Below are 269,035 nucleotides of genomic sequence, written 5' to 3'. Positions count from 1 at the left end.
TTTGTTTATATCAGCCAAATATAGTGTTTACTGAATTTTTGCTGCTCACTCATTAATCAAGACAGTCAAGACAATCAAGATAGTCTCAGAGCAAGAGGATTTTTAAAAAATTATATTCTACTTTTATTTAGCACAATATTTAACACATATTACATCCATGTTCTACATCTTTGACTAGGAAAGAATTTGGTTCTTTTTTCTCCCATTTAAAAAATTTCAATAAACATTTCCCAATTGCATATAAAAGAATTTTTAAAGAATTACTCTTTGATTTTGTTGTTGTTTGCTTGCATTTTGTTTTCTTTCTCACTTCTTTCTCTTTTTGGTGTGACTTTTCTTGTGCAGCATAATTGTGGAAGTATGTATAGAAGAATTGCACATGATTAACATATATTGGATTACTTGCTATCTAAAGGAAGGAAGGGAAGGAGAAAAATTTTGGAACACAAGGTTTTGCAAGGATAAATGCTGAAAACTATTTTTGCATATATTTTGAAAATAAAAAGCTATTTTTTAAAAAAATTAGAATCAGTCTATAGTGAATAGAATAGGGGCAGCTAGGTGGCACAGTGGATAGAATACCAGCTCTGAAGTCAGGTGGACTTGATTTCAAATCTGGCCTCAGATGCTTATACTTCCTAGCTGTGTGACCCTGGGCAAGTCACTTAACCCCAATTGCCTCAGCAAAAAATCACTCTGAAATTTTGAGTTACAAATTCTTTCCTATCTTCCCCAATTTTCCCTACCTAGAGAAAGCAAGCACTCTGATTTCAAATATACATCTGAGATCATGCCATATTTCCATATTAGCTATATTGTTAAACAAAACAATAAAAATTTTAAAAAGTGAAAAGCAGTATGTTTTTTCCCCTTATATAGAAACCTTTTTTTAATTAAAGCTTTTTATTTTCAAAACATAAGCATGGATAATTTTTCAACATTGGCCCTTAAAAAACCTTGTTTCAAATTTTCCTCTCCTTCCCCCCAATTTGCCCCCTAGATTGCAAGTAACCTCATATATGTTAAACAAAAACAGTATGTTTTGATCTGCATTTAGAATCAATCAATTCTTTCTCTGAAGGTGGATATCACTTTTCATCATGACTTCTTTGGAATTGTCTTGGATCACTGTATTGCTGAGAACAGCTAAGTCATTCACAATTGATCATCCACAATGTTGCTGTTACTGTGTACAATGTTCTACTGGTTCTTCTCATTTCACTTTGTATCAGTTCATGTAAGTCTTTCCAGGTTTTTCTGAAATCAGCTCGCTCATCATTTCTTACAGCATAATAGTATTCCATTACAATCATATACCACAACTTGTTCAGCAACTTTCCAATTGATGGCTCAATTTCCAGTTCTCTGCCATCACAAAAAAGAGCCACTATAAATATTTTACTATAAATACTTTCCTTTCCTCAGGGCAAGAGTTCTAAAGCCCAAGGAACTTGCATTCTGCTGAGAAATATAACATGCAGGTAGATAATCATGCAAGTGTCTACTATGTGCCAGACATTGTACTAGATGCTAATTATATAAATATAAGAAATGAGACAATCTCCTCTCAAGAATCTTACATTGTAATGGAGAAGATAAAAGTACATATGCAAATATATACCAAATAAATCTAAAAAGAATAAATACAAAGTATGGAAATGGAAAGTATGGAGGGAAGGCATTGACAATTAGGGAGATCAGAAAAGACTTCACATAGAAAGTAGAATTTAAAGTGTGTTTTGGAGGAAGAAAGGGATTTTGTGAGGCTAAGGTAAGATGGGGATACAATCTAGGCAAGAGGAATCTCCATTGTAAAGGCATGGAGAACAGAGATGGAATGTTGTATATGAGGGACAGAGAGACCACCAGAAGTGAAGAATGTGGGAGAAAGTGGAATATCATGAGGTTGGAAGGTTGAGTTACTACCAGGTTGTAAAGGCCTTTGAATCCTAAGCAGAGGGTCTTTGTCATAGAAGTAATAAGGGATCACTACAGTTTATTGACTATGGCAGTGACATGGTCAGATGTATGCTTAAGGATTTATTCTGACAACAGTGTATATGATGGCCTGGAGTCCAAGTGAGAGTCTTAAGCAGGGGGATCAGTTAAGAGGCTGATGCAATAACGTAGGCAAGAGATAAGGAGGTCATGAAAAAAGGTATGGAAAAAGAGAGAGGGTTGGATGTGAAAGATGTGGGGGAGGTAAAACTGGCAAGATATGGCAAATTATTGAATATTTATAGAGAAAGAAAATAAAAAGCCAAAGATTGTGCTGAGTTTATGAATCTGGGAGACTGGAAATATGGTGAGGTCTTCAATAGAAATAGGGATATTTAGAAAAGTGGAGAATTTTTGGAGAAAAATGAGTTGAGTTTTAGACATACTAACTTTGAAATGTCTCTAGAATATTTGGTTTGAAATATTCAATAGGCAAATAGTAATGTGAGACTGAAGCTCTGGGGATACATACATATGTGTATATGTACATGTAATATGACTATATACTTAGACATAGACATATACACATATCTATATCTCCTGAAGACTTAAATTCAAATCCAACCTCAAATATTTATTAGTTATGTGATGCTGGGCAAGTCATTTTAATCTCTTTCTGCCTCATTTTCATCTGTAAAATGAAGATAATAATAGTACCTACCTCCCAGGGCTATTATGAGGATAAAATGAGATAATTCTTGTAAAATTATTTTGCAAATCTTAAACAGCTTTATAAATGGAGCTATTAGTATCATTATAAAGATTATGTTGATACTGTGTTTAAAGTAGTTTAATAACTTCTGAAAGGAAATGATAGTGAAGATTTATACTTTAGGTCTCTCTCTCTCTCTCTCTCTCTCTCTCTCTCTCTCTCTCTCTCTCTCTCTCTCTTCTTCTTCTTCTTCTTCTTCTTCTTCTTCTTCTCCCTCTTCTCTCTCTCTTCAGGTATAATCAAATGTGTGTATATATGTACACATACATGCATAAATTCATAAACACACACACTCATCTGAAACAATAATTAACCAAGAGGAGCTAATGTAGTTATTAAGAAATAAAGTGTAGAGGGAGAAGAGAAAGGGATTTAGGACAGATTCTTTTTTTTTTCATAAGTAAACACAAAGTATACACATACATACATATACATACACACAGAGGGACACACAATATATGCATACATATATATATATATATATATATATATATATATATATATATATATATATATATATATATATATATATATACATGCATGTATGTGTGGTTGCACACACATACCATTTGAGAGAGAAAAAACTCTCCTAATTAGGAGGATAAAGAAAAATCTTGTTTAGGAAGGAGATGACATCTGAGATTAACCTTAAAGGAAGCCAGGGATTTTATGAGGTAGGAGTAAAGAGGGAGTATTCTAGCCACCAAAGTCAAGAGAAGGAATGTTTTGTCTGGGTAGCAGCAATCAGGGCAGTTTGACTTGTAGAGAGGTCGTGTGAAGGGGGAAATAATAAGAAATAAAACTGGAAAGGTTGGTGGTAGTCATATTGTAGAAGATCAAGATGAAGATTTTGTTTTTTAGCTTACAGTTAAACACAAAAGGCTCCTTAGGTGGATGTCAGACTCCCGGATTGCCTTCCCCAACAATCATCCAGCCTACACCTGGCCAATTTAGGGCAGCTGAATTCTATTCACCTCTTTGATGGCTCAGGGTACAGACTGTGTGCCCCAATCCCAGCCTCAAACTCACACTATAACAGCTGCTCCGGAGGCTTTCCAGCTCCTTTCACACCCACTATATCCCTAGAATGTGAAAATTGACTTGAGGCTCAAGTAAGTCTCAAGATGTTATATATACTAAATACCCACATGCACATTGCACTAGATACTAGAAGGTTAAAAGGGCCAAAGCAGAGAAGAGAAAGGAAGCTGTGAAGGGACTAACTCCAAGAGTCCAAAAATAAGAATTCAACTGGAAAACAAAAATCGAATTACTTGATTATGAGTTTGAGTAGAATAAGACTGGAAATGTTTGAATTGTTCTTTTCAGTCATGTCTGATCTCATTTGGAACTTTCTTGGCAAAGATCTTCTGGTGGTTTGCCATTTTCTTATCCAACTTTACAGATAAGGAAACTGAAGTAAACAGGGTTAAATGACTTTGGATCACATATCTAGTAAGTGTCTGAAGCCAGATTTGAACTCAGGAGGATGAGCCTTACTCCAGATCCAGCCTACTTTCCATAATACCATCTAACTGCCCCAAATATTTGAATGGGAAATTGCTTTTTCATTCCTCAAAAATCAGAGAACATGGAATATATTTAGCCTTTTATTATATACTGGCCTTTATGTTCTCTAATTGCTTCTAGCAAATAAATTTTGCCTTCTCAATTAGAAAGCAATGTTTATAATTTTCCTAATTCTCTCATAACACCCAGCAAAAGTCTTGGAGACACAGTAGTTATATGCTGATGAACATATTTACATTTAGCATCCTAGTCAGACAGAAAATATAAAATGAACAAGGAAGTTATGTCCCACTTTTTCCAGATATCTGGTAAGTCAATCTTCAGAAAACTCTAAGATTCATTAAGCACTTGGACTGCCTTTTCATTTACCCTCCTCAGGAAATTATTTTCTATTCTTAATGAAGCAGGGGAGGTTCCTGCCTGAAATAAAACTCAGCTCTAGCTCTGGGTTATCTCATGTGGTTTTCTAGCTAAGATAGGGGAGAAGACAGAGGGCAGAGACCATTTCTGAAGGGTCTGGGCTCCTGGTTGAGCTTAGAAGTGAGTACGGAGGTCCAGATTTTGTGAGACAATATCTTCAATACTTAAAGAAGTACTCAGTACCACAGATTCCCATTTTCTAGGAGGAGGAGATCAAGGAGAAGCTGCTCCCATTTTGCTTCATTTGCTACTCCTTAAGAAATTTTCTGGGCTACCTTCTCTAATTGGAATAAACAATAGCTTTAAAGCCAAAGTGGAACCAGTAAGGATCAAGAATCTCTCTTTATACTCAACTATTTATTCTGAGTTATAAAACTAGAGACCTATTCTTTAGAAGGCCCAGTATCCCAAAGGGAGTCTTGGATAATCTTAGAAGGCCAAATTTAAACCTGTTAAAAGACCACTGGAATGAAAGGAGGAAACTGTATTCCAGTCTTAACCCTAATACTAACTCTGAAACTTGTTATTTCTGCAAAACAAGAGGGTTGGAAAAATCTTCCAAGACGTATTTGAAAGATTCTTTCTAACATAGCATCTCTGATTTGGGTTCCATTTGGGACAACATTTGGGTTTTATTTGACTGTTTCAACTCAATCTCAATTTCAATGACTATAAAAGGGAATAAACATTTATTAAGTCCTAGTTACTATAAGCCAGGTACGGTGCTAAGCATTTAAAAATATTCAAGTGAAATCCTCACCACAACCCTGTAAGCTGGGCGCTATTATAATTCAAATTTTATAACTGAATAAACTAAAGAGGCAGAATTTAAGTGACTTAGGGACACAAAGCTAAGTGTCAAAGGCTGGATTTGAACTCAGCTCTTCCTGTGATCCTCCAGGTCCAACGCTTTATCCACAGTACTACCTAGATGTCTCAGTAATAAGCTCTGTATTTTGACAAAGTCATTTCCTCTCTGTAGCTCCTCAGCTTGTTTCTCTGTAAAGAAGGCAATTGAACTAAATGATTCCTCTCTAAAATCTAATATTTTGTCATGATACATTAAGAATTTGGGGATTATGTGTGTGTGAATGAATGAATTTATGAAGAAGTATTTACTATATGCTAAGCTCAAGTGGTTAGATGTCAGTAATATGATAAGATATAGTGAGTTCTCACCAATCAGCCTGGCTACCTTTTTTTACACACAGAAGTCCCTTCTTTGTTCTCTTTTGATTTTCACTTTTGAAAGCTCACATTGGACCTTTTGACAAAAGTGAAATACTTCTGACCTGAGTTAGCAATGTAATGATTTATCCTGTTTATAGCTTAAACTAGGAAATTATTTGGGGAATGAGTTATGCCCTTAGTGATCACCAATAAATTAAATTGTTTTGATTAAACAAATCTTGCATTTTAAAGCAAGTATTTTTATAGGCCTTCACCTCTAATGGAAGAGAATACATAAGGTATGACTTAACTCACAAAGATTTAGCTTTTGGGAATGACTATAAATAGAGGGATAATTCATGAGCTTGCTAATGGTTCTTTCAGTTTTCATCTGGTCTTTAGCTATATACTTTAAACCTTCAACAAAGGTTTTTGTCAATGTGGATATTCTGTCTTTTGGTATAGATCGCTACTGATCCATGCATGTCTCATTTTGTGCCATTTCTTTCACAGAATCTCCACAGATTTGTCCAATATATTAGAGACCTTCCTCAATATCTTTGATTATTTCTTGGGAATCAATGGAAAATGTGTCCTGTTCATCTCTTAACTCTTATTCTGACCTTTTCTGATCCACATCTTTCTTCATAGATATATTTTACACCAATGGTGTCAAATTCAGATAGAAATGGGACCACTAGACCATACATCTAGGTCTGTGCAGGTTATGTATTGATTTAGAAAATAATTTTATTTATTTATTATTTATATTTTAATTTAATTTATATTAACATTGCATTATCTATTTATAATATAACTTATATTTATATTATAATATCTATGTTATATATTTGTCAAAAGGTCCAATGTGAGTTTTCAAAAGTGAAAATCAAACATGAACAAAGAAGAGGCTTCTGTGTGTAATAAGAAGTAGCCAGACCTCTTTTCGTAGTGGCTAGAAACTGGAAAATGAATGGATGTCCATCAATTGGAGAATGGTTGGGTAAATTATGGTATATGAATGTTATGGAATATTATTGCTCTGTAAGAAATGACCAGCAGGAGGAATACAGAGAGGCTTGGAGAGACTTACATCAACTGATGCTGAGTGAAATGAGCAGAACCAGAAGATCACTGTACACTTCAACAACAATACTGTATGAAGATGTATTCTGATGGAAGTGGATCTCTTCAACATAGAGAAGATCCAACTCACTTCCAGTTGATCAATGATGGACAGAAACAGCTACACCCAGAGAAGGAACACTGGGAAGTGAATGTAAATTGTTAGCACTACTGTCTACCCAGGTTACTTATACCTTCGGAATCCAATTCTTAACATGCAACAAGAAAATTGGATTTACACACATATATTGTATCTAGGTTATACTGTAACACATGTAAAATGTATGGGATTGCCTGTCATCTAGGGGAGGAGTAGAGGGAAGGAGGAGAAAATTTGGAAAAATGAATATAAGGGATAATGTTATAAAAAAAATTACTCATGCATATATACTGTCAAAAAATTTTTATAATTATAAAATTAATTAAAAAAAAAAAGAAGTAGCCAGGCTGATTGGTGAGAACTCATTGCATTTTAACCTGTTACAGACATCTAACCAAATGAGCTTGGCATATATTAATCTCTATATTAAATATAATCCATTTATTTAATTTGTTAAATATTTCTCAATTACATACATTGAAGTTTCTGCCAGCATATGTAATAACATACACTGAAATATTACATTAGATAACTTTTTTTTAGTTTGATTGTGAATGGGAATATTGTGAGTTGTGTGCAGGCAATAGGTGGTGTGTTTGGTACCTCTGTCTTATGCTACTTCTGGAGCTTAGTTAATTGGAAACACACTTAAGCTCCTTCCATCCCCATTGCATCCCTTTATTGCCCTTTAGGCCGTCTGAAATTTTGATTATTTGAGGATATGGCATTTCAAGATTTGCAGTCATATAGCCGAGAAGTAACATTTGCAGAGGAAACGTGGGTCTTTGTGCCAGAGATCAGCTTGAGCTCATTAGAAGTATTGAGTAATGTGCCACATGTGATCCAACCCACTCTTTCCTCATCCAATTCCAGTGCCAGCTCATTGCCCACTTGTAGGGACTGTCTGAAATATATATATTCATGGTTTCTCTCAGGTACCACATGATTAAACACAATTAAATTAAACTAACTGTGTGTTCTCAGAGATATGACGTTTATTTTTCCTTATTTTTTTTGGGCTGCTCGAGAGGTTTTTGGTATGTAATTGAGCTGAGCCGAAACCTAACACTGACCAAGGGAAGCCCCACAGATGTCATGGACACAGGCAGATGAGTACCAGATTAGAACAAAAAAGATGACACATTTCAAAAGATAGAGGTTACTGGGAAGAAAAAAGTTCTGAGCTTCTATGCTAAAAGAGTACTATTAAGGAGACAGCACGGCAGATTTTTTAAAAAGTCTATCTCCCACATAACCATTTAACTTTCATCATTTTTATGGTCTAGTAAGTGGGATATAAAAGTAAGCTGATTTATTTGGGTTGGCAGATCAGGGCTGATGAAAGGGGTATCATCAATCATTTTGAACGGAGTAGGGGAAAAGGCAGTGAGATCAGTTGTGATCAAAAGTGGAACTGCCAAAGTGTAATTGTTTCGTCTGGTCCCAACTTGCCATTATAACTGCCACCATCCCCTTGCCCCTTAAAAAACAAACAAACAAACAAAGTTCTGGCCAGTCTGTTTGTTTGGGACTAGGACATCACTAAGTCAGCCGGTCCCCTGCTCAGATGCCAAGCTGTTTGTCAGACATAGAAAGATCCCATTCCTCATGCAGTATTCCTTTGTGGTGTTTGATGAGACTTGACATGACATTGGTCTGGCAAATTCATCACACCAGAAACTGAGCTTCCCTATTGAGGTATAAGGCAGTGTGTCAATGCTTACAATGCCTCCAGTTCTTGGCTGCGGGTCTCACTGAGGTCATATTATACAGCTGCTAGCAGAACTCTAAATCTGTCAGTTCCCAGCACTGCTGGCACAAGTTTAACTCTGGTCTTTCCAAGAAGCCCTCCCTAGCTAGATGCAAGTGCCAAGTTGTGAGTTGAGTCACAGTCTTTCTGAGGAGTTCCATAGGCAGTGATAATAAAGAGCCCCGGGAGAAATTTTAACTCTAATCTAATCTTCTTCTCTCCTATACACAGCTCAGGTTCCTAGGGGTTTATCCTGAGAAAATCAGTCTGCTGCCAGTGACACTCAGGCAAGTGTCTGAGAAGCAGGGGAGCAATTAGGAGTCCAACTCCAATTCTCAGGGGTGGTTAACCAAAGCATCTCTGGAAACTGCCTATGATGCTGTGCCCCGGCTGAGTGATTGGCCTTTTGACTCCCACCTTAGGAGGAGAATTGCAATATCATCCCCACACTGCCTTCAGGCTGGTTCAGAAATGTCCTGGGTAAAATGTCATGCAACCAGTTATTTCAGGAAAACTAGTCAGAAGCTCCATTTCTCCTTCCCATCTTCCCTTGGGCTTGCAGCACAATAAAGCATCCATTTGAGAGAGAATGAAAGACTAATTTCCAACAGAATAGACACCAAAGTTAATCAATATATAAGGGCTCAGAGGAAATCCTTGCTCTAGACTGAATATGCATAAGGAGACTCTTATTTAAGGAATGAAATGTATCTAAGAGCCAAGAATGCTTTTTGGTTTGGCAAGCTTTATCTGATCTCTGGGAGAGGTTAATAGCCCAGATGTACAATGTAGAAATTTTGAAACTTTCTCTCCATGTAATCCCTCCTTAAGTGAAGATCTCCTCCCGTCCCTGTTTCCCACCCCCTAAAAAGAAAACTATGTGTTCTGGACTATTTGCAAATAAAGCAAAACTGAAATTACAGTCATGTTAGAATGTACAACATTTTAATTTCCTACAAGTTGTTGTTTTGAAGAACTACATGGTTTTTATCCTGTGTTTAAAGAAGGTATATAAATTCCTGAAGGGAATTTAGAGATTGATTTTTTTTTGGTCTTAAAGACCCTTGTTTTTCTTCTACTTTCATGATTTTTGATCAAAAGAAAGATGCTGCCATTCAAATTGATCACCTCAATAGTTTGGTTAAAGTTCTCTATAACTGGGTTTTTGCAGCTGATGGTTGTTACCCTAGAAACTTGGTGGGCCTGGTAGATGCTACCCAGGATTCCTCAAGTTCTCCTACCCTTGCTTTTGACCATCTAGAGGGAGAGGGAAGAAGGGAGGGAAAGGGAGAAGAGAAAGAAGGGGGAAAGAGAAGAAGAGAAGGAGAGGAAGAGAGAGAGGGAGAGGGAAGGAGGGAGAGAACTTTTCCAACTTTAAGGGGAGAGGGTGACACTAATTAGATATTCCCATGATTCCCCAAAGCCTAGTTGGACCAGAGAATCATAAATTTAAAGGTAGATAGAAACTTAGAAGTCATTTTCTCATTTTACAGAAGAGAAATGAGAAGTTAAATGACTTTACTCAAGTGCACAAAGGTAGTAAATAGTAGATTTGGGATTTGAACCCACTGCCTCGGATTAAATGCATATTTTTCCCACCCACATCATTATCATTCTCTCAGTTTTATATCAGTGAACCATGAGCCAATGTAGTAGAGTGGAAAAACACTGAATTTATAATTAGGGAATCTGGGTTCAAATCTTGCTTCAGTTGCTTACAAGTTTGTGATCATAGGTAAATCATTTATTCTCTGTGGGCCTCAGATTCCTCATCTTTAAAATGAGGGAATTGTACTAGATGATCTGTAACACTTTCAGCCCCAAATCTATATTTCAGAAGCATAGCCTGGTGTTTTCTCCTACTGATTTCTTGATGCCCCTATTTCTCCTAGCCTGGATTTCTGTGAACTAAATTTAGCTGCAGTAAAATATGCATGACTTTGATTTTTCTCTTGGCCTGATTCTTGAAATCAGCTCACAAATCTTATGCTTTTTAAAAAAGTTTTTATTATTAAATACTGCAAGGGATAGTAAAAAGACATAATAAAGATGAAGGTTTATATGTTTACAAAGATTTCAATGAGAGTGGAATGAGTACTGGATTGGGAGCTAGGAGACCTGAGTTTATAGAATCTTTGATTTAGAACTGGACATCAAGGATTTTTAATTTTTTTTAACTTGTGACCCCTTTTTGCCTGAGAAATTTTTATATTACCCCAGATATAGAAGTATATAAAATAGATACAAATCAAACATTTAGTGATAATAAATTATAGTTTCATGACCTCCATATTCAGTTACAGAACCCCAAATGGGGATGCGCCCACAGCTTAAGAAGATTTGAATTCTAGTCTAATATCTTCATTTTAGAAATATGGAACTGAGGTCCAGAACTCCTGTTCAATCATTTATCCAAACTCATTCAGGTAAGAATCAGCAGAACTGGATTCTGAACTCAGGTCCTCTGACTCTAAACCCATCACTTTTTCTTGACTCTGAGCTACACTAAAGCCATGTCGCTTAATCTCCTTGAACCTCAATTTTCTCATCTCTAATGTGGAGGCATAAGTGTTGAACTAGATCATAGTATCATACATATGGAACCTGAAAGGTACAACTTCTGATTTATATGGATTTGTAGGAAATTTTAAAAATCAAACTTTGAAAGAATAATTTATACCCATACTATATAAATTATTCATAAAAACACAGAAAGCTTCTACTACACTTTTTAAATGAGACAAATATAGTCTGAGAATTCAGACTAAATAAGGATGAAATAAAGAAACAGAGCTACAAGTTTTCATTGAAGAATATAATTTTAAAAATTTTAGATAAGATCCTAACAAAAACACTATAGCAACTTATCTAAAAATAATTTGCTATGATCAAATTGGAGTTATACTAGGGACTCAAAGATTATTGAGCATTAGGAAAATAATTAACATAACTATATAAAAAACCTCAAACTACATGATTATTTCAATTGATTTAGAAGAAACTTTGACAAAATACAATATTCTACATGTTAAAACTCTACAAAATATAGGAATAGAAGAGATTTTTTCTTAATATGATAAAAAAAAAGCTATTTAAAACCAAATGCAATGGGAATATAAATGTAATGGGAAAATGTTATGGGCCAGAACTTGAAACCAAGTACTAAGTAGAATTGAGGAGACAATGGTTAAATCTGGTTCATGCTAGTGCTAACATTGATTTAATCCTACAACAAATGATGTAATGATTGGTGTATACTCCTAGCATATAAGCTAGGAGCCTTAGCCAGGATTCATTTGAGAGATTCAAAGGGCAGAGAAGGAGGCAGGAGCTCAACCTCTCAGAACCATGGAGAGAGATAGGCCTCTAAGAAAGCTAACGGGCCCCAGGAAAGGAGACAAGACTTTGAAGGAGACAATAAAGGATTTGGACTTTAACACCTGGCTACTCTTCTGGTGATTACCAAACTGAAACGAAGGCTGCTCCCAGAGACTCCTAGGAAAATCAAAACAGAGAACATTACAGGAAAACACTAGAAACTTTCTCAATAAAAATAGGAATAAAGGAAGGATGTCTCCTTTTTCCACTGTTACTTGACATAATATGAGAAATGTTTGCAATAGCAATAAGACAAGAGAAAGAAATGAAAAAGATACAGATAGGCAAATAGGAGATACATTGTTTTATGAAATTATGGTTTACTGGGAAAATCCTATGAAATCAGCAAAGAAATCATTTCAGATAACAATTTCAATAAAATTGCAGGCTGCAAAGTTAACCCACAAAAATTTATAGCATTTCTGGATATTGATATATAGATTTCAAGGTAATAACTGCCCAAATACCAAACATCTTATTCCTTTCAGAACCTAATTTTTTCTTATTTTTCTTAACCAAGACTAGGATATGGGAGCTCCAGCCTAAAAACGTTTCTAAATTCTTATACCCTCTTCATCTTTTTCATATGAAGTCATGGACAGAAAGAAATCTTGACCTTTTGCCTGTTATCCTATTCAACCTATAAGCATTTATTAATTTTTTATATGTGCCAGGAATTGTGGCAAACTCTGGAAATACAAATATAAGCAAAAATAAAGGTAACACATGCCCTCATGGATCTTATATTCTCACGGGGAGAGGAAAGGTACTTCCATGAGACAAAGTCCAAAGAATGAAGGATGGCTGGTGTGGGCCCTTTTTTTAAGAAGGGTCACAGAACAGAGGGGAAAAGTGGTAAAATATAGTGGCAAAGTCCAGAGAAGAAAACATGACTTCCAGAGAGCCCAAAGATTCCTTCCCTGAGCTTTAAACTGGAGAGGAACTTGTCATGTGTCTTTAATGCTTGGAGAATTTGATAGGTTTAGTGGGTTATATATCCTTGATTTGATCTTTCTGTCCCAATTGGTTTAACTGAAGCAAATTTACTAGCCAGCTGCAATATTGGATTATGCAATTAGTTGGGTAAAGTGTTGTTGACTCTGCAATCCTCTATTTCCTCCCTGAGAAAGGCATCTAAGTACTACTGCAGGGGTACTAGTTCTCAGGACCATGTGCCTGTGCTCCTGACACTTTTCCTTATCTCTCTCTAGAATGAGCCCTGTTGGGTTAACTTATTCTTAGTTGTTTTGAGGATTAAAAAATATATGCAAAGTGCTTTGCAAATCTTACGTTGCTATATGAAGACTAGTTATTATTATTTTAATTATTACTATTCTATTCCATATAATTGATACAGGTGAATTTCCTACCAAGACACCCCTTTTAGGTCTTTCCTGGCTTCCAGTTAGAGGTGTGCTTTTTTAACAAGTTGCTCTCCAGGGGAGAAATGTGTGGGAAGACATATTTTTAAAATTTAATTTGTATTGTTAGCAATTTTTCTCCATCATTTTCTTAAATTTAGACAATCAATGAAACAACAATTCAAATCCTCATTAGTAGAATTTGCTGATTTCCAAGCTGTTAGTGTTCAGAATGAATATTTAAAAACTGGACTCTGAAGAGCAGTTACAAGTTGGCTCCTATATACCCTACTTCCAGTTCTTTGGCAGAGCTAAGATAAATAAGGTGGGATAGTGCGATAATGAACAACGGATGCCTTTTACTAGATCAGCTGACTATTTCCACTTGTTTCTCAATGATAAAACTAAGTTCCTTCCACATGCTTCCATTTCTCGCCAGGGGATTAATGTGCTCAAATTCTTCAATGTAGTATTTTTAAAAATATTTAATATTTTTTGTTTTTCCCAGTTACATGTAAAACTTTTTTTTACATTTGTTTTTAAAACTTTGAGTTTCAGATTCTCTCCTTTCCTTAGGCCCCTTAAGAAGCCACATGGGAAGTTATATAAAATATTTCCATAAAAGTGATGTTGCAAAGGAAAATAGAGATCTTCTCCCCTCCCCCCCAAAATAAAGTAAAAACATGTTTCAATCTGTATTCAGACATAATCAATTCTTTCTCTGGTTATGAATAACATTTTTCATCATTAAGTCTTTCATAGTAGTTATGGATCATTGCTGAGAATAACAAAGTCATTCACAGCTTATCATCCCACAACTCATGTAATATTAAAACAGAAAACATATCTCACCTGTAAACAATAGGCTTTCACAACATACAGGCACATTCTATCAACTCAATGAATTAACAACAGAGAATCACAAATAAATACAATTCAATGTAGTCTGTGATGATTGCTCCATAGTGATACAGCACTTTTAATAGTTTACAAAACCTTAATTTTTATTTATTTTATTTAACCTTTAATTTTTATTTTCTTGTTTGAAATTCAAAACTCTGTGAACTCATACATATAGAGCTGGAAGAGATCTTAGAAGCTTTCTAGACCAACTCCCCCAATCCCTAATTTTTATAGATGAGAAAATTGAAGTCTTTAGTAAGGGATCTGACCAAGGTCCAGCTAGTGACAAGTATGATTTAAAATCAGGTTCTTTGACTCCCAAATCCAATATGCTTTCTGCTATAAATGTCTTGGGTTTGAGTCTCAGCACTATCAACTTGTGTGAATGTAGGCAAGTCACTTTACTTTCTATATTGTCAGTTTGCCTGTGAAATAGAATGAGAGATAGACTAGATGATTTCTTTTTTTGGGGGGAGGGGGGAATAAAATGCTATTTTATTTTATTTATTATTTTTATTTTTTAATTATAGCTTTTTATTTACAAAATATATGCATGAGTAACTAGATGATTTCTGAAGTCTAAGATCAGCTCTATTTCTGGAATCTTTTTATCTGTCTTTTATAGAGGAGGAAATTGAGACAGAATTAAATGACTTGCCCACAGTCACATAAACAAAGTGATCAATACAGATGGGAGTTAAGGAATATCACTCCTCTCTGATGGGGAGTCGGATTTTCCTTTCCTGTATTAAAGAGATGGCCTTAGGTCTTAAACATGGCTTTTCATTTTAATGATTGAGAAATGACCAAGAAAATATATGCATTTGAGTTAATATGCCTTGGGCTCCTTGAAATTTTCTCCGGGAAAAAACAGCTGCTGTAGTTGGTTTGCTTTTACAGGGAAGGTGTTAAATAAATGTAGGCCAGGTGGGTAGAGATTATTTCATTCTTTGTATTTGTGTGCCCAGGGTCCCTGACAAATAGTGGATGCTTAACCAATACTTCTTTTTGACTGATTGAAATTGTTCTAATGACAACTCCCTTTTAGTGAAAGAAGTCCAAGGCTTTCACTTGTAACAGGTGTTTCATCTGTAACAGAATGTTTCCCTAAAGGGAGCAGTGAGAAGTGATATAGGTAGAGAGTTGTAAAGTGATCTTTTAATCCCAGGTGTAGACCCTATTAGGACTTGGTGAGATCATTGAAAAGGGTTATAAAACATGTAGAAATATGATAATACAGGAATCAGACTGGGAGAAACCAGATTTTTCCTCACTGTTAACAGTACAGTTGTTGACTCAAAATTCTTAATACAATAACAGAAGGTGATAGTATTTAGTTTTGTCACCAAGTGCCCTCTGAGGAAGCAGAGGAGGAAGAGAAAGAGATTTGGAAGGAGAAGAAAAAGGAGAAAACAAGGAGAATTAGGAGGAAGAGGAAGATATGGACAATGGGAAGGATGAAAAGGACAAGGAGCAGCAGCAGATGATTAGAAAACTGGATGTTTTCATGGGAAGAGATTTGCCAATAAAAACAGGATGTAAATGGAAGTGCCACGTAGCAAAATTGGAAGAAATTGCTTTGCTCAGTTTTCTCCCCAGCCCTTTCTTTTGTTAGGTAGATAGGAGAAAGAATAAGGAAAGGGATTATAAATCTGGAAGTCACCAAGATCAGCTGGGTAAACAACTGGGTGAAAGCTGGAGGTTGGGATTGGTTCCATATACAGTCTCCGTGGTGATCTCAGCTGCCAGTTCTATTCAGGCCCCTGTACCTTTGCCTATAATTGATAGGTAATTATCTGCCTTGCATCCCCAACCCTAAAGGTCCAAGTCTCTTCCAGATCTCTGCTAAAGCTACCACCGGTCTCCAACATCTGTTCAGCACCAGTTCAGCAATAGGGATATGAACTTTAAGCAGAAAGTTTTAGTAGATTGACCTATTGAAAAGTTGCATGTTCTTTGTTCCCAGACAAATGAAATGATGGGATAGAATTATGGATTGGAAAACTTTTTAATTGCAAGAGAAGAGGAAAAATGATACTGGAAAATGTAAGTCCTGTACATTTCCTAACCTCCTGCCTCATGGACACCTTTCCCCAGTCACTTTTGAGAAGGCATCATGAATACTTATCATATACTAAAAACAGAATTTGTTCCCTATTGTTCAAATAGAAGGACCACTTTGAATTAGAGGAGCTTGCAGGGCCTGGGTTTCCTAAATCCAATGTTTCATTCATTCATTGCTACAACTTCAAGGCCCATGGAAATGATTCTTATATTCTTCACAATCCACAACTAACCTTTTGTCCCCTGGTTCTGAAAAGTTGGAACAGTTAGACAACTTTGAGTTCTTCCTCTATGTAAAACATAGTGAGAAATCACCGAAGAAGTAAAAACAATATCATCCCTACACAAAAAGAACTTATTGCCTTGGGAATAATAGGTCCAGGATAAATCAGGAAACACAAATCAAGACTCATCATGGTAGGTGCCAGAAGTAAAAGATTTAAATTTAAATTCCAAGAACAAATCTATTTATACATTTTCTTTAAAAAGTAGATTAGTGCTGAAAGTGACTTTCAAACATATAAACTTGTTTGAGAAGCAAGCTGGCTCCTTCAAGAGACTTGCTTCCATTATCTTACCCGGTTCATAGAATTGGTTTTGTTGCCAACATCCCATCATGGTTTCCAAAGTTACACTGGGGAGAAAACAAAACTGTATTTCCCTCTGAGTGGAATTTTTAACCCTTGCAGGGATAAGTTCTTTTTCCCCCCTCTATTTTCTTTGATTATATTCAAGAAAATACATTAACAACATTGATCTAAATTGGGCAAATTGGGTGAAGAAATCACCCAATTCTCCTCCAAAGGTTAAGTAAGTCAAATAGAAATCTGATGCCAGACACTATAGGTGAAATTGCTCCTTAAATTTTTTTTTTTAAATTAACAACTTTCAAGTAATTTAGCAGATGATGCAACACTTGGAAATGGATATTTTCTAGCTTCTCTGCCAGAACAAAAGAGTTAAGTGCTGACCTTAGAAAATGAGTAATACAGTACTTTGTAGTTCAAAGTGGTGTGCATGGCTGAAGGAAACTGTCCAAAAGTCAATGGGGCTTGGAAACAACAAGCAGAATAATAGCAAATGGGTTGTCATAGCTAAATCAAAAAACAAAACAAACAACAAAACTCCACAAAAACTGGAAGTCTACCAACATAAATAGGAAAGAAGTGATGACATACAAAGCTGAGAAAGACAATGCAAGATACTTATGAATAGCAATTGTGCATTTAAAAATATATGATAAATATACCAACCTATCCCCTTAGTAACAGTAGCTATCAGTGGGGCAAAAGAAAACAAAATGCCTTTGAATGCAGTGAAATATGTGGAATTTAAGCAAGTACAAAGGGCATTGTTGAGTAGAAATTAGATTTGTTGATATAACGTAAAATCCTTGAGAGTAGGGCTTAATTATTATTATTATTTTTTGGCTTTTACCTCAAGAACCTATTATACTGCTTGGCATATGATAGGTGTTACTGTTTAGTGCACAAAAGTGGAAAGAATCCTGCTTTAGAAGGCAGGAGGTAGGAATTCTTATACCATTTTTTCTATTTATTAGCTATGTGACTTTAGGCAGGTTGAAATTTCTCTAGGGCTCAATTACTTAAACTGTAAAATGGGAATGATAATACCTTACCTTACTGAAGCAAAGTACTGAATCAGAGGGCCTTTTAAGATCCTTCTCACCTCTAAGATTTATAATTCTACTGCTCATGAAAGTAAGTCTAAAAGAATCAAGAAATATGAGACAAGTCCCAAAGCACCTGAATGATGCTATTTTACTTAGGATCATATGGCCTTAAAGCTCATTAGGCCAATGGAATTTTAGAGATGACGAAACTGAAACCTAATGATTTGCCCAAAGTCACAAAGGTAGCAAATAGAAGAACCAGGGTTCCAAATCAGGTCTGACTAGAAAACCAGCTCTTTTTTTCCCACTACAATACTCCGCTGAATAAGAAAGGCTATTCTAGCATTTTGGGAAATGACCTTTAGAATCTATTCCATGGTTCATCCCTCATAAATTACAAGGTACTTCTGCAAGGTCCTCCAGAAGCGAGAATTGTAAAGCAATTCTAGCAAGATGAAAATTAGTGGAGTTAAATTTAAAGACCCACAGATTTATTAGGTTCAATAAATCAATTGTAATGGGTACAGAACAGATGAGGAATGACTAGATAGTTGTTTATGTATAAAAGACATAAGGATTTTAATGGATTATAAGCATAGCAGAGTCAACAGTTTAACATGGAAGCTAAAATAAAAAACTAACACTGTGTTTATTAATACAACACCTTGGGGTATTAATAAAAATAATAAAAATTATTGTGTCCATAATGAGGAAGGTAATGTTTTAATATCTGCATTAGATTCTGGGGTTCCTATTTTAGAAAGGACATTGACCAGTAAACCAAGAGGAGGAGGCCATAATGATAAAGGGACTCACAATTGTATCATAATAAGCAGGCAACTGGAACAGTAGATAAGAGTGCTGAACTTGGAATTAGGAAAACCAGAGAGCAAATACAGCCTCAGACATTAAAATGTATGTGACCTGGGCAAATCACTTAATCTCTATCTGCTTCTGATTCCTCATCAGTAAAATGGGAATAATAATAATACATTTGCCTCAGGGTTGTTGTGAGGACAAAATGAGAAAATATTTGTAAAGTGCTTTGTAAACTAAAAAGCGCTATATAAGTGTTAAGTATTACTATTATCTGTTGTGAATAGACTGCTTTAACTTTTACAAAATGATTTCTCATGATAGCTCTTTGAAACTGAGTACAAATATTTTTCACATGAGGAAATTAATGCTTATAGATATTAACTTTATTGACTAAGCTCATTCTACGAAAAAGAATTACAGCAGGAAGAGGAGCCAACATCTTCAGATTCCAAGTTCAAGGCCCTTTATACTTAGTATATCAACAGTAAGAAACTTTTTCTGTAAGATAGCATTTTAGAGATTGCTGCCAAGAATTACTCATATACATTCTTGATGGTTCTGTCAAATTATAACTGCTCATATGGTTGATATACTCTCGTTTCCTCCTTTCCTACATCCCTCCTCCCCATCTCTTCTGTCTCTTTCCAGTCTCCCTTAAACACACATATACACACAGACATAAAACTCATTCACATACAGAAGCTATTCCTTAAAACAAGACATACTCATCAGTTATCATCATCTTCCTCTCTCCTATTTTTCTGTCCCTTCCTCTATCTCCCCCTGAAGATGTCTTAAGAACCTCAATCCTGACATTGTTAGAACTTTGTATACCTTAATTAAATTACCCCGATTAATAAAAGAATAACTTTATGATTTTCACAATTCATTATTTATTTTAATGGATTGGTCATTTCAGTCCTGTAGGTTTCTTTTATGTTTTAGATAGGGCTGGACAAGATAATAAAAAGAAATGAAGACAAAATTTAGCAGTGTGAAAAGTTAATAGACATCCAATGAAAGGAACTTAAAGATGGTAAAGTGAAAGGACCTAACTAACCAACTTCTCTGAGAAACACCTAATATGAAAAAGCACTGTATTAAGGAAAGATTCAGCAAAACCAAAGAGAAATGCCATTAAGTTATTCAAACTCATGAAAATTTCACAGAATAGTGATTTTTCATATGAACAATATAAGGGACAGGGCCCAAGAGTGAACACAAAGTTGTAATAAACATACCAAGGCTAAATGCCTGACCTTAAGAGAAAGAAAGTACTAATATAGTGGAGACATATTATGAATTAAAACATTCCCCAAGATCAAATCTCAAAGAAAGGAAATAACTGCAATGACTACAATGAGTATTAAAAATAAAAGAGCTTACAAGGGCCCCAAAAACAGATCAAAAAGTGAAGGAAAAGGTGTAATCAAAGATAAAAATGAAATCAGTACTTAGAGGTAAAAGAAGTATAGAGGAAAGTAGAAAACCTTCCTCAAGTAGTTAGCACTTGGAAAAATATAAAGGAGCAAAAAGAACAGTTATTCAGTGAGATAGTATGAACTATTAGAACAAAGTCAAAAGACTAAAAAATTCAGAATGAGGTAGCTATCATCAAAAACATTGACCTATAAAATAAGACTAATAATAGTTATTAATAATAATAATAGTTAATAATAATTATTGGACTCACTGAAAACCATAATAAAACAAAAATTATAGATACTATATTTCAAGAAAAAACACTAAAAATAAAAATTAATTTTTCTTAATTGTCCAAAGCTATTCAGTCTTATGGGTAAAGTAAAAATAGAAAATAACCCACTGGTTCTTTCCTGAAAGAAAATTTAACTTGAACATGGCAATATTTTTCCAGCCAAAATCCAGAGGTTTTAGGTCAAATAAAAAATTCTGCTAACATCCAGGGAAAAAGAAATCATTTATTGTTTTCAGTCAAGGTCGTACAAAACTAAGCAGCAGCCTTAAAGAAAAGGAAATCTTGGAACATCATAAACAAAATGAAAAAGAAAAAAGATTTACAATTACAAATAATTTATAACGAAAAGTTGAACATAATCTTATAGGGGGCAAATGCACATTTTCTAAACTAGTTTTGTAGATTTCCACTGAGAATATCTAATGAGAGTAGTTTTTGAAATGCAAATATAGGTGATGGGAAAAATTAGAATGGTATCTAAAGGGGCTAAATGATGATCAAATATTTACATTAAAAAAAAAAAAAAGCAGCCCAGGTCCCCTCAGAATTCTATATTCTTTAAGAGACTTATGAGGAAGCAGAAAAAGACAGACTTAGGTCCTGGCTGCGATTTAATGTGGTTTCATTTATTTTAAGAGAGTAAAGCAAAAGTAATATATTAGGAAAGAGGAGGAACATAGTACTTCTCTTTAACTGGGGCTTATTGGATGATAAGATTTATTAAGCATGTACTGTGTACTAGGCATTAAACCATTCCGAGTATACAAATACAAACAAGCAAGACAACATTTACCTTCAAAAGGCTTCTACTCTAATGGAGGAAGACAGCAAAAATCGGGAGCTAGGAGATGGGGAGGGGTAGTACATGCTAGTAGTATGTTGTAGATGGCTGGGAAATGAGGGGAACACCTGGATCTAGAAAAAGAAAATGTAAAAGCTCATCTATCAGAGTCCAGGGTGACTAGGTCTAGAGTCCAAGTTTCTAGGTAGGAAGAGGTGGCTGGAGTATAGAAAGTCATTTCAGAAGAATATACAAATATATAGTGGAAGTACTGGTTATCTAATGAATTTCAATCTTTTTTGAATCCGGGAAGATTGAACACAGGCAGAATTTTGTATAGAAATACATTAAAGTCAATAAGAAATAAGCAGTCACACAGAGACTTTAGAAGAAAGTTTCAAGTAAAATCATCATCAACTATGAGACTGATCATAAAGGATTAATATAAAACTAAAACTATTTGAAGATCTGGGTCTGCCAAAAACAGTAAGATTAAATGACTCCAATTATACATAACTGGTGTTGATCCCAGTCTCTTTTGGTTCCCATCTACATTTTTTTGGAAAGAGGTGGATAGAAGGCAAAGAGAACAAACATTAGGATAGGATATGAGAAAAACACTTTTAATAGTTATAAGTGAATATAAGTGGGATGAACTCATCATAAAAAAGGAGAAAGGTAGCAGAATGGATTAGAAAGTGTAATCCAACAATATATTGTTTGCAATAAACATTTGAAACCTAAATATTCAGAGGGGCTGGAGTAAAATCTACTGTGAATCAGGTTAATCTAAAAAAAAACTTAGGTGTCAATTATAATCTCAAATAAGACAATAATTATCATAAAAATGATCAAAAGAGACAAGCAAAAATGTTATAATACAGGCATTATAAATAATACAAATTAAATATGTTTAACAAAGGAGATAAGATGTAAATAAGAAGGAAATCTAATTGAACTTTAGGGATAAATATGACCATAGAACAATAATTTCTGAGCACTTTAATGTGCTACTTTTAGCCAAATCTAACAAAAGATGGAGTTAAAAACTTGGAACATAATTTCTGAGATGTTAGATGTGTTAAATAAACCCTTTGGTCATTACTGAAGAAGAATCCTAATATATATTTCTCTACTTTGAATGACAACTTTATAAAAGTAGACCATGTGCTAGTGTATAAATAAGTCATAGAGATGAAAAAAAAAAAAAAACAAGCATACATATTAAGCATGTTTTTAAATGACCACAGAATAACAAAAAGTATAATTGGGAAGAAAAATTTTAAATAAAGGACCTAGAATTATATGGATATAAATAATATGAAGAATGAATGTTGCATAGAACAAATCAAAGAAACAGACAGCAAAGACATAAATAAAAGTGGCCACAGTATGGGAAACATTATCACTAAAGGGCTTAATTTGATTTAATTGAACATGGTTTACTGATTGCTGATGTAAATATACCATTAGAAATAACCCCCCCAAAAAATGTGAAGAGCTGCTTACTTTTTAAAAGGAGGAAAAATGATAACAAATGAAAAGGTATATTAAAAGACTTTATTCACCATAGAGAAATTTTACAAATATAGCTTTAAAAATTATGTCTTGATCTATTATGTATTTCATATCATTAGAGATTTATATAAATTTGGAAAAAGACTAAATGGATTTATATACAAATCAAAACACAATTGATGCATAGAAATGGCTAACACATGATGAAATCATCACAAATATCATTGGGCATTGTAGATTTGCGAGACAACAGATATATGCAATATTAATTTCACAAGTTGTATCCAAAAAAAAACATCTCATGACAACAAAACCAGGTGTTGTTTAAATTATTCATCTTTAAAAATATCAATGTTGTAAACTTAACTGCATTGTGATGCTGAAGAGGAATGAAAGGCAATGTCTACATAAAGATTTCAGTCATTGAAAACTTTCAAAACTAAGAATTACCGCTAAGTTTCAATAACATGTATTAATCCTTTATCATGTATACATTTTTGGTGTTTGGGGATTTCTAAAAAACCCAAGTTCTAGAATTTACAAAAGGTTAACCTTGCCATCGGCAGAGCAGTATGTGTTACAATCTTCTTGTCTACTTACACCAGGATACAAAAGATACATTATAGTGCAGTTTTTACATACAACCTGAATTTAATACCCTATCTGTTGCAGAAATACAAATCTGCTTTGTGCTTTCAAATCAAAACTTGAAATCAAGAAAATACATTTATTTAATTTCCTCATTCTATGGAAACTAACATGAGAACTTGAATCTAAACACATAAGGCCCAATTTTAGCAACAGTCCTGCCTATGTATCTTAAAGGCTTGGGAAAAAAAAAAAAGAAAATACATGCATTATCTCCTAGCTTCACTTCCCACAATAAATTATGTGTATTTATTTCATTAAAAGAGTTAATTACACTTAAAAGTTATTCCAAGTTTAAGAAACACATTATCATACCAATAATAATTTATTGATATTTCCTATCTGATCCATAAGTAGAAGATATAAAAAGGTAGTAGACTAAAGATGATTCTGACAAAGGAGGTCTTTGGAAACATTTAATATTAAACAACATTAATTGAATCCATTAAGTCTGATTAGACCTGAGAAAATGAGCTGCTTTATTCATTTTCTTTTAAAGCACATGGCTTTGTCCTGGTATATTTGACAAGTTTGAATTGAAAATTTAGCTAAAAACTTTTTAGGGTATGTAGGTATTATCATATTGACCACTGATGTATATGAAATGATACTAAAACACATAGTGAAAACAAAACTATTTTCCTTTGTCTAGAAAAAAAGTGCCATCTATTCAAAATTTAATCTTTTTTTTTTTTTAAATAGAATCATATCATTAATGAAATTAGATCATAGTGTGGCTTGAAGAATGCAATGGAAAGGGAGAAAAAAATGTCCCCTTTTGCAAAAAGGGATCTTTGTTCTAGATCAGAATACATTTGGAAAAATCCATATTCTGGGAAATGTTTTTGTTTTTTTTTTTTAATGACACGTAGAAATTTTAATTACAATAGACCAACAGTATACAAGAGAATTCAATCAGATTCATTTTTATGGAATATCATATACAGTAAACGCTGTTATCTGTCCTTCATTCAGACCTAAATTAGGACTTTTGCCTATCACCAAGATGAAAAAATGATATTCTTAATGAGGTACTTTCTGAATCACCCAAAAAGTTAATTTTTATCACTATTCAAGTCTATTTTAATTTTATTCTAATTGAAAATAGATCTAATCATGTTAATTTTCTTAAGTTCTCTAAGTAAATATTTATTGTATTATCATTTCAAATAACTGATCAACCAGAATATTCTATTACCCAACTAGGGCTGATAACAGTTATTACTGTAAAGGATTCTAATTATTTTAAAAACAGTGTGTGCCTATGCACACATACATATATGAACACACATGATTGCACATATTTGATCTGAGAGAAATCATTCCAGGTCAAAGAAAACACATTACCATCCCAGTGATGTTTCTTTAGTTAAACCCATACAGTAATATTCCAATTATATATCTATATGTGTATATATAGATATAGAATATCTATTGATATCAGTCTTTCTATCCTGTTTAATTCTGAGAAAGGAGCTGATTGACTTCATGTACTTTAGTTACACCCAACTCCTTTACTAGTTCATTGGGAGACTGGACAGAGTAAAACAAAGAAAATATGGACAGGGTTTTTGGCACACACACACACACATTGCTTCAATAAATTCGGGCCTATATGTTGAGATGTTTGAAACACTACATTATAAAGAGTTTGACTCCTTTGGAGTTGATTGTTTAGATTTTCTGTCAGTTGACCAGGAATATTAGAATGAGGATCTTCTTTAATGAGGCTGAAACCTAACACTCACATTATCTACATTAAAATAATTTACTGCATTTGAGTGGAGTCTTATTCACAATCTAGAATAAATGGAAATGTTATGCAAAAAAATAAAAACCACAGAAATTAATTACAAAGAAATCAACAAAAATCACACAAAGCATTTGTTCTGTTTTTTAAATGACCATAATTCTTCATAAAGCCACCAAAAGCAAAAATGAATAGATTTCTATTTCTATTCCCTTTTTTAAAAGAATAATTCCATTACAGCAGACTCTTGCAAAATGGTTTATTTTGCTCATACTAAGCTGTATGATTATAATTGATACTACGGTGTGCTGGGAAATGGAAGGAATGATCCAGTTGGCAACAAATACAGTACATTTAAAAACAAAATTTGAGGAAAATTTACAAATTAAAAACACCAATGCAATTGAGTTACAGTAAAATCTACTGCAACTCTTAAGGAGAATGAGGTCAGCATGGGATGATAATAGCTCTGTTGATTTTTATTTAAATTACAATGTGAGTGAAGTATTTTAAAAGACATTCTACCAAATAATGATAGACCCGCATCAGAGGAGGCTGCCACAGTTACAGGATTCATCTTGGGTGAACAGACAAACTAGATTAACATGAAATTGGAAAGAAAAAAAAAGCTGTTTCAATAATTAATTTATTATGGCTTTTTGCAACATGGCAAAATATTACAGCTTAAAGCAGACATCATCTCCTCATAGAGGAGGAAAAAATTTTGCAGTCAAATTAAAATTATAGTAAACAGGTCACCTTAAACCTTAAGACCTACTTATTCAGTTTGGCAAAAGTGACTCAACAGCCTCATAAATTCCAGAGGTGGCAAATTTCTTTTTTCTTCTTTTTAAGTGACTTGATTAACTGGATGAACTGAAGACATAATGAAGAATTTAAGTCCAATTACAAATATTTCCTATTAAATAAAATGGACTGCAAAACAATTTGTTTAGAACTCAGAAGAACCACACCAATTGTAATCAAAGTTTGCAATGTGCTGGATATAGAAGGGAATTTTCAAGGTGTGTGGGAAAATTAAAGGAATGCGGCAAAACAATGTGTTCAGAATCTTTTTATTTGTGATTTTCTTCCACCTCCTGATTATTCTTGCGGAGAACTGGTAGAAGATGAGCCTCAGTATTAAAGATCCAATGTTCCAGTGGAAGGAGATCATCATCAGAAAACAGCAAATAGAGATATCTGGTGAGAGAAACCCAGTTATATTAGAACTGTATTAAAGGGCTCACATAATATAGCAACTTAATAAATCAAATAATAAGCCTTTACTTGAGACCTCTGATGAGTCAGGCACTGTGCTAGATATTGGATATCAGTTCAAAAATGGAATAATGTCTGTCTTCAAACAGTTTACATTCTATGAAGGGCAAAAAAATACGTTCATATACCACTAAGTACAAAATAAGCAGGAACTGAATCAATTGTACTGTAAAATTTTCACTGCCCTACAAGAGTGCAGATTCTCTACCTAAATAACATAAAAATCATAGCTATCACTAAAATTTTGCATTTGTGATGCAAGGAAATAATGAAATTCATGTAAGTGGGTTATTAGAGTATGAGCAATTTCTACAAAAGACTTAATCATTGCAAAACTCCTAATATATAAATCATTTGTGCAATCAAAAATGAATCAAAAATCCACCCAAATGCTCAAATCTATATGGTTTCCAATTATTAAGATTAATATGTAAATTTTGAAAATATTGTGAAATTTGAGTGCCATGCTTTATTTTCTATGCTCAATAGAATTGAATAAATTGAATAAAATTAATATTGATAATTGAATTAAATAACTGATAAATGAATAATTAAACAAACCCTCTGTAGAAATTACAGGATTCCATTCATGGTTGACATATACTTAAAAAAAAAAAAAAAGTGGATTGACTAGAAGAGAGATTAAAATAAATTTCCTTTTTTCTTTAAGTGTTATATTCAGTGCCATACCAATCAAGCTACCAAAAATGTATGGTAAAGAGTTAGATAAAAAGAAGACAGACATTCATTTGGAAGAATAAAAGAATATCAAGGAATCAATCTTTTTTAAAGAAAACCTCAAATAGGGTTATGAGAGTTGACACCACTGAAAAATAACTCAGAAAGACAATATGGAAAATGTTTTGCATGATTGCACATGTATAGTCTCATGGAAAGACTAGGGGAAGAAGGGAAAAAGAGAATTTGGGACTTGAAGCTTAAACAAAAGTTAAAAGTTGCTTTTACATGTAATTAAAAAAATTTAAAATATTGAAGAATACTTTTCCAGTGTGTGAGGCTTTATGCTTTCTCCTCCTAAAGTCTATAGAAATTCATATGATATACTATTTATTAATTTTTCCTTGTGTTCCTGAGATTTTAAAAAAATGTCATAATCACTGACTTACACAACCAAATAGGTGAAATTTTCATTTATCATTAACAGAATCTAAAATATTATTTTTGATTTTAATAATTCCATTTTGTTTACAAAGTCTTTGGTGTTTGTATATTGTTGTTTGAGTAGTTGTACAACTTAGGATAAAACTAGTAATTTTTTTTTTTAAACACATCAATTAAGACTATCACTTTCTAGAGAATTCACAAGCACTAATTCACCTTAGGAGAAGTCCAAATGATAAATGGATGGATATATTGCTCACACCTTGCCTGTCTCAGATTTCTGCATCTTTTCTTGGGTATTTGAACGGATTCTAAATGAGGAATGAAGAGCCTCCTATTCTACTCTTAGGTTTCTTTTTCAGACTTCTGAGTTCTGCTTGTCCCTTTCTTGGTTCTATGAGTCAGTACAGCATCTCTCTCCCAAGGAACCAGAGATGACAATAGGACTTTGATTAATGACTGGATTTATTTGTCTTGCTGCAAAATAGGATTACTGACATTTCAAATATTATTGTTGTAGTGAATGATTAAAGGATTACAAGATTTAAAATAAGAATCTCAAATCAAGGGACAATATGAAAAAATGAATAATGCTCTCCGGTCAAAAACTGCTTTCTTGCTATCTCAAGAAGCCATATCTCATCTTCCTGGGGTTGAAGTGTACCAATTAGTATGTAAGTGCAAGCTCAGCTAGCACAACAAATCTAACCAGCTTTACCAAGATCATGTCTCTGTCCAGATATATGCCAAAAATTTGGTACCATCAGAGCGTTTTTGTCATCTTCAATCCTGTTTTGTATGTATAGCCATCTTTCCTTTAATCCTCAGTTATTTTGCATTTCTGCTTCGCCAACTATTTGATTACAGTTGCTAAAGCAAAGGATTGACCATCAGATTATACCTTATGGGTCCATTCAATATCTCTCTGATTTCTCAGACCCAAACTCCCTATTTCTCTGTATGTTATATATATATATATTTTTTATTAGAGTGTAAACTCCTTAAGGTCAGGGACTATCCCTAGTGCCCAGTAAGGTGTTTGGCAAATAGGTATTTAATAAATGCTTTTAAACTGATTCTTTTATTCATTCTTGGTACAAACACAAACATGAATTCTCTCTCTATCCTTTCCAGTAATTTAAATCTCTTAGACAAGAACCCACAGGAATTCACATACTTTATACAGGAATAAGTATTGCTGAGTATACTAATAGTGCTGTTGTTACACTCTTAAATCCCTGATCCAAGTTCAGATTATCATTCCTAAATAACACTTAAATAACTGCATTTTGAATCAGCAGAACTATGCAACTAGTAAGATAATTACCAGGGTCAGCATGATTCTGATGCTGTTCCTTATACTCTTAACTACAATCACTATCCTGTGGCTGAAATCTAGGGCAGCTGCCTCTAGGCTACTAGCCAGCATTTTCCTTGTCCTTATGTACTGATTTTCTAGTTGAAGGTTTCTCTGCTTTTGTTGTGGATAAGTTTTTCTCAACTTCCATGAAATGCTATTTATTTTGTATTTTGGGCATAATTTCACAAATAAATAGTAATTCTCCTTTTGAGAAAAGGATGTGCCACTTGGATGGTGTGAGTATTCTGATCTATTTTTCAAGTGAGACTTTTAAAATTACCATTTGCCATTCTAGTTTGTAAATAAATTTCTTATTTGTTGGGTAAACTGAAATCAATTCAATAGAGTACAATCAACCATTCCTTGGTCAAATGATAAACTGGACATGTAGTGACTATTCCACCAAAGCATATACAGCAATCCTAAGAGGACTTTTCAGATGAAATTTCCATTAACCTTGCATTTTCTTATTTTTGAGAATGGTTTGGCTCATGTATGTAGGTATACATGTTGTTCCAAATCACTGAAAAGACTTACTGTGGTCATTCTGAATGGAATTTATCATATTAGGCAGTTCTATAACCCTCCTCTTTCTTCTAGAAACTGAGGAGCTAAATTCCTCTTGGTTGGATTATTAATAACCAGGTTTTTTCAACTTGCCAACTTTTAGCTGGGTGTGCTATAAAACAGGGCTTCTTTTTTCCATTCATGACCTCTTCCCCCCCCCCCAGCATGATTTTTATGTAACCCCAGAATATGTACATAAAATAGGTATACAAATCAAACATTTGCTGACAATAAATCATAATTTTGCAACCTTCTATGAGGTTGTGAACCACAATTTAAGAAGCTGGACTGTAAAATACTAAGTTATACACCCATGATAATAATGACCAGATCTTAGCTCCAAGTTATTGCAGTCCAGCATAAGCATTTATTGTTCATAATGTGTAAAAGCACTGGAAATACATGATGGTGAATAAGAAATGGCACCTGATCTCAAGAAGCTTATAATCTAATAAAGGGATACAGATACAGTTACATGTAAGTTAAAGTGTGATAAATGCCCTAAGGGGGTGAAAAATAGAAACATTATCTAAGCCCTGGGGGTTTTACAGAGGAGCTATCACTTGAGTCACAAAGACTGATGATACTTTTAACAGGTAGATATAGAGAAGAGTACCTTCAATGCCTCAGGAATTGTGTCTGACCAAAGACAAGGAAGCAGGAAAGAGCAGTATGGATTTAGAGAATGATCAGTATAAAAAAAGCAAAATATTGGCTGGAATAATGAGTGAGTGATGGGAAATAGCATAAGATAGTAGAAGAAAATATGATTTTAATAAGTTAATGAGCCTGGATGATAGTTAAAACTTTTTTGAAAATAAGAATGACATTATGTAGATGTAGCAGTTTCTATGTAGATTAGGGTTTCTTTATCTTCTGGAGTCTAGATCAAAAGTAAAGGAGAAAAGAATGGGCAGAGAAGCTGTGGTATTAGCCTTCACAACCTGGATTCCCCAACTGAATCCTCTGGTTTCAGACTCCAGACAAAACTAACAACATATTATTATATCTTTTAAAAGGAATACAAAATTTTCTAAAAATCAATTTAAATTCATTTTTATTAAGTTTAAAAGAGTAATTTAAATTCTTATTATGAATAAAACCCCCAAACTATTACAGTTATACCCTGCTTCGTCTTTCTTAATGATAAATAAGCATATAAAGATGACTTGTCAAGCTATCTTATATTAATAAGTTACATTAACTTTGGAATGTATTTTACTTACTTTAGGGTTTCTGCCAGGAAGAAACTCTGCTGTACATCATCATAACTCTCTCGCTTTAGATAAACGTCCCTGAGGCCAGAATAGCCTCCATCTACCCGGCAGTGTTTTTCCAGTGCCTACATTTGAAAGAGGAAAAAAAAAAAAAAACACACTCAAATTTAAGCAAATGAACCTTCATTAATTTTTATTATTAGCTTGCCAGATCCAAGTCTAATTACAATTCAAGTGGAATGAGAATCTCTTGTCACTAAGTTTTCAGTAAGAATTTAAAAATACAAACCAAAAAAGCTAAGCTGCCTTAGAAGTTTGGCTTAAAATGTGACAATGTGTATCATTCTGAGTAAGAAGTTTACTTAGGGATTGGTCCACAAATTTAAGGAACATTCTCAGGATTAAAAATACCACCACACCATTGGTGTGGATTCATTTTCATAGGTATGCACAACATATATTTTTTATATAAATAAAAGATACCCAACAACAAATATTTTACTTCTTAGAAGAGTGCTTAGGAGAGTGAGTATGGTATATATAGGAGTAGAAAGACTGCTGCACTAGAAATCAGGAGTCCTGAAAAAATCTACCTCTCCCACTTGCTAGCAAGACATTAAGTCATATCATTTAAGGCAAATGGGATTTTAGAGTTCATCCTTTCTTTATTTTCAAAGAGGACCCGTGACATCACCAAGGTGATGTTGACTTGCCTGTGAATTGGATTTGAGTGAAATCAGCCACACTCTCTTTCAAAAAGTGACTGGTGATGGCCCAGCTTGGAGGGGGTAAACTTGGATTTTTATCTTTCCCAGGAGACAATACTTTTTTAAAGACTAAAGTTTAGGTAAGAATTGAGACAAAAGATGGTCCAATTTAGCATCACAAAAATATCAGTCTGGGAGGGGAAAACCCTCAGAGTGTCTGGCTAGAACAGAAAAGAATTACTATTTATACTCATTCTAAGCTATCAAAACCTCAATAATGAGCCACAGAGGATTGGACTGGGACAATGGCTATTATTGGCCAATTCATGAAAATCAGAGAGATTTGGGTTTAAAGGATAGTCAAGTAGCTGCATTTGAAATACAACGGACTTTTTAAAAAGCCTGTTTTTTTCAGAGGTATATTTCAAGAACTCATAAATGAAAACTGCAAAGAACAAAAAGAAATATCCAAGGTTTGCAAAGCTATATAAAATTCCTAAAGCACTATATAAGTTACTATTAAGCTAAATATGCCTTTATTCCCCACATATAAAGTGATTAGCAAGCCAAAAAGAGAAATATAAGAATAGTTACTACTGTTAGTCCCAGTTGGCCCTTTCTACCACATCAACAAGTCTCCATCTCTAGAAAATAGATTATATAAAAACTTGTTCCTCCAAGTTCCAAAATTACATATATGTTTATTTTTTTTCTCTCTACAGAATTTCTTTATTTTTGAATTGGTCACTCAATTCTAAAGCTCCTAATTTGTGACAATGCCTTAATCATTACCAATCTTGACTACCAGCTGGAACTCTGCTCAATCTACATGGGCCTGCCAGTATGGGAGAAGAATAGTAATTGTAAATGAGAGATGAAAAGCTTTATCTTTATGGAGGTAATGAGTCCAGGCTCCCCACGAATATCTTAACTAACAGGATCCATTATATGAACTTGCAAAAAGCTGCAACACTAAAAATCATAAACAGCTATATCCAATACATTCAAAGTGCTCTCTGAAAAGAAAAAAAAAAAAAAAAAAAAAAAAGCAGTAACTTTTTCAATGTAACACTTAATTTTAGGCATGTGGACTGGACTTGTGATTTCCAGGGTGATGAAATTTTCTAGCATTTTAGATTGGCACTTTTTTTTTTTTTTTTTGCAAAATATAGTTTTAGAAGTGCAAAGAGAACTGAGAGATTAAGGAATTTGCTCAGAGCCATATAAATAGGGACAGGAATTGAACTCAGGTCCTCTTGGCTTTGAGGCTAAGTAGTGAGTTCATGATATTACTCTACTTCTCAGTTTAATTTCAGGATAATTTATAATTATTTTCTAATTACTCTTTTCTCTGAGATAATATGCAGATGGCATTTTCAATATGAATAATGGTCAGCATTTTTACAGCATTTACTGTGTGCTAGAGACTGTACTAAGTATGACACTAACACTGAGAGGCAGGTTAAGATTATTTCCATTTTGCAGATGAGGAAGCTGAGACAAATAGAGGTTAAGAAAATTTGCCTATGGTGATATAGCTAGTACACTTCTGAGGTTAGATGTGAACATTAATTATCCATTATTATACAATAAATGGGTAAGCAAGTCCTGGGTAGACCTGAACAGAGAGAAAGTCAATATCCAGAAAAAAGTACTTCAATTTCTGATATGTCTCTGGAACAATGCTTACTGAAGCTGATAACAAAACCGAAAGAAACAAAGGTTTTACTGGACAGTTCAATGAGCATTGTAGTCCTGTGCTCATTATTCAATAGCAATCGCAGATGAATTCATGCATGCTTAAAAGTAGAAGGTGTAGCGTGAGAGATGAGGAGTGTAGCAGCTTATTGGAATGACCTTATTGGCCACTAACTGGAGAGAGATGTTAATATTACAACTACATAGTTATAATGAAGGTTCTGGAAATAGGAGCTTAGAGAATGTAAAATCTGGATGTGAGAATAAAACATATTAAACTTTTTACCTTACTTTATTGTGATACCATGGCTAGTTAAACAGAAATGTTTGTATTTATACAAATGACTTGAATCCAGCAGATCATTTTAATTTCACAGCTGAATAAAAATTTTTACTCTATATAGACTGTGACATCAGTAATCCAGTTTTAATTTTTAAAATATGGCAGAACACTAAAATAACATTTTCAACAAGGAGGCAGAAAACTTCAAAAATCATAAAAAAAAATAAAATTGTCTTTTGATTTGATGGCCTTATGTTTATTTTTCAGTTTGTTTATAATATATATCTTTTATTTCAAATGTGCATGTTTAATCTAATGAGAATAAAGAGTCTAAAGAACTAGTTACAAGGGGAATAAAAAAGTCCTACTATCAAAGATTCGTTTGGGAAAAAACTGTCTCAGGAAAGAAAAGGTGACATACTAAGGCTAGTTACAGTGACCAAACACAAGGTCTTTAAAAAAGAAACAATCAAAAAACCTAATTAAAAACAAAACAAAACAATAACAACCAAAATAAAAAAGCCTAAACGAACAAATCCTAAGAGTGAAAACTCTACCTGAAAAGATCCTGAAAATACTGATTTCTAAAGAAACAACTGTAGCCGTAAATTCTTACTTGGGTTATTCAATGTACTACATAGTGAAAAATCACAGAGCCTAGATGGCATAAAAATAAGGCAGCAAGAATTGTACTTGGAAAGAGTGTGGGATTTGAAGTATTAGGAGCGAGGTTCAAATCCCAGTTCTGAAACTAGCTATATATAGACAAATAACTTCACTTTTCTGTGCCTTAGTTCTTTCATCTGTAAAACAATGGGATTATATTATGACTTCTTAAAGTATAATCTTTTAATCTGTCAGTCAAGTTATTTTTTCATACATGAATGCTGAGAGAAGAAAAATACCATTGGATCTCTCACACAATGAGGTTTATCACTTTAAAAAGAATATATAAAGGAAATCAAAATACGTGCAACTACTGAGGAAGATGACTCAGGCTTAATAGTTTCCTTCTTGAAAATCCTCAGGTGAATTTAAGCTATTGCTTGTATTACTATAAAAATTTGAGATTCAGGAGTCTATCAAGTCTGCATGTCAAAGATCTAAAAGCAGATGTTGAGGAATAACTGGGAGCATAATTTGAAGAAGAACTTCGGTGTTGTTCTTAACTTCGTTGCATATTTTTTTTGGGGAAGAAAGCAGCTCTTCTTGGCTTCAACTCAAGAAACAATATATCTTCCTCTTCAGGATAAGCTGATCACTTGAAATCTCAGAACCATGAAGAATGACTCAGGCTTGGATTTTCTAATCTTCTTAATTCACCCTCAGTTGCTTTTCCCCTCTGATTGAAGGAAAGAACATGAAATTCTTCCCCAAATTTTCCTTTATAAAGAGCTCACAACTTTCCTGGTAACTCCATTTTTTAATAAACAATACTTTGGATTTTGCTTTGATTCCATAGACAACATACCCTATGGTGGACCACCTTACCCCCATCCCACTTTTTAGCATCCTTTTATGTGTTGTCTTCCCCCATTAGACTATGTTCTTTGAGGGCAGGGATTGTCTTTTTTTCTAATTTTTATCTGTACTGTTTAGTGCCTGGAACATAGTATTTATAAAGTATAGCGTGAAAAAACACAAAAGAAATATTAATATATAATAAAGGTTAACAATTTTAAAAATCATTATTTGTTTAGGGGAAGGGGAGAGAAGGACATGAGCCATGTGAAAGTCCCTGAGAAAAAAGGAAGAGGAGTTAGGGTGGACAGTTGGGAGGGACAAGTATTCAGTGTCACTGGCCCCCAGGTCATTTGTCGTATCAGTTAAGTCTCTCAGAATTGAGCAGAGAGAGGGAACCTCAGGTGCAGGATAAGAAATAAGGCCCAAAAGTCAACCCAGGAGACCTTCTAAAAGAGCAGTTTGGGTAGGTCAGGAAGACATGACCAGAAAGGCCTAGTTTTTAAGATTTGGGGTTAAGGCTTGAATATTAGATGGCAGATAAAGCAACATAACCAAGAAAGGCAGAGCTACCCATTATGAATGGTTAAGAGATTTGTCCTAGGCAATCCAATCAGAAATAGAGAGGATGGAGGAAAGAATTTTTAGGGCTTGGATCTCTGAGGCAGCTAGGTAGCTCAGTGCTTGGAGCAGCTCCCCTGAAGTCAGGAAGACTTCAATTCAAATTCAGCTTTAGATACTTATTAGCTATGTGGCCCTGGGCAAAGCACTTAACCCTGTATTATAATCACTGTCCACATCTGCAAAATGAAGTGGGAGAAGGAAACTATTCCAGCATCTTTGCCAAGAAAACTACTCCAGCATCTTTGCCAAGAACACTCCAAATGAGATTACAAAGAGATGGACATGATGGAAGTTAATGAACAACAACAATGAGATCTTTGGATGAGAAGCTGAAGACCTGAAGCACAGAATAAGAAAGCTCGGGAGACCAAATGAGGAAATGTGTTTGTTTATTTAGGGAGTCATAGACAAGGCATTATGTCTGTAGATCCATGGCCTGTGAGTATCTGGAAAGACACACTACCAAAATAGGGCAGCATTAGGTATAAAGTCCTTCAGAAAGGCAGAAGAAGAGTATTTGCACATGCCTGGTAACTAGGTCAGAGGGAAGTAGACACTAGAAGGCTAAGACAGTTTCATTAAATGAATTCCTTACCTAGGAGAGCAAGAACTCAGACAACTAATTGGGATCAATCTGGAAAGAAGACAATAGCTAAGATACCAGGTATAGTTCTCTGTCGTTGGTTTTTAGAACTAGGGTTAACTGCTTATGCAACTATAACTTGTAAACTTTCTTTAATTTACTAAAATCACCTCCATTTCATATATATACAACACTACTAATAGCTAGCAGTTATGTAATACTTAAGATTTGTACATTTGTTATTTCATTTGATCCTTACAACAACTCTGTAAGGTACTACAATTACTTCCATTTTACAGACAAGGAACTTGTGTTGAAAAAGGCCCAAGTCAAAGTTAGATAAATGTCTGAGGTCAAATTTGAACTCAGGTCTTCCTGATTCTCAGTTTCTCTTGCTAATACTATGCTACTTAGGGGCTTAATAATAAATTCTTTGGGAAAAAAAAATCCAACTATCTTATAAATTTGAGAAAATTTGCATGATAATATATTGTGTGTAGATAGTAGCAGTGAAAATTGACAGGTAAAATAAATATGTTAAATCCTTAGATTTATGGATGAAAAAAGAAAGAGTGCCTATGACATGGGATTTTGGGCCACTGGACACTACAGATTAAAAAAAGAAGTTTTGCATTTGTTTATGTGCATGAAAAACCAATTAGCACCTGATCTACAGATTGACCAAAGTTCAAATAATATGGAGCAGAGGTGTTAGACAGGTGATTCATAATGTTCCCAAGTGTGGCTCAACTTAAAATATAATTGGGAAATATTAATAAAATTAAGTGAGGTACAAATATAGCATATATAATATTATTATATGGTTATTTAAATCAATATATAACCTCCAGAGATCTTGATGTATAGTTTAATGGTTCCATGTTTTTATTTAAGTTTGACATCATTGTCATTGAGAATATTTATAAGTGGGATTGGAATTAAAAAGTGGTTAAGGCACCAGATAAGATCCTTAAAGCTCTTTGATATTTCCTGACAAGTTTGTTTTAAAAACAAAAAATACAAAATACAACATAAATATATAGAAATTAAAATGAAGACAGTACCTCTACAGCTTCCCAGGCCCATTTCCTATACTTTGGATCATGGGTTAATCTCCACATATACATATAAGTCTCAACCACTTCGGGTCTTAAGATATAGTATTTTTCACTCTGTCTTGTAGCAATGGCTTCCACACCACCATCAAATCTGAAAGCTTCTGGCCCCAGTTTCATTGCTAAAGAACACAAAATGAAAACAATGATTCCGTATATTGAATTTTAGTTTTTCAACTTAAATGATGTCAGTGATTTTCTAGGCTGCAATCAAGAAAAAGATAGCAAAATAAAAACTCTGAAACTACTTAGATATATATACAATACTTAATATTGACTACCTGTCCTAGCTCAAGTTAGTCATAAGTCTATTTTAGAAAATGGCAAAAAAAAACCTCAATCCCCAAACCCAATTCACTTTCCACACATTAATTCATCAAACATTTACTATCTACTTTCTCTATGCAAGGAACTGTGAAATATCATATTCTAGCTATCTCAACATCAGATTGAAGGATAAGAATTCCAATTTATTGTGACCAAAGCAAATTATTTCTCTAATCTGTGTTTCAATTCCCTTATACCTCAAAAGAAGAGGCTGCTTGGCTTGGTAGGAAAATCAATGAACTTGCAATCAGAAAACCTGAATGAGTTCAAGTTTTGTCATTGACCAACATATGGCTATGGACACAAGACACTTATGCTTTTTAAGGTTCGGTTTCCTCACATGCAAAATAAGTTTAATAATACTTATATTCCCTCCATGGGATTGTAGTGAGAAATGTGCTTTGTTAACTGTAAAAGTAAGATATGAAAGTGAGTTTATGGAGCTGAATGGATGATTGCAATATTTATTAACCCAGTGTAAAATATATACATAAATAAAATAATTTTTAATATTAAAACTTATAAATATAAATATATTTTATATAAAATATAAGAAAGATGGGAAAGTACATAATTAACTACTCGGTTATCTATCTTTTATGCCTAATGAGATCGACACATTTAGGCAGTATAATTTAGAACCTCCAATGAAGTCCTACTTCGATGTTGTGTCATTACTTGCAGGAGATCTGGATTCTTCTCAAAGGTTGTACCTCTCTCTCCCAGTGGAGGAAAAAAAAAAAAAATTATAATCAGGTCCAAAGTTAAGCTAAAAAAGTCTAGGTCCAATATGTCTATTGTTCAAGGACCAAAAGAGCTAAGTCAGAATGTTCATTACCTGGAGTTTACCCTTCAAATAATCTTTCTTTTCTGTCAGAGCAATGCACAAAGATTGCCTACTAAGGCAGAGGGGTTCTGATCTATATCAGTGGAGAGAATGAGTACATAAACCAAAAAATCAAAGTCTTCGAAGCCCTAAAATATGAATTAAAACACTTAAAAGGTCTGTTAGTATACTTTAAATCAGCAATGAAATGGTTAATTTTTCTTATAATTAAGGAAAGCCACATAAGAGGAATTCAAAGAAAGAGAAACATAGTACTTACCAGTGCGGTTGTATGACTCATAACATGTGCGGGCAATTTCAGCGCCAAGTTCAATGTGATGTTGTGTTAACTCTGGAGAAGCACAGGCGGCACCAAGGGCAAACATGCCTCCAGCAAAACAAGTCAGGTGACCCATTTTGTGTTCCAAAAGGCCACCTTTCCACTCTGCAATGTAGGTCAGACCACCACTGGATTTCCGGATTAAATGAGTTTCAATGGCCTGAGAATGAGATTTTATTTTAAAGATGTGTACATTTATTGGTTTTCCAAGTTCACTCATCTCTGTCTCTGTCTCTCTATCTCCCTCAGATTAAAAGTTCTAAATGATTGTTTTTGGCTTTTGTGATTTTTTTGATTCCAACACAATTTTGATATCTGATTTAATCAGCAACTCATCATAGGAAATAGCCCGGGACACAAAGAAATTATGACTTGTCCATGATCCTAGAGCTGGTTTGAGTCAAAAGCAGGATTTGAACCCAAGTTTTCCTAACTATGTTATCTAGTTTATTTATAAAACCAAATCATATGTGTGATACTAACAGAATTTTCAAAACATGATTTGAAATTTGTTATCATTAGTTAACTTTGTTTCTAGTCAATTTTGTTCCTCTCTCATAGATGGACTTTATTCCTGATCTGTGAAATGACCTAATCTCAGTGTCTTTCCAAGGAGAACCTTTTCAAAGAGAACATGGGGGGAGGGTGGAAATGGGCCCCATGAATAATGTCAAGGGAGTAGTACCTCTATCCCCACAGCTAGGGAAAAAACAAAAAGCAACACTCAATGCATTGGTCTTACTGGTCAGTAGCATCTTTGTATGTAAAATACTGTATGATATCATTACAATGTAAAAAAATGGAATTCCATGTATAGTTCTATGTAAGCATAGTTTTATAACATTTGAGTTAAAAATTTTAACAGGAATATTTTTATTTTAAAAGTAATTTATATAAACTGCTATAGCACAGGGCAGGAAATGCTGCTTTTTTTGTCCTATATTCCTAGCACAGTGATTGGCACATAGTAGGTATGCATTTAAATGCCTTTTGAGTGACAGATTTATCCATCCATTTATTTATTTGTTTGTTTGTTCTGAACTTGACAAACACCAAACAAAAGAGAACATTTTATACACGAAAAACAGAAAAAGAGCATTATATATGAATCAATAACCATCTCTTACAAGTGCCTTTTTCATTCCAGACACTATGCTAAGTTCTGAGAATACAGAAGAATGCAATCTAATGGCAGAAACAAGTAAACGCAATGTACAAATATATAGAATAAATAAGAAGAAAATGAGAGGGAAGGCACTAAAATTAAGAGAATTTGGGACAGACTTCCTATAGATAATGGGATTTTAATTGGGGCTTAAAGAAAGCCAGGAAGTCAGTAAGCAGAAATAAAGAGAGAGCATCCCAGTTTGGTGACACAAATCTCATTATGTACAGTTTTTACATAATACTTAAGTATGCACAAATATATACAAGGTACCTTTTTTTGTGGAGGGAAGGGACAAAAATGAGCAGTTGGGAAGATCAGGAAAAACATCACTAGGGGTCAGAAGCTTTCTTTTGTGCTCCCTCCTTGCCATCAATCAATTACTCTCTTTTCAAGTTGCTTTGTATTTATTTTTATCATATAATTCATTGTATTTAACTTTCATATTATATTGTGACAGAATGTAAGATCCTTGAAGGCAAAGAATGTTTGTTTTTGTCTTGATAGCTCTATCCCATGGCAAACTACCTTGAATAGATGACTAGAGATTTGGAGTTAGACAGAATTTTAAAAATCATCTAGTCCAATCCCTTCAATTTACAGAGGACACAGAAGCCTGAAAAGGCTGATGGATCTGCCTAAGATCCATCTTCCAACTCTAGGCTCAGGGTTTTTCCCATTTACATTTTATGGTAACTTTTGTGTGTTTAATTGAAATAGATCCTTAGAGAAAAAGAAAAGAAAGAATCCTTGTTCTCAAGGACAAAATATGGGGGGGAAAGTGTGTGTGTGTGTGTGTGTGTGTGTGTGTGTGTGTGTGTGTAAAATTTTACATGCAAAGAGCTTTGCAAATCAAAAGGGAGAGGGAGAACACTTTAGAAGAGTAAGGTGAAACTAAGAAAGATTTCACCAAGTAGAGGAGATTAGTTTTAAGGGTGGGTAATAAATGGAAAACCAGAGATTGGGATGAGGGATGGAGAGATGACATCTGGAAGAGCATAAGGAAAAGGCAAAGAGGTAGGAATGTATAGAATTGTGCTTCCTGAGTTAGAAATAAAGAATAATGTAATATAAGGATTAAAAAAGTAGGATGGAACTTGGACATGGATAATCCTGAAAGTGAAGCTAAGAAACATCAACATTGTTTGGTAAACAGTGGGGAGTCACTGAGGTAGATGATCATCAGAGCTTTGAGTTAGGGAAGGTAGTCTGGAGGCAGGACTTTGCTCACAGTAATAAGTGATTAATACTTTAAAAAAATGAATTGAATTTTTATTTCTTATCAATCATTAAGCATTTATAAAGGATCAGCTATATTTCAAATATTGCATTAGACTTTGGCAATACAAAGTTCCAAACAAAACAGCTTTGACTCTAGGAAATTTAATTTAATCATAGTAGGCAATATGAACACATATTTTAATGGATCTGAAAAAATATATAATGTAATTTGGAGGCAGAGACATTTAGAGGAGGGGATCAAGAAATACCTCATGTATGAAGCAACATTTGAATTGAGCTTTGAAATAAACCAGGGATTCTACAAGGAGGCAGTGAGGAGGGAAAACATTCTAGGTATGGAAAGGGAAGATGGAATATGTTTTGTAAAAAGATAAATAAGGCTGTTTGTTATGTATTTCTGAGTCTATTTTCTTCATGATGCAATTAAGTTCATTAAAATGGAATTGGAGTTCATAATCAAGCTTATTCTATATTTCCTATTCTCTGACATTTTTATGCATGTGAAATCATAACAAAATCAAAATTACAGTAACTCAATGAACAATGCTTATGTTCATGAACTGTGGTCACTCTAATTTTACAGTGGGATTAGAATTACATTAATATTTCATACTCTCTTGATATAATAGAACATCTTAGCTGTTTATACTACTCATAGCACAAACTGCAATAAAGTCCTTCAAGCAGAGACTTGAAGAAATTATTTTTTCTACATAGCAACAGTAATAGTTTGAGATTGGATAGAAAGTCATTCTTGTCCTGTGATGGATCCTCAATGAAGTCCTATGTTATTTCTGGTATCAATCTGATCAAGTTATAAAATGACACTATAACCTGTTCCACAACTGAATAGTTTTTTTGTGGCTATGGTTTGGATTATTTGACTCATAATATCATGAAATTGATTTTGAGTTCTCCAAGGCAAAGGCAGAAGAACACAGTAATATCTAGGTTGGGTTCACCTAGTTAAAAAGGGTCTAGTCTATATTGCCAAAGGACTAACTTCACTAAATTTGGAAAGGTTCATCACAAGTTAGTTACTAGGTGATTTTTTTGGGGGGGGCATGGCAATAAATGTAACAGGCAGAAATATATATAACATGGTGCTTGGTTCTAGGTGGTTCCTTCCTACTTCTGCAGCAAAGGTGGGAAAATAGTAGAAAATGGGAGTAAGGATCTAGAAATAAAATAAAACCAAAAAGAGAAAAAAATTGTTATTAGTGATTCCTCATATTTTCTGCACAAAAACTCTGGGAATTTATTTCAAGTAAGTATTTTGCAAGAGAATATTATCATTTCCAAAGGTTTTTAACCAAGGGTCCCATATGTCCTGAAATGGGAAAAAAAATTTTATCTTGTATATATCATGCGCATACATAACTGTTATGAGCTTTTTAATGATGGGGACTATTTTTGCCTTTATTTATACCCCAAGTGCTGTTTAACACAGTACATCATAAGTGCTTGCTGTAACAATCAAGTTAGAGACTGACTTCACTAACCATTGATTTCCTTTTTCATTCTGTGTATTTTGTTTCATGCATTTAAAACACTATTCTGTAAAGGGCTAGATAAAGCTTTATCACATTGGCAAAGGACTTCATGACACATAAAAAGGTGAAGAACCCTGCTCTAAGACAAATAGCAAACTCTTCTTTTTAACCATTATTATAAACCAATTAACATATATTAAGCAATATGCCTCCAGTCTATCTTTTAAGGCATCAATGATAACCTTATGATTAAATGCCTACCAAGAGTCTATGCAAAACAGATATTGTGCTTTAACTTCGATCCCCTCACTTCATGAATCTTATGTTTTGATCTTTTCCTTCCCCCTCCCTCCCTTATGGGTAGGCAATTAGGGTTAAGGAACTTGCCTAAGATCACACTGGTAGTAAGTGTTAAGTGTCTGAGGCCAGATTTGAACTCAGGAATCACCAGTTCCCTTCTAAGTTTTGGCTCAAGTGCTCTATATGGGACTTTCCAATCCTACCAGTTATTAACATCTATCTTCCAATTAAATCACATTACTTTTTATTTATTCTGTATGTAATTTAGATTTGTGGATACATCATTTCTCCCCACTAGAATGTAAGTTTGTTTTGGACAATTTATATTTATATTTTTTATTTATTTATAATTACTTTTTGTCTTCATGTTATTCCATCAAATCCTTAATACCTAGCCCAAAAATTCACACAAAAATGCTTAATAAATTATCATTGAATGACTGTCACATTTTAAAATTTCTAAATGTAACGGCTAAGAATGAAGACTTGTATGTTTTTTTATTTCTGAAGCACCATTCAGGAAGTGTTTTCATTAACAAAAACAGAGATATATCATGCTGATAATGCAAGTGAGGTGGCTAGGGAGGACAGTAATTAGAAGACAGTAAATTTAAGGCTGCAAGAAATACATTAAAATAACCAAAACAAAAAACTATATGGGACCAATCAGTTGTCAATTTTATTTTTGAAAATGAGGCTAGTAAAAAATGCTGGAAAACTGATCCAACTTGTTTTTTCTTGCACTATGAACACTAGAAATCTCTAAATATACCTCCCTGAAGGTTAGTTTTTCTATTACAAATTTGTGTCCACCAGAATTTTAGGTGTATGGCATCTTGACAATAACCCATATGCTGTGAGTAAAATTTCTTTTAAGACAACTATTGCTTCTCAAAATTAGGAGTTTAAGGATTAAGAATTTATTTTGACTATTGCTAAAAGAAACAGGAAACATTTTTGTGGGATTTCTTCTTAATGAGTTTTTCCTGTCAATGAGTTCTCTAAAGGGAATCAATTAAAAACTGTGAGGGGGGGGCAGCTAGGTGGATAGAGCACCAGCCCTGAATTCAGGAGGACCCTAGTTCAAATTTGATCTCCGACACTTAACACTTCCTAGCTGTGTGACCCTGGGCAAGTCACTTAACCCCAGCCTCAAAAACAAAAAACAAAAAACAAAAAAACTGTGAGGGTACAATTCTGGTGATTTGGAACAAACTTTCTTCTAAGCTCTCAGGTAGCTGCCTTTCTTGTAACATCAAATCAATTCAATTTAGAACATTCAAATAAACTATTATCGGAATAATTAGAATGTGGCATAAAGCAAACCATAGGAATTGGCAATATGTGAGATTTCGGTATCAATGGTTCCCAAATGTAATTCACTAATAATAAAGTGTTTAATTAATATGGAATGATGGGTTATCTTTTTATTTTTTGCCAATATACAATGGACTTCTTATGTCCTGCTTTCTAGAGCCCCCAAGTTGGGGGTGACAAAAACCCCCACACCTGGGTGATTAAAATATACCTTCCTAGTGGAGAAGTGATGAGGTGGGACTCCTGGGGATGGTGGAAAAATGGAGTTTGTTTATTTCAAGGACTTTCCCCTTTATATTATGTAACAAAAACAACACTGTGTATGTGGGACCACATAAACAACTTGTTATTGTACATAGTTTGCCACCTGGTATCACTCTGCTTCAAACTCAACACAGGTTGTCACTGCCCTCTAACTTCTCAGGAAGGCCAAGAGCCCTTAGGGAAGATGGGGAGCCTAACCAGACATTGTTAGCAGGTTCCCTTTGGGCTGAAGGGTTTCCCCACTGACTGTGACCCTCTACATGGACTAACATTATTATATTAAGAAAGATTCTAGATAGTAGTTTGGGGTCTGACAACTTAAATGGGAAAAACTTACTTTTTTTTTTTTTTTAAACTAAGCTCTAAACTGAAATTAATCATTTCTTTCAATTATTTTAAAAGGCTATTTTGAGAAGGTACTGATGACACAAAAAGATTACAAACCTCTGTTCTAGCTTAAAATCTGGCATCTTATAAGTTTAAAGAAGAGAAGGATCAGGACAGTCCTCGTGGTCATTAATTTAGATCCTTGTATGCATAACGTCTTTGATAAATCTTGCTGAATGACTTCTTTTGGTATAGATTATAACTCTAGTCCTGGAGACTCAAACTTGTACTTGGATCAAAAAGTTGCTTTTTTCAAGTTTATCTAAGAGGAGCTCAATTATTCATTAGGATTGGGATATAATCACAGAACTGGATGGTCTTATTTTTTATTTAAAGTTATGTTGTGCCTGACATATATAGCAGGTACTTATTAAATGTTTATTACCCGACTAACAATTAACCCATGTAATTAACTCATAAAGGCAGGTTTTGATGACCACAAACTGATCACATTTTCCCACTAGGCTGCTTAGATGCAATGCTAAAACAATGGCTATTCAGTCTTGATTAGGCATTCAGTTCTACTACTAATTCTCACTTTGAATTTCTAAAAATATTCAAGGCTTGCAGAATTCATAGTCAATTGATAATTTTTGTAATACCTGAAAGAGGCCTGATACTATTTTTACCATATTAGCAGTGATAAACATATTCAAAATTGTGATAATTACTGACATAACTGCTTCATGATTATAACGTAGGTATAGCTAACATTTTAGTAGAGCTTTGAGTTGGCAAAGTACTTTTTATACATAACTTTATTTGATGTGGGTAATTTTACAAGTTGTAAGGAAAGTCTTACTTTATATAATAGATTCAATCTTTTTTAGTTACATATGAATTTTTTATAAATGAAATCATTTCCTTTTTGACTTTATATTCAAAAACCATTAGATTATTTATTTATTTTTGTATTTCATACAAAGCCAGTTACAGTGCACAGAAAAACTCAATAAATACTCCCTAAATATGTGGATCTTTTTATAAAATAATGCTTTTCTAATGTAATATAAACAACTTGGCCTTATTTATCAATCTGATAAAATGTAGAGTTTTATATACAAATCCTCTTCAAGTGGCAAAGCATGCAATTGTCAGTTTTTAAAGTTGGGCTAGCTACCAGTGTCAAACTTTTAGATGATCATTAGATTAATCTCCAACCTTGGAGTACTTTATCCAGTTAGTGAACATAAGAGCAACACTCAGTCTCTGCTGAATTTTAATTGTGGCTTGGTAATAAAAAACAACAAAAAGTCCTTTTAGTTGTAAAACAAAGATTGTTTCCATATCCAGGTATGCAAATTTGGGTTAAGATTTGAAATATACTAAAAATCTTCACTGCTCTAAGTATTTTAAGAATTATTATTTTTGTTACAAGTATATCAACCAACATTGAGCTGTACTTTACTGACAATATTCTGTTAACTCGCAAGTATATAATTTCACTTTTTAAAAGAGCAGGTTTAGCAGAAACATTAGAGGTCAGAATTATATGACAAGATGATTAAACATTGGGCTTACCTGAACGGCTGCAAAATACATTTTCTTAGCTTCTAAATCTGTCTTGTCTGACATTAGCCATGCCTTTAGCAAATATTCATAAAAGCTATCTCCTAGTCCTCCAACTGATACATGATCTGAAAAGATATGGAAATAAAGAATTATACAGTGATACAAACTTCAATTTAGAAAACATATCACAATTTGTCAGTAACAAGGATACTAAATCCTATAGAAGAATATTTTAAAATGAATAATTAATATAACACATTATTATCAGAACTATAATTCATTATCATGATGATTTTCTAAATGTAAAGTTGGAGCTAGAAGTGGCTTAACTCTAAATAAATAAAAATAATCTTATTCTTGACACTCCATTTATATTTCTTTAAAAAAACAGAATACTCCTTATTTCCTTAGACTTTAACCAAATTATATTTGTACCTGCTTTAAAAATAAAAATCTGAGTCACACTTAAGTCCATAGTCTGGGTGCTCATTGGGAAGGGAATTTCTGCTACCATATCTTAACTCATAGGGGAAAACTCCTAAATATTGTTATCATTTTCTCTACGTAAAAAATATTTCAAATGTATTTAATTGTTATATATATTTTAGCGTTTTTCCTATGTGAATGAATAAGGGTTTTTGCATGAAGAAAAGGCGATTCTGACTAACATACTAGAAAGTTGACAACCCATGTAATTAATTCATAATTAGATAGGTTCTAATTCTAATAGTTCTAATTAATGGTAGGCGGTTCTACTTCCATAGCCAGGTGCCTCAGTTTCCTCCTCTATAAAATGAGTTGGAGAAGGTAATGGCAAACCACTCCAGTATGTCTTCCAAGAAAAGCTCAAATGAAGTCACAAAGAACCATACATAACTGAAAAAGCTGAATAGCAACAACAACATTGCATGTATTCAGTTCAGGATCTTCTGCATAGTATCACAGAAACAATTAATGTATGAAGTTTGATCTCCAGGTTACATACTAGGGTAAACAATTATTTATAAAAACAAATGTTTTAGTTTTTGACTTGAAACTCATCCTTGTACTTTCAGTTTTATCTGCTCCCTCACTATAAAAAATAATTTTTTAAAAGTATCACCCTTGCAATTCATAAATAAACTGATCACCTGGGGGTAACAACTTTGAAATATTAAAACATTTTTTGTAACTTTAGAGTAATTTTATTAAATCTTTCCTATGAAATGCTCTGCTTTTTTACTGTATGGAAGAGCTGGTTAACATCAAATTAAGTAAATGAATATTAAAGTGGAGTTGTCAACACATTTTTCTTTTGGATGCTGCCATTACCCAAGTTATCAAAATTTATAATCAACTTCAAGTAAGTACTATACCCACAAAAATGGAAATATGACCTCTGGGTAAGACTTATATTTTCACTTAGTCAAAAGATAGTTTTGCTCATTGAGAATTCAAAATAATTTTAATTTTTTAGAAGTCTGTTTTTAATACCGTAAGGTTAGTTTTTGAATAATAACTTGAATTGACCTTTAAAGTTTACTAAATTAATCACCATTGAAATCCCTGACATTTGCAAACTAAACAGGCTAAGCACAATCTCATCAATTATAAGACCTATTATTATAAACATTACTGTAATAGACAAATCCGATTGATGCATGCTAAAGCAAATCACTGTCCAGTTACTGTCAAAACAACAGGGCTAAATGAATTTACAGGAACAATGGCAATGGTCCAGCTTTGTCTTTCCTGAGCACAGCAATGGAACTTAAAAACTAGCAAATCTCTCTCTCTCTCTCTCTTTCTCTCTCTCTCTTGCTTGCATGCACGCCACAGACACAGAATATAAATACCTAAAAACATCTTAATATGCAAGAAACAGAAAAAATATTATATATGAAATTTCTATCAAGTGCCATTTTTAAAAAAAAGTACCACAGAACACAATAGTATCAATTATATTCCAGTTATCTGTTTCCTTGTTAAATTTTCTTCTGTTCTTTTCTGTATACTGCTACTGATTTTGATCAAAACTTTTGTTTTTACATCACCTAGATTTTCCCTTTATCTCTCCCTTTGATGCACCCTCCCAGAGAGCTATTTCTTATAATCAAAAACAAAAAAGAATTAGAAAAGAAAAAATTGGTCAGTTAAGCCAACCAATCAATATGTTGAAAGTGCCTATCTCTTGCACTCAGGGATTAAAATAAGAAAAAAAAAAAAAAAAAGAAAAAAAAGAAATGCTTATGATTTGATGAGACAAATTCCTTAAATCATTTTGAAAATTACCACGATTGGCTTCTCTCTCTTCGTCAACCATGAACAATTTTATATTTGGAGAGAATCAATCACAAAGACAGAAATAGGAAGGTAAAAACTATCTTTTTTGTAATTCAGTAAACTATGGAATCTTCCTCCTCTCTGCATTTGGGTGATTGTTTTTGTAGACAGTGTTTCTTTGTAAACATATTAGTGGACCTAGGAGATAACTCACTGATCCTATCAGTGAAAAAAGATTACCTATTTCTAAAAGGAACATCAATTTTCATGCCCAAATTCACTAAATTGGTACTCTAAGAGCGTGAAAGTTAATGTCCTTCACAGAATAGAGTAATTTATTCTTTCCTGATAGGATCAGGCTCCATAAAATTACTCGTAAGCATGGGGGCAAGTACTTGAGGACAGGGGATTCTAATACTTCAGAGAAAAGATCATGATTAAAAAAGATTTTTTAAAAAGAGACAATGAAATATTTTCATATTTTTTACTACTAGATTTCATTTGATTTGTGTCTTAAACATATTTACCAAATGTTTAAACATTGACATCTTTTAAAACATAAAACAAAGAAAACTTTCTAATTTACTGTTACCAATTTAGTAGAAATACAATGTTCTGAAGTTAATATTGTTAATAACTCATCACAAATATCATGTATTTTTAAATTATGAGTGATAGGATAGTCTGTTGCCATGTTTTCAAAAAATTGAGCAAATAAATGTAGCAAGATAGATTTATGTAGAAAAAATGGGAGGAGACCTATGTGTTCCATTTTCAATTCAAATTTTTCTTTATTTATGACAAATTCCCCAATGAAGAGTATTTATTATGTCAAACTAGAGAGTGACAATTATTCTGTTAAAAGGCTTAGAGCCTCACATTGTAGCCATCAAAAGCAACAAATGAATTTAGAGTATCAATGACTAGCACAGAGTAGTATCTCAGAATAATGATAAAAAGGAAGAAAATACTAAAAAAGAGATGTAAAACTCATTAAAAGAGGACAAACCATGGAAACATAATATTGAACAAACTAAGGAATATAGCAAAAGTCAACCTTCTTCACAAACATCTTAAAAATTAAGTTTTTTAAAGAATTAAATTTTAAAAGCCTATTATTACTCCTTTATTTTGTACATGGGAAAAACCAACTTCTCAAGGTTCAGGTAATTTGAATTTTTTAAAATAATAAGGCAAAGGGAAGGGAGCAGAGCTGAAAGCAAGTAAATAATATAAAGGGAAGAGAAAAATTTCCCTCTGATTAACCTCTCCCTTTCTGAAACCTGAAATTTGCATAAAAACATTTACTACTACCACTGATCATTAAACATTAAAAATTCAGGTGGTGGGCAAGTTTTTATAGCCTGGCTTTTCCTTTTTCACAAGGTAAGATGAATTTTAAAAACCCCATTTAGACTAAAACAAGGTTCATAAACATCCAAATATGTGGCTTCTCTACATGCCTCTGAACATTTTAACCATTTACAGGCCTTTTCTATCACCCACGGTTTCCAGAGCTACCCATGTTAGTCATACTAGGAGATATTCATTACAAAAATACATGTTTGTGACTTACGTTGACCCCACTGTCCACTACTGGGATTTAGATAGTTGGGGTAAAGGCCTTGTGGTTTATCCAGTGTGTTCAGAACATTTCGAATTCCAAACACCTAAAACAGAAGATAAAATTTTTTTAGAATGCCTGAGCTTCAGAGCTGGAAGGGATTTTACAGATCATTTTACCTGAGAGGAAACTAAGATTTCAAGAAGTAAAATGACTTGCCCAAGATCATTGGGCTATTAAGCTGACTTCCAATCTGCCTTTTTTCCACTGTCATTTCTGATGACAAAAATTATACAGCAGAACTAGTATACAACTCATAGTTTTATTTAAAAATAAAGTTAATTTTCGCATTTTAGGGGTAAAATTATTTAAGTAGTGTAGTCTGAAATAACAAAAATTAAGCTTAGTTTATTCTTAACACAAAAATAAAAGACATTCATCAATTCAAATGTCTTAATGACAACATCGTTCTCAAGAAAGTTAATTGTCAATTTTGTTTGTATGTGCTTGTTCACATCGCAAAGAAGATTGTTAATTGTGTTGTTACTTAAAAAAATTAGTAATAAGCAATTGGTTTGAAACAATCAGTTTATTTCTCAGCAGTGACAAAGACTGTCACATCATTTAACATTGACTTAGAATCTCCACAAAAGTCAAATGTGAGCTTTATACCTCAAGGTTAACAAATGGCTACATTTTCCATCATATGCCACCTTAATAAAAAAGTCCTTTCATAGACTCACTCAGCACAATCATCTGTATTCTATGAAATTAACAATGCCATTTTATATATAATAAACTGTACTGTGTATAGCTAGTTTCCCCTGTGAAAACACTTTGCACAGTTTGTATTAATTTATCTGGGTACATATTATTTTCTCCCAAAAGAACACAAACTCCTTAAGAGCAAGGGACTATTTTATTTTTCTTTTCACATATTCAGAAACTAGCAAGCAAGAAGATGCTCCATAAATGTTTGGTTAATAAATGTAATCTGTACACAATAAGAAAATCTGTGTGTGTATGTACAACATTGTTGACTCATTCTATATCCACTAAAACTCTCATATCATTTTCTAATATTTCTTTACCCTGTGATTCCTTCATTTTGTACTCACAAAGTCAATTTTTAAAAACTTCAAATGAAAGATTTTAAAATTATTTCTATTAAATTTCATCTTGTAATTGGAAGTAGTTGGTGGTACATGATTTGGAACCAGGAAGAAGTTCAAATCTGGAACACTTAACTAGGTGAATGGCCAAGCCATTTAAACCCTGTCGGCATCAGTTCCCTCAAATGAAACAAGAATAATAACAGCACCTACCTTATTCCAGGATTGTGAGGATCCCAAATAAGATATTTATAAAAGCACTTGGCACAAAGCCTGGCACATAGTAGGTGCTATAGAAATACATATTTTATTCTCTCCTTTCCCTTCTCTTATAAGATTCAGTCCAATATGCTAGGCTCTAAATCTTTCTGCATCTTGATTTTGTGGTCCAGCATATTTTAGCCACCCCCACCTTCGCAGCTTTGTGTCATCTGAAAGTCAAGGTACTGGCCCTTTTCTCAGTTCAAAACAGTGTCTGGCACTGTGCTAAAGACCAGAGGCTTTAAAAAAAAAAAAAAAAAAAGAGGCAGTCATTATTTTCAAAAAGTTTTCATTTGATTGGAGGTTACTGATGCAACACGTCTCCTACCAAGTCTACAAAATCTTTTGGATGTCACTGAGTAGTGGCTCAGAAATCATATCTACTCAATCCTTCAGGAACCAAAGGTATAGATCATGTGGGTCAGATGGCTTGAATTAATGAAGAAAAATTTTCTTACTACCTCTTTATTTAAATAAGGTATCAACTTCCTTTTACCCATTTCTGTTTTGCCCTTTCCAGTTCAAAGGTAATTCTTGTCAGAGAAAACAGAAAATGCCAAGACATTTTGCGGCACAAATGGCAAGTTTAGGGATGGCATAATTATTCTGATTTTGACAAGATGTGTCTTCTTGTATCTCCCCAAGGCTTCAATCTTCCATCTTTACCTTATCAGAAACTAGGCCTCCGTTCTTGGAAGGCTTTGGTAAGTCTTTTGTCAGTCTAGACACAATATTACTACCCAAAATAAAAGTAGCTAGGTGGCACTGGCTTGTGGACCCAGGAGTCAGGAAGACCTAAATTCAAATCCTAACACAGACAATTAATACCTGTGTGATCCTGAGCAAGACAATTAACTTTTCAGCCTCAGTTTCCTTATCTTTGAGATGGAGATAATGATAACAATTATCTCAAATTCAGATAATATGTGTAAAGAATTTTACAACCTTAAAGCCCTATATAAATTTATAAATGTGTGTGTGCATATGCTAATTATTATAATGATGATAGTAATAATGCCAGGAAAAGATACTACCATATTATTTTCCTTTTTCTGATTCTTCCCATCATTCCTTCTTTAAATTCCTTCCACTTTCCAGCGAAATCCTTTTCATATATTTTTTCATATTACAAAGTAAGCTTCTCAAAGAAATGCTACCTATCAACCTATCTATTTTTTTTTTTTAAACTCCATGCATCCATACCTATGGGTAAGGTTTTTTTTTTGTTTGTTTTTGTTTTTTTAATTCTGAGCTTCAATTCCCTTGATGGTAAAATATAACGGGGATAAAAATACACAAACCACACACAATCCACCACACAGAATTGTGAGAAAAACTCTTTGTCAATCAAGTAAAAGTAGTTTATTATTATTTTTCTATACTACATTATTACTTCTCAAATGGTTTTTATGTTCTCCTTTCCATGCATATGTCCTACTTCCACCACCAGTTCCTCATAATAATCTTATGGTATAGCAGAGGAAATTTTATCATTCTCCTTTGACAAATGAGAAAATTGCAGTAGAAAGTCTAAGTGATATGCCTAATTAGTGGCCGATCCAAACCAAAGAGCAACTCTCCTGGTTCTTGGAATAGTGTACTTCCTAGGATTTCGCTATCTAGAAATTATTAATCTTGATTCTAGAAAACACAAAGTCCTAACTGAAATTTAATCCTATAGCAAATGCCTAGGAAGACTAGATATCAATTTGTCCTATCTCATACTCAACAGGTTCAAAATAGAACATAACTTTCTCAGTCCCTTAATCCAAATTCATTTGAGCTTCCTTATTTCTTTTAAAGTTCTTGTATTTATCTTTTACATACATATACATATATATGTGTGTGTGCATTTCCATCTTTCTCCTTCTCTTCTTTGCTTCCTAGATATTCCAAACAACTCTTATAATAAAAAAATTTCCCATTTCTTTTGAGGGTACCATTATACTTTCAGTGACTCACGTTTGCAAATTTCTCTCCCTCATTTTCATCCTGAAAGTCTTGAAGACTTTCAAGAAAGTTTTCCTTAAACTACCTTCACAACTTCTCTTTCATCCAATCCCTTCTCTATATTCACATGACCATTACTATTATTCAAATCCTCAAATCATCACAGCTTACAAAAATTACTTCCAAATTGGTCTCTATGCTTCCAGTCTTTGCTTTTTCCAATCCATCTTCTGCAAAGCTATCAAAATATTTTTCCTAGGACACAGTTCTAACTCCCTCCCTCTCCTTCTCCAAAAACTCCAGTAATTCTTTATTCTACATAGGATAAAATGTAAACTTCTTACTCTGATGTTTGAAATCCTTTGCAATTTAATTCCCAGTCATTTTTCTAGTCTTGTTTCTTATTACTTACCTAGTCATTCATTCTATAACCCAAACAAAATGAGTTACTTGCTATTCTTCAAACTCAACACCATCTCCTATCTGTGCTTTGCATAAGTTGCTTTCCAGGCCTGGGATAGCATCCCTCCTCAACTCTACCTTTTCAAGAGTCTCCTAAGATTCCTTCAAGTTCAGCACAGATATTACCCTAAACACTCAAGTTCTTAATACTCTGTCCTTATTTAAAATCACCATGTATATTATGGTATTTGAACCCAGAGTGCATTATCCTGAAGTCCAGAGTTCAGTTTACTATACATACTGCTTCTTTCAAATTCAAGCTGGGTAACTCTAGTCAAAGTTTTACTGGCAAACCAAGAAGGATTATATGATAGACCGCTAAGTCCACTGATGTTCTCATTTCCTACTTCTCTTAATTCTTCTTGCTCTAGAGGAAGGAGGTCTGATAATCAAATGGACTGTGGACTTATTAAAATAATATTTTAGGCTGAATAAAATAAAACACATAGAATTACAAAGAAAACCAAATGTTAGGAAATTAAGAGATATAATTTTTCCTCATACCAAGTTAAAAAGAATTGCTCCAAAGGGTTTGCCAATATTACTCAAGGGAAACACAAATTCTTGTGCTTCCCAAAGAAATGAAAATAGCTTCTTCTCACAAGAAACTGAGGGCTGATTAACCAAAAATATACCATTGGTAAATGCTATTTAATTAAATTGCTATTTAATTAATTAAATAGCAATACTATTTAATCCCAAAATGTGTCTCTGCTTTATGGAAATCAAATGAATAACAGAATTTCAAAGAGATCTCAGTAGCTACCTAGTCTAAACTGTACCCAAAAAGAATCTTGACTAAAATATACTCAACAACTCGTCCTTCGATTCTGCTCAAAGCCCTTCAAGGAGTGGGGACCTAATAGTTTCCACATCAGATGATCCCACTTTTGGACAGCTCTGAATGTTAGAAAGGTTTTGCTGAAATGAAGCCTAAATTTGTTTCTTTACAATGTTTATCTATTGCTCCTAAGCCTGTCTTTTGAGGCCAAAAAGAACCAGCCTAAAGTAGTTCTTCAACACTGAAGGTAGCTATCATATATTTCCCACTAATCAGTCAGTCAATAGACATTTATTAAATACTTAATCTGTGCAGGCAATGTATTGGGGGAAGTAAACGTCAGGCTCATGATCTAATGGGAAAGGCAAAATGCAAACAACTATGTTCAGGATAAACAGACGATAAGCCTAGGGAAGGAATGAACTACAAAGTAAGAGGGATCAGGAAAAGTTTCCTTTTAAAAATGGAATTTTAGTTGGGACTCAAAGGAAGTCAGGGAAAGCAGTAGGAGAAGATGAGAAGGGAAAACACTATCAGCATAGGGGTTCAGCCAGAGAAAATGCCCAGAGATGAGAGATGAAGTATCTTGTCCATGAAGTAGCCAAGCACTATTACTGGATCAAAGATTGCATGGAGGGCAGTAAGGGATAAGATGAAGTTTGGAGATATGGTGGGGAATGTGGAATCATTTATGAAGGCCTTATTGAACACTAAACAGAAGATTGTGTATTTGATCCTGGAGATGACCAGGAATCTTCTCTTCCCTATATTCGGTATTTCTAGTTTCTTTAACCCATCATCATAGAGCAGCATGTAATTTTAAAGAGCAAGATATTCAGCAATGCCCAAAATTCTAGAAGAAAAAATGTTGCTAGAGTTTGCTGCTTTTGGAATGGAGATTTTGTTGGGTATTCTCACCTTTTCAGCAAAGACTGGATTCCCAGATAAATGGCTCAAATGTACAAACTCCAAATGCAAGGTTCCAAATTCTGCCAGAATACTGCTTCCTCCAGATGCCCAAGGCCAATTTCGACCAATCCCACTATGGAAAGAGAAAGAAGGAAGGGCATTTTAGGAAGCACTAATTCCAGTATTCAAGGTCCTAGAAAAGCTAAAAGAAGATGAATTAATTTATTCAATTTTCTGTAAATGTGCAAATTTTGGATATGCTTTAACATAATTATAGGTAAAGAATGTATGGTGACATTTTTTTTTTTTTTTACTTGTCACCCACAAGTCACAACAGAGATTCATCTCCTACTTTAAAGCTACAACATAGCCAGTGGGCTAATAAAATCAGACAGAAGTTGTCTAATCCTCATTGTTAGTGAGCCAGAAACTCATTTTGAAGGTACAGGTGGTTCTTTTTTTGTGAGGTGACGTCTAAATCCAAGTAAAGTTTTAAAAATTTTAATTAAAATTAGTTTCTTTTTGGATCAAACGTGAAGTGGAACTTTAGAGACAAGACTGAAACAGAGGAAATTTGTGGTTAGCTAAATTTAAAAGCTTTATAATTTAACACAAGCTTTATAACCACAAGAAATGGTATTCATCAGATAAGGAATGTATATTTTCAAATGCTAACTTCTTGTGCTGTTTTGCTTTCAATATTAGCTTTTTTCACTCTCTCTCACTTCTTACCAACCATTTTGGTTCTGTACCTCAGTTCCTGGGTAATTGAATATATTAACAATAATCCAGATATCACCCACATGATTTGTGTGCAAATATGTATGTGTATATGCAGAAATATATACAAATTTAGAGGCAAGCTTTCAAAATTAAAAGCTAAAAAAATAAAAAACACTGGTAATTATGTTACTCATGTTTTACCCCTGAACAGACATTAATAGGGCATAAAAAAAAAAAAAAAACACACACACAGGAAAAATGAACTAATTTTTGTTTTATATTAATCTAAAGGCATACTAATCTCAAAATCTTTTGATAGCTTGAAGGTAACTGTATGACTACTTGCTACAGATAAAGAATGGAGCAGTTTCGGGCCAAATATACACATCTGAATGAATCTTAACAGGATTATATATGTAATTCCTTTGAGTGATTATAAAACAACGGCGTTGGGTTACCATCAAAAAGTTCAAGCAAACAGAAACAAGATTAAAAGGAAAGTAGAAAACTGGGGAAAAAAATCATTCTGATATTTCTGATAAAGATATAATTTCTAAAATATGTAAAGAATTGTATCAAATTTATAAGAATACAAGTCATTCCCCAATTGAAATATATGAACAATTCTTCAGTAAAGAAGAAATCACAAGTATCTGCTTCTCAGAAAGTAATTCATTATTTTGCACTTCCCCCCCCTCCCCAAATCCAAATGAAAATCAAACAAAAAGTAAAGAAGAAAAAAGGGTCCAGATTCTATATATTATATTTTATTTCATTCTGGGTTCATGCCTTAATTTTAATTAGGTTCTGGAAACATGGGTCAATTGTTATTATCATGGCTAACACACAATAGAAGACTTGCAAATTGTATTGACATATGGCAAATGTCACAATATAATTAAGGAGATTATAAAAAGTCATTTGTTGATAATACTCATTATTTCTTATTTACTTTTACTCTCTTTTTTTCCATCAAGCAGGCTGTAGCCCAGCAGGAAGCCCTTTCTAACCAAAATACTTAAATTTCTCCAACCCTAAGAAGCTATTAGATCAGATTCAGCAAGCTTTATAGGAACAAATTTCAGCCTAGAAGCTCATATTAAGAGGTAAAGAATGTTCTAAACAAAAAGGCAGGGTATCTAAGCAGCACACACCTTTTTAAAACTTTATGAATCTGTGTTTCTCCAAGTGACTTCACTAATTTATTTCAAGTACAGAGAATCCCTAGATCATACAGACCCATGAAGGGGATAAAGACAATGATTTATACAGAGGATCTTCTTTGCTAATTGGAGTCTTTGAGAATTGTGTGAGAATTCCGAAGTGGAGGAACGGGAAAAAGACAAGGAAGGGATGCATAGGTAGGAGGAGATTAAGTAGGAGCAAAATTAAAGCAAAGAGTTGCCAGGAATAGGAAAGAGATGTGTATATGTATGTATATGTACATATGTATACATAAATATATCCTTCCAAAAAAATGGTGCTAAAGGGAAATGAAAGAGGAAAAAAAAAGAATCAAGTAAAAAAGGTGTGCAGCAGAGAACAAAAGAAAAATTTACAAGGAAGTAAAGAAAAGATGGACACTCATGAATATAATTTCTTTATATATATGTATATATGTATAGTATATATATACACATATACTTTTTTGAACTTGTAATTTGTTGTTATATAGTTTGAATCTTCCCTGATGTTCTGCTGGACACATAACAATGTTCTCTTTTGTTTTATTTTATTTTGTTTTTCTTTTTTCTTATTCTGTTTTTTAAAAATAAATTAAAAAAAAAGAAAAAAAAAAAATGTTCAGAGGCCCGAGATGTTAATATCTGTCTGAATCCAGAAAGCATGCCTCAGGTGAGCTTGAACTCAGGTCTTCCTACCTATAAAATTGCCTCTATCCACTGCCATGTGGCAAACCAATATAACAATATAATTAATAAAAAATACACTAAAGTCCAACATATGTTTACATTATCCAGGGCATTGATTTTGGTTTCTTTCCCATATTATGACTATTAAATTTTTAAAAATTACTTAATTATTCTAAGAGCCAGGGATTCAGTAGACTTGGATTCAAATCTTGTTTCTAACATATTAGTCATGGGATCCTGTGTAAGTTACAACTTCTCAATGTCCTATACAACTATATTCTCTAAAGACCAGTAGAAGATGAGTTTCCCCAAAAGGAATTTCCTATAACAACGAATTCATGGGTTTAGAGCAGGGGTTGGGAAACTTTTTTTTCTGCCAAGGGCCATTTGAGTATTTAGAGCTTCATTATGGGCCATTAAAAATTATCAACTAACTTAAAGAACTCAAGCAGTGGGAAGTTGTGGACTGCCATTGCTTTGGCAGAACCAGAACAAGTGAATTTGAGGGCCTTATATGGCCAGTTTTTTATTTTATTAAATGCCTGTTTTTTTCATATTTTTCTCCAGGGGACAGCTAAGTGTTGCAGTAGATAGAATGCCAGGTTTGGAGTCATGAAAATTTATCTTTGTAAATTCAAATCTGACTTCAGAGACTTACAAGCTGTATTACCCTGGGCACTCATCCCTATTTACCTCAGTTTCCTTTTCTGTAAAATGAGCTGGAAAAGGAAATGGCAAACCGTTTAGTACTTTTGCCAAGAAAATTTGAAAAAAATCTAATGACCATTTTCTTCAGTAGCATATATAAAATGCTCTGGTTTGGCACCAAAAGCCCTTCACAACCTAGCCTCCCCTACCTTTCCAGTCTTCTTACACTTTACTGACATATACTTTTTGATCCAGAGACACTAAAGTCCTTGCTGTCCCAAGTCAAGACACTCTTATCTCTCAGTTCCAGGCCTTCTCTTTGGCTTTACCCCAGGCCTGGAAGGCTCTCCACCTTCTGATCTGACTACAGACTTCCTTGGCTTCCTTGCCTCAGACTCTCTAAATTCCAGTATTTTCTAGTATCCTATTTGCTTTATATACATTTGTCTGTATGTTGTCTTTCTCATCAGTCTGTAAGCTCCTTGAGAATAGGGGCTTTTTGTTTCATTTTGTAACCCTAGCACTTAGCACTGGGCATATAGGAGGCACTTCATAAATATGTATTGATGGATTATATATCAGGCACAATAGTAATAATTCTGTCTTGGACTATTCAGAACAGAAGAAAAGGTAGGTTTTTCCATTCTTTTTAAAGAGAACTATGGATTAAAGATATTTAAGAGAATTTTAATTAGGAACATGATTCAAAGATATTTCTTACTAACAGCTGCTGCTGAGGAGAGCAGAGCTTTTACTGCTATGATTATAATGATTGGGTTTATCTTACAACCTTATTTTTTACAAACAGGTACAGTACAATCCAGAAGTTAGCTAAAAATCAACATTTTTCCTCCCCAAACAACATAATTGCCTCACCACAAAAAAATGGAAGCAAAGGATAAGGGTGAGTAAGTACTTGAAGATATGCTCCTTGGTCAGAGAAAGAGGCAATAATGATGACTAAGTATGCCCTCCTGGTCTAAATAAGATAAGCATTTTTTCCTAAAGCTGTGAGGGGCTAGTAGACCCTAAGATAAGGATTTATTTCATATCTGTGGTTTTGATTAAAAGGAAGTCAAGTAGGTTTTCCTTCTTCCTGTTATATTAGTAGTGAGATTCATCCCTGGCTTTCTTGGCATCTAGCACCAAGGAAAAAACCTTTCTCATGTATAAACCAAAGGTAATTGGTCTAGATAATCTTCAAGGTCTCCCTTCAGTTCTGAAATTCAAAAGTTCTAAGTATCTATGGATGTAGAAACAAAACAAACCACCAGGTCTACAAATTCTGCCTTTCTTTATTTTTAGGAATTCTATCCAGGGAGATTACAGACAATGAATTGATATTCTGGTATAAAGAGAAATTGCCGTTCTGCTATTTCAGTCATGTCTGGCTCATTATGACCCCATTTGGGGTTTTCTTGGTAAAGACACTGGAGTAGTCAAAGACACTGCCATATCTTTCTTCAGCTCTTTCTACAGATGAGGAAACTGAGGCAAATAGGGCAAAGTCAGTTGCCTGGGAACACATGTTTGAGAACAGACTGGAAGATAAGTTTGGGGATTCTGGGCCTGATACGCTACCCACTACAACAACTAGCTGCTTATAAATAGAAATTACTCCAGGGAAATATTCTGTTTCCTGGGGTTGGGGTTCCTTGGGAGCTTGTCATATCCAAGGCAAGAAGACGCTATGACTATATGGAATTCCAAAATAAAAATGATTTTTTAAAAGGGAACTTTAGAATTATCTAACTATAAATTTTTGTTCATTGTTTCTATTTGTTCTGAAAGATAAAAATTTGATACAGGTAGTTGTGATATATCTAGGATAACTTTTAACATGGGGTGTATCTTATAAACACTAAGAATACTTCTAGAAAATGTTTTTACAAAAGAACAAAGTTTTTATGTGGAGTCCATTTACACATTATTTCCTCTCATGAGCTTTACAAACAAACTAGTTAACTAGTTAATTCCTAGTGGAAGGCATTGGATTCTGGCTGCTTTTCCTGTGCATAGACTGTTCATCCTACCTGGAATGCTTTTACTCTTCACCTTGGCCTATCTCCTTCACTGCCTCAATTGAGGCCTCCTTTCCTGATTTCTCAGTTGTGAATACTTCCTCTCTCAATTCTCAAATTCCTCTGCATTTTTAAATTTATTTTCTTTCCTTTGTATTTTTAAAAATTTAGTTCAACTCCTTTATTTTACATATTCATTTTAAAGCCAGGTTTTCTGATTCCAAATCTAATATTCCTTCCATTATATCATGTTGCCTCCCATGCAGTTGTTCAACCTCACCCCACAGTAAAATGCAATTTCCTTGCATACAGGAACTGTCTTGGTATCCCCAGTGGTTACAAGATGTCTGGTTTAAAGCAGGCCCTTAATGAATATTCTTGAATTTTCATGAATACATACTATTATTATAATTACTCATGTTTTTCACAGATACCTTCTCATGTGACCATAGCATCAACCCTGGGAAGTACAGTACATAGTATGCTATTTCCCTCATTTTAAAAGTGACCAAACTAAAACTATTTATTTAAAGGTGACCTTGAATTCCAGCTCTCTCACTAGGAGATATCCAGGAAATAAAAAGTAACAGAACTAGATAATTTTGATAAAGATTATCTATAATTCCCTATTTCTGTTTAAGGGCAACTAGTTGGTACAGTGGATAGAATGCTGGGCCTGAAGTCAGGAAGACTCGCATGAGCTCTAATCTGGCTTCAGATATCTATTAGATGGGTGACCCTAGATAAGTCACTTAATCCTGTTTGCCTCAATTTCCTCATCTGAAAAATAAGTTGGAGAAGAAAATGGCAAACCACTCCAGTATCTTTGCTAAGAAATTCACAAATAATTGGACATAAGACATATGACTAAATAAGACCAAGAAAATTTCTTTTTAATGGAACTTGATTTTTTACTTTCTCTTACTCCATATAACCCACCATTTGGCTAAATGTTGTTATTTCTACCTCTACAACCTTCTCATATTGGACTGTTTTTATTGCAACAGCTTCATATTGGTCTCCTCTTCTGATCTATTCTTCACTCAGTTGCCAAAGCAATTTTCTTTTGCTTTGGAAAGCAAATGACCAAAGGTCATTTCTCTTTTCAATAAATTTTAGTGGCTCCCTTTTACTTCTAGGATAAAAGATAAATGCTTCTGTTCCAGCCCTTCACAACCTAGCCTCATCCTACATTTCCTCCCTTCCCACACTCTATAATTTAACTAACCAGCCTTTTCAAAGCTCCTCACATATGGCACTCCCTTTTTCATTTCTATGCTCTTGGATTGGATAGATCTCCTTCCTAGAATAATCCATCTCTGCCTGTATACTAATTCACCTCTCCCTCACAGAATACAGTTCTTTTGCTTCAAGGTGTAGTTCAAACACTATCTTCCTCATGAAATCTTTTCTGATTCTCCCAACTGCTAGTGCTAACCCCCTTAAATAACTTTTCTTGATTTTGTATTGATTCTATGTAAATATACATATTGTTTCTTTTGGTAGCAAATAAGATCCTTCTGAGGAAGGTTGTTTACTTTTTTGTATTTATGTCTCCAAAGCCTAGTGCAGTGTCTGGAACATAGGATCTACTTTTTAAATGCTTGTAGATTGATTCCTGAGTTCTTATAAATCCTGAAATAGGAACAGTCTATGTAAAATGTTGCAAGTTTCATAGATGAGAAAGCTGAAGCCTAAAGACACTAAATATCTCATATAAAGCCTTACAAGAAATACATAGCAACCCTGGGATTTGAAAGCAGATCTTATGATAGAACATGCAGGACTAAACTGTGTAACTCCTCAACGCCCCCAAGATTTGTGTTGCAAGACTAAATTTTAATAACATGAGACATTCAAAAAAAGATTCTATTAAATATTGTCATAAGGCATGCATTTTACTTTAAATGAGGTCAGTGTGGGGGTACTTCCATAAACAGCTATTATCATCTAGGTACCTGTCAAGAGTTTTGTTTAAAGAATCTGGAAATAACTCAAAACTTTCATTTAACTCTACATTCATTCACCCACTCTAGTTCTGCTATTTTTCACTGATGTTTTTTTTTTTTTAAATCAGGATCATTTTTATATTTCTTTGGTTTTAAGTATCAGCAAACAGGGCAATGACTAGCTGATGCTGTCAACATATGAGAGGAAATAAAAATAACTTGGCTGTCAGATTTGGACACTAACAAAGATACTGTCTTTAAAAAGAGTGAGCTGGTGAGTCTATTACTAACAGCATGCATACCACTTTGTCTCTTTAATTACAGTATCGGTTGCTTTTCTGTATAATTAGCAAAGTAAAAACTTAGCTTGGGGATGAGGGAGTAGACATATTGTTTGGACTCCTGAAATGGAATTGGAATTAAGAGCAGTGGGTAGAAATTAGAGATAGAAAGACTGGCTTAATGTTAAGAAAAATATCATAATAATAAATAATAAAATATCCTAATAATTAAGAGGTGCCTGAAAATATACTGGGCAGTCTAGTGAGGTACTAAGTTCTTTAATTATTCAAACTAATGCTGGAAGATCAATAGCTGGGTGCCATAGACTAGACTTATTTCAGTAAGATCTCTGAGGTCTCTTTTGACACCAAAAGTCTTTATATACTATTAATAACATATTATTATATATTTATATAATATGTATATATTATATAATATTATATATATAATATTTATATATTTATACTGCACTCGTCAATAAAAGGAAGGGCATGCAACTAGTTGCTGACTTATAAATGTAATATAATCTGGCATTCCATGCTTTTTCTCCAGGAAATGTTGAGTAGATCATGAGGAATCAATTATAGAATTACAGTCATTTTACCAACTTCATAATCCCACATACACTGTTGATTCCTTTCTTTTTAGAGTGACTCATGTACATGAGAGTTGCTCCGAGTTGTTTTAAACATTCTCAACTGACAAATTTTAAACAATGCACCTTACTTTGGTGAAGTTCAAGTTACTAAGTATAAAGATACTTAAAATTCTATAGATAAAAGATTTTATAGAAGAATTTGAATTGAGACATGTATATAAAAACAATCCAATTAATACATAAATACTATTAAAAAGACTTAATTAGTAGACTATTCTCATTTTACTGCTCAGTAATTCTTAAAAAAAAAAAAAAAAAAAAAAAAAAAAGGAAAATTATTTAAAAATGGATTTCCCTCCCTGAATTCTTGCTAAATAACAGATCAATAAATAAACTTCTTTCAGGTTTTGGCTTGTTCTGGAAATCCAAGAAGAAATCTGACTTGAAAGAGAAATATTATACGGTGCATAATACAATAAATGTTTGATTATCTATACAAATGACAGGAAGTACATTTTTTATAATGCAAAAGAGCAGATAAGGCAACTTTTTTGTTTGTTTTGGAATGCAATAGGGAAAAATTAGAAACTTCATGAATGACTTTATTCTACTGATTCTATTCTTAAAGATAACAAAATAAAACGTTTTCTACTTTGCTTATATACATTTAATAAGTTTAATTTTGATTAGTGTTTGTTTTCCCATAACTAAATGATTTCTAACAGCTACTTCTCTAAATCTAAAATTTTATGTCTTAATTTTCTGTAACCTGTATTTCATAAAAGGAGAGGCTCAGCAAGTATTTTTAAAATTAGTGCCTTTAATAAACAAAAACTCCTGTATTAAGCAATTAGCATTTTTAAAAATTTGGAACTAGAAAAATAATTAATTAATAAAATTGTTCCTCTTCATGGTGGGCATTTGTTGAACTTCAGATTTTTGTCATCATCTACATATATATCTAATTTGATCAATATCTTAATTTGATTAAATCTTGTTTATCCATATTGCTGGGAAGAAGAGCTATAATTAAAATAAGCAAATTATGTTAAAAAATTTAAAAACAGAATTGTGCAAAATCAACAAAGAATATTTTCATACATATTTAGTAGCTCCCTATAAATATGTAAATAGTCACTACCTCCAATTTGTTGATAATTAAAACCCCAAAAGTCATGAAAACAGTTGATTATTTAGAATAATCAAATTAAGTTAGGTAGATTAGGTACGTTTTACCTAATATCTGCATTACTCCTACTACTGGGACTTGAATAGTACTGAAGGAAAGGGAACCAAAAATAAACTTATTTATTCTTTTGCCCATTCATTAATTCATCCATTCATCTATCTAATCAATCAATAATTATTCAACTTGTATCCATATCTCATGTGCGTATTGTGAAGCTCAAGTAAGATTGTATATGTATGTAAAATTTTGCTAAATGTAAGGTATTATAAAAATGTCCATTACTTTTGCTGTTATCTTTTTGTGTTAATCTTGTCATTTACTTATTTCCTTCAGCATCATTATTTTTTTAAAAGGAAGGCTGTTCATTACTTGAAGATACCCCTAGGAGAGGAACTAAGACATGTACCCCAATAATCATTTCAAAGGGCACTTGTTTCATACAAAAAGGGAATATAAGAATTAGAGGAAGAGATGACTACTAGCTAAAATAATTATACAAGTTTCATAGAGGATGTGGCATTTGAGTGAAACTTCAAAGAATAGAGCAGGATTTTCACAGGCCAATTCTCCCTTTTCCCCCCATAATAGGCAGCGGGAGGGATTATAAAACAGTAAGAAGAACAACACAAGCCCAGATACAGAGACAGGGATCTGTATATGTTCAGAAAAGAACACTGCAGATTTCTAAGGGGGAAAGTCGCATGAACAAAGATAAGTCAGGCAGTGAATATAGAATAGTCTAGAATAGGCTCTAAGGAAGTCACTATTCTTAAATACTGCTCAAAATTTAATATTGTGAACATAACACTATTTATTATATTCATATAATTTACTAAGAATATTATAATTGAGCATGGTCAAGAAGACTGGCTTCTTACTTATCAGGGTCTATGAATAACCAAGAGCCTTAAAAATGCAGATTTCTCTTTTGGGATTTAATAAGAATCTACCACCCAACCAAAAAAAAACCAGACACGAATTATAATCTTTAGTCTACATTTCAAAATAGTAGATTTTCTGGTTGGGACAGCAACCGATGATATAATTTATGTCTGACAAAAATTAATAGGCTCTGGGATTTTCAACCAACAATGGAGAATAGCCACGACAGCTTTCCTTACTACATTTTCCTTGACATTCTTCTGCTTCCCCTTCCCTCTCCATAATCTGTTGATGGCCGACTATCTAGTGCTGTGAGTATACTGTAAAACTATTTTGTTCTGATCCTAAATCTGAATCACTAGACTGGCTTTACTTAGGCCTAGTACAGCCAAATAATTCACTCAGGAGCACACAGCTAGTAAAGGATGGAGTCACACTTAAATTTCTCAGCAGCATCCTTAAACAGAATAATTTCAAATCTAAAGGAATAAAAATACTTCATAATATGTTGCTTTGTCATGTCTTCCATGTGATTGTTTGAACTTTTTAATAGATTTCCTTGATCTCCTTCAACTGAGTTGTAGACAGTGATCATGGTTAAGTTTCTAATCAATCACCTTCCTCCACACTGTACCTAGTATATTCAATAATAAATATTTAATGCATATAGACATAAAGGGAATCACTTAATATCTGACTCTCAATCTCATACCAAATTATGTTATGTGAAATGCCTAACGAATGTATATCTGACATCTTGGTTTAATAGGGAACACATAAGAGGTTAATAGCTACTTTCCAGCCGTCAAAATGATATCAGACAGGAAAATAGTTAATCATGTATTCTTACAAAACATAATGATCTATGATATTGAGGAGACATCCTAATAACACATTAATATACAGCCAGATAGTTTATTGAAGTTGGTCATAGAAATAATCTGGCTGCTTTTCTTATAACAAGCAATAGTCTTCAATTTGTCAAGATTACTCTTGTTACTGATAATAAATATTCAATTTGTCTCAAAATTAAATTGAACTTTTAACATTTTTCAAAGTATGAACAATCAATATCACGTAATTAATATAAAAACTCTCAGCAGCCTACTAATGCTGACCTTAACAAAAATAATACTTCCAAATCTCATTGTGACCATTCCAACTTTGTTAATAAAATTGTGTATCAAATCTCTTGAGAAAATGCTGAGATTAAGCTACAAACTATTGTAATGGCAAAAATATCATTTGTGATTTCTAATTTAGGTTAATGTTTTAGATCAATACTAATGTTTTACATTAATTCTAATAGTGGAAAGAACAAGTCCATATTTTAAGATGTGACTTGCTTCTGGTCAACAAGGATCCCATCTCCAGCTATACCAGAATCTCTTCAACTGTCACAAAATTATAGAAGATTTACAGATACAATTTATTACCATATTCAGCCTCCTTATTTAACATGTAAGGAATCTGAGGTCCACAGAGGTAAAGTGGATTATATAGATTGTAAAAGGCAGAACCAGTATTCAAAGCTAGGTCTTCTACTATAAATCTATGCTATGCTGAGCCCTTGAATCAGAATTAATTTAATACTGCCAAGGTAGTCAAACAGCCAATATTCTCTTACAGCTTGAAAATCTAAATGTTTCATCAAGAGTCAAAGATTGGGGGTCAGCTAAGTAGTATAGTGGATAAAGCATTGGCCCTGGAGTCAAGAGAACCCGAGTTCAAATCAGGCCCCAGAAACTTGACACTAATTAGATGGGCAAGTAAGGGTATGACCCTGGAACAAGACACTTAATTTCAGCTGCCTTGCAAAAAAGAAGAAAAAAAAAAAAAAAAAAAAAAGTCAAAAATTGGACTTTAGTTGGAATTTTGTGGATTAAAGGTGGCTCATAGAAATGAGGAATTTTGATGTGCTGAGTTACTTGATTATCCAAATAATATCAGAATGAGGGTTAAAGGACATAATCATTCTTCCTGTGGTAGTATCTGTCTCTGGACAGACTCAGAGACACTTGAATTGGGGATAAGATATGCAAGGGAAGAAGACTCTATTATTCCAGAAGTCAGTAATTCCACTCTCAGGATAATCATGAAATGGATTTCGTCTATAAAATGCCAATGTTATCAATTGGTATTTCCCAGTGTTCTCTAATTTGGGAGTCTCTCTAGAGGGCAATGTACTTCTGTAAAGGCTGAATCAGAGGAAAAAAAAAAACTGGATAAGCTTCCAAAAAAGTCAGAAAGTTGGGGTGTAACTGGATCTTATATTCACCTAACAGATGTTTTCTGGACAATGTACTTACTGTCACTTCACTATTAAGACTAACTGTGAGGAGCTATACCTTGTCCATTATCCAGGCTCTTTGTCCTGGACACGCCCAAATTCAGCATCAAAGACAAGGATTTATATCTACAAAAAGTAACTTTGCTTGGATTAGTACTTAGGCAAGTAGACTGCAATGTTTGCTGGTAATTTAAAAAAATCAACATGAGAGCTTTTATAGCATCCAGTGACTTTCTATTTATCCTAAAACTTTCCAAGTTTTAACAGAAATTTATATAGTTGCTTTTGTGATAGTTGCAAGGCTCATTGATTTTAACAGCTTCTGAGACCTCTTGTGTAGTTATTTAGACTTGGACTCATTTATTAACTAACTATAAAGCATTGTAACTCCAGGCTAACAACTCTAAGTTACACACTTATTTCTGCTACAATCATTACTATTTTTAAAAATTTATTTTTGAGTTTTACTGGTGTCTTTTCTTTTTAATATTACAAACATTTCCTGCAAGTCTCTTGTAAAAAAGTAAAGTAAAAAGAATAGTGACAACAAATAAAAATACATGCACTTTCATATATTTTCAAATGGCTTGAGTCTCTTCTTTTAAGAACTGTTCTATATATGGTAGGGACCATAAGTAAAGGCAAGTAGTGGGAGCAATATTCTACCTTGTAAGTTTAGTAAGATTAGTTTCTCCTTAAAAAGTATTAAAACCACCCTCAGATTTGATCAGCCCAGGTGACTAAAGCTCAGTCTACTGGAATCACTTTCTGACATTTGAGCCTAAAACATCCATGAGGAGCTAAATTAATTAGAATTAATTTAGGGTGTATTGGGTGTATATTCTTGTTGAATTCTTCAAATATTCTAATGTTAATTGTTGAAAACTTTTAAGTGTTTCATTTTATTCTACTAACAAATTAGTAGGTACTGGCCTGAGTCACATCCAACCCAGAATAGGGATGGGGATGAGACATCTAAGAGTAGGATGAGAATAAGATTGGTTTTCATTAGAACAGAATATAAAGAAAAAATAGTGGCAGTTAATTCCAATACTATGTAAACTATTTGGAAAAACAGGTAAAGAAAGAGTCCTGGCAAATTCCTTCTATGGTACTGATACCTAAACCAAAACAGAGAAAGAAAATTACAGAATATTGATAAATATTGATGCAAAAATTTTAAATAAAATACCAGCAAAGAGATTACAACAACTTTTCAGTAGGATAATACACTATGATCAAGTGAGATTTATACCAGGAATACAAGGCTGGTTCAATGTCAGGAAAACTATTACCATAATCGACCACATCAATAACAAAGCCAACAGAAATCATATGATAATCTCAAGAGAGGCAGAAAAATTTTGACAAAATACAGTACCAATTCTTATTAAAAACAATAGAGAACAGAGGGATAAAGGGATAAAGGGAATTTTCCTTAACATTATTATTATATTAAGTATTATTTGTAATGGACAAAAGCTGGATGAATTTCCAATAATATCGGGGTGAAACAAGTATCCCCATTATCACCACTATTGTTCAACATTGTACTAGAAATGTTGGTTTTAGCAATAAGGAAAAGAAATGAAAGGAACTGTAATAGGCATTGAAGAACTAAAACTATCACTCTTTGCAGATGATATAGTGATATACTTAGAGAATCCTAGAAAATCATCCAAAACCCTATTAGACACCAACTTATCACTTTAATAAAGTTGAAGGATATAAAATAAACTCACACAAATCATCAGCATTTCTACATATTACTGACAAAGCCCATCAGTAAGATATAGAAAGAGAAATTCCATTTAAAATAACCATAGATAAAATGAAATATCTGAGTGTAAATCTGACAAAACAAACCTAAGAATTTTATGAACACAATTATAAAACATTTCACATACAAATAAAGTCAGATCTAAACAACTAGAAAAATATCAACTGCTCATGGATAGGGCGAGTGAATACAATAAAAATGAAAATTCTGACTAAATTGCTCTACTTGTTCAGTGGTTATATCAATTAAACAACCAAAAATTATTTTATAAAATTAGAAAAAATAATAACAAAATTCATCTGGAATAAAAAGTCAAGAATATCAAGGAAATTAATTTTAAAAAAAAAGTGTGGCTTAGCAGTATCAAACCTAAAACTATATTATAAATCAGCAGTCATCAAAACCATTTGGTACTAGCTAAGAAATAGAGTGGTGGATCAGTGGAATAGATTAAAAACACATGATACAATAATCATGACACTATATAGAAATTTAGCATTTGATAAATCTCCACATTCTACCTTATGGAATAAGAACTCCTGACTTGACAAAAATTGCTGGGAAAAGTGGAAAATAATATGTCAGAAATTTAGCATAGATCTACATCTCATACCCCATACCAAAATAAGGTCAAAATGGGTACATGGTTTGAGTATAAAGGATGACACCACGGACAAATTATTTACCTATCAGATCTTTGGAGAAGGGAAGAATTTATGTCCAAAGAACTAGAGAACATTATGAAAGATAAAATGGACACCAATGCATTGTTGGTGGAATTGTGAATGGGTCCAATCATTCTGGAGAGCAATCTGGAACTATGCCCAAAGGGCCATCAAACTGTGCATACCCTTTTGACCCAGCAAATGACATTACTGGGTCCTCATCCCAAGGAAATCATAAAAGAGGGAAAAGAACCCAGACATGCAAAAATTTTTGTGGTAGCTCTTTTCTTGATAACAAAGAATTGGAAAATGAGTAGATGCCCACCAACTGGAATGACTGAATAAGATGAGGTGCGGCATATGAAGACAATGGAATATTATTATTATTCTACAAAAAATGCTGAGTAACTTGATTTTCAGAAAGGCCTGGAAAGATTTACATGAATTGGTGCTGAGCAAAACAAGCAGAGACAAGAATACATTGTATACAATAACAAAAAGAATATGCAATGATCACCCATAAAAGACTTAATTCTTCTCAGTGGTTCTGTGATCTAAAGCAATCCCAACAGACTTTGGACAGAAAATGCCATCTGTATCCAGAAAAAGAACTAAGGAGATTGAATGTAAATCAACACATGATAAAATTCACTTCTTTTTTTAATCTCTCCCATGGTTTTTCCCATTTGCTCATAAGGGAGTAAGGGAAGAAGGGAGGTAGGGAGGAAGGAAGGAAAGGAAAGAAAAGAAGGAAGGAAAGAAGGAAGGAAGGAAGATGAAAAAAGAAAAAGATTCATTATAAGTGCAAACCTTAATTTCAAAGGGGAAATGTTCCTGTGTGATACTGAAGGGTTAAGACCACCAGGTTGCTAGATAATATTGGCCATTGAACTTTTCTGAATCAGAATTTCTTTACTTGTAAAATGGAAATAATAATAATAATTATACCCTATAGTAGGTACCCTCAGGGCTGCTGTGAAGCTTAAATTGGAACATGTATATAAGGCACTCCATACATGTAATCTATTATTATTGCAGCATTTTCTTCCTTGCCTGGGGTTATGTTCTTGGCTTGCTGGAAAGGTTACTTCCAGGTGTGTAGGCGGCTACTATTCTTATGGGTTAGTTTCTCTTATATCCTAAGGGATCATTTCCTTTTTTTTTTTTTTTTTTCAGTTGATAGGAGAAAAGTACCAGATAGTCTACCATCTCTAATCTGCTTTATACTAGAGAAAAAAGCTATAGTTTATAACTACCTACACCTCAAGTTTGGTTCTACCTTTCGTAGAAATCCCAATATTAATATAAGCTCAGCCATCCTATTTGCTTTTCTTTTCATTATATATAAAAGAAAAACAACAGTGACAAAATCAGAAGCTCTGGACCTGAATTCTAGTTCTAAAATATATTAATTGTGTAATTTTAGACAACTCTCCTAACTTCTCTGAACAGCAATTTCTTCAAATATTTAATATGAATAATACTGGCACTATCAAGAAGGGTAACTGGGCTGGAAGAACTGTAAAATGTTATAAACCAATGTAATCGTTATTATTAGCTAAGTTTGTTAAGTCTTAGCTTTTCTAACAAAGCTAGCTTAATAGTTTGATACATTAACATTGCTCAGGATTATTTGATGAATTAGGCAAATGCTAGGATCTCCCTTTCTTTTATTCTCCCTCTCCCCATTTTACTTTTGGAACTTAAATTTTCTTTTACTAAACATAAGGACTGAATGTTAAATTTTAGCTAAAAACAGAATCTGATCACAAATGACTACCTTAGTCCAATTGGTCTTTATATAACTGTGTGGAATAGAAATTTAATATTAATTTTTGTCATAGTGGAAAGTAAAGTATCATGATAGAAAGAAAACTGGACATTGAAACCAGGAAGTCTTCTTATCGAGTCTTACCTCAACACCTACAAGCTCAGTGTTCTAGGCAAATTGCTGAGAACGGCTGACCAGAATTGGTGGAGGGAATTGAGTTGGAAGTTCTCTAGACCAACATGATCATAAGACCAGTATAAAAACTAAAAGAATGAAATTGGGCATCAGAAGAACTGGATTCAAATCTTAGGTCTTTTACTAACTGGCTGTGACCCTGAGCATTTTCTTTGGATTTTTATTTCTTCATCTATAAAGTGAAAGGATTGAACTGTCTGACTGCTATTCTAGTTCTATATTCTATGACAGTAGGACAGTCTAATAACTGTTTTTCCAGGTGTTCCTAATACTTTTATGCTTTCCATGGTTAATGCTACCCCTACCACTTAATTACATCCATACACAAAATTCTACCTCTACAAATGGAAACGTGGCTTTACAGAAAATTTAAATTAGGGGCAAACTACAGTTACAGTATGATTTTTTTCCAAGGAGGGAAAAAAAACCCCACAATTAACAGAAAATGATGTCTTATTTGAAAGTTTTTATGAAAACATTTAATGCATAAAAACAAAGCATATCTCTAGTCTTCCTCATTGTTTCATAGTTTTCTGAAAATGAAATTTTATTCTACAAAGGTGGTAACATTTGGAGACATCCAGGCAAAAGAGAAAACATACCAGATCTTCATGACCTCTGACATGGATATGTTCTAAGAGAGAGAATTGACTCAAAAAGCTTTTTGCTTACACTGATTTATCACAGCCAAATTCCTTTAGGATATTCTCAATGCTTTAAGCTTTCCTAAGGCCAAAAGCTCCTAGATCATCTTGTCCAGAAATAGGAAGACATGAACAAGCAAAAAAATTTTTTTCTTTCTCATCTCCCTTCCTCCCTAGGCAACTCCCTAGAAAATAATTTTCCACAAAATGGTGCCCGTCCCCCCAAAAAAATCACTTTTGAAAGATCTTGGAATCATTTAATAATGAATATGGTAACTGAGTCCTTCCAGACTCTATCTCACTTTTAAATATTATCTTCTCTTTTCAGCTACAGCAGAATTCCAAAGGAGGCTAAGGATCAAAACATCTAATGCTAAAAGCTTTTTCATTACAAATGTTCAAAGTCCTTCCAGCCCGGGATTTTTAAAGTAACACTGTTTTCTTTCTTAATTAATCAAATGGAAGACAAAACATTTAGCACATTTTAGAAGTTACTTAAGATGTTCACTTTGGTTTCCAAACTCAGCCATTATTATATTCAGCTTACATACATATTAAATAAGTCAAAACTAAATTAAACCTTTTTAGCTACTGATATCAATTCTTAAATTACCTGGAAGATTGTGGTAATTATTTATTGATTTCTCACTGTAATATTAGTACCTTCAAAACCTCAATGAAGAAAATTTTGCTCTTAGTGAGTAGAAGCATAACTAAACAAAATGACTTAGCTAATTTTAATCCTACCAATATTTCATCTGTTTGAGGTTTTTTGAATAAAATGATTATACAATGAAAATGTCACAGGAATATAGAATCTCATATGAGGTCAAATCTGTTAACTCTAATTACAAATAACAAAACCTATCTTCATAGAAGTTTTAGCAAAGTTTGAGGTAACGAGTCTTTCAGTTGGTAGCTAAACATGGATCACCAAAATTCTAAATTTTCTCTATTTCTTGACAAAATAAACAAGTAAATGAGAATGTATAAAGATGTTAGAAACACAGACACACAGAGAACTGGGAGATATTAACAAATACAAAATATGGAGAACAAATTGAAATTTAAAGATTTCTTGAAAAGCTCATTCATAATTCATTTAAATATTTATAAATGCCTACTGTACGCCAAAAATTGTACCAGTTGCTGATATAAGTATGGAAAGAAAATTCTGCCTTCCCTATAACACTGTATTTATATTATAAGCTGCAATACATTAAAATAAGTTGTCATGTATACAGAGTAGGAATTTCTTAAAACCTTAGGAATTAAGATCCAGGCCCAAAGAATCATTCAATTTAATAAAGTTGTAAATGTTTTCATGTGCTTCAATCAAGAATGGGTCAGTTCTTTCATTATGGTTATATATGTATATAACTGAATCTTTACTACTACAGTTAAATGTTGACAAAAATAATGAAACCTTGAACAGAATGAGAAAGAAATAAGATTTTGAGGCATGTGATACTTAATTTGGAAGAAATATTAGAATAACAAGAAAAATACTGCTGAATATTTTCTTTTTTTCTTTCTTTTTTTTTTTTTTTGAGAAGCAATTGGGATGAAGTGATTTACCCAGGGTTCACACAGGTAGTAAGCATTAAGTGTCTGAAGCTGTATTTGAACTGAGGACCTCCTACTATAGGGCCAATGCTATTCACTGCACCATCCAACTGCCTCTAATTGAATATTTTCTAAGTGATATTATGGAAAGTTCTTCTAGAAGACACTCAGCATTTTAATTGACACAAAGCAAGTGGTTTAAGTAAAATTCCTTGCATCATTTATATTTTTTTCGTAATATAATATCACAACATTTAAAAATAAAAATTTTTCTCTGAGTCCATAATTTTCATTCATTCACTTCATCATTAATATAGTAAATGAATTATTCAGTTCTATAGTAGAGCTAAAATATTAGAAGACTAATAGACTACAAAAACATAGAAAATAAAAGAAATAAACAATTTTCCATTGTGTTTAAATATCTAATTACCCTAAAATGAAAAATTAGAAAAATGAAACAAAAAAATGTGTAACTCATTAGATATAGATAATTCAACAGATGGGGTGCTGGTCTGGAATTAGGAAGGCTTAAGGTGAAATCTGGCCTCAGAAATTTATTAGGAGTGAGCATTCCTGCCCAAGTTATTTAATCTCTATTTGCTTCTATAAAATGGGGTTAATGACAGCACCTACCTCCTCAGTGTACCTATAATGTTCAACAAAATATCAATTATAAAATCCTCAGCATTATGACTGGTACATAAATGCTATATAAATTTCAGTGATTGTTACTATTTTTATTATTATAATGTCAATATTTTAAAATATAAAAAGAGAAAAAGCATATAAACCTGCAGACTAATCACATAATAAAAACCTCAGAGAAATCATTTTTTTAATATAAGATTTGCAATGTTTAGCAAGTAAACTTTTTATGTATAGTGACTAGCGCATTTTGATTAAAATTCTTTTAGTTTTGGAAGACAGGAAGAGTCCAAATTTGAAAGAGAAAAGAGACTTGATTGCCTTGGTAAATAAGACACCATCCCAAGCTGTTTCCTGCTTCAAAAGGCCATTAAAAACAAAAACAAAACCAAAAAAACAACAAACATTAGATTTGAACACAAGAAGGAACAAAAAATTTGTATTTGAGAAATGTAATTGGAAAAGGAGATGGATTGGCCACAAAATGAGAGCAAAAGATGACATGAATAGTCTTTGTGCTATCCTTATTGCTACCCTGATATATGTAGGAATGTTTTTTCTTTTAAACCATGCTATGTTAAAAGACCTAAATAAATCTCCCAATACATTATATGAATCTGTTATGAAGGATTTATGAAGGTTATGGTCAGGAATAAAAAAAAAGAGTATATGGCTTATAATCTGTATATTTGGAGGTAATATCCATATTGATGAGCTCAGAGAACATTGAAGTACTAAGTAATTTTACTGGTGATGCCGGATGCTGATTAATCATGGAATACTACCACCCTATAATAAAAATCCCAGGTAACCAAAAGAGCAACGGAAAAACATATGGCAGGTTTAAGTAGAATGACGCATATTGCCACATAAAAGAAGTGTCATAAATGACATCAAATATATGTATAAAAGGAACTGAAGCTGGTGATATATTAAGGAGTTAACAGATGGCAAACCTGAGTGTTAAACTGGTACCCATAAAATATTAAAAGACCTATTGGACAGCCTCCAGCAAGTTAGCTAAGTCAACTGTGGAGATGTTTATAGAAGGATATGGATACAAATCACCACAGGATGAGAAGACAAACATGATTTGAAACCTGAACAAATACAGGTAGAAATGATGTAGGAGCATTAATTGATGACAGCACAGATTTATCAATGCATTGAGTTAGAGTTGTAATAATTTGGCTAACTCATTTTGTAACTAGCTTTATTTTAGGACTTAGACACAATGATTTATATGTAATGTAAAGACACTTGACTGGAAACACATCTAGCTTTTTAAAAAAAACCCACACCTCCATTAATATTTACAGATGGCTTTTAGCCTCATCTTTGAAATAACTAGAGTGAATTCTAATCTCTCCCCCCTAAGTCTACTTCCTTTTTGTGTAATTGTTATTAGTTTTTAAATTTCTTACTCTAGAGAAAGGAACACAGAAGATTAGAATTGGTAAGGATATCTAATCAATCCAAACTATTTATTTTACAAAAAGGCACAGACAGATGAAGTGACTTAACCAAAGTCATTCTGCTAGTTAGGTACAAAACCTGAGTTCCTGATTCCCATTTTTGCTCACTACACATCCCTTAACTTTAACAGCACATAGTCTTATTTACACTTGATTGGGTAGAAAATCAAGAGCATTAAAAGACAAATGACATTATTAGAGCTTGGGACATAAGATAAATGATGGCAAAAGGAGACTAGAAATGAGAAGATTAGAGGAAATGATATTGTTTAGAATAGAAAGGTTCAGTAGCAACTAAATTATTGTATTAATAATACTGTTCTTTCCCCTTCTTCTTGGTACTGACTGATTTAAGATCATTTCAAACTCTCTATAAAGAAGATCTCAAGTTTAAATTTATTTTCTAAGCAATTAAGAGAACTTAAGAAGGATTTGAAAAGGTTATATAAGAAGCTATAGTGTGAGGAACGTATTGGAAATAGTTCTAGAAGTTTGCTCGTTCAAAATAAGCAAGTGCCAATAGGTACATTGCCACAAATGTGAAACAATTTTATAGAAAATATAACCTTCAATGATGAAGAAAGAGCACCAAATAAGGGGTATTTTCTGATTTAAAAAAATATATATTTTTTGTTTCTAAACATTAAGAAAACATAGATCCTCATCAATCAGCACATCATTCATATGTGGAACCATCAGTTACAATAAATGATGAAGTTTTGAACACTCTTACTTTGCCAGTAAGTGTTTGGGAGGCTTGAATGTCTTAGGAAGATCCTGAAGATCACCTAGCAGGATAAAACACCAGACACTGAGGTTCTTTTTCAAAAAAACTGCCAAGCATTCCAACTCTGTTGGGTGGGCCACATTGTTCAAATACCAAAAAGATTATTTTTATGGAGAGCTCACACAAGGCAAAGGCTCACAAGGTGGTCAGGAAAAGAGATACAGGGACACTCTCTCAAGAACTTTAGAATTGATTGTACCAACCTGGGGAGGGGGGTGCTACATAGCTTTTGATGAGGTCTAAATATTTTTAAAAACTGTATTTTTTAAAAACTATGTGTTTTGCTTTATTATATTTGTTTATTTTATATTATGGAAATTGAACATAATAATCATACATAATACAAACACAGTACATCCACTTATAGAACAGTTTTTTCTCCCTCAAAACCACATGAAGAAAAAAAATAGGAGAAAAAAAAAGATTTCTTCATTTCTAAAGTATTTCAGCAGGATATTCAAAATGATAGAATTGGAAATTTATCACATTTCCTATGATTCTGATAAGACAATAAGGGAACTTATAAATTGCCTTAAAGGCTTGCAAAGTACTTTCTTCTTTGATTCTGACAATCTTTGGATGTAGTTTCATTTTATAGGAGAAGAAACTGAATCTTAAGAGAAGTTGGCTGAGTTGCTCCGAATCATACAACCAGTAAGTGTCAGAAGCAGTATTTAAACTAAATGCTTCTTGATTGCAGGTCTAACAAAAGGCACTGTGCCACCCATTATGACGCTTAGAGATTTCATTTCAAAGACTTCCAAAGAATCTAAAAAATTGGGCCATGTTAAGCAGGTCATGCTTGTGTAAGAATAATGATTCTGAATAAGACCTATGTAGTTTAAATCATCCTAAGGTGGGGGAGGGACTCAGGCTGGGTTATATGGATTACCAAGGAGTTTGAATATAATTTTTTTTTTGGGGGGGGGTCTCTGAAATTGAATAGAAAAAAAAATTTATTTTTACTAATCTTTTACTTTTAGTAATCTCCTTCAACTATTTTAAAATAAACATATTCATAAGGGGATGTTTCATAAAGTTCATCAGACTGCTAAATGGGCAGTCTGATATAGAAAAAAGATTATGAATGTCAGAGTAAAATGGTGTAGTGGGAATTATGGTATATTAAACATAGAGGGTTTTGAATTCTAGAATGTAATTCTTGCTCAAATACAATATTAAGAATACATCACTGTAAATACTATAGTTTAATATAGTTATTTAAATACTTTATTCTAAATGGACTTTCAGATCCCAAATAAATTTATTATGCATACAAAAAAAGGTTAAGAACCTCTATGCTTGGGAAAAGTTCCTGAGAAAGTTCTATTACCATATATCTTATTCTTAATGAGAACTGACTTCTTCCTTATACAAATACCATTTTCCAAAAACTCTCCTAATATACTGATACTAAAAAATTATGTCGTGGAATAATTAAGCATGTAAGTGAATAATTTACATCTTAGGTTGATGTAAGTTAAAGTTGTCAGCGTAGGCTTTTTGTTAACTTTTTTATCAGCATCACAAGGAAAATAAATACATTTAATTAAAACAGAATTTTATAATTTAAAAATGAATCCATGATTTAAAATAACTTGCAATTTTAAAAAGCTACTTCTTAATCATATCCCTTACAAAAGTTATAACTGTAAATTTTATTTGGAGAATCTTCTTTCAAATATCAAGTAAATTTAGTAAGAGAGACAGGTAAGAGTGACATTCCTTGAAGATGAAGATTTCTGTTAACCATAGCAATGGCAATATAAGCAGTTTATCCACATCATAGTATCTTGCCTGAAGACCTCAAAACACAACCAAGATCAGACCTTTCAGGATGAGAACTATAGAGATTGAATCTATATGAATGTAGCTTTCTCTTTAAAACAAGCAAAAATATTTTATAAATGCAATTATGACAGCTCAAACCTCTTTTAATTACTTTAGCCCAATCATTCCTTTATTTGATTTAGATCAGGGATCTTAACTTAAAAGTCTGAATATAATTTTTTTAAAAGATTATTTCAGTATAATCGCTTTCCTAATCCTATGTATTTTATGCATTGAAATAAAATAGGACAGGGTGTAGACTGTCCAAAGGGCCTAAGAAATTTTAAAAAGTTAAGAACCTCTAGTATAGAGATAACCACCTCTGTTTTTCCTCTCAATACTTGTAGATATCATTCATCTACCTTCAAAATAAAACCAATAATCTATAGCTGCAAAGCTCAGTATTATACTAACTCATTAACCATAATATCACTAGCGAATTATTTTAAAAGCTACTGGCATAGCAAACTGACACAAGGAAGAATTTCTTTGCAAAGGTTGAAGTAGTAAATCATATTATCTGTATAAAAACCCAATTTAAAATTCTCTTGTAGCACAACTGGAAAAATGTATTACTATTTGAGACCAATCTGAAATGAATAAGAATCTATCTTATATAACTGTATACCATCATTGTAAAGGGGCAGAGGTTAAGATATAAAATGAGGGTTTTTCTCGGAATGTTAGAGATAAATAGCATTTCGAAATTTGTTTTATAATGCATAAAATACACACACACACACACACACACACACACACACACACACACACACACACACACACACATCCCAAGGTCTGAGCTCCTAAACATATGGAGAGGAAGTACTAATAGTACCAAGCATAGTGGTAATAATTATTCTTCTCCACTCAAATTTGAAAACATGAAATTAAATGTCTGGAGTAATAAACAATTTCTGGATGGTTCAGATCTTGTTTTCACTATTTTCCAAAATTCAATTTCTCATTTCAGTACTCATTTTAGGATTTTCCAATAACTTTAAAATAACCCTTCAGCTGTGTTGTTTCATTATGTACTTTCCTCTGGTGTCCCAGATGCTGACAGTTGCTATTAGGATTCTATTACTGTTTCACTTGTTTGCGGCTGACCGTTTATTATAGGGGGAATACACTGACAAGGACTTTGAGAATTACAGACACGTGCATACACACTGTGCAGAACATATAAATATTCTTCACTCCAAAATCTATTATTCCTCAAGGCCAAGGCTAGCTTTATGTGTAGATTAAATAGCTAACTTTCTATTTAGTACCAGTTCAAGGGTACTAAGAAGATACTAGGAACTTCTACCCACTATCTTTTCTACCATTTATTGTGATCCCTAAAATTCCACTATTACAGATAGATTAGACCTACTAAAATGAGGCATGTATAATTTATGGAAACTGTCACAGTCAAGTGAGAAAAGTTTGATTTTCAAATTTTTATATGCTGTGGCTTATGTTTCCCCATATTTTTGATATGTATCTAGCACAGTATCTGGCACACTGAATCATAGGATTGTAGACTTAAAAGCTGAAATGGACCTCAGAAGTCACTAAATTAAAATCCTTCACTGTACATACAATTGAGGAAAATGAGACAGAGGTTACAGTGGTTTTCCCAGAGTCACAGTTGGTAAATACCTGGCACAGAATCTACACCTAAGCCTTTCTGTCCAGTGTCATACATGTTGCCATGTGTTTCTCTAAGCAGTTCAAAAAAATTCTTACTGATTTGTATAATTAGCTATCTAGCATTAAATACTAGAATAATAGAAAGATAAGTATCTTTTAAAAAATGTTGTGATTCCCCCCCTCCTTAAATTTTGATACTTTTCTAAATGGCATTTCCTTTTAATAAGTAGTATGGGTAAGTTAAACAAAACAATATATTGACAAATTTTGACAGCACATAATAAACCATTCTAAACAAATATTTCTTCATTGAAGGGACAGAGATAAATATTATTATGTCCTTTGGAGTCAAATATTGGTCATTGCATTAATCTGAATTCTAATATCTTTTTGTGTGGTTTTTCTTGAAATTATTGTGATCAGTGTGAAATCTCATCTTTTGGTTCTGCTTATTTGACTATCAGTTATAATAGTAGTTTTCAAACTATGGTCTTAGAATCTATTTATACTCTTAAAAGTTAATGAAGACCACTGAGCTTTTGTCTATGTGGTATGTATATATGTATATATATGTGTGTGTGTGTATTTACTATATTGAAAATTAATTCAATAATATATATTAATTAAAATGACAATAAACCTATTACATGTTAACATGAGAAACACAATAGTCACATATTTACAAATATGTAAATATTTCACAAATTTTGCAAATCTCTGTATTAATGCTTAAAAGAAAACACCTGCATTACTCTTATCTACTTCTGCATTCTATATGCTATATTATTTCATTGAGGTATATGAAAAATTGGAAAGCAAAGGAATATTTTGAGTTAAAATAATATCTTAATATTATTATGAAAATAGTTTGGATGTTTTAGGCCAAAGATAAAAGTCTCAGGGACCCATAGGTCTCTTCAGAACACACTTTGAGAACTAAATTGAATAAATCTTGCCATCTTTTTCTAAATTCCTCAAATTCATAATTTTTAATGGCATAAAAATATTCTATTATACTCAAGCACCAATATTCATTTGTTTACGCCAAATGGATGGACCTTGTTTCAACCTTGCCCCTTTTTTTCTTCTTTGCACTAACCTAAAATATTACTCTCAATACTTTGGTATATGTGGAACTTTTCCCTGTCTTTGACTTCTTTGGATACAAGCTTAGTAAACAGGATGGATGGATGAAGGGTATTGGTAAAGAAACTATTCAGTTACCATCATAAGAGAATAAGACAAAGAGAATTATATAGTAAAAAATCTAGTATTCTAAAATTATGTTTTGAATTAATCAAATATAATCATAAGTATTTATGCAGTTTTATGTTCTTTCATCAAGGAAAGCAGAATTTTAAGGAAATAATCTTAAGTATTTTTATAATATACTCAGACTGAATCACACCATTTCCAAAGATGTTTTACCTACCATTTAACCTACTTTTATTTTATATCAGGAAGGCAAAAATAAATTTCTCCTTAAATTATGGAAAAATAGTAGTTGATAAAGCCATTATAGTAATTGCATTCGTTGTGTTTATTAATTTGTCACAATTAAGTCAATAAGAGCTTTACTAATGTCCTAATACTTGATTAGTTTTGAAAGTGATTATCTTAAGAACTCTACTTAATTGGAAGCCTCTCAATTTACAAGGTACATTAAACTCTCAGTAGCATCTTAAGATTATTCAGCATATGCAGGTCAATTACCAGTAATCACTGTTTTGTACAAATGTTCCATAAAAAAACTACAGTATGACACTGACAAAGAGGAAAAGAGAGTTTTAATTAATACTGCTAAACTCCAATTGACATTTTCAGGATAAAAGGGCATCTCTAACGCTTTTACATATGAAGCCTTCCTGAAACTGGTACTGTTGCTAAAAATTGAGCAAAGAGAAGCCAACAGCTCTCCACCTTACAGATGACGATAATTTGTCATGATTGCTAAAGCACCAAATTGTACTGCCTGTACTCATGCCCAGCTGCACATTAATTTCCAGATTAGTAAATTACAATTAATTCTCTTAGCATTGCTCTGTCACTTTTCTTCTAGTTAATAAAAGAGGCCATAATCAATCACTGTTAATTCCATTTTGCAGAAAATATCTATGATAGACATTATTTCCAAATATGAATCATCACCAGCTGGATATTCATTTACACACTGACAAGAGCAATGGCTTTTTTGGCATTGCTTATAATATAAATGAAGTTTATATTACTGTTTGTTTCATATCAACTTCTCAATTCTAATGTTCTGTGAGGCAAGGAGACTACATGTACAAGTTATATTCATAAGGTTACTTAAAGGGGGGGGGGAGGTTAACTATTATTCAGTCACTTATTGCAATAACTTCAGCTGCTTTGTCAACTCTATTAATAAATTTTTACTATAAGAAATATTTGAAAAATTTGCTACATATTTGTAGCTTATTACCTTTTATGGTAATTTTTTTCCAATGGTACTTTCTCTCTCCTTTAACCCTGTACATTATCAAAAATGTTTCCTTTTGGCTTGTATCCCTCCCCAAACTGCTGCCCTTCTATTAGCTCTCTTCACTTCCTTCTTTTATCCCCTTCCTTTCCTACTTTATGTAGATAAATTTCTACATACAACTGAGTGTGTATATTAATAATTTTGAGCCAATTCCAATGAAGGTAAGGTTCATGTACTCCCCTCCCTGCTTCCCCCATTTACTCCTCCACTGTAAAAACCTCAGGCCTTTTTAATGTCAGATATTTTATCCTATACTCCTCTCCTCCCAATGCATTCTTCTTTGTCATTAAAAAAAAAAAAAAAAAAGATAATCTCACTATCAGATTCAACTCATACCTCTTCTGTCCCTATACTCCTAACCACCCTATTAAAAAGAAAGTTTTATTATTTTTTAATGCAGGAATATAATATGTTTAATTTTAAGTTTAATGTCATAAAATTATGATTCCTCTTTATCTTTTTATGCTTCTTTTGCATTTTGTATTTGAAAATCTTATGGTCTCATCAGGAATGCTTTTGAAAGTCTTTCTGTAGGGACTCAGTTTTTCAGAGTAGTTGATTTTTCCCTCTAGAATATCATATTCAAAGCCTTCTGAACCTTTAAGCTAAAAGCTACTAAATCTTCTGATATTCTGACTGTGTTTCCATGATATTTGCTTGCAGTTTTTTGCCCTTAATCTGGGAGGTCTGGAATTTGGCTATAAAATTCCTGGGAATTTTCATTTTGGGGATCTTTTTCAAGAGAAAATCAGTAGCTTCCTTCAATTTCTATTTTACCTTCTGGTTCTAGAATATCAGGTCAGTTTTCTTTGAGAATTTTTTGAAAGATGATTTCTAGGCTCTTTTTTTTTGATCATCAGGCAGTCTAATAATTCTTAAATTATCTCTTCAAGGTAAATTGTTTTTCTAATGAGATATCTTACATTGTTTTTCATTCTTTTGCTTGTGTTTGATAATTTCTTGATATCTCATAAAATCATTACCTGACCCTTATCCAAATAATTCTAAGTTGTACCACTCATTTCTCTTTCCATTTTTTCTCTATCTCTTTTACATGATTTAAAAAAGATTTTTGGTGCTCTTCCATAGTTTGGGATCAAATCATAGTTTTCTTTCAGGCTTTGGATGCAGGAATTTTGACTTTATCATCTTTTTTGATCTTGCTTGTCACAATGGTAACTTCTGTGGTCAGAATCTGTTGTTGGCTCATTTTCCAGCCTACTTTTTTGACTTTTAACTCCAGACTAAAGTGAAATTCTGCTTTCCAAGTGAAGTTGTCCTAAGCTTCAAGTTTTTTGTCAAGCTGTTTTCTTTTTCTACCTTTTTTTTAAAATAGCTTTTTATTTTCAAAATACATGTAAGTTTTCAACATTCACCCTTGCAAAACTTTGTGTTCCAATTTTTTTCTCTCCCTAGAAGCAAATAATCCAACATATCTTAAATATGTGCAATTCTTCTATATCTATTTCCATATTTATCATGTTGCACAAGAAAAATCTGACCAAAGGGGAAAAAAATGAGAAAGGAAAAAAGAAAGCAAGCAAACAACAACAAAAAAATTAAAATACTATGGTGTGATTTACATTTAGTCCCCACAATAGTCCTCTTTCTGGATGCAGATGTCTCTCCCCATCAACATTCTATTAGAATTGACTTGAATCACCTCATTCTTGAAAAGGGTCATTACATAAATTTGTTGTTGCCATGTACAATGATCTCCTGGTTCTAACTTCACTCAGCATCAGTTCATGTAAGTCTCTCCAGGTCTCTATGAAATCATCCTGCTGATTATTTCTTATAGAACAATAATATTCCATAACATTCATATACCATAACTTATCTAGCCATTCCCCAACTGATGGGCATCTACTCAGTTTCCAGTTTCTTGGGCTGGAAAGAAAAAAAAAAAGAAAAGGCTGCCACACTTATGCACACACACACATGTAATCCTTTTCCCTTTTTTATGGTTTCTTTGGGATAAAGACCCAGTAGAGACATTGCTGGATCAAAGAGTTTGATAACCCTTTGGGCATAGTTCCAAATTTTGTGCAGCTATTTTCAAAGGCAATTCTGGAACCTCTAAGTTTTTGGCTCTTCCAAGATGGTATGATCTAGGAATAGATGTGTTTACTATTGTCCAGTACTGTGCACTGGTTTGTGAACATCCATAAGCATTCTTTGTAATTCTGGAACTGCAACCAGGGTTCCTGCTCCCCATGGACAGAAATTCTGCTATGCTAGTGTTCCTCCTTGCACTGGGACTAAGACTCAGGACTGCAACCTAGATTCAAGTAATGGCAATGCAATAGATTCCTATCTTTGCCAGCAAAGGTATCCCTCTAAATCTCCTGTCCTGCTGTTAGTGGACTCACTGCTTACTGTTTGAGGGCTCAGAGCTTTGGAACCTGTTTGTCATTGTTGCCAATGATTCGTCATCTCAAGGCCTGCTCTTGGTTTGCTGGGGTCTGTGCTGGACTATGGTACAATAGAACTTTCCAGCCAACTTGGCTGGAAAAATTGTTCACTACATTTTTCTGAGGGCTCTACCACTCTAAGAATTTGTCTAGAGTCATTATTTAAAGTTAAAGGGGTTTGGGGGAAAACTCACATGAGTCTCTGCCTGTACTGTGCCATTCATTCTAGCTAGCCAGGAAGTTTTGTCTCAATGTCACTTTTTATCTTCTTTTTGATACTCAACTTTTCTGTTTTTAGTACTCAAATCACATCTATTCATTTGATCAGAGCCACTTAGTGGACTCAAATTCCTCTAAAAGAGTCAGATAGATATTCAAATTTCATAAACATTTGGGAGAGGAAAAAAAAGGTAGAAATCATGCAAATATTCAATAAGCAAATACTCATCAAAGTCAATTTATTCTTTTTGGCCATTTTTGCATTTGAAAATGAAATGCCTTAGCTGTATGGTTCATCCAGAAATCTTGGTCGATTGTTTGGACATTTAAACCAATTGGATGGTCAATATAAGTCCATTCATTTCATGCACCTAAGTATGGTCTGACATGTAATCACTGATGAAAAGTGGTGTGTGCAAAGATGATTGCTGGCACATTCAAAGTCTGTAGAAGCCAAATCTCACAAAAGATGACTGTCATTGCTGATCCATGAGGTTGGAGAATACTACATATAGAATATATTGAGTATCCAGTCAAACTGCCAAAATTCATTAGCTGTTCAAAGCTATACTATGAAACAAATTTTAAAGGAAAAAAAAAAAAAACAAAAAAAAACACAACCCTGAATTCTGTTTCTCTTAAAATCCTAAGTGGAAATCTTCCTTAAATTCTTGTTCAGCGGCAGATTTTGAAAGGGCCCTTCCAATTCTCAAATTCCAAAAGTGGAAATGTCACAAATAGCTTACTCCAAATTTCTATTCCAATTCTTTTTGTGACAAAGTATTCCACCTGTGAAACCTGGATTATTTGGAAGCTGGTCTGGATCCAATCCAATAATTAGCAAAGAACTTTCACTTAATAAGCTTTAAGCAATTTTTTAAGTGACTCAGACTCTTGAGATGAAAAAAATTAAAAAATAGAATTAGCTAAACTTCTAGCTCCTGATTTATATACACTACTGCAACTTAAGATAAATAGATTACCCAATTTCAAAGGTGTATAAAAAAGTGTTTTCAAAACACATTTCTTAGCTGCAAATTAAAAATTAAAAATTAAGCCTGCTGTCCACTTTCTTAAACTAAACCTGATAAAGAAAGGTGAAGGTGTCGGGGAATAGTGCAAGGAAACTGGGAAATTATGGCCAGTGAGGCCTAATTCTAGACTTGTTTGGGTAAATATGGTTTTTTTCCACCTATCACCATGGCTTAGACTGCATTGACATGCAGCAGAGTAGAAATATTCCAGGTGCTTTAGCCTCAAGTTCCATACTTTCCATAACATGTGAGTGATTGCAAAGCTCACTTTGGATGGAATTGTTTTTTTCTTTAGGCTTCAAAAAAGGAGGCTATAAAGTGAAGTTTAAGTGCACTCTAGTCTGCCATACTTATTGGCCTACTTAGAACAATTAAGTCCCTTTAGTATATTCTAGTTACTATTTATGCCTGACCATTGACTGTGATCTGAAGCTTCTTGAGGGGATTAAATGATCTCAAATGATGCCTCATTTCCCTCCTATTACTCTACAAGGAATGATAATTACCACCTTTCTTTGTTTCTTCCTTTGCTATATCTTCAGGTATATGACCAGCTCATCAGTTCCTAATGATGAAGCTATTGTGACTGAAACCCCGGTAAGAGTAAGTGTTTCATTTAAAAAGCTCTCCAGTTTAAGAGTTACACTGAAGTGTTCATTAAAAATATACCTGTTTCCCTCTGCATTGAAATGGGCTTCAATTAGTTTCCATTCTTATAGGATGAAAATAAAAGTTAAAGAAAACAAAACACCCAAGAAGTCATAAAATCTTAAGAGGGTAATTAATGGTTGAAATTACTTGCTTGCAAGAGTAGTAGCAGGCTATTTAGTTAAAAATAAGTGGAAACTTTGGGTAATTATTTGGATATCAATAGCAGTAGAGGCTTGACTAAAGTGATTTAGGATTAGGCATACTAGGATAAACAGAACAACAATGATATGGATGTGTGGAATTGTCTTTTTCTGTGCAGCGAGGAGGAGTAGAATTGGACAAGCCTTGGTCTGCTCAGTCAATTTCTAACAGAATTAAGGATTGTTACATTCCCATCCTTTACATGAAAGTATTTCTTCTATAATTAAAGACTGAGAAATCATCAATGCATAGGGAAATATCTTCACAGGCAGCCTAGAAGAAGAAAGCTTCCTAACTACTAAATCTCAAATCCAGAGTAAGCAGAAAATGCACATCGTTGGGATACAGAAGTATTGGTATAGAACCACATAGAGGTTACAGCACATTGTAGTTCTCTGGGAGATCAGGATTACAGGATTTACATTTAAATGATTTCCAGAGGATGCTGACTTACTCCAAATTCAAGAATACATAGGCCAATGTTCTGCTTTTGAAAAAGTTTTAACATTTTGGTTTCTTTCTTTAGGTTGAATAGCCCTAATTTCATTACTAGCAATAATATATCCTTATTAAAAAATCTTTCAAGAACTCCATGAAAAGGATTTAAATCAATGTTAATAATGATGCTGGAATTCTGAATTTAAAATCCATTTATGCTATTATGAAGAATTTTTGTTGGTCATCCTTCATTTTCAAAAAGAACTAATGTTGAGGCAGCTAGGTGGCGCAGTGGACAGAGCACCAGCCCTGAATTCAGGAGGACCCGAGTTCAAATGTGGTCTCAGACACTTAACACTTCCTAGCTGTGTGACCCTGGGCAAGTCACTTAACCCCAGCCTCAGGAAAAAAAAAAAAAAAGAACCAATGTTATCACTAGGTAACATCTTGGCTTAAGAATGAATTGTATATAAGAATTGTAGTGTCACTCTCTCTTCCAAATTCACTGGAGTCTAATGGCAAAACAAAAGTCAAGGATGGCTAGCAATGGCCCAAGATGCCATGGAAAACCTTGGGGTCTTCAATGTCTAAATGTGAATGAAGGGCTCCATAATGCCTGTTATAGCTGCTTTCATGGCTATTGCTCACTCCCCTGGTGGAAGTCTTCACATACTTGGGGTAGACATCCCCATAACTCACCAATGAGTTTGAGGCCTGTCAGTCACTTTCAATCTGGTTTAGCCTATTTGCTGAAATGGTTTATCAGGATGTAGCTACTGTGAATGTTGCAGCTTCTTAGAGCCACCAGTGAAAGTTGGGTGAAGGGGGACACCAAAGGTGGACAAGCATTCCTGAAGAGGGCTCAGTAAAACCTCGTTTGAATAAAAATTACAATAAAGGAAGCATGCTGCGGGGGAAAGAAGGCTGGCAAGGCTTGCCATATGCTACTATTATGATTCTGGGCAAAATTACTTACCTCATCAGTACTCTAGTCTAGGCAACTCTCTAATTATATAGGATAGAAGGAGTTTCTTAATCCTGGTAGTTCTTAATAACAATGTAATCACAGTTCCATTAGAAAGCCAAATACCCCCTCCATAATAGTAAAAAAAAAAAAAAAAAAAAATTCATATTGATATAATGCTTTACAATTCTAGAAGTAGTTGCCTCATAATACCTCCAACTGAAGGTCACTTTAATTCAATTCAAAGTTCCCTTGAATAAAAGAAACAGATGAATAGAGCCAATCCCAAGTGATTCAGGACCTGAATACAAGGCTAATAATAGCAATGGAGAAAAATGGCCAATGTCATTTTTATATTGCAAAAACTTTATTTTTTTTCAATATCAGTTGAAAATAGTAGCACTTACATATTTTGTAAGTTTAAGGAATTTAATATTGATTTAGGTTGGATTGTGTAAGGATAGACATGGCATTCATCATTTTTGGCCCTCAGTTTCCCCATATGCACAATAGAGAAACTATTCTTTGCTAGAGAAGCCAACTTCATTCTAGTAAGTGATCATTCAATAACATTAGGATAGGCAGAAATCTAAGAAACTTTGTTAAAATCTCTTTAACTAAACTAGTTCCCTAGAGAAAATCTTCCCCTTGAATAACAAATGCTAGCTAAGAACATTGCCACTTAAATCCTCATTTCATTTAAAGTAAAGCCCTTTGCACTTTAATTACAATCAGAACCATAATGTCCTGAGCAGAAGTATATTTAATGATACAGTTTAAACTTGGTTGGATGAATAGAGTAGCCAGTAAATAAAGTTACTTTTAAAAGTGGAAGATTAAAACCCAACTGAAGGAGTTGTGCATAATTCATCAGCCTTACAGACTAGCCCACGTTTGAAATGGAAATGAGCCATTTACTAGCACATTCTATAAGCTGGACCAATAGGCAGCAAATATCAGTAAACTATTCAGAAAACTTAATAGAGCCACCAGGCATCTGTCAGTTCAGAATAATCCATAAAGAGAAACAAAGGATAGAATGTTGTATTGCGAAACTCAACCTATTTATCAAGAAAAGACAGAGTAATAATTAGGAAAGTCCAAACACTATACTGCACGATACACATGAATAATGGGAAAGTTAACTATAGTATTTTAAATTGAGGACCCACTTTGGGAAAATCAAAATCTAATAAGTCTACTCTATCTAGGCTTGAATTATGCCAGGAAATAGGGAAATGATGAAATACTTAATTCACAACTCAGGAAGGTGATTTTTCTTCTGTAGGAAGGGGAGAAAAGCCATATTGGGCCTCTCACTGATAGCAATAACAAGATTAAACCTCATATTTTGGCATTCTTACATGTAAAGAAAATGTGTTCTATCAAAAATAAATCTATTAGCAAGTCACTGACTAAAAAGTGATTTAACTAAAAAGAGATTTGTCATTTCTTATTTATCTTTATTTTGTAAATCTTATAAACAATTAATATCATTCTTGCCATGCCTGCCTGCCTGCCTAGTAACTAGGCTACAGATTACTTGTACAAGTCACTGCTGAATAGTAATTAATCTATTAATAAAATCAGATTTCCCAGACAATAATTTATTATAGATGAAGATATAAAGCTAATTTTAGAATATTTTTTTCAAAAACAGATTTGAAGGATTCTCAATATGATCTAAGATATCACTTAAAAGAGTCCTAGAAAGACAAAAACCAAATAAAGACTCTCAATTCTACTGGGGAAAAACATTAAATTCACAGAGAAGTATAAGATAAGGAGAGGATGGAGGGAAGGCTGTAGAGAGAAGCTGGCATCAGAACTGAACCTACCTAGAAAGAAGATAAGACATTTATGAAGGAACAAGAAGAAATAACTTTGAAGAATGAGTCAGTGAAGAAAAAGGCAATATTGACTAAGGGAGCAATAGTTCAGTTTAGAACTGAAAACTCAATTTGGAACAGAAAAAATTATTTTTAAAATAATAAAAAAAAAAAGACTATGACATATTTTGTTTTTGTATTACTGTAATTTTTAAACTTCCCCTCCTCTCAGTACCATAAAAATTATCCCTTGAAATAAAAGATTAAACAAAGAAAATCAGCAATTCAGAAAAATCAATGAATACAACAGCAAGTTATGAAAATGATTTATTCCACATTCCTTCCTTCTCCCTCCAAACAATGAAAGTAGTTATAATTTTCTATTCTTCTCCTAGAACAAATCTGCTTATTATATTTACATATTGTACAACTGAAGATTATTTCATTAAGAATGGCAAAACAAGATGGAGCAATATCATCTTCAAGTTGTACAAATATTGGGATTCATTTTATATTTGAGTCCAGATATCTAACTCTTCATAATTTAGGAGTAAGATTTCTTTCCCAATTATATCACAGGTAAAATGTTCAATTCAATAAACATTTAAGTACCTGCTATGTTTATTTATATTTATTAAGTATTTGCTAAGAAATGGGCAATTAGATGGCACAGTGAACAGTACTGGCCTCAGACACCTGACCCTGGTCAAGCTACTTAACCCTATTTGACTCAGTTTCCTCATCTGTAAAAATGAGTTAGAGAAGGAAATGGCAAACTAATACAGTATCTTTGCCACAAAAATCCAAAATAACATGAAAAATCAGAAATGATTGAAATAACTAAACAACAACAGCCCATAAGAAACTTACAATAAGTAAAGGTTGGTCTAAAAGAGACAAAAACCAAACTAACAAACCATTCCCTGAACTCCAAGAGCTTACAAACTACTTATGGACTACAAACACACACAAATACAAAGTATACATAGAACATTTTTTTTGGAGAGAACACTAAAAACTAAGAGAACAAAGGGGAGAATCAGAAAAGATCTTATGGAGAAGAAGGTGGTAGCTAAGTTGAAGGGAGCAAGATTCCTAATTGGAATTAAGTAAAAAGTACATTTCAGGCAGTTTGCAAAAATATAAGAAGGGGGCAGTTAGGTAGCAAGAGTGTCTGATAGTGCATCTGCCCTGAAGTCAGGAAGACCTGAGTTCAAATCTGGCCTCAGACACTTAATACTTCCTAGTCATCCTGGTCAAGTCACTTAATACACACACACATATATATATATATATATATATATATATATATATATATATATATATATATATATATATATATATATATATATATATATATATATATATATATATATATATAAATGGAGAGAGAGAAAGAGACAGAGAGAGAGAGAGAGACAAACACAGAAGATAAAATAGTCCTGACACTTAATATTTCCTAGTCATCCTGGTCAAGTCACTTAAAATATATATATATATATATATATATATATATATATATATATGGAGAGAGAGAAAGAGACAGAGAGAGAGAGAGACAAACACAGAAGATAAAATAGTCCTGAGGGTCAGATAGGGCAGATCACAAAGTACAGGAGAGGGAAAATTGTGAAACAAATCTCTAAAGATGCACTACATAACTGGGCAGTGAGGGTTCTAACTTTCAGTCAGGGGAGTGATATTTTATCCTAGAGGCAACAGAAAAACCCCTAAAGGTTCTTGGACAGGGGAATGAATGTCAATCTCATGCATTACTCATTTGTGGAAGGTGAACTTGAGAGGGTAATGACCCAAACAAAGCAGGCTAAACAATTCAGATGCCACTACAATAGTTCAATATCATCCAAGAGATTATACAGTTTTGAACTAGGGTAATTCATCTATTATTGAAGAAAAGGGATGGCTATAAGTGATTTTTATAGTAGTAAACTTGATAAGACCTGGTAATGATTGGGAGATAGGTTAGAATGAGGATGTCTCAGGTTGCACACTTAGCTTAATTAGAAGGATGTTAGTGCCATTAACAGAAATAAGTTGGGAAGAGTGAAGACATTTAGAAAAAAGATAATGTTCAATTTTGAACACATCTGAGCTGTTTTTGGTATTTTCAGGTGGAGGTGTCTAGCAGCTTAGTAATTCAGTACTGGTATACAAAACTAGAAGTCATTTAATACTGATTCTATGGAAGGCTTTTTCTAGGAATATGCTTGTAAAATAGGATAAATGCTATCAAACAATTGCTCTGGGGGATGCTATTTTATTTTATTTTAACTGCTAATTTGACACTGCACAAATTATCTTACATTGCTATTTATTTTATGTCTTTGTTGATAGGCAACGTGATACAATAGAAGACTGGCACAGAAGTGAGAAGAAAAGACTTTTTTTTAAAGTTCTGACTATGCTATTAACTATCCATATGGCCTTGAAGAAAACATCTCTCTGGGCCTCAGTTTGTTCATTTGTAAAATGAAGCAAACAGGATAACTGTTTTTGCTTGTATGAGCAAAAATTTAAAAGTATTTTCTTCACAACAAACTAGTGAAGTTATAAATTTTCACCTTCCCAACTATAATGTTCCTTAAAGGCAGGATCTGTGTATTTTACTATCGTATTCATTTGACTCACACCTACTTTACAAGTCACTGTACTAGGAACCTGGGTTGATATAAAGGAAAATATGTTTTTTTGTTCATTATAGTAATCAAAGCTGGTCAACTCATACATGATTTAGGATGACAAATTTAGAGCTGACAGGGCTCTTTGAAATTATCCTATATAATCTACTCATTTTATAGGGGGAAGAACTGAAGCCCAGGGAAATTAAGTGACTCCCCTAATGTCATCTAGGTATTTAGTGACATTGGTGAGATTCAAGTTCAGAGCCCCTGAGTCTAAATTGTTTCCATCCATGCTCCTTCCTTCCTTCCTTCTACTGAAGAACTATTGCCCTCTCAGACCCTTGTCATATCTTTCCCAGATAATTAAGAACAGCTTCTTAACTCATTTTCCAGACTCCAGTATATCCAAATCCATTCATAACACAACTGCCAAAATAAACTTTGTGAGACATAAGTCTGACATAAGCCTATACATTTTTCATATGAAAATCCTTCATGGGATCTTCAATGCCTATAGGACAAAATACATCCCCTTTAAGTATGGTTTTTAAGGCACTCTATAATACAGTTAACTTATACTCAGACTTATTTTACATTACTCTTTTTTACAAAAGGGGAAAATGCTACACTCCTCACTGCACAGTGCTTACTTTTTTTCTTTTTCTTTTCTTTTTTTTTTTTTTGAAAGCTTCCCCTGGTGATTGTGAAAAAAAAAACCCCAAAGGGCTACAATCCTTTATGTGTATGTGTAACAAATCAATTAACCTCTCTGAATACAGGATTTCTGATATGCAAAATGAGTTTCTCCTATATAAAATACCACTGAACAATAGGAATGTTGTGAGACTAGTACTTTATAAACCTTGAAGTGCCCAAGTATAAAGGGAAATGGATAAGATGGCATCTGAAAGACCTTCCAGCTCTAAATCTTTACTTCTATTATTAGCAGAAAATACTTAAAATCATCTTAGATCCTAATTATGAAATTATAATCATACTTATGGATTTTATTGTTAAGAAAAGACACAAAGAATTGTCACAAACAGCCCATATTGACATTATTATTTCTATTCCAGTATCAAGAATCTAGTATTAGGCTAAACCTTTGCCTTCTCTGGGAAAATAAAATGTGCCAAGTATAGACTTTCTGCTTTCAGCATTCATTTTCTCATCTTAACTTTTTTTTTTCTTGCAAAAGACCTATTATTTATCATATTCTCTTTTTAATAAAGTATTTTATTTTCAAAACATATTCAAATACTTATTCATATAGTATTCAGCACTCATCCTTACAAAACCTTATGTTCTAAATTTTTTCTCCCTCCCTTTGCTCTACACCTTCCCCTAGACAGCAAGTAATCCAATATAAGTTAAACACATGCAATTCTTCTACATATATTTCCACAATTATCATATTTTTTTAAAAAGATAAATCAGTTCCATGGCCAGAAGTAGAGTACTCTAAAGAGCTGTCACCTGAGCACTCCCAAATTCCCCCTCTAAAATTTTAAAATAACACTTCAAAATGAATACAGGAGAGTCATATAACAAATGAGTGAGGTGAAATGATTTTTTAGCCCAAAACAATTCCAGGAAAGATCTGTTTCACTGTGGGATTAGGAGTAGTTGGGCCTGGAAAGCCCCAGTAAACTAGTAGCAGACCTTGTGAGCAGTTGCATCAGTTTCAGGAGCTCTCTATTCTCAGGTGGCAATGGATCAGAAAACTGGCCAGAAAGAGATTACAGAGAATCACTTGCTGGCACTGGGTACAGGGCCCTGGTGTCCTGTCCATACACAATTCTAAGTCACAATCACAAAGTGAAGAGGAAGGACCATTGCTTGTGAGAACCCTAGTCACAATTCCAAAGTGAAGTGTTTGTGATCACTCACAGAGAAGTAGGAGACCTGGTCTCAGGTCTAAAGCAGAAAGAAGCATTAACACTTCTGACTGCACAAAATAGGAGCCCAAGTAATAATTCCAGGGTCATAAAAAACAAAAGCATTTACAGTTGCATGGGAGCAGGGATTCTGGTCATAGTTCCAGCAAGGGGAAGAATATTTGTGCTTTAAGTGCTCATAAACCAGTGTTACAGTCCAGGGGAGCAGTGACCATATTTCCCCTTAGATCATACCACCTTAGAAGAAACGAAAACTTACAGATACCTCAGAATTAACTCTGAAATTCATGAAAAACCTGAAACTTGCGATAGTGCCCCCTCAACTTTGTCAGCAGAATGAAACCTTAATATCATAAAGTTAAAAGTTAAGAAATTTAGGCTGGAAAATAAACAAACAACAACAAAAAAAGAATCTGACCAGAGAAAGTGTCTATGGTGTCATAGATCAAAACACAGAAGACAAAAAAAGTAAAAAACTGCCACATCCAAAACCTCAAAGAAATATGTGAATTGGAAAATGGCCCCCCAAAAAATTTCTGGAAGAGTTCAAAAAGGCCTATTAAGAAATCAAATAAGAGAAGTGGAAGAAAAATTGGGGAAAATAAATGACATGCTACAAGATAATTATGAAAAAGGAGTCAACAGCTTAGTAAAGAAAGCACCCAAAACAAACAAAAAAAAAACAACCCTGTACAACACTGAAATAACATTAAAAAAAAAAACCAAAAAAACAAAAAAAAAAAACAAAAAAAAAAAAAAAACAGAACTGGCCAAATGGTAAAAGAGGTACAAGAAGTTCCTTAAAAAATAGAATTGACCAATGGAAACAGAGGTACAAAAGCTCACTGAAGAAAATAATTCCAATTAGTACTGGGCAAAGGAAACCTAATGACTCCATGAGACATCAAGAAATAATAAAATAAAATAAAGCAAAAATGTGAAATATCTCATTGGAAAAACAACATTGGAAAATAGATGGGAGGAAAGATAATTTAAGAATTATTGGACTATCTGAAAGCTATGATTAAAAAAGATCATTTTACAAAACTATCAACAAAAACTAGAACCAGAAGGCCAGAAGGTAAAAAAGAGATGGAAAGAATCCACTGGTCAATTCCTGAAAGAGATCCCAAAATGAAAACTCCTAGAAATAATACAGCCAAATTCTCGAGCTTCTAGATTAAGGGGAAAATACTTCATGTAGCCAGAGGGGGGGGAAAAAAAAAAAGATACTATTGAGCCACAATCAGAATCACACAAGATTTAGTGGATTCCACATTAAAGGAATGGAGGGCTTGAAATATAAATATTCTGTAAGGCAAATGATTACAACTAGGAATAACCTCAGAAAAACTGAGTATAATCCAACAAGGGGGGGGGGGGGGAACCTGACATTTAATGAAATAAAGGTCTTTTAAGAATTCCTGACAAAATGACCAGAACAGAATAGAATTGACTTCCAAATAAAAGATTGAAAGTATAAAGAGGTAAACAGGATAAAGGAAACCATAAGGGAGTCAATAAGGTTAAATGGTTTAAATACCTATATGGGAGGTAGGTCTGTGTGTGTGTATGCGGGGGGAGGGGGGGAGATAGATTGAATTGATTATGATGAAAGTTATTTTTAAAATTAAAATTAAGGGTTAAGAAAGAGGGATACACTGGGAGAAGGGAGAGGGAAAGAGGTAGAATGAGAAAATTATGTCACATAAAAGAGGTATAAAAAGAAGAGGTTGTACAGTGGAGAACATGAGAGGGGAAAAGGGGAAAGTAGATAACACAATGCAGGGTTATTGAGAGAAAGGAGAACAGACTGAGAAAGGTGGTGGTCAGAAGCAAAACAGACTTTTTGAAGGGAAAGAGGAAAAAGAGAGAAAAGAAAAAGAGAAGAGAGGAGAGAAGAGAGAAAAGAGAAAGAGGAGAGGGAGAGGGGAGAAGGGAGAAGTTAAGGGAGAGAAGAAAAAAACAGGATGGAGGGAAATACAGTTAGTGTGAATGTGAATATGAATGAGATGAACTCAGCCATAAAATGGAAGCAGAAAGCAGAATGGATTAAAAACTAGAAACTGACAATATGTTGTTTATAAGAAATATAGTTGGAGCAGAGAGACACAAACAGAATAAAGGTAAAGGACTGGAGCAGAATTTATTATGCTTCAGCTGAAGTGAAAATTAACAGCTGCCAGATGTAATCCAGAACTACTTCTATTGGCAGCCAGATGGTCATATAATCTTACCCATTTTAGTTTGAAAATTTAATTGGGAATCTTACAATATGGTTTAATAATCTTCAGTTTTGCAACTTTCTTTACAAATATTAAAAAACAATATTTTTATCTTAAACACATAAAAGTTTTCATATTAGATAATATAGAAAAACATGAAAATGAGAGTTCAAATGTACTTAGTGATACTGATAGCAAAGATGAAAAATATGAAAAGAGTTCAGATTTAAAATTAACAAGTAATAAGCATTTCTACTTCAACAATGAGTTTTCTTGAATAAGGAGTTGTAGCTGCAACTTCATTTACCTTTTAACAAGTGAGCTTTTAAAAACTTTGGTTCTTCAAAATGAATGAAACTAAACCAAATCAGATCAATTGTCCTGTTGTGCTATTAAGTATACTTGTTCAAAGAAAAGATGGCAATGACTACTATCAGTGTTTTTTTTTTTAAAATGTTTTCCCTTCTAAGAAATAGCTACAATACAGGTTTATAAATATCTTCAGCTTGTTTAATATACTACTCCAATTTCTTGACCCTTTAGAAAACAACACTTAGTACAGTCACAGCTGGAATGGATTAAAGGCAATCTAATCCAAAAGTTCTTAATCTAGGATTTGGGAACTTTAAAAACATTTTTTGGGGGATAACTATTTCAATTTTTATTTTCAAATCTATTTTCTTTGTAATTATTTGTATTTTATATGTTTGCAAATATTGTGGAAGTTTAAAGAATGAGACAGGGATTTGATTATTCAACAAATTATGAAATATTAACTTAGAACTTTAATGTATCTGTTTATTATTCAACATTCTAATAAATATTACTGGATTTTACCTTGGGACAAAATCATGAAGGATGGCATGGGGGAACTATCATACTGCATATTTCTCTAATTCAGAAATAGCATGGTTGTAGATTAATGAAACATGAAATAAAGCTGTTTATGGAAGACTGGAACCAAAACTCTGATTAAGGTATTAGGATTAAAATTTTTTCTTCAACAACACTGTTATGAGAAGAGTCCATAAAGTAATAAGTTATACCAGACTGTTAAAGGGATCCATGACCCAAAAAAGTTAAGAATTCCTTCCTCAGCTTAATCTTCTCATTCTACCAATGGGTTCTAACAATTTTTTTCCCCCTAAAGAAAAAAAAAGGGGGGGGGGATGGGGGAGAGTTAGGTGGGGCAATGGATAGAGCACCAACCCTGAAGTCAAGAGGACCTGAGTTCAAATCTGGCCTTAGACACTTAACACTTCCTACCTATGTGACACTGGGCAAGTCACTTAACCCCAATTGCCTCAGCAAAGTAAAAAAAAAAAGATCTGAAATGTTACAGCTAAATAATAATAGAAGAACTGAAACTAGAAGCTAGGTCTCTTCATATTGAGTCCATGTCCTTTTTATTTAATCTGTTTAATGTTTTTTCCCTTTACTTTCAATTTTAATTATGTCTTCTTTGATTTCAAAGATTTCTATTTTGGTACTTAAACAGATAATTTTAATTCAGTATTTTTCTAAATTTATTTTTAAGTTGTATGCCCAATTCATTTACCTTCTCTTTCTCTTTCACTGATGTAATCATTCAGAGATATAAATTTCTCCTAAGATCCATTTGGCTGCATCTCACAAATTTTGGGATGATGTCTCATAGTCATTGTCATTAATGGAATTATTGATTATATCTATTATTTGTTCCTTGATCCCTCATTCTTTAGGACTAGATTATTTAGTTTGAATTAAATTTCAATTTATGCTTCAAACTGGCCAAATATTGAAAATTCAAAATATTTTTTATTGCATTATGATCTGAAAAGACTGGATTTAATATTTCTGTTCACTACCTCTCTTCTTTAATGAGTAATATATCAATGATAGGAAGGAGAAACAGCAAGCTTTTTCATGAGTCTCTTTCATACTTATATGGTGTAATTTGTTTAATTAGGAGAAAAGGAATGATTCCATTGTTGCTTGCTTTTTTTATTTGTGAGCTTTCTATGCTTTAATATATGGTCAATTTGTGAAGGTGTTATGTACAGCTAAGAAAAAGTATATTCTTTTCTATTTCCATTCAGTTTTCTACAGAGTTCTACAATTGGTAACTTTTCTAAAATTCTATTCATTTCCTAAACTTTTTTCTTGTTTATTTAATGGGTAGATCCTTTCCATTTTATCTGGATTCCTTCCCTTCAAAGTAGTACACACAAGAACAACCAAAATATCTGGCAGGAGCATGTTTATAGGTAGGTGAGCGTTATACTCAAGTGTGGTCAAGATGATATTTGGGACTATTCCATACAGAGAAAAGTCTGGAAACATGGAAGTTAATATTGTATATTTCTATGAAAAAAGCAAGATATCTGAAGAAGTCATTTTATATTCTTGATTTTTGCTTGATTTATGTTGTTGTATGCTTGATTTTTGTTGTTTGTTTTCTTTAAATGAGGGGGTTTATTTGAAGTGGCCGAGAGATAACAGCAAGCTTTTTCATGAGTCTCTTTCATACTTATATGGTGTAACCTCTGAGTATAGAAAAGAGCTCTGGAGAGCTCATTTCAAAGAGCTCTCCAGAATGACTGGACAAATTCAGTAATTTAAGTGTTCTTGTTTTCAGTTTCTCCAACTATTTTAATAGTTTTTTTTCTTTCCCATCTTTGCCATCTTTTGATGGGTAAGAGATGGAACCTTAGAGTTGTTTTAATTTGTAATTTTCTACTAGTGATTTGGAGCATTTTTTTTTCATGAATATATTGAAGTTTAATTTAACAGGACAGAGTACATAGATTTAAAGGTAAAGGGTCATCTAGTCTAACTTCTTCATTTTACAGATGAGCAATCTAAGACTCGGTGAAATTAAGTGACTTGACCTAAGGACAAAGAGGTAGATAACAAAGGTATGTAATAAAATTTTAAAGGTATTGTTCCTTCCCTTATATCATGTAGCCTCTTAGGACCCCTTCCTTGAGATGGAAAGGATTTAGAGAGAGATGCTCCCCAAGTTGGCACAGTAGAAACCTTAGGACATTCCCTTTCAAGAGAAGAACTAGTCTTGATACATCATATTATGAAATTCTTGATACAGTAGCACCTCAGTTAAAGATAATTCAATTGCATGAGCCACATGGCCAATATTATATGTAATCTACAGTATAGCTTTCAATCCATCAGATATATGTAATAATAGATTAAAACAAAGGATATGTGAAATAAAAATTAACTGAATAATAATACCTTTTAGGTTTGAATGAAAACAGGTGCTAGCCTAAAATATTTAGGAAGAAAATTCTGAAGAAACCTATGTTACAATTTAATGTGCATTATTTTTAAAAGTTTTGATTTGGTACTTTTGCATGGACAATACTGATAAAATTGTATATTTTTAGGTGTACACGTGCATTTATTATAAAAGCAAGACCATAAGTATGAGAATAGACATTGCTTTCATATTTTGTTGAGATAGAATTAATTGAGTTAGGCTAAGAGAAAATGGTTAATCCAAGGAATGCTCAAACAACCCAACAGGAACAATGAGAAGGAAGCTCCCTTAAATCTTCCTTCCAGGATTCCTTGTAGCTTGCTTATAGACTGATTAACCAACACCTCCCCCCCTCCACCTTTTTCACAGGCAGAACTGCTCTCCTTTCTACAGTGAGGGAACAGAGCAACTGAGGGAACAGAGCAACCAGAAAAGCTTTATCAACTCAAGAATCTATTCACCTTTGGAGGTTTTCATAGGTTTGTGAACTGATCCTCTCATAGGTTCAGGGGCAACCTGGATGGTCTTATGGGAACCTTCCATCACATAATTACTCTAAGATTGATGCTCATCTACTGGCAAGAATGCTTGTATTGTGTAAAACATTCTGGTATGAAGCTTATATCCATGACAAAATGTTCGAGGTCCCCTGAGAAGTGCTTAATAGAAACAGAATTCTTTCAGTTGAGCAAAACAATGACAATATGATATTTCTTTGTAAATGTAGAAATAATGCCTCTGACTTAATGTTATAATTGACTTTCTCACAGTACTTGGAAAACACTGAGTTCTATTTCCTGGTCTTAATTGTGACCAATGGCAAATATCTGTGAAATGGCTAAGCAGAACAGCAAAGCTAATCAGCCTGTACAAGATTAGAGTACAAAATACTAACAAATTAATCAGCCCTGGACTCAAATAATAACTCATCCTCCTATTAAATTAAGAATTTTACCTCTTCAAATTCAGCAGTGCCCAAGGTATTCCAGAAGGTGTGTGAAATGCAGGAAGTAATTTTTCTCCAAGTTCCACTGCTTTCTTTCGAAATATCTGCAAAGTTAAACAGTTTAATAAACTACAAGTCAAAGTAAAATGATAAAATGTACCATGCTATTCCGTCTTATTTGAAATTTAAAAAAAAAAAAAAAAAGAAAGAAATAGAAATGATTTTGGATATATTTTGTGATCCCCACAAAAAATTCTACTCTGATACAACTTGCTTGATCAAGGTGAAGACTTCATTTCTTGCTGACAGTCAGTGGATCCTAAGTTCTGAAACCCTACAACAGTGAAAGTCTGTATGTTTGACATTCAAAGAATACTCTGAATACCCTAGTTACAGGAGAGGCTCATCATCTAAGAGCTGTCCACCATTTTTATTTCAATCATAACAACTTAGGGAGTTTCTTCACTAGGGCATAGAAACTGTATTGTGGATGGAGCACCATGAGATATAAAAATCCTAGATCTTCAAGATTTATAGAATGGATATATTCAGAAATCTCTTCCATCCACACATCTAGTTTTCCCCTTTACTTAAGGCATGGGAGACTAGGACTGAAGCCTAGAAGATAATTAAAGAGTAAGAACTTGGTCGTTTTTCAAATACTTACCAATGCCCCTAGCAAGACAAGTTTTCAATGTCTTTCTCCTTAAGCAGGGACTACTGGGTTCCTATTGTCTAATCTTATTCTATCTTTTCCTTTTTTCAATCTATTCTGTAGTTACTTCACCTGAACAAAGGTGGCAATGTGGCTTGTAGATTAAAGAACATGATACACTAATAATTCTAGGTCTTTCCGGAATCCCATTCCTGTAGAATCTAGCTTACATTTTATAAGAGGAAGTCAAAAGGACAGAATGGGCTGGGATTCATCTAGATTAAATTCTTTTTACTTTAATCAGAACTAAGCTTTCCAAATTGGGTGGGGTCTGAATAAGACTGAGAAGAATGTTAAAATCCAATCTTAATCCAATGTTAAAATCTACAATACAGGCTTCATTGGCTGATTTGACATAGTAGAGAAAGAAATAGAAAGAAAAAACCTGAATTTCCCTAATATTAACAACTGATTATTTAATAATTTCTCTCTGTATGTATGTCTACCTCCATCCAATAACCCCTTTCACCTTCAACATTTTTTGAGTCTCCAAAGCTAGAAGAGAAAACTATCTGGAAAAATCTATTACCCCCTTTGCTCCCAGGGATCAAGGTTAAGAAACTTGTTCAATAATTGTTTTATTTATCTTTTGCTTCTCTAGCCCTTGATCAAATTAAAGTTCAAGTATTATTTTAAAAATCAGCTAAAATAGGAATACAAATATACATAAATTCAGATTTACACATGACTTTTAACCTCTTCCCCAAAAGAAAAATTTTCCTTAATCTTTGGTAGTCCCCTCTTTAAGAATCTATATCACTCTTTCCATCTATTTCTTTGTGCCCTTTCTACACTTTCCTTCTATTAATGGGCATTTGCCAAGTCATTGGATCACAGGCTAAATCCATAAGACTAAGTACTAAATTGTCTATTCTTTTCTTTCAATTTAGTCTCTCACCCTTAAGAGAAGTGATCTAATTAATTTCACATCTTCAACCATCACCTACTGCAACACTCATAATTTAGTATCCCATCAGTTTAGTAAATTATTACATGCCTACTATGTGTAAAGTGCTAGAGTGATTACTAGGGATACAAGGCCAAAATACACACAGGTTCCATCCTCAAAATGTAATAATACAAAAGAGCCTATAATAAAAGAATTTTAGATTTCTACTACCTTAAAAAAAAACATCTCCACTTGTCTATAGACTGCTGTCACGATTTTTTTTTAACCAAATAATGGTTCTCACAAGTGCTGCTTTCTCTCCCCTGACACTGATACTCCTAAAATCCTTTCTTCTGCAGGAAGCCTTTCCTGATCCCATTTAATTCTACTGCTGTCTGCCCTCTGTTGATGATTTCTAATTTTTATTCTGTATACAGTTTGTACATAGTTGTTGATGTGTTGTCTCCCCTATTAGACTATGATTTCCTTGGGAGCAGGAACTTTTATTTTTCTCTGCATTCCTAGGCTTAGCACAATTCCTGAAATATATTAGGTACTTTATACATCTTTAGTGACTATCTTTCACTCCATATTCTTCCTCTCCAACTTCACTGCCCAATCAAAAACTCTCTCATTCTCTCAGCCAAGCAGGCTTGAAATCTCTGAATCAAATTTCAACTAATCCTTTTCCATCATTCCCTATTTCTAATCACTCATCAAGTACTACTCATTTTTCCTGGAAATATATTACTTCTTTTGAAATTCCATTGTCAATATTTCTACTCAAGTATTCCAAGTCTACACCAAGCCAAACATGGTCTTTCTGTTACTATTTGATTTTACTTCCACCAAGGTGAAAAGCCTCTTTAACCTATTTCAAATATACATTTTTGCCTCTTAAAAAACAGCTCAAGTACCACTTTCTAGAAGAGTCTTTTTCTGCTTCTCATAGATGCAAAAAAACACCTTCCTCTCCTTATCTTATATTTATTTTATTTTTATTTTGACAGAAAAAATATTTTAGAAACATAATGATTGACTAAAATGGCAATTCTTATCTATTTGTTAACTTTACTCTAAGAAGGACTCTAGTCAACCATCTGCCAGACTTTTAGTTTGAGGATGGGTCTTTCATTAGAGACCCAAGGTAAGTTCAGAAATTAGTTTTCTTTTTACCTCAGACCAATACACTATTGATCTACTTAAATGTAACAGAATGCTGCTTGTTGGCTCTGTAATCCAAACCCTGTTCAATTATATCACCATCATCATCACCACTAATATTTATATAATGCTTGCTATGTGCCAAGCTTTATAAATATTATCTTGTTTAATCCTCACAACAACCAGGGGAGCTATTATGTGTGTACTATTATGATCTCCATGTTATGGGTGAGGAAATTAAGGCAGAAATTAAATGACCAGCCCAGGATGTTAGAGGCCAGATTTGAACTCAAGTCTTTCTGATTTCAAGCGTGGCACTCTATTATAAGATATACACAACCAAGTATCATTTCCTGAGGAAGTGGACGTTACTGAAAACAAAACAAGAAGTTACCTTAAGGTATTAATATATCTTTTCTTTGTAGTCTGGTCCCTCAGCTTATTTGACCTGTGGACTTGTTGGAGAAACTCTTGAGAAATCCTCCAACAAAGCACATGTGTAATGCCATTTCCATCCATAGAATACAAATTCCTTGAAGGCAGGAGCCGATTCACTTTTCATCTTTGCATCCCCAACTAGCTCTGTGCTCAGCATTTAATTAGAACTAGTGATAACTTAGTATCTCTCAATTTAACTGACTAAATACTTGTTTTGTGGTACTCAGTCCTCCCCCTCTCCCTTTAGTTTTCTGTATCTTAATAAACTTAAGAGTACTTAATCATTTGCTCAACTGTATGGTATCACTGATTTATCCAGCAAGTCATAAGTGATAGCTTCACATTTTTATCCAAAGATATTTTATCAGTTGTGCTGTCCAGGAGAGAATGAGCTTTTTCACCTTAGCATTATCCACCCCTCTACAACCATAACACGATCATCTTACAAAGAATCATTGTTTCATGAATGTTTATTGATTTATTTCTCACTGGTTTAAGCTTCTTATCTACAGTGGTTACTACTTCTTGTGTCTCCTTGTACAACATAATGGTTATAGTATTTTTGGATGAAAATGTTAAATAACCACTTATTAGATGAATCAACAGATGTGAAATTGGCCCAATTTTGGTCCTTAATTTTTGTTTTGGGACATCACCTGGTGTAAAGGTCACTATTGCATTCTCAGAAACTAGTGAGGATACAGTAGGGACTGAATACTGCTAATAGTCAGAAAGACTATCAATCACATCCTGGTTTTGACAGATATCAACTATGTGACCAAAGGCTTTAACCTTTCAGTGACTCAAAACACTCTACAGGACATTAAGTTGCAAGTTGTTGTTAATATGCATTGGTGGCATGGATTTCTAAACCAGAAAATCCTTACAGATCTGGAGCAATAAAAAAGTTAAATTTATCACTGCTTCAAGATAGCAATATTGTCCCTGTTCTAGCAGAGTGAACAGAGATTTCCCACAGGGAACAACCTATATTCTTTAAGAAAAATGAATATTTTCAACCAAAAATGGAAAATAACCAATATACTCCCAAATTAGTCTACTATGATTAGTGCTACTAAGGTTATCAGGGAGAAGAGAAATATATCATAAATGTGCATAAAAAACAATATAGTCAAGACCAACATACATGTCATAATGAAAGAATTACAAAGTTCAAATTACAAATGCATTAACCTTAACTTGTATGTGGGCCTGTTTTTATTTTTAGCTGGCAGACAAGAGAAACAAATGCTCAAATTCAAATGCCTGGTCTATTAGCCAAACAAATTGAAATTCTTTACAAATATGAGCACAGTTTTGGGAAGCATTATGCATTTTGTTATCCGACTCTCCTTCTGTAGATCTGTGAGGCACAGATGACTATTTCTGGTGGGGGACGAAGGTAGAGATAAGGGCAATCGAGGAAAATGGGAAGGACAAACTTGTGGCAAAAAAAAAATTTAAAAATGATTTTATAATAACTTTTAGATTTCAACAAGACCATTATGTTTGTTATTGTTCTTCTTCAAATTTTAGTTACTATTTTACTTATTATGCTATACCTAAAGTTCTACCAGTCTTCAATTCATTGGGTATGTATCAATGGCTTAGAGGATGAATTCCCCTAAGAATTTTATGTGACATATAAACATTTACAATAAAAGTTTCTTTCATATGCTAAAACGTTAGCACTGGAGAGAAATGATTCATATGTCAACATAAGTTAAGTAATAATAAATGCATCAATTTAAACTAACTCTTAAAGTGTAAATCATAACGATTCTGCAACACGTGGCTCATTGGCTGCCATTAACTTGATTGATGGTATCTTTAAAATTTTCCATTTAAAAATAAGAGGATTTTAAGTATCATGTTATCCAAATGTCACATTACATAACCAACACTGCATCTGTTTTCAAAATTTGAGCTTTTCATTCTTCTAGGGGACCATAAACAGAACTATAAGTGAATTCCTTGTTAAGTATTAGCACTAGATTACTGAAATATTACACAATTACGCACTCTTTTTATTAGGGAAGAATTTTTTTTAAGTATTAATCAAATAAAAATAAATAGATTAAGAAGATTTTCTTTTTTTTTTTTTCTAATCCACATACACACAATGACTAACCAATACTGAAAAGAATCCATCAGTTTCCCTTTTTGAGGGCAATGCTAAAGCTGCTAATTATTTGATAATTTAAATGCTTTCAAAGATATTCTAAAAGCACATTTCAATACAGCTAAAACATATTTTCCAGCAAGAAGTCTTCTCTGGACTTCTGATTTTACTCGTATATCTATCAATGATCATCATTAGCAATTTACCTCAGAATCATAGGACCTTAAATATGATCTAGCTCAACCCCTTAATTTTACAGGTAAGGAAAATTCAGGCATAGAGAGATTAACTGGTTTATTTAAAATAATTTAGGCAGTAAGTGACATTGCCTTGCCTTCCCAGCTTCTTCAAGTAGAATACCTGAAGTGGGAGGGAGGGAGGAAGGAAGGAAGGGAGAAAGGGAAGGAGGAGGGGAGAGAAAGAGAGGAAAGGAAGAAGGGAGGAAGGGGCAGCTAGGTGTTATAGTAAATAGAGCACGAGCTGAGTTTAAATCTGACTTCAGACACTTCATTCACACTTCCTAGCTGTGAGACCCTGGGCAAGTCACTTAATTCCAACTGCCTCAGCAAAAAAAAAAAAAAAAAATTAAAAAAAAATAATAATAATAATAAAGCAAAGAAATTGTACCATTTTACAAATACCTATGAAATAAATGCATGATAACATTCCACACACCATCATTCTATTAAAAAAAAAAAAATAAGTGGGTACATGCTAAGGCACTCTTTTTAGATGCTAGATGGTAAAGGCACTCAACTTATTCATCTGTAAAATGGTAATTATTTCCTAGGGTTGTTGTGAGGATTAGATGAGAAGTTTATAAAATCATTTTGCCAACATATAAATACTATTTCTAATAATAATAATTATCCTATTATCTATACGAATTAAGCAGGCTTAGTTCTTGATTTAAAATTTAAACTCTAAAATGGGAAAAATGTATACATATATAAAAGGCAATTATAGATATAGACATACGTATAAGCGCAGGCATTGGTAAAGATTTCTGAAGTGAGCATAAAGCCTTGGCAAACTTCTCTAGCTTCAAGCTTTACACAAGTCACCTTGTCTAGGAAATTTTGGTTTTCTCATCTGTAAAATGGGAATTATAATCTTGCTTACTTTCAAAGAAATATATTTTAAAGCCTTTAAAACTATTTAAAGTCTTTTCATTTGTTGGAAGGACATCAAATACAAAGAAGTCAGATGAGCCAGTCTTCTGAATTATTATTTAGTACCATTCAAAATCAAATGAAAGGTGGACATCCTTTAAAAAGGGCCTTTATTAAAATTAGAGATTTCCACATAGAAACTTCACTTGTATCTGATTCTTTATGACCCCATTTGGGATTTTCTTGGCAAAAATTCTGGAGTGGTTTTCCATTTCCTCTTCCAACACATTTTACAGATGAGAAAACTGAGGCAAATAGAGTTAAGTGACTTTCACAGGGTCTCACAGCTAATAAATGTCTGAGGTTGGATTTAAATTCAGGTCTTCCTGACCATAGGCCTAGTGTTCCAGCCACTGTACCATTTAGCTGCCCCTAATAGGTTCACATTTTTCATTAATGTCCTATAAAGGCCAGCTACGTGGCTTGGAATCAGGAAGACTTCTCTTCCTGTATTTAAATCTAGTCCCAGACACTTCCTAACCCTGTTAGGGACCTCAGTTCTTTATCTTCACTATCTTTGCCAAGAAAACCTCAAATGGGGTCCTGAAGAGTTATACTTGACTAAAACAACTGAACAAACACTCTATGTTTAACTCAGAAGAGAGTTCCTTGGGTAGCCACATTGACTTCTTTCTTTACATGTTTTTCCCCTTGTCTCTTAAGCTTAAGGGAAGTAATCTGTGATGCAGAATGAAGAATTTCTTTTTTAGAGCCTCAAAGCCATTCTGAGGTCACTGGCTTACAAATAAATCCTCTGAATTTTTTTCTCTACTTTTCTAAGATCTAGGCTATGTTTTATTTGCTACCACAAGCTCTAAACTGCTAGAACTGTTTCCTCCTAAGATCTTTTCTTTTCCATATGCTTTGCCAGTTCTTCCTTTTGGGTCAAAATTAAATCCAGATTAGTAGTTTCTTTCTGAGAAGAAACTGTCAGTAAGGCAAATTACAAATTTATCAGATGGCTCTGCTTTTAGTGGAATGAGACTTTCAGCAGATGGGCAGACATTTGGAAGTCATCCATCATGACTATAGCTTGCCCTGTGCCAGTTTTGTGATCTCCATTAGAAAAGATTCATCCATATCTCCAGGCAGTTTATTCTATATACCCACAACAACAGGATTTCTACTTTTTTATTTTATCTATACCACATTTCTACTTCCAAGCTTGTGAATTATCATTATGTAAAGAGAGACCTTAATGTATGATGCTACTCCTATATTAGATCTTGCTCAATCTAGGTTTTTAAAAACCTAGGTTAAAAAAAAGTAGGCCTGTCTCTCTAATATATTCTTTCCAAATCTTCTTGAGACACAGATACACATTTTACTAACTTGCATAGAACGTTTCAGTGTCTCCCTATGACACCTAGGATAAAATATAAATTGTTTATAAAACAAGTAATTATTGCATCCCAGTCACCAGTTTCCAATCTCAGATATTAAACTCTTTATTTGAAAATTTCATAGCTTCTCGGAGGCAGAGGTGAGAAAGTGGGCTTGGAAAGCTCCCATACCGAAGGTGCTACTCATCACTGAATGACTCATATCAGTATAAATTTGGCATCAGCAGACTTTTATTAAGTGCTTATTATATGCCAGACACTGTGCTAAGAGCTATGGATACAAAGAAAGACAAAAGATAATTTCTGCTCTAAAGGAGCTCAGTTGAATGAAGAAGAAAGCATGCAAATAACTATGTACAAGAAAACTATATAGTAATTATAACTTGCATTATAGTATCTTAAGGATTAAAAATAACATGCTTTGATTTTTTGATCATTTTATGTTCACAACAATCCAGGTAAGTAATTGTTATTATCATTTTATAGATGAAACTGAGACAGAGAATAAGTGACTTACTGGGGGGAGGGGGAGAGAAAGGAGGGGAGAAAGGAGAGGAGAAAGGAGGGGAGTGTGTCACAGATAGTTAACAATCCCCTTACCTAACTACTTGCCTTTCCTTATGTATATGAAAAAAAGTGATAATCAGAGGAAAAGCACTAGAATTCAGTAGAATCAAGAAAGAGTTTCAATAGAAAAGGGGATATTAACTGGGACTTAATATAACACCAAAATTAAGAAAATGAAGAAAAATTAAGAGGCAGGAATAAGGAGAGAGATTAGCAACTAAGTATGAAACCTTCCCTACTATGTTCTATACAATCTAAGTAAATGGTACACTTTTGGGTCAAGTTTTGTCAAAGATTAATGGCTGGTATCCGTCCAAAGGGCAAGTAATATGAACAAAAAAGACATTTAAAACCAATACCCTTCACTCCATGAAAAAGAAAGCTTTTAAAATAAAAGTAAAGTTATTGCCTTTGGAAAGTTCAGATCCTTCTACCAAAAAAAATGTGCTTATTCTTTTAGTGGTGAGTCAGCAACACTTTTTCTCTGAATCCATTGAATGTTGTTTTTTTTTTTTTCTCTGAACCCATTAGCACTGCTAAGAATTAACAGAATTCTACTAGGCCTTTTTTCTTAATGTTAGATCTTAATATCTAAATTACCTTTTAACTAGTTCTTTAAAACCCTATCTAAATTTCATGTTTTTTGTTCTACAAACAATCTTCTCTCAAGAGTGGTTAAAAAAAAAACAAACAAACCCTCAAAATATTCTAAGATTATTGTGCACCCATGTACATTCTGTACTTTGGGTTGTCTTACTGAAGGCTTGTTTTGAATATAACTCTTTGGAATGGAGAAATCCTCTTACTATTAACAGTATGAAGCTTTTTAAACTGCTTTTGATAATCCAAAGTCCATAGAGCTTGATTTGAGAATGCTGAATGGATTTCAGCCCCATCTGTTTTCTTAAGCTCTGTGCCCCCTCATTTGCATATGTGCTGGGAGTAATATTGACTTCCACCTAACATTTAATAGATATAGTGGTAAATAAACAAGCTTTTAAAGGAGAGATCTATAGATAGACCATAATGAAGGAAATTCAATTATCACTAAGTAAGGTAATTTTCTTCATGAAACAGATGTTGAAAAGAAATTTTTTTAAGGTGACTTTGAAGATTTTACAGGCTAGTAAACTACTCCTTTAAATACAATGACTCAAGAGACATCCTCACTCACCTGCTAGTCACTCAGCAACCCAACAAGATTCATGTATACTAAATTCACATACTACTTCTATTATTTAAGAAAAAGACACCTCCCCCAAAAGAAATATTTGATAGGGAAACAATATGGGAATTGAACAGTTTTGAGCTTGGAACTTAAAGTATTTCTATTCAAGAATGTTTAAGTACAGGCACATCCTACCTAATCTTGTTAATTAGTTCTCTCAAGGTTAGAATTCAACAAAGAAGGGTTAGTTTATAAGAAACAAGGGCAGAAATAAGAGAATAAGCTGATTGAATTGAGGTTTTAGGAATTCAGAGGCTAGCTCAGATCATCAATCCCTATCTACTTTGTATCTTAGTCAAGCTACTAGAGGATTACATGATAGGGCAATATTATATAGCGTATACCTGAATTAAAATCTTGATCTGTAAACTCTAATATTACTCAATAAACCGAAAGGAAAAAAGATGGACTAACACTGTGTGTTTTTCCAAAAATGTTGCTAGTCTTTCTACCAATTATACCCACTTTGAGAGGAGAACATCATTCCAGAGATTGCATTTTAAAGTGGACTGCCACGACACAAAAATCATAATTGTATAAAGAGATTAATTATTAGAATGCTGGAACTAAAAGTTACCTCTGAGGTTATCTAGTCCAAGTATATCATTTAACAAATGAAAAAGTAGAGGATGACAGAAATGACTCAAGCTAGATTATATGGTTAGTGGTAGAATCAAGACTTAAATCCCTATGCCTTAACTTCCAAGTTAGAGGCCTAGAAATGATTGTTCCTGTGTCATCTGCCTGGACAGTGAAAGAACCATGAAGAGAATACATAAAATGGCAGGAAGTAAGACATGCCTTTGCTAGGTTCGCAGTGACAGACTGCCAGTAATATACTTATACCAAGTTATCACGATCTGAAATGACACTTTATAGATTCTACAACAGGGGAACAGCACAGTAAGCATAGGTGGACATATCATACTACTGCTACATCTTATTTGTTTAGCTCTATGGAGACAAATAAGGAGCATAAACATTTCCCTCTGTGGGGACTAGAACATGAAATAACTCAAATCAGCACAGGCTGTTAACTTTGAGTCTAAAACTCTGAGTAGTATCCCCTGAGAGTTCAAATGAGGGGAGGGGGATGGGGGAATGGCAAGGAACAAGGACAGGCATGCCTCCCAGCAGCTCAAAACAGTTGCTCTTTCCACACAGATAAGCTCAGGGTTATCTGCCTTTAGCCAGCTTTGTTCATATCCTGTTAACTTTATCTTTACCTTCTTATTTAGACTTTGTGCTCCTTGATGGGACTCTCTGTTAAAGTCTCTTTCTCCCTACTCAGGAGATTGGCTGATTCTGAATATTTTGCCTTCTAGTTCCTAATACTGGAAAGCCTTGTTCCATCATCCCACTAATATAATTGTTATATGTCCTCTTCTCAAACACTTTGGGGTCAGTCAATTTTCAGTAGAGGGAAGTTTGAAGCCAAATGATAGAGCAGGACAGACAGGCATTTAAATAATTAAATAATCCATCATTCATTTCTGATGTTGCTGTTAAGTTTCATGCCATATGGCTAGAACCTAAACTTCCTTCTTTTTCTATTCTAAGTGAAGAACATAGAAAAAATAAATAGTAAGTATCCACATTCCAAATTTTTATTCAAGTCTGCAATAACTTATTAAAGTGCTGTCAACATTTAGTAGATTTATGAGCAATTCCTAAGTGCTTTTTGGATTTCTCTAATTACATAAAAGCATACCAAATCTATTGTTATACCTTCAATTCAGATCTGTTAATATGACTATTATATCTTAGCTTCATTTTGAGTGATGAAGTATCACATTTTTCTTTATATTTGCTGATTGGAAAATATGTTTCAAGAACTGAAAGAATTATCATGCAGAGATTCTACTTTTTTTTTTCATACTGAGCTGGGGGTTTCTATGTTATTTATGCTCATTTAGCACCATTATCCACATTTAATTTAAAACTTGAAAGAGCTGAATGCAGACCTTAGTAAGGGCAATATTCTACCTCAACTGCACATCTGCATAGCACCAAGAACTTTTTACATTGTACTTGACATTAAGATCACTTTAAAATAGAAAGAGATGAAAATTGAAAGGACATCAGGGACTTAATATTCTAATGATTTTACTGTCAGTTGTTCTCATAAAAATAAAAAGCACTGTAGTTAATCTATAAGGAATAAGAAAAAGGGAAGAAGAAAATAGGGAAGTAAGCAACAAAGATAATTCAACAACAACAACAATAAATTATAAAAGGAACTAGCAAAGACCAAAATCAGCTGTTCATAGGAGGTGTATAGGACCCTGTTTGTCTCATGTGTAGAGTTGTTCTCTACAGAAAATGATTTCATATTCTAATATCTTTATCTAGCTACAGAAGGCAGTTATTTTATCAATGGTGCAAAGAACATTAAATAACAAACAGAAGCATGCTAGTATGTATACCAGTATTGTTTCTATCCAGACTCTGATGAGAATAAAATATTAGTAATAATGGTAATTATAATAACACTTCACATTTATATAGCATACCATAGTCACAAAGTTATATGTTATTTTAGTTTCTATGTTTCTTGCAACCTAACAACAGTTTGAGAAAAAAACAGCAATGTCGTTTACACTAAGAGAGGGGTAGGAAAACCAAGTTATGGAAGACAATTTCTTATGTTCCATGACTGAGCCACTCTGTTGGTCAGTTTTATAACTGTTTTTCTTTGTTATATGAAGTATTTAGAGCAGTGTATATAGGGGAATTAAGAAATTATTCTAATGTAAATGTAAAAAACCCCAAAACTCATCAATAAAAGATTAAGAGGAAAAAGTGAAGGACCTGATCACTTTTACATAAAAACAAAACAAAAAACCTACTACACATTTCAATCACAATTTCTAGTTATTAATAAATTCAGAAATACTTTGAAGATTTGAGGAGTTCTGGTTTTTAAACAGAAATTACATTGTTTTGCTTTGTTCTTTGGAACCTAGCAATAAAGGATTATAAATTTGCAAAATTGTTCCTGAATGCATTTGGAATAAGTTGTGAACAGAAATGCAAATAAAACAAAATGGAATAAAATGATGGTCACAATTCTAGTGTATCACTAGCACTAATTCACCCAATAGAGTCCTTTTATATAAAGCCAGTGTTGACTCATGAGGAAACTTTACCAGAGAAGTTACCTGTTGTAGGTTGCCTTAGGAAAAGGAAGCCCTCATTCCCACTTGCAAACTACTCTTATTGGTATTCACATAAAATATAAAAATATAAACAACAACAAAAACAAAACTCAACTAGGATAGAGCTAAGATTATATGGTGAAAGAAACTTTGGATTGGGATTCAAAAGATGTGAGCCATATTCTTGAACCTGAGTAGATATGAGGCCTTAGGCAAGCTATTTATCTTTTCTTTGCAATTTCCATGCTTCCTCTTACCTATTCCCTCAACCAATGTATATAACCCTAACAGAGCCGATGAGAATATAAAGTTGGATTTTATGTGTGTTTATGTTGTGTTAATTAAGTCTAATAATCACTTAAATTTGATTTTCATTTCCTATATTAGAAAAAGATGTTTAAAGTTCAATTTAAATGATTGGTCAACTATCACTTCATTCTATGGCTCAAAACACTTGATAACATTGTTTTTTAAATCAAAATATTGTGTTTGTTGCTCAAATAAATGAATATATGTAATTAAATATTGTGTGATATTTTCTGTTTTTCAGTTCAACTGTAACAAGTACAAACAAGAAAATTAAATTAGGAAGCTACTATCTAATAACTAGCTGTTACATTTAAGTTATAGACCAAAATGAAATTAAAAACATTAATATAGGCTATCTCAAACCATAAGAGTCATGAATATTATTAACTTAGTAGTGTAAATAAATAATTAAGATAAAAATCAGCATAGGCATGTGGCAAATATCTACTTCATATCAAGTAACAATACCCATCTTTCCTCTTAAATCTGAAATTTTCATTTTTTTTTTCTCTTTTCTTTATTCTTGAACTTTTCCCACTGGAAATATAGCTAAAAGAAGAATGTGAAAGACTAAGCTAGAAAAAAAGTGAAATGGGAAAAAACAATTGTTGAATCTGAGGAGGAAAAACCCCAAACAAAACATACCTCTATTTTCTTGGATCTGGTTCATTCAAAGCAAGTATCCCTGAAGTCTAAGAAAGTACTGAAAAGTCTTGTTACTTCCTCGCATATTTTTGACCTGGCCAGCCCCATTATATCCTTAACTTGAGAAGTATGATCTCCCTGATCAATGCCCTAACACCACCAAATAAGATCAAGAAGTGATCAATTATACAAAAGTATAAATGGTTTCAGAATTCTAAGAAGGTCCATTAGAATCTCATTACTAGGAACTGTTGGGATAAAGTTTTCTTACATTTAACAAAATTTTTCAGTAATTTTCCATGCAAGTAAAAATATAGAATCCATGTCTACATGGAGATAAATATAGATCATAAGCCCTGGTTAAGGAATAAGCATGAATTTTGTCATTTTAAATGACTAGAAAGGATAATGATTTTTGTATCAATGAAATACAAGGTATTTTAAAATCTACTCCATGTGTTCCTATATCACTTTTCAATTATGATTAGTTACACTTACGAATAATTATGGAACATCAATATGTTGCAGTTTTAGGTCATTAACCATGGAAATTTAATTCCAAATACCACCAGCATTACTGTTTCCAATCATTATTTTTACCAAACTGAACCTTTTTAAATTAAAATACTAAATACTGAGCACATCATGTTCTCTGCATACAAAAATGACAATAATAAATAGAAAAAACTTTTTGCTAACCCTTATTAAATAGGGTATTTATTTAAAGCATGTATAAGGATAAATCTAAGCTCCAAGAAAATGTAGCAACAGACCTTAATATAAAATACAATAAGAAAATATTTAACATAATTAAGGTTGTGATCTAAATTATACTCTTCCAAATAACCAATTAGCATATATTTGTCATTTAATATGTTTAAAAAGTTTTAGTAAGATTGTTTACCCAAAATGACTATGGGAAAAATAAATTAAATGATATCAATTTTCAAATTTAGTTTTTATATCTTTTCTCATGCAGAGAATTTCACAAGAACTGGAACACTGCATTTGTATACAAATACTATTTTAAAGAATTACAAAATTGGGGCAGCTAGGTGGCGCAGTGGATAGAGCACCAGCCCTGAAGTCAGGAGGACCTGAGTTCAAATCTAGTCTCAAGACACTTAACACTTTCTGGCTGTGTGACCCTGGGCAAGTCACTTAACCCCAATTGCCTTAGCAAAAAATAAATTAATTACAAAGTCTATCAGTTTTGTCTTGATTTAAAATTCTCATAATCTTTTCTTAATATATACCATAAAGATGACAATGTGACAGACTGACAAAATTTAACAAAGCTGACACTAATAATTGCCACAAAAAAGCAATCCATGAAGATTTCTCTAATGGAAAAAAAAAAAAAAAAAATTACTGGATGATCAGAAAGCTATCTTGAAATTTATTTCCTTGTTGCTTAATTGTACTATTAAGTACAAATGTCTCAACTAAACTGTAACAAGTAAAACTAAATTAGTGGTAAGCAAGTACCAAATAAGGACTGGGGGCAGGGAAAAGGAGATGTAGCTGGAAAGGGATCATGTTGGCTTGAATGATGCCCTCACTTATCCTTCAGATAATTGATTTACTTCTAATTTTTATAAATTAGATTAATTAAACTTGTTTCCAGCTAGCTTACTTAATACCTTAACTATTAATTTGCCATTTTTTATCAATAAAGGAAGAGTTCAGGGGCAGTTAGGTGGCGCAGTGGATAGAGTACCAGCCTTGAATTCAGGAGGACCTGAGTTCAAATCCAGTCTCAGACACTTAACACTTCCTAGCTGTGTGACCCTGGGCAAGTCACTTAACCCCAGCCTAAAAAAAATAAAATAAAATAAAATAAAAAAATAAAGGAAGAGTTCATAAGACAAAATTTTAATATAACCAAATGATGCACAAATTAGCTTCATAATGCTGATAAACTTTTCTTACCATGTAAGTATATAAAGATCATCAGCTATATTAGCATACACATAAAATAAATATTTTTCTCTTATGTAACACACACACACACATATAATACATATATGGAATATATATCTCAAAAGAAAAAATGATAAGCAAATAGACAAAGACATTTCTTTTTTTAAACTAGGAGTTTACTGTACAACTTTAAATTACATTCAGAACTTTCTTTCTCCACAAACATAGAACTTGTAATTCCATACAGAAACCATTCCTAGTTTACCCTGCTTATTTTTAGATGTTTGAGAGTTCTCAGACAATCAAACTATATAATTGGTTGAATAGCCAATTGTTTTCTTTTCATTGAAGAACTACTAATTATCTGCACAGGTAAATATAGAATGCTTCTCCCAATCAGGTTTTGGTTATACAAATACAGGCATAATCTAGTTACAAAACTACTGAACATCAGATTTGAGAAAGAGCCCATAAGCCCTCTTAGATCAGTTCATGTCTACAATACCTGACTAGGAGTCATATAATCTTTGCTGAAACCTCAGAAATCACTGAAATCAAGATAAAGAAGCAGCTGGGCAATTGATAATGCTGGACTTGGAGGCAGGAAAACTGAGTTAAAATTCTGTCTCATATACTTATGTGTTGTATGGCCCATTTAATGTTTCTCAGAAACTTCGTTTCCTACTGTAAAATGGAGATGATCACATCAGCTACTCCACAGGGTTGTTATGGGGATCAAATAAAACATGTAAAGCACTTCGCAAACTGTAAAGTACTGTATAAATGTTCTTATTTTGAATAATGATAGTGATATTCATCATTATTTACTATCAGTATCTAATTTCTGACATGTCTAATTATTATAAAGATTCTCCTTATATCAAATCAAAATCTGCCTTTTTAGTCCTAGTTTTGCCCACTAAAGCCATCCATCTCCATCTCCATCTCTCTCTCTCTGTATGTATGTATGTATGTATGTATCACAGAACTTCAGATATTTAAGATTAATGATCATGCCCCCTTAAATTTTTTTAACCATTCTTTATGATATAGTTTTGAACCCCATCATCATTCTGGTTGTCCTCTGGATATGTCGTACAGGACTAAACATAGTACTCTATATGTGGCCTGATCAGTTCAGATGACAAGTCAGACAATCATTTCTATATTGTGTATTTTTTCAAAAGAAAAAGTCTAGTATTGCAACACTTGATTTTCTGGTTGTCCTATCAAAAAGTTAACCTGTTTTCAGTTTTGAGTCAATTAAAATTTTCAAATTTTTACCACATGAAATTCTAATTATGTTTTTTCTACCTTGTGGTTACCCAGTGATTTCCAAAAGTAACATGTAGAACTCTGTTACTCTTAACTGTCATCTTACTGATATAAGCATGCAATCTATTTTCTTTTTTTCTTATGCCAAAACAAAAAGCCTCCAAGCCATGGACAAAGCTATCTCCCTTACTATTATTTCCTCCTACTAGTATACCCTCTCAGTCAGGGCCAATACAACACAGAAAAAATAGGAAGAAAACACCTTTGTTATTCTATTTAAGAGGCAATTTTTCAGTCTCTCAGTTCCTCAATTGCAAAATAGAGATAATAACATCAACTACTCCACAGGATTGTTGTGGGAACATAATAAAATATGTAAAGCACTATATAAAAACTATTATTATGAATATTATCAACATTACTTCCTATAGATATGAAAATTTTAAATGGCTTCTTAGGAATACAATTCCTCATGTTAAGCAAAAGTAAAGAAAGCAAAGATCATATAAAAATACAAGGCTCAAGGAATGCTTTAAAAGGAGGAAGGTGATTTTTATTCAGGAAAGTACTATTTTTTTTTTTAAACCTAAACTGTCCCTTAAAAAAGACAAGCTGGCATCCAATTATTATGTTTCTTGCTTTTTTGTCCCGTGGAGACAGTTCAGGACTAAAGAAAATGTTTAGTTCTCTACTTGTCAATGTGAAAGGGAACTCCTAATTTTTGTAAATTTTTGTAAATTTTTATAAATAACTTAGACCATTCTAACAATCTTGCCAAAAAAAATTTATATAAAAGCAGTGGAACCCAAGGAACACCTGCTTATGAGTTTTGAAGAACATATGAATCTCACTTCTTTGCCAAACAAAAAGAATAGGATCACCAAACATAATTTGGTAGGAAAAAAGTAACATAAGGAAAAAATCATGACTAATGGAGCTCTTTGGGATAATCAGGAAGTAGCTAGATATCTACTTAGATATTAAAAATGCCTCTCTGAGAACAAGAGCTTGATAAAAATTGAGCCACTGTTGCAGATGGTAATATAAAGGATGAGAGTTCTGCTACCTATTTGATTTAGCATCTTTATAAGTGATCTTGAAATTTTATAGGCAACTATAAACTATATATAAACTATAAAAGTTCTTACAAACAATATATACTATATAAGCCCTTGATTTGTTAAGCTAAAAGTACATTTGGTCATCATTATAAAGGTAACTCAAAGCTTAAAAAAAAAAAAAAAAAAAAAAAAAAGCACTATATTGGCGGAAACTGGCATACCTTACAGACCTCGTGGTTAAAAGAAAATTTGCTTTTTTTTTTTTCCTGGAGCCTTTTAAGAGAAACAAAATGTAAACTTAGGGAAATGGTTTATTAGGACTCCAGTTTTTTTTTAGCAACAATAATAATCATTATACTAACAGCACTGAATGAAATAACAATCAACAGAACCTTTCAAAGAGAGGAAAAGGGAAATGTTTTAGTTTGCAATTTAGTAAATGGAGGAATTGTATTTTTCCCAAAGGTTCCATTCTTTATATTCCTTCCAATCAATTCCTTTATTTATCAAAACTGAGCTTCAGGTCAGAAAGTAGCTCTAAGGCTTAAAGTATTGCCTTTAATACTGACACAAGTTCCTTTGGGCACTAATGACTGCCTACTAAGAAATGCTTTATGATGACTAAATGTAACAATAAAAATATATCAATCAATAAAGAAGGTGCATCAATTAGATATATCAGGTGTAATAGATATGGTACTTGGCCTGGAGTCAGAAAGACTGGAATATCTAGTCTCACTTACTGTGTGTCCCTGGGCAAGTCATTTCACCTTTGTTGTCTAGGCTTTTCTCAACAGTATAGAAATAACGTTGAGAACTAAATGAAATTACATTTTTAAAAAGCACTTAGCATGGCATCTATAACATAGAAGACACTATATAAATGTTTATTCCCTTCTCTACTATTCCCCCAAATACTTACTAGCAATTTGCACTATTATCCCTTTCTTCCTAAATACCACTCTCTCCCCCAGTTATACTTATCAAATATTTATGAGAAATGAGAGCACCAGATAAGTAATTCCATGCAAACTTCATACACTGTACTTCATATAAAGGAAATGGAATAGGTTACCAAAAATGAAATGAATTGCAAAAAAGTTGAAATTACAATAAAATGCAATGTATTCTGTTTTATTGTCTCTTGAACCGTTTTGTCCTGTTTTTCTCTCTCTTCCTCTTCCTCTACCCAGCTCCCCCTCCCCACATGCACACATTCGTGCGAGATCGAGTGCACGCGAACACACACACACACACACACACACACACACACACACACACACAAGCACACACTTTATCTTACCTCTTCTCCAGTGAGATAGTAAGCTGAGAGAAGTCCACCAACAAAACGTATATTCACTTCAAAAACTGAAATTTCCGCATTCTAAGGGAAAAAATACATGAGTTTAAACAAAGAAAAATAAATAGCTTTGCTATTTGCTTTGTTCTGATATAATAACAGCCAAATGCTTTTTAAATATGAGATAATACAAAAATAATTCATATCTATTTCTGAGGGTGAAAAAATATTCTTCAATGAATCAAAATAAAAATATTTTTAAAAGCCCCAAGTCGCAATATTTTTCATAGTAATAGATAATCTACTGATTGTATTTCTCTGTTAAGGAAATTTAATTGGGCTAGCAATTTTACTTTCCTTTTTGCACATTTCCCTAAAACTGTTGTTTACTTTTTATTTTAAAAAATCCTTTTCAAATTCAAAAGCCTAAGGCTTTGGCTCCAGGATCAGAATATCCTCTTCATTTCTAATTGATATTTTCTCAAACTATCCTTTATCCATTCTACAGTCTGCTTACATTATTAAGCATGTCTACTAATCCTCTTGTAAGTTAAAACTTTTCATTAACTTTTCTTTCTATATATTAAGCTTAATTTACAAGCACAGGTTTATTCTCTATTGTTATTAGCCTTCTAATCACTTTGCTCATAGTGATAGGCAGGTTCATATATAAGAAAGCATACTAAAAATACTAAGCCTATCAGATAGTTTTTGCTGGTATATATTAAGTTTAACATAAAATATATATATATATAAATTAAGGCTCTTTAGTTAACTTTTTAAAATTGTGTTTTATCATCTGTAACAAAGCCCGTTTAGAATATGATCAAGAATATAATATGTAAAACCAAATTTTCTTAAAGTATATCACTTGAGTTAAGAACATATTATATGAATGTATGAAAAGCTTTTAATATGTATGTGAAAGCTTTTAATATCATGAAATTCTACGTAGAAAAAGCTGGAAATGAATTTGTAGTTGTTCTTCAAAATCTAAGATTTTAATGAGCATTTTATACTATTTTAGAAAACATTTAACATTCCTATGTATTATGTGAGGGTACACTAGTGAATAACAATGCTTACAGAACTGCCCAAATGGGTGGCTCATTTTCATATTCTCAGCACAAAGTAGCCCAACACAAAGTATGTACTCAATAGTGAGTTTTTCAACATATGCTATGAAAATAGCAAAATTTAAAATTTGATTTGTCTTTACTTTTAAAAATATAAAAAAGCTGGAACAAAATAGAAGTCCAAATGATCCTATTGCATATATGGAGCTACAAATGTAATATGTTTGGTTTTCTATCTGGAATCCCCTTCCAGATTAGGAAAGAAAAAAACTCTTATCTTTAAATGAAATTAAAATTTCTCTGATTTCAGGTTAGCGAATGTTTTCTCCTGACTTTACAAATGAAAGAAAAGACAGCTTAGTCTAAAATCACTTGGCTTATATGTCAGTATCAGACCTTGGAATTGAAACTAGGAGCAATACCAGCTCTTTAAAAGTGAATTAGGGTCTATAAGTGAAACAACTACATACAGCTCTGAAAGAGGACACTCCCAAATTCCTAGAAAACATTTTTTTAAACTTCTCTTCCAAACAAGATGCAAGAGACAGTGTCCTAGCTATTATGTTTTTTTCCCTGGGTCCCACCTTGTAAATGAAATAGGTAAAGGTTATGGGAATTGATGAAGTCTATGAAAGACATTAAATTTATAGAGAAAAAGGCCCTTAGAATCCAGATTTATTCAACCTGAGCTATCATGAATAATTTATAATAATATGAAAATACCATCACAGTAGAAGGGGGGGAGAGCTGAATATGGTATTCATTTCTATCACTCACCTACTCCTAAGATCTTTGGTTTCATTTTAACTCTATCTCAAGTTTCCTTGTTTAGCAAATGAAAGAGCTATAAGGGTTAAACAAAATATCTTCTAAGTGACCTGACAGCTCTGATCTTATTATGATCCACCCTCAGCATTTTACAGCTGGAAAAACTAGGACAATTAAAATGATTTGTCTAAGGTCATATACCTACTTGGTGGAATATAATATAGATGTCTCAAATCTGACAGAGAGAAAGTAAAGTGCTAAATAAACTTGGAGTCGGGAGAGTTAGGCTTATTTCACTATATTGCTCTAAGAACTGTTCTTTTTTGGTATTGTTCTAGACTTGTGATTTCCTCACTTTGGGAGATTGTTAGTGTGGAAATTTTCTCCATTGGTTTAGGGCATCAAGTATAATTAAAATTTTAGAGAACTGTCTGAGAAGAGAGTAACTTGCCATGGTTGGCTAGATGTTATATATGGGTCAGAGGCAGATCATGAATTCAGGTTTCCTTCAATCCAAGGGCTAGCCCATAACTCACTATGTCATTGAATCTCTCAAGAACTAATTAAACCAATTAATTAAAATTGATGAAAACTTATGAATAAAAATAATATATCAAACAAAACCTAAAGATAATGTGAAATTTCTCACTCAGTATCCAAATTAGCAAAAGAATTATACTTAATAGAAATGTATAAGTTGAGTTCTAGCTGACTTACATAAAATCCTCCAAAATGGAAGCAATGTGTAATTCTTGCTATCATAATGAAATATATAGCCTTAGTTTTGTTTTGCATAGAGTTTTCTTCTCTGAATATTAGTTTTTAGAAATAATGAATGTTTAGTATAGTATGTTATTATCATAATTCCTAATCACAAAGTACTTTTATAATCATTCAGAGAAGCATTATAAGAAGTATCAGATGATGAAACAAATCCTGAAAGATAAATAACTCATCAAAGTAACAAGAGTAAATCTCAGAGTCAGGACCTCCTAGTTCAAATTTAATGATTTTTCTCTTATTCTATGGAACACTAATAAATATCTAAATGTTTCAAGAAAATGCAGTGATTTATCCCAGTGAAATAAATGTAAGTAATTCTGAGACAGTTATGCCAATTCTTTGAAACAATTACATAAACTTCTCTTTTTTTTAAACTCTCAGTACTAGAAAATCATATGATTTATTTTTATCAATAGTGGTTATGAGCAAATCTTAAACAGAATAATTAGCAGGAAATTATAACTACTTTCCATTCTATATTATAGGAAAGAAGACAGGTTTGGAGTCAGGATACTTGGCTTCTGGTTATGCTGCAAATTATATGACTCTGGTCAGTCAGTTAATTTTTCTGAAACTCAGGTTCCTCATTTGTAAAAATTTTAAAATTCCTTCTATTTCTTAACTCACAAGAGTATTGTAGAAATAGTACTATGTAAGCTCTAAAGTGCAATAAAAATATAAGCTATAATTATGAACTGCTAAGGCTAAATAAAGTAAATAATCACCAGATAATCACTCTTTGGTGATGAGCCTGTCTGTATTAGTTATGAGGTCCAATATCTAATTGGTTGGTTGGGAGGCCTGTTTTCAGAGCTTTTTAGTTTGGTAGGATCTGCCATAGCTGGCCCTCTATTAGCATAGGCCTTTGAATATCCCTCTGTAGCCCTATGAATCAAAATAATCTTTTATTATCTTCACAAAGCTAAGGTAGTAATCAAAACACTGTGTAACATGTACAGAATTACAATCATGGCCATCAGCTGCTTGGAGAATTTACTAAATTAAAAAAAAAATTTTGACAGGCAATAGCATACACAAGTGATTTTAGGAATGAAACCTTTTTTTTTTCCACACTAACAATTTTATCTAAACATCTATCTTCTGATCAACCATGTAATTTATAGTTATCTTTTACATAAAAATAACTAAATTATATAGACTTATGAGTTATGAGGCCTTTAAATAATTATAGAACCTCTATTTCTCCATGTTGCCACCATAGTGTGCTAGATTCATCTCATGTTTAGTAATTACTTCAAGTCTGTAAAGACAGATTTGTATTCATGTTTCTTTACTTCACTAAATCTGTGACTTGACTGATATGAGTACTCATTCCATCGATGGATACTGTGATCCATCTATAGCTTTCATATCTTGCATAATTCTTGCCCTTGTTCCCCCCCTTAGGTAATCCCCAGGGGAATCTAGTCAAGATATCATAGGCTTATTTTGTTCTGGGGAAAGCAATGCAGCTCTCAGGCTATGTATCTAGTCTCACAATCTGTTCTAATGATGTGTCCTCATTTCCCTTACACTATACAAATCATTCAGTGGGGAAGACAACAGACAGACAAATATATACAAAGTCTATACATAATTAGGAAATAATTAACAAAAGGAAAGCATAAGAAAGACTTCCAGTAAAAGACAGGTTTTTAGTTAGAATGTCAAGGAAACCAGGGAAGCAAGTAGGCAAAAGGAGAGCATCCTAGGAAAGGGGGAACAGTCAAAAATAAAATGCCCATAGCTAAGACATGGAGTATCCTGTCTTTGGAAAAGCAGGGAGGCTGGCATCAATAGATTGTATAATATGTGATGGGAAAGTAAGTTGTAAGAAGACTGGAAAGATAGGAAAAGCCTACAATATGAAGGTCTTTGAATGCAAAGCAGAGAACTTTTTATTTGATTCTAGAAGTGATAGAGAGCCCCTAAAATTTTTGGAGTAAGGAAATGACATGGCTAGATCTGTGCTTTAGAAAAATCACTTTAGTAACTTAATGGAATGAGGGAGAGACTTGAGAAAGATAGATCCACTTTGCTTAGGATGTAATAAATGCTTGTTGAGTGATTCATGACTTTCAGATATGCAAAAATATAATGCAAAATTATATATACACATAAAATAATACAAAATACATATGCAAAATTGCATAATGCAAAAAGATCAAGATAATAAGTAGCATATTTACATTTTTTAAAAGGATGGATTTGTGCTGGATAAGAGCTTGTAATTATTAAAAAGCACTGAACAGTTTCCCAAATACAACCTAGCTTGCTTTCTTTTTGCTACTAATGTCTAGTAGCAGCTTATTTGTTCATCTGTTTCAGATATATAAGTGTATCAGCTTGATAGACTGGTCATTCAACTACATATAACCTGGACAATGAGCATCTTTTAGCCATTTGTTTCCTAACGAATGGACTGCAAGGCCAGCCTTTTTAAAAGTAACCACAGATTGTTCTGGGACTCCAATACAACTTACTTTATTTTGCATACCTTTTTCTTTTCTATAATTATACAATTATAGGTACTCATCTCTAAATAATATGTAGGCCCAATCTTTAAAATTTTTATTTAATGTTTTCTTCCAACAACCTAAAAGGCTTTGAATAAATAATTTAATGTCATTATTCTAGTTAAATTAAAATAGTAATACTATTAAAACATCTAGATGGCACAGTGATAGAGCACTAGACTCTAAATAAAGACTATAGTTCAAATCTTCCCTCAGAAATTTCTTAGTGTGATCCTGAGCAAGGTGCTTAACCTCCTTCAGACTCAGTTTCCTTATCTGTAAAGTGGGGGTAATCACATTTTCTTCTCAGGGTTGTTATGAATATCAAAAGAAATAGTATTTGCAACATGATTTGAAAACCTTGACATGTTTTATAAATGCCATTATTATTCTCATTTACATCTAATAGGAATACTAGCATTTTGTATTTTAGGAGGAAGGGGTAAAACGGAAGGAGGAAGAATTTAACAAAAATCACATAAGAGACTTACCCAAATAATTTTAGGATTTTTTCTCATTACTAATGTGTAGTTAAGAGGTAGAGGGCTGAATTTGGAGTCAAGATTTTTATTCAAATCTATGCCCTGACATTTACTGGCTTGTGACCATGAATGAAACACTTAAATCTTTGTGCCTCAAGCAATTCCTTAGGTAAGAAGTTTGAGAAGTACCCGCCTCTGCACAGATAAAATCATAAACACTTCAAGTGTTGCATGCACAGAACATAGGGAGAATGTTTATATATATTTACTGTTTCTAAGAAACAAACAACTTTGATAGAAAAAATTTTGTGAATCATTAAAAAGTATTTCCAGACTAGTCAATGGAGAAATATTATATTCTAATCTTTAATTCATAGAATGCATGGAGAACATGTTTTAGAGCAAGTATTTTGGGGGCATTCCTTTTACCTAAATTATATAATAATTGTGCCAAACTGGTATGACAAAAAATAAATTTCAAGGCATCAGTTGAGTTACACAGTATGTGCTTTTAATATCTTCTTTTCCCAGGGCAGCTAGGTGGCATAGTGGATAGAGCACCAGCCTTGAACTCAGGAAGACCCCAGTTCAAATCTGGTCTCAGACACTTAACACTTCCTAGCTGTGTGACCCTGGGCAAGTCACTTAACCCCAGCCTCAGGGGAAAAAAAAAAAACAAACTTATTTTCCCCCTTTCAGTGAGTACTTATCCTGTGTTTTTAGTAGGGACTTGTTTGGGTGGGTACCATAAATAATGAAGTAGCTAATAAAATAGCCTTCAGCCTAGGATGAGTTTAACTCAAAGCTTAATGAATTGGATGTCAGGATATGGTTGTGAACCACATACAACAGTTATTAAGCATCTACTACTTCCATTTCACACTGGATCTTAGTAGTAGGAAAAAAAGGTAAATAACAAACAATAATGACTAATAAACAATAAATGCAAAGAAGTAGCATAGGATAGTAGAAATAACTCAGGATTTAACCTTGGTAAGTTTTAATCTACTTCATTCCTTGCTACTTCTAAGCCTCAGGTAACATTCATTTGTCTCTTTGGGCTTCAGTTTTTGTTTTTTTTTTTAATAAAACAGGAAGAAGGAAGGAGAATGAGATATTCTGAGACTTCTTCCAGCTTTAAAACCTATACTCCTAAGAATACATTTTCTAAAACAGCACTATCATTAATACTAGCATTTATAAAGCACTTTAAGGTTGCATAGTTTCACTTCTTATCTCTTTTAATCACTCAAATGTTCAAAAACTTTAAACAACTTCTTACTGCCTACAAATTAAGCTCCAATCATGATAAACAACTTTTTTTTTTTTACAACCTGGTTCTAACCTACTTTACCAATATTATGGGATGTCCGCAGGGATTCCATTCCAATTCACTTCCATCTCTCTATCTTTCACAGCTACATGTCTCAATAAAGTTAACTACATCCATTACTTCTGCTTTGTCACTTTCAAACTCTCCTCAACCCACTGCAATTCTTGTTCCTTTCCCACTACTCTGAAATTTGTCTCTCTGGGATCATTTATAATCCTGTTACCAAGTCCAAAGTGGTTTTTGAAGTTCTCCCCCTGCCTCTGTGCATCATCTGCTGACCACTTCAAAGAATCATGAGATTCTAGAGTTGGAAAAGATGTCAATATCCACTTAGCCCAAATCATATCCAAAAAAGAAATCTCCAGCTAGATGGTACCCTCATACATGTGCTAGCAGGGTGGTCCTGGACAAGTCAATTTAACCCTTTTTGCCTTACTTCCTCATCTGTAAAATGAGCTGGAGAAGGAGATGGCAAATCACTCCAGTATCTTGGCTAAGAAAACCACAAACAGGGTCATGACAAGTTGGGTGTGACTGAAATGACTGAACACCATATTGCCCCTAATCTTTTCTGAAGCATGAACACACCCAGTTCTTTCTACTGAACATTAGCTATCACTTATTCAAGGCTCTTGATCATCTTAATTGTCTTCCTCAGGAAAGTTCCCGGTTTCTCAGGCATTTTTAAACTGTGGTTTGCAAAAATGAATATAATACTTCTGGCTGTGTGGTTTGATTAGGACAAAGTACAGAAGAATCATAAGACTTTATTCTGTAGCCTCAAAGCTGCTGCATTCAGTTCTTCAGTTGTCCTATCACACACCACTGAACCACTGAACTAAAATGTTATTTAATGCTAAAGCCACTAAAACCTTATAAAATTTATTTTTTGAACCCAATTGCAAATCTTATATTTATCCTTAATAACTTTTCTCTTCATAGATTTAGCATGCACTGAAGCATGGTGTAGCAGATAAAAAACTGTCCTTGGAATCAGGAACACCTGGAATCAAATCCTGCCACACTGGCAGAAAGACCCTGGGCAACATCCTTATGCTTTAGACAATTCTCTAAATATGTGATCCTGAGAAAAGATGTAGTCACTGGTAAGCACATCCTCCTCAAGGAGTTTCTATGATTTTCTGTGAAATCTCTAGATTCAACCCAATGTTCAGAACTCTCAAGAACTTTTTGATTCTAGCTCTAAATGTTAAGGAAATGCCCCCGACATTAAGTCTAAGCTTAATGGGTATTAGATAACATCACTCAATTATCTTTCCCAGCTCTGGATTATCTGCCTTTATCTAAACCAGTAATAAAAATATTAAATAACATTGGAATAATTATGGGCTTTTGGTTAAGATATCTGGAGATTAAAGGCCATATAGGACCCATTCTCCCACTTCATATCATCCTAGCAATGATAAAGATGATCGATTGAACAAAAACTTAAGAAATCTAAAAAGAAATATCAGTAATCATGTTTAACCAACTCAGAACGGCACAAAAAAGGACAGCCAGAAGTTGTGAAGATTGAAATAAATGGAAAACCAAAAATATACTTAGATGAGTACAAGAGATAAGAAATGAATTTAAGATCTCTTGAGCAAAACTTAATGAGAATAAAAATACCTCAGAAGACCCAGACTCCTGAAAAACTAAAATAGACCAAAAAGAAATCATTAAGTTCATGAGACATTAGGAAATATTAGAGTAAGATCAAGAGATTGAAAAAACAGAAGAAAATTTAGGATATTCAGAATAAAAAATAAGAGATCTGGAAAAAAAATTGCACAGAGACATTGTAAGACCATTAGATGTGTTAAACATGCCTGGTACCTCAGCCTCCTGCATACCATATTTCAAAAAATCATAGAAGAAAACTGCCCAGATTTATTAGAACCCAAGAATAATGTGGATATAAAAAGGAATTAACTAAAAATGTCTAAAATGAAAACACCTAGAAATGGCACTGCCAAAATACAGAGCTTTCAGGTCAAATAAAAAATATGGTAAACAGCCAGAAAGAATAAAAACAGAGCTGACTGAGTAGAAACTTTGAAATAAAAACACGAGACATGAGAAACATAGAAAAGCAAATGCATTTCAACAACTGGGAAAAGAGAAAATTATTCCTCCAGAACTCTAAAGACTTCATGTTAAAAAAAAAAAAATGAATTAAATAAGAAATTAAGGGATTGAGGGTAGTTTTTCTTTTTGAGAAGGTAGTCTTGAGAGGAAAGAAGAGAAGGAAAAAGTACAGGAAAAATTAGAGAAAAGAGAGATTGGTATTCCTCTTAATTGGATTATATGAGATGATACAAAAATAATTGGAATACTGTTCTTGGGTATCACACATACTTTAGTCACATCTGAAATAAAAAAAGGAACATTGAAAACTTACAGATTACCTATCTCACACACACACACACGCACATATATAGGTTTGTTTTACAAAAAAAACTGAACTAAACTAAACAGGAAAACAGGAATTTTAATAAGGATGAGAATGACAAGAAAAACAAACTTCATCTTTTGGAGATGGATCAAAATATTGGCATTAAGCTAAGAATAATTGATAACTTCTCCAAGAAAAAAAAGAGAGTAATTGAAGTGGAAGCATATTGCTTTAAAGATCACTAATGTTGATCACGATCCTTTTCTTTTACTACCTTATCTATTTTAATGGGAGGGGGAGATATGGTGTAGGACAATATTTAACAATCAGAACTATAAATGTTAATAGGACAAATTCATCCAGAAAACAGAAAAGAATAATGGAACGAATTAGAAATCCATTGACTTAGAGCCCAACAATAAGCTGTTTTTTTTTTCACACTTCAAACATAACAATCCACAAAAAGTTAAACTGAGGGATTGAAGATGAATTTATATTTCATGGGAACTAAAATAAGTCAACATAAAAGTAATAATATCAGACAAGACAACAGTAAAAGTAAACCTGATTAAAAGAGAAAAAGAGGAAAATTACATTATACTTAAAGGCTCATGCTGCCAACACAATATCAATATTTAATATATAATCTCAAAATGATATAGCATTTAAATTCATAAATAAAAAATTAATTAAATTGAAGGTAGAATTAGATAGCAGTCTGATAATAGTTAGGGACCTCAATATACATTTCAGGACTGAATAGGACTTTAGGTAAATTATATATGATAGCTTTCCAATGATTAATGAATGGAAATAAAAAGGAATATGTGAAAATATGCAGCTGAGCATAGAATTTTTACAAAAATTAATCATATGCTAAGGTAAATCAACTTCAAATACAAATGCAGAAAACCAGAAATATTAAACACAATAAAAATATAACTAATAAAGGACTTTTGAACAAAGAATTTAAAATTATATGGAGATGAGTTAATTAAATCCTAAAGAATTGATTGATCAAAGAACAAGTCATAGAAACAATATATAATTTCATCAAAGAAAATAACAACATTGAGACAACATACCAAAACTTTTGGAATGCAGCCAAAGTAGTCCTGACAGGAAAATTAATCTCTAAACACCAATATTCACAACAGAGAGAAAGAAGAGATCAATGATTGAGCATAAAAAACTAAAACTACAAAAGCAACAAATCAAAAAATTCTAACAAAAAAGAAAAAATTTGAAAACCAAAGAAAATATTAATAAAATTGAAATAAAACCACTTAATTGAGAAATAAAACTAGGAGTTAGTTTTCTAAAAAATAAAAAAATAAAAATAAAAAGATAAATGTTGTGAATCCAATTTAAAAAAAGGCAAAACCAAATTATCACTATCAAAAATAAAAATCAGCATTCACAACAAATAAAGGAAATTATAGGAATCTTTGTCAACAAAATAGCAAATGAAATGGGTTAGTATTTATAAAAATATAAAGTGCCCAGAATAGTAAAAGGAGAATTTAAATAACTCAATCTCAGAAATAATTGAATAAGTTATGAATGAATTCCCAATTTTTAAAAAAAGGACCTGATATATTTACAAGTGAATTGTAAGTAACATTCAAAGAACAATTAATTCTAATATTATATGGACTATTTGAAAAATAGAAAAAGAAAGGATCCTACCAATCTCCTTTTATGATACAAATATGGTCTTGATACCTAAACCAGGGAGAGACAAAGAGAGAAAGAAAACTATATACCAATATCCCTAATGAATACCAAGGCAGAAATATTGAATAAAATATGGATTACATTGGCATTGTATGATTGGTTTCATAATAAGAAAACTATAACTATAATAGGCCATGCTATAACAAAGCAATAAAAATCCTAAGATTCTATCACTAGATGAAAAAAAATAATTGTCAAAATACGATATTACTGACAAAAAACAAAGCCAAAAAAAAAAAAAAATTAAAACTATAGGAATAAAATGAACCTTTAAAAAATGTGATAATAGTATCTCTTTTAAAACTAAGATTGTACATTTCATGCAATGGAGAAAGCATAAAAGTCTTTTTAATAAAAGGGACAGAGTAAGAATTTTCATTATTACTATTTGATAAAGTTCTAGAAAGGCCTACAAAACAAATAAGAAAAATAAATTAAGGTAGCATAGTAAAAGAGGAAAGAAAAAAAATCACTTCTTGCAGATGATCATGATATTCCTAGAGAACCTTAGAGTTTAACTGAGAAATTCATTAGAATGAACAGCTTCAATAAAATAGCAGAACGTAAAATGAACCCATAGAAATCTTCATCCTTTCAATATATTACCAACATAAACCAACAAGAAAGAGAAAACGCATTCATTAACTATAGAATGAATACAATTAATAAGTCCAACTACTGAAACACATAAGAAATCTATGATTACAACTACAAAGCACTCCACAGAAATACAGGCCTAAATAACTGAAAAAATATTAATTGATCATAATAAAAATCGACAATATTATCTAAATTAATCTACTTATTTAATGCCATACCAATCAAACTACCAAAAGATTACTTTTAGATAGAATTTTTTTCCTGAGGCAGTTGGGGTTAAGTGACTTGCCCAGGGTCACACAGCTAGGAAGTGTTAAATGTCTGAGATCAGATTTGAACTTAGGTCCTCCTGACTTCAGGGCTGGTGCTCTATCCACTGCACCACCTACCTGCCCCTAAATAGAAATTTAAAAAAAAAAAAAAAAAAAAAAAAAAAAAAAAAAAAAAAAAAATCTGGAAGAAGAAAAATAAATAAATAAATAAGATAAAAATCCCCCCACAATTTTAAGATCTCAATTTTAAAAAGTGCAAATGATGCAGACCTAACATTCCCATATCTCAAACTATATTACTGCATTGTGGTCCTCAAAACAATTTAGAACTGGTTTAAAAAGAAAGGTGATCATCAGGACAGGTTAAGAATAAGATTTAGAAATATTTTTAGAAATATATGCATATAGTGCAATAGTAGTATCTGATAAAGATAGCCTCAACTGGTGGAAAAACTCACTAGTTGACAAAAATTGCAGGGAAATCTAGAAGGCTGTCTGGTTGAAATTAAAGTTAGACCAACTTTTTAAACTATTTAGGTGACTCAGGGGATATGGCCCTACTTCAATCTTGGTCCAGACACTAATTAGGTGACCTTCATGCTCTTCAAGGTTCTCTTCTTGTTCATCTTTTCTTCTTTCCATATATTTTATTGCTTGGAATCATATCCATTTCAATTATTACCTCTAGGCAACTAATTCCCAAATATTTATCCAGCCTTGACTTATTTGGTGTTAGCTCTGACTATTCGCCCTTATCTACTTCTCATACAATTAAGTTTTCATCAGTTTTTAGTGATTATGTTCCCCCATCATTTTTCTAATGTTACTTTTTTCTATTCCACCATTATAGGACCTAAGTACAGGTCCTCATTTCATCTTCCATGCTCATCCTCCCAATCCATGTTTCATAGTATTGATGTGCTTATTTTCTATATACATTTATTTAGTTATGCAACTCTTTTCTTTGATAATAAATCTTCAGTGGCTTCTAACGCAACAAGTAGACTTCTTTTGTCAGGTATTCAAAGTCCTCCACAATCTGACAAAGCTACATATTTCTAGCTTTATCTCATCATAAATATTTTAGCCTATTTGATCTCCAAGAACTTCTTTTGCTTTTCTACTTCCATGCCAGGCAGGATGATATAGTGGATAGAATAGAGAATAAAGAACATCCCAAGTTCAAATCTGATCTGAGATAATAAATTCGTGGTCAGGAAGAAGTAATTTAACTTCTCTGGCCTTCTGATTGAGGAAGTTGGACATAATGGCCTCCCAGTACCTTCCAGATCTAAATCTATAATTCTATTATATTTTGCTAATACTTTCCTCTGTGCCTGGAATTGCCTCTTTTTCCTGCTTCACATAACCTTTAAAGTCTAACTAAAATGTTCTTGTCCACATGAGGTCTTTTCTTTGCTAATCTCATTAACTGTCTTCCTCCTTATACCTCACATAATATTACTCTGCTCTACACCCTAATAGACTTGGAGAGTAAGGACTATATTCTTATCTGTCTATATTTTTTTTATTCTTAGTATCTTGTCTAGGGCTCCTTTAGAAACAGATGCTTAATAACCATTTGTTGAATGAACAAATAAAGGTAGCATGGCAATAGGGTCAAGAATTATGAAACATGGCCTAGCCCCAGATGTATATTCTTGGTAACTCTATGTAGCCTTAAAGAAATTACTTAATTTGATTCTCAGTTTCCTAACTTATAAAATTGGATTAATAATAACTATCTTCACAAGGTTATTGTAAAGAATAAATGAGATACATAATATATGCTTTGTAATTGTAAAGCCTTTGCTCTTATAAAAGATCATATATAGCTAAGTTGCTATAGTTAAATAAATCCTACTTATTCTTCAAAACCCCAGTCAAACTTCACTTCCTTATTAAACTTTTCTTTCCTGATCATTCCAATGTGAAATTACTTCTCCCTTTTTCTTGTATTGGATATGGCAATTAGCCATATATTATTTTGTGATATATTTTCTACTGTTTTCTTGATTTAGTTTTTAATGTTAACTTCCTATGGTAGGTCCTATCTTTATCTAGACCAGCGATTGTTAATCTTTTTTGTGCCATGGACAACCTTGGGCAAGCTGGTAGAATCCAAGTACATTCAGTAAGCCATTGTACGTAGCACTTTAAGGTTTACATTTGTCTTACATGTTTTATCTCTTTTGATCATCTCAACAACTCTGAAGAGATTAGAACTATTATTTTTTCTAGGCAAATGAACTTTGTTTATTTAAGTAATATTTTTGATTAGCACTATTATTATTCCTATGTGATAGATAAAGAAACTGAGACTGAGAAGTTGTATGACTTGTTCAGGGTCACAGAACTAGTAAAGAGGCAGGATATATATATATATACACATATACATATATATATATATATATATATATATATACACACATATGTATATATATATATATATATATATATATATATATATATATATATATATATACATATACACATATACATATATATACATATATATGGGTATATATATATATGGGTCTTCCAGATTCTAAGTCTACAACTCTATCCACTATGCCACCTAGCTGTCTCATGCTATCTAACTCCTTATATTTAAAAAGAGAGACAGAGACATTATTTCTCTCTAGTATTTAATAATAATTGACCGAATCAGAACCAAAGGTTTTTCTCCTTTGGTATTGCCTCATCAACCAGTGGGAAGATTTACCTGGGTCAAGATCTAATAAGACAATAAGAAATCCTAAGTTGGGTTAACGAGAAGATTCCTGCTCACTGTGTTTACTCAGTCAGGTCTGGGAAAATAAGTTGTTTCTTCCTTTTGTCAAACAGATGATATGGAAATTGTCAAATCTCTGACCAAGATTTGGGTGATTCAAGTTCTGTACTCACTATTAATATTCATTCTCTGATTAATTGTTAACCAATCAGAATTGATTGGATCCTCAAGAACACCTTACTCTGTCAAAGGCAGATAAACTGGGGATCTTTGGTTTAAAGCAGATGGCCAAAGGACCATCCTTTTATTAATAAACATGTTGGCATTAATAAAATGATTAAATTACTCAGAAATTATGTCTCTCAATTTTAAAAAATGCCATATAACCAATTATATTGAAATTTCATTGTCAAACTATTCAAAACAAAAAGTCCAGGAGTCCTAAGCTAAGAACTTTGATTTATATTGTAAAGTTCCCGAAGACAGGTATAGAATCACATTAATTTTTGTTCTTCATATTGCATATAGAGTATCCAATGTCTTGCATGTACCAAGTACTCAAAAAATAGCTGCCAATTTGTTTTTCTATGAAAGGGATGAATGGAGAAAGCTGAAAGAGGAACTCACATTTATTGAGGGCATAAACCTTGAAAAGCTATTAAGAACAGAGAGACAGATTGGGAATAGGAACACAGACATGAAAGGGAAGCTAGTTAATCATAATTAACATTAACCACTATACTTAGCCTCAATTGACCATTCTCTAATGCAGAATTCATTATAGCGCAGACCTTGAATCTGTCCTCCAGTTTGGGATTTCACTGATGTTGTAAAACTGTCTCTCCTACTCCCAGGTACAAATCACTCCCATGAATTTAAGTATGTCTTGAAGTCATTTGAACTGTGTACTATTGATAATGCAAACACAGTCTGGTTATTGTAGGAAAAAGACTCCTCTTCTCCAACTACTAATTTCTCAGTTCTTTTAATTTCCCTTTCTTTTAAATGGGGTGATGACTTAGAAAACTCTCTTGGTATTAACAGGAGGATGTTCAATTGCCAAAACAAACTTTAATTATGGAGAAAAAGTTTTTGTACCTAAACTCTCAGAACAAAGTTTGAAATCGTGTTAAGAGTATACATTATGTTCTTTCTTCTTTTCATGGAGGGACTTAATCTTAACCAGGAAAACTTAATATGAAACCATCTCTCTTGCTTCCAGATACAAATCATTCCTATAATTTTAAATAACTTTTGAAGTTATCTGAACTTTGTACTAATTATAATGCAAAAAAAAAAAAAAAAAAAAAAAAAAAAAAAAAAATCCGGTTATTTTTCTGTAATTAAAACTCAATTGAGTTTTAGCTGTTGGCAGTATAAACCAATGAAGGATATTTATTATATGCATTTCCATTATCTATGAAATTTATTGTTTGCCAAAATATTCCCTCTTGTTAAAATATACAGCAAAATTAAAAAATACAGTTAAAAAAAAAAATCAAAAGGGGCAGCTAGGATAGAGCACCAGCCCTATAGTCAGGAGGACCTGAATTCAAATCTGGCCTCAGACTACCTAGCTGTGTGACCCTGGGCAAGTCACTTAACCCCAATCGCTTCAGCAATAATCAAAAGATATTAAATTGTATTCTTTATAATATAATTCCTTTGTTGTTAAAATTTTAAACATTGTAAATTAAAAGCTGAAGTGTTTGTCTATGTAAAAACAAATTTTTATAAAATGAAACATGTTTACTTTGCTTCTTAAGTCAGTTTTTAATAAGAAATCTTTTTTTTTTCTTTAAATAATAATCATGTTACAATAAAAAATAATTTTTAACAGTTTATATTTTTGGGAGGGGAGATGGAAATTACAGGGTAAGAGTTAAAAGTTCTAACAACAAATAGTATTTTAGTTGTAATAAAAAAGATCTACAAAATGCTACTTAACTTTTTTTTTTTTTTTTTTAAAAGAATAAAATGCTACTTAACTTTATATATTGAGGAGGAAATCTATGATTAATTGATTTGGAAAGTACTTAGATATTATAGCTGAAAAAACAAAACAAAACACTAATATCTGCCCCACTGTAAAGTTATTCAAAAGGAAACCTCACAATTTTATTAAAGAGAAAACAAATATGCTTTTCTCAGTTCAGCATTTCTCACATACATGAAGAACTAATTATATCAGTGGGTAGAGAGATGGTGATTGCCTTCCAATATAATCTGGCAAAGAGCTTAGTTGTCTCCACAAAGTCTAACATTGTGTCAGCAGTCCAGACCATTTTGCCTCCTCTTTGGTCAACATGGTTTTGCCACTAAATTAGGGAACCAAAGTTCAAGTTCTACCTTCATAAGGATGCTCTCCTTTCACTTTTCTTTAAATTTTAGAAAAATCTCAATTTTAATTTCCTCTTATGATTCCTGATAATGGAAAATGAATATTTTCTCTTGGGCAGAAAAATTAGCTTTAAGGGGAAGAGACTACATGTTATATAATTTCAAAGCTAACTAAAACTACATTCAAGTAACTATCATAATACAATAATAACCCCCCTCTCTCCACTATTCTTCATTGTCTTAATATGTTCTTGTTTTGTCTCTTTAAGTTGGAAACTGTCATTTGTTAGAGTAAATTATGTAGTAGCTTTTGAGATCATTACAACAATGATTAGAGCTAGCATTTATATAAATCTTTAATTTCTACCAAGCATTTTGAGTATGATCTCATTGGATACTCACAACAGTCTTGTGCAAGAGGTGCTATTGTTACCTCTGTTTTATAGGTAAGAAAACTGAGGCTCTGATTTGTCCCAGGTCACATGGCTAATAAGGGACTGAGAAGAAATCTGAATACAGAACTTGAATTCAATTTACCAGTACTTTATTCACTGCCTCACCTAATTATACTTTATTACATAAAAGAAATTCTTGTAATTTTACTTTATGGCTATTTTTATTAGATATGATTTGACTTTAATTCTAGTTGCAGTTTTATTTCATGAATGCTAAAATTTTGATCCACTATTGTTATTTTTGTATCATCTTTTTTCTTCCTTGGTAAGAGCTTATTTATGAATGACTTTATTTATTCCCAAAGCATGCATATGTCTGGGAGAAGTAGGGAAGACAGGCCCAGAATAACAACTTTCCTATTTGGGAATAAACCAATGTTGAGAAAGATGATATAAGAAATGTGCTATGATTTGTTACTGTTAGGGTTTAGTATAACACAACAAATATTTTACTATACAATACCAGCTCATTTTAAAAGGACAGAATTAAATAATCATGCTAACTTGTATTTAACTTACCACATTAAAATCTAAATTTTTTTCAATCCATTCTTTTGCTTCTTTGAATTCATCCTTCATTTCCATTATAAAAAGAGTATCTAGGGCATCAACTATTGTTGCTCCTTGAATGTTGCCTAAAAATAAAAGAAAGTTATTTATTTTAAAAAATGTGCTTTATAGATAGAGCTAATAATTTGACCATATCTTGAAATTAAAAGTCTCTTTAGTCAGCAAATACCCATTCAAATCAGCTAGTGGTTAATATCAACTATATAATTAAAACTTTTCAAGCGAGGAGAGGTTAATTTTGAATTAAAATTATGCTTCATGATCACATCCTGAAATTCTCTTAAAGAACAAAAAGTAAATACATAGGTCAGATATCAAATCTGAAATCATAACAAATATAACATAAGACTAAGAATTGGAAACATGCTTACTGTTTTCCTATGTAAAATAAAAGACTTTACTTTTTGATTTGTCTATATTAAAACAAATATTGACCCTCAAATTCAGATTAAATCATTAAAAATTCAATGAAATATGAAATCACACCTGTACATAATAAAGCATAATTTGATCTAAATTAGAAGGCAAAATCACAAATCTGGGGCTGGAAACAAATGCATTTAGTTTAACCTCCATTTTTCATATGAGAAAACTGAGGCCTATGGAAGTTAAGTTAGCAGTAAGCATCATATAGGATTTGACAATCCAGAGAACTGTCTCCAAAAGTAGGTTTCTTTGTACTTCAAAGGGCTGTGTTCTGAACCAATATCCATATTTTACAGATGAAGAATTGAGAACCAGAGAGCTTAAATGTCCTACCTGAAGTACTAAGTGGCAGAGACAATTCTGATTCCAAATCCAGTGCTCCCCCCTCCTCTACAATTCACCATGCTTTAAGACATTATAGCTACTAAAGCAAAATGAAATTTATTCAATAGAAAATAAATGAACCAATTTGGGAAAGAGAAAAAAACAAAAACAAAAAAACTATTTCTACCTCATGTATCTTGAACAAGGTCAGTACCTTGTTCATTCCCATGTAAACTTTCTAAGAAAATATGAACATAGTCAATGCTCAATTTACCATAACAATGGATTAGAACACAGCAAAGAAAATAAACATTTATAAATAGTTGTCAGCAATATGCTATTCATGTTCAGGAGGTATAAAATGGTATTCACCTTATGCAAAAATGACCTCTAATACCGATAATCTGGAATTGTTTATTCAACAAGAATTGTTAGGCTAGAAAAAGAACAAGTATTTTTATTTGTAGGGGAATGAAAGAGGGACTATAAAAGTTTATTTTCTAATTTTAAAGCAGGGCCCCAAATATGAGAAATCAGTATTCTGGAGAACAAAAAAGCTGCATTTATTAATGTTACACTCCAAATAGGAATTCAAAAGTAAACTTTCACAAACCAAATACCAAGAAATTAGTAGAAGAAAATGCTAATAGTAGAATTTCCAAATGTTTTACAAGCAAAAATATCACTTAATTCTAAATCTAATCTAGAAGAAAAAAAGTTAATTGGTGAGACATCTTTGATGAAATACATTTTAAAACCTAATTCTTTTTTGCATTAAGGCAATTTTATTTTAAAATATAACCATTTGGGGATACTGCTACAAAAGAAAAAATGATTTCAAAATTGGAACTTATCAATTACAAAATTTCACTGAGATATCAAAGGTGTTTAAGCCTTTCAAAGAAGTGTTTTAATTTTCTAGTTTCAGTTCAATTATCTGGTCTCTTCTTTCATTTGCTGTTTTGGTTGATTAGAGAAATCTTTTTGGTAAACATGACCATTACTTCTTTTCAACTTTAGAAATTTAAGTAAATTTAAGTAAATATCAAAGTTAAGATGGTAGTGGTAGCTTCTAGTAATAGTAATACTAAGTAATTTATATAGCACTTTAAGATTTGCAAAGCATTTTGGAAATATATCATTTTATCCTCACAGCTATCATGGGAAGTAGGTACTATTAAGTACATTTTACAAATAAGGAAACAGGTATATAGGTATTAAATACAATTACTAAGTGTCTGAAGCCAAATTTGAAGAAATGTCTTCCTGATTCCAGGCTTAGCGCTTTGTTCACCCCACATTGTATCATTCTTAAAATTGTCTTAATGAAATGACCATATTTTTTTTCCTCATTGAAGAGGAGACCTTGACATGGGAAAAAAAAAATCTTATCATGAGGTTATGCATCTTCTTGGAGAAGTTTGAAACTAGAACTCATTTTAAAATATGTCTCTTTACATATAAAGGGAGGGTGACATTTTAATCTGTGTATGTGTCCTGGAAAGCAATATGGTGCAACAGAAAGGTCAATTTGGAGTCAAAGGTCCTTGGTTCTAAAACCCTATTATACTATTCTCTGTTACTTTCGAGACTTGAGGTAAAAAATGAATGAGTTAGATTAGATGATTTCTTAAACCCCACCTGGCTCTCAAGCTTATCTCACCATCAGAGTAATAAGGTTAGAAGCCCTATCTTAACCAAGTCTGAGGATCTTTTTGTTTCTAGCACAAGACTTTGCACGTAGTAGGCATTTAATAAATGTAAAAGTATTCTGAAAAAGTTGCTATGCTCTTACTAGTAAAGAGTAACATTGAAGAGGAAAAATTCTAAAAAGTTTTCCTAAAAATTATTCTGAAATTATTTTAACTCCTCTAAAAAGTTGCTTAGAAAGTCAATTCTTCAAAACAGCCACAATTGTGCAGAAAAGATAATCATTTTCTAAGAATCTACATGATGAAGAGCCTATTGTTTTTCATTTTTCTATTAGGTAAAGGATTTTGCTAATATTCAGTGATTAAAGAGTTAAGAACAACTTCACCAATATAATTATAAAATACATAAGTTGTGAAAATTTAAACTTCATAGTTCTGATTGCAGTTCTGGTTGACTAGAGTAATCTTTGGGGTAAATAAGTTATGCTAAGCTATTAAGATAAAGAGCCACTCCATATATCTAACCTCAATTTGAATACAAAGTAGTAAGCACTATGGAAGTTGTATGTTCTTTCCTCAAAGTAAATTATTATTATTTTAAAAAACAAGTTCTATTGCATGTTCTACAATATACTTTCACAGAGCAAAACTAAGAATACTTCAAGTCTATACAAATTAAACAAATAATGGAAACTATAATATTTCTCTAGATCAATATAAATTTAAATAAATAAATATTTCTAGTTATTAAACTAGAAAGAAACAAAAAGGTCTTCTGGATAAGAAATTCAGTAAAATGCAACCAATTTTGAAGTAATTATGATTTATAGAATAAAATTCCAAAGTAGTATTAAATAAATTTTTGAAAATTAATCAATAAATAAAAAACAAAAAATTTTTTAAAAAATTATATTCTTAAGAATTCAAAATCTTTCATTCTGATGAATTTCTTACTTGGAAGAAAGATATGTCAAAAGTTCTGGGGCAAATGATGTAGAGTTCCAAGTAAATTGAATCTATAAGCATTATGACTTCAGCATGTTAAAGCACTACAAAATGATCAGGAATAATCAAATATTCCAGGTGTGAGGTGAGTTCAATAACAATGAGTAAAGCATTATGCCCTTTTACTATGATGATCTTTGATTTACTATAGTAATATATCATAGGGCAGAGATCAATGACATTTCCAACCCTAGGTGTTACTAATGAGATTAAGAAATATTTACCTATTAATTACAGTAAAGTGTATAGCAGAAACTAAGAAAAAAAGGGAAAGAAAAGAGAATATGCATGAAAAATAAAGAGTTTGAGAGGAGGAAAAGGAAGATATAAGTCAAAATGAAGACAAAGAAGAGAGAATGGGAAATTTTATATATATATATATATATATAAAATGGAAATTAAAAGCCTTCATAGAGAAGCTTATAAATCTACTTTATAAAACAATCCATTGTCATACCTCCTTCCTAAACTCTAAGATACCATATATCTCTAAGATAAAGGACTCATCTACACCTTGCCTTATCGTTTGAGTTTCTTATAGTTGCATCTTGAAAAGAGCATGAAATTTCTCGTCAGATTATTCAGATCTGCTGTTTACCATATATGACTTTGGAACATTCAGGTACCTTGTCCATGCCTCAGTTTCCTCATTTGGAAAACAAGGGATTGGACTAAGATTTTTTTAAAACCTAAATTCTATGATCTTGATTTCCATTGGATAGATTTTGTTGAAAAGAAAATCCTTAAAGAAAAAAAAATTGATAAGCATTACAAAAAAATGCTATAGTATATATATTGTTCAGTTGTTTCAGTCATGTCTGACTATTTGTGAGATTTCTTGGCAGAGATATTGGTATGGTTTGCCATTTCCTTTTTCAGCTTATTTTACAGATGAAGAAACCAAGGTAAATAGGGCTGAGTCGCCCAGGATCAGATTGTAAGTGTCTGAAACCATATTTAAATATACAAGGTTGAGTCTTGTCTGACTTTGGGCCTGGCACTGTATCACCTACCTGATTCACAGTATATATGGGGACAGGGGGGGGGGGGGAGGGGAGACAGAGATATAGACATAAGAGACAGAGAGAGTATAATAATATACTGGCAAATTGTGATGAACAGATTCAAAATGAATGAATTAACTGAGCTATACAAGGCTTCATTTGAACATTCATAACCCACAATCTATACTGTTTGCTTATTAGCTTCTTTGTGTTAATTTAATTGAAAGCCAAACACTGACAATATGTATGCATACTTTGTAAAACAACAAAATAAAATCCATGTAAAACAGGTTTGCAAATATAAACTGATGATCTATTTTACAAACAATCCTTAACAAAACATAGTCTGTCATGGATAGTCTGTCTCTTAAAATTAATCATGTTAATAAGGAAATGTGACCTGTTTAAAGTTCTTTAAGATTTGATTCTCTGCTGCCTAAAGAAATTTTCCTTTGTCCATCAAGGGACCATGCTCAGAAGCCACTTTCTATTCTGAGGCTAATTTGATTTTAGATTAAAAAGAAACCTACTCAATTTTCAGAGCCCTGTATTTTGAATGAAACGCTATACTCAGTTTCCTGATTTTGAAAACCAAAGAATAGCCCATTCCTTAAACCCACCTCTCCAAGTACCTCATCCTGTTTCCTCCTCAGAATCCTCTCAGGAAGAAATAAACAAGAAAAGTAGTTCTGGGGGTTGAGGGAAGAAAAAAGGGAGGAAGGGAAAAGGAGAAGAGATAATCATCATAGCATAAAATAACTATTACAATACTGTTTGATTAATCATATTTTCTTCGCACAAACTATAAGGGATGTGTACTTCATGGCAGAACTAAAAATTATGGAGGAGTACCAATAAACTGGTCCTCAATTCCTTCTGTTGATGCCAGACAAAATTCAATTCATGTGTCTAGGAATTGAATCCATTACCCTTGTCCATATATCAGGTAGCCTAATCTAGTGGAAAGACTGGACAGGAGTCTCTCTAATGTCTATTACTAGTTAGGTACCCTTGAGTGAATTACTTAAATCTATGTTTTAGCTTCTTAATCTGTCAAACAGTGATAATTTTTATTAACTACCATATTAAAAAAACAAACTAAATGAAAATCCTTAGAAAATGTAAAGGTGCTACACAAAGGTAATATGAGTAAAATAAGTAACTGAGATACCTTCCTTCGCAATCCTTGGAATATTAGAAGCTAATAATAGGTGGAAACACATGAGACATAACATAAACACATTTTATTGGCTACACAGACTATTTCTTTTCTTTCTTTTTTTTTTTTTTTTTTTTTTGATTGACTGCTTCATGTAAAAAGAAAGCCATCTTTTGTGGTCAAAATAGATAGAGCTACCAGCAGCTACTTATGTCACTACAAGCAACCTTTACTAATTCAATTTTCTATATTTTCTATAAGTAATCCTTATAAATATACAGAATTACAAGTCATATTCAGTTGGGAAAGATTTACTGTCACTAAGTACCAAAATATGCTACTCACCAAATAAACTACTTGAATGTCCTTTTTTTGATATAGGTTTCAGTTCATTTAATCCCCAGGCATAAAGTTTATAATTATCCCAAGCATGTTTCATCATCTGAGGGAGAAGAGAAATGAAAACAGGGTTATAATTCATATTGAATAGTTTAATATATAAATGCAATTTTGTTACTTATTGTATATCAGAAAGAAAGTAAATAAGTAAAAATTCGCTGCTCAAATACATAATGAAGTACTTTTAGGCTCACTGAAAGAATTTCAGAACCACAAATAAAACCTATATCCTTTAAAAATATCCTTGTTTTGTTTAAATTCCTCTGGTCTTTTCACTATCCTCATCCATCCTTCCCTACAGTCTTGGAGGAAGAGTTGACTTCTTTCCCAAAGCTATACTCTACCATCCTCTTCTGTAACCAGGTCTGCCAATCATATTACCTTTCCTTCCTCTTTCCCACACATATAAAATCTTTCAATCTTTCTGTAAACCTCAAAATAGGCTTGGGTGTCTCCAGCCTATTCACCTATATAAGGGGAGAGTGAAAATTTCCTTGATTCTATGATGATTTCAAGCCATCATCCCATTTCTTTTCTCCCCTTCACTAAAAAATATTCCAAATTCATAGTCTCCACTTTCTTATCACCTAATTCAGCCCTTAATATCTTGTAATCTGATCTCCAAATTTACTACTCCATTGAAAGATAATAATAAGCTTCCTGTCACCAAATAAATTGTTTGTTTCCTGATTTCATACTCTTTGACCCTTTTAGTCTATCTGGATCTCGTCAAATTTCTCTCTAACCACTCTATCTCCTTCTACCTCCCTCCCTTTGACTCCTGAATATGGGTATTCTCTAAGGAGCTTATGCTTCACATTACTAGCTAAAAGAACCTATATTTATACCTCAGTATTGCATTAGCACCTAAAACTCATTCTATTTATAACTGAACTCATTATCTTCCTTAAAATTTTAAACTTGACCTTCTTCCTCTATCTTCTTAATTTTAGTTTATGGTACCACCATATCTTAAGTCTCCTAACATTATTATTATCTTTGACTTCCCTCATTCTCCCCCTAAGAATATAATCAGTTGCCAAGTTTCATTATTTTTATTTCCGTAACATCTATTCCTTTCTTCCTCCCCCTACCATCACCTGATCCCACTATAAACAACATAACTCAAGGCCTTCATTTCATTCTACTTAGATGCCTAAATATTCCCCTAATTGATTTCTGACCTAAACTTTTTGTTTTCTCCAATCCATCTTTCACACTGTTTTCTCAGTCATCTTTTTAATGGACCACTACAAACATTATTAGTCCTTTATTTAAAACTCTTGAATGGTATTCAATGTTCCCCACAACTAAATTACAATCTACTTTTTCAAGCTCAGATCAAACTTGTTCAGTATGATTCTGTTACTTCTTTATATATTATACATTCCACCTAAGTAAAACTATTCTCTACTTTCATTTCCAATTGTTCTCTCATCCCTGTCCTCCATGATCATCTTTTCCCAAGAAAGCTTTGAAGATTAAATCAACCTCTTACTACTCTCATAATAGATCCAAGAACTATCAGTAGCAACAGCCAGACTCAGAAAAATTATAGCCTAAGGCTCTTGTTTTGGCCTTCCCATACAAACATTCAAGTGAAAATATAGCTAGGTCTTAATTAATTCAAATAACTGGTCCTTTAAGTAGTTGCATTATTTTTATTTACACTATTGGAAGTTATATATTTAAAATATGGCAACTGGTTTAACTCCAAAGGAAATATGTATGAAAAAATTTAAAAATAACAGGGGGCAGCTAGGTGGTGCAGTGGATAGAGCACCAGCCTTGAATTCAGGAGGACCCGAGTTCAAATTTGATCTCAGACACTTAACACTTCCTAGTTGTGTGACCCTGGGCAAGTCACTTAACCCCAGCCTCAAAAAAATAAATAAATACATAAATAAATAAATAATAAGAGTTCTTCTGAGGTACCACTACACACCTTCCGGATTGGCTAAGATCACAGGAAAAGATAATAGTAAATGTTGAAAGGGATATGGGAAAACTGGGACACAAATGTATCGTTGGAGGAGTTGTAAACTGATCCAACCATTCTAGAGAGCAATTTGGAACTATGCCCTTTGATGCAGCAGTGTCTCTATTGGGCTCACATCCCCAAGAGATCATAAAAAAAGGGAAAAGGACCCAAATGTGCAAAAATGTTTGTGGTAACCCTTTTTGTAGTGGCAAAGAACTGGAAACTGAGTGGATGCCCATCAGTTGGGGCTGTATAAGTTATGGTATATGAATGTAATGGATATTATTGTTCTATAAGAAATGATCAGCAGGATGAGTTTAGAGAGGGCTGGAGTGACTTACATGAACTGATGCTTAGGAAGGGAGAAGGAGCAAGAGAACATTATACACAGCAAGATTATATGATAACAAGATTATATGATAATCAATTCTGATGGATGTGTCTCTTTTCAACAATGAGATTATTCAGAGCAGTTCCAATGGTCTATGTTGAAGAGAGCCATCTGTATCCAGGGAGAGGACTTGGGGACTAACTATGGATCACAAAATAATTCCTTCCACCTTTTCTGTTGCTTGCTTGTTTTTGTTTTTTGTTTTTTTATTCCTCTTTGATAGGATTTTTTCTTGTACAGCATGATAAATGTGGAAATGTTTTTTTTAGAAGAAATGCACATATTTAATTTCTATCTTGAATCACTTGTTATCTAGGGGAAGAAGTTGAGGGGAAGATGGGGGAGAAAAATATAGAACACAAAATTTTATAAAGGTGAATGCTAAAAAGTATCTTTGCATGTATTTTGAAAATAAAAACAAATAAATGTGCATGGATAGAAAAAAAATAATATTCAGTTTTGAAGGGAGCCCTCAGATTACCCAAATATCAAAACACCAGTCCATTAAAGATAATTTCACTACTAGAATGAATCCATAACTTCAATTTAAGGAATTATTGATTTAGTGGTATGCCCTTGAATGCCCCTCCAAAATGGACAATAAGAAAAGTGTGAGTTTTAGTTATTTCATTATGCAGGAAAACCAACTTGCAATACAAATCTGCCACAGCTAAATTCAAAACCAGTTCAACAACAACAACAAAAAGTCAATAAAGACAGATATTCTTTTTAAAGAAATGAAGAAAAATAGCAATTAGGTCTAAATTTCTATACTGCCAAAATACCTTCTTTCTTCTCACTTGTCTTTTTGACAATAGAGAAGCTAAGTTCTGAAGACCATTTGTACTTTCATACTCTTAATCCTCTCAATTTTATTTCTGGAAGTTCAACATTAGTAAAATAAGGGAGTAAAGCATAGGGTGGGGTAGAGCATCAATTTTGCTTACATAATGCAAGAGTTAGAATTTGATGCATTTTCAACTCTTCAATTTTTATTTAAAGCTCTGAAAGTTGAAGCAAGGAAAAATGCCAAGGTTTAAAAAGTCTGACAGTGCTTTCTATTACATTTTATCAGAAATCATTCAAATGTCATGAAAAATTAACTTTTCAAGAATATTAGGTAAAAACTTTTATACAAAATATCCTTTTGGGGATAATACTATCAACATTCTTCTTTTCAATCTTTTTGTGTGTGTGTGTGTGTGTGTGTGTGTGTGTGTGTGCTAGATATAAACACAAAAAATAACAACCTAAGGAATTTATTTGCAGCTCCTCCAAACTCTCACTTATCAATTATGTCTCTTTCTAGTGTGATATGAGCATAAAATGGAATCTGGGCAACACTACTCTAATCTCAAATATCAACCTATTATATATCATTTCACCACTAGAATACAATATTTCCTACTTTAAGGGACTGCATTATGACCCTGAATAATGCCAGTAAATGCATTTGGACAACAGGAAGTCTGAGCTTCATGTATTTCACTATTCGTGAATACAAATTGTCTCATAAACAACAATAACAGAAAAAAGTCAAAAGAATTTTCTCACATTTTTAACTATTAAAACTCTTTGGGTATGAAAAGCTTTTAAAAAAATATTTGAATTCCAAAAAATATTTAATTCCAGATTCTCTTCCCTCTTCTCCCCATACCTACCCCTCTGCATTAAGAATGCAGCAATTGCATACAGATTATACATAAGCAGTCATGCAAAACATTTCCATAATAGTCATTTTGTGAAAGAAAACAGATTGAAAAAAAAAAAAAAAAAAACAAAACAAACCCCAACCCTCAAGAAAAATAATGTAAAAAAAAAAAAAAAGCTTCAATCAGTATTCTGACACCATCAGTTCTTTTTCTGCGTATGGTTAATGTTTTCCCCATCAGATTTGTCTTGGATCATTGTATTGCTAAGAAATAGTCATATTATTTGCAGCTGATAATCTTACAATATTGCTATTACTTTGCAGAAAGCTGGTTCACTTTGAACTAGCTCATAAAAGTCTATGCAGGTTTTTGGGAGAACATCCTGTCATTTCTTACAGTACAATAGTATTCCGTCATATATACAAAGTATGAGAAGAGTTAAGACTGATGCATTTTCTAAACAACAAAATCTATTATGAATGCCTACCAATACACCCTAACCTCCTTCACTTTCAAATGATTACACTTTAGATATATACAGAAGCCCCATCAAACCACAAAACTGTAGGGACTCTGAAAAGCTTCTTACTGGCTAACGTCTCAGCTAATTTCAGAGGTGAAATGAACTATTTTAGAGATGGTCCCCTCAAGGGGTAAAGTTACTTGCTCAAGTATATATAACAGTAAGGAGAGGAATCCGGGCTGGAACTCATGCAAGAAATGGAGTTGGGGGCTGTGTCTGTCTTCCCTTTTTGTCATGCTGTTTTCTTCTCTTGGGGCTTTAGTGGTACACTGGATACATAGCTGGGTATAAAGTCAAGAAAATCTGAGTTCAAATTCAGTCTTAGATAATTATCATATGTGTAACATCCTGGACAATTTAGTCATTTAACCTATATCTGCCTCAATTTTCTGTAAAAGATGGCCCAGAATGTATTGAGGATCAAATGAAATGTTTGTAAAGGACTTTGCAAGTGGTTAACACATATAACTGTTATCAACATACTATTATTATTAGCTTGCTATCAGTTTTGCTTCTTATATCTACGCAGCCATCTACTTTTTGTTATCCTCTCAATCTTTAGTCCCTCAGTTCTTTCTTTGTCTCTCGTCCCACATCCCTGTTGTATCCTTACCTCTCTTCCTATCCAGCCATCTCAGCAATGCTTCTTTCACTAGAACAATATAAGTTCTATGGGGCAAGAATTGTTTGATTTTTCCCTTTGTATCTATAGTGTTTAATACAAGATGTTTGTTTATCCACTAAGATGGTCCCATCTGCCTTGCCTATCTTCAAAACCAGGCAAACCCACAATTCACTCTTTACTATTTTTGTTTTGCAATGACAACATTTTTTAAAATTCAGTTGTACAAGGAGGATTTTTTTTTTAAAGAATAGAACATTAAAATTATTGCTTTAGACTGAACTCAGTATATTAATGTCTGAAGCAAAATACTGTTGATGATGGGAAATTCAAGGACATACAATCTGTTAAGAAAGAATAAGATAAGGTTCTAGCTTTCCAAATTATTGGTGCTCTCTTTGACCAAAGAAAACTTATATTTCTTCAGGAAAGAATTATTGTTTCAGTTGTATCTGACTTTTCGTGGGTTTTATTTGACAAAAATACTGGAGTGCTTTGCCATTTCCTTCTTCAGATCATTGTACAGATGAGGAAACTGAGGCAAACCAGATTGAGTGACTTGACTTCCCTAGGGTCATACAACTAGTAAATATCTGAGACCAAGTTGCAACTCAGGAAGATGAGTCTTCCTAACTCTAGATCTAGCACTCTTACCTACTGAGCCACTTGGCTGCCCTTGGAAAGAAGAGGGGTACTTTAAGACTTAAGTCATTAATAACTTTAGTTACTTTTATGCTTTGAAAAAGTTAAGTCAACATTTCAAATCCCTCAATGGATCCATATTTCTCATAGATCTGGATATCCCTTCTAACAATAGAACATAGTTACCTATCATGAAAATTTTTTTTTCCATGTTCTCCCACAAGTGGCCCACTCAACAAGCCAGAAACTGCTCAATTTCTCCCCATCTCTTGATTTTACCATGAATACTTGGGCTGTCCACATTTCAACTGTTGCCCTCATAATACAGCCTACTATACATTTCTGTTACTGATTACATCTTTTATTCCTGTTTTAGTGCGAAGTTCCTCATCAATAATACATTTATGCCTTTCACTTTGCAACTTTTCTCCATTGTGGTTTCAATATATTGTGGGTTGGCATAAGAAATTAAATGGGAATTTGAGGGGAGTTTTGTGGAAGCCATAAGTGCATGCTAAGGGCAGATGACAAAGGAAAAGTACTGAGAAATGCATAAAATATATGAATAGTATTGTATAACATCAACTTCTTTGAATAATAATAGTATGCTGTATAATATCAACATATCTTATCTTTTAATACCATAAAAATTCAGACTTCTCTAGTACAAAAGGGACAAAATATTTTATGTGAGTTTTCAAGATTGTGAGGGGCCACACCTTTTAAGATTTATTAAAGAATACAAAACTGCGCAATGGATAGAGAAGGACCTGAGTTCAAATCTGATCTCAGACACTTAACACTTCCTAGCTCTGTGACCCTGGGCAAGTCACTTAACCCCAGCCTCAGGGAAAAAAAAAAAACTGAAAACTTATTTGACTTATTGTGGTGTATTATCACCTTACTGAAAGAAGATGTGAAATCCTCGAGTGGCTTACATAAAAAGGTGTTATGGAATATTATGGAATATGTCTGAATTCTTGATAACTTGCACTGTAATGTCTATATACCATTTGTCAGAATTATTTTCACAGACACTATTAAAATGAAGAGTTCAAACATACCCTATATTTTTCAGCCTGTTTTTATCAGTCAATAAACTTTATTTCATATGTGATATAATTCTCTGCTTACAGAAGATTAAACTTGTTTTATGCTAGTTTAAGTTAAATTAATAATGAGGTTGTTATACTCATTAAGTTTGCAATAATATACACACACATATACACAACTGTCTCTCTTCTGAACACTCAAGCACCATCACCTTTCCTCTCAAGCACCATCACCTTTCCTCCTACTTCAATATTTTGAGAAGCTACTATAAATACAATGTCACTTTCTAGAATATGCTCTGCCATAGGGCAAAACTTTAGGCCCTCTAATAGATCTCTATACAGCTTTATTATAGGAAACACCAAAAATATCTCTTTATGGAATAGAGACATATAAAACTTATCCTCGCTGAATTCATACAGCATTTATTGTTTATCCTATTGATTTCAATATGCAAGGACTTCTTATATCAGTAGAAAAGATAACTCATGGGAGCACAGCATATTAGAGCTAGAATGGATCTATTCAAACTCTTCTCTAATTTACAGACAAAGAAATGGAAATTTAGAGATATTAGATGATTATCACAAAGTCACACAGTATGGTACCCACATCCTTTGACTCTTCTTAGTACTGGTTCCACTATACCATGACCTTGTTTTTGTGTTTTAAAAGACAACAGGTGTGTATGATTTCCTATACCAAAAGCTTCCTGAAGGAGAGAAGATTGTTTCTGAAACTTTATACTTCATGGAGCTCCTCATACATGGTAGACTTTAAACAAATACTAGTTGGATTCACATTCATTTTGTAATTGAGTTGTTTTCAGTTATGACTTCCTTTGAGATTTTCTTCACAAATACCGGGGTGATTTGCCACCTGCTCAGGTGAGGAAGCTGACATACAGAGTGAAGTGACTTGACTTGCCCAGGGTCACAGAGCTAATGCCTGAGATTTGAAGTCTGGAAGATCAGCCTTCCTGATTCCAGATCTGGCACTTTACCCATGTCACCTTGCTGCTCTCACTTTGATATGAGAAATATTAACCACTTTCTTTGTACAAGGGACTTTGCTAGATCCAAATGATATAAGGACAAAAAAACAAAATAAAATAATTCTTGCCTTTAAGGAGCTTATTTTTCTAAGTGGACAAAATGTCTAATAATGCATAAATAAGCAAATGCAAAACACTTTTTGAAGAGAAAATATTAACAACTTTGGGAAAGGAGAGGAACATTATGGAAGGCAAAATAGAAAAAAAAAAAAAGCATTGTCAACTCTTGAAGGAAGATAAGAATGCAGAGACATAAAGTGGATGCATTATGGAAGGAGTTGGCTTACGAAATTGTGGAACAGTTAAGTTTAGTTGTAAGGTAAAACGATGTAGTGAAGTGAAACAAACCTGGAAAGGTAAACTGAGTCAGATTGTGGAGGGTCTTAAATATCAGTCTAAAGAATTTACATTTTATCTTAGAGGGGATGGGAACCACTGATGGTCACGATAGAAGGGGGAGGCCAATATGGTCAAACCTCTATCTTGGAAAGATTATCAGTAAGGTTGTATAGAGTGACTGGAAGCTGAGAGACCATAAAAAGCTCTTATATCAATTAGTTTAAATAAAAGGTAACAATAGCCTGAACTAAGGTGTGGAAACTAACATTCATTAAATACCTATTATGTGATAGATATTGTGCAAAGACTTTATAAATGTTACTTCATTGGATATTAACAGCAACATTGTAAAGTAGATACTGTTATTATCCCTATTTTATAACTGGAGAAACTGAAGCAGAGAATAAGTGATTTACTAAATATCTAAAGCTAAGTCTTCCTAACTCTAGATCAATTATTCTACCCACTGTGCCTTCTCTCAACTTGGCAAAATAAGATCATTTTTTGCTATAATAAGGTCAACATGACTTAAATATTGGAGGTTTAGCAGAAGCTAAAATGGTGATTCCTTTTGGGATACTATGAAGTTAGATTTGTACTAAAAAAGAAAAATTTGTTTCATTTTGTTTCATTCACTATGTTTATGCATTATCTTCTCAGAAGAATCATCAGTTTTTTATATTGTCTTCCTTAAAAATAAACATTTTAAGATTTGTAATAAAATAACACAAAGATAAAATATTTGCTTTCTATTATTTTCTAATTCTTTCTGAATTGGTCTTTTTGAGTACTGGCATGACTTGTTTTAATAAAAAAAAATGTGATTTGAAAAGGATTTCTTTTCAAATCTTTTCAGATCTGTCAAATAAAAACATGAAGCTAACTCTACTTTTTATTTGTGTTTTTATTGTTTCTTGCTATTAGATTTTGTAAAAAATTAATATGGAAAGAAAACAGCACTCAACTATGGATGAGAGGGGACTGACAAAACTGAGAATAAGCCAGGAATATTTATTAAAGCCAAACCAAACCAGCCCTACAAGATTTTTTTTCACATAAAATTATTCCCTTTCAATTAAAATGGAAAAATCACTGTTAACTAAATTATGAATTATAATTTTAAAGTTTTATTACATGAGAATTTTAAACACTGGTTTATAAAATACATACATTTTATGGATGAAAATAGATTTTTAAAAGTAGGGTTATTTGCTTATTACTAATTAGGGCAGTTATCTGGTGCAGTAGATAGGGTCAACTTGGAGTCATGGAAATCTGAGTTCAAATCAAGCCTCATATATTGACCCTAGGCAAGTCACTAACTAACTCAGTTTTCCAGCCTGTAAAGCAAGCTAGTGAAGGAAATGGCCCTAGTGTCTCTGCCAAGAAAACTCCAAATAGGGTCATGAAGAGTTAGACACACAACTAAAATAATGGAACAACGTATTATTAATTAATTGCTGATAATAAGTACCATCAACCTTTATTATAATGTCTGGGAAATTATTCATTTGAACATTTTGAATTATCTTTAAAAAGTGATTCTAATGGAAGCCTTTAGATTTCATTAGTTGAGTATATCTGAATAGACTGAATGATGGAGAAGGTATCTAAGTGGTTTTCAAAATGTGACCCCCCCCTTTTTTTTTGCCTATCACAATAGACTAGAAATTGACATCTATTTTAGTTGCGAAAACACTGAATTTGGAGAGGATCTGAGTTTAAACAGTGGCTCCATTACTTACTTACTATATGTGAGACATTGTGCAAATCATTTAAGCTTTCTAGGCTTCAGTTTCTTTACCTCTAAAATAAGCTACTTCAACTACATTTTTAAAAGTCCCCCTCTAGTTATACATTCTATGATCCTTTAATTCTTCAAATATGATACTCACAATGAAATATCAAAAATGGACATTTTCTTTGTGATGACTTGAGTTTAAAGAAATAATAAAGTAGATAAAAATTATCTTTAATTTATTCTGAAAACTCAAATGTTTTATATATGATGATGACGACGATGACGATGATTTTATTTTCTATTCCCAACAACATAAACTCCTTTATTTTGGGATAACAAAAAGTTTTTTTTCAAAGTTTCTTGGATGAAAGTTGATGTTTAATAGTTCATTGTTTAGAACCATAGCAAATAAAGATTCCATACAATCTTTTTTTTTTTCCTCCTCAGAAAATGTCATTAATAGTTGGTAGAAAGTAAATTTTTCAGGCAGAAACATAGAACTTAATCGTGACTATAATTATTTTTTTGACACCTTAGGATAAAGGGAAGGTAGACAGAGCATATAGATGTATAAGAAAGATTTGTGCTATGTATGATGCTTATTTTAAAACCTTAATTTTCCTTTTTTCTTTCTTCTCCCTATCTATAAAGATACATTAATTTTCTCCAGTTTTAAATTCTATAAGAATATTGTCTAATCTTTATTTTTTTTACTTCATAGTAGTTGGTCTTTTGTTGCCAACAGAACACCCTAATAATCTAGTTTAGCTGGCTATTGAAAAAGACATATTGCTCAATATAACATTTTAAATTTTCATGGTACTTTTGCTCAGTACTCTAAATTGATCCCAAACTGGCAACATTTGACATCTTATTAAATCACCTTTAAAAAAAAATGCATATATTGATTTTTTTTCAAGATTCCATCTACTAAAATTTTATTAGATTGCTGCCATTTTATAATCCTTGGCAAACTCAATTATTTTAAACTATGTATGAAGTACCTTTTTTAAAGGTAAAAATATATAGTATTCACAAATTATACTTTAATATTTCAAAAAATTCATGGTTTCATCAGCATGTGTACTTTTCTACTGATTAATACTGCCAATCCCTTAAAGGCATTCACTGGATGTGAACTTGAGCAAGTCACTTACTTTCTAGTAAATGTATTCAAATGTAAAATGTGTGTATTGTACTTTATAGTCTCTGAGGTTCCTTTCAGCTCAAATCTATGACACCATGATTTCTTTGTGATTGGTATTTGTGAATTTCTGTGGCTTAAAAGTATTGTCCATCAGAAGCCAACCTTCTGGAGATAGGTATCTCTGAACTTAGATGTGCTAGACTTCAGAGGACAATCCCAAAATTAAGTCATAGACCAGTCTTTCAAAACTTTTCATTTTGGGGAGACATATTAGAAATCATGTCCACTGGCATAGCCTTTTGGAATTTAAGATCAATACCATGTTATGCTAAAGCATTACTAAGAGTTATTAGCTACACTTAACTTAGAAGGCATAATGTTATGGATTTAAAATTATTGACACATTTTATTAATAACAATTCCTCTATATATTGGACTTGTAAATACACATACATATGTACAAAATATATATTTAAACATCAGTTTTGGTTTGATTTTAATTTCAAACTAATTTCAAACTAATCTTAGGTAACATACAAAATTTGTAAAAATTACTAAATTTAGTCATTTAGCTAGAGTATGAAGCAGGTGGCAATGAAAAGTGTCTGGTTTGAAGTGAGGAAGACCCGAGTTCAAATCTAGCCTTAGACATTTACTATGTAACCCTGGTCAAGCTACTTTACTCATTTGCCTCTGTTTCCCTCAATTGCAAAATGAGGATTATAATAGCACCTATCTCTCCTAAGATTGTTGTGAGGATTAAATGAGATAAAAATTGTAAAATGCTTATCATAGTGTCTGACACATGTAAGCTCTATATAAATGCTAGCTATTATAATTATAATTATGTATGGTACATTTCTATATTGTATCAGTTTCACTAGTTAGCTCTACTTTTCTTCGTGGAATGGAGAAAAAAGAGCTAAGCTTAATGTCATAGAATCTTTTTAAATCTAGTTTTGCTACTTATTATCTATAAAATCTTAGGCAAGTCACTTGCCTGTTCTGGATATCAGTTTCTTCATTTGTAAAATAAGAAGCTTCAACTAGATGACCACTAAGGTTTTTCAACTCTAAATCTATGATCCTATAGTCTATGTCATATAGTCTATTCTATGCATTTAAAAGTAAAAAAGCACCAAATCTGGCATAAGGCAAAACACTGAAACTTTTTTTTTAATCATGTTAAAACTTTTCTCAACCCTTACACTAATTAGTTGTCAAATTGTGTAATGTTTATTTCTACCCTGGCTTATAGTCCCCCTCTCATATTCCTTACAATACCATCCAGACTTTCCCAACTTGCCTAGACTATTTGAACTAGTCTTCTCCTACTCCTACTTCTGTTGTTCTTTGCTTGCATTTTTGTTTTCCTTCTCAGATTATTTTCACCTTCTTTCTAAATGCATTTTTTCTAGTGCAACAAGATAACAAGATATAAATAGGTATACATATATTGTGTTTAACATATACTTTAACATGTTTAACATGTATGGGACTGCCTGTCACCCAGGGGAGCAGATGGAGGGAAGGAGGAGAAAAGTTGGGACAGAAGTGTTTGCAAGGGTCAATGTTGAAAAATTACCCATACATATGTTTTGTCAATAAAAAGCTATAATAATAATAATATTAAAAAGAAAAGGCAAGCAATTTGATATGGGTTATATATGCGTTGTCATGCAAAACATTTCCATATTAGTTATGTTGTGAAAAAAAACCAACCAAAAAACTCTCAAGAAAAATAAAGTAAGAATGTATGCTTCAAAAAAATAAAAATAAAATAAAATATGTCCACTGCAGTTTGGGAAAGGTAAATTGGTAGATCTACCAAAGATCTTTTGACTCCCATTCCAATGTTGTTTCCATTGACTCACTAGGCCTTTTACTACAGTGAAGCAGCAGACCTTCCTCCCACATTAAAGTCCCACTCCTTCATTAATACAGACCAGCTGTTTATGATTCACAGCAGTTAAGCACCATCCCCAAATCTCAGTTAAAAATATTGTTGTAAATAAAAAAAAAAAAATGTTCTTGGTTTCATTCAAAATATACAAATTTGTCCCTTTTCTTTATGTTTAGAATATTCATTTGTCCTAGCTCCCATAATACTCTTTTAGATTTAGGCCTTAATGATTTATGGCATTATAACTCCTTCAAGTAGACCCTACCTTGGTGCCTTCAGTAACTTTTTTTTGGTTTATTGAAGTAATTATTTTATAAAGATAGCATAGTGGTGGATGTTATTTCCTCTTTCCCCCTCTTCCCTTTTGGTTATTCCATGGTTCATGAATGATGGAAAGCAGGTGAAGGGGAATTAGTCCATTTTGCTACATAGTTAATTCAGGGAAGCAATGGCATGGAGAATGCAAAATATTTGTTTCAATTTGTCTGGTACCATATGCTATAAATGGTGTTAGAAGAAAAGAAGGATTTTGACTCTCTTAATTCTGTTTTTAACAAGAAGTTAGTGTTAAAAATGAATTTGTTTTCTTTGATCACGACTGATTGGTAAGAATGGTTAGGAAGAATTCTAAAGTAGCTGTGTGAAGCCAGCCTTGAGTACAAATTTTATATAAGGAGATTGAAACTTGTAGCAAAATTGAAAACCTGTAATCCTCTCTGGATTTCATTTATCCATTTCCCTCTATTGCCTTTTAAGTATTTGAATGCAGAAGTAGGTAAAAGGCTTACTTTGTAAATTTTAAAATTATACCTCTGGATATAGAGAGTGAAGGGATAGATAAAAGAATTAAGACATGAATTGAAATATAATGAGTTACTGTCTTTTGAATATTTATTTGATATTTATTATTTTGAAATAATTTATTAGCATCTCTCCATTCTGGTCAAAATACTTTTGAGGAAATCTATGGGGCAAGAAGTCAGAAGAGAAAAGAATAAACAAATACCAGAAAAAGCATTAGTTGAATGTTTACTTGATTGACAAGTTAAGACATAAATCTACCTAACAATTTTTCACATAAGTAGTTTTTCTATATCTTGTGTTCAGTTTTAGAGTTTCATTAGCCATATTTTCTCCCTGAAACCTCTCTCAATTCACCCCTCCCTTTTCCTCTTGAAAAACAACACTTAGTTCCTTAAAATCTCACCTAAAAGAATGGTCTGAGTATTAGTAGTTGCTCTACCAGATAAATCTTCTCTATGAATTCAGATAAGTCCATTTAAACATGTAAAGGACCTGTAGCTTTAAAGAAGAGATTTAGGGAGCATATAATAGATACAAGAATTTGGAAGGTTGTCATTTAGAAGAGAAATTAGGATTTTGCTTGGTCTGAAAGGACAAACTGGTAAATTTATCTTCAATGTAAAGAAAACTTTCTAAAAATAAAAGCTATTCAAAAGCAGACCATCTTGCCTTGGAAGGAAATGGACTATTTCTTCATAGAATTCATTAAGCAAAACTAGATGATCACTTGTATGTTACAGAAGAGATTTTTATTCAGGCATCATAAGAATAAATGATCTTTGAGGTTACTTCTAATTCAAGATCTTATAATTCTTTAATTCTTACAAATTTTGAAAAAAAAAAATAGGGATACAGTAGAAACCCATGGAAGTCACTGATATCTATATGGGACAGAGCCAGAAGTAATCAGTAAAAACAGTAATTTAGTAAAATCTAAAAGAAATTTCTCTGCGATGAAAAATGTCTCCCTTCAACTAGGAGAAAGCTGCTGGACATGGTTGGGGGTGGAGGGCTGGAGACAGACTTGATCATTTGCCCTTCCTTAATTGGTTTTCTTTGTTATGAGACAGAATTTAAGAGAAAAAAATATATCAGGTAATAACTAATATGATAAACTATTTTAAAAATTCTTTATACTGACAATAATTTTTTTCTTCTTACAATAGTTAATCTTTTAGTCATTCCTCCCCTTTGGAAAAAAAAAAAAAAAAAGAGGTACCTCCTCCATATATCTATGGGCCAGGAGAGGGAGAAGGGTGCTAGCTTTCTCATGGCATTTACAATAGATGTTATTTCAGAAAAAAATGATTACTATCTACCTAACCATCATTTATTTCAATCATGTTAGTCTTCACCATCTGTTCAAATGTCATATTAATCTTTGTCTGCAAAGGCCTCTGCTCTAATTCTTCTATTTGCATAAAAATATTATTCCCCTCTTTTTACTCACCCAAAACCTGCCTGTCTTTCCATGACTTGTTCAACTCCTATCTTTTTCATGAAATATTTTCCAATGATTTCAATCTGCAGTGCTTTCTTTCTCTTATAAATACCTAAAACACATGTAGTTTAAACCACACTATCTAGCATTTAATTATATGCCAGCTTATAATGTTCTCTAATTATAGGTCTTGTCTCTCCAACCAGACCAAAAATTCTTGGAAATGGTGCAATGTCTTATAATTTTCTTGCATCCCCTGACAGTGATGGACATGTGTTAGGTGCTAAATAAATATCTCTTTTCTTGTATCTCCTGACAGTGATGGACACGTATTAGGTATTAAATAAATACCTCTTAATTGATTAAGGAAGGCTTCTCAGTGAGCTTAGTTCCTTGTTTTACTTGTCAATCACAGTATGAAATTTCTATCAAGATTGGCCTAATAGGCATTTCTCTGTTGTACTTACAAGGCTTTTCCTCCCCTTTTCATTACAAGCAATTTCTATACACATTTCAGTACTTCAAAGAAATTATTTCATTGATGTTCATCCATCTCCTCTAGTGGAACTCAAACATTTCATGTAGCACTGAGTTCTACAATGCAGTTCATTCTGAAGTTTCAGTGGCCCAAATATTCATCCTGTAGGCCCTTCTATTTAGCTAACCTGGTCCTTGGAAAACTATTCAGTGTTAGGTCCATAGCAACTTGATAGTATCTATTAAATCTTGCATCTGCTGATGCGCCATGTCTCTAATAACTCAGGATGAACATGTCAGAAAGAGCATCATAATAGTTTTTTGATAGAAGATTTTCTTAAAAACAACAAAAACTATAAGTCAGTTGTTCTACCCATCTATTCACTGCTATACCCTATTTAAAATAAGCAAAAAAGCCCTTATTTTAGTGTGATGTGTGACAACTAATTAATTAGACTGATGACTTTTCTTCCAGGTAATGGTTATTCTACAGATCTTAGCATTTAACCAGAGATATAGCTCCATCAAAAGTCTGGAAATTATAGTCCCAAAACACTACTAGAACATACTTCTGTATCACACTTAAGATGTTTACCAAACTTAACCATTTCCTCATTCTGTCCAGGTGATCTGTAGTAGATTGAGGACAAGAAGTTCAGAAGCATATACCCTGATATTCATGTGCTTCTGAACTTGTCAAATTCAGGACTCAATGCATTTTCAAAGTGAAAAAATACTTCAGCATTTGATGCTTGCTTGGCACTCCCTGCTCATGATTGCTTTTTCTTTTCCTGCTGAGGCAGTTGGGGCTAAATGGCTTGCCTACGGTCACATATCTAGGATATGTTAAGTGTCTTGAGGGCAAATTTGAACTCAGCTCCTCTTGACTTCAGGGCTGGTACTCTAACCACTGTGCCACCTAGCTGTCCCACTTGATTGTCTTGATTGAAAAGTAGGGGTGTGAAGTTGGCAAGACATAGTACCCATCTCCTGCTCCTGCTCCTGTCCTTGGCCATGCAGGATTATAGGGTTGGAGACCACAATGCTGAGGTTGTGAGCCTATGTGGGAGGTCATGGGGCAGTTCCTGCAAGATAATGCAGCTGCTGTGTATAGTCTCCAGGCTGCCCAGATAGTAGTACTGGAAGGGCATAGAGCACTGGCATACTCAGCAGGAGAAGCATCAGTAGCAGCAGTAACTGAGGAGGTGTAACAGAAAAGAATCCAGGGAGAGACAGGGGACCCAGGACTCCTGGAGGCCCCAAGCAGCAGCCAAAGCCCTGGGCAGTAGAGAGCATGGGGCCATAGCTTCTGCCTCCCCAATTTTCAGGGTTTCCTCCCCTTCCTCTTCTCCCCTCTACCCCAACCCTACCAAGCTAGGACAACTTGGGGTAGAGGGAAAGTATAAAGGGCATGGTTCTTCTCAGAAAATTACTTGGATCAAAAAGAAAGGAGATTGACTGGGCTGGAAGCCCAATTTGCCCTTTTGGGGAATTAGGTGAGGAGGGATGGTTAGGCTCTGACTGGAGATGTACTCCTTATGGAAAAAATTCATTTGGTATTCATCATTTTTGTCATTTGTTGTGCCCTGTGGATTAGATTAACAATGCATACTTGTACATATGCTCTAAAGCTACATGGTTTTAATACTAGATCTTTTTAAAGAGTTTATCACAGGTGAACTTCATATATTTATTAATATTTTTCTTCTAATACTGTACTTATGTTCTATGGTCTCTAGCTAGGTGGATTTATTTATGTAATTTTATCCCTTCCCTGTCCTTTTCAATTTAAAGCTCTTTTTGATAGATTTGTAAGACTTTAAGCAGATATGCCATTCCTTTTATTAAATACTGGCCCAAACCTGTCACTCTTACATTTTATGCTTGGATTCCTTTTTTGTTTGCTCATTTTCCCAGCCTATTTGTAGACTATGTTAGGACTGGGTTTTACTCATTTCTAGATGTGGAGAAAAAGATTGTCCTGATTTTCTATCTTTTATATCATTCTTCTGCTTTCACATCTCAGTCTGGACGCCCATGTTTTTGCTGTTTCCAAGGTAGGGTGTTTTGGGGAAAAGTGTATTCCCTACCCTCTTGTTCTGTGCTCTGCAAGTTCCTGACTCAGGTTTGAATCTGCTGACTTTTATATGGTTAAGTTTCTTTAGACTGCTACTGGACTCAGTCACTATTAGCCTACTGGAAGGTTTTGCAATTTCAGAATGACAGAACTGTGGTCTCCTTTCTTGGTATTGATCTCCTGCTCTGGTTTATTCTACTGCAGTTTATATGTGGACCTAAAGGTTAGAACTGAGTCCACACTCTATACTTGGGCTCAGAAGCTCCCAGTTCCTTGATCCTTACATAGATAGGACCTCTGTTTGTGACTAGGGACTGGATAATGGCTGACAGAATTTCCAGACAATATTTGTTCCTGCTCCAAAGGTCCTCTAGTATCTTTTTACCCAGTGTTTCAGTCTGCCCTGGTGTTCAGTCCCCTTACCTTCTCTCTGGATGCTAGAAGATTCCCATCAATGCCCATTACTGGAATGCTCTTGGGCAGCCCTTGTCCCTTCATCTGCAGATCTTTTCTAAACTATCCTGGTCTAGACTCAATGTGACTTTTTCTTGGTTTTTCTGATCAGAATTTAGTATAACATGGTTTCTATGCTGTTGTGAATTAAGATGTAGAGAAGTCAAGGCAAAAATGCTACCCTTCGTTCTGCCATCTTGATTCTACCCCACCATTCTTATATTTTATACTACAGTTATAAAATCCAAACTCCATTCTCAGATACCATTTTCCTAATCAGCTATTCACTTCTTAAACCTCTGCCTGTGAAAAGCAGCAGTGAAGAAAACAGGTTTTCTAAGTCTATTTTCCCAGCCAGAAATTTGTAATTGTTATCAAAGATTTCTAAATTCCTTCTGGCAATATTTTTTTGTGCCCACATGAATCACTAGAAGTGACCATATAATCTGCGAAAATTTTCTCAATTAAAATAGTCATATAATCAATTATATTTCAGGGTTTGAGAATGTTAAAATTATGAGAAAACTCTAGAGAAGTAGATCATTATAACAAGAATACTGGAATTCTGGCTCTGCCAGTTACTAATACTGTAACCTTGAGCAACTCATTTAATATCTCATAGTTTTAATTCCATCATCTGGAAAATTAGGGCAGCATGACTAGACAGACAGCTTCCAAGGTCCCTTCCAACTTAAAATATAAACCCTCCACGAAGCCTTTAGCACTTATACAAATTGTGCCCATTGTGAAGTTTCTTAAGTTCCTTTAATCTTTGGTAGTATCATTGTCAGGGCTGCTAGGTAGGGAAAGAACCAAGCCTGGAGTCAGGAAAACTCATCTTCCTGAGCTTAAATCTGGCTAGACACACTTCCTAGTTGTGTGTCTACTTAACCCTGTTTGCCTCAGTTTCTTCAAGGTCTTGACCTTCCTGGAGAAGGACATGGGAAATCACACCAGTATTTTTGCCAAGAAAATCCCAAATGAGGTCATAAAGAGTCAGTCACTACTGGAATGACTGAACAACAACAATCATTGACAGATGATGATAATTTCTAAGCAGTTGAAGGAAGTGATAGAAAAATCCATTCTTCCCTTACCTAGTTCCTGTAGGAATATTTTCCCGGTGGATCCTAGGATGGGAAGAAAGGAATTTCTATCATGGACCGAAAGAAAGACTCCCTTTATCCAAATACGTCATCCTTAAGGCATATGCAGGCTGGTTTGAAGGACATAACTTTCTTTTCTTATAATGGAGTTAGACTTCCCCAAGTTCTAAATCCATTACTTCTGCTGGCACAGCTTCAAATGTAGATCATAAAAAGTAAGTAAAAGTTGATTCCTTCATCATATATTCTTAAAAGATCAACTATTCTTTGTCCTGGGAAAAACAATTTTTTCTCCTTTCTTTCCTTTATACTTTGGGATTTTTTTAAAACAATATTCTTAGAAATCTTTGATTACTAAGTTTTAAAGTAAGAATAACTAAGATTCATTTTAAAATAAAAAGACTTAATTAGTTTCTGTTAGGCAAATTAAATTTTTATATAGCTGACCAATGATGCAACTAAGTCCTTAGTGTTACTGCAATTGACAGAAGATTCTCTATTCTAACAGCATGAGATCAGTGGAAATGAGCTGGACTTTCTCCAAATGGTTGAAGGGTGCCAATTACATTTAGAACTAATCCTTAGTAATCACAGTGTTTGGTATAAAGTAGTTATTACTATTGTACCAATTCCAGAGATGGACACAAATACAAACTTGTGAAGCTTAATAAAACATTTTCAAAAAATGCATCTATGTTGTAACGTGCCTTTCTCAGTTTCCATTCCTGATTAGAAATGCATAGCAGATATTATTCATATCTAAAGTTGTTCAATGTCTGCATTGAAAGTCAGTTTCTGGTAGTTTTACTTCATGTCTGCATAAATAAAATGAATGATGCTGGTATCTAAAGTAGTATAATAAAAAACTAAAACAATTATAATTTCTAACTACAATTAACTTTCTTTCCCATTGTACACATTTGTTTTAAAGCTTCCCTTTTTAGAGCAGTTATATAGAACACAGGCCCTAGAGTCAGGAGAACCTCTTCAAATCTGACCTTATACACTTAACACTTCCTATCTCTGTGGCCCTGGGCAAATCAATTAACCCCAATTGCCTCCCCCCCCAAAAAAAAAGCTTCCACTGTGGGGGAAAAATTCGTGGTGATGGGGAAGTTTTGACTATTATGTGTACCATTATCAATTTGATCTTAGCAAAAATATTTAAGTTCTTTAAACCTAAAAAAATTCTTTTTCTTTGAATTATGTCAATGATTATCATATGAAACCAATGAGACAACAATATAATTAAAACCCTCAAGCTATGGTTTTCGTGCCTCCATAGTCTTTTTTTTTTAATAACTTTTTATTGACAGTACATATGCATGGGTAATTTTTTACGTTATCTCTTGCACTCACTTCTGTTCCAACTTTTCCCTTCCCTCCCTCCACCTCCTCCCCTAGATGGCAGGCAGTTTTATACATGTTAAATATGTTATAGTATATCCTAGATACAATATATGTGTGCAGAACCGAACAGCTCTCTTATTCGTGCCTCCATAGTCTTAAATCCAGTCAGAATTTGTGGTTTTCTGGCTTATACCAAAAAAGTCATTAAATTCTCCTTAAAGGAAGGTCCCTTGATTATATATTCTTCATTTGTGCACATTAAGACATATTTGTAGAAAATCATAGGACTTTCAAAAGAGTAACTATTTCATAAAAAAATCTCACCTTCAAGATCACTCATGTTATTAATTCTGGGCCATACCATTCTGCCACCATTCTGTTTCCTGTAATTCTTAAAGTTAGTGGTTGTGGCACGAAAACTAAATAATTCTTTCAGTGAAAGGAATAGGGTCTATATTTATCTCCTTCAATCAAAAATGAAATTCAATCAGGGGCTTTTTCATAAGTTTTTCCTTTGAAGGTACATTTTATATTTGTTCTCCTACTTGCCTACCCCCTATCTATTTAAGAAAGGTGGATACATGCTATTAAATAAGCTGTTTGTGCTGTATCTTTATTTTTAAAAGCCCAGAAATAAGAGGCACAAAGATGATAGTCAAAAGTTGATATGACTCCTCCATGAAGAAATCATGAGGGATGGCTAGATGGTACAGTCGATAGAGTACTAGGAGTAAGGAGGATAGGAGATAACAACCTTCTTCAGATACTTACTAGCTCTGTGCCTCTAGGCAAGTCACTTAACCCACTTGCTTTGCCTCACCAGTAACCAGCAATTTTATTTATTTTTAAGACTATTGATACATTTTATTTTGAACCAAGACATCCTCCCTCCCATACCCAAACATGCACACTCCTTCCCAACTCCTCAAAGATCATAAATTTCAATGAATTCTTTTTATCTATCATTCCTTAGGGAGTAATGTTATTTTACTGTATCCATATTAGCCATTCCCCAGTTACTAGGTATATATTTTGTTTCTGGTTTTTTTTTTTATTATTATTACAAACAATATTGAAATGAATATCTCATACACTTACATAATTTCTTATTATTAAACTTCCTTGGGAGTAATCTCAAAAATGAAATTTCTGGGTCAAGTAGTATGAACAATTTAGTAATTTTCTTGAACAATTTCAAATTGTTTTTCACAATGGTTAGACAATTTACAATTTCACTAATCCTGAATTAGCGTCTGTTTTACCAAAGCCTCTCCAGCAATGAGTTTTTCTATCTTTAGAATTTTTAAAGCTTTCCCTAACAAGGTTTTATCTGTGCATCCCCATTAAACTTTCGCTTTTCTTTACAACTAAAGCTCTAAAAACAGACAGTATTTTCCTTGATTTTGAAGTAAAAGTGACTTCAAAAATCATCTAGTTTACCCATCAACACCAATTTTTATAAATGAGGAAAACACAAAAAACTGACCTGCCCAAAGTAACAAAGGTAACTTAGAAGAGCAGAGGATTCAAACCTAGGTCCTCTGACTGCAAAACCAGCACTGCTTCCACTATGTAATCCTGAGCAGGGTTCAAGGCTTTTGGGAACAATTCTATATAAAACCTAATTAATACAATGAACACAGATACTGGTTGGTACAGTTATTTCTATAAATTCTTATCAGGATTTTCTCTGGTCCACAAACTTACATATACCTAAGGGAGACTTTAGCCTTTTCTAAATGTGAGAAATACTCTTTCCTTTTGAATATATTTCCTTTTGAATAGGAATAATAGAAGCCACTAACTTCTTTTTTTTTTTTTGTATATACATTTTTTCCTTGACTCATTGATTCTAGGTTGTTTAATTTGAAAGGAGTCTACAATGTCACTTAATAGTTTAACAATTGTAAAGAAATTTTCAAAATCACTTTTATAGATGAAGAAACTGAAATCCAAAAAGTTTCAAGTGACCTGTCCAGGGCCACACTACTAGCTAACAGCAGACCCAGGACTAGATTCCATCCATCCTTTCTAACTCTAAGCCTAATAATACTCTTTGAAAACCTAATGCCATTGTTATCAGCACAGTTGTCACTTCCAAATCATAACTTTTCCCATTGCAATTTTGATGTATCACGGGTTGGCATAGAAAATTGAATGTGAATTTTTGGGGAGTTTTAGAGAAGTCTCAGATGCCATAGAAGAAGTTTAAAAAACTTATAAATGCACAAAATATACATATAGTATAGATATCAACATATTTTATGTTAATAGCAAAATAATTCAGACTTTTTCACTGGTATTAATAGAAGGCCAAAATAATTTTCCAGATTGTGGGGAATCGCACCCCAAACCCCATGATGTTGAAGGGATGACATGATTTTGTTGTTATTATTATTATATCCTAGGTAAGGGGAAAAATCTGATTTCAAGGAGTAAAATACTAAGACACATTAAATAAGTTTCCATTCACTTATAAAATCAAAATTAGAATAGCTCAGAGCTATTTAGAGTTTTCCATTAAAATATTTCTATTATTCTACTTAAGAATCTAAACTAAAAGCCAGAGATTCAACATATAGGCAGTAACGTATAAGTAACATATCAACAAAGATATATAATAAAGTAAGACAACTTAGCTAAAGCAAAATAATTGTTTCTACAATAAGATGAGAAACAATGGCAATTTTCTAAATCACAAAATCAGTTTCCTTATGATCTTGAGACAAAAGTTGAAGCAGGACTCCTAAAAAAAAATCCATCATCATAAGAATAAAATATTTTCATTGCTGAACTCTATCTAGTCAACATTAAGCATCATTTTTTTTAAAATGTAATTAGATTTTTGCTTACTCTTTGCTTCATTGAGTTTTATAAACTATAAAAATGTAGGTTTTCCCACCACAATATGTATGTGCATTAGTGGTTAAAAGTTAAAGTTATGAAACATTAATTTCTCATTTTCAATGAAAGCCATAATAAAATTAAGTCTAAAAGTACATAAATTTAGATGTAACCTTCTAAAATCCATTAGGGACAAAGACAAATAGAACGATTTTTTCCACTGAGATATTTATAATGGAAGAGAAAGCACAAAGGACCAAATTTTAAAGTATCAACATTTACTCCATGTGAATGTTACACTTATATTTATTCGACATACTTCTCATTTCTTTATCATAGATATAGTTTGAGGCCAGCTGACATCTCTCATGATACCCACCATACTATACATACCTTCTGTTCCACTGGTGCCCCTGTTGCCTTCATGGAATAAAAAATCCTAGGTAATAATGTTCACTAAAACTTAGTCCAACTTTCATCTTGCTTTCAATATGTCATCATGTCTGGTAGGTCAAAGGGGGTATTGTAGGAATATAACCCAACAACATTAAATAAATGATTAGAGGAAGAAAGGTAAGGAGAACAATCCTAAGCAAAATTTTAAAAATAAATAGATATCTAGTGTCCTCCTTCTTATCTACTCTTTATCTTCCTCAACCTTTCTATAGTCCATCCTTCTCTTACTGATCAGCCCTCCCTAGAAGCCCCGGGGTCCTAATACTTTTCTCTTATTATCCAAACCTGACTCACCATGGTATTCTACACAATATAGAATACCCTTCAACAAGAGTATCATATTCTAAAATTAGGTTCCATTTCTTTCTCTTTAAATATTTCCATACCTTTAATGCTAGATAGGAAAATAATTAGTTTAAATCAATCATCTATTTGATTCGGATACATTTTTGTTAGCTTATAGAATTTTTAATTGAATAATTTTAAATTTTCCATATCATGGGACTGAATACTTGATTTAGGGTAAATTAAACTCAGAAAAGGAACTTGACTATCAGTTACATATTTTCAAACTAATTTTTATGACCAAAGGAATCTACAGAATAGAGACAAAAATGATGTCACTTCTTTAGAATACTGACTTTTCGGAGCATGCTGCTAAAAAGTGATTATAATTGTACTTTTAATGTTAAATAGAGGAAAATCAATTTTTATTCTTATCTTGATTTAGATATAACAAGTCACTAAGAGGTCAGTCAAAAAAAATATATGGCTAGGTCAGAAGAAACCAATTATTGTCAGAACTTAAGGCATCTATCTGTTTTGATGTAACACCACATTTTTATATTAGGGATAGACCATTACTATCTTTTTTGGCAAGGCCAATATTCTATACATTCTATATCTCCACTGTATCATCCAGCAGACAAGCATGTAGCTTACGTTGTTTTAATATTAAATTGATGAAAGTTAAAGACTGATCATAAATCTGTTGTTCCTTTCCACTCTTAAAATTCATTGATTCCATAATCATTGTGATACCCAATATTTTACATGAAAAGACTAGAGTATAGAAAGTATACAACTTCAAATGCACCAAAAATAGTTAAAAGGAAGTATTTAAATATAAAACCTATAATCTATCAGAATGAATAAACAGATCATAATTACTTCCAGGTGTTTCTAAATACATAGCAATAGAACAGAAGGGCAAAACAACTCTATTTCTACCAAAGATCCTAAATGGATTCTGAAGTAGCTTCTTATATAAAGTGATATATGACTTTAACATATTTAACATGTATTGGTCTACCTGCCATCTCAGGGAGGAGGTGAGGGGAAGAAGGGAAAAAATGGGAACAAAAGGTTTTGCAAGGGTCAATGCTGAAAAATTACCCATGCATATATCTTGTAAATAAAAAGCTATTAAAAAACAAAACAAAACAGTGATATATGTTACTTAGAATGTAACAGTGGGACTACAGACAGGTATGATGGAGATTGTACTTAATATGACTGAAGTCCAGAAAGTGACTACACATTGGGAGAAATTCCCAGACCTGTATTTTTTTCAGACTGTGGATCTGCAATACTTGTTGAATCTATCATTGCGTGATAAAGAGAAGGCAGCAATAAAGAGAAATTGCCATGGAAACTCAATGAGGTGCTATCCCTGAATCCAAGAAATAAATTCCCACAGGACAAAGGGGTAAGTCATCCAGGCTATAGTAAGTTACTTCAAACCTTTCAGATTGGTTAAGATAAAAGGAAAAGATGATAAATGTTGGAGAGAATATGAGAAAACTGGGACACTAATACACTTCTGATGGAGTTGTGAAATAACCATTCTGAAGACCAATTTGGAATTATGCCCAAAGGGTTAGCAAACTATACATACCCTTTGATCAAGCAGTGTCTCTATTGGGCCCGTAATCCAAAGAGAGGGTAAAAGAAAGAAAAGATCATGTGGCAGCCCTTTTTGTAGTGGCAAGGAAGTGGAAACTGAGTGGATGCCCATCAAGTGGGAAATGGCTGAATAAGTTACGGTATATGAATGTAATTGAAAACTATTATTCTATAAGAAATGATGAACAGGTTGATTTCAAAAAAGCCTGGAAGAACTTACATGAACTGATACTGAGTGAAATGAGCAGAACCAAGAGAACATTGTAACAGTAACAAGAAGATTATGTAATTATCAACTGTGCTAAACTTGGTTCTTCTCAACAATGTGGTGACTCAAGGCAATTCCAATAGACTTGTCATTCACATGCAGAGAGAGAACACTAGAGAATGAATATGGATCAAAGCTTTTTGTATTTTTTTTGTTTTCTTTCTCATGTTTTTTTTCTCTTTTGTTCTGATTTTTTTCTTATACAACATGATAAATATGAAAATATGTTTTTAAAAATTACACACATATAACCTGCATCAGATTACTTATTGTCTCGGGGACTGGGTAAAGTAAGGGAGAAAAATTTCGAACACAAAGTCTTATAAAAATCAATGTTGAAAATTATCTTTACATGTATTTGGAAAATCAAATATTACTGAATTTTTAAAAAATTGGTTTGCAATTGAGTCTCCTTGAGTATTTTGTTATTTTAATGCATGATTTTTTTCATTATCTGTTAGTAAGGAGCAAGTTCAATTTAGTTGATCTTTAGAAGTTTCCAGGAAACTGGGAGGAGAGGATTCAGATAAGATAAGTTTTGATTCAAACCTCTTCATATTGACTACTTAATTCATATGAATTCAGAATGAAGCTATATGTAGGTTACACTAGAAAACAAACATGTTCCCTACAAGATTTTTTTAAAAAACAAAACTAATACAGAAGGACATACAATATAACTATATTACCATTCAGAGAAATAAAATAATAAAATATCCAACTGTACATCATGGATAAACTTTAGTGATGTTAAATTGGCCACGGGAATTCATAGTGGAGAACACCATAACTCAGTTACACTTTTATCAAGCAAAATTTTTTATGAAAGGATTTTTAAAGGTTTCCAAAATGAGTAGAGAAGGTTTGTTTATCAAAACTGAGAGGCAAGCTATTCCAAGTAGCTAATGAGATTTGAAAGGGCATGAAAATGTGGTCATTGTTGTTGTCTCCATTGTGAGATTTTAATATAAGATTCTGAACCATGAAAATTCACAAGTTCATGGTACTGGTAGTTTTTCTAAAACTCATTTAATCACTTTTCTTACAAAAAAATTAAAGTTTTCATGATATAGTTTGTATGAGACTTAGGTCAGGAAAATCTCAGTTCAAATCCTGACCCCTCCACTTGCTAAGTTACATGATCCTAAGCAAATGACACAACCTTTGTGCCTCAATTTTCTTATCTGTAAAACAAAACTGAATTTGGTCTCCAAAGTTCCTTCTGCTCCAAATTTATGATGCTAGGAAATAAAGTCATAGTAAGTAAGAATGCTGGTATGAAACAAACTTTTTCAATAATAGTCTTGCAGCTGCAACTTCCCTAGCCAACACTCAACACTAGCTGTGCTCAGTACCAAGATTAGAAACCAAATTGCTCCAAACTCAAAGTTCAGCATTCTGTCCACCACACTATGACATAGTAGGAAGATACCATCACTTCTATTTTCAAAAAAACAAAAAACAAAAAAACAATCTTACTGGATAGTGTGAAGTTAATTTTATTTCATCAGTCTTCTAAATATGGCACAAATTCACTTTTGTCCAATTGGATTAAAAACTTCCTGTGCATTTCTTTACTTTTTCTTTTGGACATTTACAGTATTGTTGAAGAATAAGTTAAATAATGCATTCTTAAGTACTCTGTATTTAAAAGACTTTGGGGTGTTTGCTGCTGTCATTGCTAAAAGCTGAAAAACATATGGGTATTAATTTCACATCATAAATTAACAGAATTTAGGTTTGGAATGGTCCTTTCTCAAGAAATGAAACCAGAGAAATCCAGGAAGCTTTTGATTTAGAGCAATTTTAAGATTACCTGCTCAGGGTACTTTGAATACACACATTCCACTTAAATGAACCTTCATTATTGAGCCGTCCCTTGCTCAAAATAGCAACCTCCTAGCCCTCATCCTTAGAGCGCTTTTTCCTTCCCCAGTCCCTTGGTTGCCTAGAAGCAGTCTTTTTTATAGGTCCTCAGACTATTGGATAGATGAGAATGAACTAAATGAAGACAATGTTAAGGTAAGGTTCTTGAAGTTTGACAAGAAATAAAGTGGGAGCTGGAAGAAGGTAACCAGACTGGAATAGAATATCCTGTGACTACATAGTAAAGAAGTCAAATTTGTTGTGTGACTAGTACACCAACTGAAAGAAATTACAGAAGAGAAATTTTCAGAAACATTGTGAACAAATATTTAGAAGTCTCTTGCCAAGGTATCATTTTGATGGACAGTACTTATTTGACAGTATAATTAGGGCAACAGAATGTCAAATCAATACAAAATGACATTTAATATAACAACATTTATTTATACAAAGTCTGTATAAACATATGCATAAGTTTGTTTATAAAAATCAGTCACTTAGTTACATGGTTTACTCTGTCTTTAAAATCATTCATAAAAGACAACCATGGACCACTATTATAGAGTTCAAAATACAAGACTTATGGGGAGATGGAAAGACTTTTGATCCTTGAAGATTTTAATTTAGGCCCAGACTGTGCTATATCTTTGGTTTGAATAGCATTTAGCTAAAGTTTTGAGCCATTTTCTCATTGTTAAGCAAAAGACAGTTGAGGAATCAAGGCATGAAAAATTTAGTGCAAATATGGTGGGGCCATGCATTTTTAAAAAAAGGCATGTTTTGCATAATATCAAGATGCAAGGTAGTTTCTAGTGTTGATTACATGGAAGCTAAAGAAAGCAGAAAGGCTATTAAAAAGTCAGCAAGATAAACTCGATCTCTAAAGCCTTTCCTAACTAGAGGAAAATTTTCAATAAGAAAAGAGCAGAGAAAAAAAATCCAAGTTAAGTTTCTTGAAAAACTACCAAATATCCCTATCTTCTCCAAAATTTCTTTTAATTAGGCATATATTCCTAAAGAAACTCTTTGGAATTCCATATCACTTTGAAGAGTGGTATCCTTCATCTTCCAATTTGTTACAATAAAAATGAAAGAGGAAACAGAAGGTAAAATCTTTATATAAATATTATCATATTAAATATAATCTTATGTTGTTATTGTATTGTCCTCATTAGTCAATATCTTTACAGATCAACGGAGATAAAGCCAATTTGGAAAGCTCTATCTTAAATTAGCTGTACATTTGTAAGTGATTAAATGTTTGTGCTTATTTGTGTCATTAAGTGTTTTATATCTAGTATGATCTATATTAATTAAATGTTTGATGATCACATTATCCATTATAATACTTTCTATGGAAAGCCAAGTTTGGCTTAGTTTCTTTCTCCAGCAATCTAATCTGTGTGAGGGCTTCACAGCTGATGTGAAATCCTAATGATATTTATGTGGATATACTTCTAATATAAGTAATTTATAACTAAAATATGGCAAAAAATGTTGCTTTAAGTTTCTTTTGAATACAAAAGGAGTTGCTTTCCTAATTGGTGATGGATAACTAAGGAAAGATGAAGCTAAAGAAGATAATATTCTTCATAAATACTCTTCCCTATCAAGTCACATTTTTTCCATGCTTAAAATTTTTGATGCTACTTTTGGCTGAAGAATAATATAATCAGAAATTTAGAGCTGGAAGGGATTATCAATACTTTGGGATAAGGAAAGACAGAGGCCAAATGACTTGTCAAAAATCTCACAGTATAAGTATTATACCACATGTCTTCCCATAGAGAGCAGCTAGCTGGGATTGTGTCAGGAAGACTCATCTCCCTGATTCAGACATATACAAACTGTGTGACTCTGGGCAAGTAGTTTAAACCCATTTAACCTCCTTTTTCTATAAAATGAGCTGGGGAATAAAATGGCAAACCACACAGTATCTTTGCCAAGAAAATCCCAAATGGGGTCACATATGTAGAGCCAGACATGAGTGAAACAACTGAACAACCACAATCTCTGAGAAAAGTCAATTCTTTCCCTACTGTATCATGATGATTCCATTTCTAAACAAAGATGAGCTTAGTTTTACTATAGATTTTGATCTACCTCCCTTCTCCGGGTCTTTTTACTGTGGATCTGGAATGAAAAAAGATTATTCTGAGGGTTCTTAATCCAGGGTCTCTAATTTTGAGGTTTTTAAAATAAGCATTTTGATCACTGTATTTCAATAGAATCAGTTCCTTTCTTGTCTTATGCATTTTATTTTAAACATTTAAAGAAATCATTGTGAGAAGTTACAGATGGGGAAAAAAAATATAAGAACTTCTGGATTAGAATGATGGTCAGGGAAGCAATCAGGGATAAAATGCCTCAAAGATTATTAAAAACTGTCTAGGTGCAAAAGGGAGTGACTCTAGATGTTTACATAGTTCGACACATTTTAAGGAAGAAAATCTTAGATAAAAGATTATGTGAATAAACTCTAAAATCCTGCTTTTCACTTAAACATAAAATAAGATCCTTTTTTAAAAGTAGTTGGTGTGACTATTTTGTGAGACAAAATAAAAAGGAATTCTTACTTTATTGAGAAAGAGAATTAAGAAGCTCAGATTTAGTTGAGAGGCTTACTTAGCCTGATAGGTTAAGTACTTCCTTTTATTTGTCCTAAACTTGTATGCTTAAGGCATCAAGATAGTTCCAGCACAATAACTCATGGCTTAGTAGAACTATTGGGAATATTCCTTGATGTTTTAAATACACAGGCTTAGGAAAAATTAAAAAGGACTTTACATATCATCTTTAAACTTTTGGAAATTGCCAAGTCAAGCAAAGTAAACTATAGAGAGTGCTGGATCAAGAGGAGAGAAAGCAAAGAATTTGCATTTATTAAACACTAATTTGTGCAAGGCACTATCCTAAATGCTTTTTAAAATAAATGTTTCTCAATTAATTCTCACAATAACTCCAAAAGACAGATGCTATTATTATCCCCATTTTATAAGTAGGGATACTGAGGCAAAGATTAAATGACTTGCTCAGAGTCACACAGCAAATATCTGTGGTCATATCTGAATTCAGGTTTTTCTCTGTCTCAGAGCCAATTCAGGTTTGGGAGGCTCAGAAGGAAAATGTAGGAGAGAAGAGGTATTAGCCTGACTACCAAACTGAAGGTCCACAAGAGCTGTTGTGCTGACCTCAGTGTTGTGTGCCTGTGAAATCTGGACACCAGCACATGCCAGGAAACTGAACTGCTTCCATTTGTTTTAGGAAGACTCTGAAAATCACCTGGCAGGATAAGGTACTGCACAATCCTTTTTTGAACTAAATTGCCAAGCATTCCAACTCACTGAAGAGAGCACAATTCCAATGGGCTGGCCATATTATTCGAATGCCAAATATACGCTTGCCAAAAGATTATTTTATGGATAACTCAGAGGACAAGTGCTCACAAGATAATCACAAAAAGTGATACAAAGAGACTCTCAAGGTCTCTCAAGAACTTTACAATTAGTTGTAAGACATGGGTGACATTGGCACAGGATCGTCAGCATAGAATGCCGTCATCAGAAAAGGTGCTTATGTTCTATGAGCAAACATAAGAAACATGAGATACACAAACTTAGAGAATCTACCCCAAATGTTCGCAGGGGCTATCTGTGTTCCACCTGTGGAGCATTCCACATTCTAAGCTTGTATGGGTCTGATCAGCCACAGTTAGATACACATAGATAGTAATGTCATTTTGTCCTCTTCCAGAATGAAGGATAATAATCAACTGACTAGCACAGCTCTATCTACTTGGGATCAAATCCTCTCTCCGACAACTTTCTACCTGTAGGACCTTAGACAAGTTACAAAATCTCTAGGCTTAAGTTTTCTCATTTAAACATTAGGTTTAGTCAGTTTATTTTGAGGTTACATTCAAGTCTAGGTCTATGATATTTTAAATATTTTTGATATTTATATATTTTAATTTAAATATTTTAAATATTTATGATTTTCAATCTTCATCCAATTCAGAGACCAAGGAAAAGTATTTAATTTAAATATTTTAAATATTTATGATATTTTCAATCTTCATCCAATTCAGAGCCCAAGGAAAAGTAAAAGCAGGAAAAGAACTTGGTTACTTTTATCAATTGCTGCCTCAACACTTGTAGACAAAAAATGGAAACAGATTCGCTCACTGTGACTAGCTAATACAAGTCTGTTAATATATGAATTTCTTTTTTATTTAACAAAAAAAGGAAACAAGTGGCTGAAAAATCAGAAAGTGTTATGACTGATGTTTAAAGAAACAAGATTTCTAATACATCTAAAATTTTTGTGCCACTTTTAATTTTTTTCTAAAGACAATTTCACCTTGAAAGTACAGCAATAATCTCCTTCATTTGCCAGTATCATTTACCATATTCATATCAGGTCTTAAAAGCACTGTGTGCAGAATACTTCTCTGTCTTGAGGAGCTGGCAATTCTAATGATAGAAATGATGGCAATACTAATATAGAATCATCTACTTCTAATTTTTCAAGTTATCTTAGAGGAATTCTGCCCAGCAATCATATAAATAACCGATATCTTGACCCTCTGGAAACTTATGTATGAATAAGTATGCGTATGAATGTAAGTGTCTGTGTATGTCTTGTGCCAAATAGGTCATAGAAAATCAACTGACAGGACCCAACAGACATCTGGAATTTATGTTCAAGCGTCTTCTAACAGAGAATAGACAGTTAAGACCTAACCAATCTGAAAGTAGTTACAGCCAACTGTTAATTATTCAGAAACCATAATCTAATTGGTGAGTTATTCATAATCCTGCTTCCATTGTGATCTTTCTGCTGTCTTCCTAGTAAGTATTAACACCAGTATGTGTTATCAGACAAAAGAAAATGTGAATGACTTTTTTTTTCAAGCTACAAAGAGGTTAACACTAGTGCCTAAAATAAAAGATTTCCAAAATGCAGTGATTTAGTTTTCCAATCAGGCAATTCAAAGTTGGATATCTTTAAGGAGAAATTACCCATTTCCTTTTCAAACAATAATATATAAATCCAAAAGTTTTTTCTAGGAAGGAATCTCGTAATCTATAGGCTGACATCACTCTGTAATATCAAGACTCAACAAATTCTTCAAAAGTTTCTTAAATATTTCTGAGTGAAAGGATAGTTTTTAAATCTCATTTACCTTAAGAGCAAAACTGCAATTCTCTATATCACAGGTGGGTGGAGAACTGTAACCACAGTAGCTAAAATCAGACTTAGTCACACACAGCTGTACTAAATAGGATAATATCAAGGAAGCATTAACAAGATATAGCAAATACTAAGAAAATCCTTGAATCTGAAATGATAGATTTATCTCTGCAACTTAGTATATTAGTATATTGTACATTATGCTTTATTGGGATTTAATGACTATCCAAATTGTTCTAGTGGTTCAATGCATGTTCAGTGCACTTTGGAGATTTTAAAAGTCAAAAATTACTTTGAATTGACTATTTTTGACAGTAATGAGAAAATAATGTCAAATTTTAAATCCTAAAATTAAAAAAAAAATCAAGTTCAGAATAATAGTAAATTTCCCCATACAAGAAAAAAAAAAAAAACATATCAAAAATCTCCCACAATCACTTAATAGGCCAAGAAGGAACATTGAAAATTTCTTTCAGAGATCTTCTTCCTTGATTAATTAAGTCTATTCACCAAGTTTAATCAGAGTTACAGGTCTAAAACATTTTACTTTAATATTCTCAGTTTTCAAGAATTTTTGGTTTTAAATCTAATCTGCAAAGAATATTGATAAAACTTGGTATTACCAACTGAGAGACATATAACTTTAGAAATCTGTCATTATAGTAAAGGGGAATTTAAATATTATTGCTCCATTTAAGATTAATGCATCTTAAATATTCTTCTGGTATTTTGTCCATTTAAAAGTGAGACATTTTGATAATAGAAACAAACATCAGAAATTTATATGGTACTTCATTTTCAAATCTGTATCTCCAGACATAAATTTAATTTCTTGGAAAAAAAAATTAAGAAACAGATGTAACATGAATTAAGGACAAATTTTAAACTCAATTCACTCCAATTATATTTTTTAAAAGGTGCAGTGAATCTCATATGGAAACTGTTCAAATCTGTAGCACCTTTATTGTCAGAGTGACAGAACACAATTGTCTAATGACATCTCAGGTTGATCTTGAAATAAAAGCAACACAAAAGCAAAACTAGAAAACTAGTTTTATAAATCTGATTAAAACATTTCAGCCTTACCTTCTCCCTCTATAGTTAGTATTTCCTTCTTTCCCCTATTTATCTTCCTGAATTCCTTTTCTTCAAACCCTCCCAGAAAAATATCTTCAGATTAATAAGAAATATTACAAGAGAAATAATACCAACTTTGATACATTACTTAAAGGGTTGAATATCTCTTGTGTTGGAATTGTTACAAAAAAGTCAAAAGAACTCTTATTTCCTTAATAGGAGAAGCAGGGATGGTAATAAAAGTAATAGCAAAGAAAGGACACAGTTGTAAATCTGAACCAGGAGTGTAGGACAGTAATTAAGCCAAGCCTCCTTTTCCTTACTTAATAATGACCTTATTTAATCCTACTTGCTTGTCTGATTCTCTTCAGCAAAATTCCTTTCTTGTTAATCCTATGCAGATCTCCACAGGATTAACAAGGAAAGAATTTTGCTGAAGAGAATGACTAAACTGATTGTTCTCCCTAGAAATATTTTGAAATTTATTTTGGTTTTAACTAAGTAATATTTGTATACTGAGTGCTAGGTTCTCTGTTGTTGGGTTGTTTCAGCCATGGTTGACTCTCGGTGATCTTTGGGGTTTTCTTATCAGAGATACTAGGATGGTCTGCCATTTACTTCTCAGCTTGTTTTACAGATGAGGAAAGGGAGGCAAATAAGGTTAAGTGACTTCCCCAGAGTCACACAGTAAACCAGTGACTAAAGTTGGTTTTGAATGAAGGAAGATGTCTTCCTGACTCCAAGCTCAGCATTTTATCCACTGTACTACCTATCTGCCACAAGTTCTTTAGAGCAGTGTTAATATTTTTCAGTTGGTGAGATAAGACAAATGCTACCTATAAGATATCTAAAAATCTGAAAACAAAGAAATATGATGCTTAAAGGACAACACAAGGCATAAACAGGGATGAAATTCTGGAATTATAAGTCTCTAAGGATTGTGACATCGAAAAAAGTGTAATGAGAAAAGGTAGGATAAGATCTGGGATTTAATAAAGGGACAAAATTTGACTAGGTGTTCAGGAAGGCATTCTAGAATATGCACAATGGAGACAAGATAATGGAGACTAAGCAAAATTAAAGCCCAAAACACAAATGTAAAGGACAGTAAAGAGACCCATTTTACTAAAATATTGTGTGAAAACAATAGGAGACAAATTTTATTAAATGTTTTGACATCTAGATTGTGAGGGGCCTTAAAGGAAAGATTGGGAATTTGAATTTTAACATTACATAAGTATTTAGATATAACTGAATGATGTGGGATGGGTGAATTACCTAAGGAAAAGGGTATTTCAGGAAAACTAATTTGGTAATTTTGTACCAAGTAAAATGGAATAGAGGTCAAAAAACTATATGTATTGGTTTTTGTTTTTATTTTTAAATACTGCATAGGATTGAACATTCTTGTGTATGTTTTTGACATTGTTTATGAAAGACTACTGTGAAATCTGGCATTAAAGTGGATATCAGGAAAACCAAGTTTCTTTTTGTTTATGATAATATAACTTTCTACAAAGGAGATTCTTTTTTAGCCTCTGGATGCGCAAATGAAAAACGATCTACATTTATTCACTCTATAGAGATATTGTATGAATTATAATGGCTATGAAATTTTAGCATTTTTGTAAGTTCTGAGTCAAATAAGTTATCCCTTGCTAAAATGTCAATATAACAAAAAAATGACAAATCTTGACAAATACATTCTACAACATCCCAACCATATCACAAACTAACTGTAGAGTGACAAAAGTAATATATTTTGATTCTAAAGTAACTAGGATGAATACTATTTATTAAATAGATCCAAAAACCTTTTCCAATATAATAACCCTAGAAAACTAAACATTTATTTCACTGATATTGCCACTGTTCAAAACTTCTGTGCATATCTTCTTTAAAGTTACTTGTATAGTGAGTTTTATGTCATGTAAGTCTCACTGCATAAACACTTATTGATTTTGGCCAAAGATGATATTGCCCAATTTGAATACACATCTTATTCACCAAATCTGGCTCTGAAAAGTTTTTGACATTTTAAAGTATTTAATTCACCTTCAAAGGATGAATATATTCCCAATTGATTATTTAAAAAAAAAAAAAAAAAAAAAAAAAAAGGACTATAGACTTTTAAGGCAAATGGTAATTTTTTCTTCAAACAAGATGAAAACCAGTGGTGTAGTGTAAGAATTTACATTTTTTTAAACCTACAATCTGCATAAGACCATCTGCTTTCAATAGCCTTTCAACAGGACTTCTTCAATTTTTTTTTTTTAAAGCAATCTGGTGAAGCCAATGGATTCCCCACAATGTTTTAAATGCAATATATAATCATACATATGTATGTATGTATGTAAGATTACAAAGGAAAGCAAAGATAAGTGAAAAATAAAGATGTAATATTTTTTCTCATTCAAGTTCATGAATCTCCCCTGAAATCTATTTGCAGACAGATTAAGAATCACTATCTTTCCTTTTTTGCTTCAAAATTGCCAAGGAGGAATTCCATGAAGGTATTCAACACTGAAGGCATCCTTAGGACGAAAGGCTTTGAATGATACTTACTATTGAACAATGTTTTATTATTACTTTTAAAATTAATTCAATAAATATGAAGTAACATGGACTGTACAAGGAACAGGGTTCTTAACACTATCCTATTCCTGCCCTTTACCAGCACATCTCATAGCCTATCAAAGACTATGAGTAGATAGAAAACATAAGAAATTGTTTATTTTAGAAACTAGAGACCAAAAGAAATGATTCTTGTTTACAGTATTTATTACATTAATATTTAGTAAATATTTATTCTTTGACTTGCATAGTTCCTTTTGACAAGAGCCAATAAATCACCTGTATTGTTAGTTCAAATTATTTTAATTTTTAAGGTCTTTATGGAATATTAAATGATTAACTGGAAAGATTAAATAATTAAGGCTAACAAAAGATACTTCAATAATTCGTTAAGTATATACCAATTATAAAGTGAGAGTGATTATAGAGAGATGGCCTCAAAGCTACAAACACTTTGGTCCAAGTTCTGCCTCTTGACATATACTTGCTGTATGATTTAGGAGTAAGTCAATCAACTGCTTGGTGCCATAATAGAAAGAATAGGTGCTGACCTATGGTTGGTAAAGGTAGTTCTCACTTGAGAGTTTCTGATACCTATGAAATCAAAGATCCAGACAATTATATGTCAATTATATAATATCCTCTCCAACGTGTATGGTAGTTAAGATACATCTTTACACATACCCTTCAAAATTTACTGATCCAAGCTGATAAACCCTTTAAGAATAAAGTAAATTACCAAAGTATTTCTAATTATGAGATTAAAGCTAACAGTTTACTAGATATAGTATAATATTGAACCTGACTGGCTAGTAAAATACTACATCTCAAATAAAAGCATCTTAAATATTCAAAAATTATCATTACTTCAAACCACCATTTATACAAAACAATAAACCACATTTTCTGTCAATAGTTATTTATCATCATAAGGCAGTCTTCAAAGCCAAATTTAAAAAGTGCTGGCATTTGGCAGACTTTTACAAAGTAACCAAGGTCAAAGTACAAATAAATTTTGAAATGTGCAGCTCTGTACTGACTCAAGCAACATAAGTGATGAAAATACTTGCTTTAAAAAAAAAAAATTGCTTCATCTGACTTCATAGATGAAAGTCATTCTTTTTCATGTTAACAAAACAAAAATCTTCCAGACAGCTAATATCTATTAATATCAAACCGTAACATTAAAGAATGTTATTATTCATTATATTGGGTTCACCCCTTCAAACAAGAAGAAAATCATCCTTGCACTGAAATTACCTTTCTCTTCCAAATAAATTTCTCTGCTCCTCATCTGTTTTATAAGTTTTCACTTTCTGGCACTATTTAAATTACCCCTTTTGAATTCTAATCTATTTCATTTTTTCCACTCCCAGGAACTATAACCTACAGGGGCAATTTTAAGTAGAATCTACATTGTCTCCAGGAATATCAGAATATACCAAAATCTGTGGCCATTTGGACTGAAATGCAATCTTCTCTTACAAACTTCAACTTTAACACAGGATGCAGATTTGAGCACTAGCTAGCAAACGGTTATAATTATGTAATTTTTGCTAAAGTGAAAGGAACTATTTGATCCTGTTTTATTTCCCACCCTTTTTGGTAGGCCTCCAGAGGTCATTTCAGGGTAAAATGTACTTTGATCAATCTTGGTCCAAAATTTTTTTAAGAGTTTAAAAAAAAAAAAAAATTAAAAAAAAAACAACAAACCACCCTAACAGGCCATTTTAGCTAAACAAAACAAAACAAAAAAAACCTAAGTCTGATTAGTCAGCTTGAGAATAGTCACCACCATGTAAAACAGGTGTGTTCAGCAGTATGGTATATTTCAAATGAAAACATATTTTAACAGAGAAAAAAGGATTTAAACCTTTTGCCAAAGCGCTGAAAACATTATGAGCATGGATGAGTTGAAGGTGTATATAATAGCATAATTCTAAAGATACTTTAAATCCTCTAATAATATACCTCAGAAATTTGAGTCATTATAAACATCTAAGCTTATACTTCTTTAAAGACCAAAAAATTTTAAACTAAACATTCTGGAAAGAACTGGCATCATTTTGGACACCTAACATATAGTACTTTAATGCAGTGATGTCCTGAAAGCTTATCGGGATGGATAGGACCGACTCTCTTCACTGCCCTCAATGCTTTCTGAATCCTGGCATGAGTTTTTTAAAAAGTTTTTCCTGTTTCCTCACTTAAAAAGTAATAACTGACAGTTTGACAACTAATTCTTTCACTAAGCCTTCTTTTATCAATCCCAAAGCCTAGGAAACCAGATGAGTAACCTTGTTAAGATGTGTTAAGAAAGAGTAAATAAGTTGTAAATACTTTTTTCTTTTAAAAGATCCATGAGCTTTAATTCTACAGATTATGAAAACTTTGGCTTTCTAAGGATCTCTAATCCCATCCCCTTTCTAAAAAGTTTACTTCCTATTTCTTGGTAGCATTCTATATGGATCACTAGTCAGAAAGTGAATAAGTTAAGGTAAATAACAGGTAAGGTATTACTATAATCAGATAACAAAAGAAGGAACAATGTAGCAGTAATTGGAAATAAAAATGTTTGAATTACACATACTCTGACTTGTGATTTAGACAGATATAAGTTAGGTTATTATCTTCTGATATCAGGTCAGGTGGTCCAAGCCCTTTGTTTTATCACTGAGGAAACTGAGGCTCATGGATGTCAAATGATTAAATCAAAGAAGGAGGCAAAGTTCATAAGTAATGTAGCTTTCTTTTCCAGGAAAATTTGATTTGTGAAATAATATGCCATTGATTTACCACTGTCCAGGAGATCTCAAACTACGGCCAGCCGGCCAGATGCGGGCCCACTGAGGATGTTTCTGGTTTGGCAAATGGGTTGAGGAGCGGAGATAGTTTGAGCCGGCCTTCCAACAGTCTGAGGGACAGTAAACTGGCCCCCTATTTAAAAAGTTTGAGGACCACTGGTATAACCTATATAAAAAGCAATGGCATCTGTTGACACGTATAAATCACCTAACTCCAAATACCAGGCCCCAGTCACAATATAGCTAACTCTTAACAGCTCTATAAAATCCCTTTGGTTATTTTCTTTCCCCTGAAAAACTGATCTTAGTATTGTGGAAAAATGTAAAAAGATCAAGGAAAACACAAGGAGACTACTACTTTCAAGAGAACTCTCACTTATAAGGTGTGAAACCTTCACAGTGATGTGCCAAAATGTTTGTGGCAGCCCTTTTTGTAATGGCTAGAAATTGTAAAATGAATGGATGTCCATCAATTGGAGAATGGTTGAGTAAATTATGGTATATGAATGTTATGGAATATTATTGTTCTGTAAAAAATGACCAACAGGATGAATACAGAGAGGCTTGGAGAGACTTACATCAACTGATGCTGAGTGAAATCAGCAGAACCAGGAGATCATTATACACTTCAACAATACTGTATGAGGATGTATTCTGATGGAAGTGGATATATTCAACATAGAGAAGAGCTAATCCAATTCCAATTGATCAATGATGGACAGAATCATCTATACCCAGAGAAGGAACACTGGGAAATGAGTGTAAACTGTTAGCATTTTTTTGTTTTTCTCCCCAGGTTATTTTTACCTTCTGAATCTAATTCTTCCTTTGCAATAACAACAACAATTTGGTTCTGCACATATATATTGTACCTAGGATATACTAACATATTTAATATGTTTGGGAATGCCTGCCATCTAGGGGAGAGGGTGGAGAGGAGGGGAAAAATCCAGAACAGAAGGGAATACAAGGGATAATGTTGTAAAAAATTACCTATGCATATCTACTGTCAAAAAATGTTATAATTATAAAATTTATTTAAAAAAAGAAAAAGAAAAAGAAACCTTCACAGTGACCATGGAAAGATTCTAAATGTTCTTTTCTGTTTACTGGATAATTCATGAAGATGTGGACCATTCAAATGATTCCTCTGAAACCTCATAAACCTTATGGAAATCAGATTATGTGAAATAATAAATACTTAGCTCTTCTCTCTCATTCTAATCCAATGTTTCACAAAAGTGATCCTGAATTCTTGAAAGCTTTACTAACACACTGTGGTGTAAAGAGTCAATTGACTTCTCTTTCATTCCTAAACTACAAATAGTAAAATTTCTCTTCTCCCTAGTTTAGGGTGGAATGAGGGAGACTTTTCTTGACAGTCCTTGATTGTTAAGCATATTTGTGTACTCATAGATTTGTTGATATGAACTCCACAAAAATTTGCCTTCCTCCAATAATATACATCTAAGTTTAAAACAATACATCAATACTATTGTATCATGCTGCTGTAAAGGTTCCAGGGTAATTCTGTTCTGCTTGTATGATAAAAGGAGGAGCCATCCATTCAGATTAGTAGTTGGTTTTTACATAAGCTATGTTTCCTGTACTCAAGTCACTGTCATATGATTTAGACTTTTAATAGCCAAGGCAGATGAAGAAGTTGGAACAGTTCTCAAAGGCCATTTAATCCAATCCCCTCCTACTTTACAAATGAGAGACCCAGCCAGGATAAGTGATTTGCTTGCCATCACATAGATACTAAGTATGAAAGGTAGATTTTCTAACATCAAGACCATTCTTTTTTTTTTTTTTAAACACTATTGTGTTGCAACTCCACTGAATAACAAAATTAGAATTCTTATAAATGCTTTAAAATGACCATGGGAACTATATAGCATCTTCATTTTAGTTTTTCATGGATTATTTAGTCTACTTTCTCCCCCTTCCTCCCAAATGTAGAGGTAACTAACATACCAAAAGAACCTAAGTTCCTAAAAGGTCTCTTTCACTTTAGATTTCCTGTATCTGTCACTTTACACAATGCACATAATAGATCACAAGTGATCCCATTGTTACAAACTTTTAATTATTAGACTGAGAGTAACATTTAAAAATTTAAGTACTTGGACACCACCCCTCCTCTAAGGAAGCTCTATGGAGTGGAAAATTCAGAATCATTCAAAATTTCCAACCAAGGAATACTGTATATTTGAAAAAGGAAATGACAAACTGCTGCAATACATCAGTTACCAGCTCCTCTTCATTTTGCTAGTAGTGACTTACAGGGAATGCTGATTAAAAGTCAGGGAACAAGTTTGACTACTGATTCTGCTACTTACTACTGTGTGTTCTTGAGTAAGTCATTTGACTTTTGAGAGCCCAGGTTTCCTTATCTACATAGTAAGGAATGTTGATCACCATGTGTCCTGTTCAATTATAAATTAAATGACATTGTATTTGTAAAGTACATTGCGCCATGCCTGACAAAGTCTATATAAATGCTTGTTTCCCTTCATCTACATACTATCAAACCTTAGCTAGTGCTAAGATTCTACTTCAGTGATTAACTAACTGATCATGCTATTTTCATCCTTTTAAAAAAATATATAACTTGAAAAAAATTGGAAAAAAAAGACTATAGTATATAATTACATGTTAATTAAGAAAATCTCATAGAGTGATGTTATGTCCTAACAAAATTCTAGACCTTGAAATCAAATTCTTAATCCCCCTTTGAAATAATCTTAACGTTTTATAGCTATTTATTTATTGTTTCATTAGTAGTTTATCATCAAAACCATTTTGATGTAATCCATAATAGTTCTGGGCTAGGCACTATATAAAACAAGTTAAATAGAAAGGCTTCTAAGAGATGACAGTCTTTTAAAATTGAGTACTAGTAATAAAACTGTGTAACTAGTATAAAATATCACTGCCTGCTTTTATATTAAATTTATTAACAGTTAAATATGTGTGTCTTGGCAAGAAGACCAAAAGCTTCAAATGAGTCCTACCTTTATATACTTTAAAAGGCTATACATAGATATATATACTTTATATACTTTAAAAGGCTATACATATATATATATAAAAGTATACTTTAAAATATACTTCTTACATCTAAAGAATTCTCACCAACATATAACTAACTCCACTGAGGACAAAGACATGAACTTATTTATAACTAGTAAGATCTTGGGTAGAAGAATAGCAAAAAATGCAAAAGGATGAAGAGAAAAGCCAAAGTAGAGATTCATTATTTCTATGTCAAGTGTCAGTGGGAGTAGCAGAAACAAAATACAAGTTTTGAAGGTTTAAGTTCAGCCACCTAACCAGGAGAGTACATTTTTCTTTCTCTCTTCTTTTTTAAATCACATACTATTACTTTCAACCTAACATGGCTTTTTTGGTTTATCAAGAATTATTCTATCCTTGGACATCTGGCTGAACAAGTTTAGTACGGTGCCAAGATCTAGATTTTGATACTGGTCTAACTAAATATTGAGGACTTTTTGCTTATTCCTATAAACTACTTATTTCACAACATGAAATGAGATTAAAATAAAAATTTATTCAGAAATATTATGTAGACACTTAAGTGAATAACTATGCTGATCCATTTCAAGACAAATTCTCTTTTTAAGGTCTAATTAAGACCTATATGATCTAAGAAAATAAGACCAGGAATCCAACAGAGCAAAAAACATGTTTAAGTTTCAAAATGATCCAGTGAGACTGTATCTGGCTCTGACCCATTTTTTTCTGCTCTAAAAACACCCTTTCAGCAACAGGAAACAGCTATTATAGACATTTAAATGTCCATAAGCACATGACTCTTGACAGCACTATTGTAGCTCTGGCTAAAAGGACTCATTCTTAAGAGATTCTTAAGTATCTTCAAACTTATGACTATGCAAGACACACACATACATGCATCCTATGTATCTATATCTATTATCTTTCTATATAGAACATTCTGTATAGTGTCAGTTTTGTTTGTGTTATTATGAGGTTGTTTTGGGGTTTTTTCCATCCATTTTTTGGGCAACTGAATAAGATGTCATGGAGGGGGACAACTGCAAGTTTTTTCAAAAATGGTTGAATCCACTCTTCCTAGTTGTATCATTCGGAATAGGGTTAGGATAGTAAATAAATGTCATACTGAGTAAGACTTTAGTAAGATTGAGTACAAGTCTTCCAAGAAGGTAGAATCTATCTATAATAAGCTAAAAGAGGCCAAGAGCAGGTTTACTTGACTTACTCACCAACTGTTTTAATAAAATTCATTTACTATAATATTGTGGAAGTAAATCATATGACAGGGATTACAGTAGCTTAGAAATGGAGACAACTCAGCCAGGTGTATCACTTCTTCATTCCTCCTCCCACCAGAAAAAAAAGTTTTCTATGTAAAATGAAAAACTTTTCTTATTATGCTTCAATAGATTTTAATGGAAAACCCTCTTTCTTCCTTCCCATATTTCCATTTGAGTCATGTCTAAGAAAACAAATCTTTGGAAATAATTAGAATTAAGGGCTTCGGTGTCATTTTTAAAGTACCCTGTTTTGCCAGAAAGAGGGATAAGGGCAGGAAGTTCAAAATTGTACTTCAAAAGTACATCTTTGAAGAGGGCAAGACAAGGGTAAAAAACTGAAGGTACCACCACATAGTAGAAAGGACTACTGGCCAGGATTGGGGTCTATCCTTAACTTAATAAGTTTTGTAGTTTGTAAAATGAAGGAATCCAACTGGGATTTTAGGATGTAGAGTTTAATGGGACCTCAGAAATGAGCTCTAAGGTTGGGTACAGCTGAAAAATGCTACAATTCTACTTTAGAGTCATATCACTGGAAAGAACCAGTCATAAAACATTTCTTTAGACCACGAACACCCACCCATCCCAAAGCATTTTAGTGCTCACTAAAAAAAAAAGTAAAGGTAAAAGAAGTTAGAAAATCCCCTGTTTATGACAGAAATTCAACCTAGTATAATTGTGGATGCAAACTTGTTGCATAGTGCCTTGCTTCCATGCCTAAGAATACATCAACATAGTCAAAGAGCTCCAGGTCTGTATTTTGTAAACAGGCAAATACAGAGGACATATGCAACCTCTTCCAGTCTCAAGGCTGTGCCACCTGCCACGCACTGTCACACCGCAGAAAGCTGCAGAGTGGAAACGTGAGGCTCCCCTAGACGAAGGCTTCAAGGGTTATCTCACTTGTTTTTGCATCTCTACTACTTCGGGGAGGGGAGGGACGAGAAATCTCCCCTTCTCCAGCTTCCGTGACTACAGCCTAAAGGAAGTTTTCCTTTTTTCTTTCTCTCTTTTTTTGGGGGGGTACCTTCTGGGATCAGAGAACGTACAATAAAGGCAGGTTTAAACCTCAAGTCTAAATTGGCCTGGCTGTACCAAGTTTTCAGGTTACTAATCATTCAGCCATTTCCAGGAAATTCCTGGCGTGGTTACCTCACCAGGGGGCAATGGGAAGAACTGAATAGTCCCCCTCCCACCAATAAGGTTTTAGCCTTTAATTCAATTTAAGAGTTAGAAATGACTGCTCCCCTTGGGGCTACCCAATAACTGGCGTTCCCGGCCCGGCCCCTCGGTCTACCGCTTACCTCTTTGATCTTGGCTCTCTTCTGACGGATGTCTGGGTCCGCGGGCTCCCGTCCTATAGCCCCGATAGGAGGGCGGAAGTCCAGGTGAGGCAGTCCATCGGCATTCCCTTGATTGAGCAGTTTGTCTTGAACAACTTGCTCCTTCTCGTGGAGAATATCTCTCTGAATCTCCTCGGGCAACTTCTGCAGCGTCTCCTTGGCCTCCCTCAAGGCTCGCTCGTGGTCCTCCCGAATCTTGGCCAGATTGTCCGCGGCGGCCGCCGCTGCCCTCTCACCTTCGCCTCCGTCCTCCCCTTTCCCCCCCGCACTGATGCTGCCCACGCCGAGCCCCTGCTTGTGGTCGGAAGCGGGAGGGAGGGCCGAATTGGAGTGGAAGAAGACCCCGCTGAGGAGCTTCGAAGAATCGGGCAAGAAGAAGATCGCCCCGAAGCACAGCGTGATGAAAGCGCTGAACACCAGCAGCAAGACGAACTTCTCGGTCAGACGGAAAGCGCCCGGCCCGGCTACCTTCCTGATGCCCAGGCCCCCGCTGCCGCCGCCGACCCCACCTCCCAGTCCGCCCCCCGGAGGGCTACTGAACACGGGCAGCAGGCCCCCCATCGGCATGTCTCCGGGAGCCTGGGGACGCTCGGTGCCCGATAGCAGCAGCTACAACCCCGAACTTCGCCCCTGCGCCCGGCTGTCAGGGGCTCCGGGTCCGAGTCCCGGGCATCCAGAGACCAACAATCTTCCCGTTAGGCTGCAGCTCCTCGCCCGGGAGTCAAAGTGAGAGAAACAACTTCCCACCGCTCACTCCTTTCTGGAGGGGGTCTCCCGGGGAGGCTGCCCACCCACACCGCGCAGGAGGCTCCTCCGGTGGCAGCTGCTGCAATGAGAGAAAGCAGAAAAGGAGAATTATTTGGATAAAGTTTCCGGTGGGTCCCCGCCCCGCTGGGGCCCCCACCTCCAGGCAAGGCTCCAGGTGCCGCCCCCTCTGCCCCCTCCTCGGTGTTCACGTGGAGTTTTTAGGTCCTCCACCTCGGACTCGGTGTCCTGCACACACCTGGGTGGCAGCAAGGGCTGGGACGAGATCGGACACCTTCCCCCCACAGCAAGCACAGCCAACTCTAAATGTTAGAGGGGCGCGGCCAGGGGCCAGCCAACTTCAGCCGCGCACCGTGCTCATCATTCCTGCTGCCCCACGGCGCTGTCGGCGGCGGCTGCGGCTGCTGCCGGGTTGTCCTGGCCCCCGCTGTCCTGGGCGGGCTGGCGGGCTCTCCAGTGAGCCGTACTGCACGATAGCTGTTCCTCGGCTGCCGGGTTTCCACTAATGCAACTCCCGGGCTCTAGGCTATCGGAAATGGGGGCGGTGACGCGCTGCCAAGAGTGACAGCTCCTCCCGGCCAATCCTCGGCCTCCCGGGGCCCGGTGGAGGGCGCACGGACACAACGAAGGGAGGGGCAGCGTGGGGCTGGGCCGCGGGAGGGAGCCCCGTTCCAAGGTGGGAGGGGGGTAGGGGAAAGAGGGGCGGGGAATTTACGGGAAACTCGTCCTCCTGGGGGCTGGAGGCTGGGGGTCTGCGGAGCGCGGCGGACCCCGGGGGGAGGGGAGAGAGCAGGAAACGCCGGCGACCTCGTGGCGGGAAGGGGGAAGAGCTGGGGGCTCGAGGAACTGGGCAGCGGCTGACTACGGGTAGCGAATAGCGGGTAGCCAGAGTGTGCAAAGTGAGGGAGGGAGGAAGGGTGCTATTTGTTTATACAAAGTGAGGGCCTCGGCCAGCTGAAGACTCGGGAGGTTAAATAAACGCCGGAGGCGAAGGGCTAGAACCCCGCGCCGGAGCGGGCGGGAGTCCAAGTCCCCGAGCTGATCTTTGCCCGGCCTTGGCCCGGGGACAATTGTCGCCCTGCTGGTCTCCCAAGTTCACCTAGCTGAGGCCCCTGAGGGAGGTGGGTGCAGTTACCTCCATCCCTTTCGATGGCCGCGGGACAGAGTTAGAGCCTGAGGGGAGGGGATTGGCCCTCGGGGGTTAGTAGAGTCCTATTTTAATTACGTTACAAAGTTACACATTCATCTAGTTAATTGCCCTTTTAAAAAAAATTCTGAGGAGATTGAGACTTGAGTGCTAGGCGGTACATAGACCTACACAGTACGCTCTTACCCCTCAGTAGAGCAATATTTTAGCATCTTTCTTTTCCGAAGGAAAAGCGTGAAAGTTGAAGCTTTTAAAATGTCCTGAGCTCTGTTGGGTAGTCCTCTTACATCGTTTCTCCATTTATAGTAGGAGTGCGCGGTGGTTGTTGACTTCTCACTTAAAAAAAAAAATTCAAAGTTTTTTTTTTTTGTTTTTTTTTTTCCCTCCCTAACGATTCCCAAATTCATTTAGCCGGTTCGAGTGAACAAACATGGTCAAATGTTCCCTACCTGAAAGGAACAGTCAACAGTGCCCTAGTTACAAGCAATAAATGAGATTCAACTGGAGTTGAAAGTTTTTTTTTAAAGTCTTTAACTTTAAAGAAAATTCAATGAAGGAAGAGCACAGAGGTTGATTCATGACAGAATCATTTCTCAAAATGTGGTCTTAATTTCCCCCACCCTGAACAAATGGCCAGTTATCAGTAACAGAAAAATTTCATGCTTCCTCATCTTTGAAAGCAAGCAACTTGGTAACATAACCGCTTTGCCCAGGAAACACGATTTAATTCTTACTAATGTTACTTTCTGCCTGTTCTCTAGCACTTTTGAAAATACCTAGAAATTCAATAGTTTTGACAATTTGCTGATATGAGAAATTTAAAAAGCTGAAGTTGAAATAGTAATTGTAGGATTGATGCCTGGTATTCACTAAATTTATTGGGCTTTTAGAACTAAATTGTGTTCTATTGTAGATTAGTTTTTTATCTGCATTGAGCCACGCATTTTTTTTTAAAATAGGAAATCATTGTTTGCAAAGGTATACATTGAGACTGGTATTCTGGTATCTGCTATGAAATTCTACATCCAGAAGAGTGCAGTATGTTCAAGCAGGGTAATATTGTTCAAGAGGGATAAAAAAGGAAAAAAAACAATTTTTTATTAAAACAAATTTGAATATTCATTAAAAAGTAAATATTGTTTTGAGCAACTATTATAAGACACTAGTGGATTGAAAAGTTTCTTCAATGATACTTCAAGCAGCAGTTTGCCAATTCATTTATCTTCTGTTATAAAATATTTTATACTGATTATTCTGGGATGCAATACCTGTAAACCATATTTTGGGATATCATTCAGTTTAGCAATTTTTTTAAAACTCAAAAATGCTTAAAAAAAAACCTTTTAAATTAGTCACATAAAATTGTCTTTTAAATTCATCCTAAGTGTTGAGAGAAGATGCAAAGTTAAAAGACTTACTTTTTTCAGTAGTCTTTAAATTACTGTTTTTTCTGCAAACAAGACTAGGCATTACTTCCTTTAGTATTGCAGTTTGTAGAAAGGTCATAAACCTTCGTGGTAAATTGTAGAAAGGATTCAGGGATGATTCTTTTTCTATCAATCTGAAATTTTATTTAAGAATTTGTTATAGCTGCATGTCACTTAACCCAGTTTGCCTCAGTTTCCTCATCTGTAAAATGAGCTAGGGAAGAAAATGACAAACTACCCCAGGAATTTTGCCTAGAAAACCTCAAATACGTCATGAAAAATTGGAGACAGCTTAAAACAACTGAACATATAGGCAATTTAAAGTAATGAATGGATGCAGCTGTCCACCTTTACATTGTGTTTTTAAAACTTTACAAAAAATTTATATGAAACACTTCTTCAAAGATAGAAAATTCTAGCTTTTATAGCTTGTTAAAAAAAAAAATAAGTGTATATGGATGGATGTATACTAATATTCACATAAAGACTGACAGACTATTTTAGATGGAATGAGAAAAACCTAAGATGAAAGAGAAAAAGCTTGGTTACTATCAGAAGAGAAATAAAAGGAAGAAACCAACAGGATTGTAATACTTTGGCAAAATGTTTGGAAAGATGCCTTTCCAATTATGGAATCAAATCCAATTATAAAGTTGTAGAACTAGGAAGGGACTTATATTTTATCTAAAACAAACTCCTTGTATTAGAATGGAAGAAATTGAAGACCTCAGAAATTAAAATAATGCAATGGTCACACAGTTTATTAGCAGCAGAGCTAGAATTAGAACTCAAATCCTTTGACCCCAATTCTGGAAAGGAAGATTCACTTGCTCAAAGCAACTAATTTAGTATTTAGAGCCAAAGTAAAATTTAGAGTTTGGCTAGTCCAATGCCCCTCATTTTACAGTTTAGAAAACTGAGTCCTAAAAAGGTTAATTGACTTTCTCAACAGGTAGCAGAATTAGACTTTAAACTCAGGTCCTCAAACTATAATCCAATTCTCAACTATACCATATTGCTTCTTTGGGTTATTAAAAATGCTTGTAGAGTTTCTCTATTTTAAAAAATCTGAAAGGGGGGAGGAGAATGTGTTTATATATTTACCAAGCTAGATGCATTTAAGGGATTTATTCAGATAAAACTAACTATTAACAGATTTATCCCAGTTATTTTATGAGGTAGAAATTGAAGGAACTATTGCCTTTATTTTATAGACAGAGGAACTGAATGAAACTATGGGAACACAAATTATTTATCTAAGGCCACAGGGTTAGGAAGTGGCAGAACTCAGACTCAAAACTAAGTCTTTTACTTCCAAGTTTATTGCTTTTTCCTTCATATTTAACATTAATAAACTCATTTAACTTATTATGGTCTGTAAGCTTTACACAAAATAAAATATAACAACAATTATATCTGTGTGTGTGTATATGTATTGGGGCAATTATTATTTTGATACTAATTATATAGATAACGTCAATGCAGATTTTGAATACAATTATGAAAAAAATTGAAGAACAAATGTTCATTATAATTAGATATTTTCAGATAACACTCCATATAAAAGCTACTCCAAAAAGACTTTTTTTTAAATAAATTTTTTTATGGATGTCTTTAGTTGTTTTGTTTTTTAATATCACCAAAAATTCCCCTAGAGTTTCTGCTCATTCCTTCCCCCTCTTTGAGAGCCACCTTGTATAGTAAGACTTTAAAAAAAAACAAAAAAAAAAACCCCACAAAACTATAATGTTTAGAAATGGCTCATTTCTCAATATCAAAGCTAAATCTAAATGACTAAACATGATTTAAGCACATAGATCATTATTTCATTGAAAATTCAAAAACTGAGGTAGCTTAGAAAGTTGAACCAATCCTTTCATAGCAGTCTCTATAAAGTATGTCTTCATATTTCAGGTCTATACCATGATATGAATTGCTTTCAAAATTTAATTTTCAGAAATTACAATACACAAGAGTACTATGAAAAATAACTTTGATTTTGTATAGAAGACATATCTGTATAGAACAAAATGTTAAATCTCTAAATATAAACAAAAATAAATCTCAAGCCAGAATGTTAATGGCTTTTACTTAAGCCTTATTAAGTTCACTAATATCCACAGTCAAACTGAAGACTTTTTATATAATATTAAGATTTGCATTCAGATAAATGTCTTAGCATAGTCCTTCCCTCTTCCTAACCCTGGAATATATTTATGTGTAACAGATTTAATAACAGATTTAATATTTAATATTCTATTGGATATGATCTGATTTTTTAGACCAGGAAAAGCCTGATCAATGTTTTCTTTGTTTCAGACAGCCTTCTGCCAAAAGATCTGCTTTTATTTGGATTATAATTTCCTCACTACAACAGTTACCAACTTACAAGTGAATTGTATTCCAAAATTTCATTTTTAATTCAACTATTTAGATATATCGCCATATTTATTTCCTATTGGACGGTGGCTAAATTCCCAGGCTACCCCACAAAAATTTATTTGTCATAATGTAATTAAAAAGATTTGCAATGAAAAATGACAACAGAAGTAGTACCTTGTTGTAGTGGGAAAAATGTTGGACTTGAAGACAGGAAAAAATGGGTTCAAATCCTTCCTCTATCACTTACAAGTTGTGTGTAAGTTTTAATAAATCACTTAAATTCTCTGACTTATTTTCTTCATTTATAACATAAGAAAGCCTATAGTATTTATCTCTAAGAATTGTTCTGAAGTTAAAAAATCCTGTAGGGAAAACAATTTGCATTCCTTAAATGTTAGTTATCATTACTAATTAATTTGTAACTGAACAAAATAAAATTATAGACATTATGAAGATCTGAGGGGTGACAAATAAAGTGCTTTAAATGAATAATGACAAAAAGGCAGGTTTGGTTGGACAGTTTTGTCTGTAAAGAGACATAGTGTGTAGTTTAATAAGGCCTAAAAAGTTAAGAATACGTATTTGATTCTAGGGAATGATAAGAATATAGATTTTGATAGGGATTCTAGAAAGGAAAGCTAGCTATACTGTTTATTAATAACAAAACCAAGATAAAACACAATATCCTGGCTTCTGATCCAGTGTTTTTCCTTCTATACCATGAGTTTTGGTGATACTGATTCATTGTCAATGCTAATCTCACTTGAAATTTATTGCTTCATTTTTCTTTGATGTTGGTATTTCTACTACTAGCACTACTCCCATTTGTTAGGCTTGATTAGCTGGGGGAGGGATTTAGGCTAAAAAATGAAAGATAAGGGGGAGGGAGAGCTTTTCTTGAGATAACAAGGAGACCTAGAAGAAAAAGTGTAAGCAAATGGTTAATAGGACAATTATGCATAATTTTAAGAAAAAAATATTACCCAAAGTATAGTTAACTGAATTGCAAAAGAGGTAAATGGAAGACAATGGGAGTTTAAACTATTCCAATCAAATGGAAGGAGAAAAAAGTTACTGTCAATGAAAAATACAGGGGGGAGGGGGGGGACTGAGAAGCAGACTAACATAGAGGAGGAACTTTTGCATCCTTTTTACATGGGATTTTCCCAGGGCCATTTCTATCCTGCCACATTTGAAGCAATAGTTGAAATAAGAGTCCATACCGATGGCATGCGCTTTTTCACCAGGGCCTGCAGGGATTTAGTCAGGATATTTAGGAAAGTTAAAGGGAAAAGTAGAAGCAACACCTGTAGGAGATACAGACCTGGTCTTAAGCAAGGTTAGGAAACTCCTTTCCAGTTTCTTTTTGATACATGCTTCCAGGATGACTCTGGGTGAATTAACTTCTCATTTCTTCTAATGATCTCCTAAGACTAGATGATTGTGATTTGTGGGAGAGTAAGCTCTCAATGGGATCTTCCTAACTGATGAAATCCCAAGTCTTGTTTGGGGTTTTTTGTTTTGCTTTTGTTTGTTTTAGAGGGGAAAGGAGAAAGTCAGGCTCTCCTTGACCAGATCAGCTTGACTCAGGGAAATGTGTAAGTAGAGTATAGACAGCTCAGGTGAGGTTTCATGTGTGGTAGGGTAGCATGAGAGAAGCATGATCTGCTTCTGTAGGATTAGATGTGCTCTCCATGTTGTCTTTTCCATAGGAACAGCATTTATATTCCTGGCTGTATGTGTGTGTATACATATATATATATATATATATATATATATTTCCAAACAGCTTATTGAAGTAATATTATGCACATATATATATTTACATGCACATATGTACATATGCATACACACACATACATATATATACATTTACTATATATATCTGCAATAGGCTGTTTGTTGTTTGGAGATCAGTGCATCTGCAGCTAGGAGAAGAAGTAGTAATGAATAAAGGAAAACAAATTTAAATACAAATTTAAATTGCAAGTCTTTGCTAAACTTAGGTATATAAATACAAAAGCAAAGACAGACCTGATCTCCAGGGATTCACTCCCTAAGGGAAGGAAAAACATATACGAGGAAAGTGACTAAGATTATTTGATATAAAAGGTTTGTAAACCAATCTTTTCTAACTCACAAGGTTATTTATGTGTTGTGTTCTAACTATAAAATTTTTCCATTACTAAAAGAAAAATTTCTCTTCCCTAGCATTAATATATTTGTTAAACTTTAAAGAATGGAATTGTGCTTTTCCCCCCCTTTAAAATTTTTTTAAAGGATCATTAACCAAAATATATGAAAATGAAAGAGTCACTTCAAATGTATTACTAGAGATCCAACTTTAACGGACTGTTTAGCCTATATTCATCATGGTAAATTCTCTTTAAAAGTTATTTCCATGCTTCTATAGTTTGAACACTCTCTTCCTCTATTTAGATTCCTTCTTTGAGTAGGTTTGGGCTTCTTCATTTATACTAGAAGTTTGAAGTGATTACCAAGGTCAGCCATGTTGAATTGAGGTCCTAGTTGAAACCCATATATCTGAGTTATACTTTTCTACCAATGCAGAAGATATTTTGAGGAAGAGTGGGCACAAAAACCACAAAAAGTAAGCTTTGAATCACATGAGTAGGGAAACCCATGTGCCTAATGCAACTCATACAACTCATGTCTGAATTCTAGATCTTAATGTCCTTGTTCTTTTTAGGGAACAATCTGTACCATGTATCACCTGCTGGGTGGAACTGCTCTTTTGTTTTCTAAAGTCTTAGCCTCCTGAAGCAGATTCCTTTGTCAAGTTCTGCTTTTTGAATCCTTGGTTTTTCCTCTCTTACTTCAAAGTAGGGCTTCCTCACATGTAGTGACCTAACGGTATTAGGTTGAGAAACCCAAAATTCATATTTCTGTCAGCTTTGATACAGTATATAATTATCCCATAGTTCTCAAATAGTTCTTTGATTCAGTTGCTTAGCAATAAACTTCAAAGTCCTAAAAACAATCTTAAGGAAATTAACTTCTAGGAAGTAAAACTCTGTAAAGGCTTCTTTACCACCAGTCAGCACCTTCTCTACTAAGGATTCACTTTGGTCCTTTCAGAACTACCTGTGTGTACTTTTATTTGAAGGATTATTTCTTTTCTTCTGGTCCTCTCAATTATCTTTCTCTTCAAGCTGATTTCTCCATGTTTTTCACACAAAAGTTCCCTTTTCTGATACTTTTTAGTAAATTAATTGCTCACACAATAATGTTGCACCCTAAATCCCAAGTTGCTTGATAAATGATGTCACGACTTATGATTTAGTATACACGCTCTCTTGGGACTTTTCCCTAAGGGAAAAATTCATGGAAAACACACCAAAAGGATCAAAAAAGGAAAAGTACTAAAGAAGCTGTTAGACTGTTAAATGTCCATGTGTTCTTCCCATGTCCCTCAATTCCAAAGAATAGCTTACTTTGTTACAACAGTAGAAGTTAGTTGATCTCAAGATCAAAGGAATAACCCAAGCAATGTAGTAATGACTTTCTGTAGCTTAAGCATGTTAGCTAATTGCATCTGCCATAGAATTGGAAGTACTGGAGAATTTCCAACTGCAATTCTATCTTTCCTGCTCTCATATTTCAGTTTACACTGCTTTCTCCACTGCGCTAACACCTTTCTTCTTTCCACTCTGTATCTCCCAACTAAAAATATTTCACTATTACCAGAAAACCTAGTATATAGTTATTTAAAAAAACAAACAAACACATTTGTTGTATTGCAAAAAAAAATCTATGACCCAATTTAAACTTTTGTGAAGAGAAGTGAAACTACACAAGTGTTTTTCCTCATTTATAAGAAGTCCATAATAGCATGATAAGTGGATTCAAAATATATTACCAAACAAATGCATTATCTACATTATATATTTAAAAGATTTTCCTAAACATTCTGACAAAAGTGTGTAAAGGAGTTTATCTAACCAAGTTTATAAGACAATGTGAAGGAATTTCCTAAGTAAACAACCTGATAGCATGATAGATTGTGTATTATGGTTAGTCATTGGTCAAATTAAAGAAGCTCCTCAGTCAACTGGATTGAATGTTAGTGTTACCCAGGGGTCAAAGGCAAATGAAAAAGACACAAGAAACTTCTTGACATCAAGTGGCTAAAATATCAGCTATACATTTTATGGGCTTTAAAAAGCAAGAGTCAACTACTAGGCTTATATCCCAAAGAAATACTAAAGAAGGGAAAGGGACCTGTATATGCCAAAATGTTTGTGACAGCCCTTTTTGTAGTGGCTAGAAACTGGAAAATGAATGGATGCCCATCAATTGGAGAATGGTTGGGTAAATTATGGTATATGAATATTATGGAATATTATTGTTCTGTAAGAAATGACCAGCAGGATGAATATAGAGAGGCTTGGAGAGACTTACATGAACTGATGCTGAGTGAAATGAGCAGAACCAGGAGATCATTACAACAATACTGAATGAAGATGTATTCTGATGGAAGTGGATATCTTCGACAAAGAGAAGATCTAATTCAGTTCCAATTGATCAATGATGGACAGAATGAGCTACACCCAGAGAAGGAACACTGGGGAATGAGTGTAAACTGTTTGCATTTTTGTTTTTCTTCCCAGGTTATTTTTATCTTCTGAATCCAATTCTTCCTTGCAACAAGAAATTCGGTTCTACACACATATATTGTATCTAAGATATACTATAACATATTTAACATGTATAAGACTGCCTGCTATCTAGGGGAAGGGGTGGAGAGAAAGAAGGGGAAAATTGGAACAGAAATGAGTGCAAGGGATAATGTTAAAAATTACCATGCATATATACTGTCAAAAAAAAGTTATAATTATAAAATTAAAATAAAAAAAAACTGAACTATAAAAATAAAAGCAAGAGTCAGCTCTGAAAAAAAATATAATCTTTCTTTTCTGCCTTTTGCTTTTTGGAGAGCATAACAAGGTAGGAAAAAGGGGATTTCTCTCTCTTTTTCCTACTGTGAGTGCTCTCTTATAATTGAAGTACACAGCAGCATACAATGGAGCAGACAGTGGTAACAGAGTCATGTTGGCAGGAGAAGTTAAAACTCTGCTATCTGAAATATATATCTTGTTTGGGACAAGATAGACCAAGACTAATCTTGTTAGTCTTATGGTTTTTGTTGTGTTTTGTTTTGTTTTTTAAGACTGTCTTCCTATGTCACCCAAGGTAGAAGTCCAACACTTACTCATGGGTCTAATCTTCTTACTGATCTTAGGCTCTCACCCTATTACTTACTGCTGGACTTATTGCAAATATCAGATCTATTTTAACCCTACTGGAACTAAGAATTCCCAAGCTTAAGAAATACACCAGCTTCAGAGAACCTAACAGTGTAGTAGACCAGAATGCTGGGATTTAAGCTGAGTTCAAAATTGGAAGCAGTAAAGACCATATACTTCAAAGCCATGTGCCCCAACTAAGAGTTAGCTTGGATGGTTTACATAGCAAAGTGATTTACTTAGCAGATAAACTATATCCCATTTATCCCATAGCATTTTAAAGATCAGGCAGTGAAGAGGTACAGTAGATAGACTACTGGGCCTAGAGTCAGGAAGAAGCAAGTTCAAAGCCTGACTCGGATTCTTTTTTTTTTTTTTTTTCCTGAGGCTAGGGTTAAGTGACTTGCCCAGGGTCACACAGCTAGGAAATGTTAAGTATCTGAGACCAGATTTGAACTCGGGTCCTCCTGAATTCAAGGCTGGTGCTCTATCCACTGCACCACCTAGCTGCCCCTTGACTCGGATTCTTACTAGCTATTTTGGGCAAGTCATTTAACCTCTGATTGTCAATATTTCCTGAGCTGTAAGAATGGAAATAATAAGGTATCTCCTTCCCAGGGTTGCTGTAAGATCTAATGAGATAATATTTATAAAGCACTTAGCACAGTATCTGATGCATAGTTGGTGCTGTATAATATGTTTATTATTATTATATCACAAGAAATCATAAGGTATGTGTTGTTATATAGTTTTGTCCATGTTACCCCTCTCTCTAGTAAACTCTGGTCACTTTCTATTATCTTCAAGATAAAAATATGAAATCCTTTGGTATTTAAAGCTTTTTTCAATCTGGCTTTGTTTTGTTATCTTTCTATTAAAAAATACTTTGCTCCTCTTCGTGAACTTTTAAAAAAATTTTTCATTGTAGTGAGTTTATTTATTTTGCTTTATGAATCGTGTTGGTAGAGAAAAATCAGAGCAAAGGGGAAAAACCATTGGAGAGATTAAAAAAAAAAAATGAACATAGCATATGTTGATTTACATTCAGTCTTCTTAGTTCTTTTTTCTGGACGCAGATGGCGTTTTCTGTCCAAAGTCTATTAGGATTTCTTTGGATTACTGAACCATTAAGAAGAACCAAGCCTCTCATAGTTAGTTGATCACTGCACATAATTGTGTTCCTGGTTCTGCCTTTTTTGCTCAGCATCAATTCACATAAATCTTTCCTGGCTTTTCTGTAATCAGCTTATCATTTGTTTATAGAACAATAATATTCCTTTATCTTTGTACCACAACTTGTTTAGCCATTACCCAATTGATGGGCATCCACTCCTTTTCCAATTCTTTGCTACCACAAACATTTTTGCACAAGTGTGTCTTTTTCTCTCCTTTATGATTTCCTTGGGATACAGACCCAGTAGTGGCACTGCCAGGTCAAAGGTTATACACAGTTTTATAGCTCTTTAAGCATAGTTCCAGATTGTTCTCCAGAATGTTTGGATCATTTCACAACTCCACCAACAATGTATTAGTTGTCCCAGTTTTCCTACATCCCCATCCAACATTTATCATTATCTTATACTTTCATTTTAGCTAATCTGAGAAGTTTGTTTTAATTTGCATTTCTCTAATCAATAGTGATTTAGAGAATTTTTTCATATAACTATCAATGTTTTTAATTTTATCATCTGAAAATTGTCAGTTCACATCCTTTGGCCATTTATCAATTGAGGAATGACTTGTATTTGACACAATTCTTTTTATATTTTAGAAATGAGACCTTTTTTAGAAATACTGGACCTAAAGATTTTTTTCCCAGCTTTGCACTTCCCTTTAATCTTGTTTCTGTTGGTTTTGTTTGTACAAAAATGTTTTAATTTAATGCAATTAAATTTATCCATATGGCCTTTCATAATGTTCTCTAATTCTTCTTTGGTCATAAATTCCTCCCTTCTCCAAAGATCTGATAAATAAATTATCCCTTGTTCTCCTAATTTGCTTATGGTATCATTCTTTATGTCCAAATCATGTATCCATTTTGACCTTATTTTGGTATGGGGTGTGAGATGTGGGTCTATGATGAGTTTCTGACAATTTCTAGTTTTCCCAGAAATTTTTGTCAAATAGTGAGTTCTTATTCTAGAAGCTAGAGTTTGGGGGTTTATCAAATACTAGATCACTAGAGGTCTTGATTATTGTGCTATGTGTATCTAATCTATTCCACTGATCCAACACTCTATTTCTTAGCCAGTACAAAAAGGTTTTGATTACTGCTGCTTTATAATGTTAGGTTTCATATTGCTGAGCCATTATCCTTTGCATTTTTTCCATTAATTCCCTTGATATTCTTGACCGATTGTTCTTCCATATGAATTTTATTATTTTTTTTCTAGTTCTATAAAATAATGTTTTAGCAGTTTGATTGGTTTGACACTGAACAAATAGACCAATTTAGGCAGATTTGTCATTTTTATTATATTAGCTTGGCTTAGCCATGAACAATTGAATTTTTTCCTGTTTAGATCTAATTTTATTTGTATGAGAAGTGTTTTGTTCATATAGTTCTTGGGTTCGTCTTGGCAGGTAGACCATCAAGTATTTTGTTTTGTCTACAGTAATTTTAAATGGAATTTCTCTTTCTATCTTTAGCTGATGGGCTTTGTCAGTAATATATAAAAATGCTGATGATTTGTGGGGTTTATTTTAAATCCTACAACTTTGCAAAATCTGAGATTGTTTCTAGTATGTTTTTGGATGATTTTCTAGGATTCTCTAAGTATATCATCATAACATCTGCAGAGAGTGATAGTTTTATTTCCTCATTGACTAATTCCTTTAATGTCTTTTTTCTTTCCTTATTGCTGAAGCCAATATTTCTAGTACAATATTGAATAATAGTGGTGATAATGTGCATCCTTGTTTCACCTCTTATCTTATTGGGAAAACATCCAGCTTCTATCCATTACAAATAATCTTGCTACTGTAGGTTTTAGAGAGATACTGCTTATTATTTTAAGGAAAGCTCCATTTATCCCTATGCTCTCTGGTGTTTTTAATACGAATGGGTGCTATATTTTATCGAAAGCTTTTTCTGCATCTCTTGAGATTATCACATGATTTCTGTTGGTTTTGTTATTGATATGATTAATTATGGTAATAGTTTTCCTGACACTGAACCAGCCTTACATTCCTGGTATAAATCCCACTTGATCATAGTGTATTATCCTGCTGATAAGTTGTTGTAATCTCTTTGCTAACATTTTATTTAAAACTTTTGCATCAATATTTCTTAGGGAAATTGGTCTGTAATTTTCTTTCTCTGCTTTGACCCTTCCTGGTTTAGGTATCAGTGACATATTTGTGTCATAGAAAGAATTTGGCAGTATTCCTTCTTTACCTATATTTTCAAATAGTTTACATAGTATTGGAATTAATTGTTTTTTAAATGTTTTGTAGAATTCACTTGTGACTCCATCTGTCCCTGGAGATTTTTTCTTAGGAAGTTCTTTAATGACTTGTTCAATTTCTTTTTCTAAAATGAGACTATTTAAGTATTTTATTTCCTCTTCTGTTAACCTGGGTAATTTATATTTTTGTAAATATTCATTCATTTCAGTTAGATTATCAAACTTGCTGCCATACAGTTGGGCAGAATAGCTCCTAATTATTACTTTAATTTCTTTTTCATTGGTGATAAGTTTACCTCTATCATTTTTGATGCTGATGATTTGTTTTTTTTTCTTTCCTTTTTATGATCAAATTAATCAAATGCTTATCTATTTTATTAATTTTTCCCCATAAAACTAACTCTTAGTTTTGTTTATTTGTTCACTAGTTTTCTTAGTTTCTATTTTATTAATATCTTGCATTTCAAAATTTCTAATTTATTAATTGGAAGTTTTAAATTTCTTCTTTTTCTAGCTTTTTCAGTTGAGTGCCTAATTCATTGGCCTCCTCTTTCCTATTTTATTTGCATAGCTATTTAGAGATATAAAATTTCCCCTAAGAATTGCTTTGGCTGCATCTCATAGGTTTTGGTATGTTGTCTCATTATTGTGATATTCTTGGATGAAATTATGGATTGTTTCTGTGATTTGTTGTTTGACCCACTTATTCTTTATAATTATATTTTTTAAATTTCCAAATTGGTTTTTAATCTATCTTTTCCTGGCCCTTTATTGAATATAATTTTTATTTCACTGTGGTCTGAAAAGGAAGCATTTACTATTTCTGCCTTTTTGCATTTGATTGTGAGATTTTTATGCCCTAATACATGGTTACTTTTTGTGAAGGTTTTCTCAGCAGTACTGCTGAGAAAAACATGTATTCCTTTCTGTCCCTATTCAGTTTTTTCCAGAGGTCTATTTATATCTAGTTTTTCTAGGATCTTATTAACCTTCCTAGTTTCTTTCTTGTTTTTCTGTGTCTAGATTTATCTGATTCTGAGAGAGGAAGGTTGAGGTCCCCACTGGAATAGTTTTGCTATCTATTTCTTCTTGTAATTGGCTTAAAATCTTCCCTAGGATTCTGCCTGCTCTACCACTTAGTGCATATACATTTAGTATCATTACTGCTTCACAAAGGGGATGGAGCTGGGGGTGTCGCCAAGATGGCAGAGTAAAATCAGGAGGCTGCTCCAGTTCTCCCAATTTCTCTTGAAAACAACATGACATAAAACTTCTAAAAAGAGTCTGATGGAATGAAACCATTCTCCAGCGCAAGATAGATTGAAAAAACTTCAAGAAAGGTCATTCTCACTAGAGTGAAAAGGGTGTTCAGCCCAAATCAGATAGACTCTGAGAAAGAGAGTGAGGGGATCTTAATTACAGCAAATTAATCACTAAGACCCTCAGTTCTGGTACAATAGAGGAGTAAATTAGTGGGGCAGCTTCCAGTCTCAGCTCAGAAGTCAAACTCTGGAAAATCAGACTATTTCCTGAACAGAGGAGGCAAAGCTACCCCCCTGCAAACACAAGGGGCCCCTGTGCTCAAAGCCAAGTCTCAAAGATGCCCAGAAGCTTGGGATAGTGCTACTTTTACTCCAGGAGTAAAGGTCCACCTTAAAAGTTAAAAAAAAAAGAAAAGGAAAAAAAAAAAAGGAAATAACAAAAGAAAAGGAAAGAAAATGAGCAAGAAACAGAAGAGAACCTTGACCATAGAAAGCTACTATAGTGACAGGACAGACAAAAGCACAAACTCAGATGAGGACATACTATCCACAGAAGAAATCTCAAGAATAATATAAATTGGTCTCAAGCTCAAAGAGTTTTCTTAAAAATTCTCATAACAGACTTCAAAAGGCAAATAAGAGAGGTAGAAGAAAATATGAGAAATGAAAGGTATGCATGAGAGAGAGTCAACAGTTTGGAAAAGGAAGGAAATCTTAGCCTTTTTAAGCTAAGGTCTTTTACAGCTCTCAATTTGTCTGAGACAACGCCCATTTAGTGATAAAAGCTTGTGTAAGAATTGATGTAAAAGATGATCTAATTTGTCTTCTCAAAAGAATCAATCTGGGAGGTAAAGACCCTCAGAGTTTTTAGCCAAAACAGAAACAATTACTACTTATATTCAACAAAATTCAAAGTTAGGAAAGATTGGACTGGGATTTATTATTGGCTGATCAATGAAAACCACTGTGATTTGGGCATAAAGATAATTACATTTGAATCATAATGGAGCTTTCTCAAAACTTGGTACAGATGAAGATCTAGTGAAGGAGTCTAAAAAGGAGTGGTCAAATAGGTAGGAAAAGTACCAGGAGAAAATGGTGTCCTGAAAATTTTATAAGAAAAAAAAAGTGATTTTCTGTCAAAGGTTGCAAGAAATCAATAAGGATAAAGATGGAGAAAAGTTCATTAAGCTTTCTGATTAGGAGATTATTGGTAATTGTGGAGAAAGCAGATTCAATTATAATGAGACTGGAAGTTAGTTTGTAAAGAGCTTAAAAAAAAAGAGAGAGAAAGTAGAGGCACCTATTGTAGACAGCCTTTCCAAGGAGTGTAGGCTCATAGGACAGAAGAAGTATATGGGATGGTAGTATGACTGGAAGGATGATCTGAGGGTTGTTTGAGGATAGAGGCATGTTTGTAGGCATTAGGAAAGCAATTACTAACAAGGAGAGATTAAATAAAGATGAGAGTTGGGATGATAGAGGGGGACAATTTGATATAGGAGACAGAATGTAATGGTATTGTTTGTATAGTAAGCAGAATTTGCCTTGGAAAAGAGAAGGGCTACTTCGTCATAGGAGACAGGGATAAAGGAGATAGCTGCAGAAGATATCTGAGTTATATAATGAAGGAAAGGAGTAAATGAATGGCTTTCCTTTTTTTTTTTCCCAGCAAAATATGAAGCAAGGATCTCAACTGAAGTGAGGGAGGGGGAGCCATAAGGTTTCAAAGACCGAGAAGAATGGGATAGAAAGATTGCCTAGCAGTAGTGAAGACTTGTGGAAGTTATTGACTCATTTAGAACACTGCATGACTTTCTCAACTTTAATTCAGTAATATGTATGTAGGAGCAAAAGCAATGGGTGGTAGGAGTGATTATGACTGAGGTTTGGTAGGACACAATTGATATGATAAAGAGGCAAGGAACTTAAGAGAAGAAGAAGTTAAGAGTTGATTTGTTTGCCAAGGAGTCAAGATGGGAGAAATGAGATAGCAGTCAGTACAGGGGTGATGGCCTGGGAGAGAACTGAGACAATGAGGGAGTGAAGGCTATGGTGTGGACAAAGAGTAAGGTTAGGTATGAGAAGGCAGAAGTAGAAAGCCAATAGACTGTGAACAGAGAAAAGAATTTCATACTTCTTGAGCATAGAGGTGGTACATTTGTGAGTGATGGTAAGATCAATAATATGACCATCTTTAGGTATGGCTTAGGTGGGATAAAGGAAGAGGTCAGTGGGAAATAAGTAGGTTTAGAAACTGGAAGATTAGGGTGATTGAGGGAGTATCTATAAGTATGTTGAAATCCCTTAGTATTAATTAGGGGAAGAACTGGGGAGACAAGTATTAAATGCCTTCAGGAGGGAGAAGGGATAGGAGGTTAGGAGGTCTATAAACAATATTTACTTGGCATTTGATTGGGTGGAAGATGTAGATTATATGGATCTCAAAGGGAAAGGTTGTTGAATGATGGTTTAGGGGGAGAATTTGAAGTATTCCAACTCTCCTTATTCAATCAGTGAGTGGAAGACAGTGAGTGAAAGAACAGCCAGTGCTGAAATTGTTGTTTGCTGTTTGTCCTTCATTCTAGAAGAGGACCAATGTCATCAGCAGGGTGATAGGTTACAAATGAATTAGATTTAAGTGAGGTAAAACTATACAGTGCTGAAAAGAGACTGGGTCATATAATGGGGGAAGAGAAGAAAACTAGATCTCCGGAATTCTCAGAAAAATGGAAAAATGGGAAAGTAAAAGATTGAAGATGAAAGCAAGTTGTTGCCTATGATACAAATGGAATTGATAACCTATAGAACTTGAGTGTCAGTTTATATATATGGGACAGGCAATACAAATGAATAATGGATTTGGTCCATAATTAAACAGGAGGATGAGAAAAGTAGACTGAATTAGCTGCAGGAAACTATAATTGTTTTAATGATTCCAAACTTCTCAAAGAAATTAAGGTAATTATTTTAAATACCATTATTCTGCTAGTGTTACTATAGGCTTGCAAGATATAAACTACCATAATCTCTAAAGAATTAAAAGATGAATAAATACAGAGACAAAGGATATAAAAGATATCTTTAGGCAAATGTATGATAGGAAGCATGGATGGGCAAAAGAGGGAAATTACAAATGGGGAACTGAAGCACTGATATCATCTTGATGGTAAGAGAAATCTTAGAAGATCTTCAGCATGTTAGGTAGAGCCTCTGTGGTGAACTAATAAGAGAATATATTCACACAACATAGGCAGGAATATTTAGTAGGTTGCACCATTGGAGGAAATATCCAAATATGAAATCATAAATCCACATGACTATTTGAGAATTATTTCCTGCTCTAATGTTGGGCCTTTCCTCCCCTACACAAATTAAAAATCTGTTTGAGAACAAGAAAAAAATTTAATTTGGATAATCATTAAGATCCATTTCTTACTTTTGAGTCAATAGGATCTCAGTATAGGAAGGGGAAAAAATGTGTTAGAAAATAACTCTTAAACTACATTCCTTTCTCCTTTATCTTATTCTATTTCCCTTATCCTTGTCAGATTTGGAAAGATGGTTTTGTTGTATTGATTTTCTAACAAAATCTAATCTTCAGATGCCAATGTTTTCCCTCTTTGTACTAATGTTTTTCATTTTCCTCTGATGGGATATGGGATTTGAACCCCCAAAACATATTGAGACTTTAGACCAGTATTGCAAGATATCTCAAAAGAATTTGTAGGCTTACACATTTCCAAATCAAGAAGTAAAGATTTTATTGTTGTATTGACAGCGTGCTAAATTCCAAAAAAGGATTTTAGTGATTAAGAAGGAGAAGATATAGGTTAAGTTCTCTAGCAGAACTTGCCATTAAGAAAGGGGAAGAAGTCAGGGTTAAGTTTCTAATGACTAAGTTCCTAATAGGAGTTAGTGAAGAAGTGAGGTACTAGTAAGCTCTTTTCTAGGAGAAAAATAAACCTTGGGGGCTGACATCTATAGCTTGGCCTTCTGATTGAATATAGTATAATTTTGTCAATGCAAGGAATTGAACCAGGAATTCAAAAAGGGCTCATTGCACAAAGGCCCACTTAAGGACAAGATAATCAATGCCCCTCCCTACTTACCTCTAAGGAGTAGTTGTGGGATTTCAATTAGGGCCCACCGCAGCAAAGGCCCACTTAAATTCTGTTTAAAATCCACTGAGGCCTTCTGTCAATGTCTGTCCCTATGGTCCACCTAGCTACTAAGGACTCCGAGTCTTTTTTGCTAAGATCTTATTCACTCTATCACCCCCTCTGTGGTTTTTGCCTTTTTAAATTGTTGACAGATGTCTTTTTCCTTCCACTTAGAATAAATTAACTAGACCCTTTAAAGAAGGTGGTAAAAGTATCAAACCATTCCCCAACTACCAATTTCTTTTTGTCAGAAAAATTTAATATGATTCTCAGCATATAGATATGTAAAATAGATATGCGTAACATTTACTGTAGGTATACATATCAAACATTTACTGATAATCAATCATAATTTCTAGAAACCTGAATTCAGATATGAGACCCCATATGGGGTTGCAATCTACAGTTTAAGAAACTGGACATTATAACACCCTTCTTATAACACTCTTCTCTGTTTCTATAGGGCTCTCACTGTTTACTTATCATCATTAGCAAACAGAGTTTGGAAGTCCTGAAATATGTTTTCTATTTTGAGTGGCTTGTAATCTTATTTATGTGGAAACTGAAAACAATGGGAAAAATGAGTCAGCATACAAATGATAATTGAAGTGATCCTGTACTATTTTCATCCCTTTATTTTCTTTTCTTAGGAATAGCAAAAGAACAAAAGATAACTGACATTCTTATAGTAAGAACATTTTTGGTATATACTTCTATAAACCAAAGATCTGCTTTTCTAGGGAGATAAACTTAGAGGTGTTATTTGTTTATTAATGAAACAAAGCCCAGAAACTCCAATTAAGGTATTAGTCTAATCAACATTGTTTGGGAAAGGATTCAGATGTTGGACATTAATTTCATAGCATTAACCCTCTGTTATTGTGTTCTGTTGCTATTATTCTCTGTAATCTTTTACCAGGTGGAAGGGAGTGGGGGTAGAGCTTTTTTTTTTCTCTGGAGGAAGATAACCATTCTTTTTGGGATCTAAGCATGACCTTGATCTCATTAATCAGATACTCTGACCTTGGCCTGATTAGCACAATGTTCTATGCAACTGCTGCTAAAGAGCATAGATATGAGATTATATATGGCTTTATGAAAAAAAAAAAAAAAAGCACTGCTTCACAGGGATATTGAGTAACTGAAACCTTAAGAATAATAATAGCTGTCATTTCAGAGAACCTTACATAAATACTCTCCTTCTAATATTCCTTTTTGTTCTCACTACATGTCTTTCTCTTTTTCCAACCTCCAACCTTCCTTTACCAAAGAATAGTATTATTTCCCTCTAAACCTTTCATTGCTTCTATGCCTAGGGTTCTCAGAAGATGAGAAATTTTCTTTTGGAAATTTTATATTAGAAAATATTAGAGGGACAGGTCTTGAATCTTGCTTCTGTACTTAATACTTTTGTAATGTTGGACAAGTCACTCTACCTAATGAAGCCTCAGTTTCTTTATCTATTATATAAGGAGTATGTACTAGTTGACCCTCAAGCTTTCTTCCAATTCAAAATTCATGATCTTTTATATAGACCTAAAGGCTTTGCTAATATTACTGTAAAGATTATTTCTATATTCTATATATATTATATTTTTTTATATTCTATAAACAATGCTAAGGAAAAGATGACCATTACTACCAATATCATTAGAACAGTTTTGCCTTCTTTCTTTTTGCTCTCCTTTCTGTTATTTTTTTCCTTTTTCTCTCTGTTTTCTCTCTTTGTTGTAGTAGTTGGAAAGAGCTATATTATTTAGAGTTTTGCATGCATTGGAAAATTCTTTAAGGCAATTATATCCTTCAAATAAATTACTTACCGCAAAGAATTCTATGCATGTTTTCATATACAAAAATATGGATTGGACCTAAATCTTTTTGCCATTGGTATAGCATTTATGTCCTTCCTTGAGTAAGAGGAAACTACTTTTTAACCTTCATTTTCTGTGATGTGGAATGGATTACTATCCATTATTATTTCTACTGGAATAACAATGGACTCTGAGTCAGGAGAATCTATTTGCATATGAATGTTACCTATGACTTATTTTAAGTCTTAGTTTTCTTAATTGTAAAATGGAAGATTATTGTGAAGATCATATGAAATAATGTATATTGAAGCATTTTGTATACCTTCAAGTGTTATTTAATTGTTATCTATTACTTGTCAAATCATTTAACCCTTTTCACTTCGGTTTCCTCATTTGTAAAATGAGCTGGAAAAGGCAAAGGCAAAATACTCCAGTATCTTTGCTTGGAAAACCTCAGATGGGGTCAGGAAGTGTTGGATATGACTGAACTCATCAACAACAAAAACAAATGACAACAATAATGCTAGCTCTTTCCTTTCTCTGTATTCTATCTTTTAAAATGTAAAGGCCCTAGCACGTACAGGAAATGCACACCTGTAATCTTGTAATGCTAGAGAAACTGAGGCAAGATAGAGATTAGAGAGTTTTTAATATTTTATTTGAAAGGGAGAGATTTACTGGGATCAGATGGATCCATGGTTTGGTCCCAGGGCTGAATGAAAATATCATCTCCAAGAATCCAGCAGCCAATGTCAGATACAAAGATTCTTTTATAGGGTAACAAGAACAATGACAGGGGAGGCACCTGGGATGGGGATGACAAAATGGGGGGAGGCACTCGAGAGGAAGAGGCACCTGATATTCTCATTAATTGGGATGGGGAGAGGCACCTGATATTCTAATGAAGTCTAAGATATAAGATCTTTATCAAACATTCTGATGATTAAGAGGGAAGGGCGATGTTGCAGGATTGAGCATTACAATTAGGAACTGAGACAGAATAATTTAGGGAAACTAAGGCAGGACAATTAGGGAAACTGGGTCAGGACAATAAAAGAGAAACTGAATCAGGACGATAAAAGGGAACAGGGGCACAACAATCCTAGCTCCTAGAATAGTTGAGGAAGATGGCTCTCGAGTCCTAGGGTTTTGAGATGCAGTGGGCTAAGTCAATCAATCAAGATGTCCACATTAAGTTTGCTATTAATCTGGTGAGTCCCTGGGAGAAAGGACTTAGATTGCCTCTTGCAGATCAAAGCTCCTGTCTTGATCAATAGTGAAATTGGTCTGTTGGGCAGCTGTACTTCTAGTCTGCTTGAGGTAGGGTAACCCACTGGAATGGGTCCCAGGGCAAGATAACTCATTTTTTCCTGCATGCTTGTTTACCTCTAAGTCATCTTTGTCTCCAGTAACTTACAATTGATCAAATCAATTCTGAAATTCTCACTTGCTCAGTGCTCCTTGTCCCTTGTGCCTCTCTCTCAGGATTGAAGAAAAATAGAGTGTAGATTTCAGAGAGAGGAGAGCAGTCACTTCATCTTTTCCCACCTGACTTGAAGACTTCCTTTTGCCTCTGTACCAGCTACCCTCCTTTCTTCCTTTTCAGCTTCTTCTTAATTGTTGTCTTCCCCCATAGGATTAGGAGGTCTTTGAGGATAGCAACTATCTTTTGCCTTTCTTTGTAAAGACACACAGAGCCTGAACAGAGTAAGTGTTTAATAAGTGATTATTGACTAACTGGAAGAGACCAGTGTAAAAGAAGCAATTCAAATAACACTTTATCTTGCCCAGTGAGAGTAAAAAGTGACTTCGTTCTTTTTTTTTTTTTTTTTAATTAAAGTTTTTTATTTTTCAAGACATATGCATGGACAATTCTTTAACATTAGCTCTTGCAAAACCTTGTGTTCCAATTTTCCCTCCCTTCCCTCACACCCTCTTCTAGATGGCAAGTAATGACTTCATTCTTTAACAGTGTTCAACAATTGCTTGGAGTGACTGACTATTATAAATCCCTACTCTTAGAACATGTAAGAAGTAAGGTCAGGAAGTTTTTATTAAATTATTAAGCAAATCAATGTCCTGATTTGCCCCTTTTTGGTCCAAGAATCTGGCTAACCTGAGGACTTGTATTTGCCTAAGAGTAGAACTGGAAAATGTTTGGAAGGCCATGTTTTATGTTACAGTAATCTCTTGATTTTTACAATGCTTTTACTAATGCAATTAATCTTTCATTTAATCTTGGACTTTAGATTTGAGCGAATGGAGTAACATTGGATTTGGAAGGACTGTCTTGGTGGATTGGGTTTAAGCCTAGGAACTTCAGATGCTTTGTAGGACTTTTTTCCTGGTCAGTTCCAAGAAGGAATACGAAATATAGACAGACAATTAAGGACCTTGAATCATTTTGTGTATTATACCTGAATGAGATGAGGTGAGATCTTTCAAGACAGTTGTGAAAATCGAGTAAGGCTTCATCTACTTCAGAGTTTGAGTAGGCCTGAAGGACTCTGAAGTTCGAGCAAAGGGCATTGCCTTCCCCTCCCATGTCATCTCCCTATTTCATCCAAATATGGGCAACTATGTACTTATTGGTCAAGTTCAATTTGATGGGTAGATCTCGCGTTTAGAATGTAAGACTCTCAGCCAATGAGGATGAGGGTCAGTGGTGGGAGGGGGCGTTTTGCGTTAGGGATTAAAGGTGCGGTCCTGCCCACAGGAGGTGCTTCCTCTCTTCGGTAGTCTACTGGAGGAGTGGGACGCCCTTCTCGCGAGAATGTACAATAAACTTTGCTTTTCTCTAGAGCTCTCTCCAGCTTTTTTATTAAATGGTGTTCCCTCACCATTTCCGTACCACACATACCTTTGGTTAAATAAAAGTAGGTTAATTCATAAAACACAATACTAATCAGTATTATGTGATTCTATGTTAAGATTAATTCCTTTAAGAAACATTTCTTGAAGCAGTAATGAACTGAACCAGCTACACCCAGCCAAAGAACTCTGGGAGATGACTATGAACCACTACATAGAATTTCCAATCCCTTTAATTTTGTCCGCCTGCATTTTGGATTTCCTTCATAGGCTAAATGTACACTATTTCAAAGTCCGATTCTTTTTGTTCAGCAAAACAACTGTTTGGTCATGTATACATATATTGTATTTAATTTATATGCTAACATATTTAACATGTATTGGTCGACCTGCCATCTGGGGGTGGGGGAAGGAGGGGAAAAATTGGAACAAAAGGTTTGGCAATTGTCACTGTTGTAAAATTACCCATGCAAATATCTGGTAAATAAAAACTATTTAAAAAAAAAAAAAAAAAAAGGAACATTTTTTGAGCACAACACTGTGTTTACAGGTTGAGGAGGGACTGAATCAAATAGTTCAAAATGTAAGAGAGTATATCAGGCATAAATCCCAAGATATTTGTCCACATGGAATTTATCTTGAACAGATATCTAATCATTATATATATTAAATGTCCTCTCCTTGATGTTAGTGTACCTATTCCCCCATTGAAGAGGTAGCTGTGGAAGTGAAAAAGAAGTTATTTTTACTTAGTTTTGCTTTGCCCTGGTATCATATTAAGCAAGGCCCTAGCAATCGATTAAATGCTGTTTGCAGCTGTAGGAAGCAAGCTGAATGTTTCTTCAACTTTGTAATAGCTATAATAAATGATCCTAAATCTTTCATAAATAGGTGTAATTTTACCTTAACTTTTCATTGAGTGTCTCTATAGATAGTAGGTACTCACTAAAGATTTGTTGAATGGATGATTCATGGCTTGATAAAAATAGATTATCTATAAAACAAAATTGGATTATAATGTGTAAGAGTGGTGTCCAAATTTCCTCATCGTTTTTTTAGCCTTATATATTTATCAGAGATAGTAAAACATTGGAGAGAACATTGGACCAAGTATCAGGAATCCTGAGTTCAAATTTGACTTCAGACATTCCAGTTTACTTAAGGATTTTTTGTGATTAATCAAAAACCTTGTAGGCCTTATTCATGGTTCTTATTTGATTTATTCAATCAAGATTGAATGATCTTCTCTAATAAACATATCAAGCTTAAATGGATAAGGGAACAATCTCATAGCATAAGTATATGTTGGAGAGGAAAGGGATAATTTATCTATCCTGAAAAAGTAGAAAAAAGACTAGGCTCAGCATCAGGAAAGACCTAGGTTCAAATTCTGGCTCAAAACACTTATCCACTACCATATGGAAGCTATTTAACCTTAGTTTCTTCACCCCTACCTCACAAAAGTTGTGGAGAAAACACTTTATTAATGTATAAGGAGACACACTATTATTGTTATATATATCTTTCAGATGATTTATATCTTTCAGATAGATTTTTTTAATAGATTTGAAATCAGAGATAAATTGAAACAATTCAAATTTAATATTTAAATTATTAAATTAAATTAAAATAATTAAAAGAAAAAGACAGCATATCCAGGATCTAATTTTTTCTAGGTCTTCTACCTCTTTCTTAAAATATTATTTCCCCCCTTTAATTTAAGTAAAAGGAAACTGAAAAGTACACTAATGGCACAAAAACTGAAAAGTAACAGTAACCAACTGTAGTAGATTTGTAGCGATTTTTGTTTTTGTTTTTAATTTTTACAAACTGTAACAATTTCAGAAGACAGTTGGATATCTGCCTGAATTGGGAGTATGCTCCATTTGTTATGTTTTTCAAGGGGTGAGAAAGGAATCTTAATACTTATTGTAATATTGAGCTGTGATAAAGAGGTCACCCAGGGTTCCTAAAGTCTATTCCAGCAAAGCACAAGTTCTGGCAAGTTCTGTTTTTAAAAGCTGCAAATGGAATTTGGTGAAAAACTTGAGTATCTGTTTTCTGAGGCTCAGGCCAACTTAGTTCCGGCCTTTGGGAGGAGTTTTACCCCTTGGAACCTCTGGGGAGGAGCTTGCATGTTTAAGAGGGGCAAGTTCATTGGTTGAAGTAGTTTTTCCCAGAAGTCCCTGAGTTATTCCACACCCATTCTCTGGGAAGATAAAAGAGGGCGGAACTTGAGAGATTGGAAGTCTTGTCTGGGCCAGACCCAGGGGGGCTTTCTGCAGGAAGGGCAGTCACTACTCTGGACCAGAGTTGACGGCTACTGTCTGGAGACAATGGCTCTCTACAGGAAGAAGAATCTGTCTGAGAGATTTGAGTTGACACAGCAGATCTCCTCCCAGAGAGCAATCGGCAGTCTCTGGAGACAACAGAACTTTACACTGGGGAATACAAATACAGATTTAAAAAGAAAGCCTCTGTCCTCAAAGGACCTTACAAATTTAAGGGGGAGTGAGGGGAGAAGGAAGAGATAGTAACACAAAAAGAAGTTGAAAAGCCACAGGTTGGAGAAACTAGAGTTGAGCTCATGATCCTCTAGGCAGAGGGTCTAATCAGAGGACCAGAAGGTTGATGATAAGATTATTTCCTTATGACAGTTTCCTAGGAAAATAAATCACTACAGAGAAGTCCAAAAGTAGTGTTTCCTGTGGAGAAAGGGAAGGAAATGGTGGGAAAAAGTGAAGAAAGAACCATATTTCAGTCATATTGAATCATGTGAGCAAAGGCATAAAACAGAAAATTCAAAGTGCATTTGGAAAAGAGATAGTGATTTAGTTTGATTAGAATATGAGTGCAAATAAGACTAAAAAGGTAAGAATTGTAGCACTCAGCTTTTGTGAAAGATATTAAATGACAAGCAAAGGAGAAGGCAATAGGATCCCAATTAATATTTTTGATTTGGGGATTGTAATGACCACATCCATGCCTATGAATAAATTATTCTGATATTTGCATGATTGACAGATGGGCAGGTGAGAGAGAATGGAAGTATGGAAGATTGTAGGGAGGCTATTACAGTGATTAAGTGGGTAGTAATGAGGGCATGCATTGGAGTAGTGACAGAAGGAAGAAAGAGAATGAATATGAGAAATATTTCAGAGGTAGAATCGATAGTTCTTAGCAACTGATTAAATATGGGAAGTGAGGGAAAATTATGGGATAGAAAGATTTGAATTTTGGAAGTGGAACCTAGGTATTATCCTCCAGTTCTCACTCTCTTTTACTTTTACACCTGACTGTTGCCAAGATTTATTAATTTCACCTTTGTAGCTTCTCTCCAATACTCTCTTTCCCCTCTGATACTGCTGCTACCCTGGTGCATGTCTTCATCTTTTCACAAATGTACTATTTCAACAGCCCTGAACAACTGTCTCCCCACTCCAGTCCATCTTTCATTTAGTTGCCAATGTGATTTTTCTAAAGTATAAATCCGACCATGTCATTCTCCTACTCAATATACTCCAGTACTTCTCTATTACTTCCAGTATCAGGTATAAAATTCTTTATTTGGCATTCAAAGTCTTTTATAATCTAATCTCCTCTTTCCCCTACATATACCTTTCTATTCTTCTTGTATTTTATTCTCTTCTGTGATTCAGGGACAGTACTCTGAACATTTTCTGTGACTGTCCCTCATTCCTTGAATGCTTTCCCTGCTCATCTCTACCTCCTGATTTCTTGGATTTCTTCAAATCCCAGATAAAATCCCACCTTCCATCTTTCCTAATCCATCTTAATTCTGGGGCCTTCTCTCTGTTGATTTTTTTTGACTTATCCTATATATATCTTGATAATAGGCGTTCTTTTCATATTGTCTTACCAAATCAGATTTTGAGTTCCTCGGGAACAGGGATTGACTTTTGCCTTTCTTTGTACCCCTAGTGCTTAGTATAGTTCCTGACACATAGCCAGTGCTTAATAAATGTTTATTCATCAACTAGACTGACTAACTGGAAGAGACTACAGAAGCTATCTAGTACAACTCAGTCATTTTACAGAGGAGAGAATTAAGATCCAGGGAGATTAAGTGATCTGTCCATAGTTACATAAATAGTAAGTGGTAGAAGAAAAATTTGACTCCATAGATAACGCTTCAGTTTTCCAATGAAGAATCAAATAGAATATTGATTATTTAAACTTAATAGGCTGCCAAATCATCTACAATCAATCAGCATTTAGGGAAGGTGACAGTTGAACATATAGGAATGTATTAGATTGCCAAGTTGACAATGTAAGAGAAAGAAAGGGCCAAGGATGTAACCTTAATGAACATTTGTCTTTAGGGATAGAGAAATATAAGTCAGAAAAGGAAGAGCTAGAGGTATAGGAATTAGCAGGAGAATATGGTGTCTTTGAAGTTAAGTATGTAGTAGTAGTAGCAGTAAAGAAAGGTCAAATAGCCTCAAATGCTGATGAAAAGTTAGGAAATGAGGACCAATAAGAAGAGGTCATTAGGTAAGGGAAAGAAAAAAAGAGTAAGAGTGAGTGAACAAGAGACAGAGACAGAGAGAGAAGGAAGGTTGGAGGGAGTGAGAGATAGAGACATAGAGACAGAGGAGAGACACATACAGACAGAGAGACACACAGAGAGAAACAGAGAGGGAGAGGGAGAGAGAGAAACTTTTAAAGCTAGGATTTAGGGAATCCTAGAAATGGAGTCAATAACCATAAAAGTAAATTCTCTGATTCTGTGTGATCTTGATAATAGGTGAAATCCTACTACAGTATCTGAATGTAAATTTTAAATGAAAACACTCAATACAACAGAATTGAGTTCTTTAATCAGGGCAAGTGAGCTGCTACTCAGGATGCCACACAAATGCTAGTGTGCCCAGGAGGGGACTGGGAACAGGTTTATATAGGGTACTAAGGCAGAAAGAATATTAGGCTTTTAGTGAAGGGCTTAGACATCTTACAGTATCACAAGTTAAGTTGTATTATATAACAAACAAAACTTCATAAAGAAAACTTGGAAATCTAGAGGAGAGAGTTTGGGAGAGCTACAAAATATTCTGAGGCTGGAAGGGACAAAATTTGGTCATCCTCAAGGCAATTCATTAGCCTGGGAATGGAGACCAAGGCAGTTTCAGTCAATTCTATATTGTTAAGTATCATTTCCTTTTAGAAATTATTATAGTACTTTGAATAGAATGGTAATATAAATCAAACCTTATTCAGAAAAGTCCATAATAGCTACAAGAATTAAAAAGAAATTTCAAATAGTTGTGGTAATGTTAAATACCAACTATACCAAGATAATGAGAGCAAGGGTTCCTATGAAGAATGCTTAGTCAATACAAAATAATTCTACAAGGTTAGTTTGTTCTTCTTCACTGGGGCCCACTCAGATACTGGATTGCTAGTAGGGACTTGGTCTTTTGCTGGAGTCCATTCACCACATCATGAACCAGAGTCTGGAAGTAACAATGGAGGACAAGGAGTATTTAGACTCTCTCCATCTCTATCAATGAATAGGTATTATTGATGAAAGAACAAGTAGACAGCTAGGTAGTACAGTGGATAGAGCACTGTCCCTGAAATCAGGAGGACCTAAGTTCAAATCTGGCCTCAGACACTTAACACTTCCTAGCTGTGTGACCCTGGGCAAGTCACTTAACCCCAATTGCTTCAGCAAAAAACAAACAAACAAACAAAAAACTAATGTTGAAGAACATAGGAAAGGAAACAGTACCATTAGCCCAAGTCTTAATGAATTCCATGAAATGGAAGAGGAAGAAAGAGATTTGAGATGAAATAAAAATTGTTGTTTATGGAGCAGGCATTCCAGAGTGGAAGTGGTAGGAAGATCTAGATCATGACATGGAAAAGATAGAAATGAGAGGATCAAGTGGATATTTGGGAATAGATACAGATTTTGTACATTGGTAGCCAGGGGTTTGGAATCACTAAGAATGAAAGAATATAAAGGGATGAAAGTATATTAATCATTGAGATATGACTATTGGCAGTGTATCTGTTATTGAAGAGAGATCAATTGAAGAGGCAGATGAATTGACAATTCAAGATTTTTTATCAAGAACCTAGTCAGAGAAGTTTCTGGGGGCTAAAATGGAAACTGTGAAGTCAGTGGCAGATTCTCACACAAGACAGTAGCCTTATCCTAGATCCACTTGTAGAGAAAAATCTTGTTTGCTTGTTACTTTTTGAAGTTGTGATAACTGAATAATTAGTTCTGCACAGTTTAGTCATTATTGTAAATTAGGAAGATTTTTTAAAAAATTCAAATCATCAAGAGAAATTTAATTTTTGGTTGGTTCATTTCTGAGTTTACGAAGCTATACAATAGATTTACTTTGCCTTCCTAATTGAATTGTTGTGTAGTGCTTTGTGTAGTACTTTAAAACTTACAACCTAGTACAGGGATGTAAATATTCTACCCTATTTTAATTTGATTGATTAGTAATGTTATACCTTGTATATATATATATACAGTTACCCTGCCACCTTCAAATTATGGAATCTACCAGTTAGTCACTATAGTCATTGCGAAATTGATTGAATTATCCTAGAGAAACTTTGGATGACTAAGGACTATTGATGAACATTTACATCTTTACCAAGTATTTTTTAAAATATATTTTTATTATTAAAAAGTTTATTAATTCCACTTATAATAGCTAATGAAAATAGGGTTTATTTGCTAAAATTGTTCTAGTATAAGAGTTTTTGACTAATGTATCAAAATTGATATGTACCTACATTCATTCGATGAACCACATAATTTGGTTTTTATTTTTTTTTTTAAATAGATACTTTTTCAGTCTCCAATATCCCAAAGAATAAAATATTATACTGACTATTTGAGGTGGGAAAGACTAGGTCTTACAGTAGGCTAGAAGAAAAGAAAGACTAAATTTATATTTTGAGGGTAATGTGGCACCACTACCATAGAGTTCCAATTGTAGCCTTAACTTGGTTCTAATGAGAAGGGGGTAAGAGTGGCTATAGCTATATATTTATACAGACACACATTCACATACCACCACCACCATCATCATCATCATTATCTTTTTTTTTTTTTTTTTTTCCCCTGAGGCTGGGGTTAAGTGACTTGCCCAGGGTCACACAGCTAGGGAGTGATTTATATATATATTTATATATTTTCAGAGAAGTTTGTAGCTATAGCTCTGAAGTAAAAAAATAAAATAAAATAAAACAAATTGCCTGAGTCATTTATCCAATATGGGTACTTTTTTTTGTCTTGTCTAAAACAAATGCTTAAATATGGAATTAATATCTGTAGAAATTTATGCACAGTACAAGTCCTATGTTAATTTTATCTCCAACTTCATAGGAACATGGATTTAGACCTGGAAGGAGCAGTTAAATGAATTTATTCCAAATAACTATTTTATGGTAAGGAAATGAAATTCCAAAGGGGTTGTGACTCAGTCAAGATCATACAAATAGAAACCAGGACCTGAACCCATATCTATAGACTCCTAATCTATTTCTCTTTCCACTTCAGAAATTTTCCACCCTTTTATAATGAGTCAACATGAGGTATTGTTTCCGAGTAAGGACTAACTGACTGATTCAGTACATAGGATGCAGAAAAGACTTGTGAATTTCTACTTCTTCAGGGGGAAAAAAATCAAAGCTAAATAAATAAAAACTTCATTAGACTTGTGCTTGTGTGACAATCTTTTAGAGTTAGAAAAATATTTGATGAAATTGCAAACACAAAACTGAGATGAGATCACTTTCATTCAATTTGTTAGAATATTTAGTAAACCTGACTAACATTAACTTGCAATACTAGTGAACTAGTGCTTCCTGGAAACTATCCTTAAGGTAAACATATTGGTTGTGCCAATAAAACTGCTATCTTGGTGTTAACCCTACTTACAACCTATCTGGCAGCTGTTTCTCTCCCTTTTATGAGTGTTGTATAAGCTGTTAGGAAGCCAAATCTTGCTAAGTCTTTCCCTATGGGCAAGCCCAATATTAGAAAAAAAATGTTGTTTCTAAAATAAACCATTTGAGCAACTCAAAGAGGTATAGGGAGGCAATGACTAGGAGACTATATTATATTTTTGTTAGGTTTTGTGAAAAAGAAGCTGAGACATAAATTTAAAATTTGTTCCCTCAAGCCAAAAAATTCCCCCCATCCCCACTTATTAGTATTTTATTTTTTTCCAATTGCATGTAAAGTTGGCTTTCAACATTCATTTTTATAAGTTTTCCCCACATCTTCTCCAAGATTTATCATTTTCCTTTTCTGTTATATTAGCCAATCTTATAGGTGTGAGATGACACTTTAGAGCTGTTTTGATTTTCATTTCTTAAATTAATAGTGATTTATAACATTTTTCCAATAGCATTTTATCTTTCCAATTACATGTAAAGATAGTTTTCAACATTAATTTTTGTAAGATTTTGAATTCCAATTTTTTTCTCCCTCCTTCTCTTATCTCCCCCTTTCCCAAGAAGTCAAACAATCCAATATAGGATATACATGTGCAATCATTTAAAACATATTTCCACATTAGTCATGTTGTAAAAGAAAAATCAGAACAAGAAAAACACACAAGAAAGAAAAGCAAACCACAACAATTTAATTTATATTCAGGTTCCTCTGGATGTGGATGGTACATCCTATCTATTGTAATTTTCTTGGATCACTGCATTGCCATGAAGAGCTAAATTTATCATAGTTGATCATCATACAATCTTGGTATTCCTATGTACAATGATCTCCTGGTTCTGCTCACTTTTCCTCAGCATCATTTCATGTAGGTCTTTCCAGGCTTTTCTAAAATCAGTCTGCTCATCATTTATTATAGAACAATAATATTCCATTCCATTCACATAAACTGCTTTTTAGCTTTTTAGCTATACCCCCAATCAATGAGTATACACTTATTTTCCAATTCCTTGCCACTATAAAAAGGGCTACTACAAACATTTTGCACTTGTAGGTTCTTTTCCTCCTTTTATGCTGCCTTTGGGATACAGACCCAATAGTGCCACTGCTGGATCACAGCAGTATGGGTATGCACAGTTTTATAGCCCCTTGGACATAATTTCAAATTGCTCTACAGAATGGTTAGATCATTTCACAATTCCACCAATAATGCATTAGTGAATGACTTCTATTCTTATAAATTTGACTCAGTTCTTTATATATTTGGGAAATGAAATTTATCAGAAATACTGACTGTAAAATCTGTTTCCTAACTTTCTGCTTTAAGCCAAATTTTTTTATGGTCCTTCCTCTGACCTATAACTATTAGAAATGCCTTCGTCATATATCCTGGACAAGTTCACAAATAATATATGGACAGCTTCAGTGATAGAGGTGCCTATGATTTTGTGTGTGTGTATGTATGTGTGTGTCTAGATTATCTAATTCTGTGTAATGAATGGCAAGTCAAAGATTGAAAAGAAAAAAAAAAGATGAACATTGAGTTTGTAAGCATTTTTTAAGTCATTTAAGGTTAACAGGGAAGTAGAGTTTTTAGAACCAGATGTCCTAGAGGGGACTGAGGTGGGAATGGCATATTTAATTGGGTTAAAGCTCACTGACTTTCCTTTTCCTTCACCTATTCTATAATTAATGTTTCAGCCCTATTTTTGACTTCTGTGTAAAATGGAGAAATAAACTGATAAGCAGCCAATGAAACATTCCTATATGAAGAGAAAAAAAAAGAGAGAACAATAACAATTCCTTGAGGAACTAGAACTGAGGACTGCCTGGAGCTGGCAATATTCTTCCTTCTCTTCCATCTCATTTGACTTTGAAGTCTTCTGGTATTAGAGAAGAAAGAAGATCATGGCGATTTGACAAATGGAATGGGTCTAAGTGCTGAGTTGCATGGTTTTTAGAATATTAAATCTAGTCCTGTAATCTTTTTTTTTTTGGTTCCTTTTCTCTCTTCTCACTTTCCTTTGGCATGCCCTGGGATTCTCTTCTAAGTATCCAATTTCTCTCTTGTTTTCTTTTAACTTTTTTTTAATGAGAAGAACAGAAAGTATGGAACAGAGAAATAACCTGGAAAAGACTTGAGTTCAAATTCTGCCTCTGAGAAATATACATATACGTATATATATATATATACATACATACACACACACAGATATATGAATAGGCTGTGTGTCCTTTTGTAAGTCTTTTATTTAGTTGGCTCTAAAGTATCATTTAAGTATATACATAAAGTATGACTTGTCTCTCATTCTTCAAGTAGAAAAAAAAAAAGAGGGACCTTTCCTTGGGGGAAGGGAAATAGTATAGATGATAATAAATTGCTCATATTTACAATGAAAATTGCAAAGCACAATGGGAATGTACCCAAGTTGGAATATCAGACATTTGTGAATTTCACGTTCTTTGCCCTAGAATATGATTCAACATTTAAAAAGTATTTATAAAATGTCTATTATATAACAGGCACTTTAGATGTTAGAGATAAAAAGATTAAAATAACCTTAAATTCCATAATGCAAGCTAGAACAACCTTTTTACTTGTTCTCTTTATATTTTAACTTATATTGCATAATTTTGATTAGTAGGTTTCCTCTACCATATTAACTGGATAGATGTGCTGAAGTAAAAACATTTCCCTGAAAATGGGCAATTTTGTTTTGTTTTATTTTTATTCTGAGCTTAGCAAAATTGAATATAATGCAACATTTTTTATGTGATTGTGGTTATCTATTTCTCCTTCTGAGAATTCTTTGTTCATATCCTCTAATCGTTTATCCAGAGGAATGGCTCTTATTCTTTTACATTTGAATCAACTCCTCATAGCTTGGATATGAGACTTTTATTAGAGAAACCTGTTTTGTTCCTCCCTTGTTAATTTTTAAATAAAATCTCTATAAGTAAAATAAATCAGTAAGCAGTTGGTAAGTAAGCACATTATACAGCAGTCATTGTGCTAGGTTTTGATGAAACAGTGACAAAAATATAACAAATTTTGTCCTCAATTACTAGGATACTTTTTATCAGGGAAAAAACATGAACACATCAGACATATACAACACACACATATGTTATTGTTGTTTACTATTAGTTGGCCTTTGTTTTTAAAGAGGATCAGTGATATCATGGGGAAATGCTTTGACTTGTTCACAAATTGAATTTAAGTGAGGCAGAATTGTACAAAGTCATCAGCCTAACTCTCTTTAGCAACAGTGGCAAAACAAAGGTCAAGGTGAAAGGCAATGGTCTGGCATGTGGTGAATGACCTTGATGTCTTTGTTGTCTGACCTAAGCACCCCAAAGTACCTGCTTCAGCCACCTTCATGGCCACTGTAACAAATTATTTATATCTGCCCATTCCCCTGGGGGTTGTCTTTATATTCTTGGGCTAGACATCCCCCTAACTCACCAAGTCTTACTACATTTGAGACCTGTTGATTATCTTCAGCCTGGTTTGACCCATCTGCCAAGATAGTTTTACCAGGGTATAGTCACTGTGCCTGCTACAACTTTTTGGGGGTGAGAGGTGGACATCTCTCTCTCTCTCTCTCTCTCTCTCTCTCTCTCTCTCTCTCACACACACACACACACACACACACACACACACACACACACACACACACACACACAGTAAATAAAAGGCAATATGGAAGTAGGCCATTGTAGAAGGAGGCATCAGGAAAAAAATCATGCAAAAGGATAGACTTGATCTTAAAGGAAGCTATGGATTCTAAGAAGCAGAGGTAAGGAAGCAAAGCATTCCAGACATGGAAGATAGATTATACAAAAGCTTGGAGGGGAAGCATGGAATGTTTTGAATGAAGAACAGCAAGGATAGTTTGGCCAGAATATAGAATACTTAAAGTGATTTTTCAAAGATTTCAGGCAACCCTTCCCACCACCTTCACTCCCTCTTTATTCAGAATTGATGTCAAAGGCAAAAATCCCAAGTGCAAATTTTTCTATGCTAAATTCTGTTAAGGAACCATAAGCTGGTCTAGGAAATAATGATGTCCTAATTCTTCTTTGGCATTTAAACCTTAGGAATATTTAGAATGTGGGCAGTAAATTTAAACATACTAGCCGATGTTCTATGTATGCTTATGTTTGAAGCCCTTTGAAATCTGCCTTCAGCCTACATTTCCAGTAAATTATACATTGCTCCCTTATACACATGCTTTGTTTCGACCAAACTGATCTTGTTGTTCCTCATATGCTGCATTCCATACTACATTCCATTTCCTGTCCCCATACTCATGTATGTATCCCCTCCTAACTTCTGCCTATTAGAATTCCTAAGATCTTTCAATAGCTCAGCTCCAACATTAATTCCTATGTCAGCATTTCCCTGATCTTACTGTTAATACCTTAAAAATTAAACTTATTTTGTATTTATTTTGGATATATTTCTGTGTTTAGCTATTGTTTTCTCATAGAATATAAATTCCTTGAGGGCAGGGATTATTTGTATTTCTATCTCCAGGGCCTTGTACAGTGTCAAAGTACATGGTAGGCACCTGGTAGATACTTTGTTGATCAACAGATTGAGATACTATTTTGGTATTTAATCTTCAAACTTTTCCTGATGCCATGAATAATAATGGTAGTATCAATTGCTCTGAATATTGAATTAAGTATAGACCACCAAATGACAAACTTTCATTGATGAATCAAATTAATCTCTAACCAGTGAATGTTGGGAAAGATTCCTTATGTCCCTAGAAATCTCCAAGATAAAATGATCTTTTTGATGGATATAGGATGCTTGATAATTCTGCTCTGAAATTTCTTTCCTCCATGCTAGATCAAAACTCATTCTTTCTACCTAAAGGATTCTTGCAAAATGTGTCACTGGAGAATACCAGCATTTTTAATGAATGAAATGGTCATAATTCTGTCGTATTTTGTGTGTATATATGTTTTTAAAATTTGTTAGTGAACAAATATTTTGAGATGATTTGTATGTGTTACTAAATCAGTTTCTGGTTATGTTCTGTATCTTTTCTTTTTTGCCTTTTATATAACAATTATCTTTTGAGTCAAATTGTTGTTCAGTCATTTCAGTCATGTCTGACTCTATGGTCCCACTTGGGGTTTTCTTTGTAAAGATACAGGCATGATTTGCTATTTCCTTGTCCAGCTCATTTTTACAGATGAGAAAACTGAATGTTAATTGACTTGCTCAGGGTCACATAACTAGTAAATATTTGTGTCTGAATTTGAAGGATTTGAACTTGTCTTCTTGACTCCAAACCCAGCACTGTGCCACCTAGCTGCCTTTGAGTAAAATATATCTATATGAATTTTATAAACCTCTGAGTTAAGAGTTAAGAAAACTTTTGAGTTCAGCTTTTCAATACCTTTGGCAGTAGAGATAATTGCCACTTTCCCCCCCCCCCCTGCCTTTTGAAACTGTATTAAGAATAAATTGTCCTTGTACTAGAAACTTATTTCTGTGTTTTTTGTTTTTCCTTTTAGGATTCTGGATATAGGAATAGAACATATAAACAATTTTTGCTCTGGGACCAAACAATTAAACAACAATCAATAAACAAGCACTTAAAATTTTTTTTTATGCAATTAGTAAACATATATTTTCTCTTCCACAATCTCCTCTCCCTGTTGGGGAACAAAAAAGAAAAACAAAAGCGTATAAGAAATATATATGGTTAGGCAAATTAAATTCCTGCAGTGGCCATATAAAATGTATATCTTATTCTTTGTTTTTATCCACCACCTGTCAAGAAGTGGGTAGCATTCTTTATCTCTGGGCCTCTTAGCCTTTCAAGAATAAACAAATATTTAGTATCTACTATGTGTTAAAAACTATACTAGATGATGAAGATAAAAAGACAGTGAAGCAAATAATTTCCAAGTCTACCTTCCTAATCTGTAAAATGGGAAAAAAAAAATCTGAATTTAGAGCCTCTCACAGTGTTGTTCTGAGGATCAAATGAGGTATTTTATGTAAAGTGCACTGCAAAACAAAATACTTCATAGATTTGTTATTTATTGTTATTATATTCCTCTTTTGCAATTGTCTGAGTCAATTGTCTTGAATTCTGCCACTAAAAACTGCATAGAGCCCTGCCTTGATTGCTAAAATCAGCCTTAAGCACAATTATGAAATAAGCTTAGATTGCCATTGAAATCTCTTTTTTTGGGTGCTGACCCCAGTTCCCTTTCTAGTAGTTTTGTGCTGCCTTCTTGATTTCTTAGAACTTCCCATTTCAATGTTCCAGGAATCATATATATCCTGAAATACTGTTTCTCTTCCCTATTATGAAAATTCCTATTTTTCCTAACCCCTGATTCCAATTGGTGAGTGGAAGAGAACTGCCATAACTCATCATAATCAGATGTGTTGATGACTGATAAGAGAGTAAATTTTTATTATGCTCAGGGATATTTGTAATTTAAAGGAAGATCCTGGAGAGGGTAATACCCAAATTAGTTAATCTGAACTGAGGACATTTCAAATATTATGGCTGGCTTTTGTGGATGAAATTTTTAGTTTGTGGTTCCAGTATTCAAATCACTCTATATAGGAACATGTCTACAATGTGGTCTACTGAAATAGAATGGTTTAGTGGAAACAGTACTTAACTTGAAGTAAAAAAGACGTGGGTGCAAATATTTGCTCTGACACTAACTGTGTAGCTATGATCAAGTGATAACTTCTCTAAGCATCTGAATCTCTCTTACTCTCCCTAATCATCTTTAAAATGTAATGGGGGCACTTACCTTTCAAAGATAGTTTTAAGGATCAAATGAGATAATATATGTTAAGTACTATGTAAATGTCAAATATTAGTCACTTGTGAACTAGGTTAGCCCAATCCTTGTTTTGTTCATACATATGAATGAGATCAACTAATTTACTTAACTAAAATTGAATATGTTCCTTACTGAGTTTATAAGCTTGTCTTTACTGTGAGCAGCATCTCCAGTTAGTCTATCCTTCTTGTTGAAAATCTTGTCTAGCCTTGATTATTCCCTTTTTTATCTCCTGAATTCAGTCTTTTGGCTTTTACCTCTATAAAATCTCTCACAATATTCCTTATCCTGTATTCCCATTGCCACCACCCTAGTCAGACACTACTAATTACAGGCTGTCTAGATTACTGTAATAACCTCCTAACCAGTTTTCCAACTTCTATTTTCTTCTTACTGCTGTTTCATTTTTGATAACCAATGGCAAATAACTAGCAAGGAGAAGGGATATAGAAGAAGTATAATCAGAGAAGTGTATGTTGGATGAGGAGTTAGGATAGTAAGTTAATGAGAGAGAATTAGTGTGTTCGATTAGTATGCATGCAATGTGAAGAAATCTCAAAGAAGGTTTCTCTGGTTATTGAGTAGAAGATTTACCAGACTAGGAGTTAAATCATAGAACTAGAGGCTGAAGGCAGTTTAGAGGTCATCTAGTCCAACTTTTTAATTTTAGAGATGAATAAACTAAGTTTAGGTCCTGGTCAATGATGACACAGATAAGGGTCTGAAGATGAATTTGAAGTCAGGTCCTCTTGAGGACAGAGGCAAATGCTTTTTCTCAGGTATTATGCTACTTCTGTTAAATAGGACAAGAAAACATGCATGCAAGAGTATGCCAGAGCCTGTTTTCACTGGTTTAGGAAGATTGTTAAATTTTTAGTGTAAGCATTTATACTTCAAGCTTTTGTTGATTGTGGAGACATAAGAAAATGATGAAGAAAATATTCCAAAAGCAGATAAAACTTAAAAATGCATTGTTCTTCATCCCCAGCCCCCTGAAATCCTATAGGTTAAATGTATACTAACATACCACTACATGGGTACATTTCTAACTGCACCATTTTAGGGAAAACCTACATGAATCATCTCACAGACTACACAGAAGAGTGAAGTCAATTACATACGTATTATATATTCCTACTAGATTAATAGCACCATAAAGCTATCTTTATGCTATATAAATCTAACTACATATCTATATGTCTTTAGCTATATCTATATCCTATCTTTGACAAATTGGCAAATCAAGCCGTTCAAATAAAACCAAGCTAAAACTACTTAAGTGCTTTTTAAAAAAATAATATTACCAATCCAGTAAATTCCATGTGGATGATAGATATAAAAAAGAAATATGAAAATAAGGGGAAAACTGGAATAAAGTATTTTTCAACAATGGAGAAATTAATTTTTGAATTCTATGAACAATAGGAAAGATGAGGAATTAGATGGGCTTGAATATATTTAAAACATTATGTCTAATCAAAGTACTCAAAAATAAAGATGGTTTGGAGAAAATATTTACAGCAAATGACAGACTAAAACCTGACATCTAAAGATATATAAAAATCTTTAAAACTCACAGAAATGCCCAACTGAAAAGAACTAAGTGGTAAAAAGTTTTTTCAAAAGAGAAAACGTAGATTATTAATAATCATTTTTAAAAAGTTTGACCTAATAAGCAAAGAGATCCAAAAAAATTTAATTCCAAGGTATCACCTTCACATCAAAAATTTAAAAAAGAAAAAAATTGCAAATGATAATGATGGGGGTAAACCCTGAAACTGTCCTCCTTGACTTTTGGGTTAAGCTCTGAAAACTCTCTTCTGACAAGACCCACTCTTCAGGGCAATTAAGTGGTTTCATTAAGATTAGCCCAGGACTATTCTCTACTTAGCTCGAATTTAAGGAGTCTCATTCAGCTAGAAATCTAGTACTGGGGGCAATGACAACATTGAAAGAATCTCATTCAATTGAAACCCCAGTCTCAGATTTTTAATAAAAAGACAATTTTAAACTCATATCTTTGCAGAAGTCCTAAGTAGGAATTATGCTTTGCCAAGGGACCTCTCCTCTTGGCACAGCTGCCTACCAGGACTCTTGCCTGTTGTGAAGAGACCTTCTCAATGATAACCTCTTGTTATTTCTCTGCTAGGACCTCTTGCAACTGAGGAGTCAGTCTTCCTAGCAAAGCTGGCTTCTCAGCCAACAATAAACTTCCCTTTTGCCAGTCAGACTTTTCAGGTTCGTGAATTCTTTCACGGTGGACTTGTGTCAACCACAGGGGGTTCCCACAACTCTCTGTACTGGCACTAACTGTATCAATAAAACTATGCTAGTGAGTGTGGAATAAGAAATACATTTATTTATTGCTGATAGAATTGCAAATATTTAGAATATTTTTGGAGAGAAAGCTGGCAATATGCAGTAAAAATTTCAAAAAGAATAATTTCCTTTAACCCAATAATTCCATTATAGTTACAGATTTGAGTATAAAATAGTTATCTTTACTTGTTCCATGGCTATAGAACAGAGATTATGTTCTTGGTCTTGGGTAACCATCTTGAGAATTCATACCCTTGGTTACTGTGAGCAAGCACCAAGGAATTGGAGTATGAATGTTGTTGTTCCCCTTTGTCTAACTCTTTGTGACTCCATGGATTGTCTATTGTGTCTTCTTGTTTGTCTTTTTCTTCTTTAATGGATTAAGGTCATCACCTTGAATTTATAAAATGAAAACAATCAATACAACACAATTGAGATCTTTTAACAGGACAAGTGAGTGAGTTGTCAGGTCAGGTCAGGGTGCCACACAATAAGTTCTGGGGGTACCACAGAAGGGACTGAACAGGGTTTATAAAGGATAGGATGCTAAACTTTCCCCACTTTCGATCCTTTTTGCTTGAGAAATTTTCATGTGATCTCATCTAAAATCTGAGCTAAGCTGTTTCTGGCAGCATTTGTACATGTACAGGGCAAAGTGAGCATGTGTGTTTTCAGAACCAAGGCTGAAGTGAAATCACAAGATATGACATGCAAGAATGGTAGTTTGGAAAGTGAATTCAAGTTCTGACACTACTAATGATTAATGCATTTATTGTGGACAAAGCACTTCACTTTACAATTTATACAGTTCCTCCATTTGTAAAATGTACTACTTACCTCAAAATTACCTTACCAACTAAGTAGTTGTGAAGAAAATGTTTTGTAAATAAGAAAAAGTTGCATAAATGGGAGCTTTTATTATGCTAAGAAACAAAGTATATATACAAGTTTTTCAGTTCTAGAAGTTGAAATGCTAAAGGAAGAAGCCTGCTAAACCCATTATTCTCCCCTTTCCCTTCTCTTTGTAAATATTTAAAAGGATGTTTTGGCAGCAATGAATTACCAAGTAATTCTCAACACTACTTAGAGGGAGAGAATTGAAAGGAAGCTAAATTGTGAGTATTTTTGTTTAAACTCTGCATTAGTATTATATGGGTAAAATTCACCAACAGACAGCCCATTTTACAATTACAAGTTCATTTTCTATTATCAGCCTCTGTGCTATAATTGGGAGATTACATGTGTAGGCTTTCCTACAGTAAATAGAAGAGAGAGAGGTATTGGGTTAAATTTTAAAGGATGATTTCCTGGCAAATAATACTTGAATATTTGAAACATTCAAGAGGATTGGTACTAAACTTGAGTTTCTCTCTCTTTTTTTCTCTCTTTCTCTCTCTTTCACACACACACACACACACACACACACACACACACACACACACACACTCACACAGACATAGGCACAGGGCATTTTGTTGGCATATCTATAATTTTTGGTGGCAGTGTTACTGTGAGCAATTTCTTGTCATTTGAAATGACCAATTGTCCTTTAGAAGAATGAACCAGATTTGTAAAAGCACAGAATATATTGAACACATTTATTTAGAGAAATGAACAATTCAATTTTATGGACCCTATTTATTTACAATTCACTTCATTTCTATTCTCAATAAATTATTGGAAAACATATTAAAAATTTTTTTTACTTGAATTTAGGTCACTGATTTGGCTTGGGGGGTTGTTCAATGGGAATATAGCTTTTATTCATGTTTAAATTTGTGTTTTCTTCCAAATAACTTATTTATATGCAATTGACATAATTACTCCTATAATATTTAAATATATAAGAACAAAATAGAATTTGCTTCCAAAATGGGTTATCAAATTCAAATGGAATATATATAACTTTCTACCTTTAATTATTCAGAATTATCACATCATCATCCAAAATTTCTTGAGAATCATTTTATCACTGGTAAAGTGTTCCATTGCTATTGATGTTAATAATAATAATATCAATTAGGATGTATCATTAATAATAAAACATTTAACATTTATTGAATAGCTACTATGTATTAGGCACAATATAGGGGCTTATATTCTAATGTAGAAGAGAAGTATGTATATATGCATGTGTTATAAGATCAGTCAGATGCATAAATAATAAAGGTGTCAATGGTTGTATGACTGGAAGAGAGGCATAATTAACACCTTTCTCCTACTCTTCTTTAAGGGAGACTAATGCCTGCCAGGAGGGGAGGTAGAAGGTTAGACTGGAGGTTACTTTGCTCACCTTGAAAAGAGGGTATAACAAGATAAAATTACATCTGCTTCCTTAAATATTAGTTCAGGGGGTGTGACTTTTGTGTTCAATTTAACTTCTGATCACTTATCCAGGAAAAGGAAGAAACCAAGCTTTATATGGAAGGTTTGACCTCTTTCAAAAAAAAAAAAAAATACTAGTAGCAATCAATCAATCAATAAACATTTATTAAGTGCCTAATATATGCCACTGTGTTAAGTTCTGGGGATACAAAAGAAAGCAAAAAACTATTTCTGATCTCAAGGTGCTCATAATCAAATAGAGGAAACTATATGCAGAAAAATAGAGACAACGCAAATAACAATTCTCCCAACTACTATGGCTTACCCATAGTCACAAAGTATGTCCAAAATAGGACTTGAACAAGAACTTCCTGATTATATGATTTGTTTTCTGAGCTTTATATTATAGTGCCTTTTGAGCTATTATTACTGAATAATAATATATTTAGTAGCTCTGCTTTAAGAAGAATTTTAGAGACTATTTAATTAAACTTTTATGTTTTATACATGAATAAGGTCCAAAAAAGATAATTATTTGCCTGACCAAAAAAAAAATCCAATATCAAAATATTTATCAGCTTTTTTTTTTGATAGTAGCAAAGAACTAAAAACAAAATTGGTGCTCATCAGTTGAAGAATGACTGAAAAAAACCTCTGATATATGAAAGAAATATTACACATGAGGTTTTTATGAGCTGATACTGAGTGAAGGAATCAGAAACAGAAGAACAACATACTGACAAGACTATAAGTTAAATGAAAAACACACTAAAGGAAACCAAACTGATAACCAACCTTCAACCTTTCTTTCTTCTGGAGACAAGCTAAGGAAACAGTTTCCTCCTTTCCTAGAGAGGCAAGTGAATACAGGGACAGAATCTTTTAAGCATTGTCAGAACCCATTGTTTATATAAAATATTTTCCTTTACTTACAAGAAGGACTTAATCTGGGCAGAAATGGGGAGATGATATCCAGAAATGTTTTGTTGTCAAAACTAAAAGCACTCCAAAAAGAAACTTTTATTTTAAAAGTGATTTGCCCAGGTAGATCATACAAATAACAGAGCTATGATTTGAATTGATTAGGCACTCTGCTAAGTACTGGGATATAAGAATGTAATACTCTCTACATGTAATGAGTTAACAATCAAATGAGGAAAGAGAATAAGTACTTATGAAATTATGAAAAATGCAAATATATATAAAATAGCTAAATGTAAGGTAGTTTAGAAGGGAGGAAGTTAGGGACTAGGGACATTAGAGAAGACATTAAGGAAGATGCTACCTGAATTGTGACTTAAAGGAAAAGAGAATCCTTTATTTTTCTTTCCTTTTTTAAAATAGATTTTTATTTTCCCAAATGCAGGCAAAAGCATCTAGATGGCACAGTAGATAGAGTACCAACCTTGAAGTCAAGAGGACCTGTGTTCAAATCCTGTCTCAGACACTTAATATTTCCTACTTGTGTGACTGAGCAAGAAACTTAACCCTAATTGTCTCAGCAAAAACAAACAAAAACAAATACATACATGAAAAGGTAGTTTTCAACATTCATCTTTGCAAAATCTTGTGTTCTGCATTTTTCTCCTTTCTATCCCTTTCCCTCCCACAGAAAGCAAGCAATCCAATAGTTTAAACATGTGTAATTCTAAACATATTTACACATTCATTATGCTGCACAAAAAAAAAAAATCAGATCAAAAAGTGGAGAAAGAATGAGGAAAAAAAAAACACCTAAGCAACAACAACCAAAAAGATGAAAAATTATTATGCTTTGATCCATATTTAGTCTCCATAGTTCTCCTTCTGGATGCTGATGGCTGCATCAAGGGCTGCAACAAATATTTTTGTACATATGGGTCCTTTCTCTTCTTTTATATGTTTGGGATACAGATCCTTTAGCATCAGTGATAGATCAAAGGGAATGAACAATTTTATAGCTCTTTGGGCATAGTTCCAAATTGTTCTCCAGAATGGTTGGATCAATTCACAATTCTACCAACAATGAATTAGTATTTCGGTTTTCCCACATGCCCTCCAACATTTATCATTATAATTTCCTATCATTTTAGCTAATCTGAGAGGTATAAAGTAGTATCTCAGAGTTGTCTTAATTTGCATTTCTCTAATCAATAGTGATTCGATTTGCATTTCTCTGATCATTTTTCATATGACTAGCTTTGGTTTTGATTTCATTGTCTGAAAATTGTTTATTCATATCCTTTGACCATTTATCAATTGGGGAATGGCTTGTTGTCTTATAAGTTTGAGTCAATTATCTATATATTTTAGCAAAAGGCAAAAGATTCATATGATCTGAAGGAAACCAGAGTAGTCTATATATTTGAGAGATGAGCCTTTATCAGAAGCATTACATGTAAAATGTTTTCCTCAGCTTTCTGCTTTCCTTCTAATCTTGAATGCCTTGGTTTTATTTGTACAAAACCTTTTTAAATTTCATGTAATCAAAATTATCCATTTTGTATTTCTTAACATTCTTTAATTCTTTTTTGGCCATAAATTCCTCCCTTCGCCATAGACTTGAGAGGTAGACTGTCTCTTGTTCTCCTAATTTGCTTATATAATATCACCTTTTATGTCTAAATTATGAACTCATTTTGACCTTATCTTGGTGTAGGGTGTTAGGTGTGAGTCAATGATTAGTTTCTGCCATACTAATGTCCAATTTTCTCAGCAATTTTTTTCATATAGTGAGTTCTTATTCTAGAAGCTGTGGTCTTTGAGTTTATCAAACACTAGTTTATTAGAGTCATTGACTATCATATTTTAAGTACTTAACCTATTTCACTGATTCACCCACTCTATTTCTTAGCCAGTACCAAAAGGTTTTAATGAACACTATTTTATAATTTAGTTGTAGGTCTGGTACAGCTAGGCCATCTTCATTTGCATTTTTTAAAATATTAGTTCCCTTGAAATTGGAAGAGAGAATACTTGAGGCAGAGTAAAAGGGGGAATATGTTCCAGGATTATGGGACAGTTGGTGTGAAGGCACTGAGAGGAAAAATAAAAGTATCCTGTGTGAGGAACAGAGAAGTTCCTCTGAATCCAAAGTCAGTACACATTAATCACAGCTCCACTTGCTTCACCAGGCAAACAGAAAACCAAGCCAAAAAGTTTTGTAAATAAACTCTCATGTGGTGAAAACTGCTGGAACTGTTGTTCAAATCTCATTCCTAAATGTTTTCATTTTTCTTTTCTGATGTAGGCCATGGTTTCAAAGCTTAGCATTCAAATTGAAGTTACTATAACTTGCCCTTTGTGGAAATCCCTATAACAATTGGGGAATGTGTCAGTTTAGCATTTTGTTTCAGAGCCTGGGGAAATTTATTATTATTATTATTTTACTATTAGCCTTGGCTGTCTTTTGGACAGCTAGCTGAGTTAAGATCTTATCTGTGTTATTTTAAACTCTTAAATATTTGGGTGCAAACTACTTAGTAGCAGACAGCCTTTGGTTCTCTGCCTGTTGAAACTCTTGTGGTTACCTAGTAGAGTTTACTGATAATAAGAGCTAGATGGAGGGAGGCTTAATGAAGAAATTACTAATGAACCCAATAAAGAGAAGTCTAACTTGTGATTTTTTTTTTTAAGTCTAGGTTAAACTAGCCTGACTGGGCAGGGTAACAATTGCTATGGTGAAGAGAAAACATTCAATTTTAAAGATCTGACAGTCAGGAAGGCTAAAACAAACAAAGCTATTAATTTTTAAATCCATTAACCAAATAATCCTATCCCTCTCAATACTTTGGGCAGGGCTAGACAGGTATGCTACTCAGACTCATGTTAAGCTGATCTAACCAAAAGGTTTAGTGTCTAACAAAGAAACATGGGGACATACTTATATAAGAAAGCATGGGTATGTCACTACTACCATTTGGTTTCCTACCATTGTCTGACCAGGGGCTAATGAGGTCCCACAAGTAATTTCTTCTAATTCTATCTAGGCAATAAAATTTGATCATATAATGGCCCATTCATACAATTTAGGGTTTTATACCAACACAAAGGCCAGACTACCTTCTAATTACACTAATCTTAAATGATTAGGTAAGGCTGAACACAAAGACTGCTAGAAATCCTTTGGAGGTAGGATCTACAGTCATAGCTATTTATCCATGGTCTCTATCCATTTTCCCGTCTCTGGATAAAAGGATCTAAATGACTATGTCAAGGTGATAAGACAGGAAAATTGATATTAAAAAGAAACCCATAGTGTTTTACAGTGGCAAAGACTCTCTTATTCTAATATTTTTGTAATCTCATCTTGTAGTATGAATTTTAGGGACAACTAGGTAGCACAGGGGATAAAGTACTAGAGTGAGTCTTCCTGAGTTCAAATCTGGCTTCAAATAGTTACTAGGTGTGTGACCCTGGGCAAGTCACTTAACCCAGTTTACTTCAGTTTCCTCATCTGTAAAAAGAGCTGGAGAAGGAAATGGCAAACTATTCAAGTTTATCTCTGCCAAGAAAATGGGTCACAAAGAATCATATATGGCTGAAAATAACTGAACTACAAGTGTGAGTTCTATGAAAAATTATTACTTATTATTTAGGAAACATCCTTTAATGGAATCTGGGCATGGTGACTATCATTTTGGGAGTTGGGGAAAATAATTTTTTCCAACTTCATGGCAGAAGTGTAAAAGAATACATTTTGGAATTATAGGGGGAGGAAACAACATTTTGGAATAATAGGGGGAGATTATTGTGCATTTTGACATTACATAAAAACTATGCACATTTTTCTTTTTCTTTGATTTAACCTTTGATTTTTAGCCTCATTGATTTACATATTTGGAATAATCTTTTGCCATTTGTTGTTCTTCAACCAGTAATATTTCTTCTTGATTTTTTTTCCCCTTAAAAATGTAAGTTTGAGGAAAATCTTGATGAGGGAAGATATTCATGAAAAGATGAAGTTTGGAGATCAATGAATGCTCAGTATAACTCTTAGAACATTCTTTTAAAATTGTGTGCCCCTCTCCCCAACTTAGCCATAGGAGGAGGTAACCATTAAGGTTCCCTTTCATTTCTTAAAGTTATGAGATTACAATTCTGTGTGAGAAGTAAAATATGGAAACAGAATGAAGTGTGATGATAAAATAATGAGACTGGCTTTCATGGTATTGATTTGTGAACTTAGTCTCATTACTTCATACTCATAACTTTATTATAATCGAAAACATAAAAATAATATGTCATATTGTCAATGCTATATATAATCACCATTATAGGGCATGACAATTAGGCACAGGTGATAAGCAGTTTATATAAGTAATTAGTATTACTTTCAGTTAATTGAGCTCTTGTTTTAGTTTTATCTTCTTTTCCATATTGTGGCAATACTTCAATCACTGAATATCCTAAGAAAAACACTTTGTTTTATGAAATAAGTCATCATAAAAACAAAAAGTCATTAATAATTCAAAATAGTATGGTTTGCATTTGCAGCTGCATGACAAAAATGTCCCAGTGAAAAGCTATTTCTCTACACTCAAATGAAGATAAACAAGATAAACTTTATCTTAGGTAAAATTGTGAAGCCAGTGATTTGTCTTCTCCCCCAGCATCCTTTCTATACTCTTTTTCTCTTCTCTTTGGTAAGGTATTCCCCTACTTTAGTCCATGTTTGCTTCTTCTTTTTTTTTTTTTTTTAATCCCAACTATCAAAAGTTCCTTCCCTCTCTTTTCTTCCTTCCTTCCTTCCTTCCTTCCTTCCTTCCTTCCTTCCTTCCTTCCTTCCTTCCTTCCTTCCTTCCTTCCTTCCTTCCTTCCTTCCTTCCTTCCTTCCTTCCTTCCTTCCTTCCTTCCTTCCTTCCTTCCTTCCTTCCTTCCTTCCTTCCTTCCTTCCTTTCTTCCATATTCACTGGTCTTCTAGATGCTGGGAAAAAAAGATGAAAAAAATTTTTTAACTGGGTCTTTTACCCTCAGTGAATTTATAATTCAGTGCTAGAATATATGTAAAAGTATATAGTAATATACAATAGAAAAACAATATAATAACTATTAAATAGAATAGACTCTAATATAGTCTGATAAAGAATACATCTGATTAGGTGACTTGTCAGGTGGGGTATAGATAGTGTCTGGGTGATTCTATCATATATTTTAAGGGACAGACTCAGTTTCACTGACTGTATATAGTAACCCCTGGGGAATAAACAAGGAGAAATTGCTGAGTTCCTTTGTCACCAGCTACTTTCAGAATCTCAATCTTTAGGCTTATAGGATCACAGCTTGAAAAAAAGGGACTATAGAGTCTTCCAGTTATATTTGCCAACAGCTTTCTCCTTCCATATTTCCCTTCCATTCTCCTAAACAAAATAAAATGGGTTCCCCAACCATAGCACCACTGCCAATTTCTTCTCCCTCTGCTACAAGACCACAATTTATTTTTTTTCTGACACATATTTTAGTCATTATCATTTTAATTAATATTAATTTAATTCCAAATGGCTAAAAAGAGTAGAAGAGGAAAAGAGGACATTCCTCAACCATCTTCACAATCAAAGAGAAAGATGCAGAGAATGGATATATGACTAAGATCCTAATTGAGCCAAGGAAGACATATTTATTTGTTTGTTTGTTTTTTTATTCAAGTATTTTATTTTCAAAACATTTGCAAGGATAATTTTTCAACAGTGATCCTTGAAAACTCTTGTGTTCCAATTCCCTCCATTCCCTCCCACCCCCTTCCCTAGATGGCATATAATCCAATATATGTTAAACATGGTAAAAATATATATGTTAAATCCAATATAGATATACATATTTATACAGTTATCTTGCTGCACAAGAAAAATCAGATCAAAAAGTTTAAAAAAAAAAGAGAGAGAGAATAAAATTCAAACAAACAACAATAAAAAGAGTAAAAATGTTATGTTTTGATCCACCCTCAGTTCCCACAATCTTCTTTCTGGGTGTAGATAGCTCTCATCATCACAAGAACATTGGAACTGGCCTGAATCATCTCATTGTTGGAACGAGTCATGTCCATCAGAATTGATCATCATATAATCTTATTGTTGCTGTGTGTAATGATCTCCTGGTTCTGCTCATTTCACTTAGCATCACTTCATGTAAATCTCTCCAGGGCTTTCTGAAATCATCCTGTTGCTCGTTTCTTATAGAAGAGTAATATTCTATAATATTCATATGTAGAGGGTTGGAACTCTGAAAAGGGATACTTGAATCAAGGACAGCAGGGTGCTGAGTAGGTGTTAAATGGGATTGATGGGATAATGGTTCTCTAGTTAAACATATATTTAATGTGATGTAATGATGTAACCACTCAAGTTGGTATATACTTAGTGTGACAACACATGTTCAGTTGCTGTAGTGATGTAATCATACTGAGGTATTTAAGGGCTAAGAGGACTGGGAACTGGGAGTCTCAGCCACAGACACAGAGAAGACTCCAGACCCCAGAATCCAGACTCCAGATTCCATCTTTAACCACTCACTTATACTAGAGAACCTATCTTCATCACTTCTCCACCTAAAGACCAAGGCCTGTTCAAAGACGCTCTAGAAAGCTAACCCAGACATTACATTCATATACCATAACTTATTTAGCCATTCTCCAACTGATTAAGGTATACATATTTAAGCAAACATCAACGTTTCTTCTCTCCTCCCCCCGGAAGAAACTAGAACCTACTTAAGCAGATCAGAAAGCCTGACCAAGCTTCATATGTTTACAATTATACCTAATTCAAGATAGCAGTTACTTTTACTTGTGATCAGCTTCTATTATTGGCTCAAGTCCACACACTATCACATATTTCCTTTTCATAGAGAGCCAAAGTTCCCAGGCCTACCAATCTTGTGGGGCTCCCACATTTCAGTAGTCTTCAATCACTACTACTACTAGTACTACTACTATTACTACTACTATCACTCCTTGTTCTTGTTCTTTTTCTTTTCCTCCTTGTCTTCTCTTTTCTTCCTCCTCCTCCTTTTCCTTCTTCTCTTTCTTCTTCATCTTCTTTTTCTTCTTCTTTTTCCTACATTTCCAGGAGTCCCTATCTAGTACAAGATAGGGAGTGATCCATTTCATCTTTGTATTCTCAGGCTCATGGCATAGTATTTTAAAATAGACATTTAAAAGTGTTTGTTAACTTGAATTAAGGGACATAGTCCTAGAGTAGAGGGGAAACCCAAATTTTATTCATTGCTGGGATCCCATCCAAGAGAGTACTACAAGTCATGTAATTGCTGCAGGTTCATCAGTCACTCCCAGGGAAGGAGGAAGCTGTTCAGAGAAGACACTGTAAAATGATGGAATGATGATTAGGAGATGATAAAAATGTTCTGAGTGTGTTATAGACTGAAGTGTGATCCTAGTGTGAACTAGGATAAGATTTTCCCTTTCTCAGGGTCCTGTATGTGCCAAAATGTTTGTGGCAGCCCTTTTCATAGTGGCTAGAAGCTGGAAGATGAATGGATGTCCATCAATTGGAGAATGGTTGGGTAAACTATGGTATATGAATGTTATGGAATATTATTGTTCTATAAGAAATGACCAACAGGAGAAATACAGAGAGGCTTGGAGAGACTTACATCAACTGATGCTGAGTGAAACGAGCAGAACCAGAAGACTTCAACAATGATACTGTACGAGGATGTATGCTGATGGAAGTGGATTTCTTCAACATGGAGAAGAACTAATCCAATTCCAATTGATTAATGATGGACAGAACCAGCTACATCCAGAAAAGGAACACTGGGAAATGAATGTAAACTGTTATTTTTACCTTCTGAATCCAATTCTTCCTGTGCAACAAAAAAAATTCGGTTCTACACACATATATTGTATCTAAATTATACTGTAATATATTTAACATATATAAGACTGCTTGCCATCTGGGGGAGGGGGTTGGGGGAGGAAGGGAAAAAATCTGAATAGAAGTAAGTGCAAGGGATAATGTTGTAAAAAATTACCCATGCATATGTACTGTCAAAAAATATTATAATTATAAAATAAAATAAAAAATTAAAAAAAAAAAAAAAGATTTTCCCTTTCTCTACTTTTTTCTAAAGAGAGAAGTGAAATTTCTCTCTTTACTAGTCTCTCTTTAAATTCCTTCTATTTTCTGGATAGCCTTGGTTTAAAAGATTTGTTTTTATCCTAAATGTTTACTTTTATCCTCAAGTCATTCTTCTGTGATAAGACTTGTTGGCCAACAAAACTTAGGTTGCTTCCTGCATTCATGTAATGTGTGAGATGAGATTTTTAAAATGGAATTTCCTCTTTCAGAGATAAGGAAAAATTTTTTTTTTGTTCAGTAATGATGAGATGGAGGTGAAATCAGAGAGAACCACACACAAAGACATGGAGAGAAAGCAGTGCTATCTTCTAAAAGCCTTCAGTAATGCCTGAATTCTAGTGTGAAATCTAGGCCTATTATTTCTTTCTCTTTTGTAAAACAGTCAGTTAGACATAAAGAAGTGTATGTACTTTGAAAAAAAAAAAATCTCACAATGCTGCTTCATACTTCCTGCAGGCTTCAGTACCTAGCTGCTGGGCAATTAGGGGAATAAGAACTTCTGTAAATGGACAATTAATCTATCTTGAAGACTTTGACTGACTAAGTATGATTACCATAGTATTAACACCTAGCAACATAGTAAAACTACCAGTCAGAGCTACCATACCAGAACCTGAACTTGCTTATAGATAATGCCTGGTGGTTAGAAGTATAATTAGTGAATGGTTTTTCTTATTATAATCCCTCTTATCTAATAATCTGAAAAGCTTCTCTTCATTTGCATGGCATATTACTTATACCTCTGATTTTGAAGTTTTGGGAAAAGTTTTGTTAGGAAAAAAAAAAGTTACCAAAGAAATTATTAGACTTAAAATCAGTACCAATGTTGACAATTTTCTTTAGTAGTTTATGAGCACAAGTTAATACTCCTGTGTTATTAAAAGATAAAGACCCAATTTCCCAACAATTAAATATCTTCTTTTTGTCTCCAGGGACTGAAGACCTTTGTCTTCAGGGACATACACTCTATTTGTGTGTGTGTGTGTGTGTGTGTGTGTGTGTGTGTGTGTGTGTGTGTGTATGGCCTTTACACATTCATACAAATCCAAAGGTGTAGAGGGAGCTCCGGAGAAGTATATTTGAAACAAGGACACTTACAATAAGGTGTTAACTCAGTGGAATTGATGAGATGATGATTCTCTAGTATACATATACTTAGTATTTAGCATGGTGATATAATGGTTCTCTAGTTCACACATAATCAGTATAATGTAATGAAGTAGGAGAGACTGAGTGAAGGAGAGTGTGAGAGTGAATGTGCTCTAGCTAGATTTCAGACTCAAGAATAAAGACTTTAGACTCTATTCCTTGTGGTGACTATCCTGCCTTCTAAACTTCTCCACCTAAAGACCAAGGCCCATCCAAAGGACCTCCAGAAAGCTTGTGCAAACATTACACAAAGGGTATTAAAGTTTGGACTTAGTGACCATTTTGGTATAGCTATGGGAAAATATAATTTGTGGCTAAGTGTGCATTAGGAACTTTCCCTTCTCTTTCAAAATCTTGTTCCCCAATGAATCCTTGCTACAGTTTCACTCCCAATGCCTACTCACCTGGAAGAACATATGGTAGTTTATTTAGGGTTTTTTGCTGTCAGATGTAATCTGACATTGTACTTTATGATTTTTCTAAAAGGCAGCTAGTAAGAAGTTAGGCATGGTGGCTTGTGAGTTATTTAAGTTCTGTTGTGGAAGTAGGTTTTCAGTTGTGTAGGCTTCCAGAAGCCTTGAAGTCCAATTCCTCTGCTTGAGAAATACACATGCATTTGCAAGCATGCACACAAAAGAATTTGCTTTTTCTGTGCCAATTAAAGCCTATATAGAAGTGTTTTTTGTTCCATGGCATTAAAAGCTATGGCTTGGAAAGTTCATTTTAGTTATTTGCACTTAAAATAATACATTTTCATATGACTAGAAAATTTGATAAGGGCATATACCTGGGTGGTAGAGGTGTTAGTAGAAAGAAAATGGTAGATGAATTGGGAGAATGGTGGTACCTTCAAGAAGGTGGTACCTTTGGAAGAGAGGAGGTTTGGGATCAGGGAAAAATTCAATTTTGGACATTCTGAGTTTAAATCTGAATTAAGTTTGAGATGTCCAATACATAATTGGAAATAGAAGGCTAGAGATCTTCAGGGATGTTATGACTGGACAAGTAGACGTAAGAATTATTGGCATTGAGATAAAAATTGAATCCATGAAAAGATAATAGAGTAAAATAGTGTAAAAAGAGAAGAAGAAAAAGCCCAGGAGAGAACCAAAAACCAAATGCAATTATTTCTTCTACATCTGTGTAAAATTTTATGGTATTCCTTTTCAATCAGAGAAGCCTGAATTTTTCTTTTTTCTTTTATGAGGTATTTATAGTACCTAAAGTAAAATTTGGGTAAAGTATTTAGTCATTGGTATATATTATATATATATATATATTTCTGAGTTTTTAAATGTTTTCTGTGTCATCTGCTGGCCATCATGTATCATCTGCAGCTTCCACAAAACTCCCCCCAAATTCCCATTCACAGTAATTTCTTATGTCGACACATATTATAGGAAACTGTGATGGGGAAAGTTGCAATGTGGAAGGGATAGTTGTAACCACATTAGAATTTAGAGTTCAAGAATTACTTGTTATCCCAAAGCAGGTATTCTTAATCTTAAAAAAAAAAAAAAAGTGTTACAGATGTCTTTGGCAGTCTAGTGAGTCTTCTCAGAATAGTGATTTTAAATATATAACAAAATATGTATGTAATTTAAAAAAATCAATGACATAGAAATAGGTATGATTACCATAGCATTACTACCTAGCATCATAGTAAAGCTACTAGCTAAAGCTACCAGAACCTAAACTTGCTCATAGATATATCTAGTAGTTAGATGTATAATTAATAAATGATTTTTCTTATTATAATCCCTCTTATCTGAAATCCTGAAAAACTTCCCTGCATTTGCATGTCATTACTTATATCTCTGATTTTGAAGTTTTTGAAAAAGTTCTGTTAGAGAAAAAATGTTATTAAAAGAATTACTAGAATTAAAATCAGTACCAATGTTGACAATTTTCCTTCATAATTTAGGAGCATAAGTTAATATTCCTGTGCTATTAAAAAACCAAAAAAGAAAAAAAAAAGGTCATGGAAATCAGGAGAAATTCATAACAAAGTATAAAAAGACTTGTCAGGGATCATATAGACATTGTTTCTTTGTATCCTTGATACAAATTCTGTCTTTCCTTCAATCAAAACCAACATTTATGCATCTTTTTGCATATATTAGCTCATTTGATGCTTACAACAGCTATGATGGGTTAGTATTCTCAACATTATTAGCTTTGCTTTACAAATGAGGACACAGAAGCTCAGAATTTTAGTATAGCTAAAAATAGCTTGGAAATGTCAGAAATAGAACTCATGTCTCAGTTTGCTCTGAATTTAGCATCTTATCTACTATGCTATAACTGCTAAATACTGGTCACTTATTAAAGTCAATGGCACAATCTACATATAATGATTTTTATCTATTTTGTAAATATTGATTTCCTTGTTCCTAGAAATAGCATGGGGGAAACAAGAAAAAAAATACAGTTCATAAATTAAGATCCTCTTAGAAGGTGAATTGTTGCTATTTATTGACAGAGTATATTTGCAGGAATGTCTTTTTATGATCACCATCCTTAAGGAGGAGGATGGGGGGAAGGAATGGTGGATTTCTAGCTATGAAAAAACAGTAGAAAGTTTTCACCTAATATGTAATATAGCTTAAATAATGTAAACTTGTAAATAATAACATCCATTTGTTTTTATTTGGAAAAGGATTCAATGTATTCTCTCTGCACCAGAGGGAGAATAAGTCTGTGATTAATTACTATTATGATATCATGCTGTCTTGTGCTGATGTTTTTGTTCTGGTGGAGGTAATGGGGGGGAAGGGAATGTAATTCCTGCAACCTAGAATAACATGTCTCTATTTTAGCTAAAGTGAGATTTTTTCATTACAGAGACATATTTAAAGGAGAAAATAAACTAAAATATCTTTTATGTTGTCACTGATCTTTAAAGCAGCCCTGAGACACTTTTAACTTAAGTGACTGGACAATTACTTGGTCTAGAAGTCATGCAGACACTAACCTTGACAGAATTAGATATAATCTTTTCTAAAGGATATAGTGTGTTCAGGAAATTTATCTGCAGCATTGGGCACAAATGTGTTTTTGTTCTACATCAGGTCTTCTAACCTCCCTGTTCACCTGTTTTCATTCTGTTCAGATGGCATTTATTTGTTTGCTTTATGCTTTATAGTTTGATTCCTCAGTTCCTTGCTCACTATAATTCAGATCAGTAAGACATTATGTGCTAGTATTCTATACATGTATAACTCTAGTCTCTTAAGAGCATTCTTCTTAGCTGTTTTCAATGGTTATTTTAGAGAGGGCTTACACAGCATCAGTAATAACCTGGATGCTTCTTCAGCTATCACAGTCTTTATGGAATAAAAGTCTTCACTCAGCTCAGATGTCATCTTATGCTGAAGAATATGCTATCTGTCAAATTGGAGAACAGAGCAGATTTACCTACAGTCCCAACTTGGGCCTTCACCTTACCCTGAGGAGATTCATTCAGTCCTCTGTATGAATGGCTAATTGTGATCTGGGTCATATATATATAATGACTGATTTGTCCTCCCTCAGAGGGTTTACATGCTTACATTTGGGTGTATGAATATTCACAACATCCCTTCCCCCTACCCCAATTTTTTGTCTGTCTAGTAGCATTTTTTTAATGAACTGAGAAGATCAGATGTTGTGCTCAGAAAAATACTGGTTTTTTCTCCTCCCTCTGATACAAATTTAGTTATGTTTTAGTTGAGTCCTATTAGCTGGAAACTGTATAAGTACATTGTAATTTATTATATTGTGGCTACTTGGGGGAGCAGGTGAAGAGACAAAGTAACTTTCTCATTATTTAAGTGTTTGTTGTCCATATATGCTATATCTGCTCTTAAATTATTTATTTATAACAATCTCTGCAATGGCAATTCATTTCTTGAATATAGTAAAAGAGCAACATCTTAAAGACATACTGAAATAGGTATCAGCATTCAATTAATTCAATAAATATTAATTGTGCCTACTATGTACAAGTAACTGTGCTAAGATAAGGCCTGATTAATCAAAGATAAAAGGGGGGGGGGAACCTAAACATGCCTGCTAAATGGGAGCAGGGAGCTCAGGGAGCTAAAATTTTTTTTTTTTTCATAGAAGAGTTGTAACTAAGGTTAATTCTCTTGTCCAGGCAGGCTGTTTGTAAGTTTCTTAAGAAATGGTGTTGAGCTTAGGATACTCATGGAAGTTTATCAGGAGTTGAACTGTGTATCCTTCTCTTCCTCCACCTCTTCCATTGTGCACATTGCTGATTGGCTGTGTGTAGGGTGCCCTGGTAAGAGTCTAACTGTGTGGGAGTGAATGGCAATATATCTGAATGGACTCAATGCTATTAACTATCTTGTTAGCTCCAGCATTTTTTCTTAGCTTTCACTTTGCAAAAAGAAAGTAAACATTTCTTAAACACCTACTATGTGTCAGACACTGCTGAGAGCTCTATAAATATTATCTCATTTGATTTTCACAACAACTCTGGGACACAGATGCTATTATTATTCCCATTTTACAGTTGAGAAAAATAGGTAGATGAATGTTGTGGCTTGCCCAAGGTCATATAGCCAATAAATATCTTAGCTTTAATTTGAATTTGGGTCTTTCTGTTTCTCAATCCAGGGTTCTATCTATTCTACCAATCAGTTATTCCTTTGCTCCTCTGAAAGACAGCAAATTAAAATTCTTTTGCTTGCACACATATGAGGCAGTGTTTCTGCTCAGAAATAGGATGGAGGCAGGTTTTCCTACCTTTCATTGATTCCTGGTAGGATACAATGCTTTTTCTTTCTAGAGTGCAGGAGGACCCATTGATACTCCATAGATAAGCATAGTGAGGAATATGATTTCACAGAATCAAAATGTGGGGATGAGACCAGAAGATAGATTTAGAAGATTCGAGTTTGAATACCAATTATCACAAAATTTTAGGTCTAGAGGTAGAAGGGGCTTTTGAAGACTATCAATTCTAACCTACCCATTTAACAGATATGGAGAGGGAGGCCCAGGGATTTGAAGTAACTTTGCTGAGATCACAAAGATCCCTTAATTACAGGGGAAGTTCTTTTCCCAATGTACCATGCTGGTGTAACATTCTTTACTAACTGATTATCTTGGGCAAATCACTTTCTCTGAATCTCAGTTTTCTAATCTGTAAAATGTGGGGATTAAATTAAGTGTCCTCTGGAGTTCAGTTTATGATTCTATCTTGATGATTTTATGATCCCAGAGACCACTGGGTCCAATCTCTGTGTGAAGAGGGCTTTTCTCCACAATATATTTGACTAGCAGTGATCCAGTTTTTGTTTGATGATTTCAAGTGAGGGAGAATCCATCATGTCCTGATATATCCCTTTAACCACTTTTGGGTAACTCAGATTACTAGAAAACATTTCCTAATTCTAAGCCCCAATTTGCTTTGCATTTTCTCCCCCCCCTTTTTCCCCTCCTCCCTTCCCTCCCCCCCAGGCAATTGGGGTTAAGTGACTTGCCCAGGGTCACACAGCTAGGAAGTGTTAAGTGTCTGAGACCAGATTTGAACCTCCTGAATTCAGGGTTGGTGCTCTATCCACTGCACCACCTAGCTACCCTTGATTTGCATTTTCTATCTACTCTTTTGTTTTGCCTGCTGAAGCCAAATCATATCCCCTTTTCCAATACTTGGAAAAAAAATCTTCTATTTCTCTCTGTCTTCTCTTTTCTAAACATCCACATTTCCTTCACCTGATGTCTTATGACATGATTTTGAGTCCTGCACTATCATGATTACTTTCTTTTGCACTTTTTCCAGAAACACATTCCATCCTAAGATGTGCCTAGGACTAAACACAATAGCTTGACCTCCATATTCAATGAAAAGAAAACAGATATCTTCTGCCACAAATTACTATGTATACAGGAGAAATTAAGTGGTGCTGTGGATAGAGTAGGGAGTCTCCTTCCTCACACATGTACTAACTATGTGATCCTGAGCAGGTCACTTAATCTTGATCTCAGTTTCCTCAACTGTGAAGTGAGAATAATAATAGTTGTTGTTAAGAGGACCAATGAGATATTTATAAAATTATTAGCATAGTATCTGACACACGTAGGCACTTAATGCTTACTCCTTTCCTCTTTTATATATTTTGCATTTATTTATTTGCAAATTATCATTTCTTTTAAAAAAATAAACTAAATCTCTCAATGTATCTCTTGCCATTTCTCCAAATTTGAGATTTTTTTTTTACATAGGTATTTTTATAATTTCAAGAAAAAAGACATAGATTTATTACTATTTATTACATTGAAAACTATCAAGTGAAATCATTGCTAATAGCATCATTATGTCAGTAGGAAACTTTTGAATATATGGATAAACTTCTATGCAAATAATGATTATGAAGTTACTGACCAAACAGTAGATTTTGCTTGAATTGAATTACAATTGAATTAATATATAGGGCAGATGAATACTGAACCCATTTATTTTGGTAAGATAACATTACAAAATCCACTAATAGCTAGATGTTTTATTTGTAGACATTTCCACATGTAGACAAAAACACATGAGATTGTGCCATTTTTAATTGTTAGATTAATTTTATATTTGAAAGACCTTTGTTTAAAATAATAATTGTTTATCTGTCTAAAGCCCCTAGTTGGTTCCAAAGGGGTCAACTTATTTCATTATCAATTCAAAATTACAAAGCTGAATTGCCTCTCTCCTTCTCCCTATCTGGCCCCCCAATATGAAGAGGAGACATCATTAGAATTTCCAAATAGACTTAGTAATGTCAGAATTTCAGCAGAAACTGAGGCACAGTCATTCAGTACTATAGAAAGGATGCAAGGCCAGCAATAGTTACACACTATTAGTCTTCTAAGAAGCTTCCAAGACCTCAGACCCCAGGAAACTGACTTTCTGACTTCCTTGTTTTTGTATATTTGGAATGCTCCATTTCCTCATCTCAGGCTCTAGGAATCTCTAGCTCCATTAAAGGCAGTCTTTCCTGATCCTGTCCCAGTACTTCTGCTGAAAATAGCTCCTCTACCCCTAAAATATATTTGTTTTTCCTTTGCATATATTAATTCTAGGTTAGTCACTTAACTTGACTAGTATTCTAGGTAACTTTCTAAGGCTATACTTTGCAGAGAAAATGCTAACCTGCAGTGGGAGAGGGAATTTTCTTATATCATTGAAATCACAAATATACTCCCTTTCAATTATCTTCTTTCTCTTTTTCTTCTTTTATTAACATATTATTTCTCTCACGTAGAATGTAAACTCTATAAGGTCAGGAATTGATATCACTTTTGTCATTCTTTTTCCATTGCTTAATGAGTACTTCATTGTATTGTTGTATTCCACGATTTATACACATATAGCAGATAGATAAAAATTGACTGTGTCTTAAATATGATGTGCAATTTGATACATAATCCATTGAGTTCAGTTCATTAATACGAATACCTTGGATAGGCACTGTGGGTGGGGAATAAGAAAAATCTAGAAATGAATAGGAGAAAGGGAGTAAGTTAGATGGATAGTTGAAAATTGCATAGTGATCCCAAGTTGCATTCTGAGAAGAGAACCTGTTCTTTAATACCAGCCTTCTTCCTATAGTGTGTGTGTGTGTGTGTGTGTGTAATATTCTCCTTTCCTTTAGAGGGAATTTCTTAGGATTGTTAGAAGTATAGAAGGAGGAGAATGAATTTTGATTATACTGAAGAGGAACAAGTAAAAGGTCCTTGGGTTCAGCTTGCTTTGATCTGACAACTACTACAGTACAAGTTGGGGATGATTTGGAAGGAGCTGATTTTGATTGGTGCTTTGTGTTGCCACAGGGCACACTCAGAAATGACACTGAGCAGAGGAAGAGGCTATGTTGATCTGTCCCCACTTGCCAAGAAATGAAAAAGAATTTCATGAAAGTAGAATGATTTCAGGAAATGAAACACCACCACAACAGATTTTTAAGTATGCTAAGATAATATCAGAGCAATGATTGTATTAATGCAAAGCATGAAAAAAAATTATAGATGGTGTGGTGGGTGAAATGCTGGCACAGCGTGCAGAAAGGCAATATTGTTGAAATATTATAAAGACAAATGTACTTGTAAGTGACTGCATTGTGAACAATACCAAGAAGAATTGGCCTTACACAAGATGATAATATTACATTTGATATCTACAAAATATGTCTGTCTTGCAACACTTCTTCAACTTGATGGGTGTTTGTTAGAAGTCCCATTCTATCAATAACAGAACATCCAATAAAATCTTCATTTCCCTTGCTGACAATTGTATTTCTCAAATGGAAAGGAAAGATTTCCCAAATGGAAAGAAAACTATTTTGCAAACAGAAAGGAAAGAGGAAGCAAAGACTGGAGGAAGGGAAAGATTACTGTTATCCCAAGCTACACATCATTCTGACCAATAAGCAAGAAGTCTTTGTTGAAATAGAAACTAATGAAACCTTGCAAAAAATTGTTATTTTTGGGTTAATAATAGCTAAGAAAGTAGGCAGTGGGCACATTCGGACATATACTCTCCACTTTAAGAAAGTATAAAAAAGTTTCATGAAATAATCCATGAGAATTCTTTGGAAAATTTTAAATGTATATTGATAATATCTTATCATCGTTTTAGAGGTGGAAAGGACATTAGATATCATCTAATGTAGTCCCCCTCTCCATTTCACAGATGAAGAAACTGAGGTCTGGAAAATGTAAATGACCTGCCCATAGCCACACAGGTAGTAAATAGTAAAACTAAGATTTGACTTGAGGTCCCATGACTCTAAAGTCTTTCTTCTATCTTTTATTTTAACTATTTAAAAGAGATGATATAGAAGACTTATCCCTGCCTTGGTAGTCTTATACTGCAAAAAATCAACATACAACATTCAGAGTTTTCCTTTTGTCCATGTCTATGTATTTTAAAAGATACTCCAACGATCTTTTTTTTGGAGGAGGGGGGAGAATCCTACCTAAGAGTTTTATTTCTTCTAAAAAATCCAAATCCCAAACATTTTAATAATAATAATTTTTAAAAATCACCTGTAATTAAGCAAAACAAATTCCCAAATTGACTGTGTCCAAAAATATGTCTCATTCTGGGCATTGAGATTACTACTTGTCTGTGGAGAAGTGGGTAGCATTTTTCATTATTAGTGTTCTGGAATTGTGTTTGGTTATCAAATTGATCAAAGTTTTTCAAAATTGTGTTTCTTTATAATGTTATTGCATAAATAGATATTGAGGTTTTATTTATCTCATTCAAATACATTTGCTAAGGCTTCCCAGCTTTCTCTGAAACTATTCCTTTCATCATTTCTTGCATTACAATAATATTTCATTATATTAAATATACCATAATTTATTCAGATGTTGCTAATTAAAGGATACTACCTTTATAATCCCCCCTCCAATGCATGGATTTTTGTTTTGTTTTGTTTTGTTATACCAAAAAGAGCACTATAGATATATTTTGTTCTTCTGTGTTCTTTGTTTCATCTTGGGGTTTAGATTCAGTAGTGCTTACTACAGTCTCAAAGATTTGTGTACCATGTTTCTTCCTTTCTACATCCTACCCTAATTAGTTTGTTTGTGTTAGAACAATCTTCTTCCTACTTTTTTCTTTTTTTCCCCCTGAGGCAATTGGGGTTAAGTGATTTGCCCAGGGTCACACAGCTAGGAAGTATTAAGTGTGTGAGACCACATTTGAACTCAGGTCTTCCTAACTTCAGGGCCAGCACTCTATCCACTGCACCATCTAGCTGCCCCCTTCTTCCTACTTTCTTGAAAATATGTGGGTTACATCCCAGAACATAGCTCTCCATGTCAGCTGCATTGATGTATTTTAGATATATCCACATACATATTTCTTACAAATGAAAGTCCATCCATAGGAATATTTTCATACTAATGATTCCTGATGATTTTCCATGAAATTTAGTTTTTTTTTTTAAATATTTAAAACACATTGAAATTTATTTATTTATTTAGTTATTATAACTTTTTATTTATAAAACATGCATGGGTATTTTTTCAACATTGACCCTTGCAAAACCTTCAGTTCCAACTTTTCCCCTTCTTCCCCCTAATCTCTCTCCTAGATGGCAGGTAATCCAATATATATTAAATATGTTAAAGCATATGTTAAATTCAATATATGTATACATATTTATACAGTTATGTTGATGCACAAGAAAAATTGGATCTAGAAAAAAAAAGAAAAAAAAGTTGAGAAGGAAAACAAAAATGCAAGCAAACATAACAGAAAGAGCAGAAATGCTATGTTGTGGTCCCACTCATTTCCCATAGTTTTCTCCCTGACTATAGCTGACTCTCTTCATTGCTAAATAAGTGGAAATGGTTTGAATCATCTCATTGTCGAAGAGAGCCACTTCCATCAGAATTGATCAATGTATATATAATTTTGTTGCTGTGTATAATGATTTCCTGATTCTGCTCATTTCATTTAGCATCAATTCATGTAAGTCTCTCCAAGCCTCACTAAAACCATCCTGCTGGTCATTTCTTATAGAACAATAATCCATAACAGTCATATACCACAATTTATTCAGCCATTCTCCAATTGATGGGCATCCATTCAATTTCCAGTTTTTAGCCACTACAAAAAGGGCTGCCATAATCATTTTTGCAGATGTGGGTCCCTTTATCTTCTTTAAGGAGAAGCTCAGTAGTAACACTGCTGGATCAAAGGGTATGTATAGTTTAATAACTTTTTGAGTATAGTTTCAAATTGCTCTCCAGAATGGTTGGATCCATTCACAATTCCACCAATAATCCCTTCCAACATTTGTCATTATCTTTTCCTGTCATCTTAGCCAGTCTGAGAGGTGTGTAGTGTGGTATCTCAGAGTTGTCTTAATTTGCATTTCTCTGTTCAATAATGATTTGGAGCACCTTTTCATATGACTAGAAATAGTTTCAATTTCTTCATCTGAAAATTGTTCATATCCTTTGACCATTTATCATTGGAGAATGGCTTGATTTCTTATAAATTTGAGTCAATTCTTTATATATTTTGGAAATGAGGCCTTTATCAGAACCTTTGCATGTAAAAATGTTTTCCCAGTTTATTGCTTCCCTTCTAATCTTGCCTGCATTAGTTTTGTTTGTACAAAAACTTTTTAACTTAATATAATCAAAATTTTCTATTTTGTAATCAATAATGATCTCTAGTTCTTCTTTGGTCACTAATTCCTTCCTCCTCCACAGGTCTGAAAGGTAAACTATTCTGTGTTCTTCTAATTTATTTATAATCCCATTCTTTATGTCTAGATCATGAACCTATTTTGACCTTATCTTGGTATGTCATGTTAAGCGTGAGTCAATGCCTAGTTTCTGCCATACTAATTTCCAATTTTCCCAGCAGTTTTTGTCAGATAGTAAATTCTTATCCCAAAACTGTAATCTTTGGGTTTGTCAAACACTAGATTGCTATATTTATTTACTATTTTGTCCTGTGAACCTAACCAATTCCAGTGAACAACTAGTCTATTTCTTAGCTAGTACCAATTGGTTTTGATTACTGCTGCTTTATAATATAGTTTTAGATCTGGTACAGCTAGGCCACCTTCATTTGATTTTTTTTTCATTAGTTCCCTTGAAATTCTTGACATTTTGTTCTTCCAGGTGAATTAAAATAGTTTCTTGGGAGTTTGATTGGTATAGCATCAAATAAATAGATTAATTTAGGTAGTATTATCATCTTTATTATATTAACTCAACCTATCCAAGAGCACTTTAAAAAAAAAAGAATTTAAAGAATTTTTCCAATTCTTTAGAACTGACTTTATTTGTTTGGAAAGTGTTTTGTAGTTTTGTTCATGTAGTTCCTGACTTTCCCTTTGCAGACAGATTCCCAAACATTTTATACTATCAACAGTTATTTTCAATGGAATTTCTCTTTGTATCTCTTGCTGTTGGATTTTGTTAGTGATGTAAAAGAATGCTGATAATTTATGTGGATTTATTTTGTATCCTGCAACTTTGTTAAAGTTGTGGATTGTTTCTAATAGCTTTTTGGTAGATTCTCTGGGGTTCTCTAAGGATCTCATCATGTCATCTGCATCTAATTTGGTTTCCTCATTTCCTACTCTAATTCTTTTAATCTCTTTTTCATCTCTTATTGCCAAAGCTAGCATTTTTAATACAATATTGAATAGTAATGATGATAGTGGGCAACCTTGTTTCACTCCTGATCTTATTGGGAATAGTTTATCACCATTACATGTGGTGCTTACTGATGATTATATATAGAGGCTACTGATTATTTTAAGGAAGAGTCCATTTATTCCTATACTCTCTAGTGTTTTTAATAGGAATGGGTGTTGGATTTTATCAAATGCTTTTTTCTGCATCTATTGAGATGATCATATGGTTTTTGTTAATTTGGTTATTGATATAGTCACTTATGCTAATAGTTTTCCTAATATTGAACCAGCCCTGCATTCCTGGTATAAATCCCACGTGGTCATAGTGTATTATCCTGGGAATGATTTTCTGTATTTTTTTTGCTAATATTTTATTTAAGATTTTAGCATCAATATTCATTAGGGAGATTTGTCTATAATTTTCTTTCTTTGTTTTTGTCCTATCTGGTTTAGGTATCAGTACCATGTCTGTGTCATAAAAGGAATTTGGTAGGAATCCTTCATTCCCTACTTTTTGGGTTTAATTGTTCTTTAAATGTTTGGTAAAATTCACATTTTTGATAAATGTGATGGTAAATCTATCTGGTGTTTCTTAGGGAGTTTATTAATAGCTTGTTCTATTTCTTTTTCTAAAAATGGATTATTTAAGCAATTTAGTTCTTCCTCTGTTAATCTGAGAAGCCTATAGTTTTGGAGGTAGTCATCCATTTCACTTAGGTTATCAAATTTATTGGCATAAAGTTGGACAAAGTAATTCCTAATTATTGCTCTAATTTCCTCTTCATTATTGGAAAGTTCTCCCTTTTCATTTTTAGGACTAACAATTTGATTTTCCTCTTTCCTTTTTCTAATCAAATTTACCAAAGGTTTATCTATTTTGTTGTTTTTTTCATAAAACCAACTCTTAGTTTTATTTATTAATTCAATATATATTTTTTTTTACTTTCTATTTTATTAATCTCTCCTTTTATTTTTAGAATTTCAAGTTTAGTATTTGATTGGAGGTTTTTAATTTACTCTTTTTCTAGCTTTTTTTAGTTGCAAGCCCAATTCATTGATCTTCTCTATTACATCTGGAGATATAAAATTTCCCCTTTGGCTGCATCCTACAAATTTTGGTATGTTGTCTCATCATTGTCATTCTCTTGGATAATATTATTAATTTTGTCTATGATTTGCTATTGTCCCTATTCATTCTTTAGGATGAGATTATTTAGTTTCCAATTACTTTTTGGTCTATTTTCTTCTGCCTTTTTATTGAATGTAGTTTTTATTACATCATGATCTGAAAAAAGAATGCATTTACTATTTCTGCCTTTCTGCATTTGATTTTGAGGTCTTTATGTCTTAATATATGGTCAGTTTTTGTATTAGTCCTGTGAACTGCCAAAAAGAAAGTGTACTCCTTTCTGTCTCTATTCAATTTTCTCCAAAGATCTATCATACCTAACTTTTTTAGTATTCTATTTACCTCTTTAAATTCTTTCTTATTTATTTTGTGGTTTGATTTATCTAGTTCTGCACTTGCAAGGTTGAGATCCCCCACTATTATACTTTTGGTGTCTATTTCTTCTTGCACCTTTTTAAACTTCTCCTTTAGGAATTTAGATGCTATACCATTTGGTGTATATATCTTTAGTATTGGTATTGCTTCATTATTTATGATACCCTTTAGCAATATATAGTTTCCTTCCTTATCTCTTTTAATTAGATCAGATTTTGCTTTTGCTTGATCAGAGATTAGGATGGCTACCCCTGCTCTTTTTTTTTTTTTTTTTTTTTTTTTTTTTTTACTTCACCTAAAGTACTCCAGCCTTTTACCTTTTTTCTGTGTAAAGGTCTAAAACTCTTGAGTCAATGCACTGAGGTCAGACAATTGAGCACTTGAGGCTAATTACTGATTGGATAATACTCTATAAGAATATGCTTGGAAAATGGCCCTTCCCACTATCCTGTGCTGGCCCAATCCTTTGGTGTATACAGAGAATTGTGGGAGGGACTAGGGGGTACAGTGAGACTAGCCAGGGTCACTCTGGGTGATAGATGAAGAGGTGAGGTCACGGAAATCCTACACATCCAGGCCCTTCACTTCTACTGCTAAAGACCAAGAATAAAGACATTTGCTAATCCAGACTCCAGCTGATTCTAAGGTAGTCAGGTTGCTAATAGGGTTGTCACATTGGGTGCCCAGCATGGGGCCAAGGCACTATGACTAGATTGCAAAAGGCACTTCTTAAAACCACAGAAGAAGGGAAGGATTTAGCTGATTTGAAAATCAATATGTATCTGGTGATTCAACAGTTTTAACTCTTCAAGTCAAGAAAGCAGAAGATACACTCCTTTTGATACAGAAATCCTCAAAGACCTGAAAAAGGCGTGCATTCTTTATGGGGCTACATCACCTTATGTTAAGATGTTATTACAGGGACTTCCGGCCAAGATGGTGTGGAGGCAGACAGCTGCTTGAGCTCTGTGTTTTCTCTCAGGACTTAATTCATGACAAGCCTCGGAATTAACGCTTGACTGAGAAAGAAACCCACAAATAATCACCAAGAGAAGACATCCTTGAAATTTGCCAGAGAAGGTCTGTGTTTGCTTGGGGGAGGGTCGAACAGACTGGGCGCAGACTGAGGGCAGGGAAGCCAGAGCGAGACAGGCAGCTCACACAGCTCAGACCTGAGGGGGGAGGGGTCTGATCTCTGCCATTTCTGCAAAAAGACTTTTACTCCACTGTGGATATTCCATCTTGGCAGCAAGCCAGGAGCAGCAGAGAGGGTGTAAACACCGGAGGTGAAGATTAAAACCCCAGAAAGCTAGCGTCTCTCGGAACCCAGCCACCCCCAACCCCCACCTGGAGTGACTCTGAGTTCTCAGAGCCTCAGAGAGCAGACTCAGCACAGCCATCGCTGTCCTGTTAGTGGCTCTCTGCTGCCCTCCCCCGAGTCTGTAGAGGAAGCCCATTAACATCATGCAGCCCCATCCCCCCCAAAACAGACCAATTGTTTCTCTTGTCAATTTGTTTTCTTCGATTCAGCTCTTGACAAAATGAACAAAAAATTCAAAAGGCACTAACCATTGACAGCTTCTGTATGGAGAGAGAGCAGACTTCAAATACTGAGAAGACTAAAAAAAGACTCTCCCCAGAGGTACCCCCTAAGGGGGATATGATCTACTCCTCAATACAAAAGAATTTCATAGAAGAAATCAAAAAGCCTCTCACAAGAGAGCTAGAAGAGAAATTGGAAAAGGAAAGGGAAGCTTGGAAAGAGAGCCTGGAGAAGTTATCTAGAGTGGATAAAGAGATCAAATCATTGAGAAACAAAATTAGTGAATTGGAAAAGGTAAACAACTCCAAGGAAAACAGGATTAGTGAGCTGGAAAAGATAAACAACTCCAAGGAAAACAGGATTAGTGAGCTGGAAAAGATAAACAACTCCAAGGAAAACAGGATTAGTGAATTGGAAAAGGTAAACAACTCCAAGGAAAACAGGATTAGTGAGCTGGATAAAGAAATCAGCTCTCTAAAAAATAAAATGGATAAAATGGAAAAAAATTCCATAGAAGAAAAAAACTCACTTAAAAACACAATTGGACAATTACAAAAAGATATAAAAAAAGTGAGTGAAGAAAATACATCACTGAAAATTAGACTCGAACAAGTAGAAATGAATGACTCAAGGAGAAACCAAGAAGTAGTCAAGCAAAACCAGAGAAATGAAGCAATTGAAAAGAATGTCAAGTATCTTATTAGAAAGACAAGAGACCTGGAAAACAGATCCAGGAGAGACAATTTGAGAATAATCAGACTCCCTGACAAATGTGAGGAAAAAAAGAGCTTGGACACTATTTTTGAGGAAATTATCAAAGAGAACTGCCCAGACGTTTTGGAAACAGAGGGTAAAATAGACATTGAAAAAATTCATCGATCGCCTACTGAAAGGGACCCTAAAATCAAAATGGCAAAAAATATAGTGGCCAAGTTCAAGAACTATCAGACAAAGGAAAAAATATTGAAAGCTGCTAGAAAAAACCAATTCAGATATGGAGGATCCACAATAAGGATAACCCATGATCTAGCAGCGTCCACATTAAAAGAACGAAGGGCTGGGAACATGATATTCCGAAAGGCTAAGGAACTTGGTATGCAGCCAAGAATAACTTACCCAGCAAAAATGAGCATCGTTTTCCAGGGAAGAAGATGGTCATTTAACAAAATAAATGAATTCCATCTATTCTTGATGAAAAAGCCAGACCTACATAAAAGGTTTGATCTTCAAATACAGAACTCAAGAGATTTCTAAAAAGGTAAAAAGAAATCTTGAGATTATACTTCTGCCATAAAAATATGTAAAGAACATATGTATAATTTGTCCTAGAAACTAGAGGTGGAAAGGAAATTATATCATAAAAAAGTGTAAAGTGGTGGTACTACATCTCATGAAGAGGCAAAGGTAACCTATTATATTTGAGAGAAAGAAAGGAGGGAGATGAACATAGTGTGTATCAATAAACATATTTGATTTATGGTGAAACTTCTTCCACATCATTGAAAAGTGAGAGGGAAGGAGTAAGCTAAGGGGAAGGGAATACAGAAAATGTGAGGAAAAGGGGTAAAATAGGGGGAGGAACTTTAAGGTGGGGGAAGGATACTAAAAAGGGAGGGCTGTGAAAAGCAAGTGGTGTTCACAAATTTAATACTGGGTAGGGGGGTAAGAGGGAAGGAAAGGGGAAAAGCATAAGCAGGGGTTAATAGGATGGCAAGCAATATAGAATTAATCATTCTAACCATAAATGTGAATGGGGCAAACTGCCTAATAAAGAGGAAGCAGTTAGCAGACTGGATTAAAAGTCAGAATCCTACTATATGTTGTTTACAGGAAACACATCTGAAACAGGGTGATACATTCAAACTAAAAATAAAAAGATGGAGCAGAATCTACTATGCTTCAAGCAAAGTCAAAAAAGCAGGGGTAGCCATCCTCTTCTCAGATCAAGGAAAAACAAAAATTGATCTAATTAAAAGAGATAAGGAAGGGCATTATATCCTGCTAAAGGGTAGCATCAATAATGAAGCAGTATCAATATTAAACATATATGCACCAAGAGGAGCAGCATCTAAATTCTTAAAAGAGATATTAAGAGAGCTGCAAGAAGAAATAGACAGCAAAAGTATAATAGTAGGAGATCTCAACCTTGCACTCTCAGAATTAGATAAATCAAACCACAAAATAAATAAGAAAGAAGTCAAAGAGGTAAATAGAATACTAGAAAAGTTTGATATGATAGCTCTTTGGCGAAAGCTAAATGGAGACAGAAAGGAGTATACTTTCTTCTCAGCAGTTCATGGAACCTATACAAAAAATGATCATATATTAGGACATAAAAACCTCAAAATCAAAAATGCAGTAAGGCAGAAATAGTAAATGCATCCCTTTCCGACCACAATGCAATCAAAATTACATTTAATAAAAAGCCAGGGGAAAATAGACCAAAAAATAATTGGAAACTAAATAATCTTATACTAAAGAATGATTGGATAAAACAGCAAATCATAGACATAATTAATAACTTCACCCAAGAAAATGACAATAATGAGACATCATACCAAAATGTGTGGGATACAGCCAAAGCAGTAATAAGGGGAAGTTTTATAGCTCTACAGGCCTACTTGCATAAAACAGAGAAAGAGAGGGCCAACGAATTGGGCTTACAACTCAAATTGCTAGAAAAGGAACAAATTAAAAACTCCCAGACAAACACAAAACTTGAAATTCAAAAAAATAAAAGTTGAGATTAATAAAATTGAAAGTAAAAAACTGTTGAATTAATTAATAAAACTAAGAGTTGGTTCTATGAAAAAACCAACAAAATAGACAAACCCTTAGTAACCTGATTAAAAAAAGGAAAGAGAAAAAGCAAATTCTTAGTCTTGAAAATGAAAAGGGAGAACTCACCACTAATCAACAGGAAATTAGAACAATAGTTAGGAGCTACTTTGCTCAACTTTATGCCAATCAATTCGATAACTTAAATGAAATGGAAGAATACCTTCAAAAATATAGCTTGCCCAGATTAACAGAGGAAGAAGTAAGTAGTCTAAATAGTCCCATCTCAGAAAAAGAAATAGACCAAGCTATTAACCAACTTCCTAAGAAAAAGTCCCCAGGACCAGATGGATTTACAGGTGAATTCTACCAAACATTTAAAGAACAATTAACTCCAATGTTATGTAAACTATTTGAAAAAATAGGGATTGAAGGAGTCCTACCAAATTCCTTCTATGACACAGACATGGTACTGATACCTAAACCAGGTAGATCGAAAACTGAGAAAGAAAACTATAGACCAATTTCCTTAATGAATATTGATGCTAAAATCTTAAATAAGATATTAGCAAATAGACTTCAGAAAATCATCCCCAGGATAATACACTATGACCAAATGGGATTTATACCAGGAATGCAGGGCTGGTTTAATATTAGGAAAACTATTAGTATAATTGACCATATTAATAATCAAATTAATAGATACCATATGATTATCTCCATAGATGCAGAAAAAGCATTTGATAAAATCCAACATCCATTACTACTAAAAATGCTTGAGAGTATAGGAATAAATGGACTATTCCTTAAAACAATAACAAGCATATATTTAAAACCTTCAGTAAACATCATGTGTAATGGCAATAAAGTAGAACCTTTCCCTGTAAGATCAGGAGTGAAACAAGGTTGCCCACTATCACCATTACTTTTCAACATAATACTAGTAACTCTAGCCTCGGCAATAAGAGCCGAGAAAGAGATTCAAGGAATTAGAGTAGGAAATGAGGAAATCAAATTATCACTTTTCGCAGATGACATGATGGTATACTTAGAGAACCCCAAAGACTCTGCTAAAAAGGTATTAGAAATAATTCAGAATTTTAGCAAAGTTGCAGGATACAAAATAAATCCACATAAATCCTCAGCATTTTCATATACCACCAACAAAATGCGATAGCAAGAAATACAAAGAGAAATTCCATTCAAGATAACGGTCGATAGTATAAAATATTTGGGAATATATCTACCAAAGGAGAGTCAGGAATTATATGAGCAAAATTACAAAACACTTGCCACAAAAATAAAGTCAGATTTAAATAATTGGAAAGACATTCAGTGCTCTTGGATAGGCTGAGCGAATATAATTAAGATGACAATGCTCCCTGAACTAATCTATTTATTTAGTGCTATACCAATCAGACTCCCAAGAAACTATTTTAATGACCTAGAAAAAATAACAGAATTCATATGGAACAACAAAAGGTCGAGAATTTCAAGGGAAGTAATGAAAAAAAAAATTAAGTGAAGGTGGTCTAGCTACACCTGATCTAGAACTGTATTTAAAGCAACAGTCACCAACACCATTTGGTACTGGCTAAGAAATAGACTAGTTGATCAATGGCATAGGTTAGGTTCACAGGGCAAGATAGTGAATAAAAATAGTAATCTAGTGTTTGACAAACCCAAAGATCCCAAATTTTGGGATAAGAATTCATTATTTGACAAAAACTGCTGGGAAAACTGGAAATTAGTATGGCAGAAACTAGGCATGGACCCACATTTAACACCACATACTAAGATTAGATCAAAATGGGTCCAAGATTTAGACATAAAGAACGAAATCATAAAAAAATTGGAGGAACATGGGTTGGTTTACCTCTTGGACTTGTGGAAGAGGAAGGAGTTTGTGTCCAAGGGAGAACTAGAGACCATTATTGATCACAAAATAGAAAATTTTGATTACACCAAATTAAAAAGTTTTTGTACAAACAAAATTAATGCAAACAAGATTAGAAGGGAAGCAACAAATTGGGAAAACATTTTTACAGTTAAAGATTCTGATAAAGGCCTCATCTCCAAAATATACAGAGAATTGACTTTAATTTATAAGAAATCAAGCCATTCTCCAAATGATAGTCAAAGGATATGAACAGACAATTTTCAGATGATGAAATTAAAACTATTTCCACTCATATGAAAGAGTGTTCCATATCACTATTGATCAGAGAAATGCAAATTAAGACAACTCTGAGATATCATTATACACCTGTCAGATTGGCTAAGATGACAGGAACAAATAATGATGAATGTTGGAGGGGCTGTGGGAAAACTGGGACACAGATGCATTGTTGGTGGAGTTGTGAAAGAATCCAACCATTCTGGAGAGTAATCTGGAATTATGCCCCAAAAGTTATCAAAATGTGCATACCCTTTGACCCAGCCATACTACTACTGGGCTTCTATCCCAAGGAAATACTAAAGAAGTGAAAGGGACCTGTATGTGCCAAAATGTTTGTGGCAGCCCTCTTCATAGTGGCTAGAAGCTGGAAAATGAATGGATGTCCATCAATTGGAGAATGGTTGGGTAAATTATGGTATATGAACGTTATGGAATATTATTGTTCTGTAAGAAATGACCAACAGGAGGAATACAGAGAGGGTTGGAGAGACTTACATCAACTGATGCTGAATGAAACGAGCAGAACTAGGGGATCATCATACACTTCAACAATGATACTGTATGAGGATGTATTCTGATGGAAGTGGATATCTTCAATATAGAGAAGAGCTAATCGAATTCCAATTGATCAATGATGGACAGAATCAGCTACATCCAGAAAAGGAACACTGGGAAATGAGTGTAAACTGTGAGCATTGTTTTTTGTTGTTGTTGTTGTTTTTGTTTGTTTTGTTTTGTTTCTCTTCCCAGATTATTTTTACCTTGTGAATACAATCCTTCCTTTGCAACAACAACAACAATAAAATTCGGTTCTGCACATATATATATTGTACTTAAGATATACTATAAGATACTTAATATGTATTGGAATGCCCGACATCCAGGGGAGGGGGTGGAAGGAAGGAGGGGAAAAACTCGGAACAGAAGGGAGTACAAGGGATAATGTTGTAAAAAAAAAAAATTACTTATGCATATGTACTGACAAAGAAAATGTTATAATTATAAAAATTAATTTTAAAAAAGATGTTATTACAGAATTTGGCTTATGAAGTCTTAACCCCTATGGTCACTGAATTCCTTATACAAGTATTTGCAATTATGGGTGTGCCACAAGCAATAAAAACAGACAATGGCCATGCATATATTTCTAAACATTTTGCACATTTTTGTGCATAGTATAGATTTTATACACCACTGGCATACCTTTTAATCCTCAAGGACAGGCAATAGTAGAGAGGAGGAACAGAGACATTAAGACGCTCCTACAAAAATAAAAGAGAGGGGGAGCCACAGATAACCCTAGAGAACTTCTAATCTAGCTCTTTATACAATTAACTTCTTGATTTTTGACAAAGATGCACTGGCCCTGGCAGACAGGTTTTATAACCCAGCAGAAGGGCAGTGTCCAGTGTGAGCAGCTCCACTATCTTTAGATAATCACAAGGTGATGTGGAAAGACCCAGAAAATGATGAATGGAAGGGAGCAGATAAGACTAACTGCGTGGGGGATAGGGTTTGCTTGTATCTCCACAGATGGAGAAGGAATCAGATGGGTGCCAACGAGGTGTATTCAACTTGTCCATTGGAGAGAGATGGAGTGGAATGAAGGAGAAGAACCAAGAAACATTGGGTGGTTCCATTGCTGACTGTGCCCACCATTGAAAGAGCCTAGCAGTTATGGCATTTGACTCATGGACATCAAAAATTGTTGGACTTCAAAACCCTCAGGAATCATTGCATTCTCTGAGACATGATAAGATTGTCGTTGGACTTCAAAACCCTTAGGAATTATTGGATTCTCTGAGACATGATAAGACTGTTGTAGGACTTGAAAACCCTCTTGAAGCATTGGATTTTCTGAGAAATGATAAAATGGTTGCAGGACTTCAAAATCTTCAGGAATCATTGGATTGCCTAATACATAAAAAAGACTGTTGCAGGACTTAAAAAACTTGCAGGGATCATTGGATTCCCCTGACACATGAAGCAATGGACAATAGATTGGTTTTGGACTATTTCTTGGCTGCTGAAGAAGGCGTTTGTATGACTGTTGTTTACATACCCTCCTTCTAGGACTTCTGGAAATCTTTTACAAGACAATGTTGATTTATAATGTTTATTATATTACTACTTCCATGTACAATTCATGTCTGTTACACCATATTGAGCCTGCACTGGCTGTGGGGACAGTTACCACTAATAGCCTGTGCGTTATTGTTATGTGCTTGTGTAATACCTCCCATGCTGATGGGTTTGTGCATACCTGTTTCTAATAAGGCTGTTAAGCCCAGAAACCCACTAGCAATCCCCACTTCCCTTTGCTGCTTTTCATCTTTCTTTCTGAGATGTCAGGGAGGGTGCAATCATCTCTTTTATAGTGCTTTCACCTCCTTTCCTGAGAAGTCAGGGGGTGTGTGATCACCTCCTTTTCAGTGTTTTCATCTCCTTTCCTGAGAAGTCAGGGAGGGCATGATCACCTCATTTTGGGGGTTCTCACCTCCCTGAGAAGTCAGGGCTGAAACTCTTGAGTCAATGCACTGAGGTCAGAGCACTTGGGCTAATTACCAATTGGACAATACTCTATAAGAATATGCTTGAAAATGGTCCTTCCCACTATCCTATGCTGGCCCAATCGTTTGGTGTATACAGAGAATTGTGGGAGGGACTAGGGGGTGAAGTGAGACTAGCCAGGGTCATTCTGGGCAGGAGAGGAAGAGGTGAGGTTGTGGAGATCCTTCACATCCAGCCCCTTCAGTTCTACTGCTAAAGAGCAAGAATAAAGACTTTTGCTTATCCTGACTCCAGCTGATTCTAAGGTATCCAGGGTGCTAATGAAGGCCTCCCAACTCTGTGTGTATCACCTTGCTTTAATTGTGTTTCCTGTAAACACCGTATTATAGGATTCTGGCTTTTAATCCAGTCTTCTATCTACCTCTGCTTTATGGGAGAGTGTAATGTCCTGGTTAGCTTTCTGGATGTCTCAGGACCAGCCTTGGTTTCAGCAGAATAATCACCACAAGAATAGTCAGGAAGAAAGTCCAAAGCAGTGGTCCTCAAACTTTTAAAATAGGGGGCCAATTCACTGTCCCTCAGACTGTTGGAGGGCCAGACTATAGTAAAAACAAAAACTCACACTCTATCTCCACTCCTCAGCCCATTTGCCATAACCCGGTGGACCTCATAAACATCCTCATGGGTCACTTCTGCCCCAAGGGCCGTAATTTGAGAGCCCCTGGTCCAAAGTCTTTATTATCTCCCTCACAGTCTGTCTCCTTCGCCTGGGGCCGGGCTAGCTTTCTGGGGGACCTTCAAATGAGCCTTGGTCTTCTTAGTAGAGGAATGCAGAGGCAGGAGAGCCATCAGAGGCTGGTCAAGTCTTCTCTTCTGTGGCTAAGTTTATTGCCAGTTTATATACTCTATTACAATTAAATCACTTCATCATACTGAGTATAAACCAATCATTATATCATTAGGGAATCATTATTTGT

The 269,035-nt window shown here is 33.7% G+C and overlaps 1 protein-coding gene across 3 annotated transcripts; it reads right to left on the bottom strand.

Annotated features, from left to right (window-relative positions):
• Positions 1-25,622: 25,622 nt before the first annotated feature.
• Positions 25,623-192,562, bottom strand: MAN1A1 (mannosidase alpha class 1A member 1). Of its 3 annotated transcripts, XM_074309987.1 has the most exons (14): positions 192,292-192,555; positions 191,250-192,114; positions 145,830-145,926; positions 139,864-139,979; positions 132,896-132,931; positions 121,854-121,934; positions 102,551-102,645; positions 55,879-56,002; positions 50,407-50,500; positions 46,578-46,693; positions 38,829-39,048; positions 37,345-37,517; positions 30,934-31,049; positions 25,623-26,580 (listed from the first exon to the last, which is right to left on the bottom strand). In XM_074309987.1, the coding sequence occupies exons 2-14, from the start codon at positions 191,853-191,855 to the stop codon at positions 26,454-26,456; spliced, it is 2,001 nt and encodes a 666-aa protein (XP_074166088.1). In that variant the 5' UTR covers positions 191,856-192,114; positions 192,292-192,555; the 3' UTR covers positions 25,623-26,453. The 3 variants fall into 3 exon arrangements, with proteins under 3 accessions (XP_074166088.1, XP_074166089.1, XP_074166090.1); XM_074309988.1 differs by lacking the exon at positions 132,896-132,931 and having other exon boundaries at positions 192,292-192,562; XM_074309989.1 differs by lacking the exon at positions 132,896-132,931 and having other exon boundaries at positions 191,250-192,111; positions 192,292-192,557.
• Between the last annotated feature and the right edge of the window lie 76,473 nt (positions 192,563-269,035).

This window comes from Sminthopsis crassicaudata, chromosome 4, assembly GCF_048593235.1.
Source record: "Sminthopsis crassicaudata isolate SCR6 chromosome 4, ASM4859323v1, whole genome shotgun sequence".
NCBI classification, from domain to species: Eukaryota; Metazoa; Chordata; class Mammalia; order Dasyuromorphia; family Dasyuridae; genus Sminthopsis; species Sminthopsis crassicaudata.
This window is presented reverse-complemented; position numbering and strand designations above follow the sequence as displayed.

Coding starts and splice junctions, on each gene's coding strand:
- MAN1A1 (XM_074309987.1), bottom strand. CDS start 191,855: ATGCCGATGGGGGGCCTGCTGCCCGTGTTCAGTAGCCCTCCGGGGGGC. Junction 102,646..121,853: donor ACTATCTCACTGGAGAAGAG/GTAAGATAAAGT, acceptor TTAACTTTGCAG/ATATTTCGAAAGAAAGCAGT. Junction 37,518..38,828: donor TGAGTCATACAACCGCACTG/GTAAGTACTATG, acceptor TGTGTTCTTTAG/CAATGAAACTGGGGCCAGAA.